This window comes from Lissotriton helveticus, chromosome 1_1, assembly GCF_964261635.1.
Source record: "Lissotriton helveticus chromosome 1_1, aLisHel1.1, whole genome shotgun sequence".
Taxonomy (NCBI): Eukaryota; Metazoa; Chordata; class Amphibia; order Caudata; family Salamandridae; genus Lissotriton; species Lissotriton helveticus.
The window spans coordinates 724,589,575-724,877,932 of record NC_136057.1 but is presented as its reverse complement, the minus strand read 5'-3'; the positions used below and the strand labels follow the sequence as shown (position 1 = coordinate 724,877,932).

The window sequence follows — 288,358 nt, the reverse complement described above, 5'->3', positions numbered from 1 at the left end:
AAATCTGATACTCCTTTTGAGTTTGAACCCTCTGCGATCACCAACACCAAAGGACACATGGTGACTGCCCAGTGTCCTGAGAAGTCCCTTTCTATATGTGGCCCATCACTCACCAACCATCAATGTCAATGTATAGACTGGGTCTAGACAGACTGTTGATGACTCTGTGTCTACTGATAATTCAACCCCACCTGTGCAGGTCACTGACACATTGACTGCCAGTTCCCGGTTTCCAGTGATCTGATCAGGAGGTGTGATTCAGGCACCACGGCTCTTAATTGAAGAATTGTAATTGTTTGTGTATCTATATTTTTATTCACGTATTTATGCATATATTTATGTATTTATTTTTTAAAGTTGTGACATTTTATTTGACATAGTGGGAGAGACAGGGGCATAGGTATAGGAAAGTTGCGGAGCATGGGCTAGCTCCAAAATTGCTAACACTACGCTCATTCACTTTAGAAATCTAGGGGTGCCCTGTATTTACAATAATATGGTGCACCCTTGAGTTTCTCCCTGCACTGGTGCTAAATTCAGTTGGCTAGCGCTAGCGCAGCCACCCTTGCACCATAGTTCAAGGGTGCCTGCATTGAGGGAATGATTGTTTAGGTGCAGGAAGGGATACCTTACTGCACATAAACAATCATTCCCTCAACACACTAAACAATCCAGAATGGTAATTTTTATCTGCTATTTGTGCTACAGGAAGCAGCACACATAGAAGTTGCAAATCGTCATTTTTAAAAATTATTGTTTATGTGCCGGAAGGGGCACCTTTCTGCACATAATAATCATTCATGGCAATTTGCTGTTTCTATGTTTGCTGCACAATACACCACTCATAGAAACAGCAAAAACAAAATAAAGCATTTCTCCTCGTTTTACGCCATGTTCAGAGCAAATTTGCCCTGGCCCTTCCTCCTATTTACGCCACCCTTGTAAATTGGGGGCAGCGTCAAAATCACTGGGTGTTGCAGTGAAACGCCCACCACAAAATCCCATTGCAAACCCCTTTCTTGCTACAAATGGGGGTGGGGTCGCACACTACTCACACACCAGCGGTGTCGCCCCTAAGGACTCTGGTCAATGTAGTAAAGCGTTTGCGATGCATCATCTTTCGATCCTCTGCTATCTTCGCTGTCTTCGCCATCCCTGGACACGTGTTTCGGGGTATCACCCCTCGTCAGCAGGGATAGGCCGTGTACTGGGGTTGCCGATGGCTGCCAAAATCTGCCAGGTATAGTACCACTTAGGCGCGTAGGTGCGGGATCCCAGGCTCGTCAGCCCACTGCTCACGGGAGCTTTAAAGTTACAAATGGGGGTGGGGTCGCACACTACTCACACACCAGCGGTGTCGCCCCTAAGGACTCTGGTCAATGTAGTAAAGTGTTCGCGATGCATCATCTTTCGATCCTCTGCTATCTTTGCTGTCTTCGCCATCCCTGGACACGTGTTTCGGGGTATCACCCCTCGTCAGCAGGGATAGGCCGTGTACTGGGGTTGCCGATGGCTGCCAATATCTGCCAGGTATAGTACCACTCAGGCGCGTAGGTTCGGGATCCCAGGCTCGTCAACCCACTGCTCACGGGAGCTTTAAAGTTACAAATGGGGGTGGGGTCGCACACTACTCACACACCAGCGGTGTCGCCCCTAAGGACTCTGGTCAATGTAGTAAAGTGTTCGCGATGCATCATCTTTCGATCTTCTGCTATCTTCGCTGTCTTCGCCATCCCTGGACACGTGTTTCGGGGTATCACCCCTCGTCAGAAGGGATAGGCCGTGTACTGGGGTTGCCGATGGCTGCCAATATCTGCCAGGTATAGTACCACTCAGGCGCGTAGGTGCGGGATCCCAGGCTCATCAGCCCACTGCTCACGGGAGCTTTAAAGTTACAAATGGGGGTGGGGTCGCACACTACTCACACACCAGCGGTGTCGCCCCTAAGGACTCTGGTCAATGTAGTAAAGTGTTCGCGATGCATCATCTTTCGATCCTCTGCTATCTTCGCTGTCTTCGCCATCCCTGGACACGTGTTTCGGGGTATCACCCCTCGTCAGCCGGGATAGGCCGTGTACTGGGGTTGCCGATGGCTGCCAATATCTGCCAGGTATAGTACCACTCAGGCGCGTAGGTGCGGGATCCCAGGCTCATCAGCCCACTGCTCAAGGGAGCTTTAAAGTTACAAATGGGGGTGGGGTCGCACACTACTCACACACCAGCGGTGTGGCCCCTAAGGACTCTGGTCAATATAGTAAAGTGTTTGCGATGCATCATCTTTCGATCCTCTGCTATCTTCGCTGTCTTTGCCATCCCTGGACACGTGTTTCGGGGTATCACCCCTCGTCAGCAGGGATAGGCCGTGTACTGGGGTTGCAGATGGCTGCCAATATCTGCCAGGTATAATACCACTCCGGCGCGTAGGTGCGGGATCCCAGGCTCGTAACCCCTTTGCTCACGGGAGCTTTAAAGTTACAAATGGGGGTGGGGTCGCACACTACTCACACACCAGCGGTGTCGCCCCTAAGGACTCTGGTCAAGGTAGTAAAGTGTTCGCGATGCATCATCTTTCGATCCTCTGCTATCTTCGCTGTCTTCGCCATCCCTGGACATGTGTTTCGGGGTATCACCCCTCGTCAGCAGGGATAGGCCGTGTACTGGGGTTGCCGATGGCTGCCAATATCTGCCAGGTATAGTACCACTCAGGCGCGTAGGTGCGGGATCCCAGGCTCGTCAGCCCACTGCTCACGGGAGCTTTAAAGTTACAAATGGGGGTGGGGTCGCACACTACTCACACACCAGCGGTGTCGCCCCTAAGGACTCTGGTCAAAGTGTTCGCGATGCATCATCTTTCGCTCCTCTGCTATCTTCGCTGTCTTCGCCATCCCTGGACACGTGTTTCGGGGTATCACCCCTCGTCAGCAGGGATAGGCCGTGTACTGGGGTTGCCGATGGCTGCCAATATCTGCCAGGTATAGTACCACTCAGGCGCGTAGGTGCAGGATCCCAGGCTCGTCAGCCCACTGCTCACGGGAGCTTTAAAGTTACAAATGGGGGTGGGGTCGCACACTACTACACTAAAAGTGACATTCCTGTGGCGATAAGAGCTTGTAAATATGCCCGCAGTGTCTTATAATTAGAGAATGCTGGAACTCTTTTGGTTCCCACTGTAAACTGTAGAACTGTGAGGTAAGCGTTGAAGGCAGGCTTAGAATGTGGAGGTCTGAGAAGCAGCTGAATAAAGACATTTAAAATTAATCTCCGTGTGTGACATACTTATTGGCGAGTGCCTCTGCTGGCAGGGCACTACAGATGGTAGCACTGATTTTTGCCCCTACTGAGACCTTGCATTATTTATCAGCACAAATTGATATTTGTACTAGATTTAGTGATTTTGCTTGAAAAAAAGAAACCGCTGTGCGCGGGATATACAATTGCGAGACTGCATGACTTAGTAAATTGTTTTTAGACCAATGCAGCTACTTAGTAAATTTTTCTTTGACCAATACACTGGCGTGAGGGATGCAAAAATTACACAATAGCTTAGTCAATTTATGCCAATGTCCTTATCCAATGCATTTTGCCCATGATGTGTGTGTCCAACAAATGATGGAAACAAGAAAATCCAAAGGGGAAGCAGAGCTAGGCATTTGACTTAATTGTAAAAGACAAGCCAGTAAAAAAACCATTATGTGAGACATGCAACACATGTAGACATATTTAAAAAATCTTTGAAATACAAAAAAGTTTAAACAAAAATTAAATTGATTAGTGTTTCAATTGCATTACATTACCCCTTTGGGACCCAAAGACTATTGTGGTGTTTTTGGCCTGGGAGGGATGGACTCTACCTCCCAGGCCTCATCAACGTCTAGGGGGAGGAGCAGGAGGAGGCAGACCTTGCACCGGAGATGTATTGCACTTTTTCCACTGCACAGGACCCAAAGACTGTTTTGGTGCTTTTGACAGACTACACCTCCCATGCCCAATGTGCTTCTAGGGGAATGAGTAGGAGGCAGACCCTGCACAAGCATTATATAGAGATTTTCCTCATCCCACTGTACTAGACCAAAAGTCGATTATGGTGTTTTTGGACAGTGAGGGAGGTATTACAACTCCCAGGCTCCATCTGCTTCCAGGGGTGGAAAAAGTGGCGAACCCTGTATTAGCTCTATACAGCACTATTCCTGCTATGTAGACCAAGACTGGGGCCGTCAGCAGCCAGCAGTGGCCAGACTGTACTGGGCTACTGCTATTGGTTCTATATTCCAGCCAGATACACTCTTCTAGACAAGGGGAGAAGGAAACCACTGCTGTGCCTTCTGAGGATAAGGGGTGTTCGTCCATCTCTTCCATAGCAAGCTTTTTGACCAGCACAGTTGATTCATATAAACATTTCTAGAAATCGCACTCTGTGTATTTTAGTCAATCCAGTCATCACGGAGACTGATATTCATGCTGCACTTCCTCTGATATGCAGGACATTGTTCCCCCAGCAAAGAAGCATAAGACCAATACTTTGAGTAATTCTCATATTGTTTTATCCAAGGCTACTTCTGTTAGCAATGCACCTAGAGGTGGTAGAACAATCAAGTCTTATCCATTACAAGCACTCCAATTGATTTCTACCTCATTGTTAGAAATGGGATTTCTGGCTAGCTGAGACTTGCACCAAAGCGAGGCAGAAACCACCACTCTTGTCAGGATAAGGGAGTTACACTTCTAAAATAACCCCTGCTCACCCCCTTGGTGGCTTGGTACAAGCAGCCAGGCTTATCTTAGAGGCAGTGTGTAAAGCATTTTCACATAACCAACAGTAAAACAGGGTATACACTACAAAAGGACACCACACCAGTTTAGAAAAAATCCAATTTTTATATACTTAAGACAAGACCAAATAAGATAAAAATCCACAATACTATACTTAAAAGTTCACAGTTCCAAATATGCGCTGATTAAGAAGAGTGCCTTGTGTGGGTAGCGCCGTCTGGGCTCCCACGGCATCGTGAACAACAAATCCAACAGTTCTGGCTGGTCGCGGGGTCGTGGGCCAGCTACGATGTCGGGAAGACCCGCAAACACTGCCTGTGAGAAATGCAGGGTGCTAAGACCCTTGAAGTCACTTGCATTACAGGTCGAGCTCCTCTCTGGAGGAATCAGGAGCGCTGGTGCCGGCAGGCGTCGGGTGCTGCAGTGTGAAGTGCAGCGGTGCGGCGTATGGTGCCCGCAGGTCGTGGTGCGAGCAGCGGCTCGGTGGCAGTATCAGATGGCATCGTCGGTGAGACCAAGGGCGCGGTGCCAGATGAAGGTGGTGCTCACCACGGTGCTGGCGGGCCACGGTGCAAGCAGCGTCGTCGTCGTTGCTGGAGGGCTGCCGTCGGCTGATGAACTGAAGTCATTGGAGCCGGCGTCTGTAGGCCAAGGCTGCAGTGCGGGATGAGGGTGGTGCGTCGTGTGACTTACGAGCGGTGCCCTCGAACCACGGTGCAAACAGCGGCGACGATTTTGGCAAGAAGTGATGGTGTCAGGCAGGCCAAGGCGTCCTCGTGAAGTGAGGCAGTGCGGAGTGTGGTGCCCACAGGTCGCGGTGCAAGCCGCGACTCAGTGGCGACGTCAACAGGTGTAGTCGGTGAGACCAGGGTCGCGGTGCGGCATTGCGGCGGTGCTCTGTGCTGTGCCAAAGCCTCCGCGTGAAGCAAGGCGGTGTGGAATTCGGTGCCCACAGGTTGCGGTGCGAGCAGCGGCTCGGTGGTGGTGTCAACAGGTGTCGTCGGTGAGACCAAGGTCACAGCAATCAGTTGTTCCTTTGCACAGCATCACCGGCTCTCCTTCTTGGCAGCCTTCTTGCTCCAGATGAGTTCTAAAGTTCAGGAGTCTGGGACCCTGTATTTAGGTTAAAAAATACTTTGATCTTTCAGGCAGAGGGTGTCTGTGCCCGGCCAGAACTAGTTGGGCCTTCTCTGGTATAAATTCCTGGCAGGAGGTGGAGATGACATTTGTCAGAGGCAGACCAGGCCTTTTGAGGTGCAAGGAAATCTCCTCCCCCTTCCCTCATCGTAGCCCAGGTCAATTCAGCCCTTTCCTGACCTACCTAGACTATCTGGAGCCCCTCCTGCTCCCCAGCCTTCTGTCATCCAAAACCCAGATAGGCAATCTACATTCCAGCAGAGGCACACGGGATGACTGAGCAAGAAAATACCCACTTTCTAAAAGTGGTATTTTCAAACGCAGAATGTAAAAACCACTTTCACTAAAAAATGCATCTTTAGATTCTGAGTTCAGGCATACTAAAATGTATTTTCTTACCTAATTCCCTGGGCCAGTTATGTTTATAAGATGTTATAAACAAACCTCCCATTCTATCCTACAGGGAACTGGTAGCCTTGCAATAGTGAAAAACGAAATTGGTTGTAATTCACTATTAGGACATGCCTCACACACCAGGGCCTGTCCCACCTTTCCCATATACTGCACACTGCCCACAGGGGTACCCTGGGCTTACCTGAGGGATGTCTGACACGTAAGAAAAGGGAAGGTTAGGGACCAGCCAGTATGTGCACTGGCCTAGTCGACATGGCAGTTACAAACTGCGCGCAGACTCTGCAATGGCAGGTCTGAGTTACCGTTTTCAGGGCTACTCACAGGGGTGGCACAACCAGTCCTGCAGGCCCCAGGTAGCATTTGATTCACCAGCCCTGACACTTGCAGTGCACTTTACTAGGGGCTAAAAGGTAAAACAAATATCCAATCATGGAAACACCAATCCATAACACAATTTACACAGAGAGCATATGATCTTTAGCACTGATTAACAGTGTCCAACACAACCAGGTCAGGGAAAAATAGGAGGAAAAAGCAAAAGGTTTGGGGATAACTCTGCAAAAAGGGCAATTTTCCCTAATATTGAGGAGCTATTTCACGCTCTAGAAGTTTTAAGAGCTCCATCGACTACCCTCACTCTCTACAGTCATGTGGGGCAGTTGAATTTGCATATGTGTTTCCAACATTGTCAGCTGCAATTCTGTGAAGATATTAAATGTTCCTGTGCAGGACCTGCATTGTGAAGCAATGAACGATCTGCTTCATGAGTTGGATACATAAGCTCATCAGCTCTGACGGCCGGAGTAGTTCAACATTCACTGGTATAGGCTATTACAGCACAATTGACTAAATATTAATTTCAGAAGGTTTGAGGGATTTGGATGTAAATGTTTTGTAAATGTTTTTGTACTTGTATAGCGCACAGCTACCCGCAGTGGGTTTCCCGGCGCTTGTACGAATATCGCAAGGGAACCCTTCCTGGCTTTCCCTGGGAAGTGTCCACTCCTGGGCACCCCCATGGTGCAGACCAGGCATCCCTCGCGTTGTGGGGGCTGTTGTGGAGACTAAGCAAGCTATTGCCCAGAGTTGTAGCACGAGACCCATGATCAGAATAGGCACTGAGGCGAGAATATCCGGTCAGGGGAACTAATGAGCCCGAGACCCACCGAGGCAGGAATCGAACCCTGGTCCCTGGCCAGAGCTCTGCATCGAGGTCTGCCTGCTCTAACCATTGAGCCACACTTCTCCTTGTGTGGTCTTGAATGGTATTGTAAATGACTTCTGAGATCACAAACTGCTCCTCATCTCAATTTTCTGGAAGAATAGTAAAGCGTCTGACGTTAGCAGCTACACAAGCAATGAACCAATCCAAGATAAAGGCCACAGAATAGAATGGGATTCCTTGCTTCCCCATCTCTTCTTGAAAGAACTACTGACATGCTGGTTAAGTGTGGAATTTTGCTGTCTGGATGTTAATTATGTCCCTGAAGATGTTTTAACGTCCTTTAACATGATTTGTGCTAACACTAGAAGCCTATTGACTGTTTCAGTCAAACTAAACCTGGAAGATATAAATACTGTTTTTATTTCTCCTGCAGTGTTACTCACGACAATCGTTTGCCTACTCTAGGGCATATTTACAAGGCATTAACGTCCCTGGAACGTCACTTTTTGTGATGCTCCTGTGGCGTTAAGTCCTTCTCCTTATTTACAAGACAATGTTAAACCACTTCACGTGGCTTAACACCGCATTGTAAATAAGGCCCCCTTTCACACCTCATTTAGCGTAAAAGAGGTGGGCAATGGGTGTTGAAGTGGGTGTTCCGCCACAACACCCATTGATTTTGACTTTGCCCCCTATTGATAATGGTGCCGTAAATAGGAGTCAGCGCCAAATATTTAGACCAGGGAAAACCTGGACTTAACATGTCAAAACAAGGAGAAATGCTTAATTTCTCCTCGTTTTTGTTGTTTATATGTGTGCTGCATTGTGCAACGAAGGTGCATTTAACGGTGTGTGTGCACAGTAACAGTGGTGGACTCAAGCAGGATGAGCTTCTGCTGCCTGGTGCTCTCTATACTGCTCTTTTTGTTTTCCCTGTAATCTTGGAGAATCTGGCTCCACAGATACTATTTCCTATTTAACTTGTTATTTTTTAAGTTAGGATATGGTAACAGTCTTATTGTTTTAGGTTATTTTGAGTCATCTTTGAGTTATAGAAGGAGGTGCACTGATACCAAGATATATGTTTCATAGAGTGTTTGTGGCTATTGGGATGGCTACAGCAAAGGGATTTTATGCTAATGTTAAATCCCAATGAACCTGACCAAGTGTTGAGTCATAAAGTCTTGATTTTGTAAGTTAATGATGACAAGGTTTTGGAGTGGGAAAAGTTATTTTCCTAAAATTTTTCATCGGAGTTGGGTCTGTTAAAGAATTTTGCACATAAAATTATTTAAAAAAAGATGAAGTACCTAAAGTTAATAAAGTCAGGAATGTTCCCTTTACGATGAGAACAGCATTGAAAGAAGAGTTAGATAGACTGTGTAATTTAGGTATAATAGAATAAATAGTCATCTGAGTTGTTGTCTCCAGTGGCGGTAATACATAAACTTAATGGCAAGATAAGACGGTGTGTTGATTTAGAAGATCTAAATGAGAGTGTATGGGTGGATTTCCACCCACTCCCTAACATCGGAGAAATGTTTTCAATTGTTAATGGTGTTTCAGTATTTTCTACTTTGGATCTTTCCAGAATTTATTTATGTATTTATTTGTATAGCGCAGCTAATACCCTAAGGCGTCTAGGCACTTGTCATCCAAAAATATGCCATCACTGAGATTAGGTAAAGGCTAGAGTCTGAATATAACAAATTGTTTCAGTAAATAATCAGGTCTTCAAATCTTTCCTGAAGGAAAGCAGGTCAGGTGAATATTTAAGCTTGTGACGATTCCATAGTCTGGTTGTGATATTTATAAAGCTTTTACAGCCCCAGTTTGAGAGTTGGGATTTGGGGACCTCCACCAACATCTGTGAAGAGGACCGAAGATTTCTGGTCGGGGTATACCAGCAGAAACGGTCAATTAAATAAGGGGGGCCCTGGTTCTGCAGGGCCTTAAAGGCGAATCAGAGGTCCTTAAAATTAATCTGTTTTTTTACTGGTAGCCAATGTAGAGCATTGAGGGCCAGCATGGCGGAGGAGTATTTTGGGATACAAAAAAGCAGTCGGGCCTCAGAGTTCTGGAGAACCTGGAGTTTAACAAGGAGTGCTCTGTCAGTAGGGCGTTACAGTAGCCCAGCCAAGACAAGACTAATGCAGAGACCACAGTTTTCTGAAGATCTGGCGGTATGAAAGGAAAAACTTTCCTCAGAATTATCACCAAATTGCTTTGCATGATGAAAGCAAACATTACACTTTTTTCATTTCAACAATAGGAGCATATCAGTACAATAGAAAGCAGTTTGGTTTTATATCTGCATCAACGGTTTTCCAAACAATCATGCATAATTTATTCAAAAATCTTTGTACTTCCAAGAATGATATTATGGTGTTTGCAGAAACAGAAAAAGATCATGTTGAAGCTCTGTTTAAAGTTTTATTCATTCTAGAAAAACAGTGGGTTAACTCTGATCAAAGAGAAATGGAAATTTAAAATGGATTTTGTTGTTTATTTAGGCCACAATATTAATGAATTGAGTATTTCACAACAGCAAAGCTTGATCAAAGCTATAGAAGATGCTCCTGAACCTAAGAATCAACCAAGACTTTTTTAGAGTTGGAAGAATACTATTCTAAATGTATTCCAACATTTTTAACGAAACCAAAAACATGAGAGGGTTGATGGAGAAAAATTATAAATTTGTGTAGACAAAAGAATGTATGGTTGAGTTCAATTAATTAAATGATGCGGGGGTGTTTCAGCATTAGCTCCGTTTGATTAATAATCTGTCATTATGACAGATGCGAATAATGTAGGGATTGGAGTAGTGTTGTTGCAAATTTGGGATGGTAGCATTTGCTTCACAGGTAATATAGTGAATACAAAATAATAACTTGCACACCTCTCTTAATTACGCAATCTTATTTACAGTTATACTTGGTGCTAACCCATATCTTGACTAGCTCCAGGCAAGTTGGTATAAATATGTAAACCACAGAAACCTGTGTTATGGGATGCACTGTCCACTGGCCCACTATATACGCGGTGCTAACATTTATATCAATTATTTCAAATGTATTTATACATTTCAACCACCTCCTTTAAAGAAATATTTTGAGAAAATGCTCAAAGAATAAACTAATGCATGTTAATAATCACATTGCACAATAGTTGTAAAGTAATAACACCAAAGTTAAACACAATAACCGGAGTCGATTCTTGGTTTTCCTTCTTCAAAAGGCTTTAATTCTTCTTTTTCATCACTTTCGTTCGTAAGAAACCTTCATACAAAACTCCAAATGCCAACCCATGAAGACATATCCCAATGCATTGCCGAAATGGAGTTTCTAGAGCCGGAAATGTGTTGGCTGATTATTTATCCCGACTTCCCATTATTGAAGTGGATCTATTTGTGAGGTATCTAAGTGTTGTTTAGCTGAGGCATAATAAAAAGAAGCGAGTGATGCTGAAATACAAAACATTTTAGCATTCATAAGGACTACGTGGCCAAACAAGAAGGCTTTGGATGAGAATGTTTTGCCTTATTTTTACATTGTTGATGAGTATTCTGAACAAATAGGTTTACTATTACGGGGTGAGCATATAATTGTTCCAGAACGTTTGAGACAAACAGTTCTGGAAATTAATCATGAAGGTCCTCCTGGCATGAGCAGAATAAAGAGGAAAATTAGATGTGATTTTTGGTGGCCCAGTATAGATGAATATATAGAAGAAAAAGTAAGAACATGTGTAGACTCTGAAAATTGTATATTATGTACAATTACCCTTGTCTAGTAGGGCATGGGAAAGAATTTCTTTTGATATTGCTGGACCCATGTTTCTAGCAAAGAGTCAGGTGTGTTGTATAATTTTGATCGATCAGATGTCATTATGGCCTGAAGTAAAGATGGTTGCGCAAGTTATTTTAGGAAGGTTATTGAGATTATGGAAGAAATGTTTGAGAGGATAGGTTTTCCTAAAAGTTTTGTTACTAACAATGGTGTGCAGTTGACATATAGAGAAATTAAATCATTTTTGGTCAGTCTTGGCATTGAACGCATAAGGACATCTGTATATTACCCACAGAGCAATGGAATTGTGGAAAGATGTAGAAGAGTATTAAACGAAGGGTTACAGCTGACTATTACTAACAGGAAGGATTGTGTTCTTGCCATTAAAGAATTGCTTTGCAGTTATCGCATCACTCATAGATTTGCAGGTGAAAAATCGCCCTTTCACGAAAAAAAGTTACTTTGTTTGATTTAATGTAAATGTGGAAGAACACTAATCAGGAGCTTGATTCGGTACGTGTGAGAAAGGGAAGGATGGTCAGAGCTGGTGAATCAATGTTTTCCAATCCCAGGAGAATAATTAGGGTTGGGAAACAAGTAGTTGAATTGCCAGATGGAAATGTTTGAAGTATGAGCAAGGTGGTAAGATTGCCACATGACTTGTGGCCTAGAAAATCAGGTGATAGTTCTTCATCCATGACAAATGTGAGTGTATGCTCCAAACGGGTTAGACATGTATCCGCATTGTGTAAGGATTGTTATATGAATTGGTTCTGTTTATAATCTTTTCTGTAGTGTTGGTTTCCTTCTTCTATATACACAAGGGATTGTATATATTTCAAAGAAGATGAATATATTATTTTTGTTGTTTATATGATGTTTTATGTAATCTTACCTTAAGTATATATCACTATCTTATTGCTTAAACTTTTTTTATTAACTTACCATTTTGTTGTTTAGTTTAGCTATGTTTATATTTTAGTTGTTTGACAAAGGGGAAGATGTGGTATCTTGGTTAGAACATCACATGGAATCTCAGTTCGGAATGTGAACATGGAACAGGAATGAGGTTCCAGGGGTGTCAGTTAGCCCAGGCTTTGCTCTAAGGAAGAAGCTGTTTGATGTTCGTACAATAAAATGTATTCAACTGAACTCATATGTGTAGTGCAGTTCATTTGAAGGGGGGAGGTTATAGTTACCCCCTCCATAAGAGATACAAAGAGATTTTAGCGACTGCTTATTTCTTTGCTATAGGTAAGACGTGGTACTAGCCATTCATGAAATTCAGCAACTAGCTAAAAATACTGGCAGCAGTTGCAGACTCAACCCAGGGGTTTATCTCTGATCAACTGGAAGCTCAACAAAGTGCCATTTTACAGATTAGGATGGCTTTTCATTTTGTTCTGGCTGCAAAAGTTGGTGTCTATGAAATTGTAGGTTTCGAATTTTGCACTCTAAATTCTCTCTAGCCATAGAGGAACAGATTGTTCAAATATGTGAAAGAGTTCATAAACTGAAGGTCGACGCATCCTTTCTCGTGATTGCAGTCTTGAGTACTTGTGTGCTTCCTTTGTTTCCTGAAACATGTAGTTCTCATTGAAAACCTGTATGTAATAACTGTCTAATTGTGTCATGTCTTTGCTAAGCAGCATTCAATTCAAACTTTTTATGGCTGATCGGTATACTATACACAGATATAATTTTCTTTTGTTAACATTCTGAGGGGCAGATTTTTAAAGAAGTCATGCAATGTAGTACAACAGAGAAAAATGCTGTGCTGTAATGCGTGACAGCGAGGGAGCAGAATAGCAACATATCTATAGAGATATGGCGCTATCCTCCCCTCTCCTTAGTGCCAGCGCCAATTTTAGCTGCTGCTTGCCATGCACACACCTTAGCGTCATAGCGCTAAGGTGTCTGCCTGAGTCTAGCATAGGTTTGGTACAGAAAGGGTACCCTTCCTGTACAAAATACTATGCCGAGGCAAGTTCAAACACTTATCCCACTTTGTATGTGTGCTGCACAGTGCAGCACACATGCAAAGTAGGAAAAGAAGGGAGAAATTAAAACTTTTCTCCTCTCCATGCCTCCTTTCAGATGTCATTAGCTTTTGGCGCAAAACACTGTCTACAATTGTTTGTTTGGACATGGGTGGTTGCATGGGAATGCCCGTGTACCACCCATGTAACAACCCCTAGGTGCTAAGTAACGCAAAGCAATGCTTTACACTGCTTTGCGTTACTTGTAGTGTACTTTCTGATGCAATACAAGTTTTACGCTGGAAAGCAAATTAGCAAAAATACATTTTGCGCTGGTTAGAGTCACTTTTGTGAGGCTAACCCAGCACCAAATGTTTGAAAATCTACCCTCTGACTTCATTTGTCCTGAGAGCTGAGATTCATTAACAAACGTAATGCTTTGGTAACGCCCTAAGCACCAGCACAATTGTCAGGTGAGTAGAGAAGACCAAATAGGAAGAAAAGTTGTAAAGAGGTGCATCTATAATTAGTGAGTTTGGGTATCTGCAACAGCTTTTGGATCTGACCTCCACTGCCTTGAGATCCATATGCTTAGGTTAAATTTTGTGGTATTGGACAGCTGCATTTTCTGGCGACTGGCACCACGGTGTACCGCATAAACAAAACAAATGCCAACGTGCACTCAAATATATATGGAACTCAATGTTCTGCCAATGTTCTTACAATGTGCTTCAACCACCGACGCCATGGATTGCATGACAAACAGTCTCCTGTTTCAATTTTTTTTAGAATTTATTGGGCAAGCCCTGATGAAGGGTCAATGGATGACCCGAAATGCATTGGGTGCATAAAGATGCAAATTGATTGAATATTGAACGTACCATGATGGATAATGCATGATTGATTAATGCATTGCATGAACATTAAAAATTCAAGAATTGGATTCAACATTGGTTTAAAGAGTGTTCATTTTCAGAAGGATCAGTTTGAACTTGTTGATACCCAGTGGCATTGATAATAGTGCTCCCACCAGCAAGAAAGTTTCCCCCTCCTCACCACCACAGTGTACTGCACCAGATCTCACTCTTAACAAAAACAGTTAGGGGCAGATCTACAAGGAAGTGCCGCAGCGTGGCAACACAAGCCCTTTGGCTGCACCACGCTGCAGCACTTCTGAAGCACAGGAATGCAACATATTTACCATAATATGTTGCATTCCTTTGGCACCCTTGCACCATAGTGCAAGGATGCCTGCGTCATGGGGGAGATTGTTTTTGTGCAGGAAGGTGCCCCTTCCTGCACAAAAACAATCACTACAGGCATTTTCCTCTCTCAATACGTGCTGTAGAATGCAGCACGCTTTGAAAGAGGAAAAAACGAGGAGAAATAAAACATTTCTCCTCGTTGCACCTCGCTACACCTCCCCTGGGGAGACGGAGCAATGACACGCATTTCCAGATTTACGATTCCTCATAAATCTGGAAATGTGTCTCGTTCCATGGGTGTTCCATGGGACCACACACAGCAACACCCATGGAATGCCCCTTCCACGCAAATTGCTGCGTGTGAAGGGGCCATATTTACAAGGAGAGGAAAAGTCACGCGAAATGTGCCTCCAGTACATCACAAAAAGTGACGCACTGGTGGCACAGAGGGCTTGTAAATCTGCCTCTTAGTATATGAGGCACAGGGTCAGACTGATTTGCATATAGCCATGTCTGAACTGGGGTGGCAGAGTGGGCTAAAGAACGGTGATGGATTAAACCCAGATCTTTTGACTGGGTGTGAGTGTTTGATTGGTTCAGATGCTCCGTCCATCACCACCCCCTTTTGTACCGCTTTTGGCCGCCATAAGTGTGTCAGGGTATGCTCAGACGTGAGTCCCTTGCTCACTTTGCCACTGGATTCAAGCAAGCCGGGCTGAAGACGGCTGTAATGCCAGAAACCGGTCCTCGGAAGCTTGTTTCTGATCCAGGGAAGGCATGGCTTGGCAGTTCGGGCTGGACTGTTCCCATGAGGCACAGGGTCAGACTGATTTGCATATAGCCATGTCTGAACTGGGGTGGCAGAGTGGGCTAAAGAACGGTGATGGATTAAACCCAGATCTTTTGACTGGGTGTGAGTGTTTGATTGGTTCAGATGCTCCATCCATCACCACCCCCTTTTGTACCTCTTAGTATTTGGGAAGCGCATTATTCAAATGAGTTGCAACTCCACCATTTATTGGTTGGTCTCCCACTCACTGTATTTGGATCTTCGTGCTTTTCAGGAAAAGGCAGATCGCCTTCATCTAGTGATAACCTTGGATTATGCAAGTTGAGGAATTCCAGTTTTGCAATGTATGTAGAGTTGGAAGTAGTCTGCCTACATATCACATTTAATATAGATTTTAGTGAATAGCTGCTAAAGTGGTCTAAAAAAATATTGAGCAATAAGGGTGGGAAAGGGAATCACTGGAGAACCATGCTTGGTATCTGCATCACTGGTGGCAAGTAAGAACCCTTTCTTGCATAAAAGTTGGTATTGTATGGTCACACGTTCAAAACCATTGCTAATCTTTCTACCCAGATTCTGAGGACAGAAGTGGAACACAGGTTCGAATATTTTCTGTCTAAATTGATCATAAATTGTAGGATTCTTAGAGTTTCAAGCCCCTTCAAACATACAGTCAGGCATGCATCATCCAGCAACTACAATGTAGAACACGGTCTGGCCTGTAGCACATATCCACAACGTAATTGATTATATCAAGGTGAGGCATACACAAGAAGGGCTCCGAGACAATGCAGGAAAAAAAAGATGACACACGACCAGCCAAAGAGGAAAGATTTCCAAGAGTTGCTAGAACATAGTAGATGGCGGAACCTTGATCAATATGCACCTGATGCATAAATTGCCAATATTATCAAAATTTCCCTTGTATAAACCCTTAGGTGGGAATTATGTGCACACCGATACGACACCCGCCAACACAATGCCAGTTCTAAACAGAACTTAAAACATGAGTTAAATAAAAGCACAGGTGCACCATAAACTGAACAAGTTCTTGAATTCAATTGTAACAAATTCACAAGTATGAATGTCCAGAAATCCGTTTTTGTTTTGATGATTTATTTTTTCAACAGTAAGAAAAAGGACAGCCGACGCGTTTCGTCCCAGCCGGGACTTCTTCAGGGCAAGAATTAAATAAATATCCAGGATGAGATGTAAAAAACCAGTTGGGTTGCAGTCCGCTCTGTCACACTCTACTATAAGATGGATAATATATATCAGCGTAGATAGTCTTAAGGCTATTCAATCATGAGGAATCGTATGAATAAGGGGTCTTGGCCAAAATACTACTAAAGGCTATCAGTGCTTTAAAGGAGAATAATTTTGAGCTCCAATTAGCAACTAAAAATTAGTGTGTGGTGCACCATCGAAGCGATGTGCACTGCAATCTAAAGATATCCTTGTACCCCTTATAACGAAGAACCTGTCTTTAAATGTAGTCTCTCATAATTGCTCCTCCTGGGTTCTAGGAGAAGCTGAAAAAGGCGGGAAATGACCGCCCCGTCAGGCGCTATACGGACTGAGGGAACTCCAGGACGGGGCGGTCATTTCCCGCCTTTTTCAGCTTCTCCTAGAACCCGGCTGGGACGAAACGCGTCGGCTGTCCTTTTTCTTACTGTTGAAAAAATAAATCATCAAAACAAAAACGGATTTCTGGACATTCATACTTGTGAATTTGTTACAATTGAATTCAAGAACTTGTTCAGTTTATGGTGCACCTGTGCTTTTATTTCCAAGAGTTATATAGCAGGGAAATTCCAGCCATATTCACAGTAACTCCACTTCTCCCAACTATTTAACAGAAACAACCAAGCCATTGAATCCTAAACATTCCAGAACAGAATGACTGGGGCTAAGATGCAAGTGTGTTCCATAGCAGGCTTAGCAAGCACACTGCATCCAGGGTACTACATTAAGTACCATAGGCTCCTCTTCCAATTTATTCTCAGAATGATTGCAGGGGTGGCCTTAGGCATCTGCAAGCTGTGCCCCTGCACTGGGCCGCCAAACCCCAGGGGCCGCCACGCCAATATATATCCTTAATATAATAATCTTCTGAGGATGAATACATATTTGCGTGGCGGCCCCTGGCAGTGATTTGGCTGTCTCCGGCTCTGTTCCACTTCCAAACACCCTGACCCCCCTTCCCCGCCCCGCCCGGGGCCCCCTACCTACGCTCCCTGCCCAGGGCCGGCATGAGCCTAGAGCCGCCCCGGATGATTGCTTCACCAGAGTTCTCCCGACACAAAAAACAAAAGCATGAAGTCACCTGGCACGTCAGTTTGATGCCATTCACTGTGCAGCTGATAAGGGCCATCGCTTAGGGCAGGCATGCCAGCGGAGTCTCATGTCTTACATATTGAGTGCAGCTTTGGGCTTCTTTTCTCGATCTTTCTTTACCTCACACTTACCTCCATGTCTCCTTCAACATAGTTGTTATTGCGTCATGTGCCTGCTAGGTGTCTGTCACCTTTTCTAGAAGTGCTTTAAGCTGTTACAGAACAAGAGAAAAATAGTGCAGGCCTTCGTTAACTTTACTTATAAGAACTTTTCTTGGCAACTCCATCTAATGTGGATATACAAGAAAATACAGGATGGCTCCAGCACTCCTAGACCTACTTTAGAAACCCATTATTTGTAGGCCGTGATCACCAAATAAAAGCTGGTGACAAAAGCCTGCTACATTTTTGTCCCACATACTCTTTGGCATCTTTGTGCTCCTTCTTTTATTGTTGCTTGTAGCAGTGTTACAATTAAAACAAGTGCTTCAGAAAAACAATGTTGATTGTATCTGACGAAAGGAAACAAAGGTCTTTATTGTAGGACAGGCGTTGAAAACTAGGGAGGATATTTCATAACACGTTATGCCCTGTTGGGGTCACAAAAGTGGCGCAAACCGACACAAAGTATAGAATTGGGATGCGCTGGAAATTAGCCTAAAAGTAACACTTTATACTACTTTGTATCTGGGGGCATACACATAGAGGTACATGGCTGTTTCTGTGCAGCCACCTATGGTTTCTAATGTAAGGCCCTATCTGAGCTTTGCAGCAAAAAAAGAACATCTTTCTTAGTCTGACATTAACTAGTAGAATTGTTTTTATTTCTCAAAACTTTGCATGTTTGCTGTACAGTGCAACACGCATGCAAAGTGAGAACAGTGTTAAACTATGTCTCAGCATATTGTTTTGTACTGGATGAGTTCTCTTTCATCACAACACCTACACTTGACATCACACATACACCCTTACATTATGGTGCAAGGGTGCGTTTTAGGGCATGGCAGCCTAAAGTGCACCAGCATAGGGACAAGGAAAATAGAGCTATATTTAAGTAGATATGGTGCTTTTCTGCTCTATTCATTTCCACACTATAAAACCACACTATATATTACCACACTATAAACCCTATGCACACATTCCCTTCAAATATTATGATATGATTCTTATATTAAAGTTGCTTTTTGGTGCTAAATTGGTTGGGGATGCAGTGGGGTACGGGGTTTTAAAAGAGAATTTGTGAAGGTTGCAGGATAAGTTGGTATATTCAAAATTACTCCTATAAACTATTTTTGGGAACTTGCAAGCATACCCACTAATACACATGGAGAGCTGCACCAGGCACAGGTTTCTATGCATGCTATTGGGAATGTCATGCGACCTTCCCTAGACTCCCATAATTCTACATAGCTCAGACATAGGCACTGAGGAAATAGAGCCAGACGTGTAAGCTCACATTTTCTTTCTCCACAGAGAAAACATCCCCCAACCCCCCTTGAAACCACTTTCACTACATCTCCTCCAAGTTTGCAGGTGGTCTGATTCTTTTCCTAACTTTGGAGAAGATTTACTTCTTCCTACTGCTGTAATTAAACTCAGACCATTTCAAGGGTGAGAAAGGATCAGAGTTTATACACGACCTGAAATGTACAAGTTGTAAATTAACACAAAATTTACAAGGCTTCACACTTCTTTTGCCCCCTTCCTGCCATTTGTATGGGGGCTACTACTACTTAATAATCGACCTATATTACATGATTTCCCCTATAAATGGTAATGTTCAATAAAAGCCTATTAGCTGTTGTGGGATGTTTGTATTTATACTATGGCAAGAATAACTAAACATCTACTCTGGCAATCCACATCTAGCTCATACTAAAAATATTGTAAGATTTATAGGTGAATAAATGTGTTTTACATTAAATGTTACATTTCAACACATGGATGTGATGCAATGCATTTACGTAGGCTGAGCCAGTGAAGTGCTCGTCCCCAGGGTTTATTTTTGTGCGGCAGATGGCGTCTTTGTGAATGTTAGATACAAAAGACTTTTTGTAAAAAGTACAAAGATGTTTTTATTCCTTGTTATATTTCACAATACGCTGCTTTAGGAAGCAGCACGGTGGCCATCTCCGTTCCTCTGCTGTGAAAGAAAGGCCTTTAGTCTCGGGCATCAAGATACATGTGTGGTTATGCATACAATGCTATTTAACAAAACGCATTCACGCCATCTCCAGTCAGTGTAGTAGACGAGCACTGCGCAATGTTCAGCAACATTTGATAGGCTGGCAATACCCTAGGGCAATGGTCTTCAAAGTTTTAAATGCCACGCTTTCCCAGTGGGAAAAGAAAATCACCGCCTCTCGCCCTCACAATGTTTCCCAATTATTCTATTAAACTGGCAATGTTTAAGTATGTCTAGACTTATTTAAACATTGCAGTTAAGTTCTGGTTTTGAAGAGTAGTTGGAGACCCTTCCCTTTTGACAGCTCCTCCTAGTCCATTCCCTTTTGACACCTTCTCCCGGACAGGATATAAATGACAAAAGATGATAGTGTCAGCATAATGGTTCTTTTGGCCAAAGCCTGGTGCCCCCTTGTAGAAAGGTAGGGCCGAATTCGACCAAGAACCCTTCAGTATTTGCCCGGCGTTAGCCGCCTCTCATACCATTCGAGTTTATCAAACAAAGAGGCAGGCGCTGGAGACAGAAGGCAGGAAACAGGAGTTTATTCCGACGGAGCAGAACACGTCAAATCAGACAACAGGGTATCTTCTCGAGGTGCTCTAGACGCATCCTTGAGGCCTGGCCTCTTATACACAGGTTTATTGCTTTATTACATAAAACACATTCTTGTCAATACTTTGATGTACGGAAAGGCATCCTCGGAATCCCCGCTTCACCCCCTTTCCCACACATATTTACAGTAGAGTTCCCACCTCAACCTCAGCATGTGGTGGTTGTCGCGCAGTTGGACATTCCGCTGGGAACGGGAAAGTGGGCGATCGGTCGGATCTGGAGGTGTGAGGGTATTGATTAACCACCGCTCCTTTGATGTGAGGCGAGGTCCTACTGTAGGGGGCAATAAACTGCATCTGTCGGGCTAGGTGATGGCCTGGGATCGGGCTGGACAATCGGGCAGGGAGGAAGAGGTTATCAAAAAGGGGCCTGTTCTTTGAATGAGATGAAAGAGCGAGGGGGTTCAGCACGGGATGTGGCTCGGAGACAGGGTCGCGCTAGAGGTGCGCTTATGGCCCAAGCAGGAGAAACCGGGGGCTGTCGGGCGCAGGGGAATGCTTGCGAGGCTGGGGTGTGAGGGGGAGAGACGCGGAGGCTATTGGCAGTGGGCAGAGAGGTCGTGACACAAAAAATGGCTGCCACCTACTTTCGCGATGGGGCCTAAAAGGGACAAGATGGCGTGGCTACTGTTTTCATGGTTGTCGCTTTACTTTCAACAATGGCTGTGGTGAACATAAATGAACGCCACTTATGTATACCGATTTTAGTCATTTTCCACAGTCCCCAGTTTTTATCATAAGTTAGTTCATTTCTGTTTATGTCTGAGGTAAGGACGTACAAGCTGACATCTAGTTATACTAATAAGGGAAGCATGTGGCTGGGCTGTCTATTGAGGTCTTTGGTAGCCCATATGCATTACGGGCAGATGGAAATAATCCTGCTATCAATGTTAACAGAATCGTACATAACCACATGTAGTCGATGCGATAGGCGAGGAGGCAGTGCATACAAAATTACATTAGCTGTGTCATATGTTAGACCTTGGAGACGGGGATATTATTTAGACGATGTAGGAAATTCGTTCGAATACAAACATGATGTCATACAAACATGTTCTGGCCAAATAAGGGCTATTAAGTATATTTCTTGAGGTCTGGACTTCATGGGGGTCAAAACTAGACAGTAGGCTCATGTGCATAACTGGTGTTCTACAATCATCATGATACAGAGTTAACGCTTTCTTAGTTATCCATGTACAGTTGAAAGTGACCGATGTAAGGTTTCGAAAGCTCAATTGGGTGATAATCAATACAAGTGGTTGGGAGAGGAATTCAACTTAATACAAGGGACAGTCAAGGGGTGGCAATGTTCAAAAAGGGTTCGTCTGTCCAGTGTCTTTTTACAGCGAGCCATCACTGGTAGGCTCTCATTGTTTTTCTTCTTTCGTTGGCACTGTTGAGCACCGGCGGTGGAGCTATGCGTCCAGCTCTACTTCAGATCTCGCGTTGCAGGGTGTGGCCATTCTTTGCTCTTGGACCACAGTCCTGTGTTTGTCCTGTTCCCTAACTAACCTATCATAGGTACCTTAGGCGGGGTACCCACATTCCGTTCTTCCTTCGAGACAAACCCTATTCTATCTTTTGTGCTGTCTTTCTTCTCAGAGTCAAGTTCAAAAATTCCATATGAAAAAAGGGGGATGATGGGGGCGTGCTTTGGGAGGCCGAGGGAAGAGAGGGTGGAGTGGGATCAGATCTGAAACGGACCAAGGAGGGCAGAAATTTCAAGCAAGTGGGCCAATCAATCGGGCACAATGGGCTGGGACTTTCGGCACGAGCTCATCAACGTGCAGGGGCTTCTGGGCGGCCCTTCTTTCCTTCACTTTCCACGCTGAGAACGGTGCCTTGTCCCGCAACTCTTTGCTCTGTGGCTCCTCCTTGGTCGAGGTCATAGATATTCCCCGATCTGCAGCCAGGCTGTGCGTCACATCCGGCCCCTCTCCTCCGACGGCTGCACGTTATCCTTAAATGAGTATAAAAAACAGTTTTTTTTAGAGAATTGGCAGGGGAAGACGTTTACACACTTTAATTTCTCTCCCAACCCCAAGTAGTTGGGGAAACGTTCATTGGTCATGATAGGGTGGATGCTTAGTAATCCTTACATCGGTGTATGTTGTTAACTCATGCATCATTGCTGTAGTGCAGGTCGGCAAGCATTATTTTTTTATTTTTTATTTTCAACCAACATGTCTGTCCGGCGTTTTACTCTTGTTATATTTGCGAACGTGGCAAGAAGTCTGACATCTAAAAATTACATCGTTTATCGAATTCAAACCGGCTCCTTCAGTAGAGACTCGCGTTTGTCTAAAACAAATCCTGTTGAGCTATCTGTTTCTTCAAGGTCTGTTAATTTATAAAAATGTGAAATGCTGTTATTATGGGACTATAGCTACAGTCTTTAAGATTTTCTGGGACGGCTGGTACAGAACTGGGACCATTCTGGAGGAATGGGGACGTATCGGACATTCTATTTTTGTACAATGGGCGGTGGTAATCCGAACGATGAGGGTGGTGTTACCAAAGTACTTAAGACAAAAGCCACTGACATATAGTTCCCTTTTAAGGGTCAGATTAGGGGACATCAGTCGTCTCACCTGTCCTTTCTTTCTCAGCCAATTAAGTTCCATCATTTTACAGAAAAGAGAGGTAGTAATATGGCTAAATATGATCATTTTGTTTCTGTCAATTTGTTCAAACACTGTCGTGTCTAAAGCCAATTATACCTGTACCGGCGAGGTACAGTGTCGTCATTTTTTTTTCCAAGGGAGCAAGGGAGCCCTCAGAGGGAGAGAGCGTTGTGCGTACCAAATAGGCTATTAGTACACGTACAACATAAAAAGAGAGAGAGAGAGAGAGAGAGACGTGTATAATAATAGGCTATTCAGTGCACACACATATAGATCAGTACGGGTCAGTTTCACGTATAAAACACAAGCTGAGGGAAAACATAAATTCATAGTTTACGTATACACAAATACCAGATAGGGTGCGACAGTACATACATCAAGTACGAAAACTTAAGATAAAACAGAGGGCTATTTTTGGCGAAAGAGCCTTTTCATGCGTGTTGCATATTTTCAGTACTCCATTCAATTCATTTGGGGGTCGAGCTCTTCGTTCTCCTTCCTTCCTAATAGCAGACAATTTCTGTTGGTAACCTCGCTTCAATAAATACTTACTCCTTTTAATTGGTCGGACACTGGTCCAGTCGTGCTTCTACTCACGGTGGGGTCTTCCAACATCTAACAAATGACGATCCAAGTTGAGGTAAAGGAGGGGTGTCTGTCGGATGTGCGATGGTGCAATTCTGACTTTTCTATGAGGATGGAAGAAGAGGGGGTGAATCTAAAACATGACAATATCCCTAATTTCTGGGCTGAGGGGGGGGTTTTGGATGAACCCCAACCCGGGGTATCCTTAACTTTTCTCATCTAGTCCGCACATTAAGTTGACTCACTGGTGCGCGTCATTTAGGGCGTTCATTTGGGATATGGGTTGGGGTTGGGTTCGTCGTACTGAAATAGGCCTTCGAGTTTCTGGCATAGGCCACTCCCCCAGTCGTTAGCTCCAGAGAGAGTCGTTTCTAAGTAAGGAAAGTGCTATATCTTTATTCGTTTTTTCACATGCAGGTACCATGTTCGGGCTTAATTTTCCTATCCCATTGACCGTTCGATCAACACCGTAGTCATACAAAAAAGCATTCGTTCGTCAACCCAGATGTGCGCCACACATAAGCATTCATACGACACTAATCGGGGCCCACGCGCACATTCACACCATACAATTCTTCTTCTTTCTGCGTGGAACACAGTGCATTCTGGGTCTTCTCCATACTTCAGCTGAAATTCCGATATTAACCTGCAGAGAAAGAAAAAAAGGGGGGGGGCGACAGCGTTCAAAGCACATCAGCGCGCAAAAACACGAAAATGTTTTTACGTACCTAACTTATCTTCTTTGGGATGCAGTACCTTGCCTCTCGGCCTTGAAGCCCAGAGGAACTGGTCTATTGTCCTTTTCATAGATATATCTAAATATCAGGATCTTTTACCTATTGTTTATGCTGCAGAAATGTAAAACACGACAGATCCTGACTATTCCTTTCGCATTATTTCTATGTACCATGTCTTTCTAATTTTTCATGACCAAAATTGCTTCATTTATCTTGTCCCTTTCTTTATTCGAGAACCTACCAATCTAAGTGACTGTTATGAGGCTAGTTCCATATATTTATTTTGTGAGGATGTCAGCATTCAAATACGGGCCTCCAACCATGTAGGCCAGCCACGGGGCAGACGGGAAACGCATGAGGTAAGAAGACATTACACTGTAGTATAGAAGTAAGTAAAGGACGAGCCATTTAATGAAAAACTAAACGCGACTAACGGTTGCAGGACCGGTGTAGGTTTATTTTATGGTTGGAAATATAACAAGATCAGTTACAATAAAATCGTCCATACGTACACCAAGGGCATGTATCATCAGTAACATCATTTCGGAGCTTTAATAATACAAAAATGACAAAGAAAACACATCGATAGGGTTGTTCGTATGTTCAGTCCGCACCCTTTCCCACCCGCCACGTGTACAAAGACCGCATACATATCCCATAACATCAAGGTTTAGGCAACTAGAACATCATAAGGAATTGCGAGTCCCGCCCATACTGGCGCCATTTTGGTCGAGGCCGGGTGGGCCCAGAGCATAGTCCAAATGCCTCCAATAACAAGTGGTCGGACCAGAATCCCTTTCGGTAGTTCAAAAGATTCCGTTAGTGCCAGCAGAGAGGGCAGGCGGCGTGGACTGCGGCTTAAAGGCGAGGAAGGCAAAATCTTCCCTACCGGGTCACGCTGAGGTCCCACCGGAGCTGATCGAGTTGGCAGTCTACAGTGTCTCTTAGTAATTCGGACAAAAGGCCGGTGTCAGCATGAGAGCACCACCATCTTGTGACAACGTTGTGGCCACTCCGGAGAGCGGGACAGCAGGTGTATCCCTCCACAGATACGTTGAATCAGTCTTTCCTTCGACACCAGATGTGGATAAGGTGGCGGTCGCCCGGGGCAGTGGCATATCCATGGGGGATAATCGAGCAACAGTGGCGGTGGCCCCCACCGGAAGCCTGCGGGAGTCGAGGGCCAGTGACTTTCGTAGAATTTTTAAAACTGAGAGGGCGTCTTCAAGAGTGGGGCTCATGCCCGAGCAGGCAAGCATCTGAGTTCCAAGGTAGCCCAGAGCCATTCTAATGGACCAGGCCCAAATCCGGGGTGTCGGCCGCCATTTTGAGCGTTCCGCAGCAGCAGCCGCTCTTCACCCCGTCCACCGGAGCGGGTCCCCCGGTCATCCAACCGAGTGGAACGCCAATGGCAGTCCTGGTGCAGCCGTCCGGCAGGTGAAACGTTAAGGGTCGCCCCACTGCAGCTGGCCGGCGAGTGAAACGCTAAAGGTCGCCCCACTGCAGCTGGCCGGCGAGTGAAACGCTAAGGGTCGCCCTACTGCAGCTGGCCGGCGAGTGAAACGCTAAGGGTCGCCCTGCTGCAGCTGAGGAACCTCCCCCCTCGGGAGGTCCGTTCGCGTCGCCTCCCCCCAGGGCACCCCACGCCATCTCTTGGCGCAGCATTATAGGATGGCTGGACCAGTCCTTGGCGCGTTGGGTAGCCTCCGGCCTATTCGCTCAACGGGCCGCCACCGACGCTACCTCGCCGGCTGATGGCTTTTGTAGACTTTTTTATAGCCCAAAGCCTACTAAAAAGTAGCTCAAAGTAGCCCAACATTGAAGGCGGGACAGGAACAGCGTTAAGCAGACGGTGAATGCATTTGGGTTTGTTGTTGCAGCCGCTGCCGTGTAAATAGTTGTTTAATAGAAAGTTTTAAATAGTTGTTTAATAAAAAGTTTTAACATGTTACTTTGCAGGAGTGTTGTATATATTTATAATATTTGCATATTGTTTGTCGTTATTTGGGCGGGGTGGGCGGTGGAGCCGAGCTGTCTTGCAGCCATCATGGCGTCGAGCTCGATTCTTCTCACTAGTTTCATATTTCTCATGAGGGGTTGTTCCTAATGTTTCTATTTTAGCGAGGTCAGAAAAGAGATCCCATCAGTGGCCTACTGATTTTGCTCGATTCCTTTTGTTTTTCTTAACGATTTTTATGTTTTTGTTTGCTAGCACGATACAGCGGCTAACCCGCAATTTTTTATATATTTATGTCCTTTTTATTAGGGGCGTCTTCCGGTGGAGCCGGATGATCTACCTCTAATAAACGGTCCGGGCTGAACCAACTACCAACAAACGGGGCAAAGATAGGCATGACGGGTTACAAAGGGGACAAAAGTCTGCACTACCTATCCTTCACTATTCACAAAGACTAAACAGAGCATGGCGACCCTGTGCTTATTTGTAAATAGAGAATAACCCAAAGAGAACCAATTCCGAACGATCAATGTTCGGTCAAACAATCAATCAAATGAGGGATAAAAATAGGCACGACGTATTACAACGGGGGCAAAAGCCTGCGTTACCTATCCTTCACTATTCACAAGGACTAAACAGAGTATTGCGACTCTGTGCTTATTTGTAAATAGAGAATGATCCAAAGAGAACCAATTCCAAAACAGTAAATGCTTGGATAACAATCAACCAAATGGAGAGGGAAGTAGGCACGATGGATTACAACGGGGGCAAAGGCCTGCGTTACCTACCCTTCACTATCTGCAAAGACTAAACAGAGCATGGCGACTCTGTGCTTGTTTGCAAAGAGAGAATCTCTCAGAAACAATCGAATGAGTAATACTAGTATTTTCAAACAATCAAACAATCAATTCGCAATTCGTCGTGTTTACACGACCTTACCCGGACCGCATGGACAGTTTCACGTCTTCCGCTTCCAGCGCCTGCTCGTCCTCTATTCTCCGTAATTGCTGTGGCACTCCTGATGGTTCCCAGTCAGGACCGTAGATCACTCGAGAGAGGTCTGCTCGGAACCGGTGAAGTTCGGATGATCGGCTGCCAGACGAGGGTCTATCGGGCAGGTGCACTTCCCGATCGTTGCAGTCATTCACTCTGTCGTTGGGACCTCTCTCACTGGATCCACGCGTCGCTGATGGGCCCCATGTTGGGCGCCAATTGTAGAAAGGTAGGGCCGAATTCGACCAAGAACCCTTCAGTATTTGCCCGGCGTTAGCCGCCTCTCATACCATTCGAGTTTATCAAACAAAGAGGCAGGCGCTGGAGACAGAAGGCAGGAAACAGGAGTTTATTCCGACGGAGCAGAACACGTCAAATCAGACAACAGGGTATCTTCTCGAGGTGCTCTAGACGCATCCTTGAGGCCTGGCCTCTTATACACAGGTTTATTGCTTTATTACATAAAACACATTCTTGTCAATACTTTGATGTACGGAAAGGCATCCTCGGAATCCCCGCTTCACCCCCGTTCCCACACATATTTACAGTAGAGTTCCCACCTCAACCTCAGCATGTGGTGCTTGTCGCGCAGTTGGACATTCCGCTGGGAACGGGAAGGTGGGCGATCGGTCGGATCTGGAGGTGTGAGGGTATTGATTAACCACCGCTCCTTTGATGTGAGGCGAGGTCCTACTGTAGGGGGCAATAAACTGCATCTGTCGGGCTAGGTGATGGCCTGGGATCGGGCTGGACAATCGGGCAGGGAGGAAGAGGTTATCAAAAAGGGGCCTGTTCTTTGAATGAGATGAAAGAGCGAGGGGGTTCAGCACGGGATGTGGCTCGGAGACAGGGTCCCGCTAGAGGTGCGCTTATGGCCCAAGCAGGAGAAACTGGGGGCTGTCGGGGCGCGGGGGAATGCTTGCGAGGCTGGGGTGTGAGGGGGAGAGACGCGCAGGCTATTGGCAGTGGGCAGAGAGGTCGTGACACAAAAAATGGCTGCCACCTACTTTCGCGATGGGGCCTAAAAGGGACAAGATGGCGTGGCTACTGTTTTCATGGTTGTCGCTTTACTTTCAACAGTGGCTGTGGTGAACATAAATGAACGCCGCTTATGTATACCGATTTTAGTCATTTTCCACAGTCCCCAGTTTTTATCATAGTTAGTTCATTTCTGTTTATGTCTGAGGTAAGGACATACAAGCTGACATCTAGTTATACTAATAAGGGAAGCATGTGGCTGGGCTGTCTATTGAGGTCTTTGGTAGCCCATATGCATTACGGGCAGATGGAAATAATCCTGCTATCAATGTTAACAGAATCGTACATAACCACATGTAGTCGATGCGATAGGCGAGGAGGCAGTGCATACAAAATTACATTAGCTGTGTCATATGTTAGACCTTGGAGACAGGGATATTATTTAGACGATGTAGGAAATTCGTTCGAATACAAACATGATGTCATACAAAAATGTTCTGGCCAAATAAGGGCTATTAAGTATATTTCTTGAGGTCTGGACTTCATGGTGGTCAAAACTAGACAGTAGGCTCATGTGCATAACTGGTGTTCTACAATCATCATGATACAGAGTTAACGCTTTCTTAGTTATCCATGTACAGTTGAAAGTGACCGATGTAAGGTTTCGAAAGCTCAATTGGGTGATAATCAATACAAGTGGTTGGGAGAGGAATTCAACTTAATACAAGGGACAGTCAAGGGGTGGCAATGTTCAAAAAGGGTTCGTCTGTCCAGTGTCTTTTTACAGCGAGCCATCACTGGTAGGCTCTCATTGTTTTTCTTCTTTCGTTGGCACTGTTGAGCACCGGCGGTGGAGCTATGCGTCCAGCTCTACTTCAGATCTCGCGTTGCAGGGTGTGGCCATTCTTTGCTCTTGGACCACAGTCCTGTGTTTGTCCTGTTCCCTAACTAACCTATCATAGGTACCTTAGGCGGGGTACCCGCATTCCGTTCTTCCTTCGAGACAAACCCTATTCTATCTTTTGTGCTGTCTTTCTTCTCAGAGTCAAGTTCAAAAATTCCATATGAAAAAAGGGGGGTGATGGGGGCGTGCTTTGGGAGGCCGAGGGAAGAGAGGGTGGAGTGGGATCAGATCTGAAACGGACCAATGAGGGCAGAAATTTCAAGCAAGTGGGCCAATCAATCGGGCACAATGGGCTGGGACTTTCGGCACGAGCTCATCAACGTGCAGGGGCTTCTGGGCGGCCCTTCTTTCCTTCACTTTCCACGCTGAGAAAGGTGCCTTGTCCCGCAACTCTTTGCTCTGTGGCTCCACCTTGGTCGAGGTCATAGGTATTCCCCGATCTGCAGCCAGGCTGTGCGTCACATCCGGCCCCTTTCCTCCGACGGCTGCACGTTATCCTTAAATGAGTATAAAAAAACAGTTTTTTTTAGAGAATTGGCAGGGGAAGACGTTTACACACTTTAATTTCTCTCCCAACCCCAAGTAGTTGGGGAAACGTTCATTGGTCACGATAGGGTGGATGCTTAGTAATCCTTACATCGGTGTATGTTGTTAACTCATGCATCATTGCTGTAGTGCAGGTCGGCAAGCATTTTTTTATTTTCAACCAACATGTCTGTCCGGCGTTTTACTCTTGTTATATTTGCGAACGTGGCAAGAAGTCTGACATCTAAAAATTACATAGTTTATCGAATTCAAACCGGCTCCTTCAGTAGAGACTCGCGTTTGTCTAAAACAAATCCTGTTGAGCTATCTGTTTCTTCAAGGTCTGTTAATTTATAAAAATGTGAAATGCTGTTATCATGGGACTATAGCTACAGTCTTTAAGATTTTCTGGGACGGCTGGTACAGAACTGGGACCATTCTGGAGGAACGGGGACGTATCGGACATTCTATTTTTGTACAATGGGCGGTGGTAATCCGAACGATGAGGGTGGTGTTACCAAAGTACTTAAGACAAAAGCCACTGACATATAGTTCCCTTTTAAGGGTCAGATTAGGGGACATCAGTCGTCTCACCTGTCCTTTCTTTCTCAGCCAATTAAGTTCCATCATTTTACAGAAAGGAGAGGTAGTAATATGGCTAAATATGATCGTTTTGTTTCTGTCAATTTGTTCAAACACTGTCGTGTCTAAAGCCAATTATACCTGTACCGGCGAGGTACAGTGTCGTCATTTTTTTTTCCAAGGGAGCAAGGGAGCCCTCAGAGGGAGAGAGCGTTGTGCGTACCAAATAGGCTATTAGTACACGTACAACATAAAAAGAGAGAGAGAGAGAGAGAGAGAGAGAGAGACGTGTATAATAATAGGCTATTCAGTGCACACACATATAGATCAGTACGGGTCAGTTTCACGTATAAAACACAAGCTGAGGGAAAACATAAATTCATAGTTTACGTATACACAAATACCAGATAGGGTGCGACAGTACATACATCAAGTACGAAAACTTAAGATAAAATAGAGGGCTATTTTTGGCGAAAGAGCCTTTTCATGCGTGTTGCATATTTTCAGTACTCCATTTAATTCATTTGGGGGTCGAGCTCTTCGTTCTCCTTCCTTCCTAATAGCAGACAATTTCTGTTGGTAACCTCGCTTCAATAAATACTTACTCCTTTTAATTGGTCGGACACTGGTCCAGTCGTGCTTATACTCACGGTGGGGTCTTCCAACATCTAACAAATGACGATCCAAGTTGAGGTAAAGGAGGGGTGTCTGTCGGATGTGCGATTGTGCAATTCTGACTTTTCTATGAGGATGGAAGAAGAGGGGGTGAATCTAAAACATGACAATATCCCTAATTTCTGGGCTGAGGGGGGGGTTTGGATGAACCCCAACCCGGGGTATCCTTAACTTTTCTCATCTAGTCCGCACATTAAGTTGACTCACTGGTGCGCGTCATTTAGGGCGTTCATTTGGGATATCGGTTGGGGTTGGGTTCGTCGTACTGAAATAGGCCTTCGAGTTTCTGGCATAGGCCACTCCCCCAGTCGTTAGCTCCAGAGAGAGTCGTTCCTAAGTAAGGAAAGTGCTATATCTTTATTCGTTTTTCACATGCAGGTACCATGTTCGGGCTTAATTTTCCTATCCCATTGACCGTTCGATCAACACCTTAGTCATACAAAAAAGCATTCGTTCGTCAACCCAGATGTGCGCCACATATAAGCATTCATACGACACTAATCGGGGCCCACGCGCACATTCACACCATACAATTCTTCTTCTTTCTGCGTGGAACACGGTGCATTCTGGGTCTTCTCCATACTTCAGCTGAAATTCCGATATTAACCTGCAGAGAAAGAAAAAAAGGGGGGGGGGCGACAGCGCTCAAAGCACATCAGCGCGCAAAAATCCGAAAATGTTTTTACCTACCACGTACCTAACTTATCTTCTTTGGGATGCAGTACCTTGCCTCTCGGCCTTGAAGCCCAGAGGAACTGGTCTATTGTCCTTTTCATAGATATATCTAAATATCAGGATCTTTTACCTATTGTTTATGCTGCAGAAATGTAAAACACGACAGATCCTGACTATTCCTTTCGCATTATTTCTATGTACCATGTCTTTCTAATTTTTCATGACCAAAATTGCTTCATTTATCTTGTCCCTTTTTTTATTCGAGAACCTACCAATCTAAGTGACTGTTATGAGGCTAGTTCCATATATTTATTTTGTGAGGATGTCAGCATTCAAATACGGGCCTCCAACCATGTAGGCCAGCCACGGGGCAGACGGGAAACGCATGAGGTAAGAAGACATTACACTGTAGTATAGAAGTAAGTAAAGGACGAGCCATTTAATGAAAAACTAAACGTGACTAACGGTTGCAGAACCGGTGTAGGTTTATTTTATGGTTGGAAATATAACAAGATCAGTTACAATAAAATCGTCCATACGTACACCAAGGGCATGTATCATCAGTAACATCATTTCGGAGCTTTAATAATACAAAAATGACAAAGAAAACACATCGATAGGTTTGTTCGTATGTTCAGTCCGCACCCTTTCCCGCCCGCCACGTGTACAAAGACCGCATACATATCCCATAACATCAAGGTTTAGGCAACTAGAACATCATAAGGAATTGCGAGTCCCGCCCATACTGGCGCCATTTTGGTCGAGGCCGGGTGGGCCCAGAGCATAGTCCAAATGCCTCCAACAACAAGTGGTCGGACCAGAATCCCTTTCGGTAGTTCAAAAGATTCCGTTAGTGCCAGCAGAGAGGGCAGGCGGCGTGGACTGCGGCTTAAAGGCGAGGAAGGCAAAATCTTCCCTACCGGGTCACACTGAGGTCCCACCGGAGCTGATCGAGTTGGCAGTCTACAGTGTCTCTTAGTAATTCGGACAAAAGGCCGGTGTCAGCATGAGAGCACCACCATCTTGTGACAACGTTGTGGCCACTCCGGAGGGCGGGACAGCAGGTGTATCCCTCCACAGATACATTGAATCAGTCTTTCCTTCGACACCAGATGTGGATAAGGTGGCGGTCGCCCGGGGCAGTGGCATATCCATGGGGGATAATCGAGCAACAGTGGCGGTGGCCCCCACCGGAAGCCTGCGGGAGTCGAGGGCCAGTGACTTTTGTAGAATTTTTAAAACTGAGAGGGCGTCTTCAAGAGTGGGGCTCATGTCCGAGCAGGCAAGCATCCGAGTTCCAAGGTAGCCCAGAGCCATTCTAATGGACCAGGCCCAAATCCGGGGTGTCGGCCGCCATTTTGAGCGTTCCGCAGCAGCAGCCGCTCTTCACCCCGTCCACCGGAGCGGGTACCCCGGTCATCCAACCGAGTGGAATGCCAATGGCAGTCCTGGTGCAGCCGTCCGGCAGGTGAAACGTTAAGGGTCGCCCCACTGCAGCTGGCAGGCGAGTGAAACGCTAAAGGTCGCCCCACTGCAGCTGGCCGGCGAGTGAAACGCTAAGGGTCGCCCTACTGCAGCTGGCCGGCGAGTGAAACGCTAAGGGTCGCCCTGCTGCAGCTGAGGAACCTCCCCCCTGGGGAGGTCCGTTCGCGTCGCCTCCCCCCAGGGCACCCCACGCCATCTCTTGGCGCAGCATTATAGGATGGCTGGACCAGTCCTTGGCGCGTTGGGTAGCCTCCGGCCTATTCGCTCAACGGGCCGCCACCGACGCTACCTCGCCGGCTGATGGCTTTTGTAGACTTTTTTATAGCCCAAAGCCTACTAAAAAGTAGCTCAAAGTAGCCCAACATTGAAGGCGGGACAGGAACAGCGTTAAGCAGACGGTGAATGCATTTGGGTTTGTTGTTGCAGCCGCTGCCATGTAAATAGTTGTTTAATAGAAAGTTTTAAATAGTTGTTTAATAAAAAGTTTTAACATGTTACTTTGCTGGAGTGTTGTATATATTTATAATATTTGCATATTGTTTGTCGTTATTTGGGCGGGGTGGGCGGTGGAGCCGAGCTGTCTTGCAGCCATCATGGCGTCGAGCTCGATTCTTCTCACTAGTTTCATATTTCTCATGAGGGGTTGTTCCTAATGTTTCTATTTTAGCGAGGTCAGAAAAGAGATCCCATCAGTGGCCTACTGATTTTGCTCGATTCCTTTTGTTTTTCTTAACGATTTTTATGTTTTTGTTTGCTAGCACGATACAGCGGCTAACCCGCAATTTTTTTATATATTTATGTCCTTTTTATTAGGGGCGTCTTCCGGTGGAGCCGGATGATCTACCTCTAATAAACGGTCCGGGCTGAACCAACTACCAACAAACGGGGCAAAGATAGGCATGACGGGTTACAAAGGGGACAAAAGTCTGCACTACCTATCCTTCACTATTCACAAAGACTAAACAGAGCATGGCGACCCTGTGCTTATTTGTAAATAGAGAATAACCCAAAGAGAACCAATTCCGAACGATCAATGTTCGGTCAAACAATCAATCAAATGAGGGATAAAAATAGGCACGACGTATTACAACTGGGGCAAAAGCCTGCGTTACCTATCCTTCACTATTCACAAGGACTAAACAGAGTATTGCGACTCTGTGCCTATTTGTAAATAGAGAATGATCCAAAGAGAACCAATTCCAAAACAGTAAATGCTTGGATAACAATCAATCAAATGGAGAGGGAAGTAGGCACGACGGATTACAACGGGGGCAAAGGCCTGCGTTACCTACACTTCACTATCTGCAAAGACTAAACAGAGCATGGCGACTCTGTGCTTGTTTGCAAATAGAGAATCTCTCAGAAACAATCAAATGAGTAATACTAGTATTTTCAAACAATCAAACAATCAATTCGCAATTCGTCGTGTTTACACGACCTTACCCGGACCGCATGGACAGTTTCTCGTCTTCCGCTTCCAGCGCCTGATCGTCCTCTATTCTCCGTAATTGCTGTGGCACTCCTGATGGTTCCCAGTCAGGACCGTAGATCACTCGAGAGAGGTCTGCTCTGAACCGGTGAAGCTTGGATGATCGGCTGCCAGACGAGGGTCTATCGGGCAGGTGCACTTCCCGATCGTTGCAGTCATTCACTCTGTCGTTGGGACCTCTCTCACTGGATCCACGTGTCGCTGATGGGCCCCATGTTGGGCGCCAATTGTAGAAAGGTAGGGCCGAATTCGACCAAGAACCCTTCAGTATTTGCCCGGCGTTAGCCGCCTCTCATACCATTCGAGTTTATCAAACAAAGAGGCAGGCGCTGGAGACAGAAGGCAGGAAACAGGAGTTTATTCCGACGGAGCAGAACACGTCAAATCAGACAACAGGGTATCTTCTCGAGGTGCTCTAGACGCATCCTTGAGGCCTGGCCTCTTATACACAGGTTTATTGCTTTATTACATAAAACACATTCTTGTCAATACTTTGATGTACGGAAAGGCATCCTCGGAATCCCCGCTTAACCCCCGTTCCCACACATATTTACAGTAGAGTTCCCACCTCAACCTCAGCATGTGGTGGTTGTCGCGCTGTTGGACATTCCGCTGGGAACGGGAAAGTGGGCGATCGGTCGGATCTGGAGGTGTGAGGGTATTGATTAACCACCGCTCCTTTGATGTGAGGCGAGGTCCTACAGTAGGGGGCAATAAACTGCATCTGTCGGGCTAGGTGATGGCCTGGGATCGGGCTGGACAATCGGGCAGGGAGGAAGAGGTTATCAAAAAGGGGCCTGTTCTTTGATTGAGATGAAAGAGCGAGGGGGTTCAGCACGGGATGTGGCTCGGAGACAGGGTCGCGCTAGAGGTGCGCTTATGGCCCAAGCAGGAGAAACCGGGGGCTGTCGGGGCGCGGGGGAATGCTTGCGAGGCTGGGGTGTGAGGGGGAGAGACGCGCAGGCTATTGGCAGTGGGCAGAGAGGTCGTGACACAAAAAATGGCTGCCACCTACTTTCGCGATGGGGCCTAAAAGGGACAAGATGGCGTGGCTACTGTTTTCATGTTTGTCGCTTTACTTTCAACAGCGGTTGTGGTGAACATAAATGAACGCCGCTTATGTATACCGATTTTAGTCATTTTCCACACCCTGGGATCACTTGAGGCCCCCCAATTTGAAGACCCCTGCCCTAACATATTCTGGCACATATGTAACTTAAGGGGCATTGTTAGTGTAGCTCCTGGTTAGAATACAGAAGCCAAGAAACAAAGGTTGTTTTAAAGTCATTAAAAACACATTGAATGAACCTCCTCCTTCAATTTGCTGGGAATAGTTTCCAAATAGCGGTGTCATTTAGAAACCTGAAACTATGAAAAGTTAGGATCGTGCCATCCACTTAGGAATGATGTTGTTTACAAGGAGACGCTACACTGTAATTGAGATGGGTGCTCTAGTGCGTGATGCAAGTTGCATGTGGTGATGCATGCAGTACAACTGCAGTACAACTGCAGCCCTGTGTGGGCCTTCCCACTGTACAGTAATTTAATGTTGACTTAACCAGGGGTTAGTCTACAGATATCTGTTCTTGAGGTCAGACTACTGGTTACTGGGCCATATTGAGTGTTGCACATCCTAAGGATGGATGATCAGCCACAAAAAGCTGAAACATGGGTGTTGTGACAGGTAGTAAGTAAGTAAATCTTTATTTGCATAGTTAACTAAAACCGTTGCAATACAAACATATATATATATATATATATATATATAATACAACTGTCACATACATGCATAAAACTTGTTCCTTGAGAATACTTTTAAATCTTTAAAATCGTGTTATAAATTGGCTGGTTTTAGGCTTTAGCAGCAAAATAAAAAACAAAAAAAATCGGTTTCTCTTGTCTTCAGAAATAAAATTAAAAATGTCAAAGCTGTCAAAACAGGGCCGTCTTAATGTCAACTTGTAATTTCTGACAGGGTTCCTGATGTTTCTATTTCTGGCATTTTACTTTCGCACAGTTTCAAAAACTTTACTGCTCTGCAGTTCAGTTGGGGATCGCTAGGTGTAAAGCATGCAATCAGAGCTTGCCTCCTTGTTCGAATTCCTAGTTAATTAAATACTTGTTTCAACAAATTCTTTCTTTCTTTGAGAAGTTCTTTACAAGAGCATAGTAGATGCAGCAGATCTTCCTGGGCTGTTCCGCATAATCGGCACACAAGCCCTGCTTTTTTCCATAGCCATGGTGGAAGATGCTGGATACAAGGAAGCAGGCCTAATCTGTATTTCATAAATGCAATTTTTATATGTTTGTTATATCCCAGATTAAAGTAGGCTTGCATTCCTATCTTCGAGTATGTATTCAGAGTCATCCATCCATGAGCTCTCTGTCTTGTCCTCCAACCATGACAGTAGTTTCACTGTCTCCCACACTGTTTTTTTGTTTTTAAATTAGAGTGGTTGTCGATGTTTTCCCAAAGTTGATTTAGCCCTAATTGAAGATATTTTGCAGCTAGTTATGTGGTGTGTGTTTGTAGCTCTTTCCACAGCTGGTCGTTTAACGTTCCCAGAGGAGTTTTTCTTACTTTTTCCTATGCGATGACAAAGGCCCCTTGTCTGGCAATTGTTTGCGTCGAGAAGCCAAACTCGAGTCTAATTTGAGCAGGTGAGGTGTATTTCGGGAGCCTAAAGATAACCCTGTATGCAGTAGTTACAGTGGCGTCAAGTATTTCCGCGTCCTTGCCTTTCTGTGCCTCACTGCCATAGGTGATTGATGGTAGAAGTTTTGAACGAACCACCTCTGCGAGTGGCAGGATAGAAGGGCCAGATAATTTGGAGTTTAGTTTTTTTAGATACGTTGCTATTATTAAGCATCTTTGCCTTAAGCTATTCCTCTGCGCCAGGAATTGTCCCCCGGAGTCCAGCTTCACACCATGTATTCTGTTGTTCCTTCTATTCTGGTCTCCCCCTAAAAGCCAGGTTGCAGTTTGTCGCCTTTCTGGTCTTCCCCCAAAGCCAGGTTGCAGTTTGTCACCTTGTGTTGTGACAGGTAATTGCAACTATCGATAGTCTTTGTTAGGATTTTGTCAGTAATTGAGAGAAGTCTGTTGACAGGACAAGGAGTATTACAATGTTCCCTTTATTGGAGGAAGATGAGCTGTTAAGAAGGTTCACAAGGTCTTTGGTGGTCTACAAACCTGACTGGCAATTACCCAGCACATGGCCGGGAGGCCTGTCCAAATTTGAGTGCTACATTGTCTAAGTTTTTGAGAAAATTCCACATGTGTTGTATGTGGCAATAGTTGGAAAACGATGTTGCTCTGAAGGTAGTTAGAAGGAGTGATCTATGGAATAATTGGCAGGCAATTAATTCTTGGTTGTATTGATTGATTACATCTTATCATTGGTTGTTTTAACAGTTTATTTAAGAGACCTAGTAGAGTGGGGCCTGGGGGGTAGGTGGCGGGGGGGGGGGGGTTATGGTAGTGCTAGTGCTTAAGCTGTATCCGAGTATATAGACAACCTTGTCAGAAAACCCCAACAGTAGCTGAGATACATAGGTCATTTTTAGTAGCAAGGACCCTACTCAAATTTCTTAGGAAGCCGATGTGGTGGGGAATTGAGTTGGCTCAGAGGTACAGGAATCTACAATAGAGCGGAATGGATTAAATAATAAAGAGCTTCAGGGCCATTATATATATTATAATTAAATACTACCAAAAAGTTGGAGAAAACAAATTGTATAAAAACTAAATCAATATCAAGTTAGGGAGACATCATGTAAGTCAATAAGAAAAGTTAAATGTCAGTAAGCTTCCAAAACTGCCATTGTGAGTTGTCCGGATCAGCATTCGCTGGCGAAAGTACCACTGTGGGTAACTTCAAGTTTTCCTGAGTCTCTGGGGCCCAAATTTATCAGAACCTCAAACACCGGACTCAATAATTCCAGTACCGGAGACTTTGGAGGAACTGTGGGCAGCTGCTGCACCTGGCCATTTCTGCACTCATACTAGAACTACAGGAGAGTGGAAATAAAAAATCTCCCCCAGCTGAAGTGAAAGGATCTGTGCCCTACTACTGTTACCCCACCCCAGACCACCTCTCATGGCAGAGAAAAAAGTCTCTGCAACTTTTACCACCTGCTTGAAACAGGAGGTAAATGTTTATAGACCTGGGGCATTGATTTCCCCCAGAAAGGGGACAACATGAAGAATTGGGCAAGGCAATACCAGGTCTTCATGGTATTTCCCTTTCTGAGGGAATAGTTGTAATCCCAGTTATTTCACAGGGAGATGTTGTCCAGTATTTTTTTTTTGTCCTCATTTTGCAGCAGAAACACCATTCCATTGCCCGTTATTGGGTTTTCCTGCCCTTTTGCTGTAAATGAGAGAATAAGGGTATTCAAAACCGTGACAGCCCTTGGAATGTGAAAACCCCTTCTCCTGACCGCTGTTCCCACAAGCATTATCTCCCCGATAGGATATACCCCCGCCGAGGTGGATAAAGGCTTAATCATTGGACTCCTCTTCTAACCTGTTTCGTCTTGCATCCAACCAACTTATAAAAGGTTGCCAACAGTCAGGACTTTTCTGTCTATTATCAGATGTGTCCAAGCTAATCATGCTATTTATAGCCAATATCCAAACCTCATATTGAGGAGGGATTGAGACTACTCATTTTTTACAGATTTCCCTAAGTGCGAGTCACATGGTGTAGAATAGCAGACTCAGGTACCCCCCTACCTCGTTTTAACTGAACCTCTAAGTTTCCAAAGAAAACCAAGTGGACGCTTACCTGAACTCGGGCATTTAGGACATCAGACAAAGTTCTACTCATGTCCTTCCAGAACTGCTGAATCTTAGGGCATGATAGAAACATATGGAGATTGTCCACCTTCAGTAGCCCAGATTTTGGGCAGGCCACGTCCCCTCCTTTACCGAATTTCGAAAGCCTTATTGGGGTCCAATACGCCCTATGAAATGTAAACAAATGATTTCTCCTTAAATAGGCAGGTTTAACTGTGTTATAAAGCATAGATACTTGCCATAAGTTCTCCAGCGTGGATTCCGGCAAGCACCTTCCCCATAATTCTGAAGGCAGCGTGAACTCCCCATCTTTCTGGTCCATCATAATCCAGTACCAGGTGGATATTTCTTTTTCATGGGTACTCCTGACATCAGCCTCTCTTCGAGTTCATTTGGTGCCCCAATCAACATGCTGGACGCTTGATACCACTTCTGTATTGGTAGAAATTTGAATCTTGACATTCTATTGGCCCGCTTCCCTCAACGGTTCAACCAACTTATCTCTACTCCAATCCAGAGAGCCCAGAGAGTCCCAATTTGGAGCAAACTTTGCAAAATATTGCAATTTGAGAGATCTTCTGATACTGTATCAAGTCTCGACCATATACCGCAGGACTTTAAGTCGGAATTTTTTTTTATATTTGGGATCAGCCTACTTATACAGGAACCCACAGTCCCCATCTTTCACCTCCGTCAACATCTCAACAAATAATCTGCCTATGTCTGAGCACTCCAGCCTATCTAACAGCATATTCCCATTTTTCTAAGAGAAAACCCAAGCGTAGAATTGTAAATCTGGTAACGCAAGCCCCGCTTTCTCTTTTCTTCTTCTCAGCTTGTTCCACGCTACATGGGGAACTTTAAAGGCCCATAGAAAACTGGAGATATAACCCTGCACCTTTCCCAACCACTCCTTCTTAAAAGGAAGCAGAATGGAATCAAAAAGGAAGGAAAATTTTGGCAGAACAGACATTTTTATCAAATTTGCCTGACCGAATATGGTTAACGGGAGATGCAACCAACTCCCCATTAGGTTACACACTTTCTTCTTGGTTTTCTCGTAATTTACCTTAGCCAGCTCTGAAATATCTTGGGTTACCATGATACCTCCGTACCTCATTTCTCTTTTTACTGCTACCCCTCCTTCCTCCAAGTTCCAGGCCATTATCTCGGTCTTCGTACTGTTTATTTCATAACCTGATATCCTTCCAAAATCGGATGTTATTCTCATCAGCTGGCTCATAGACTTCTGCAAGTTTGTTGTGTAGATCAGGAGATCATCTGTGTATATAGCTAGTTTCTTTTCCCAGTTCTTGAACTTGAAAGGCAAAATGTCAGTGTCAATTTTGATTTTCCTAGCTAAGGGCTCAATGTAAAAGTCAAAGAGTAGCGGCGATAGGGGGCAGCCTTGCCTCGTACCTCTAGTTATTTTCAGAGTGTCTGTCAACAAGCCATTCACCAATACCCTTGCTACTGGAGAGGCATAGATCCCCGCTAGTGTTTTTCAGAAGTTTACTTCCAAATTCAAAGATTTCAGAACTGTTTGTAGAAAGTCCCAGTTAACCCGATCAAATGCTTTTGTGGCGTCTAGCGCAATTACTGCAAGGGGCGATCGTTTGTGGTAGCTAAGGGCCGTATGTATCATCAACCTGATTTGCGATTCTCAAATAGTGATTTTTTAGACATCGCTATTTGAGAATCTCAAAAAGGGATATATGTAAAAAATAAAAATCGCAATTTTTTTGCGATTTCTTAGTATTCCTTAATTGTGATTAGCAAATTGCGAATCGCAATTAAGGAATACTTTCCCATTCATTTCTATGGGCCAGGAGGCCCATAGGAATGAATGGGAATTTTTTCTCAATTTGCGATTCGCAATTTGAGAATCGCAAATTGAGAATAATTTCAAGGGTGCAGGGGTGTCCAAAGGACACCCTGTTGCACCCCTGAAATCAGCATGGGTGCACATGTGGCGCACATACATGCCTTAAGGGCATGTATGTGCCTCACATTGCACTTTAAAAAATGCAAAAAAGTGCATTTTTCAAGGAATTCGCAAATTACCACCAACTTGAAGTTGGTGGTAATTTGTGATTCCTTAAGGCCAATTTGTATTTTTTTTATGCTTCATACATTGCATTTAAGGAATCGCAAATTTTGCGATTCCTTATATTGCACGCAGATTTCTTTGATACATGCCATTTTGCACTAATGCGTTCGCAAACGCTGAAATTTTGCGAATTTCGGCATTTGCGAACGCATTAGTGCTTGATACATATGGCCCATAATCTATAGAGCCCACCAAACTATATGTCAGTTCTTTTAAATATCTCCCTTGTAAAAACCCTTTCTGATCCTCATGAATAAGATCTGACGTGACCTCATTCAACATTTCCGCTAAAATGTTCATAAAGATTTTACAATCGCAATTTAATAGCGAGATCGGTCTAGGCGTCACAGTTTTATGCATTTTTCCATGGCTTAAGAATTAAGGTGATAGTGGCCTTCTTCCAAGACACTGGTAACCTATTGTCTCTCTCAGGAATAGTTCATTAAACTTCTCTGTTAAAATTGGAGCTAGTGTACCTGCCAGTGCTCTATATATATATTGTGGTAACCCATCCAAGCCGGGGGCTTTCCCCCATTTCCAATCTTTAAGGGCTTGATCAACTTCCCTTATTTTTAGCTTCATGTTTAGAGCCCTGCTCTTTTCTTCTGTGAGAATCTGAAAATGCTCCTGTTTTAGCCAGTCTTCCATCTCTTCTTCAGTTATCGCTAACTCTTCCTTATAAAATTTTGCTAAATACCTGTGAAAGTTTTTCTCAATCTCCATTTTGCCACTCAAAACGGCCCCTGTTTGCTCGCATTTGATTTGTTTAACAGTGTTCCTCACCTGATCCCTTTTGATTTTCCATGCCAACAGTTTGCTGCAACTCTCTCCATATTCAAAATGAGCCAACCTGCTGGCCTGCCATTTTTTTTAACTTTGTATCCTATCATATTTACTAAATTAATGTTGGCCTCTGTAACTTCCATCAGTAATTCCTGGAGGATTTTCTGTTCTACATTTGGGGTGACCAGTTTCTTTTCTAATTCACGGATTTGCTTTTCCAACTTTCCAACTTTTTCCCCAATAGGTCCTCTTTCTAGCCACTGATAAGCTACCAATTCGGCCTCTAAGATAGGCTTTATATGCGTCCCAAATGACCCCTATTGAGGCAGAGCCTAGATGACTGCAAATAAATCTTTTATTTCCTTGTTTAATAGCTCCACTACCTCCTCCTCCATTAACAGAGTGTGGTCCAATGTCCACCTAGTTTGAGTGTTCTTCGCAGTGATGTTTAGCTCTTACATCACTGCTGAGCGGTCTGAAAGATGTGGACCAGTATGTTGAATGGCCTGCACCATATCCTTTACGTTTATGTCTATTAAAAATAAATCTATTCTTGATTGGTGGAGGTATTTCCTATTATTGTGTAACCTCTCCGCAATCTTACCCTCTGATGCCAAATATCACTTAAGCCCATTTGCCCCATGATTTGCCTAATTTGTCCCGCCATTTGGAGATTTACCGCAGCTCTACTGTTTGTGGCTCTGTCGAGAACATTATCAAGGACTACATTAAAATCTCCTGCCATGATAATTGGGTCTGGGAAGTTTCATAACTATAATAAAACTTCCTCAAGGGGAGCAATATCATCTTGATTCAAAACATAGTAGCCAACCAATGTAAAAGCTTGTCCCGAAACCCTGAGTTTGGCAATAACCCATCTTCCTGCATTATCTGAGGCACTTTTGCTAATAGCAATTTTCGCATCATGTTTTACCAAGATGGCCATCCCTTTTGTGACAAAAGATTGTTTTGCGCAAACTACCTGTTACACCCAACTTTTTGCCTTGAAAACCTCTAGACACTCTTTCTGTTAAATGTGTCCCCTGTAAGATTATCACCTGCGCCTGGCAATCTTTTTTGTACTGTAGTAGCCTTTCCCATTTCCCCTTACCCTTAAACTATTAACATTCCAAGATAAGATTTTTACACCAACTGTTAGCGTATCACCCATTTCTGATACTGACTAAGTGGCTGTAGTTACTGCGACCCCTGAGGACTATTTATTTTATTTTATTTCACATGCTCCCCACCCTGTGACCCTTACCTCTTTTCCCCCCTTGGAGAACCCATACCTGACTCACCATGGCTCACGTCTAATGGGAGCCCCCCGAGTGTGCCCTAGTTTAGTTTCAAGAAAGAAGAATGTTAAAGAAACCAAATATAAAAGGTGCAAATAATATATAAAAAATATGAAGCTGAGTTTATTCTGATTGCTCAGACCCCAGACTGCATACTCTCAATGAATTCATCTACTTCCCTAACTGATCGGAAGTTAACCATTTTATTGTTCAGCATCACTCTCAAGACCGCCGGGAATTTTAGTTGAACAGTAGCTCCCAATTCCTTTAATGGATCAATTATTTTTCCTAATTCCCATTGCCGGTTAGAGGTGAGGTTGGGCAAATTTGACCTAATCTCGCACTTAGCTCCATCAACATTCACAGTTTTCTTGCTTAGAGCCTTCGAAAAAATGTTTTCTTTTAATGTGTAAGTAAGTATTCACCAGTATTCTCCTTGGCTTAGTCCTGTTGGTATTTAACCTAAAAGGATCTCTATGAACCCTCTGAATATCCATGGCAATTTCCTGCTCCGACTCTTCCAATTGCAATTACGTTTTTGATCAGTTTGACTACAATTAATTTAATGTCTCCTCCATCCTTCCCTTCCGGCACTTTCAAAATACTCAAATTGTTCGCCTTTGGACATTTTCCACTCTCTCCTGTCTATCTTGCTGCACTTGCTCTTTCAATTTTAATCTCTCGATCTCTGCCCTGTTAACATCCACAGTACCTTTGAGATCGCTAACAGTCTTTTCCAAAACCACTGTCCAACTTGTTAGGTCATCTAATGTTCTCTCAAGGTTTTCACAGGCTAACCTTATTTCTTTTTGGTTTAACTCTGACACTTCAAACCTTGATTTAATCTCAGAGGAGGCTCCTCACTTTCTAAAATTCCATTCCCTCGCTCCTTTTCCTCTGGGGCGTTTTCCCTCCTGAGTAGCCTAGGGTCAGGGCTTGGGGTCCTTTTGCTACTGGATGCTGTCTCCTGAGCATTTTCACCTCCTTCCTCTGTGGCTGGAGCAGATGAAACCTCTTCCACCAAAGGTTGGAAGCGGTTGGGATTTAACATGTCTGAGAAAACTGCAATGTCTGAATCTACCAGGGAGTCTGACTTCTCCTTGTTCGCAAGCTTACTAACCACATCCTTATTTACTAACTTTGCCATATCAGCTTTATTGCACTCACTTAATATTAGTGTTTTAGGCAGCACCTTGAAATAGGTTCTAAGGGATGGAGTAATCCTAACTTTCTGGCCTAAATTCTTCTGTTTGTCTGTTTTCTGTTTAGTCTACAAAACTTTTTTTGACTTGTTTATATGTTAATGTCTTTTTACCAACAAATGGACTAATGTCTTTCTGTCCCCCCTCCTTACCTCCTTCTTTTATCACCACAAGTCTGACACACCTAGTGTGCCCGGAACCTTCAACATCTCCAGCACTCTCCCCCAGCAGCTCTCTCGTTCTCCCAACACTCCTTAGGGTATTTCGAGTCAGCCCTTGACCCCCTCCAGCATACCCTTCACCTGATTTCCTTCACCCACAGCTCTCCTCAGCAGTATGTCTCCTCGATCTGCCTTTCCAACAGCTTGCTGCAGGGGCCGGAGGGGCTGATCGAAAGCAGAAGTTAAAACTCTCGATACCTGCTCCCCTGTGCTTACGCCAGAAAGCCAAGCCCCTCTCCTGCCTCCAGCCTCACGACCCGCGCTGCCGCTACATCTTCCACCCCGGAAGGAGATTCTGGAGGCTGCACGTCGACCTCTGAGCATCTCCAACGCAGCGCTCGCCCAAGGCAGCTCCGTTCCTCCTGCCGCGTCTGTCCTGATTGCACAGAGGCTGCCCGTCTCAGAGAAAGGAGAAAAGCTACATGAAATCCTGGCTGCGCGGCGGTAAGGTGTCCAAATTACTACACAGAATAAACCACCAAGTTCATTAATACATGACCCGGCCTCCTAACAACATTGTGTAATGTTAGTGGGTGTGCCCAATACCCACACTAGGCTGGTTGAGGAGTTTAAGAGGGTATTTATTAATTACATCAGGCTTAGAGAGCGCCAGGCGTGTATCTGCTCCGGTCGCTGAACTCGCGCTGAATCGCATTAAATAACGCATGCGCAGTGTACACAAAATGGCGGTCACGCGCGCTACATGGTGACGTAGCGCGCATCAACTAGACCGCAACACTACATATCTCCTCTTTTTACAATAAAGAAAAACTTACAGTCTTGGTCTGTAGGGAGTCATCCTGTGCCCCCCAGTTCATAGTCTCTGTACCGGGGGGGGTCTCACCACAACTCTGCCCGCCCGGGTGCGCCTCACCGGGGTGGATGGTTCTCCCCGCCAGCTGTTCTCCGCAGGGCTCCCCACTCTATCCTCCAGGGCGCCAGTTCTTTCACTTCCTGGGCTCACGCTCTCCTCTCCCGGCAGTTCCTCCCTTACCGGGTCCTCATCGCCTTCACTCCTTTCAAAGTTCTCATTAGATCTTGAGATCTCTGCCTCCTCTGGAGGTGATTCTTCTGCTTCCCTTGCCTCCTTCTCTTGTCGTGTTTCTTCGGTTTCTTCATTGGTCCATCGTAGTATTTTATTGCGTTTGGACATGCGATCCTGGGACCACACGTTCCCATCGATGAGCAATGCGGCTCTGTCATATACTTCTTTTACTTGCAGGGATGAAGAGTATTTGCTGTCTCCTTTCCTTTTCAGTACTGCCAATTTAACTCTCACCCACTCCCCTTTCTCCAATGCGGTTTCTTTAGTGTTTCTCCAGCGATTATACTGTTCAGTATAAATTCTTTGGGCATTCTCCAGGTTGTGATGTACTACTGCCGGGGACCACTTACTGGTTATAGTCTTCTCCTTCCATACTATGTTGTCTTTGGTGAAAGGTTGTCTTCCTCTTCTGATCATAAAAGGGCTGTACCCGGTACTTGTAGGGGTGATTCGATAGGCCCATAACATGCTTTGGATTTCTTTTTCCCAATCCTTTCCCATAGCAATGGCGGCTTGGATGGTACCCATTATTACCCTGTTGAATCTTTCTACTTGGCCGTTGCAGGCAGGGTGATAGATGGAAGTATGCTTGGTCTTGATGCCGTTCCTCTCAGCAAACTTGCCCCACTTGTCTGAGGTGGTAAACAACCTTTACAACGAAACTTTTACAACGCACTACCATTACAACGCGGTCATTACAACGCAAACCATTACAACGCATTGCACTGGGGGGCGCTCTAGGATAGGGAATAGGTTAATTTACTACCCAATAACCTTCCCTAGTGTCCACGGGGACTGGAGTTGGAATAGTAAATTAAACTATTCACTATCCAAAACCTAAAAGCACTATGCGTTGTAATGGATTGCGATGTAAAAACCGCGTTGTAAAGGCAGGCGTTGTAATAGCCTGCGTTGTAACGTCATACATCTGTCTGAGGTGAATTGAGGGCCATTGTCACTGAGAATGGATCTGGGAATACCTTCCCGTAAGAAGGTGGATGTGAGGAATTTAAGCACTGTATCGGTGTTCATTTCTTCTTGGATATGTACCTCCGGCCATTTCGAGTATCTGTCCATTAAAACACATAAGTATTTGGGAACACCTTGATGGTCCAACACTGGTCCTAGGATGTCCACAGGCACGTCTTCCCACGGGTTGCTGGGATGATCGAAATTCCCCAGCTCCGGCCTCAGGGGTTTCAGGGTTTTGTCTGCTTTTTGGCATTGGTCACATTGTCTCACATGCCTTTCCACTTGGAGGCCCACTCCTGGCCACAAATACATCTGTTTGGTCCTCAGTTTAGTCTTCACGATCCCCAGATGTCCTTCATGCAGCAACACCAGCAGATGTGGTATCAGTTCCTTCGGTGGGACTACTCGGTCTCCTCTGTACACAAATACACCCTCGTCTCCCAACGACAATTCTTCCCGAACCTCGAAAAATGTCATGAGTTCCGTCTTCAGCTGTCTCTTTTCGGGCCATCCTTGCACTATGTTCATCTTGACTTCTGCCATGTCTTGGTCAGCTTCATAGGCATCCTTCCACTCTTGTCGGCTTATTACTCGCTCTGGGTCTTCTGTTAGGGCTACCATCTCTTCGCTCTCTTCACTTTCTCTCAGCGCTTTCTCCATAGCCGACACCCTGCTGAGATAATCGGCTATCCTGTTCTTGTTCCCTGGCATGTGTTCTACATCATAACGGTAGTCTAGTAACTTCAAAGTCATTTTTGCTATCCTTGGCGTGGCACTCGCATGGCCGCTGGACGTCAATACTTCACCAAAGGTTTATGGTCTGTTCTGAGTCTGAATCTTGTCCCCCATAGGAATTGACGGAATTTGCTCATGGCCCACACCGCGTCCAACATCTCTTTCTCAATTACACTGAACTTTTGCTCAGTGGCAGATAATGAGCGGGATGCGAAGCTGAGGATTTCCAGTGTCCCATCTCCTTTTTCTTGCATAAGGACTGCTCCCAGTCCCTTCTCGCTGGCGTCGGTCGTCAACACTGAGCATCTCTGGGGGTCGTACCCATGCAGGGGGACCGCTTGGCTGATGTCCTTCTTCAAGATGTCGAATTCTTTTTGTGCTTCATCCGTCCATGCGAAGGTCGTTTTGTCCCTTATGAGCTGCCTCAGGTGGTATGTCTTGGTGGCAAAGTGCTGCACAAACTTACTGTAATACTCCGCCATTCCTAGAAAAGATCTTATTTCTTCTTTATTGGAGGGAGCGAGAGCATCACAGATGGCTTTCACATTCGCGCGTTTGGGGGTTATACCATGTTCTCCTATCTCGTGCTAGTATGTGACTGAGGTCATCCCAAACCTACATTTTTCCCACTCTGCCATCAGCCCGTTTTCCTCCAAGATCCGCAGAACTACACTCAGCTTCTTGTTGTGATCTTCCAGCTCCTTTCCCATCACAAGGGTGTCATCTTGGAAGTATTGTATTCCGTCTGTGTCTTGGAACAGGCGGTGCATCAGTTTCTGGATAACAGCTGCCGCAGAGGCGAGGCCAAACGGCATGCGACGGAACTGGTAACATCCGAAGGGTGTTATGAATGACGTTAGATTCCGGCTCGCTGGATGTAGCACTACCTGATGGTATGCCGAAGATAGATCAATGGTGGAAAACCATCTTACTCCCTTTGTTCTTGCCAGCATTTCCTCTATGCGTGGTAGCGGGAATTTCTCCACGATGATGCATTTATTTAATTCTCGGAGGTCCACGCACAAGCGCACTTTGCCGTTCGGTTTCATAGCAACCACCAGTGGCGCAAGCCATTCCGAGCTGTCGATTGGCTCGATAATTCCATTTTTCTCCAGTCTCAGTAATTCTTGCTGTACCATCTCTCTCACCGCCAGGGGTATGTTCCACACTTTATGCGATACCGGAACGGTGTTCTCTTGAAGCGCTATTTTGTGAGTGAATTTTTCCATTTTCCCGACTTTCCCTCCAAAAACCTTCGGGTACCCCTTCGTCATTTTCTCCGTGTCTGGCCCTTTTTCCGGGGCGGTCATTAGCACCTGTATGTCCCCTCCTGGGTCTAATTGTATCCCTAGATCTCCTTGGTCCATCCAGCCTAGGACCGATGGTCCTTTCTCCGCCACATATAGTTTGCACTGGGCACTGCGTCCTTTGAATTCGAATATTAGGGCGCGGAACCCTACCATCGGGATGGGTTCTCCGGTGTATGTGACCGGTCTGATGTCGGGTGGTTCCAACCGCGGGCCTAGACGGGGGCTGAATTTCTCTTTCCACACTGTCCTTTGGTCTATGGTGTAGGGTGATCTGGAGTCCACTACGATGGTGATTTCCACTCCTCCTATCCTCATTTCACACTGGGGTTTTCGGGAACGTTTGCAGTCGATGCCCAGCACCTGGCCTTCTACGCACAACACGTTGTCCTCTTCAAGTTCAAGTTCAAGTTCAAAAGACCTTTATTCGAATTTCTTTAAAATTCATAAAAGTACCGATCATGACATCAACAACCTTAATGATATAAATACATACAGGTAAAAATAAGACATATGACATTACATTCCAAACAGTGACAATACAATATATTTCAGAACAATATGCTACATTTCCATGAAGACATAAATAAAACTAATTGCAATACTCAGGGGTTTTCCATTGACTTGCGTGCTCGTATGGCCAATCTTAAAAAGGAACTGACACGGAAAGTTAATTCATCACTATCCAGAGCGATCAACATACTGTACGAGTCTTTAAGAGTCAGTGGTCTGGATTTTTTAAGAGTTAAAAACCGTTTGATGAATTTAAGATAAAATTTACAGAAAAATAAAAAGTGCAAATCATCCTGAATACTCACGCCATCGCAGGGACATAAAATAGAATCGGCTCTTTGACAATACCCTAGTGGAAAGGACAGCATAAATTTTACAGTGCCTGCCCTTAAACGAAACAACAATGATCTCTCCCAGCTGGTCATGGGCAGGGAGAGATAGGGCGGCAGGGTCTGTCCACACAATCCATTGCCTATGTATTTCATTACAGTTGTTTTTTGCGATTCGCTTCTAAGCCTTTCACTGTTGTAAAGTGCATATAGTGCATTCTTGACCTCAACTTTATCCTTTAATTCTATAGTCATAGGATCAGTAAACAAAGTGCCTCTGTCAACTTCATTTAGTGATTTGGAAACTTCAGACAACCATGGAATCCTCATTCCGTGGTCGCTGCTTAAACAGTCCTTTATAATATTTTGAGTAAGAGCAGCAGCATCGTTCCTCCAGATTCTAATCCAGAAAAGTGCAGGTCTTGCTCTAATGAAATCACTTATATGTGGAAGATTTAATTCGCTGTGACAGATGTAATTGGATGAGGAGATCGGTGCTCCCAGCACTTTCCTGCAGAAGCGATTTTCCTCCCTTTGGATGCAGAGGCTATTTTTCGATCCCCATACCTCTGCTCCATACGTGGCAACAGGTGCGCACTGTAGTTTAAAAATCTTTAAAATAGCCCTAGTGGCACCTATTTTCTTTGGGCGTGGGAGACTCAAAACAGAGTTGTTGGCTTTCGAGAACTTGCTCGTGGTGTGGGCCAAATGCCCACTCCGCGAGCCGTTCGCAGCGAAAACCAACCCTAAATATGGAAACTTAGGGACAGAACCCAATTTGTCTGTGCCTAACTGTATAGTATTGAGTTTCCTTTTGCCAGGGCCACAGGACATGATAAAAGATTTTTTAAAATTTACTTTCAAATCCAGATCCTCCATAAACTTAACAAAGCTATGTACAAGCAGACGAAGGGCGTTAGGAGTGCGGGCCATAAGCACCGCATTGTCTGCATATAGAAGCACTGGAAGTGGTTTCCCTAAAATGACTGGGACATCTGAAGTAACTTTTTTCAGGCAGGTGGATAAACCGTTAATGTAGATGATGAACAACAGGGGTGCTAAAACGCACCCCTGTCTCACCCCCCTCCCTATGTCAATGGCTCCTGATACCTCACCGCCCATCCCGATACGTACCCGTGCTTTCAGGTCAGTATGGAGATAGGCTAGAAAATTTACAAGGGTGTTATCAAGGCCGTTGATTGAAAGAATGGACCAGAGCTTCGATCTATTGACAAGATCGAAAGCAGATGAGAGATCCATAAATGCGAGATAGGTGGGGGAGGAGCGGGCAACACTATATTTATCAATTATCAGCTTTAAGTTTAAGCATTGCTCCACTGTTCCTACCCCACTGCGGAACCCCATCTGACACGGATCTAAAAAGTCAGTGTCGGTTGCCCATTCCAGTATTCTGTGAAAGATTATACGACCCAATATTTTTAAAGTATTGTCCAAAAGGGAGATAGGGCGATAATTCGCAGGGTCAGATCTATCTCCCTTTTTGTAGATAGGGACAATAATGCTAGTTGCCCAAGTAGTCGGCATAGCTGTTTTTGGGAGACTATTAAAAATATTGAGAAGTATAGGTGTCCACAGGTCGACATCATATTTAATGATATCAATGGGAAGACCGTCCGGTCCAGGTGCCTTATTTCCCAGACTCTCTTTTATAGCCGTTTTGACTTCATGATCTAAGATTAGTAGACCACCTGATTGACCAACAGTAGGAGGAGGATACTCCTCTAAGGGGGCTGCATAAATACTAGAAAAATGGGTCTCCCATGCTGCGCTTGTTATATTACAGCTAATTTGGGTAAGTTTCTTTCCCATTTCCCTTGTTTTTCTGACAGCTGACCAAAATGGGCCGCTTCCACCCAAGTTTGCACTGATTAACAAAGAGTCCCATTGATCGGAAAGTAAGTTAGCCTTCGGTTCTGATATTTTAGTTTTATAGTTTTTCCTGGCTAGTTGAACGGTTACTGTACACCTTGGTTTGATAGAGAGAGCCTTTCTTAGTTCTCTATTTGCCAAGGAACATGATGAATCAAACCACCTTGGCTCTTTACCTTCCTTGGGTAATGGAACAGACAAAAGAGTTTTGAAAGTTGAACACAAAACTTCAAAATCAGCAATTAATTGATCATGATTATCGCTTGGAGATTTACAAGAGTCAATCAGATGTGGATATAGCAGTTGTACATTTGCTAAAATAGCCTCACAATCCACTCCCCTCCATTTTAACCGGAGGCCGTCAATCGATGGAGTAATGTCCCTTGCGCCATTTAAATTCTCAAAAATCGAACTTGGAGCAAGATCCAAAATTACAACCAATGGATTGCGGTCGCTAAGGGGGGTTTGTACCACAGAAGTTTTTACTATACAATCTGTTAACAGTGGTGACGTAAATACATAGTCAATGGTAGAGCTACTGTGTGCGCCAATATACGTTGGGGCATAGGGGGAATCAGGTTTATGTCCTATTCTCATAACATCATCTAAATCAAATTCTGTGAGTAATTTGGACAATTCAGAACCCCTACGCTCTGCTGGATCAGAATAGATCTGATTAACAGATCCAGCACTCACTGCTAGTTTTGCGTTGAAATCACCCCCTATTAAAATACCTGACTTATTGTCTACTGAAAGGGAACATTCCAATTTGCTTAAAACCTTTGATAAAGCCAAAAAGTTCTTGTTCGGTACATGGTAAAAATCATTGTTGTAAAAGTTAATTAAATAAACTGTGGTCTTTGACTTCAACTTATATTCAAGGATCTGAATGTTGGAGGTATCAGGACCATCGTTCTGCAGGTTTCTAATTGTGCCGCCTGCAAGAATCTTGATCCCAACAAAGAGGCCACCCACTGCTCGGCCAAAACTCGGTTTAGGCGATGTTAGGCTGAAACAGTGATAGCCCTCTATATACAAATTACCAACAGCCCATGTTTCCTGGAACATAAGAATATCTACATCATTAATTATCTCAGTCCATGCAGGATCCGATAGTTTAGATTCCAATCCTGCAACATTCCAACTTAGGATTGATAACTCATGGATTTTGCAATGATTGCCTGGCCTAGCCCTGATGCTAGTGCCCCCTGATTTTCCAAAAGTGATGTTAGCAACAGCAGGGTGATTGCAATAAACGGGCATCAATTCCATGGTCTCCAAAGTGCCATTCAAAACCTGACAGTCTTCAGCTAAAGCTGAATGTCCCTCTTGTATACTGACTGTGACTTGGCTGTCGATATCTGTTTTAGGCATTATATCTAGTCAATCCTGGTCGTCTAGGTTGGAAAAATATTCAAAACGATTATAGGTGGGAATGTTGAATGTTGGCCTTACTTCAGTTATCGGTTGAAACTGATGATGGTCAAAAGCAGGATAAGACCTATCTCTGTAATTGTATTGGTGCATGTTTGAGAGATGAAAATGGTGCGGAGAATAAAAAGGGGGTACTAACATCGGGATCTGGTTCCGCCAATTGTTATGACCATTCAAGTGGCCAAAATCCTGATTTTGTAAGAAGAGCTGTGATTTGAGTCTTGCACCAAAATTCAAATCTTGATAAGAGGTAGTAGGGTGGCTCTCCATAACTTGTTTCTGGGGTATCAAGTTTCTATAAAAATAGCCTAATGGAAGGAGTGTAGTGTTGAATTCCCGAGTTGAGGGTAATGGGGCTCTTGCTAATGTTTTCTCTGCCCATTGTGGGTTCTTAAAATTGATTGTAACACAATCTCCCTCAAACTTTTTTCTAAGTGGGCCTATCCAACCCACCCTCTGAGTATTAATAATCTCCCTTGCACCTTCTATTGGGAAATTGCAATTTGCAATTAACCAGTGTAAGGTTTTGTTTTTGAGAGATGAGGGGGTTTCTTCTTGGTCCTTCCTTAATTTTGAAACATTAACTAGAACAAGGACATAAGCCCCGCATTCTGGTGGTAAGTTAATGCGGGAAGGGGCCTGTCTAGATGTTTTTTGTGACGGTTGGACCAGGGTGGGGGCACCTCCGGGTTTCGGAGGCTGGCCCACCATAGGCACACTTATCTGTTTTGTATTCTGATCCTTCCTTATGACTGAGGCTACATTATTACAATTAGTTATTGGTTGGCTAACACTTATCCCCTTCAGTGGTACTAGGGCTGGTTTGGGTAAAATAACTGCATTTATGGATGATACTTGGGAGGTATTAGGATCTGGACCTACTGTTTTGGTAGAGGTAGATTTAATTACATCATTTGCAGCGGTTATTTTAGATAAACGCTTAATGGGGGTAATTAATTCAGCTAGTTGCTTTTCTATCCGGGTGAGCCTGCTTTCAATGGGAGATAGGTAAATGCTAAGGAGTTCACCCAGTTTTGCCAGCATGAAATCATTTACTATTTCAGTTTGGTCATCGGTTTTACCCTCCTTTGCTGCTATCCCATCCAGCTCCTCCTTTTCATTTTCTTCATCCTCATAATCCCTAGTAGTCTCCTTAATCCTACTTGTGTTTGAGTTTGGATTAGAGTTGCATCTTCCCCTTGGTTTTGGGGTAGGGCATGTTTGCTGACCTTTAGCGGCTTAGACTTAGACTTAGATGCAGTTTGGTTATGTTGTAATTTCTGGATAGCACCCTCACGTCTTCCCCTTAATTCCCTGGTATTTTCTATTGATATAATTTCAGGGGAAGGGGTAATATGTAGGTCAGGAGTCTTCTCTAAATCCATACTAATGTCTGTATCGGAGTCTATCAGGGGAATAGAGGCAGATAGATTTACTTCGTTTGGAATAGTATGAATATCAGCACACGCATTTAATAAAGGTCTGATATTAGTGGGCAGGGCCTGGATGGGAGTGGTTGCGGAAGCAATAGGTCCCAGGGAGGAACGTTTGGCATGGGCAAGATCTTGTGAGACCCTACGTTCCAAAAGGGATATACCCTGATTTATAGCATCATTGGCCTTAATTATAAAATTATCGATAGGGCCAGTTTTGCTACTGCCCCCAGCAGATGCTGTTCTACTACGACTCCCCCTTGGAGACATATTGACAATATGTAGTAATGAACTGATATTATCACACAATGGGATCAAAAAAAAAAAAAAAAAAAAAAAGAACTTGTTAGACACTACAGAAATCAGTTAGCTAATACCCGGATACCTAGGGCATTTAGTACATGGTCACGCAGTCTGTAAATCAGTCACAACAGGTTGCTAATAGATGGTATGTTTTTGTCTCCCAATCCAGATATTGTAAGATGTACTCCACAAATCTTAGTCCTTGATGCAGTTACCCAACACAGAGTCAGAATAGTCAGATACCTTATGATATAAACGTTAGGGGGCTGCACCCGTCCCGTCCTCCTCCGGCCTCCGAGGGCCACAGAGGGCCCGCCCTTTGCCCGGGCTTGGCCCGGCGTCGCCCGCGCGCGTCCGCGACGCGTAGGGAGCTCCTGGCCTTTATGCGCCTCCGGGCGCGCTGACCGGCGGAAGTGGTCGGGGCGTGCAAAGGAGCCTGGGAGCTGTAGTCTCCCCCCTCGGCGGCCGCACGATGGTGCTTGCGGCGGCAGGGGAAACCAACAGCGTCAGGGCCCCAGGAGTGTCCGGTGGTCAAGGTGAGTGTGGCAGCCTCGGTCCCCCGCTGGTATGCGGCGTTGTATCCCCCGCTCCTCAGTGGGAGCTCCTGGCCTTTATGCGCCTCCGGGCGCGCTGACCGGCGGAAGTGGTCGGGCGTGCAAAGGAGCCTGGGAGCTGTAGTCTCCCCCCTCGGCGGCCGCACGATGGTGCTTGCGGCGGCAGGGGAAACCAACAGCGTCAGGGCCCCAGGAGTGTCCGGTGGTCAAGGTGAGTGTGGCAGCCTCGGTCCCCCGCTGGTATGCGGCGTTGTATCCCCCGCTCCTCAGTGGGAGCTCCTGGCCTTTATGCGCCTCCGGGCGCGCTGACCGGCGGAAGTGGTCGGGGCGTGCAAAGGAGCCTGGGAGCTGTAGTCTCCCCCCTCGGCGGCCGCACGATGGTGCTTGCGGCGGCAGGGGAAACCAACAGCGTCAGGGCCCCAGGAGTGTCCGGTGGTCAAGGTGAGTGTGGCAGCCTCGGTCCCCCGCTGGTATGCGGCGTTGTCCTCTTCATCTTGGTCTTCTTCTTCCTCCAGTTGGTCCTGCGCGACGTACTTCACTGTGGTCTTCTTTATTTTTTGGCGGCACACCTTCTCATAGTTGCCTACTATGCCGCAATACATGCATTTCTCTCTAAATGCAGGGCACCTTTTGTCGTGTGCCGCATGGGTCTGGCTTCCGCACTGGTAGCACGCGGGTGTGCTTTCTTTGTTCGGTCGTTTCATCTGTCCTGGTTTCCCTGTCCATTTGTTTGGACCTCTGTTCTCCCACTGGGTTGTTTTGCTTCTTCCTGGCTGTTCAGCGTCGTCTACCTTGTTTATCATGGGGCTCGGCACAGGTTCCCTTTTGGCCGCTTCCGCACATCGCTTCGACATCTCCGCTTTCTTTACCATGGCTATCACCTCTAAGCGTGGCCTCGCCATTCACCCACAGTTTGTCTTGCTCCACTTTGTTGGTAGTATGCATCACGATCTGGTCTTTTATGAACTCGTCATGCAGCACTCCAAACTTGCATGTAATCGCCAACTTCTTCAAAGCCGCGACATATTCGTCTACCGATTCTCCCACCTCTTGCTTTCTCTGCTGAAAGTTATATCGGTCTATCGACGTGCACACTGCAGGGCGGAAGTGATTGTTCAGATCTTGTATGGCGTGCCTGAATACGTCATCATCTGCGTTCGGTCAAGGTGTAGGCACCAAGTTCTTAAACACTCTTATCCCTTCCGGGCCTAAGGTGTGTAAGAGCAGTCTTCTTTTCCTGGCGCTGGGGAACGCTTCGCCATTCTCGTCCTCTAAGGCTTCCAGATAATTCATGAAGTACTCTCTCCAGTCCTCCCACTTCATTTGCGGCTCTCCTGGTCTGGGCAGGAATGGGATCGGTGTCGTGAGGGAGGACGCTGGCGCACTCATCTTTGCGTGCTTTTCTGGCACTTCACCTTGGTTTCTGGGACTACCCGGTGCTGTTGCTCCTTCCTCTCGGTCCTGGTTCCTTTGGGGTCCTTCTGCGCCCCCTTCACCGCTTCTCACCGGCTCTGCCAGGGCCTTCGTGGGTGTGGGCATGTGGTGGGTCCTTGCTCCCTTTCGGAGTGGTCTTCTCGCTCTTCGGGCAGCTGATCCCACCCTCGTTGCCACTGTAATGTTTGTGGGTGTGCCCAATAACCACACTAGGCTGGTTGAGGAGTTTAAGAGGGTATTTATTAATTACATCAGGCTTAGAGAGCGCCGGGCGTGTATCTGCGCCAGTTGCTGAACTTGCGCTAAATCGCGCATGCGCAGTGTACACAAAATGGCGGTCACGCGCGCTACGTGGTGACGTAGCACGCATCAGCTAGACCGCAACACTACACATTGTTGAATCAAAAGGCTTCTTTCCCTTCTGTGGCACACTTGGAGCTCTCCTGCGACGTGCCGCTAGCCGGCCGCCATGTTCTCCCTGCTAGCCTGCTGCCATGTTATTAAATTCAGACCCAGTGTCTTCCCACTGAGATAATGAGGCTACCTTTGTTTAAAATGGTGGGCAGTCATAATATCGAGTCTTTTATTTCGACTGGACAGAATATCGAGTAAAAAATATAGAATGGACATAATATCGACTAGACATAATATAGACAACAAAAATATCGACTAGAGAAAATTAATATCGAATAGAATGGACATAATATCGAATCAAAAATATAGAATGGACATAATATCGACTAGACATAATATAGCCAACAAAAATATCGAATTTAAGGTAAGTTAATATTAATTTTTATTTTTTGTGTAATATAAGTCTGTAGCGGGTTGTGGGTTTATAGGGGAATAGGGTGGGAAGTAATTTAATTATAATTAATTAAATATGTTAATTTATTTATTGATATTTATTTAGAATTAATTGTTAATTAATTATTAATTGGTAATTAATTAAAATATAATTGGTAATTATAATTGATTAATTGATAAATATTTTAATTTTAGTAATTTATTTTCTGTAGCGGGTTGTGGGTTTATAGGGGAATAGGGTGGGAAGTAATTTAATTATAATTAATTAAATTTTTTAAATTATTTATTGATATTTATTTATAATTAATTGTTACTTATGTATTAATTGGTAATTAATTAAAATATAATTGGTAATTAATTATAATTGATTAATTGATAAATATGTTAATTTTATTAAATTATTTTCTGTAGCGGGTTGTGGGTTTATAGGGGAATAGGGTGGGAAGTAATTTAATTATAATTAATTAAATATGTTCATTTATTTATTCTTAATTATTTGGAATACATTGTTAATTAAATAATAATTGGTAATTAATAAAAATATGATTGGTAAATAATTTTAATTGATTAATTGATAAATATGTTAATTTCATTCATTTATTTTCTGTAGCGGGTTGTGGGTTTATAGGGGAATCGGGTGGGAAATAATTTAATTCTCATTAATTAAATATGTCATTTAAATTATTGGTATTTATTTTGAATTAATTGTTAATTTTTAATAGGTAATTAATTAAAATATAATTGGTAATTAAAATTAATTTATTAATTTTGAAATTGTAAATTAATTTATTGTTAATAGGTAATTAATTAGTATGAGTAGGCAATTTTTATAATTAAATAATTTTATTTTGTATTTATAAATAAATATGTAATATTTTTTATACACAAGTACAATATTTTATTTATTTGTAATTGGTATTACTATTTATGTTATTTATATCTATTTGTGAAGTATTTACTTTCCCTATTATTGCACTCTCTGAAGTTGGAATAGTAATTTTAATCCCTACGCTATACAACACTTTCCCTAATGTTGCACCCACTGGAGTGGGTATGCAACGTTTACAACGCAACTTTTACTATGCACTACCATTACAATGAAACTTTTACAACGCAAAAACTTTTACAACGCATACATTTACAAAGCATATTTTTACAACGCAGATACCTTTACAACGCATACCATTACAACGTAAGTATTGCTAAGTATATAATTATTTTTAAAATGTTATATGTTTGGGTTTTTGGGTAAAGGGGTATTTTTAGGGTTCAGGGTCAGTTTTCAGTATTTGGGTAAAGGGGTATTTTTAGGGTTCAGGGTCAGTTTTCAGTTTTTGGGTAAAGGGGTATTTTTAGAGTTCATGGTCAGTTTTCAGTTTTTGGGTAAAGGGGTATTTTTAGTGTTCAGGGTCAGTTTTCAGTTTCTGGGGTAAAGGGGTATTTTTAGGGTTCAGGGTCAGTTTTCAGTTTTTGGGTAAAGGGGTATTTTTAGGGTTCAGGGTCAGTTTTCAGTTTTTGGGTTAAGGGGTATTTTCAGGGTTCAGGGTCAGTTTTCAGTTTCTGGGTTAAAGGGGTATTTTTAGGGTTCAGGGTCAGTTTTCAGTTTTTGGGTAAAGGGGTATTTGTAGGGTTCAGGGTCAGTTTTCAGTTTTTGGGTAAAGGGGTATTTTTAGGGTTCAGGGTCAGTTTTCAGTTTTTGGGGTAAAGGGGTATATTTAGGGTTCAGGGTCAGTTTTCAGTTTTTGGGTAAAGGGGTATTTTTAGGGTTCAGGGTCAGTTTTCAGTTTCTGGGGTAAAGGGGTATTTTTAGGGTTCAGGGTCAGTTTTCAGTTTTTGGGTAAAGGGGTATTTTTAGGGTTCAGGGTCAGTTTTCAGTTTTTGGGGTAAAGGGGTATTTTTAGGGTTCAGGGTCAGTTTTCAGTTTTTGGGTAAAGGGGTATTTGTAGGGTTCAGGGTCAGTTTTCAGTTTTTGGGTAAAGGGGTATTTTTAGGGTTCAGGGTCAGTTTAGGGTTTTTGGGGTACAGGGGTACTTTGTAAAAATAAAGTAAAATTACATTTAAATTACATTAATTAAATACAATTAAATAAAATTAAATTATATTATAATATTTTAAATTAATTTATATTAAAAAAAATATTATATACTTACCAATACTTACGTTGTAATGGTATGCGTTGTAAAGGTATATGCGTTGTAAAATCTTGCGTTGTAAATGTATGAGTTGTAAAAGTTTTTGTGTTGTAAAAGTTTTGATGTAATGGTAGGTGTTGTAAAAGTATGCGTTGTAACGTCACACATCCCTGGAGTGAAAATAGTAATTTTAACCCCTACGCTATCCAGCGCTTTCCTTACTGTTGCACCCACTGGAGTGGGAATAGTAAATTTTACCTCTACGCTATCCAACACTTTGGCTAATGTTGAACTCACTATAGTTGTTACAATAAATTGTAACCATTTTCTATGCTACGCTAAAAATTTTATATATCTTTATTTAATAATATGTTTTTATATATATATATATATATATATATATATGTATTATTTTTGGTGATATAATTTTTTTAATTATAGAAATTATTTATTAAAATTAAAATGTTAAAATAATTATTTCTAAGTTTATATTAAATATATTTATTACTATATTAGTTTTAACTTAATTTTAAGACATTCAAAAAAATCGATATTTTGACAGTCTATATTTTTGTAAGTCGATATTTTGGAGTCGATATTTTGGTACTTACCTGTTTGTAGATAGGGAGTCGATATTTTGTCACTCGATATTTTTCACTCGATATTTGTGTATCTCGATATTTGTGACATCGATATTATGTCAGTGATCCGTTTAAAATCATTTGAAGAATCTCTCACGAAAAACATAAAGTGGTTTGTAAGCATGAATTGTATCGCATGAAATAGAGACCAATGCATATATTATTTCTTAATACATATTTATAATTGTTTATTTTTCTCTTTTTTTAGTGTCTCCTTTTGGCATGTATGTTATGTTCATCTGCATTTATATTTTGCTTCTACTTTTATTTTTTCTTTGTGACATCACCAAATACATACAACAAAGGAACCTCAGCTGAAGATTGGCACCTCATCTCAAAACCCCAGTGTTAGACCTGACAGCCTTGGGAGGGTCTTGCCCGAACTTTTCACCTGCCTCCCTCCATTTTCTCTACCCGTTTTTGCTGGCTCAGGGACTCTGTATTCTCTCACCTATAACATGGTAACATTGGATGGTACCCAATTGGCATATTTAATTTACTTATAAATACCTAGTAACGTGCACTACAGATGCCCAGGGAACCATGTCTCAGGACTGCCATGGCAGTGTCTCTGGGTGCAGTTCGCTGTCCCTATGACTTGCCATGAAAACTACTTGCCAAGCCCTGAATTTTCCCTTTAATTACATATAGGTCACCCCGAACGATGGCCTTTGGTGACCCAGAGGGAACGGTACTAGGTAAGCACAGGAAAGAACATGTGCTTGTATGCTTTACATGTCCTTCTAGTGAAAAACAGCCTATTTAGTTTTCACTATATTGAGGGCTACTCCCCTCAGTCTAGCTTTGGCTATTCCCTTACATGCTTCTAAGTGGTAATTACTGATCCCAGGGGAGTAGCCTTATCATGTTTGGTATGGGTGGAATAGTAGTGATAAATGAACTTTGCTGTTAAGGTGGAATTTGCACTACTGGTGCAGGAATGTCGCTTTCAGACAGTGGGCATTTGTTGGCTCTTAACTTTGCTCTATGTGACCTCCAGCCTGTCTCCAATACACAATTCCCATTTGTGTATTTCTCCCCGACAGCCATAAACCCAGGAAGGCCATGGCTGACTGAAAACCTCTCTACATAAATCTGCATTCCGATGGCTGGCCTGGGCAGATGGGAGGAAAGGAGGCTCACACCTAGACATCAAGGAGTAATGATCTGACCCCACACAAATGGCTGGTGATCCCCGTAGATAACCTGGCAGACAGGACTGGCTAGAAAGTGGTGCTTGTGCACTTAAAAAACACTCTTTGCAGTCTCCCCCACATCAAAGGCACATTTGGGTACTGGGGGGACAATTTAAAAGAAACTACCGCAGCGTGGTACAGTAAGTCCTTCTGCTGAACCGCGCTGCGTTAGCTTCGAAGCACAGGGATGCAGCACATTTACAACAATATGTCGCACCTCTGGTCTTCCCCCTGCGCTGGTGCACAAACTGCTGCCATGCACCAGCGCAGGCACACTTGCACCATGGGGGACAAAAACATTAATTTGAGGTGATTTCCTCTTCCAATGTGTGCTGTAGAATGCAGCACACATTGAAAGGGGGAAAAAAAGAGGAGTAATTAAAACATTCCTCCTCGCTGCACCTCGCTATGCCACCGTATGGATGGCATAACATTTTGACACATTTCCAGATTAACGATTCCTCATAAATCTGGAAATGCATCAGTGGACATGGGTGTTGCGTGGGAACACCCATGTCACGCCCCTAACATGCAAAGTGTTGCGTGAAAAGGGGCGATATTTACAAGCACAGGTTAAGTCTTGCAGGGTGGCTTTACATGTACTTGTAAATATCACTCAGCAGGTTGTGCCGATGTTGAGTCATGCAACATGATGCACCAGTGGCGCATGGGGTTTGTAAATATGAAAAAACTACACAGTATTGCAGGGCTAGAGGGACGTTTTAGAGACCAAACCTAAGTAATATCCGTGCGGAGGCTGTTCTGTTTGTCCTTTGACTACCAAAATCACAAGCGTGGACATTAGGACTGATCGGCCTTGGGAACTGCGGCAGTTTTCTAACTGTAACAGTACTAATCTAATTTACCTCATTACCTGCACGTGCCATGAACGGTACGTGGGAATGACCACGCGGAAGGTGCGCGTGAGGATGCAAGAGCACAGAAGCACCTTTCGGTGCAAAAAGGACATTTCAAAGCTCACCAAGCATTTCATAACACACAATCATGCTGAAACAGATTTCAAGTGGCATGTCCTGGAAAAACCATTTATCCCACCACATGTGAGTGATGTGTCTAGATTTCTGTTCTTACGTGAACAAAAGTGGGTCTTTAAATTGGGCACAGACAGACGAGGATTGAACGACGATATACCCTGGTTCAATCTGTCGTAATATGAGGTACATAGGTATGTGAGTGTGATCTGCATAGTGCTGGTGTGACTAATGCTGTTGACCAATATCTCTAACAGACTTATAATACCTATGTATATTTGCTAACTGGGCCATATTAATACTCCTTTAGCGCCACATCTGCACCATATTTTCCTGTTAGTGTGGATTCTATTTGTTACTGCACAGATGTTTGCGGGTGTGCCTTGCCGCACCTGCGGTTTCCATTCATAAACAGCGATCAACTACTCACAACTATATTGTTTACTTTCCCTTACATAATCTGTTTGTGTACATCATGACACTGAACAGGGTGGGGTTCACAGTCTGTCTATATTTCATAATCAACAGGCACTGAGAGGTTTCATGCTCGTTTCTTGATAGCGACTATCAGCCACTCCGAACTACTGGTCTATGGACCATTGCGTCATTTGGTAGTTCTCCCATAGCCCATAGCGCATATTGGGCGGAAATGGCATGATTGAACTACAGCAGCCTGACGCGTGACGTCATCCTGTAGTTTCGATGTGGAAGTCTCGCGAGAGTACGCGCGCGAGTTTCCCAAACATCGAGGACATTCCCTAACACCGAGGGCAGTCGGTAACACGGACCTGGTTCCCCCCGGTTTTCAATCTATTTGGTATATCAGCGGACGCTGAGTAATTAGTGAGTGGGCGAATAGACCGTGCCCCTCCCACACCGGCACCGATTGGTTTAATCTGTTAGACCAAACGAGTCAAGTAGGGAGAATGATGGATGTTCAGTGCCTCCCCCTGACTCAGTCTCAGATCCAGAGACAACGACGGACAGGTAGGACACACATCTCTATCTCCCCTACTATTTGTGCAACAGGTGTGTCTTGACTTGATTGTTAACTTTAGTGAATATGACACCCATGGTTGCTCAGCCAGTGGTCAGTAGTGGGTGTGGACAGTAGTTTGTAATGATAGTGTTCTGACAGTTGTTAATGTACTCCATGTACAGGAGACCTTTTGTCTTCGTTATGCTCACAGTGTTAGACTAGAGTAATGCTTGATTCCTCTACACTGTGTAGTGACGGAGCTGGTTTCTGTTATTGTAGAGCGGGGTCTCACATATCCTGAGCCAGGTCCAGGAAGAGGTGAGGTCCACTCCCCGGACACCCTGGGTGAGTAATGAATTTGAAAATAATTGAGGTATGGCGCAACCTCTTTCAGCAGACCATGATTACTGATCGTGATTTACCGGTATGTTTGTTCCCAACATACAGTACTAAATCGACCAGGTGCCGAAGAGAGGAGTTGATACAGTTGAAGGAGAATTATATCCTTTTCTGGTTTTCACTTGTGTGTTTTTTTGTCTAGTTTTTTCACACGTTCATCACTTATAATGCAGTAGCATATATTTAGAACAGAGACCCTGACGAAAGCCTGGGCAATTTTCCCACTGGGGCTGAAACATGTTGGTCTCCTCGCAGCTATTTGTGTGGACTGCGTTGATGCTATTATACTGTTCTTGTTTTTAAAGGGGAAGGGGCTAACGTTTATTAAAACTGGTTTGTGTTAAGTTCCCTATCCTGTTTTAAATCACCACTTTTTTGCTTTTGCACTGCACTTCCCATTGTATCAACATCATGTGGTGGTACCGAGTGATTGTGGGTCGCTACCCCTAACTGGCTGTCGGGGTATGCCGGTCTCAATGATCAAGAGACACGATACCCGATAAGGACTACCAAATGAGAATATTGATCCATACAAGACTTTTGATGGGAATCCTTAACCAGGGGTGACTCACGTTTACTGGTGCTTCACTTTTTGGTGGTATGGTTTGTTGGATCTGCTGTGTTTGTTTCTCATGTACTGATGACATGATTACAAAAGCATAGAATCACTTGTGGATTTCTAAATAGACCCCTAAGTTTGTTGTTTATTAGTTTGTAAATATGCCCCTAGGTCTCTGACCCTCCCAAATCAGACATTTCTGGACCTACACCGAATCTCTGTCAGGAGAACTGCAGTGCTGCTCAAAGGACTCAACTGGACTGTTTTTCTGGAAGGGCTGCTCTTCTGCTCGTTGCTCTGCTGCCTGCTGCTTTCTGACTCTGCTGGAAGGAGAGATGGACCTTGCCTTCCCTTCAAATGATCCTGTTTCTGAAGTTTCGGGGACACAAAAGGCTTCCTGCAGTACTGCTGGACTCTGCCATCTGTGAATCCTACCTTTGCTTGAGGTGCCCCCTTCAGTTCAGGGCCTCAGAAGTGCGTTCTGCAGCTGAGTTTCTGCCAAATGCAATGCAATGCAGTGTGAAGCCCCCAAAGCCTTGCAGGACAGCTGACAGCTCTGGAACTGACGCTGTATGACACAAAGCCTTGCAAAGCCGCGCCGCACAGCCTCTTGGAACAGACACCAGACAGCGCAAATCCTTGCCATGCAGACTGCTCCCAAGGATACAAGGTACTATGTTCACTGTACTACTGTAGCTGGTATGTGCTCCATCGAGGTTGGCCTGAATTTTAGAATTGCACCGGTCAATCGTTACCTGAAGTAACCTTTTCAGTGCTACTCTTGCGCTTTATTGCATTTATTTCTTCAACATTCAATATCTTGACTTCTTTCTGATGGATTTTGGTCTGGTTTTACTCTGATAAATATTCTCTATTTTTCTGAACTGTTGTTGAGTCTTTTTGTGGTGTGTTTACTGTGTTGTTGTCTGGGTTATTGCACAAATACTAAGTTAAAACTGCCTGCTCTTTGCCAAGCTACCAGGTGTGGAGCACAGGATAATTTGCGATTGTATTGTGACTTACCCTGACTAGGATTGTGGTCCCTATTTGGACAGTGTGCATACCTCTGTCAACTAGAGACCCGATTTCTAATACCCAGCATACAAAAAAAAACATAGGTGGTGTATTGTCTTGTACATAAAAAAACACTGGAACTCTTGGCTCCCACTGTGCACCGTAGGCCTATGACATAAGCGTTAGAGAGAGGAGTTGAAACTAGGCTAAGAATGTTGAGTTGCGACTGACGCAGCTGAATAAAGACGTGTAAAATTACTTTCCATGTGTGGTGTGGTTCTTGGTAAGTACTTGGGCTGGCAGGACACAACAACTTGTGACGAGATAGGGGATACGAAGCCTGTACACTGAAAGCGTTCTTCCAGAGTGTCCAACAAACTGCTTGTGCATGCCACATGTGCCACAGTCTAAGTGTAGAATCAACGCTGGTACCAGTGGAGTCTCAGTGCAATGCCAGCCTGTATAAAGCGCTTAAAGAATTTAATAAGCAGCATTGAAAGTCTACTTGTCAGTGGCCAGGAACTGGATGAAATGGTCGCAAATAAAAGGTACTGTGCCATTACGCAAATTTAGTGCCATACCCTATATGGAGTACAAATGCTAAAGGCGGATGCAACCAGGTTACAAAAGCCACACACAACAATATTTCAGTACAAATAAAATTGAAATTCATGTGCTATGAAGCAGAGATTAACCAGGTGTCTGTGAAGAAACATTTAAGAAAAAAACAACCAATGTTATCTGCTTTAATGGCAGCTGTTTGGGGCATGAAAGATTGTACAAAATTGCAGATTATTGAAGATAACCTTTTAAAAAGGGTCCTTGGGAAACGTAGAAACGCGCTTTGGAGGGCTGGAAGAAACCCGGCGGCCGCTGCGACGAACTGCCTGAGAGGAGGAGCCGGCAAGCGCTGGGAGCACCCACGCAGACAGAGGCGGAGGTGTCAGAGGCGGCGGAGGCAGGGTCTCGAAGCCGAAAAGCACTGGCTTAGAGCGTCCAGGCACTGAATTAGAGCGACTGCCTCAATTGACTGACTTCATCGGGTAATGTACGGGGGGTTTTCTGATTTCTCATTATTCTGATTCTCCGAGGTGCTTTGCCTGAGGTGTTTTGCTGGAGTTGCTGGTAATTAATTAAAGTGACTGTGCCGGAGCTAGGAATCGGTTTCGAAGTACAAGGCTTGCCTAACCTTGTTTTGGGCGCTGTGGAGAGTAGGCATACTGGGCTATTGGCCCTAGTCGCTGCTACGTCAGTACAGTACGGTAATCATTGACTCCAGCAACAGCGCTATTAACGCTATTAACTACGCTACTGGGGAAAAACAGGCATATTGCGCTGATGGCACCCAAATACGTCAGGAGCAAATTAACCAAAGGCACTCCCATGAAAGATGGAGCGGACGAGGGGAGTTCACCAATTTTTAAACCGATTTCACCAGCAGTGGTAGCAAGGAGGCCCCGCCACACAGATAGGCAAACTGATAAGCAACAAGCTATTCAACTTTCTCCAGATACACTTATCAAAACTAGCTCTACTACAGCAGCTATTAAAAATAAAGACAAAGGAAAAGACAAAATCGAAGTAGCAGGAATATCCACCAATAAATCTGATAAATCTATTGATACCACAATCAAAGACGGTAAAGTGATGTCAGAAATGGTGGGTAGGAGTGCTACGCGCAAGGTAGACAAGCTTAATAAGGCTGAACATAACGAGAACATGGTGGTGGAGGCCCATACTACAGATGCTACTACTAAACCTGGCCTACAGCCTGCTCAATCTCTTCAGTCCTTACCGGTTTTAGATCTGACTATAACTGATGAGAGAAAAGATAATCTTTCTGATGGCGCTGATGGAAATTATGGCACCGACAATGAGATGTTCTTAGATGCTAATTCTGATGATGCGGAATATGAGGAGCTATTTGAAGGAGGAGACACTGAGGGAGGAGAAGATATACGCGAGGACATAGATTACAGCTCTGCGCAATTAAAGGCTAGCAGATCCTCTGCCCTCAAAAAAAGGGGAAAGGCAAAAAATAAAGTTAAGAAAGGGGGGAGAAATATGATCCCTGCAGTTTTATTAAACACATTAATACCAACCATCAGCGGAGGGAAACTGCTTACAGATCAGAGCCCGCTGAGTAAATGGTTTCAAGCTCAAAAAAGAGAAGCTAAAAAATGTCGCCGACCTTACCAGCAGATAATCCTACTGCAGGTAAAAGCCTTAAAAATAACTTTAAAAACTCGCAGGCTATTCTGCTCGAGAGCATTGCCCCATCTAATACGGACTCGGAATCGCTGCCTTTGCCGTTGCCTCCTACAACTGACCTCTCTGCTCCTGCTCCTGCGAATACACTATCTACTGGTAACATTCTTGACGGCAATATTGATACTATTGGGAGTACCGGGAGTATCCGGAAAAACAAACCTTTAGCATTTACTTCCCCCCATAGCGGTTCAGCGCTAACACCTATTATCTCCCCTCCACCGGCTTCTGCTTCTGCTAATGCTGCTGATGTTAATGTCTCTTCTTTGGATTTAATTTTAAAAACATTAATGGATCATCGCCAAGAGGTACAAGACCATTTCCGACAACTACGGGAGGATAATAGTAAAATTCACAGCTCCCTTCAGGAAGTCACTAACAAGCTGAGTGGCGTAACAAAAGAAATCGAGGAAATACAGCAAAGAGTTGTCGAAGTGGAGGAAACCCTCGCTACTACTATGGCTTCATCAGATCGACACAATGAAGAAATAGGGGCTCTGCAGAGCAAAGTTGAAGATTTGGAAAACCGCCAGAGACGGCAGAACCGGAGACTCTTTGGGATACCTGAAGGATCCGAGGGAGCTGATGCAAGGAGGTATATGGTAAAAATACTACAAAGGGCATTCCCGGATCTATCCGACTGGGACTGGGATTCTCAGCTTCAGCGGGTACATAGACTCCCCATCATTCCCAGAACCCAGGAGGGTAAATACCCACGGCCCTTTCTAATCTACTTTGGCAATTACTTGCTTAGACAAGCAGTTTCAATGAAAGCCAGACCAAGAACTCCAGTGACAATCGACAATGTAACTTTCTTTGTAAAATCTGATTTCAGCAAAGTAACTATGGATAAAAGATGGGGCCTACGTAAATTGATTGACCCCATTAAGTCTCATGGTGCAACGGTTTATTTACAGGAACCGGCTCACCTCAAATTTATTATGTCCGGCCATAGCTATTTTTTTCATGATGTTAAAGAGGCGGAGCACTTTCTTTCGAAAATGGATTTAAAATCTTAATTAAGAAAATAATGGGATAGAAGGAGACGGAAAAAAATAAGATACATTAGCCTAACTTGCTATGTTGCCAACTTGCTATGGGTGCTATATGTGTCTATAATTGATTAGGGCAATTTCCTTCTCTTCTGAATCTCGTTCTTTATTTTTTATCATTTGTCTTTCTGTATGAGAGCAATACAGAGGGTTGGGGTTCCTGGGAAATCCTCTCTGGCTGGGTGCCCCACAAGCGGCAGCAGAAGATAGGGAGATGCTTCCGGGTAGGTACAGGGGGGAGGGATCTAGGAGAGTGGAAGGGAGGGCATGGCAATGGAGGAGGGGTGGGAGGAGCTTTGACTTGGGTTAGGGTAAAAAAGGGCGAAACATGTTTATTGCAGGAAGGCAAGATTCTTTAGATGATCGTAAATCGTATTTGTTTGTATTAATAAAATTGTGTGCACAGAGGATAGACAATTGTATGACTATAGAAAATGTCGAAAATTAGACTTTTAGTTCGGAATGTTGCTGGTCTCAATAACAAACAGAAAAGAAAATTGGTACAAGAGGAAATGGATATGTATAAGCCCCATCTAGCACTTATGTCTGAAACACACATTAGTTACCAAGACAGAAAGCTACTGTCCCAAATGGGCTATGACTTGGTTGTTAGCTCGTCCTTAGGAGCCTCGATCCGTGGGGTTTCTATACTCAAACAGAAAAGCTTAGTGATGGAAATTATTAAAACGGCTTCTGATGCACGGGGAAGATGGACGGTTACGCAAATTCAATTGGAAACTAAGAAATTTGTCCTGTGTCTGGTGTATGGGCCCAATATTGATGCCCCGAAAATGTACGAGCAGTTAAACACTGAGTTATTGGACTGGGAGAGCGAAGTCTTGGTAATGGGAGATTTTAATTGTGCTATGGACAATAAAATAGACACTACCGGTTTAGGCAGTGCTAAGAGGATGCGTAAGGTGAGGGCTGCTATTATGGAGTTGGGTAGAATTCATAACTTGAAAGACACATGGCGCTCAAAACACCCCAAACTAGCTGGCTTTACTTATTATTCTGCGCCTCATCGATCTTGCTCTGAATTGATATGGTGTGGGCTTCTGATTGTATAATAGAAAATTGCACGATAGAGCTATGCCCGAGGGTTACCTCGGATCACAATCCGATACTTATGGAACTTAAAATTACTGAGCAAAGCCCGGTTGCACGACTTTTTACATTTCCAAAGCACTGGTTTAGTGACTCTCAATTTGTTTTACTTTTAAAGCAACATATTAAGGAATATATAGATTTAAACACCAATACGGCTCCGATAAATACAGTCTGGGACGCTTGTAAGTGCAGCATTAGGGGCTTTACCCAACAATATATCTTTAGGAAAAACGCTGAAAGTTAACCATCTCTAATATTTTGCGGGTTGAGCAGCAATTAGCAGAAGCTGCCGCTCTAAAAACACCAAACATTGAACTACTAAGAATGGAGCTGTTAAAACTACAATCTTCTATTAAAAAATCACTAAGAGTAGGGTACTGCGCTAAGATCCATAAATACAAATTGGCTCAGTATGAAGGAGGGGATAGAATAGGCAAAGTACTTGCATACAAAGTCGCTGATAAGAAAGCCAGAACTAAGATTAAACAAATTAAAGGCCCAGATTTATGCAATTATGAACAAACAGATCAGATTCTTGACCAATTCACTAAATACTATCGTAAACTATACACCCCTGACAATGCCCCTACTAAAGCCAAAATACTTCAGTATCTCGATAAGTATATACTTGCATCTCTAGACACTGAAGCTGTGCATCAACTTAATTCTAGAATAACAATGTCCGAAATAAATGCGGCAACCCTCGCCCTGCCCTCTGGTAAAGCGGCAGGAGAGGGTAGCTTGCCTATAGAGTTGTATAAACTATGTGCACAAGAACTACTCCCTATCCTAGAAACAGTGAGTCTAGACAGGCTCCCATGTCCTGGAAAATTGCAAAAATAGTTTTGTTTTTTTAAAGAAAAACAAGCCCCCGTAAGAATGCGGTTTTATCGGCCGATTTCTTTGATTAACGTAAAAAAATTTGCCAAAGTTTTGGCTAAACGTTTAGCCCTTATAATGCCAGGTTTAGTTAACCTTCAACAACACGGTTTTGTGACAGGAAGGGATACCACCGCCCATGTAAATTTGGCAATCACAGCCTTCGATGTCGCCTCAACTACTCACACCCCACTCGGGATGGTATTGTTAGATGCCGAAAAAGCATTCAACCGAGTGGGGTGGGAGTATCTGTGGGAGGTTTTGAAGAAGATTGGTATCAACAGCCCCTATTTCGACTGGGTTTGCTCGCTTTACGATACACCACGGGCGAAGATCAGTTATGGGGGAACGGAGTCAGCTACGTTCTTGATAGAGAGGGGAACAAGGCAAGGTTGCCCTCTGTCCCCTCTACTCTTTGCGCTATCTCTGGAGCCTTTCTTAAATGCCTTGACAGCTCAGGATAATATTATACCTGCACAACATGGTGGTAAAAATCTGAAGAGAACTGCTTTCGCAGATGATATAGCGATATATACTACTGACTCGGTTACAGCCATTCCGGCAATAATACAAGAGGCCGGAAATTTTGGAGCTGTGTCCGGCTATAAACTTAATGTAAGCAAGACACAAGCTATTGCAAACTACAAACCATTGGAACCAATCTTGGGTTTATGCCAAAGCGCGACCTATCTTGGAATCAAGTTGGCAGCTAATATAGACAAGGTGATAACTTTGAACTATGACTCTATGCTAAAGGAAATTATGTTACTCTTAAAAAAATGGCACATGATACCGCTCAGCCTAGTGGGGCGAATCAATCTAATTAAAATGAAGATCCTGCCCAAATTATTATATTTATTTAGATCAATCCCCTTGCAAATTAACAAACTTTTCTTTAAGAAACTAGAAGGCATCTGTAGTAGCTTTGTATGGGGCTATAAAAAAGCGCGAAGATCCATAAAATTATTGGAGTTACCAATCGAAAAGGGAGGCTTGATGTTTCCCGATTTTAGATTATATTATTTTGCCACTTTTTTTCTACGTATACGAAGCTTGCTGAAAAATGAGAGTTCTCTATTTTACCACCACTACATGCTGGGATCCGACTGCAACCAATTCTTATTTCATGTACACGATCCCAATTACTTTAAAGGAGTCAAATTCAAGACCGCTAGGCACATTAAGAAAATCTGGGACCAAATTATGACTCTAGGAAAAATTTCTTACTATAATGCTGAGCTTAGACTGTGGGGTAATCCTGGGCTGCCTTGTAGTTTTTCAGATGGCTTGGGGAAGACATGGGCTAGGCATGGAATTACCACTCTGGGAGACCTGTATGGCCCAAATGGTTTTCTAGATTTTGACACACTTAAGCTTATTTTTTAATTAAATGATATGTATTTTAACTATATCCAAATCAGGGATTTTCTACTCCGCAAGATGAAGATTGTAGAAGTATCACATTCGGACTCTTTAACGTGTCTCTACTCAGACAAAGTTAAATCACTTAGCTCAAGCTATGGCTATTTGTTTGCAAACAAAGGGGACGATAGTGGGAAACTAGCGGCTAAATGGTCATCCAGATTAGGAGTTAACATCAACCCTAAACAGATTTCAGCCTCACTATGCCAAATAAACCGGGTAGTCCAATCTTCCAATTTGAGGCTCCAGCTATATCGAACTGTCACTCAGCTATACTACACCCCACAAAGAATATTTAGTTGGACACGTGGCAATCAGACCAATGATCGTACCAAGTGTCCGAAATGCGATATGGAAGCAGCAGGTATTGAACATATGTTGGTCTTATGCCCAAAGTTATCTATATTTTGGAGTGGGTTAACTGACGTTCTGTCGAGGAAACAAATTAATACTCCGCCGATATCGCCACAGTTAATCTTACTCGATCTTCATGATAACCCTAGCCAACATAGAGATCTATTAACTATAGTATATGCATGTGCCAGGCTAGCCATAGCGAGATCTTGGATCTCAAAAGACCCTCCTAGTGTAATGGAATGGTGGAGTCTCATAAATGAAATTAATGTTATGGAACTCTCTCTAGCAAGACTTAGAGGTCCTAATGCTTTGAAAAAGAAGGAAAAAATCTGGGGAACTTTTTTTGAATTGTAAATATGTTTACAGACCAGTGTCAAATCTGCTGTTGTAATTACACTTTTCTAAAAAGCATTTTTTTGGAATTATATACGTCTATTCTCTGCTTTAGTTGTTAAAGGAGAAATTGTATTTTCTTTTATTTGTATCGAAATTTGATGAAGATGTTCTTCCTGCAATAATAAAAAAAAGTTTTAAAAAAAAGGAATTGAAGGCTCCTTATATCACCGATATAATTGCAATGGCCCCGGTCCTAATGTGGCACTCAATATATCGGAAAGGAGACCCTTGCTTTGACAAGAGACATTTTAAAGGATGTCTTGAAACTAGATGGGGTAGGTAATATTACTTGGTTAACTTATGTTGAATTGACATTGAAGGCAGTTTGGCTACATCACCTTTTTCTGGATCCTACAAAATGCAGTTCCAAACTGACTTAAAAGCCCGATTACTTTCTAATTGACAGATAAGAAGGGAGACTAAAAAAATTATCTGTCAAAGGTTAAAACCTATTTGGCCTCCCCTAGTATAAATGTAATGGATTCAAGCATAACCTATCTATCTTTCGTCACTATTCTGCAACATAGGTACATTCTGGTGAGGTTTCGCTTAAATTACATTCCACTTATGTTGGGTTTCCTTCGTAATGTCTATGGTGTTTCTGAACTTCCATTCTGTAAATTTGATCATGATGAAAGAAAACTATTTATTATCCCTAGTATACGCAAAATGAACTTTAATCAGTGTTGTGTAACCCTTAATTATCTGCAGCTACTACCTGATGCTTTTATCTGCTTTTCTCTAGTGACCTTCTTTTTATCTGCATTGAACGTACGTCCTGTAGTACAAAATCGTGGTTTGGCTAAAATCATTACTCCCCTAGTCATGGTTGTTTGCTGAGAAGCGGAAATAAGTACATAACCTAAATCTGCAACGAGAAATCTATTATTTCAGGATAGATGTGTCTCTTGAAGACATAAAATATCCGGTTGAATGTAGCGAATTTCAGATGCTATCCTCTTCCTTTTAGTTATATTATTAAGACCAGATACATTTAAAGAACAATTTTTAATGTTTCGTGCCATCAAAAAAACATATCCAAGCGCTCCACTTGACTATAGAGATGTTTTGTTCCCTTCTCCAGTGTCGTAGCCAACTGTGTAATCTATATACATATCTTATCTTTTGAGTGTTCTCACTTGTCTCCAACGTAGTTTTTCCCCCTTTTACCCCCTCAACCCTCCACCAAACATCACCTCCCACCCAAACCTCCCCGACCCCCCCCCCTCCTCACTCCCCCCTTTACCGAGGCTTTGGGACTCACGGTCCTGTCGATGTTGGCAAGCTTCCCAAACCCCTCTATCGTTCCCCCACAGGACTAAACTATGCTCAAAATATTTCAATATTCCAGTCTTAATCCAAATCAACAAGAAAAGAAATGTGGCTAAGAGGTCAATACGATTAATCCACGGTTAATCCACGGTTGATCCAAAATATATTGCAACCCTTCCATTAAATCTGTGTATCATGCATAACATGTAAGAATTCCTTTGCCACAGCTACATTTGTAAAGAAACGAGTATTCTCCTTATACACAACCTTGAGTTTCACGGGGTTCATAATGTACACTTGTGCACCCTTGCTCTGAAACTGATTAACCAGCTGATAATATTCTCTAGTTTTATTTTCGCTTGCACTCATTAAAACAGTTGCGTAATATTTCTTATCTTTTCATCATGACACCACTGAGGAGTATTCATTTGATCTCACTCTACATTTTATGAAGGCTTAACTCTTGAACTTGATTGTATGACTGTGTTTTGGGCAGTTATATTAGTGTGCCTGCACAAGCCGTGTGAAGATTTCACATCACGCTCTCCACATATTGGAAGAACTGGACACCACTGCCACCTACTTGTTATTTATTTTTAATGTGTACAAAAATTGCTCTTGCATATATTTTCTCTTTAGGTGACATCAAGTACCGGAAGTCAACTCAGATATTTGTTTTTTTAGATTTCGTCTTCACAAACAGCTCATTATTAATCCCATAGGTGAAACCTAACACATTTACCACTGCTTGTTCAAAACCTGTTGAGTCTTTTTGTGGTGTATTTATTGTGTTACTGTATGTGTGTTGCACAAATACTTAATACAGTGCCGTTTTAGATACGCCTGCCTGCTCTGTGCCAAGCTTCCAGAGGGCTGAGCACAGATTAAAACGGCGATAATGGGCTTGATAATATGCTCTATGGAATTCCAATTGAAGCCCATGTTAGATGTGAAGGACATCTAACCTGAGCTTCAATTGAAATTCCATTGAGCATGTTATCAAGCCCATTATCGCCGTTCTAGCGGCAGTTTTCTGCCGCTAAAGCGGCGATAATTTTATCGCCTGTCTAGATAATACGCCCCTTAATTTCTAAAAGCCTCATTCTGAAAGGTACATTTTTTATTCCTGAGAGTCCACGAGAACAGGTGATCGACGTAGCCCATGAGGGACACTGAGGAATAGTTGCCACCAAGAGAGCTCTACGTGACAGACTTTCGATGAAAGGGTAGAAAAAGAATTAAAGACTTGTCACATATGGAGCGGTCTTTCATCTCAAGTCATTCAGCACCATTTAGATATTTCAGAATTGCCACATCATGCTTGGGATAGAATTTCTATTGATTTCTTTCATCCTCTCGAGAATAGACATCTTTTAGTCATGATTGATGAATACTCCTGTTTTCCATTGATAGAAATCCTTTCATTCCTTACACATGCAAATGTCATTCAAAAACTAGATGGCATCTTTACAACATGGGGTGTACTTGCAGTATTAAAGTTTGACAACAGCCCAACCTTCAGTAGTCGAGAATTTAAAGACTTTCTAAATCACCTCAATTTAAAGCATCAAAAAAGCTCCCCTTTGGCCTCAAGCAAATGGCCTGGCAGAACGCTTCATGAGTACTCTAAAGAAAGCTGTTTAGCGTGATGGATTGGAGAAGCTCGACCTCAAAACGGTTTTAAACATTGCTCTTCAGCTTACTGTTCGACGATTGAAGAATTAGGAAGACATTCACACTACAGACTTTGGTCGCAAACAGAAAATGAAATAATATGCTGACCAACTACGCACATCACTTATACAAGAGTAAATCAAGTGTATGATACAAAATAAGGAAGGAAATCTGATGCACCTTTTGCGGTTAAACCTTTTACCATCAACCACACCAAAGGACAGATGGGAACTGCCCAGAATCCTGGGAAGTCCCTTATGAGAGTTTTTCATTTTCGACATTTGGTTCATCACTCACCAAACATTGATGTCAATGCGGAGACTGGGTTTAGGTAGACTGTTTATTAATCCATTTCTGCTAATAATTCCACTTCTCTTGTAGAAATCACCGACACTTCAATTGCTAGTTCCCTGTTTCCAGTGACCTGATCAAGAAGAGTGATTCAGGTGCCACAACACTTAATTGAAGAATTTTTTATGTAGCTGACAATCTTAAAATGCATTTTTTCATTACACGCAGTTCAATTAAAATATGAATTGTGACGGGATAAGCTAACACAGCCCTCTTTCATACAACATTAGCTGAGCATACATTTCCTCTCACTCAGCACTTTTCTCAAGAAAGTTGTTATCCTAAAAACACTGTGCTCATTGTCCAAATGTTGTAGTGCCAAGAAAGCAGGTCGACACTGCCGAAGGCCGAACCACTTTAAGATGGGTACTAAATAGATACTCCTCATGTGGGAATAAAATTTACAAAAAAAGACAACATGAATAATAGATTGAGCAGAAATGTTATTGCAGGGGCCTGGTTGGAGATAATGAGACCAATTGTTCATCTTAGGGTGGGTAACTAACCTGTGGAAAAACTCCAACCTAAATCGGGTTAATAGGAACCTGTTGTGAGCTCCTGGAACAAAGATTAAATAGGATTTAATGTTAAATGAAGTTAAAATCAATTGGTTGTGCAGGACTGTGGGTTTTAATATTTCAGTTGACATTCTAATGGAGTCCAGCTGCAGAATACCCTCTTTTCTTAAATCCTTCCTAGTTATTGACCGAATGGTATTCGGGTTAGTAAAATACTCAAGATAGCCCAAATCTTTTAAAAAGTTGCAGACATAACTAATCCATGGGATCTTCAAAGCCCCTTCTAGTTTCAGGGTATCCAGAAGGATATCTGTTCAATTTAGCCTCTTCTTCAGTCCAGTCTATGCCATAATAGCACAGGCTCAAGTTTAATTATATCAGAGATGAAGGGGAGCCCCAACTCCGCATGACATATACATGGTGAAGTACCATTAGGAACGGTAAGAATGTATCTTAAGAAAGAGTTTTCTGCTCGTTGGATAGGGAGCGAATCAGTGAACCCCCAGACTCCTGCCCGTACACTACAGCTGAGACACACTTTGCCTTAGAAATAGCAATAAGCTCCTCTGGTGGTCTTTTACCCAGTTTCCTGGGAAATGTGGAAAAGTAAATTTTGCCATGTTGTATGTGCCTACGTGTTCCCCATCCTAAGTTATATGTGCATGATCAATATGCATATGTATTCCCTATGATCGATTAAAGATGCAATTACAGTTGTGTCCAACTCTAGTATGCCAGTTTCCAGTTCTCGTGAAAGCTACGAATATTAGGCCTATGTAAACCTACGTTGCCACATTTTACAGTGTGCACGTTAATTCAGTAAAAGTCCCCGTTTCTAGGCCTCAAAAGGGCCCGGACTCAGATTCAGCTCCTGTTTCCTGAACCCTCTCCGAGGAGCGATGCAGCCCCCACCTGTATCCCTGACCCTTCACTTACTTCCTGCCTCACAGTGCCCGGCTCGGCCTGGCTCTGCCTCCCAGTCTGCCAAGAGTATGTTATGCTTCTAGTTATCAGTTCAGCCCTCCTTCTCTGCATTCCTAAGCTACTGAATCGCATCAATAGTTTCCGTCATGGTCTAGCCTTTCTGTCTCCATGTAAGAGAAATACTGTATTATATTCATAGAATATTCCTTGCACCCGCAATACATATAGAATAATGCATGCACCAGCCTTAGAGTCAAGTAGCCTTTGCCCTGATAACTTTTGGATTCTATCAACATGTTCTCCAAACACCAGATATCAGATATGTTTTAGGTACATGTCGCTCTGACCCTCCAGACTTTAGTCTCCTCTTCTAGGGCAGAAGTCATAGCCCCCAGTTCTCCCTAGTAACACGTCATTGTCAGTTTGCGCGCACCACTAGGTTAGAGGTCCCAGCTGCTCAGGTAGCCCCCTCCATGTTTCCGCCCCTTTTTATGACATATTCTGTTACGTTCATACCACATGTCTATGTACACGCCTCTTGTTACACCCACTTTCTGCCTTATCTTTCGCGACTGCTATGAACCACGCCTACTGCTACGCCTACTGTATTGAATGTAATGCATTTGTTTTGATATATATATACTGTGCACCCATATTAAAAGTTACCCTTGCCCTTGCCAATTCCCAGACCCTGCCCCCGGCAGCTGCCATCCCATTCCCATGCAGGCTGTCCTGTTTCAGTCCTTTATGCCTTATTAAAGCCTGTGACTCAAGATAGCTCAATAAATAAGAGACAAGATTCGAGGTATCTGTTATTAGAGTATCCTGAAAAATAGACCGGTAATTAATTATTTATTTACCACATAATGGCGCCCGAACAGGGACTTGCCCTTTCCCCACGCGCCGGCGAAGCCACGCAAGCCCCCTGACCCTCTGCAGCCGTGACGGAACCATCCTGCGCACCGGCAGATATTTCTGCTTCAAGTATCCCTCAGGTCCACGGAGGAGACGGAGGTTGCGGTCCAGCATCCAGACGAGGCGGTGGAGGAACGCGGCGAGTCCCGACCAGAGCCCAAGCCGAGAGTCCAAGGTCCGAGGTATCCGGAGGCCCACCTGTAACTGAAGTCCGAAGTTCGTCGTCGTAGCAGTCCAGTCCAGTCCGAGGCCTTCCGTTCTTGCTGCCCGGTGAGTACCGTTGCTGGGGTAGTATCTAGACAGGGTCAATTAATTTGTCTCTGGTCCGTGGGTTTGGGTACACAGATCCAACACGAAGTGTCCACCTAGGTGGATGCGGGTCCTGACGTGTCTCTTTATGAGACCGGTAAGTTTCGTACTGTTTTAGCAGTGCATCTAGTCATTCCAGTAAGTTCTGTTCTCGAGAAATTCATGTGTTTCTGTTTTCAGTATTCCAGGTAATATTCTGTCCGAACTGTTATTTTAAATGTTATTTCATGTGTTTTCAATGTTGTGGTATGAGTGTTTATCGTGTATTGTATTTGTGTCCAGATTCCAGTCTAAGTCATGCCTCTGTTCTCGAAGTTACGTCAGTTAAAAACCAGAAAAGGTCTGCTCGAAGAAGCAGTCCCTGTCCCTCCTAGGGACAGTCCAGGACATTTTATGTATCACAAGCATGGCTTAAGTGCCATAATATACCTAGACTTATGGTCTGATTATACCAGACATCTCGAAGAGAAGTATAGATGGCCTGTATCAGGCACATGGGATGCCAAGTGCATAATGCGAGTAGAAGAAGCATTATGGAAAAAGAAAGCCAGACAGTCACAGAAAGATGCCATCGAGTTATGGCGCAAAGAATCTCATAAAAGAACCGAAAAAGAAATCAGAAAAACAGAATTAAGTAGAGAATCCTCAGAGAAAGCCCAAGAAAGGGAATTAATCGAAATAGGTGAACGAGTTAAAAGCGAACAGTCCGACAGACAGAGAAATGCCCTTGTTAAGGGTATGTATCCTCTTCTTGCCGAGGGCTTGCCAAAAGCAACCCCGGAGGCATCCAGTAATTTCCCGCCATCACTAGTTCCGACTAAGCTACGTCATAAACCGACCGCAGCTGATATTTTCCTCTCGTCCTATTTGGACGACACAGTCCCAGAATATGCAAATCCTGCTCCGCCTGCTCCCGTAAATAATGTAATTCCTGTACCTCCAGCCACCGGGGCACCCGTTACAGCACCTGTTACGGTGCCCCCGGTCCAGCCTACAGTACATGTGCCCGCTACATCAGTCACTCTCCCAGCACGTACGATACCCATCGACGATTCTAGTCAAGGGGCCTCGGGGGGAAGTCCTCCTGGAACCCCGCCTCAGCACAGACGTCTGACATTAATCGAGTTACATGCACGAGCGTTACAGCGTTCGCCCAAACATCAGTCCGTTGCCGATATCAAGCGAGCCCTTACCGAATGCCGTTATGATCCAGTCCCAGGCGATGATGGTATGGTCCTGTATTCATTGCGTGTAAGAAGGGTGACCAAATATTTGGACACCCTACCGAATATGAAAGAATATCTAGACAGAATATATCGTTTCATCCGCACAGGAGTAGATCCAGGAAGTATTGGCGATGCCATGTCTCAAAGAAAAGTCGAGATTCAACTCATGCTTTTAAAGTTTCTAATTAATTGTTTAATAAGAGAACAAGATTATCCGGATAAAGATAAAGATCCGGAAGAAATGAAAGTCCTGACCAGGTGGAGTGACCACATAGCCGAGGGAAGACACAAGACACAGAACTGTATAGACAGTATGTACAAGAAAATCCGTAGGGAAATAATAAAGTTACACGAGAAACGAAAAGCAGTACAAGTAAGCGAGAAAGAAGACAACTCTTCTACTGAAGAGGTAGACGACGAGAATCCCACCAGAATAGCGTATGTAGGTAGAACTAGACTTCCCGACCGACATTCACGCCTAGAACACAAGAAAGTTTTTCTTTCTCCAGTACCAGAACAAGGTTCTCTCGAACAAGTATTTCAAGCTACCGATCACATTCTGAAATCACGAATCGGTTATGGTGAACTCAGTACTATGCATGAACAAGAACTAGCCCGATCAGCGGTCCGATGGACTACTGATTCTACCACTTTTCCAGACGAAATAGTGGCACAAATGTTTCTGAAACTGCCCCCAGCCGAGCAGCGACTGGTGGGTATGTATATGATCCAGCACCTCATTACACTGTATGAGGGGCAACATTCTGACCCAGGTCCGTTACACGATGTTCTGAACGAGTTACTCCAATATAGATGGAGAGGTTTAAGTACCGATTTAATTAGTGTCATTCTAGAACAGCGCCACAAATATAGAACGTTTCTGAATCCGCATTTTGTTCATGTCCCACCTCCAGAAAATAAATCCTTTTACATAGATAGACAGCATCCGTTACGAGAAGTACACCCAGTTAGGACAGCGGGTGGTGAATTAGAACGAGTATTTGTTTACACCCCTATTACAAAGATGGAACTCTTAGAGATGAAAAAGTTAATTCCCTGTCATGATAAAGATCCAGCAGGGTTCCATCGAGAATTAAAAGACATGCTCCGTATGGGAGAATACACGTATCCAGATATCATTAAAATGTTAAAGGTCCTGTTGCCTGCGGGGGTATATGAAAAACTCAAGGAAAAAGAATGGGAGGTGGGAGAGAAAAAGATAGATTGGACAGCTCTAGAAGCTGAAGACAATTCACGAGTACCAGGTACCGGTCTTGGGGATAAATGTAAGGAATTGCCCGAACTATTGATACAAGTTTTGCCAAGATTACTAGCCACGAAAAAGGAAGACTGGGATGCAATCTCAGCCTGTAAACAGAAACAAGACGAAGATACTAGTGATTTTTATTCTAGATTTGAAAAATGTTTTATTATCAACAGTGGTCTGAAGACAGGTAGCGAGTCATACCCTCATCTTTTTGTTACCAAACTAGTCGAGAATTCAAGTCCACAAGTTAAAAACCGAGTTCTGAAAGTCGAAAGTACCTGGCAAGCTAATACTCCGTCCCAAATGTTACAGATGCTCCAGTATCACCAGAACAGAATCAGGGAAGAGCAAGAACACGAGAGGAGACGTATGAAAGACACGAAAATGAAAGTATTAGTTGCACAATCCGTTCCACAAGACAGTCAGAAGAGGGGTCCGAATCAAGCCAGTCATCCTGCAGCTCCCGTTAAAGGGACCTGCAATTATTGTAAACAGCCAGGTCATTTTATAAACGAGTGTGCAGTTCTGAAACACAACATAGCTACTGGTAAGACTAAAGAAAGACCACGTCCGCCTAGACAAGAACAAGTTTTACAGACTTCTCAGTCACCACAGAATGCACAACAGACAGTTACAGTACCGCAGCCTATCGCTGCAACACAGCATGTTACACAGCAGATGTACCAGTATGCCCAGACAGAGTATCCAGAGTATCAACAGTATTCATGAAACAGCCTAGAGAGGGAGGTAGGCTTGCCTCTTATCGAGATACCTGTAGATCAAGAGGGTCCCTATGTACACAGTCAAGTATTAGGGAAAGACAGAAAGTTTTTGATTGATACAGGGGCAAGTAGGACTACTATCAGTCATGACGAGGTTCCAGGGGCTCCGCTCTCAGGCTCTAAAAATGTTTCCCTTGGATTTTCAGGAAAGCCTATTGTGAACGAGATTTCAAAACCAGTTTCCCTAGAAGTTGGTCCATTGTCCCGAACTACTGATTTATTACTTACGAAATCATGTCCAGAAAATTTGTTAGGCATTAAAACATTGAAAGAATTAGGTGCAGTTATTTGCTGCTCTCCAGAAGGAATACGATTGTTTTTACGCGACTTTAAAGGTCACTATGTATTGCGTGATTTTGATCCAAGACTATCCAATGTACCGCAGCATTTATGGGCGCAAGGTCCAACTGATGTAGGTTTTATGCACATCACACCCCATCGTGTGACTCTCAAGCAAGGTATAGTCTTGCCACGAATCAGACAGTACAGATTGCCACCTGAGGCTGTAGCAGCCTTATCCAAAATTATTGATGAGCTCATTGCTCAAGGAGTGGTTGTAGAAACTGACTCCAATGTATGTAATTCTCCTATCATTCCAGTCATGAAACGTACTGATCCAAATGCACCTCCAGTATATCGATTAGTGATTGACCTTCGAGAACTTAATAAATGTATTATACCCCAGTATCCAGTAGTCCCAGATATTTCATCTCTATTGACAGCTATTGATTCTGAAGCTACATTTTTCACTGTAATAGACCTCAAGAATGCATTTTTCAGTGTTCCGATTCATCCAGACAGCCAGTACCTTTTCGGATTCTGTTTAAATGGAAGGAGCTATAAATTCACACGAGCTCCTCAAGGTTTCACAGAAAGTCCTAGTATTTACAGTCAAGCACTTAAAAGACAGCTAGACAATATTCACATGCCAACTGACACTGCCCTGCTCCAGTATGTCGATGATCTACTGATCACAGCCCGTTCTGAACGTGACTGCGAGCGTGCGTCACTTACAGTCCTGTATTTTCTGGCCGAGCAGGGGCACAAGGTGTCCCCTTCCAAATTACAATTCTGTGTCCAGCAAGTGATCTACTTAGGCCACTTACTGTCCAAGTGGGGTAGGCAGTTGACCCCAGATCGAATTCAGTTAATAGCGAGTCTTCCACAGCCCAAGACACAGAAGGAGGTACGAGCTTTTATTGGCCTCACTTCTTACTGCAGACAATGGATTCCTCAGTATGCATTTCTAGCTAAGCCACTGATACAGTTAACGACACAGGAGGCAGCCGTATCGACTTTCCTCCCTTGGACATCTGAACATACACTCGCTTTTAATGAGTTTAAGAAAGCTTTATGCCAAGCACCTGTTCTAGCAACACCGAACTACAGTAAGCCTTTTACACTTTTTGTCACAGAACGTGAAGGTACAGCATTATCTGTTCTCACACAAGATCAAGCAGGACAATACAAGCCTTGTGCTTATTTTTCTAGCACATTAGATCCAGTAGCCCAGGCTCTGCCTGTGTGCCTCAAGTCAGTTGCAGCCACAGCTCTAGCTATCAGACAAAGTGATTCCATAGTGTTAGGACATTCCCTGACAGTACAAGTTCCACACTCCGTGGAAGTTCTTTTAAACAGAACACAGACCCAGCACTTGACTATTGCACGATTAACAGGTTATGAATTGACACTGTTCCAGCCACACATAGAAATCAGACGCTGCAACATTCTAAATCCTGCTACACTGTTACCGTTAGTTACTTCAAATCCTGCCACACATGACTGCGTGGAAGTTGTTAACACTATGACTAAGCCAAGACAAGACCTGACAGATATTGCATTACCTGATCCCGACCTGACACTTTATGTGGATGGTTCATGTATGAGAACAAGTACAGGAGAACTAGTAGCCGCGTATGCAGTGACTACTGAAACCGAAGTTATAGAGACACACCGTATTGATACCCTGTCCGCTCAAGCAGCAGAGCTAGTTGCTCTGACCCAAGCCTGCATACGTGCCAAGAACCTGAAAGTAAATATATATACAGATTCACGTTATGCATTCGGAGTCGTACATGACTTTGGAGTGCTCTGGCAGGAGAGAGGTTTCATGACTTCTCATGGAACCAAGATTCAGCATGGTCTCCTCATTCAAGCTCTGTTAGATGCAATACATTTACCGACAGCTATCGCTATCATGAAGTGCAAGGCACATACGAAAGTTACTGACATTATTTCCCAAGGTAACGATCTAGCAGATCGAACAGCCAAACTTACAGCTCAGACTCCAGACATTCCAGTTAACACAACACAGACACTCACTCCAGATCAGACTACTTGTATGACTGTTAAGGACCCTACACAAGATGTCATAGACATACAGTTACATGCTACTCCCGAAGAAATAAAGAAATGGTCCGAACAAGGAGGGGTCCAGACAGATCAAGGATGGGTGACAAAGGGAAAAGCCACATGGTTTCTCCCCGACTCTATGGTTCAAGTCATTATCAATACCGCACATAGTCCAGCACATCTAGGAGAAAAAGCCATGTTAGATAGTATACAGAACGTTTGGTTCAACAAGCACTTACGAGCTGCAGCCAAGCAGAAAGTCCGTACTTGTATGATATGTTGTCAATTCAATCCAGGTAAAAGTGTCCCGGTGGAACAAGGTGGATTCCAACCTCCTGACCACCCTTTTGAAGTCCTCCAGATGGATTACATTCAGATGGAGCGATGTCGAGGTTTCAAGTATGTCCTCGTAGTGGTATGCGCTTTGTCCAGGTGGACAGAAGCATATCCAGTTCCAGATTACACAGCCGCGACCACTGCCAGGCAGTTGGTTCGTGAATTCTTTCCCCGCTATGGACTCCCTAGGGTCGTGTATTCAGATAACGGCCAGCCATTCTCATCTGAGCTTATGAAACATGTTTCCCTTTTGTTAGGGTACCAGTGGAAGTTCCATTGTGTGCGCCATCCTGAGGCAGCCGGTCTCGTAGAGAGACATAACCAGACTCTGAAAATCCGAATTGCAAAAATATGTAAGGAGAAAGGTGTAGACTGGCTCGTAGCCCTGCCAGTTGCTCTATTTTATATGCGCATGGTCGCACATTCCAGATCAGGTCTGTCCCCGTATGAGGTCGTATTCGGCCGCCCCCCAAATATGTGGGGTACACCTAGACCCCAAAGTATTACAGACGTTTCCAGTAATATGCTGACAGATTACCTAGCTTCCTTGATGTCTGCCCTACACTCTTGTCGTTCACAGGTTGCCGCCGCATTTCCAGACAATACCGAGGTGAAACCGCATGAAATCGTTCCAGGAAACCTCATATTGGTCCGAAATTTTGATCATTCAAGTCCGCTGGAGCCTCGCTGGAAGGAGCCGAGACTAGTCCTTCTGACCACCCGTACGGCCGTGAAGTTGGAAGGCCGCAAGGGATGGGTCCATCTGTCGCATATCAAGAAATTCCATGGAGTGCGTGTAAAAACATTTGCTAAGGACTACCTTCCTCCTAAAGACTGCCTAAAAACAAACTCTGAACTCAAGCCTCTCCTGTTAGAGGAAACTCCGCAACAGGAGTATAAAAAGAAACTCAGGTCTAGTAAAATAAGTCAGCCAGTTTAATTGTCTAAGTCCCTCTCGGGTGAAACGGTTAGACAGGTTTCTGACATGTATGAGATAGACCCCCATAGTGAGAGAGTTAGTCAAAACTCTATCAAATGTATTATTGTTCTAAGTTTTTTGTTACTCTTGAGTCTTATGGTTACCTGCACAAGTTATGCTTTACATTTATGTTTTCCAATTTCACATGTAAATATGTTTTCTAATGCTACAGTAGAGCACACATTTAGTGATCTGCCTCCTCACGAGCTATCCTATCGTCTTGCTATGCGAAATAATACATTTATCAGAATGTTACACTATTCACACCAGACCAGCAATGCCACTAATTGTTGGGTGTGTGGTCGACTCCCCCCTTTCCAGACACCGAAGGGAGTTCTGCCACTCTTTCCTTATCCGTTTTCACATAATGGTTCGTGTGGAGCATGGTCCACGTTAACGTCATCCTCAAATGATATGTCCCTTCTGAATAGCACATGTTTCCCAGACAAACAAGGTCTTTCCCATAGAACAGGGTTAGATCTAGAAAATGAAGTATATGATTTAGGTAATTATTCCTCGAATTTCATGGTCCTGAATGTTCAGTCCGATACTACTCCAGATCTGCCCGCTATTTCAGTACTACCAGTCAAAGGCGAATTATGTGTCAGAAAGAATGGTTCCGCACATGTAGGACATAGTGATTGTACTACTACTGTCGAGTATAGTGACAGTGGGAAATCTATTTTCAAAGCCTCACGTCATTCTTATTTTATTTGTGGTCAGACCGCATATGTTCGTCTGCCCCTCGATTGGGATGGAACCTGTTACATTGCCTTCCTACTGCCACCAGTTTTTCTAGCCCCATCTGATTATCACAGAAACACACATCTAGTACACATTAGACATAGAAGGGAGATCGAGTCCCCGATTGTCGATCAAACTGAAACTACTCTAGAACAGTATCAAGACTTCAATAAAGGTTTATTCTTCTTTATAGGCCCTGTCCAGAATAGTAAGTTAATACGTAGACTAACCAGAACCCTTGAAGCAGTAGTGAATGAGACTACTTCCGCTCTAGGTAACTTAACCGAAGAGCAATCTGCTATGAGATTTGTCGTGCTCCAAAATCGTCTCGTTCTTGACGTCATACTGGCCGATAGAGGAGGAGCATGTAGAGTCATCGGATCTAGTTGCTGCATTTTCATTCCTAATAACGCGCCGTCTGTTTATTCAGCTATAACCAGACTTCACAAAATTGCCCATCAGTTACACCAGAATCCAGGTACCTGGACATGGTCCGGTTGGCTCTGGGATATTATATCTGCTTGGGGATGGAAAGTATTGTCATTCCTAGGTATTGCAGTAATGATCATATTCAGTTGCTGCCTCTGTATACAATGTGGCCCTGCGATTTGCGGCATGTGCGCTACCTCTTGTATTCCTAGTCCTAAATCCCGTTCCAAGACAATTCGAGACGAGCAAATGATGCTATATGAAATGATAGATGGTATCATGAATATTGATGTTTCCTGATGGAAACGTAGGGCACAAGGAGGGAATGTGGAAAAGTAAATTTTGCCATGTTGTATGTGCCTACGTGTTCCCCATCCTAAGTTATATGTGCATGATCAATATGCATATGTATTCCCTATGATCGATTAAAGATGCAATTACAGTTGTGTCCAACTCTAGTATGCCAGTTTCCAGTTCTCGTGAAAGCTACGAATATTAGGCCTATGTAAACCTACGTTGCCACATTTTACAGTGTGCACGTTAATTCAGTAAAAGTCCCCGTTTCTAGGCCTCAAAAGGGCCCGGACTCAGATTCAGCTCCTGTTTCCTGAACCCTCTCCGAGGAGCGATGCAGCCCCCACCTGTATCCCTGACCCTTCACTTACTTCCTGCCTCACAGTGCCCGGCTCGGCCTGGCTCTGCCTCCCAGTCTGCCAAGAGTATGTTATGCTTCTAGTTATCAGTTCAGCCCTCCTTCTCTGCATTCCTAAGCTACTGAATCGCATCAATAGTTTCCGTCATGGTCTAGCCTTTCTGTCTCCATGTAAGAGAAATACTGTATTATATTCATAGAATATTCCTTGCACCCGCAATACATATAGAATAATGCATGCACCAGCCTTAGAGTCAAGTAGCCTTTGCCCTGATAACTTTTGGATTCTATCAACATGTTCTCCAAACACCAGATATCAGATATGTTTTAGGTACATGTCGCTCTGACCCTCCAGACTTTAGTCTCCTCTTCTAGGGCAGAAGTCATAGCCCCCAGTTCTCCCTAGTAACACGTCATTGTCAGTTTGCGCGCACCACTAGGTTAGAGGTCCCAGCTGCTCAGGTAGCCCCCTCCATGTTTCCGCCCCTTTTTATGACATATTCTGTTACGTTCATACCACATGTCTATGTACACGCCTCTTGTTACACCCACTTTCTGCCTTATCTTTCGCGACTGCTATGAACCACGCCTACTGCTACGCCTACTGTATTGAATGTAATGCATTTGTTTTGATATATATATACTGTGCACCCATATTAAAAGTTACCCTTGCCCTTGCCAATTCCCAGACCCTGCCCCCGGCAGCTGCCATCCCATTCCCATGCAGGCTGTCCTGTTTCAGTCCTTTATGCCTTATTAAAGCCTGTGACTCAAGATACCTCGAATCTTATCTCTTATTTATTGAGCTATCTGTTATTAGAGTATCCTGAAAAATAGACCGGTAATTAATTATTTATTTACCACAGAAAGGTAGTAAGGGCGGATGTTGAACATAGGAGTACTAGTTTTTTAGCTGCAACTGTATGAGCCTATTTATCATTGTGGGTAAACAAGATACCCAGATATGAAAACCTCTTAGTTACCCCAATCTTCTGTCCTGACACGAACATATCTCTAGATTTTTTGGTGCCAGGGCCACAACGCATAATGAAAGTCTTGGAGAAATGTATCCTTAAACCAAGATCATTCATGAATAAGCTAAAGTTATCAAGCACTCTTTGAAGGCCTACTTGTGTGCTGGACATCAGCACTGCGTTGTCCGCATATAGGAGTGCAGGTATTGGGCGTCTAGCCACTTGGTGGTAGTCGTGGTTATCCTTAAGAAGGGCCTCCCCCAAATCATTAATATAAGGGTTAAAAAGGAACAGAGCCAGGACACAGCCTTGCCTGACTCCGCTCCTAATCGGAAAGGCGGCGGGGCATTCACCCTTCAGGCAAGAGCGCATGCGTGCCTTGGCATCACTAAAAACATTTTAAAAAATAGATAATCTGAACATCAACTCCCAGATCATCTAAAATTGACCAGAGCTTACTGTGAACCATGCAGTCACACGCAGCCGTAAGATCAACAAATGCTAAAAACAGGTTCCTCTTTTTAGCCCTTGTGTATTTCCCACCAGGATGGACAGGTTTAAACCCTGCTCCACCGCCCCCAAAACAGCTCGAAAGCCGTACTGGAGGTCAGAAATAACAGAGTTCTCCTCAGCACAATCCTGGAGGCGTTCTAAAATTATTCTGCCCACTACCTTAGTTATCGCATCTAGTAGGGATATTGGCCTATAGCAGCCCGGGTCCGGTCTATCCCCTTTTTTAAAAATGGGCACAATTGTAGATTCAACCCAGGTAGGTAAAAAAGCAGTGCTACAGCTAGCGTTAAGCACCTGAACTATAATAGGCCCCCACAGAGAAGAATTTGCTTTGAACAAGTCTACCGGGATTCCATCAGGCCCAGGGCCCTTGCCCCCTTTGCTGACGGAAAGTGCCCACTCTACCTCATCCAGAGTTAACTGTAGGTCGTGATGTTGGGGTGAGGACCCACCAGGCTGTTATCCTCACTATTACGGTTAACTATCTCCACCGGGTTTACCTCACCCATATATACTCGTGAGACATGATTAATCCATAGTTCCTCACTAATAGCAATTTCAAGGGAGGGGCCGTCCTCACTTTGCAAAAATAGTGCCTTGATGGCTTTCCAAAAGGCAGCGCTGTTTTTGGCCAAAGAGGCCGTGTGCAATGCCTCCCATGCCTCCTTTTTCATAGTGTTTTTTTCTGTCCCCGATTGCTTGCTTATATTCTAGCCTACCTAATCGTAGTCAGATTTCTCGAGATCGGCTGCAATTCTTTTTTTAGGTGGGACTAGGCTTGAGTACACCTAGAGTCAAATCATCCCTTTGAGTTCCTTTGACTGCTTTTCCGTCTGAGGATGGACTCTTTTACTGCGTTAGAAATCCTAGAGAAAGGGTCTAAAATGTGAGCTGGTGCGGCGGTTTCACTCAGACATGTCTCTATGGCAAGTTTACACTTACCCACCACTGTCGTGATTAATGTTGTTTGATCTATCATTTTCCAGCGCAGGGAATACCCGTTAACACTCCCAATTGCAAAATTGTCTAACAATCGATCTTTATTTTTAGACCCATTAGTTTTGCTGGGGGGTAGTTTGATGGCCAAGCATAGGGGAAAATGATCACTAAGTGAATTATCTGAGACTTAAAAGGAGTACAGCCTATGTGCTTGACAGCTAGATATTAAAACATAATCACTTGTCAAGTAAAAACCTCTGCCATTTAATGTCCAGGGCACAGGAATAGGTACTGGGCATAGTTTGTTGTCAAAGCCCAGATCAAGACTAAAAATTAATTCATTAAAATACTCTCCTAAAGTTGTATGCTGAAAGTGTGAAACACAAGCCCCTTCTTCACTTAGAGCTCCACATAAATAATCCCCCGCATTGGCGCATAGCGCACAGTTAAAGTCCCCTGCTAATATTAACATAGTATCACGTACCAAATTGCTCCCCACAGATTTCAGCAACTGCAACATATTATTAACAACAATTCCTATTTGCTATGCTGGAATGTTATTATAAAAGTTAGTCAAGCCAATAGAGTGTTTAGCATCAATATCCAATCTAACTAGTTGGACATAATGTTAACTAGCAAGCAACAATATGTTTTTTACATTCATGGAGCACGATATATATGTGCTCAATCCACCCTTAGCCCTACCGCTCAGACCATCAATTGCTGGGGTATGGAACGTCCTGAACCCATTTAGATGGGTGGCCTCCTTGGTCCAGGTTTCTTGAAAACACATAACCTCGCACCTCAAAATAAAATCCCACCATTGGTGGCTGCCTGATTTGGAGGAGATACCTGCAATATTCCATGGGATGAATTTACAAAGAGCGGGCTTGCCAGTGTTCAAAAGGTTAGTAGGGGATACAGTCCAGAGTGGCTCTTCAATTACATTGCTACATGGGAGAGGAACGATTAATGAGCCATCCCCGATTATATTGCATTGTGGGGGTGAGTTAGTTGACCTAAGGGTACAGCGTAAGCTGCAAACTCTAGGTAGGATATCTTAGGAGCCTCATCTGTATCTCTATTACTATTGTATGTTGGGTTGGCAAAAGATCGACATGATCAGGTTAGGTCAGTCCAGAGTGGCCCTGATCATTGGGCATGCTAGCTTCAGGGCAGGGGCAAGCAAACATCTTTGTAGTCAGTCAATCGATGTCTTCCAAGGGATTCAGGACAACACAGGGCACCCAATATCCTGCTGCCTGAGGTTTTGTACTGACAGCATCCGGGGTTAAGGAGACATTTTGAGCAGGCATGAGTAAGAGTGGACCGCCATGAGAACCTTGGCATGGTCGAGAGGGAAGGCCCTTGCCTGACCTGAAATGGAACTGACCTGACTCAACTCGAGGGAGGGCATCTACATTCCTAGAGTGTCCCTACTGACTTCAAAATGGCGCCTGCCGCGGATCTTCACCAGGTAGCTAAGTTACACCACAAGGGATGCCCTGTGTCTGTTTCCTCTGCTTAAAGGCTGCAATAATAGACTGTAACGGTAATCATGGGTCCCAGACCTACTGGGATGTACCCGATCAGCCTGAGGATTAAGCAAGAAGAACTTTGCCTGACCACAAGATGGCCGCCACTGTTGACCTCACCACGATGTACTTCTACTCCTGGACTATCAAACATTTGGTCATCGACCAGACCTTGATCTTAGCCCTCATCCAACCTGGATCCTGCACACCCTTCATGACATTTACCCTGTAATCTGTCCCTCGACTGCCGAGACCTTGCTACCTGACCGATGCCCGGTGGAGCTACCCCAATAGCTACAGGGAAGATGGGCTTTGGTTTCCCTCCTCAGCCGTCACCTACCCAGCCGGACATTGGTCAGACCTTCCTTTGTCTCTCCTGCCGTCATCTCCCTCCTTCCCCCTACACCCTCCCCTCTTACCCCTATCAGACCTGGAACCTGCACACCCTTCAGTACATTTAACCTGTGAACTTTCCCTCGACCGCGGAGACCTTGCTATCTGACCGATGGAGCTACCCCGATAGCTATAGGGGAGATGGGCTGTGGATTCCCTCCTCAGCCGTCACCTACCCAGTCGGACATTGGGCAGACCTTCCTTCATCTCTCCTGCCGTTAACTCCCTCCTTCCCCCTTAACCCTATCCTCCCTATTTATCCTTCCTCCATACTCCTTAAACGTGTTTTCGCATATACTGCCTAAAATGACGGCTGCAACAAACCCTCCTGCGTCTCTCCTGACCTTATCTCCCTCCTCCCCCTTCCCCCTACCCCACTATACTCTTCTCCACTTTCCTGCTACCGACCTTTGCCCTCACCTTTCCTGGCCCTTAGTCCCCACCCTGTTGATCTGTGAACTTTCGCTCATCAATTGAGATCTAGCTATTTTGTCTGATGCCCGAAGGCGCTACCTGGTTTAGCTATAAAGGAGACAGGTCGGGGATTCCCTCCTTGGACGTCACCTACCCAGTCGGTCTTTAGACAGACTTCCTTTCGTCTCTCCTGTCGTCTCTTCCCGCATCCTCCCTCTATTTACGTCTCTCTCCTCTCTCAATTTATTGAGACTGAACTATTTGGTTGATGCCCGATGGAGCTACCTGGTTTAGCTATAGAGAAGATGGGCTGTGGACTCTCTCCTAGGTCATCACCTACCCAGTCGGTTTTTAAACAGACTTCCTTTCGTCTCTCCTTGTTGTCTCTTCCCTTATCCTCCCTTCTCACCTCCCCTGCCCCCTCCACTACTTTTCTCCCTCCTTACTCTCCTCTCCTAATGTATTGCCTATTTTTTGATGTATTGTGTGATTTTCATGCAAAGCACTCTGATACCTTCGGGTCTAGCCAGCGCTATATAAAACTATTTAAATAAATAAATGAAACAGTTACGCACCGGGACTGAAAATCTAAGCTCTCTGGTACTCATGGAATGGACGCTCATTAGGTGCACTTTCAATTGAGGCTGATTTCACTTTCTTACCATTTATTCTTTGGGTGGGTTTATTCTGCTTTTGCGCCCCTCTGCTCTTTTTCGTTCGGTGGAGGTTCGGTGCTACGAACCAACACAAATTTGGCTGTCTGCCCTCTGGTGGGGCTGGGTTCTGAATCAGGGGATGAAAAAGAGACAGTCAATCACTGAATCTAATAACTGGTGTGGTGACAGGCTCATCCGAGGCGGAATTACTTCTTGGTTGTTCGCCTCAGAGGTTTCAGTGAGTGCAGGGGTCATATAAAGTCTGTTCTGAGAGGGTAGTGGCTCACGAGAAAGCCTTTGTTCTGAAAGCCTAATCTCATTAATAAGGGGCGATTCTGCCCTCAGTAAGGAGGCATCTAACGTTCCTACAACACCCTTGCCTGTACTGAAAGTGCGTTTACTCATGGTAGCAGTGTGTAGTCAAGGCAATATAATGTTAACCAAACAGTGCCAAACAAAAGCTACACAACACAGGAGTGCCCTCGTGGCCAAGTTCTTAGGGGGGGGGGTTGCCCAGCCCGGCTTCTGTCAGTCCCTGACTGGCATAGGCGGGCCACGGGGGTAGAGGCAGGGCTTTATACACGATGGTCACGCCTCCCCCCACGGCAGCTGATGGTAATTAGGGCATTGGGGCCACTTGGGGAAAGTGAGGGGGGGGAAGCAAAGCACCGACCCGGGACACAATGTAGGTGTGACAAAGGCCGCTTTATTGGAAGCAGGTGCGTACTACACAATAACATCCTTGGCCTGCGCCGCACAATCTAAGCCTCATCAATATGTAATTTCCTGACTCACCCCCACCCCCTCCCCTAACTGATTCCCACAATCCACAAACAGTAACAATTAGCATAAGGTCAATTTGCCTCTCCACCTGGCTAAATACTTTATTGTGCTTGACCTACCCCCCGATAATCCAACAGTTCTCCTACTCTTCACCCATATATTAGGAAGAACCGCCCCTACATGCAGAATGCACCCCACACCTGCTCCAGCGACATGCAAAACCCCCGCCCAATCATACAACCCCCCAGCACCAGCCTCCAACAAAACATCGCCCAGAAACCCTTGCGCCCCTAGATCCCCCGAAAAAGGGGAATACCTGCCCTTGAGGGCCCCCCCCCCCACTGTAACCTGACCCAGGGAGGGAGGGAGGGAGGAAAAAATCGTCAATCTGCCACCCCCCGCCCGGCGGCCGAGACACCACATTTAAAATGGTGTCCCTGCCTCGTGACCGGCCGGATACCAACATCCAGCCCAAAAGGAGCCCAACAAAGCCCCACCCCCAGCCCAAAAGCTACCAAAACAACCCAACCCGTCCCCGGGCGGCGCCAGCTCACCCCCCCCCCCCCCTTCCCCCGGCCCCCAAATTCCCCCGGGCGGGGCAGGCCTCCCTTTGGTCGGCCCCCCCCCCCAGGACCCCCATTGGGGCCCATTGGGGAAAGTGAGGGGGGGAAGCAAAGCACCGACCCGGGACACAATGTAGGTGTGACAAAGGCCGCTTTATTGGAAGCAGGTGCGTACTACACAATAACATCCTTGGCCTGCGCCGCACAATCTAAGCCTCATCAATATGTAATTTCCTGACTCACCCCCACCCCCTCCCCTAACTGATTCCCACAATCCACAAACAGTAACAATTAGCATAAGGTCAATTTGCCTCTCCACCTGGCTAAATACTTGATTGTGCTTGACCTACCCCCGATAATCCAACAGTTCTCCTACTCTTCACTCATATATTAGGAAGAACCGCCACTCGAGGGCCGTCCTAACGGTCCTCGACCCCCCCCTAGCACTCCCCCTCCCGTGAACCCGGGACGTGCCGCATGCCCCAGCCGGCAGAAACACACCCCCAACCATAGGGAGTGCCGCGGACTCCCTTCAAGCACCGCTGTCAGGTAAAAGCCTCCGTCCCACCGGTCGGTCCTCCCCCCTAACCATAGGGCCATGCCCTCCGTCCCAATGTATCGGGCCATGCCCTCCATCACCACGTATGGGCCATGCCCTCCGTCCCACGTATGGGGCCATGTAAATGTAAATGTAGTTGAGCTTATATAGCGCACAGCTACCCGCAGTGGGTTTCCCGGCGCTTGCTTAGGGAACCCTTCCTGATATTCCCCTGTGAGATAGCAGGGTATCCACAAGGTGAAAGTCAGGCATCCCGCCGCGAGGGGCCGTTGTGGAGATTAAGCAAGCTGTTGCCCAGAATCGCAGAGTGTGAACCCGTGAGTCGAGGAGGCACCGGGGCGAGAATTATCGAGTCCGTGGAATTTTTAGACCAAGACCCGCCGGGGCGGGGAATTGAACCCTGGTCCAGGACCGATCTCAGATTCCGGGTCTGCCGCCTCTAACCCCTGAGCCACACTTCTCCACTTCTCCACTGGCGGAGGGCCATGCCCTCCGCCACCAATGTAAAGGGCCATGCCCTCCGTCACCAACGTATAGGGCCATGCCCTCCGTCACCACTGTATAGGGCCATGCCCTCCGTCATCAACGTATAGGGCCATGCCCTCCGTCACCAACGTATATGGCCACGCCCCCCGTCACCAACGTATAGGGCCATTCCCTTCGTCACCAACGTACAGGGTCATGCCCTCCGTCACCAACGTATAGGGCCATGCCCCCCGTCACCACGCATAGGGCCATGCCCTCCGTCCCCAATGCATAGGGCCATGCCCTTCGTCACCAATCCTAGGGCCATGCCATTCGTCCCCAATCCTAGGGCCATGCCCTCCGACACCGACGCATGGGGCCATGCCCTCCGTCACCAATGCATAGGGCCATGCCCTCCGTCACCCATGTATAGGACCATGCCCCCCCATCAGCAAGGTATAGGGCCATGCCCTCCGTCACCCTTGCATAGGGCCATCCCACGTCAGCAATGCATAGGGCCATGCCCTCGTCACCAATGCATAGGTCCATGCCCTCCGTCACCAAATGCATAGGGCCATGCCCTCCACCACCAATGCATAGGGCCATGCCCTCCGTCTCCACTGCATAGGGCCATGCCCTCCGTCCCTAACTGTATAGGGCCATGCCCTCAGTCAACGTCACCCCCGGGGCGTGCTTCCAGGCCACGGAATAGAGCTCCTCACCAAGTATGACCGCACTGAACCGGGGCCGTGCCCTCCATAGAGAAGCCTTCCGGATGGTGCGTCCCACACCGGAGCCTGTCCGCCAGGAAAACCCCTGCCGCAGTATCCCTCGTCAGCAATGCATAGGGCCATGCCCCCGTCACCAATGCATAGGGCCATGCCCTCCGTCACCAAAATGCATAGGGCCATGCCCTCCATCACCAATGCATAGGGCCATGCCCTCCGTCTCCAATGCCTAGGGCCATGCCCACTGTCTCTAACTGTATAGGGCCATGCCCTCAGTCAACGTCACCCCCGGGGCGTGCTTCCAGGCCACGGAATAGAGCTCCTCACCAAGTATGACCGCACTGAACCGGGGCCGTGCCCTCCATAGAGAAGCCTTCCGGATGGTGCGTCCCACACCGGAGCCTGTCCGCCAGGAAAACCCCTGCCGCAGTGCCCCCAACACCCCAGTCACCTACCATACCCCGCTGCCCCTAACATGGCTGCGCCTCCTTTCCCCGTCAGCCCCCCGCGCGTTGCGACCCCCCTGTCCTCCGACACCAATGCATAGGGCCATGCCCTCTGTCACTAACTGTATAGGGCCATGCCCTCAGTCAACGTCACCCCCGGGGCGTGCTTCCAGGCCCGGAATCGAGCTCCCTACGAAGTATGACCGCACCGAACCGGGGCCGTGCCCTCCATAGAGAAACCCTCCGGATGGTGCGTCCCACACCAGAGCCCGTCCGCCAGGAAAACCCCTGCCGCAGTGCCCCCCACACCCCAGTCACCTACCAGAAACTCCGCTGCCCCCAAAACGGCTGCGCTACTGTTCCTCGTCAGCCCCCCCGCGCGTTGCGACCCCCCTGTCCTCCGGCGGGCGTGCTCCCTGCCCACGGAGTCGAGCTCACTACGGAGAATGCCACACCGACATGGGACCGTGCGCCCTCTCTGGCGCCCAGGGAGAAGTCCTCCACACAGTGCGGCACCCCCCCGAGCCTGTCCGCCAGGAAAAAGCCCACTACAAAGAACGTACCTCTCACCCACGCACGACCCCCCAAATGTCCTTGAAATGCCCGCGGCCTAATCGCGACGCTTTCCCTGCTCCCGCCCCTCCGCTTTGGCTCTTGTGCGAATGGGTGTGGCGTACCGGCCAGAGAGCCACTAACTTCGGAGCTCAGGAAGCAGGTTTGCTTCTCAGCAGCAGCTCAAGGTACAGTGTGTCTGAGCAAATCCACTAATCGCCAGTGCCTACCAAATGTAACTGAATAGGTCGCTGTTGACTCTCAGGGCAAGCCCTGCGAGTTTTACCACATATAACTATAACAAATAAAACGTTAGTCAAAAACAGTGCACTGCTGCAGAGGAAAGATTTCTTTCCCTCCAAAGAGCTAGGAGACATCGCAACCCCTCCCAGAGCCAAGACCTCAACCCAGCCTCCCCCAGACTATCCAATAGGCAGAACGGCCTTTCAGCAGAGAAAACCAAATGAAGTGACTTTCCCAGTCAGGACATTACACACACCTTAGTACATGTCCTACCCATTAGCTACATCCCACCCCCACAGGGATTACCCGGGCCTACCATCGGGGTGCCCAATATGTATGGAAAAGTGAAAGTCAGGCCCGACAGTGGACCACTTATCAGGAACACATGCTAAATTAGTAAACTGTGCGCAGGACCTAGCAGCAGCCTAGAGTTCCCTTCACCACGCCCCTTGAATTACCAGCCTTGGCACACCCAGTGCATGGACAGGTTCTTTACTAGTAAAGCAAACATACCAACCATGGCCATCCAATTGCCAGTACACCGTACATAGGGAAACTTGCACGTTGACCCTGATCCGCAGCGGCAAAGTCCCCAACCATCTAGATTGGCAGCTCTACGCCAGGAAAATGGTCTACGGGGAAAGCCAAACATTTAGAGAACCTTCACTCAAAAGGGGGAAGTCCTCCCAGGCCCTTAGGGGTTGAACAATCCTGACTCACCTCAAAACCATTTCTATCTAAAGTTGCCTGTGCATGATTTTTTCCCAGGTTTTACCACCAAACGGACTAGCTAAAACCCAAGAACTCTCATAAATCTTCCCCAGAGAGTCAATGATTCCTTGTCGGAACTACCAATTAGTAGGTGGAACCCCCCAAAATTGCCCCGTCCTATACCGAACCTGCTTTTGTTAGCCATTGGTAAAATGCTTGTGCTTTCCCGCGAAACAATGAAACCCGGCCTTCACCTAATTAGCACATTTTATTCCCGATTAAAATCCCTAGTATATAGACCCACCTGTCACTAGGGCCTGCCACTCCATGCTACTAGTGGACTGCAGCCCTCATTGTGCCCCCACTAAATTAGTAGGTTTAAAACATGTCTCCAGGGAGGCCAATGCAGCCTGAGTGTGCCGGTATATAACATGGCATTCAGACCCGGCAAATTACCCTTGTACCAGGTCCAACCCTTCCCTTTCAAAAGTACGTTTGAATCACCCTTTAGGTGGTCTCTAAGCCGTAGTAGACCCTAGTGCAAGTGCATGGTATTTAAAAGCAAGCACATATAATAGCTACCGGTTCTGGCCATGCAAACCTCCAAAGTCATATTCACTGTATCCTGACTGACTCTCCCCTATAATAACACTGGTTTACACTATTGCCTATTCTAAGTGCAAAATGCAGTCTGTGTACCGCTATCAAATCATTCCAAGGGCTCATTTTAATAACAATCTACTCACTGGCCATGCGCAGTAATGAGGAAGAGCACAAAAGCGATGAATGTATTACTTAATTAATCTCAGCCCTTGGCGATTACTCAGGACACATATGCAGCGCAACATACCCCCAGAAGTCCATCAGTCCTTTCCCTCCTGCCCCGAACCACAAAACCCCGGCGGCCGTAGTGACCCTTCGGGTAGGGGCAGCAGGGACTCACCTAATCCCACGTGGGGGCTCGACCGCCCGCACCAGGCAGAGCCGGCCCATCTGCTCGGCCGCGTGGAGCCGCATGCTGCTCTCCCGAGCTCCGCCAACATCCAGCGAAGTGTCCCGCATACTTCCTGCCGCGGCCCATCCCTGCCCCAGCGAAATGTCCAGCCGAGCCCCGGTACTGCACCAGGGAAACGAGCCTGCCCCTGATGTTCACCGCCTCCAAAGTGGAAAAGTCATAGTCCTCCTGCTGGGACAAGGAGAGCGCCAGGAGCAGCAGCGCGAGGGTGACCGTAACCATGGCGACATAGACCCCGACACTCTGCCTGCGCGAGATGCAGCCTGCGTGGTGCTCGCTCCTCACAGAGGCGGGAAGCAGGCAGCCAATGCGTTCCGCGCTCACCGTCACGGCTTCCTCATTGCACGGGGACCGCCGTCTCTGAACCCGCCTTCCCTCATGATACGTGATATAGTCCATAAAAGGATCGTTTGATATAGTCCAGGAAAGGTTTGCTTGATATAGTCCAGGGAAAAAATCGTCAATCTGCCACCCCCCGCCCGGCGGCCGAGACACCACATTTAAAATGGTGTCCCTGCCTCGTGACCGGCCGGATACCAACATCCAGCCCAAAAGGAGCCCAACAAAGCCCCACCCCCAGCCCAAAAGCTACCAAAACAACCCAACCCGTCCCCGGGCGGCGCCAGCTCACCCCCCCCCCCCTTTCCCCCGGCGCCCAAATTCCCCCGGGCGGGGCAGGCCTCCCTTTGGTCGGCCGCCCCTCCCAGGACCCCCAATGTGGTACACCCTGGGTCTCAGAGTCCCACCAGGGTGTGGCGATGATGACAGGGAAGCAAAGAGTCACTCCGGGCAGCAGCGAATGAGCATGCTAGCCCCCAGCCAAAGGGAGTTCAGCACAAAGAAACCTCAGTAGAGAACAGGAAAATCCTCTAGCGGTTGCGTTTACTTGTATTGTCGCACAATGATCGACTTGAAGACTTGGTAAGGGAAATAACGTTACAAAAGAGTCACAAAGGATTGGCAAGTGAATGAGAAACTTGCAGGAAGAGCAACCATATAAGGTGCAATAAACATTAGGTGGAACCACTACCTTGAAGTGAAGTGACAGCCCGTCAGTGCCGTGGCCCAGCCTCTTCCGGTCGACGACAGGCACGTCCCGCGCTGCGGGTGTGGAGAGCGCTTTTGTAGCACTAGGCTGTCTGAAAGCTCCTCCCGCCAGGAAGAGCAAAGATTGGTTTTGCTGATTACTGGCTGGGAGGTATTGTACAATTACGACAATACATACAAACTAAGACATGACACAAATAACCTTTCGGGCTGCAATACTTAATTGTTTTCCATCGTGAGTCATTATTCAATTGGGCATAATGAACAACCAGAAATCACATATTCCCAGTTAGATGAGCGTATCCAATTTAATAAACAATAGGTGTGAATAATGCAATATAACCCATGTGAAACCCTCACCTTTATTTTGTTGACCTGTAATCTTATTTTTGATCTTCATCTCTCACTTGCAACCCTTTTTCTAATCCAAGCTTTCCAGAGAATCTGTTTAATGTAGTAGACATCTGTGCTTAATTTGTAAAACAATAAGTGCCAGGGCTCTCGTCAGGAGACCACTGAAGCATACACTTCACACTGCCAATAACAGTTCCAACACAATTACATTTTGGTTTTGCTGATTACTGGCTGGGGACTACAACGACCAGCAATCTTTGCTCTTCCTGGTGGGAGGAGCTTTCTGACAGTCTAGCACTACAAAAGTGCTCTCCACACCCGCAGCGCGGGACGCCTTGCTGTTTGGTTTTGCTGATTACTGGCTGGGGACTACAACGACCAGCAAACAGCAAGGCGTCCCGCGCTGCGGGTGTCGAGAGCACTTTTGTAGTGCTAGACTGTCAGAAAGCTCCTCCCACCAGGAAGAGCAAAGATTGCTGGTAGTTGTAGTCCCCAGCCAGTAATCAGCAAAACCAAACAGCAAGGCGTCCCGCGCTGCGGGTGTGGAGAGCACTTTTGTAGTGCTAGACTGTCAGAAAGTTCCTCCCGCCAGGAAGAGCAAAGATTGCTGGTCGTTGTAGTCCCCAGCCAGTAATCAGCAACACCAAACAGCAAGGCGTCCCGCGCTGCGGGTGTGGAGAGCACTTTTGTAGTGCTAGACTGTCAGAAAGCTCCTCCCACCAGGAAGAGCAAAGATTGCTGGTCGTTGTAGTCCCCAGGCAGTAATCAGCAAAACCAAAATGTAATTGTGTTGGAACTGTTATTGGCAGTGTGAAGTGTATGCTTCAGTGGTCTCCTGACGAGAGCCCTGGCACTTATTGTTTTACAAATTAAGCACAGATGTCTACTACGTTAAACAGATTCTCTGGAAAGCTTGGATTAGAAAAAGGGTTGCAAGTGAGAGATGAAGATCAAAAATAAGATTACAGGTCATCAAAATAAAGGTGAGGGTTTCACATGGGTTATATTGCATTATTCACACCTATTGTTTATTAAATTGGATACGCTCATCTAACTGGGAATATGTGATTTCTGGTTGTTCATTATGCCCAATTGAATAATGACTCACGATGGAAAACAATTAAGTATTGCAGCCCGAAAGGTTATTTGTGTCATGTCTTAGTTTGTATGTATTGTCGTAATTGTATAATACCTCCTTTTTTCAGATGTACTGCTGGTATTTTTTCAGGCTGGGTAGTAACTGGCTAACTGCTCTCAGTAGGGTGTGAGGGGTTTGTATTTTGCAGGGTGTACTGCACCCACTACAGGCCCCTTTCGAGAAAGGGGCAACTGCAGCATAGCGTGATGTTTTATTTCTTGCAGAGGAACAAGCATTTTAGGTCAAAGCCAAGTAGACAGTGAAACCTTCTGTTAAGAAAGAGATATTAGGGACAAGTTGAAAACTTTCCTAGAAATGCATATCTACATTTGGCTTTTTGTTTTGCAACTCACATTTGCTTGCTTTCCATTTACTGGCTTAATTTGTTTTAGGCTGTCCAAATTGTTTTTTGTCTCTTCTGTGCTGCACAGTGTATTTACCACCTCTGATTGGTTCCTTGTATTCTTCCACACGTGCTTGCTTTCTGGTAACTCCAGGAGAATAAGTGTTTTCCGTCGTCTCACTTGTCCGCTAGTTCAGGAAGCTGTAAAGATGCTGTATTTCTTGGAAAAGACTTCCTGCCTCCTAGCTTTCTGCTTGGCTGAGCCTAGTTCTCTCTGCCACATCAATTCTGCAAGGTACAATGTTTTACCTAAGAGCTGGTTTATTTTGGTCGGTGCTCTTCACTAATAGCATAACAAACTATCCTGCTCCTAGAATTCACACCCATGCCATAAACTGTACGTACCCCGAAAATCACCATGCTGGAGTCCAGAAGTGGCAATACACAGGCCTTTACAGTTTGTTTTTATCTTGTCACATTTGGTGTGCCTTCAAAGACAGAGGTCAAATGTCAGTCTCAGTCTTCGGAGGGAGGTTGGGGGCTTACTTTTCTTGCTCCGACTGCAAAGTGAGAGGATTTATGTCACAAGCTTGCTCGGTTCTAGGGGTGTGAAAGGAAAAGGCTGTATGGTATTTCTTTCTATCACTCAACAAAAGGTTAATGCTATTACATTTCAGAATATAACAAATTAAAAAGCACAAGTGAGGCACATTTTTTGTAAATCTGAAGTGTGGTGGAAAAATATTTTAATAGAATCAAAAATTGATGCAAGGTGATGCTGATTTCCACTGATTGCTTGCATGCTGTATACCGATTAGTAAAACTGAATGTCTGAGCAAATGTAATGGTAATTTAAATTCAAAATGTGTTGTCTGTAATGGCAGTGTGCTACCACACCATGCAAAGTCCACTCTACGCCACTCCCCGCCACTTTACTCCACTCTATGCTGCTCCAGGACACCACTCCAACTTTCCACTCTACACAACACTCAACAACAATCTCCGCAACTTCACTCCATTATAGTTTACAAACCTCTACCGCACTCCACTACTCCATTCTACAACACTTCACTCCATGACACTCTACTCCATTCCACACAACTGGGACACTATTGCATTCAAAACGTTGGTTGAAGAGGGTGTATTAGCATTGAATGCAATGTCCTAGCTATGCTGGTGTACAACATGGCTAAAACACACGGCAAAGTCAATAAATGCTTGCTTTGTGAAGCTTGTGCCATAGTTTACCCATCAGGAGCATCTCTGTCTCCTCAGAGAACTCTACAAACGTTGCGTAGTAAGCTCCAGTTTCCCTCCTTACTGTACAACTATCAGGTGCGCTTAGCACAGCCCCCCTTGCTCAACTGCTCTCCTTTCCAAGCAGAAAAAAGGAAACCGCACACGAGCAGGAATAGTGAAATATTGTTTATTAATCAGAGCTGCAGACTACATAGGATCCATTTACAATCCCCAAATGTCGTATCCAGACTTCAGTCATTTACATCACAAGCCACAAAAGTGCAACACGAAACGTGACAACATGCTACACTAAGTGGCAGACTTAGTAAAAGATAGCGCATCAACCAAAGTTGCTGCCCAAGCGGGAGAGTGCAGATTATATAATCAGATTCATTCAATCGGACCTGCTGCTGCTTTACTCCTGCAATGGCACACAGTCAGGCTGCACAGAACCACGTATACACTTGCAACCTGGTGCAACGATGTGAGAGCGAGGTCTACCAAAGGGATTGGCTGCAAGCATACTCTTCGAATAGAAAATCGTATGAAAAGGCACTTTTCAAAACATTTAACACATTTATCTGTGCTGAGCAGTGTGGCAGAAATGCAATGTGAAAACTAACAAAATGAAAAAAAAAATCTCCATTTGCTCACCTTCAAGAAGGCAATTTTTAAAGCAAAGCCAGTCGGACAATATTGGTAGCTAGAGCTTCGCATCAAAAACGCATGGGTGATTGAGCTAGAATGCCCAAGTAAAACTCATGTACGCCTCCTTGATGCAAAATAGCACAAAGCTCTGTTTGTGCTGAAAAAGGACATTCCCAGTGCAAAACGTTTGTCGGAAAGTAAAGAGCCTTTCAAGAATTTGTGTGACTTTGCAGCACACTGTGTGAATTTCAATGTCTAAGAACTGTAGGCTCCCATTTTCTTTTTTTTTGCGGTGGAGAAGAGAAGTGCTAGAGTAATTGGTTTCTTGTGGTTGCTCTATAGGTTTTAGGTGAAGGCATCATTACTTCGATATTCCAGTCATTTTTTCTATATTTTATTGGCATTTAAAATACACGTAAACAATCGAGCAATGCATCAATGAATGGCGTATACAATAGATGATAAAAACATCCGTGGCAGTGGTATATCTTTTACAGCAAGTTATAGGTTACACAAACCCCTTGGTTAGTGTTATTGTGTCATGCGTCGTGGCACTTGTCCTGGCAACCCTTACCCTCCTGGTCACTTGCTGTCCTCCGACACCTGTTCTTCCAACGGGGGTTCACAAATATCACAGCGGAATCGATTCCATTTTCTCCATACCCGACCCCATTTTTTGAGACAACCCCAGTGCATAAGAGCTTTCTTGATGCAAGTGTTGTGATTTTGTTGGGAATTCAAATTTACATAAAAATAAAGAAATGGTGGACCTACTAATCTTGCATTGTGAGGTATTGGGAACTTTAGAAGACTGAGTGTGTGCGCACATTTGTGTGTGCTTGTGCAGGTCTGTGTGTGTGTGTGTGTGCGCGCATGTACCTGTGTGTACATCCCTGGGTATTTTTGTTCTGGAGCATGTGAATGTATGTGTGCTTGTGTTTTTGGTAGTTTCTGTGTGTGTGCTTGTGTGCCTGTGCGTGTATATGAGTGAGCGCATTTGAGTGTGCTTGTGCATGTCTGTGCATGTGATGGCATTTGCGTGTGCATGTACTTGGGTGTTTTTGTACTAGAGCATGGGATTTTATGTGTGCTTGTGTTTTTGGATGTTTCTGTATATGTGCTTGTGTGTGCATATGTGCGCATATGAGAGTGTGTGCTCACATTTGTATGTGCTTGTGCGTGTCTGCGTGTGATGGTGTTTGCACACTGGATTTGTTATTCTCTGGCAGCCACTGTCCTGGATATAGACTAACTGCCAGATGCCTGACCTTAGGATGACCACCAGTGTACCTTACAGTCCCCTGTCTGACCCCAAGATGGCTTCCATAGTGGTCCCCTCCACGTGGTTTTACTTCCCTGGGACAACAATTGGACATTGACCAGACCGTGAACCTATCCCCTAACCTGCTTACACATCAGGACTTGGAACCTGCAGAACTTATCCCAGACTATAGAGATCAAGCGATCTGGCTGATGCCCGGTAGAGATACCATAAAGCTAAATAGGAGATGGGTTGTGAACTCCCCCTTTGCCATCACCTACCCAGCCAGACATAAGACGTAGAGACAAGGTGAAAATCTGCCCAATCTTCCTTCTACCCCTTTACCCTATCCCCTTACCCTTCCATGCGCCATTCACCTTGTCCCCTATGTCCTTTAAATGCTTTTCTTGATACTTATGTAACTTTTAACTGACGTAAATTGCAACATTATTGTTCCTCATGTAAAGCGCTCTGTTTCCTTTGGGTCTAGCCAGCGCTATATAATAACTCATTAATGAAATATATGTTCCCATTTAGTACTCTTCCTCTCTTTGTCTAATTCCCTAGCTCCCATCCACTCTCCCCTGAATCTCTCACATTGCCTGCTAGTCTGCCTAGCCCCCTGTCCTTTGTGCCCTTTGACTAAGCACTTCTTCTCCCCTTGTTGGGGAGATCCAATATTTATGCTCTGGAGTCTCAGCAAACCCACTGAGTCCACTGCGCCAAGGGAGCCACTCACAGCTGAAGCATGGTATGGCACCCCTTGTCAAAGCACTCCCTCTCCCCTTTTTGGGGAAGGATCCAGTATGTAGGCCTTGGAGTCTGAAACCCCTCGGAGTCCACTGCGTAAAGGGAGCCTCCCGTAACCAAGATAGAGAAGCGATACCACTTCCCCAAGGATCACAGCTTACTGGACTTTAGACGTTGCTTTGACTCGTCTACAGGTTTGTGTCCCCGTCGCCCTTCCCCTACTCTTACCATGCTGTGTCCTTCAACCTCCCCTTCTCTTTCCCGCCTTCATTACCTGTCTACTTCCCCAGCTCCTACCCCCTCCCCTGAATCTTTCCCCTTGCCTGCTTTTCCGCTTACATATTTGTGCTTATGGTTTTATCTCGACCTTACAAGTAACTATGTTGCCATGCTCTAATAACTGTGTAACCTTTGTAACTATGTAACCTGTAACTATGATCTGATGCTCATGTAAAGCGCTCCAATACCTTCAGGTCTATCCAGCGCTATATAAAACCTTTAAAATAAATATATAAATAAACTGTTGAGGTTAGGTATAGCGCAGCCAAGTATCTAATTCTCAGTGGGACTGGGTGCGGTGTTTCATCATCTACCAGGAAAGACAGTCTGGCTGATTAGACTACATACAGGAGTACTTGATGCCCATTAGCCATGGGATCGATATTCCCTTAAAATCAAGATCGTAAAGTAATAACATTTTATTGAGAGGAATCTTAGGAGGAGGTACTCAGAATCAATAGGATTTTGTTATCTTGGGTTTACTAGTTCAAAGCATATTCTGGGTAAGGGGGCAAACTTGCAACTAAAGAGTGGATGGAAACAGTCTGATTTTTTAAATGTGTTGTCCTTCGAACTGTGAATTGTGCAACTTCTTGCTGGGTATGGCGCTGCAAGCGTATACCACCAGGACAGTTTAAGGCTGGCGGTTCATTACTTAGAGGTCATGGAGTTGCTTCAAGAAATTGTTAAATGACTTCTATGTAGTGATTCCGTCAGTATATTTAAGATAGACTGCATAGCACTAGCAGTTGCATGGTAATAGTGCACAATTCAAAGTACAATTATTCTTGTTCGTTTTTCCTTACTGGTTGATCATTTATTTCAATTACAAGGGCAGTGATTTCTTAGAGTCACCACATATTTAATTACGTCAACAGTAAAGCATTTGCAAAACACCCTACAACTAATATTTTGTCTCATAAGGATTATCTGGAAAGAGGGTCATGGGCACACAAGAAATATCACATAACTTTGTTAACGATTATTAGTTTTTTCCTTTCAGGTATTACCAATTTATGCATACTGATTATTAGTAAGAGGTGTTGAAATATAAAATGCACATTTATTCAGGTTACTGATTTTTGCCATTTGTCAAGTCTGCTTGAATATATTCATATTAGTTTGCATGCAGCAAATCTACTGTTCCGTCTGATGGGCAAAGTTTTATGACAAACTGATGAGCTCATTTCTCTTTTATTTGGTTTATAACAAAACCACAGTTTCAGAGAATGTTAGTAAGTGAAAGAGTTCCAAGGTCTTTTTCTACTTAATCTTTATTCTGAAAGATTCAACCATGAATAGACATATTATATAAACTAAGAACAGAGTGAAAAGACATAGGACACTTCGTTCCAGAGATTCAGGACCGAATCCAAACAGAATCGCACCATCTTCCTTGGCTAAAGAATGTAGGGAGGCACCCTTAGCCTTCACATTGTGAGCTTAGCTACCTGCTTTTCAATGAAGACAATACTATTTCACTGACCATTGCATAATTGTTCAGGGGATATGTGGGTGTGATCTAGCTTTTAAAATAGACTTAATCTCTTGCTTTGGTGTTTAGCCAAAGAGGTAAGGGTGGGTTTGTAAATCGGGACATAACGAAAGCTTTGATGACTGCACCAATACGTTACATTATTTTTTGCTGTTCTCACTTGATAAAACATTGTAGCTATGGTTGTCCTGATCTTTTTAGTATTTACAATTCATATCAGATGCATTGGGATAGGATTTTGATTTAAAAATTACAACTTTAAAATATACCCCTTCTTTCCTAATGTTCTTGAGCTTGTCCATCCAAGGTGAAAGTGTTTGTTTTCCACTAGTTATCCCTGTGATATCATTCAGTATTGATTGTTACATGAAAGAAATCTCACTCGAACATTGTTCAGAGTGCTGTGGGGTGGTTCAATCCAGCTAGTTATCGGTCTTAGTTTGGCACATTGACAAAGTCCTTGGTGCCGATCTAGAAATACTAATCTGGGCCGTGTTCTGGAATATCCAGACAAAGTTAGTTTCCTACATGTATGAGTGCACATAATTGGAGGTGGAAGGGCATTGCCAATAAAAGCACAAAATGAATGCAAGAGTTTAACAAGACCGTCTTTTACCGGACATATGCCCATCTCATCTTACAGACGCGCTGTGGCATCTGCAGAAACCAACATGTACAACCATTTTTCCATGGTTCATATTTGGAAAGGAGCATAATGGGTTAATGGGATTATTGATAGGTTAGATTTTAAAGAGAGAGAACAAAGATTTCCTTAAACAGGAGCTGGTTTGCACAATTAGCTGTTATGTTGGATTCGTTTCTTGAAAAACAAAGGTGTCTTGGTTGAAGAACCAAACAACTACCTGTTAAGATTGCCAAAGCACACTAAAGTTTCCCCACTAACCGCCCTATCCCATTACACATTTACTCGATGTAGCAGCCAGACCATATAGTTAGTAGCATGGCTTGCTGATCAGGTCAGCACAACAATATCTGCTGCATTAGATGAAGGATTATTTTACTGCCCGATGCAGCACAGCAAGAACACAACTTTGATTGTTCGGTGTTAATCTGGCATCCATGCAATTTGCGCCTTTGGCAGCAGTTTAGTGTTTGAATTCTAGAACATTTACTTTACCTACGAAATGCCAATAGCGAAAAAACAGTCACAAGGTATTCAAACAATATGTACTTAAAGTAACCAAAGTCAAAAAAAGTATTTTCATATGACAGTTTATTTATTCACAGACTCAATAGGAGAATCTAACATTATTACATTGAAAAGAAATATTAAAACATAGAAAAACTTTATTTGCATCAAAATAATTAGCATTTATAAAGAAATACTCTACCTTAGCAACATTTTTGTCTCATACATTAGTTAGAATAGTTTTAACAAACCAAGAGGAAAAAGACGAATTTGTCAGCTGGCATTTAAACTCCATGATTCGCCCTCATTCTCTGGCAAAAGTGCTTTTATGATCGTTTAAGCCAGCAACCAAAATATGGATTAGCCTAATTAAGCGTTATTCCAGGAAGGCAGTAGAGTTTTTGTTAAAACCACATTGTTTGCAAACTAGTCTAGGTTACTAGTATACATGGCAGAATATGCCCCGGTTTGTACTGCAATGACTGTTCAGGTTTGCGGCATGCACTTCATCACTGAGCATGAACGAGGGCACCAGCTCCCTGGCCATAACCAAATCCCTTTGGTCCGAAATTCTTTGCGTAGCAAGCTGAAAAAGAAGGATCATAATTACTGGAAGTAGAGCAATACCACTACACTCATATGTAGACCGCACCAGGGACAAAGTAGGACATTTACTAATAACCAATACTCCTTTGATGTTCTGCTTTCGAGTGAAAAGGTGTCCAGTGGGATTGGTACAGAAAAGATTTTAAAATTGACTTTTGTATTACTTGAAAAATACTTATCGAATCCTTTGCTTAATGAGACACAAGAGAACAATGTTGGGTGTTTGAAATACTGAAGGAAAGTCTTACTTCCAGTCACCTCTTACAGCGGCACTAGTCTCTAGACTACATTGCGTTGTTCAGTTACAATTAGGTATCAGCACAGAATAACACCACTTGTCCTTTAAGGATATATCTTTATTGATTTTTTTAATACTGAGCACAAAGGTTAGTGTGGAGGAAAGTCCCAACCGCACATGTAACTAGTGACAAACTCTAAACAGTTATTTTATACACGGCATAAAATTAGTTTGTGTTGACATAATTTAGCGTCTTAAAAATCACATCCTTAAATCTAGAATTCCTCATCTCACCTCAAAATATCACAGGGTCTATTAATCTCGAAAGCCAAGTATTTTATGCACCCCTCCGTTTGTCCCTTTCACCTCTAGAAACGTTTAGACAATCCTGCCTAGCCCAATAGAGCTACATTAGGTTAATATGTATTTAGGGGGATACATATAAAAACTGAAGGTAACATTTACAACTACCTTTCTTGTTATGATCCTTTTTTGTCGCCAGAATTCTGGTCCTTATTGTATTGTGTTCAACTGAAACATATACACTTTTAATCTACACAACCTTTAAGAGTCGCCGTTCTCATTTTGGCAGGAAAATATGAACTTGCCCTTTGAAAGAACATTACACACCTCTCTGGTTGTGGATTGAAAACGTATATGAAAGAAACTTACCTTTGCAGTATATTTCTCCTTCTTTCTCGGTTTGAGTTGTAGATTCTAAGCTCTTGCCGCATTTTGCACATCTAAAACAATTTTTGTGCCACGGCTGCAAAAACAAAAAGAAAAAAAGTAAAAAAATGCATTCCGAGCGACTATACTTTTATGAGAAATAAGAGGTTAACTATGCGGTATAGCCCCACAAGTACAACAATAGAAAAGCAAAATTATTTCACGAATTATTTATTTTTACATTTTGAAACCACGGAGGATATAAAACCATCCACCATCGTTTGCCCATATTTAAATTACAAGCGGACAGTTTAAGCATCGAGCATTAACATGCCAGACTCTGTACCCCATGGAATTCATTAGTGTGGCATCAGACAATCAAGGCAGTCTGCAACCAGACGACAAACCTTGCACATTCACTAGTTCTGTAGTTTGTTACAATGTGGTATATCAATGTTGGAACGAAGAACAAAAAACTGTAATTGCCTATAAGATAACCATTTGGAATGAAGTGTGTATATATGTGTATAATATATATATATATATATATATATATATATATATATATATATATATATATATATATATATATAAAAAACATAGGTTTCAGGGGCGTTATAATTAGTTGGACATTTCACTCGTACAAAAAGAGTGAAATTCCCCCGTTATAGTTAGTTCAGCCAACTATAACTCACGCGCCCGCAATGCACTGCTAATGACGTCACATATTACATCACTGATGACATCATCCAGTGAATGTGTTTCTGAAAATTAAATACTTTATATATGTATATCTGAAGGTCGATGGAGGAATAAATAGGTATACAAGTGTCTAAATGGATGATTTTTTTTGTAAAATTGATTGTATAACTGACTGATTAAGTGTATCCTAGTGAATACATGGGTTAGTGAATGTTTAAATATATAAATATCTGTATCAGTCTCTCACTGTGTATAAGTGGCTGCATGGGTTGGTGAGTAGCTACAGGAGTGTCTATATACGTTATTAGTTGGTTTTTTGAGTTTCAGTATGAGTGTTTGAGTGTCTGTATGGTTTGGTGGGGGTATTACGTAGTGCATAGATGCATGAATGAGTGACTCACTGTATGTGTTGAAGACCGCATGTGTGCAGGACTGTATGGGTGGATCAGTGTGTTATGTTAGCCGGATTTATAGAGCGCACAGATGCCCCAGCAAAGGGGCGTCCTGGCGCTAACAGAACAAAAAAAACGGACAAAAGCGATAACAGCACTCAAACACAACAACACTAGGGAACTGAAGAAAACAGGAAACTTTTTACCGCCTTCCTGAAAGACAGAAGTCCGTCAATGGCACGAATATGAACAGGAAGGGAGTTCCATAACTTGGCAGCGAGCACTCTAAAAGAGCGGCCGCCAGTCCTAGACCTTTTGAAGCGTGGCACTATAGCCAAGGAGAGACCAGAGGACCTCAGAGACCGAGTTGGAACATATAAGGAGATGAGATGCTCCAAAATCTGAGAAGAATGTTTAAGGATGTGTATGGGTGTGTGAGTGAATGACTGTCTCAATAGTGTCTTTATGAGTAACTACATATTTTTTTTAACTAGTATATGAGAGTATTGGTGTATATAAATGAGTATATGAGAGAGAGAGAGCGAGAGAGATGGCTTCATTAAAAAACAACCGCCATTTAGAGATACTTGTTGAACATTAGTAGGGGGAAGCAGTTAAGTTTAATAAAAGAGGTAGCAGTTGTGAAGGCAGGGTCATCCGATGTACTAGTGTTTCCTTTTTTTAAATATTGGATAAATAGATGAGGAATTTTTAAGTGCTGAACCCTTTGCATTTTCCCTTGTAATACCGAGCAGGTGATTTTCCACAGAAAGCTTATTTAGGGGGGCAGTGCAACACATATTGTTTAGTGCTGCATTATCCCCAACCTGCCTGGTTGTGGGAACTCCCAAGTCAGCACAAATTCCCACTTGGACTCCCATTTCCCTTACCACTATGTTAATCTGGGTAGCCTGAGCATTCAAATCAATACAGATTTATGCTCTTCCTAGGTGGGTACTGGCAGAAGTGATGTGCTGCATACCCACAAAAATCATGGACAATACATCCAACACATGATCAGAGTTAACAGTACATTTGTCTGACAAAGATAAAATTGATGAGAGAATTATCTTGAAGGCACTTAATATCAGAGTTATCCTTACCTCCCCTATTCTCATTTAAAGAATCATTCCCATTTACACCCTCAGCCATTAGTTGTCAGATGTTGTGTACCCCTTTATTTAGGGTCTCCTCAGAATTTGATCCCCGATGAAGGAGAGAGAAACACACTTGAAGGAGTACTGCTATAAAGAGCTGGCATATTTAGACAACTAGTAGGACAGTCCGTTGACAGTCTCAAATCTAAATTGTGATCAGTCGGAGATTTTAAGTTGGCCTCCATTACTTGTTTTTTCCCCCATGGGTATAGCAATAGCCGGTAGCGTAATGTCCTTTGAATCCCCAGAGTCAAAGCTACATTCATTCCCATAATGTTCGTTCTGGGGCATCGGAGACAACTCTCTTAAGTGGAGGCAATCTCTGCCACATTTAGGGTGTCCGGTATAACCGCAGAGTTCACAGACTTCCACGAAAACGCAGATTCAGGGAACGGCTTTTTACCAGCGTCTTATTTCAAAAATAACTTTAGCATCTTCCATGTCGGTTTCATATCTTAAAGCAACAGGTTGGACTAGTGTTGTTCACAAGACTGGATAGGGTGAGCTAAAATGGAGGGTTCCATAAAGTTCTGTGCAATAAACTTACTCTGGTGTGGAACTAACAATTGTAAGATGACCAAATTAGTTACCCACTTGTTAGAAATGGGATTTCTGGTTGGCTAAGGTTTGCGCCAAAGCCAGGCAAAAACCACCACTCTAGTCAGGGCAAGGGAGTTACACGCCAAAGATAACCCCTGCTCACCCCCTTGGTAGCTTGGCACGAGCCGTCAGGCTTATCCCGGAGGCAATGTGTAAAGCATTTGCACACACACCCACCAGCAACAACCTCCCAGGCCTCCCACAAAAGGAACACCACACAAGGTTATATCCAAAATAGCCTTTGTATTCTCAAAACACATCAGATAGTAATCACACATATACATTGTGCCAACTGGCACAGGCAATATTTACAAGGGATTATTTACACCCGACAGGGCCACGTGGGCCACTCTTAGAATTATCACAGAGTGAACTTCTGAAAGAAATAGTAAAAGAATATATATGAACTTAGAACACAGCCAGTAATCACTGGCAGACACTATAATCAGCGTCAACCGGTAATATAAATCGGAACAGGCGCAGTATCCCACAGGTCTAAATACATTAGACCCTAACCAACCAAGTAAAAATTACACTAGGGGCGTGAATCACACAGGTAAGTATAATCTCCCTAACACTAACCAAGATAGGTAAAACAACCTCATAGCCATAAACCATATTTTAGAGGTATCAAAACAGGGTGTGTAAAACATACTATACACAATACATTTCCTAGCACCAAAAGCATGAACACATAAATCACATTAGGGCCTGGCGCCCTATAAATGTAACCATCCCCGGCCAACTGGCCATCTCAAATAGGTGGGGCTCAAATGCCCCGTGTCCAGAATGTCAGGGTGCGCTGCCAATGCAGCGAAGTCAAGGGTGCGCCATCTGCACAAGCCTAAAGGTTGCAGCTGCCCACTACTTGCTGGGCAGCTGAGAACAATACCTGGGGCCTAAATGATGCAGCTGGTACTAATTGCTGCGCAGCTGGGGGAAGGCCTGGCACCTCTGTGCCACCTCTGGGATTCTATCACGAATTGCACCTCACGGGGGAGCCATCTGGCTCTGAAATAGTGGGGCCACACTGTGGAGCCACCTGGCTCTTTAAGATAAACATGTGGAGGGTTGGAGCCCTCTGGCTCTGAAATCAACTGTGCCCCAGGAGCCCACTGGCTCCTTAAATAATCAAAGATGCCCCCAAACGTTGGAGCACACTGGCTCTGAAAACATGGCCCCTCTAAGCCCTCCAAGAAGTAATTGTCCCTTGTTGGAGCTCGCAAGCTCAGAATATCACCGTGTCCCGGGAGCCATTGGCCCTCAGAAATGACTGCCTACCACTGGGGCAACCACGGCCCCCTCTGGCCCAGGAAACAATTTTTGCCACGTTGGAGCGGCCCACTGAGCACACGGGCCGCTCTGACTCCATCTCCCACCGGCACCACTGCCACGGAGAGGCACCCACTTACCGGGCTCTCCAGGTGCAGGCAGCAGTCTTCGCTCGGCGGGGTAGCAGCGTCGCACTGCATTCTCCTCTTTGCCCGCGGTGGGGGCCGGCGCCGGCAGTGTGCCTTGCGCCCCCTCCAGCTTTGTGCTGTACTGGGTGGCTGCTGTGGGGCTCTCCGTCAACCATGGGAGCCCCGCACATGCAGGCACCATTCTTCTCTTGCGGTGGCGGGCACGGGACTTCCTTTCAAAACCAGAAGTTACGCCCGCCGTCAAGCACTACGGTGCCAGACTTCCTGTTCGCCGTGGGCTGCAGCGGTGATATCTTCCCCAGGCACAACGAGGGGTAGGCTCCCTCCGTAATTGTAAAACGTACAGCGGGGTGGGCACCTGCTGAATCCAAAAGAGAAAATACTCCGCTATAATGCAGGGTGGGCACCTGCGATCAGTAGCGGTAGGGAGGGGGATCCCCATGTCAGGATTCCCTCCCACAAGTTGCAGCCCAGCACTGCCATGGCCGGCAGGCGCACTCCTTCCTCCTGAGGGAGAGCTAAGCATAAAGCTCTCCCAGAGCGCAATAAAGGCTGCAAAGGTCCTGGGGCAAAGAAATGGATCAACCAGCTCCTCAGCAAAGGGAGAAGTCCTCCAGGCATCGAGAGGCAGGGCAGGGCCCAGGGAGGCAAGCCTTCCCCAGGGCCCCAGCAGCAGCACGCCCCTGGTAATTTCAAGTATCAAAAACAAGAACAAATTCATGGGGTCAGAGCCCCTTCTTTTATACTACATTTTCTTTTGTTTGAAGGGTGCAGGCAATGGGGGAACCAGCTACAACTGTTTCAGGGGAATTCCTGAGCACTTTGTTTTGCTCAGCCCCGCTCTCCTATTCACAAGGCGGGCCAGTGACATCAAATGCACCACAGGGGGTGGAGCCAGCATTGTGGAGGGAAGGCCCAGCCCTATTCAGGTCCCAGGTGAAACTCCTCCCACCCATCTACATGCAAATATCCCCATTCACCACCGGAAAGACCAATCCTGGCTCCTGGAGCCAGCCGCACCATCCAGCACCTGTCACTCACAAGCCAGACATGCAATTCACATCACACTGCACACAGAAATGCCAACTTCTAAAAGTGTCACTTATCCACTAGCCACAATCAATCTGCACACACCATCGCGCAACATTTAATCTCACGAGTTTGCACATACCAAACTCGCCCCTGCACTCCCCACATATCAGGAACTACCATGGACACACATCCCCATGCATTCCTATGGGAGGGCAGGCCAGTCTCACCACACATACACAGAGTGCACGCACTTTACAGTGTGCCACAGTGAAAAAGTGCGCAGAGGCCTAACATTACAGACACCAGGTTACAGAAACAGGCTAGGAGAACGCAAAAAGTTCCGGGGTGAACCTGCCAAAAGGGCCAAGTCCAACACAACTCATCAGCATTAACCATACCAGGGGATGCTCCCTCTGTGTTAGTCCGTAATGTTTTGCTCCTCAAACCCTGGGTGAACATAGTAAATCCGCAGGATGGGAATTCAAACAAGCATTTGCAATGCAATAGGTCTCGCATTTGTGAGAGTTGGGGCTATTGGCTATAGGTTTTTTACCTGTGTGTTTTATTTTGGAGTTTAGTGGATGTATGTGGTATGGACTAGAGCGGAATTATGCAGGTTGTATTCAAATTGTTAGTTGTATATTCGTGTGTTGTCTAGTGTATTTGTATAGTGGAATTGTATGCCATGATGAATAGATAGTGGTGAGAGCTTCAGAGAAAAGAGAGAAAGGAAGAATGAGAGGGATAGGTAGTTTGTGTAGGGAGCAGTTATTGAACTTGAGACAGAGGAGCAGAAATATGCATGAGAAAGATAGAAAGAAGGTGAGAGCAGGCCATTGACGCATAAAGAGTGAAGTTTTGTGTATGCAGAAGACACCCTAAGAAGGAGGAGAGCGTAGGTTGGAGGGACAGAAACTTTGAAAAGTTATGGCATAGAAACTTTGCTTGAAAACCTGAGTCAACCACTTGAGAGAGGCAGAAGTAGTGTGTGAGAGAGCGAGAGGGTTGTGTGAGAAACAGTACAAGAGATAGAGGGACAAGTAGAAGGGGCACCGGGGGTGAGGCAAGAGGTGGCCTAGCGTACAGCGTGAGGAGGTATGGGGAGGTAGCATGTGTGAGTAGGCAGTATAGAGAGGAGACCGTTTGTGTGAGGGAGTGATGAAAAAGGGCAGTGGTATTGCGAGATGAGTGGGTAGTGGGAGTGTGAGTGAGAGAAGATGAGGGGAAGTGGGTATGTGGGGGAGAGATGACGGTCCATGTGGGACAAACAGATGCAAAGCAGTAACAAAAACTGCGTATTGATCAGGAGCAATACACATTTTACACTGACGGAGTACAAACACACTGATCCCTCTACAAGTGAAAAACTTCGAGGGGAGGGGTGCCTCTTACTCAGGAAAAGTACCCCTTTAAAAACTCAGAAAGGCACTAATTTTGACTTTTGAAGGCCTGGTGTGGTGGGCTGCTCGTGTTTCCTGCACTAGAACAGGCTATGGAGGCAAAACTCTGCCGCCTCCGTGGGCATGAAGCAGCCAAAAGCACACCCAAAAACTCCTTTGTCGGGACAATTACAGACAAGACAATCGGATCAAAAGTCATACAAAACCAGCAAGGCAGTGTGCGTATTTCACACCCTATAAACCAACAGACAAGTAAACACAGCATGGAGTAGAAAAGTAAGAAAATGCGAACCACAAAAAAGATACAAAACACAGACACTACAATAACATGGAGGCTGCACGGATTTCACAGCACAAACATTTTAAAAAAAACATTTACAATGCAATCTCGCAATTACATTGTTTTGCGCTATTGGCATTGTAAATGTTATTTTTTTTTTCTTTTGTGAAGCATTAATTAAATGGTGTAATGCAAAATGGCAGTAACTATAGTCATGTGCCATTGTCAGATCAGAGACATGAACGTAATGCCCTCTGGTGCAGGGTATGCCACTACAATATGCTCTCGTTTGTAATAATAATTATTTGATATGCTTCCTGTTCGTCAGTTGGTAAAATAGCTCTGTGGGTTAACACGCTGACTGCAAAGATCTGTGAGTTCACGGGCAGGTCACCGATATGAATCCATCTGTGCTGCCTCTGCATTTTGTCTTACTGCTTAGTTTGAAAAGGTGACGATTTGAGACAGTCACAGCAGCTTTCTTTTACAGCGCTAAGAATGACCAAACGACATGCTCAAGCGCTGCACAAGATGACAAATACGGCCATTTTAACTCATTAAAACACAAACCTTCATGACATTTGACCTTGGAGGCATTTATGAGTTTAGGCCCCAAGAGTAAAGCATTAACAGTGAACCAAGCTGCACACTATGAAAAGAACAGGGTTAAAAGGCTCAAAGTGTGACATCAAACCTGTGGTCATCTGCACCGTGTGCTCCGCTGTCACACTCCCTCCTGATGGTGGTAATGATGAAATTCGTGCCGCAGCGCTGTCATATGTGAAGTCCCACCACTGGGTTGCAATCAAGCTTCTCACTGAGGGGTACACTGACGTCCACGGCTGCTCCCTGGCTACTGAGCCTCAGAGCTCCGCGCCCGTTGCTGCTCCCCAGGTATCACCGATGGACTTAAGAGGCAAAGGAAGGGGCAGATGAGGCCACATGGCAGGGGTGTCAGTCTAGAGATGGGGTGAACAGAAAGGAGAGATGGCCTCTGGGAGGGGGGCAGAGAATGAAACGAGGAGTCAGGGCGAGGAGTGAAAAGGCGAGAGACACAAGGAGGGGAAGATAGAACGAAAAGCAGGAGGGGGGTTAATGGAGGGAAGAAGTGGAAAGAAGAAGGCAGTGATGAGACTGATGGAGAGAGGCCCAAGCAGGGGAGAGAGGCTGCCGAGTGAACCAGAGTAGAGAGGCACCCAGGGATGGTGGGAGGGTGAGATGATGCAGACATGGAGGGCAAGGTGAGAAAGACGGAAGGTGTCGGCCGAAGGAGGGTTCTAGAAGAGTTAAAGAGAGGGGGCTGGGAGGGGTCCGGTCCATCAGTAACTTTAAAAGTTGGTAGGTAGTCGTAGTTTCAAAGATGTTTTGCCAAATCTGTAGTCCCCATTCCCCTCTTTTCACCGGCGCTAACCCTAAATATATATGTGGTAAAAGTGGCCCCAGTACACCCACTAAACGTGTCTCCGCGAAATCCCTCTCACCTTTTAATCCACTGCTTGAAGAAGTGGAGTTCAGGCCTCCGTAGCACACCCGTGTTTTGCTGGCAGAGGTTGACAAAGGCCAGCAGCATGGGTCGGCGTGCATCTGGCTAGGGGGTGCAGTCTCAAGGAGCAGCACGCGCAAGGAAGCGACACGAGTAAAATAACGTGTTAGGATGGAGATTAGGGATTGGGAGCGCAGGGGGTGGTGTAAAGAGACAGTGGGTGATGGCGGGGTTTCTAGGTGGGGTATGCTCGCAACAGCAGACCTTGGTGGTGGGGGGGGGGTTGAGTTGGGTCTAGGCGTGGTTCAGGAGTCATTGGCCCGCAGGGGTAGAATGATGGCAACGGTCTGGTGGTTTAGGATGGGGGAGGGGAGGTGGGGCAGTGGGCTTGGAGTGGATGACTGAGCGTGAGTAGTATTGGGTTGAGATCTGAAACTTGTTTATGATCCACAGTTAGTTTTACTTTCTTCACAGCAACTTGCATATTTTAAACCAGTTAAATGCCGAAACGCTATGTTACGGCTCGCTCTGCCACCATCAGAGCCTGCAAAGGGTTCACGGTGGGCAGCAACAGAAGTCTCTCACTTGCTTGCAGAGAAAAGTTTGTGTTTGCCTTGTGCAGCTTGTCCAAGATAGGATAAATTTAGTAATCCGTGCGGCTTATTGTTTCTTTCTGTAGATTGCCGGAGCTACCCTTGAACACCAACTTGCTCCCATGTGCTTCCTCTCAGAGGCACGCAGAGTTCCGCCCTGGTCAGGATCAAAGGTGGTCTCAAAGTAAAAAAATAAAGCCCGCGAATGGTGGGAGTGGTGCACGCGCGCCACTGTGACACACATGACGGCCTATTGGTGTCTATTATGCGCACCAAATGCGCGTAATAGACACCAATAGGCCATGGGCGGAGCAATGCGCCCGCCTGTGGCCCATTGCGCCAGCCTGTGGCCCATTGCATGCAGTCTTTCATTAAAAGGCACACGCAAAGGCCAATAGCTGCCCACAGAAGGAAAAGCACACGCACGAGTGTGTGTGATTCCTAGGGCACCTTCAAAACCCCGTTTTTCGATTACAAAATGCGCTTGCGCTGCGAAGCACTGCTACGCAGTGCAACGCAGGGCGCGAGCCCTAAAGAGGACAGATGGTCTTGGGGCTTCTTTTGCTTGACGGTGTTAAGTAATTTAGGGGAACTAGAGCGATCAAATAGGTTTCCAACCAACCCGGAGGTTGGCTCTAATCCTGACCCTGCAGATGTAATTAGCCGACCAGATCGTAAGCATCAAGAGAGCATCTAAAGTCTATACAGACTATTCTTAATCTCCCTCCGGGCCAGGGAAATGGAACACTTGGCTCAAGCGTTCTAATGGGTCAAAAAACCAATGTGAGCAGGTAACATGATAATACAAGAGCTCATTTCACGACGGAACTGGTACACGAAGAGAAAAAAAAAAGTATATTATATATATATTACCTAATGGCGGTCGCCAGTAGGTAGTTATAGTTAGGACCTAGTTTCCATAGGAAATCCGCAACATTCTATTGGTAATAACTTTGGCGCCGGTGGACGTATCTTTGCGAATTTCTCAAAGAAGATGGCCCGCTCCGCTCCTTCCCTGAAAGTTTGGGGGGGATTCGTCAAGTGGGGGCTGAGATAAAAGGGGGGTCCCAAACGTGTTTTCCCCATGTTATTTTCCATAGGACGATTAGACACGGCTACAGCCCGAACGGCTGAATGGAATTATAAGAAATTTGGCAAAAAGGTAGAGTCCGGTTTGCAGATTACGCTTTTCTTTAAATGGTGTAAATCCCGCCAGTAGTTGCTGAGAAAATTAAAGTTAAAATCAATTATATATCTATAAGCGCGCACCGTGCGCGCACCCCTGTGCGCGAGCGGAATTCCGATTTGCTGTTTGACGTCTGTCAACATTCGATTCGGAGGAAATCAGGAAGTAATGACCGCCATTTTGTCAGTGCGAGTCAACATATTGTAGAGAACAAAGAGGCAGAACATGGAAAGGGGAGAAGGTAGAGACCCCCTGACCCCCTAGGTTCTCTCAGGGGGTCCATTAAGGACCCCCAAGGCAAAAAAAAACAACACATTTTTTTTCTAAAAAGTTGCGAGGTGCACGCACCCGGTCGCACACCTCGATTTACAAGAGTGTGAAAAACTATAGTGGAGATCGTGGAAAGGGGGCAAGGTAGAGACTCCCTGACTCCCTAGGTTCTATCAGAGGGTCCCTAAAGAACCCAGACGGGCAAAAAAAACTTCATTTAAAAAAAAAAAAAAAAAAAAAATTACGAGGTGCGCGCACCCGGTCGCGCACCTCACTTCAAATTTGCGCGGTGTGCGCACCCGGTCGCGCACCTCGCAATTTAAAAAAAAATAAAATAAATGTTTTGCCAGTCGGGGTTCTTGAGGGATTCCCTGAGAAGCTCTAGTGGGTCAGGGAGTGTCTACCTTGCCTCCTTTTCACATTTTGAAACTTTTATGTAAATCGGGTAAAACGCCATTTTGAAGCGACGTGCGCACCTCATTTCAAAATGGCGTTTTACCCAATTTACATAAAAATTTCAAAACGTGAAAAGGAGGGAAAGTAGACACTCCCTGACCCCCTAGAGCTTTTCAGGGGGTCCCTAAAGAACCCAGAGTAAAAAAAAAAATTTGAAAAAATTGCGAGGTGCGCGCACGCCTAAAAAACCCAATTTTTATTATTTATTACTACATTATTATCTAAGAAAACACCTGAATATATTAAATTTTTTTAAATCATATTTTATATAATTCAGCCGCCATTTTGTGTTTTTTGAAACTCGGTGAAGGATTGCTCGCACGCAAAGATAAATAAATACAAAAAAAAACTAGTTTCGGTGTTTTGATGTATTTATATTCATAATTAAAAACAGATTTTCACACATTTTATTTTAGGGGTTAGTATTTAAAAAACCTTGCAAATCCACTAAAAAAAACGTAGGTTTCACACACGTTATAGTTAGGAATTAGCATTTTAAAAAAAACATCAAATAAATTTATGGAAAAAACCATAGGTTTCATATCAGTTATAGTTAGCTGGACAATTTACTCATACAAAACCATTGAAATTCCCACGTCATACTTAGTTGTACTCACTATAACTGGCGCGCCCGCAATGCACTGCTAATGACGTCACATATTACATCACTCATGACAGTCAGTGGCATCACTCATGACATCACTGATGTTGTCATAGGATGCATTATCCTGTTACTTAGTTTTTCTTTTATTTGTTGCATCCACATAAAATATTTTATCGTCATTGTTGGCACCGCACACACATCGCCTGAGCGCCTCAGCTACACTATGGTATTTATACCGTTACTTGCGCTCCTTGGTTAGGTCTAGTTCCAGATAGGTTTGCCTTTCTGAGCCAGCTAACAGTAGTGTTAGTCCAGGGAATTTATTAACAAAAAATGTTTTCCCCTCAAGCTGATTAGCTATTTTTGATTTGATAGTCTATGAATAAGATTAAGGCTCTCTTTCTTTCCTGGGTTTGCGATGCACGACATTTGGTTTGCGATGCACGACATTAATTTTTCTATCGAATGGATGCCTTACACCAGATGGTAGTCATCCTAGCACTAAGACGCTTCTTTTGTTCTTTAACTTTTTATTAATTCACACTTTAGGTAGGTTGGATCCACTCTACAACCTGTGAGGCTGGCTTCACTTTCACAAACCCCAGAGTATATTATCGCATTAAGCACTTACACGCCAGCCTCATCTTCTATATACACTTCCATTGCACCACTGTTTAACTTCACCTCAACTTCACTTCCCACGTGAAGGTTGGCAGGCGAATCACTTTTTGCTTGCATACGCCAGTTTTGTGCAACTACACTTTCTACATGCCTCACATTTTTTAGACCTGTACATACATAGATATTTATCCATGTACTATCGAGCTGTCGAGGGACTATCTATTTAACACAGCAATATGCTGTAACAATCGCTTGACACACACAAGATTTCGGATGCCTTTTTCGGTGGGTAGGAACTGCCTCTGCCGCACGTGTTCATAGAATCAACCTTTCAAAACGGATTGACCAACACATAAGCACTATGCGGATATATCGGTTGCCACGCTCACGCTACACATATGCAGCAGCATTTTGGCCCCCAAATTATACAATTAACTGGATTCTCACAAAGTGAATGGTTGTATTAGTTTGTGAAAACAAACGAGTATCATCCCACTTACCTGTCCAACAGACTCATCCTGTCCATGGCGATCACCGGTTTAAGTCTACATGCTCATGTTTTATAGTCCTATCGCTATGTCTAAATTGCTTCATAACATATCTGATGTAGTAAAATTGTGATGTCACAAATGTTGCCTTACAACACGTAGTAAACCTGCATGATCATTACGATGAACATCGTAAAAATACCGCCTTTCCTTCACACTGTATATAGATTCACCTTTTCACCATTGCAAGCGCTATGTGATCAAGACCGCATGTCTGGCGGCCGAAACGCGTCATTTGGAGAATTGATGCTGTGATTAAACATCTCTGAGAACTAAGTCTTGCCTGTGGAGTCGGTTTCCTGGTTCTGCGCCGCTGTTCTGGATGGTCGCACTGCTGGGATTGTGGTGCGATATATATAAAAGCTCAAATCTTGCACAGTTTTGCAAAGAAACCCGCACTCAAAGGGGGACGCATTCGTAGATTTCTTTATTAAGGTTAAGAAGTGACAACATTACCCAAGAGGAACATGGACGCCATCTTAGAGTGTAGCACAGTATACACATTATACTGCTAAATCAAATACCTTTTAAATGTTGTTTTACACACTAAGCATCCTAACCTTCTTAGGTGTTAACGTCATTTAGCCGTGTATTGGCAATTATCTCTACACCCTTTCTAAGTAGGGAACACCTCACCATGCAGATTCAATTAATTATGGAAGCCCCATTTCTATACATCCTTCTAATGAATCGGTGAGCCTGACTCGAGGAGTCACAGCGTAACCAGCAGCACAGCGCGTTGGGGGACACGAAGGCTAGGTTTCACATGCTAACATAGACACATTGGATTTGGGCACGCACAGCAAAGCGGCAAGGGATGTGTTTAAAAAACAGGACATGGCAACCCTGCATGTAACATCAACAACAGTACAGCATAGCAGCAAAACAAATGACATGCTGGCTAAAATGGAGCGATTATATGAGCGCGAAATTCGTAAGTGGTGGGAGGCCACTAGTCTGCAGAGCTATGTTGAAGATAAGCGCGTTCCACGAGGATTAAGGGTGTATACCGTGCCATCGTATGGAAACCCTGACCCCAACTCTTAACAGACTTGGCGGAACACACAGCCCAGTACTGTGAGGGAAACTTGAAGATCCTTGTCCAATATGCCTGGAGTGACAGGGACAAGGTGCTAGCGGAAATCATGATACTAGAGGATGACCTAGACAAAGAGGAGGATAAAAGTCGTATAGATGATGCAAAAGCACAAATGAAATTGCGACTAAGTAAGTACGAACAGAAGATCAAAACAAGAAAACAAGAGAAGTACACACGGGATGAAAACGACTATCTACAAGAGAGTGTCTTGACTTTTGTTAAGAAGTTTGATGCCCCGAGCAAAGAAGTAAACAATTCCAGTGAGGACCAAACTCATCGTGGAGGGGCAGAGAGAGCATCGGCTGCCCCTTTTCACGACGAATTCAAGGTGATCCGCCAGTCCTGGCTACGGGGAGGGAAGAACAAGCCCCCAGAAGATCCTGTAGAAAGACCCGTAGAGGAGGCGGGGGCTGGAAGAGGAAGAGCAAGAACGCAAACATTGACCAGCAGAAACAAGAAGAAAACCAACTGGCGCTAGAGGACACAACTAATCTAACTGTGGTCAACCTAACAGATATACAGCTCACAGACACAGAGTTAAAACTTCTGAAAATGGGACTGACCTTCTGTCCGAGTAGCTGATTAGAATATACACAGACTTGCATAGATCTGTTCTGTTTTATATGAAAACGTAAGCTCCACAAACATTTTAAACTAAGACCTCACAATAAAGACACCCGGGCACTGCCTCAAAGATTGACAGCCACAGATACATTGACGGGGAAAGACATTGTGGCTATGGAACTACTCGATCTCCAAGAAGAACAGGAAGAATCTAATTCCACAGGCAGAACTTTGGCAGAGAGGGCTCTGGCGCAGGACATTGAAAAAGACAGGGAGGAGAGTCCCTTCAAACCTACGTCTGTTTTTAATCCTCAGATGCCCTGGGATGCCATTGATGCTTTCTCTAAGGCCATGATCAGGGACCTCTTGAGATTTAGATTTAAGCAGGGAAAAACCGCACCAGTGGGTTACATGAGCCCGGAACAGAGAAGAGCCTTGCAGGATCTAATGAAAGACGACACAATTATTATCAAACCATCTGATAAGGGTGGAAATGTTGTCCTTCTCACGAGAGAGCAATATCGGCAAGAGGCATTTCGACAACTCTCTGATGTCAAGTATTATCAAAGCACCAATAACGAGGCTTACAAACACAGTGTGAAGCTTTATGATGTTCTTGTGCGCAAGTGGTATGATAGGTCTACGTTATAAACTGATGAACATTTGTTTTTACTTAGCAACAATACTTGGATTCCTACATTCTAACACCTTCCTAAATTGCACAAAAACGATCAAAATCCACCAGGCAGGCCAATTGTGTCTTCTATTAATGGTCTGACTGAACACATGTCTATGTTTGGGGACAATTATCAGTTTCAATTCGTGGTCCAACTAGAGTCATACACTAAGGACACAAAATACTTTTTGAATAAGATCACTGATATGTCATGGGACTCAAGCTATCTACTCATGGTATTAGATATCACTAGTTTGTATACTAGCATAAAACATGAGCACGTGATGATTGCAATTGGGTATTATCTAGAGCAACGGCAGTTGAGGTTTGCCCAACACAATGAGATGATACTGGAGTTCGTAGAGTTCTGCCTTACGAATAACATTTTCCTATTTGAAGAGCAATTTTTCAGGCCGATTTCTGGCACGGCTATGGGCACCTGCTTAGCCCCCAGCTATGCGAATTTATTCGTTGGCTGGTGGGAGGAGCGGCTGGTGGGAGGACCTAATGTCAAAATCCCCGAGAGGTCTGAATAGTGGGGTGGAGCTAACTGTACATTTGGGCAAATAGAGGCAGGGAATTTCAAAAATGGCCTTATGTGCAGTAGTATTGTTCTGGCTGCTGCTATGTTAATCTTTGTGGGTTCCGTTTTCTTTTTTTGTGGGTACACACACGGACGTGTGAGTATATGGTTATATGTATTGGACCTACATTTGTAATCTGCAAGTTGGGACAGATCATTTGTAGGACTCGGATGTGAACACGATAAGGACTTATTTTGGTATTGCAATTCTAATTTTAATTTCAATTGCTTAAATACTACGCGATTCAAAGTAATATATTCATGATGAGCTGTATAAGATAAATGTGTTGTGTAAACGTGTCAGGGTGCCGATGAAACTGTTTAACTGAGACGGATAATTCCACAGCCATTGTTTTTGGAAGGAACATTTGCCGATATACGGCGTGAGAATAGGTACTACACCATGTGACTATTAGTCTTTGGAGTTCCCCGATTCATTAGAAGGATGTACAGAAATGGGCTCTTCCATAATGAATTGAATCTGCATGGTGAGGCGTTCCCTACTTAGAAAGGGTGTAGGGATAATTGCCGATAGTCGGCTAAATGACGTTAACACCTAAGAAGGTTAGGTTGCTTAATGTGTAGAACGTGTTTACTAGAGAGGGCAACCCAATATTCCCCCGGAACTGGGTATAATCAATAACAAGAACAGAGAGGTTCCTAGAGGAATTATTTCTTATTATTCAATAAGTTAGATACTTGTCATAAAAAATGAACAATCTTCAAATGAATAACTGGAGATTATAATTATATAATCATTGATTTTATATCAGCAATTTAAGAGATTTTACATAAACATCGGTGAATATCCAGATGATAATTCATGAACTGGCAACAAAAGACTGCTACTTAAATTTTTGTATGAGCAGTGATAACAGACACTTTTGCTTATTGTATAGACAATATATACAGATTATGTCCTATATACATTGATTATTAACTATATACATATATTTACAATACATAGTCAAATAATATTTAGCAAAACAGTGTCAATGTGTCGACGTTTCGGTCTCAGAATTCAAAATTAAAAAGACCATCCTCAGGACCAATGTTGCACCATGAATCTATAATACAATAACCCAGAGAAAAAGAAAATCAATAAATCTCCATGTTATGTGATGTGTACCGTCTGCCGCCACCGAATATGGTGTACTAAAAGTGGGAACTATATACAGTGTCTATATACAAATATGTACAACCATGCACTACCAACACAATAATTAAATAAGTAAATACGGGTCAGGGGTGGGGCTAGGTGCCTATGTCTAAACCAGGTGCACACATCTAATAAAAAGGTTTTACACAATACTTACTAATGGAATGTCACCCTGGATTAATCCTATATGCCAATAAATCAAGGAGTCAGTAAAATGTCCATAATCCTTCAGATTCAGGCTAGTTTGTACTGTACAAAAACCAAGCGCTTACCTCCTGACACTCTAACATGGGTTCACGCGTTCAATCGTGATAGCCGGGCATAATTAAAATGCCTGCATGGAATCTGTGAAACATAAACAACGAATAACTTACACTCCGCTTACACACACCCAACACTACACATAAACGAATTAAAAGTAAATCACATGTCAGCCACAAATGCCAAAGCCAGAGCTAGGCGTCCACTACACTTACTTTGTCGGGAATTCAATCACCGCCCATTATTCAAGCCTCGCTGCAACAGACGAGTGCAGGTCGGCGTCTTCCGGGTACTATTAAGCCGGTAGAGCGGTAATCACATGGGATTACGTGAAGCGCGGCGGCCATGATTGTCCTGTGAAAACGTGCCTGACTCCCTATTACTATCACCTGGAAGGTCAGGCACCCCAATACTTATTCTAGACGGGCTTTCCATAGCCTTTTGCTGTTACATCCCTACCAATAAACAATGCATAAACAATTCAATATGGATGCAGGGCATGTCCACTGCGTTTAATATAATAGCAATACTCATAACAGAAAGCCCACTACTGCTTAACACAATCAGACTATCTTAGAGTGGCCAATGTTTGCCATTCCACAAAACAATTAAGTCCTTTTTCCACAGTTTTGGCAGACCATATCCATCTGTTCTCCTTAAGGGTTAACAGACGGTCCACATCACATCTTCTTTTGGAGTTTTTTACTGCCTCCAAGACAAACCATTTCATATCATGAGGCAAATGTTGTTTGGCTAAATAATGTTCAACCAATGGTGCTGTTTCGACCTTACAACGTATCCTTGACTGGTGCTGCATGATGCGCTTCTTCACTTCTTGAGTTGTCTTACCTATATAGAAAAGACAGCAAGGACATTCTATGCAATAAATTACATTCCTAGTCAGACAATTAGTGTGTTGTCGCAGTATCCAATTTTTTCCATTAATACAACAACTTTTGATGGTGAGTGTCGTCTGGCATGCGCCACATGAGCCACAAGGATAGTGGCCCAGAACTGGAGGTCTACCCCACATGCTTTGGATGGAATTTGGGGCTGGTTCTTTGTATGCTTTTACAAGGTAGTCTCTCAGGTTGCGCGATCTTTTAAAGGCAAACCGTGGAACTGGTAGTTGCGGTTCAACTTTGTGTATTAAATGCCAGTTCTTAGTTATTATCCTTTTAATTAGATTGGAGTCAGACCCAAATGTAGTGACACATGTAATCTGATTCTCAACAACACTTGGATTCTTCTTCGGTTCTAACAAGGCTTGCCTATCGTAATACCAGGCCCTTTTCATTGAGCGTTTGACTAGACGGTATGGATAATTTCTCATTATCAACTTTGTTTGCAAGAACTTTGCCTCTTTGAAATAATCCTCCCTTCTGGTACAGTTCCGCCGTAAACGGAGAAACTGTCCAAAAGGGAGGTTATCTCGTAGGTTCCGTGGGTGATGACTTGTGTATTTCAATAAGGTATTGCGTGCTGTGGTTTTTGTATATAAGCTAGTGGCCAATTGTCCTTCATTATTCCAGATTTTGAGATCAAGAAAATTAACACAGGTCTTATCATATTCAATGGTGAACTGCAGGTTACATTCCTGTTGATTCAACCACTCATGAAATTCTTGTAATTGAGGGACAGTGCCTTCCCAGATTAAACAGACATCGTCTATGTATCTTAGATAGTCTTTTATGTAATGAGCAAAGGGATTGTTATTATAAATCACTTTCTCTTCAAAGGCTGAGACGTACAAATTTGCTATATCTGGGGCGAAAATAGCCCCCATTGCCACACCTTTTAGCTGTCCATAAAAATCACCATTAAAGATAAAGTAATTGTCTTCCAGTGCGATCTTAGCACAGTTAATGATAAAATCAGTTGGGACTTGGTGTGGGCCTTGTCTTTTTTCTAATACTTCTGTGATTACTTCGAGGGCTGCTGCTTGAGGAATATTGGTATACAGATTTATTATATCCATAGTGACCAAGACATTGGTAGAATGGTCATATTCCTTTCCCTCTAGGCGGTTAATCACACTAGTACTATCTCTTGTGTAAGACCTGGTCAGTAGCACATCAGATTTTATAAAAGATTTTTATGGCTTAGCCAAAAAGAATTTGACTACTTGAATAAAAAAGATTTTTCCATCCCTGCATTTTATACACTCCCTAAAGTGCATAAAAATGACAAAAAACCACCGGGCAGACCCATTGTAGCTGGCTGTCAATCAATCTTACAGCCATTAGCGGAGTATGTGGACTTTTTTATAAAATCTGATGTGCTACTGACCAGGTCTTACACAAGAGATAGTACTAGTGTGATTAACCGCCTAGAGGGAAAGGAATATGACCATTCTACCAATGTCTTGGTCACTATGGATATAATAAATCTGTATACCAATATTCCTCAAGCAGCAGCCCTCGAAGTAATCACAGAAGTATTAGAAAAAAGACCAGGCCCACACCAAGTCCCAACTGATTTTATCATTAACTGTGCTAAGATCGCACTGGAAGACAATTACTTTATCTTTAATGGTGATTTTTATGGACAGCTAAAAGGTGTGGCAATGGGGGCTATTTTCGCCCCAGATATAGCAAATTTGTACGTCTCAGCCTTTGAAGAGAAAGTGATTTATAATAACAATCCCTTTGCTCATTACATAAAAGACTATCTAAGATACATAGACGATGTCTGTTTAATCTGGGAAGGCACTGTCCCTCAATTACAAGAATTTCATGAGTGGTTGAATCAACAGGAATGTAACCTGCAGTTCACCATTGAATATGATAAGACCTGTGTTAATTTTCTTGATCTCAAAATCTGGAATAATGAAGGACAATTGGCCACTAGCTTATATACAAAAACCACAGCACGCAATACCTTATTGAAATACACAAGTCATCACCCACGGAACCTACGAGATAACCTCCCTTTTGGACAGTTTCTCCGTTTACGGCGGAACTGTACCAGAAGGGAGGATTATTTCAAAGAGGCAAAGTTCTTGCAAACAAAGTTGATAATGAGAAATTATCCATACCGTCTAGTCAAACGCTCAATGAAAAGGGCCTGGTATTACGATAGGCAAGCCTTGTTAGAACCGAAGAAGAATCCAAGTGTTGTTGAGAATCAGATTACATGTGTCACTACATTTGGGTCTGACTCCAATCTAATTAAAAGGATAATAACTAAGAACTGGCATTTAATACACAAAGTTGAACCGCAACTACCAGTTTCACGGTTTGCCTTTAAAAGATCGCGCAACCTGAGAGACTACCTTGTAAAAGCATACAAAGAACCAGCCCCAAATTCCATCCAAAGCATGTGGGGTAGACCTCCAGTTCTGGGCCACTATCCTTGTGGCTCATGTGGCGCATGCCAGACGACACTCACCATCAAAAGTTGTTGTATTAATGGAAAAAATTGGATACTGCGACAACACACTAATTGTCTGACTAGGAATGTAATTTATTGCATAGAATGTCCTTGCTGTCTTTTCTATATAGGTAAGACAACTCAAGAAGTGAAGAAGCGCATCATGCAGCACCAGTCAAGGATACGTTGTAAGGTCGAAACAGCACCATTGGTTGAACATTATTTAGCCAAACAACATTTGCCTCATGATATGAAATGGTTTGTCTTGGAGGCAGTAAAAAACTCCAAAAGAAGATGTGATGTGGACCGTCTGTTAACCCTTAAGGAGAACAGATGGATATGGTCTGCCAAAACTGTGGAAAAAGGACTTAATTGTTTTGTGGAATGGCAAACATTGGCCACTCTAAGATAGTCTGATTGTGTTAAGCAGTAGTGGGCTTTCTGTTATGAGTATTGCTATTATATTAAACGCAGTGGACATGCCCTGCATCCATATTGAATTGTTTATGCATTGTTTATTGGTAGGGATGTAACAGCAAAAGGCTATGGAAAGCCCGTCTAGAATAAGTATTGGGGTGCCTGACCTTCCAGGTGATAGTAATAGGGAGTCAGGCACGTTTTCACAGGACAATCATGGCCGCCGCGCTTCACGTAATCCCATGTGATTACCGCTCTACCGGCTTAATAGTACCCGGAAGACGCCGACCTGCACTCGTCTGTTGCAGCGAGGCTTGAATAATGGGCGGTGATTGAATTCCCGACAAAGTAAGTGTAGTGGACGCCTAGCTCTGGCTTTGGCATTTGTGGCTGACATGTGATTTACTTTTAATTCGTTTATGTGTAGTGTTGGGTGTGTGTAAGCGGAGTGTAAGTTATTCGTTGTTTATGTTTCACAGATTCCATGCAGGCATTTTAATTATGCCCGGCTATCACGATTGAACGCGTGAACCCATGTTAGAGTGTCAGGAGGTAAGCGCTTGGTTTTTGTACAGTACAAACTAGCCTGAATCTGAAGGATTATGGACATTTTACTGACTCCTTGATTTATTGGCATATAGGATTAATCCAGGGTGACATTCCATTAGTAAGTATTGTGTAAAACCTTTTTATTAGATGTGTGCACCTGGTTTAGACATAGGCACCTAGCCCCACCCCTGACCCGTATTTACTTATTTAATTATTGTGTTGGTAGTGCATGGTTGTACATATTTGTATATAGACACTGTATATAGTTCCCACTTTTAGTACACCATATTCGGTGGCGGCAGACGGTACACATCACATAACATGGAGATTTATTGATTTTCTTTTTCTCTGGGTTATTGTATTATAGATTCATGGTGCAACATTGGTCCTGAGGATGGTCTTTTTAATTTTGAATTCTGAGACCGAAACGTCGACACATTGACACTGTTTTGCTAAATATTATTTGACTATGTATTGTAAATATATGTATATAGTTAATAATCAATGTATATAGGACATAATCTGTATATATTGTCTATACAATAAGCAAAAGTGTCTGTTATCACTGCTCATACAAAAATTTAAGTAGCAGTCTTTTGTTGCCAGTTCATGAATTATCATCTGGATATTCACCGATGTTTATGTAAAATCTCTTAAATTGCTGATATAAAATCAATGATTATATAATTATAATCTCCAGTTATTCATTTGAAGATTGTTCATTTTTTATGACAAGTATCTAACTTATTGAATAATAAGAAATAATTCCTCTAGGAACCTCTCTGTTCTTGTTATTAATGTGTAGAACAACATTTAAAAAGGTATTCGATTTAGCAGTATAATATGTATACTGTGCTACACTCTAAGATGGCGTCCATGTTCCTCTTGGGTAATGTTGTCACTTCTTAACCTTAATAAAGAAATCTACGAATGCGTCCCCCTTTGAGTGCGGGTTTCTTTGCAAAAGTGTGCAAGATTTGAGCTTTTATATATATCGCACCACAATCTTTGCTGATTGTTTGGGGCTGTGATGACAAACTTTATTAATGCTCTAAGTTCATGGTGTCATGAACACCGAAGAAGGCTTGACTCCAAAACGCGTCTGTTCTAACCGCAATAAAGAAATCTACAAATGCGTCCCCCTGTGAGTGCGGGTTTCTTTGCAAAAGTGTGCAAGATTTGAGCTTTCATTTTGAGCAGCGTTCCACTGGCGCACACCGCACCCGCTGGAGAGTGCACCGTTCTGGCAAAGTGGAGACTGAGCGTGTGTGATTATATACACACATATATATATATATATATATATATATATATATATATATATATATATATATATATATATATATATATTCACTGAAAAAACCATAGGTTATAGACCATATATAGTTAGGAATTAGCATTTAGAAAACCTTATTTTACTCACACAAAACCATTGAAATTCCATATATAGTTAGTTGCACTAACTATATATCGCGCACCTGCAATCCACTGCTGATGATGTCACATATTACATCATTCATGACATGGTCAGTGACATCACTGATGACATCACTGATGACATCTCATTTGACATTACTGATCACATCACTGATGACATCATTCATGTGATGATACAATGAACCTCTTCAGACTCTAATATAACCTTAGATACACTCAGTGTAAACAGACACTCACAGACTGTCACTCATCCATGGAGTTACTCACACACCTAGTCAGTCTTGCAAAGAATCAATCACACCTCGATTTCCTCGACTATATAGTTATACACACCTTACTTATTGGAACATATAATAACACATATTTACTCTGTTATACAATCCCTGATACAAGTTCACAATAATCCATACAGCCACTCACACATTCACTGGCTCTTATGCACAGTTATTTATATATGTCAACTATCACATGTACTGTGTTTTACATATGTACTTACTTTGACATGTAGCACTGAGATATCCATTCACTCACCAATACACTCATGCACACAGTCAACCGCCCATACAGATGTTTCCACATGCACTTTTGAACCCATACATCTAGTGAATCAACTGCTCACACATCTATGCACAGAGTCATACACCTCCCAGACACCCCCACACACACTCAGTCTCCCATACAAATACTTGGGCAACTAATCAATAACCCATATAGTTAGTCATATAGCTAATGATCAACACATGCATCAGATTACAAAACAACAGACACAATGATGCACAATTTAAAACAGTTTAGTCACTAACCCATGCACTCAGTGAGACACATTTAATCACTCACTTATACAGTCAGTCATGCACCTACTAAATCCTTCATCCAGACACTTATACATCCACTCATTCTTCAATATGTAAGACATATTTTAACTTTACAGAAGCATACAGTCACTGGATGTTGTCATCAGTGATGTCATCAGTGATGTCATTTGAGATGTCATCAGTGATGTCATCAGTGATGTCACTGACCATGTCATGAATGATGTAATATGTGACATCATCAGCAGTGGATTGCAGGTGCGCGATATATAGTTAGTGCAACTAACTATATATGGAATTTCAATGGTTTTGTGTGAGTAAAATAAGGTTTTCTAAATGCTAATTCCTAACTATATATGGTCTATAACCTATGGTTTTTTCAGTGAATTTTCAAGGTTTTGTAAATGCTAATTCCTAACTATATATGGTCTATAACCTATGGTTTTTTCTGTGAATTTCATTGGTTTTTTAACAGCTAATATCTGTAGCTGTAAAATGTATTCTTCTTTAAATCCAAAAATATATTTTATATGTTTATGAATAATTTTTTTTAAAAATATTTTTTTTTCTTCGTTCCCGCTTCGCGAATCGGGAAGCTTCCCGTTAGCTGACCTTGATGCCGCGAAATAGACCGCGAGCCGGTAAACGTTTCTTTACCGCAAGTGCCGCGTTAGAAAACAACATCGTGACGCCTCCCGTCCGCATGACGTTCCACGTTGTCGCGTGATACGTCATATGACGTGCTACGTTAGCGAACTGGTACGCGAAGCGAGTGCCAAAGCGCAGGTTTCTGGAAGCAAACCGGGAGGCCCTGCAAAGCGCTTAACGTAAACACAGCAAGTCATGTGACTTGGTAATAACACTTTTCATTGGTTCATTTCACTTTTGGTTTCCTAATGATGTAAGACTAGGTCATATAATCTAAAATGAACACTTTTGATTGGTTGAGAACTCTTGTTTTTCCCAAATGATGAAAATCCCTCCTTCTTTCCTCACTCTGACTTTCATCATTGTGAGAGAAAGACCCTTTGTGATCACTGAGCAATGGCTTCTTTAGTAGCTTCAGCTGGTGCTTCCCCACCACCTCCACCACATCCAAGGAAGAGTGGACCACCTGCTCAAGTTGTAATTCAACAAGAAGAAGAAGAAGAGGAACAGGAGGACGAGCACGAAGAGAGGCAGTTTTTGCCTGAGCAGCCCAAGACGTCTCACCGGAAAGAAAACTTCATTTGGCAATTTTTTAAAATTCCCAAAGGTCAGAAAAAAGTAAATGCAAGATACGTAACTTGCCTTATATGTCAAGATAGACTGTCCAGAGGGACCGACAAAAAATACAGTTTCGGAAACTACACAATGCATCGCCATATGACTAGGTGGCATCCTAACAACTACAGTGCTGCACAGTTTCGGAACGACCTAGATAATCTCCCTATTATGGCCAGAAGATCTGTTGTACCGGAAGTAACGGGACCAGAGGGCAGGGAGATGGTGCCAAATATACAAATGAGATTTGGTGAAGTAAAACACACCTGCGTATTTTGCGATGGATTCATTTCCTACGGAGAAAGAAGCATCACTCTGATCAACAGAGCTATTGACTATCATATGCAAGTTTGTCCGAAACGCCCAAAATAATAAATACTTCTTTTTTTTGTTTTGTTGCTCCTGTTGAGCCCTTTACAATGAATCGTTTTCATTGCCCCCTCCAAGAAAAACCCCAAAAAATATAAAACTGTTCCGAAAAATTCAAAAACAGTAAAAAAATGTTCAGAAAAATAAAAAAAAAGTTCTTTTCAGAACTACCTCCCCGTTATTAAAAAATTGGTACAATATTTGGAACTGTGCCAACCTCTATTTCTCTTAGTTCGCTTCCTAGTTCGCTCGCTGGTACGCGAACTGGAAGCGAACCAAAAACAGTAAGTATAAGGGAAGGAAACACACACTTATGTTAAAAGAAAGACAGCTATAGGGGAGTAAACTAGAGATACTATTACCCATAATCCACTACTGATGATGTCACATATTACATCATTCATGACATGCTCAGTGACATCATCAGCAGAGGATTGCGGGTTTTTTGGCAACATGCCTTATCCACGGTTTAATAACGCTGCCTTTTGCTTTATATAAGTTTTCAAATTGTATGAAATATATACCAATAGGTCTTTATGAACCTTTAGGTAGTGCTTTTGTTCATGAGGTCTGGTCGCTTCCATACACATACAGATGTTTCAAAGATGATCAAGAAGTTTATCTGAATGGAGAGGAATGCACTGAGACGCCAGATCATTCACTAATGTGTAGGCACATACAGTTACACGATTCATGCAACAAACACCGACCAAATATGGCTTGCTTGTTGCAAGGCACGCCAGTTCCTGCTATCATCCCCACGTTCAAGTTGTTGGAAAATGGTAGTTATTTGATGCTCAATAATGAAGATTGTTCTGAGTTAATTAAAAGTATTCCTTTTATCGTAACAGTAAGTGAACGGGTTATTTGCTGCAGAAATGTTCTATTTCCTCCCACACATGAACATAGGGAGTTTTCAATCTGGCCACAAATACCAACCTTGGGACACGTTTCAACGGCATGACAAGAATAAGAGCTCTTTTGTCTCAGAGAGAGGTGGCCTTGAGTTCGGCCCGTGAAACTTTCGTACTTCACATAGCGAACACCCGTACACAGGTTTGCCTTTCAATTTCAGCAACATGTTTCCGACTATCTTTAACGCATCCTCCACAAAATCCCTGGCACACTTTTTTAAAGTTGTTACCAGTGGTCTCGTGACTTCATTTGAGAAAATCTTTGGAGTCATCCCTGCTCCCTTTCATTGTATTTTCTGCACTCTGGTTCGTGGATTGGCATTTTTACTTGCATTACCAGCGGACGCTCTTGTGCTTTTTTACATTTTTAAATATGGATGTCCCTCCTATGCAACCTCCGACCCTGCAGCTGCTGACACTGTTCCGCAATCGCATGCTAGAATATTATGGCACAATGCCGTTGGCGATATTAAGCACGGCATATGGATTATCTTTTCGGTTCTCCTACTTAACCTGTGTCCAGCCTGTATTTCACTGCCTGACCTGTGATTTCGATTGGGCCATTGATTTGTGTCTCTGCGGACCGGTTTCTCCTGACGTCGACTTTAATCAGCTGATGACTCCTATCATTACTCACGAGTTGATTTGTCCTGGCGAAAGGATTATGGCTGTGGCATTGATGCATGGACTACTTGGTCCCTGGAATTTACTGGCGGCAGCACAGTCTTTCTTGGAACACAGCTTTCTTGAAAACCCACCGAGCTGTCCTCTGATGGTGATAGAGGATCCGGTGCTGGGAGAGCACGTATGTTCTTTTCCGCTTTTAAATTGGATGGCTGAACTGTTTTCGGATGAAGACGGTGACTTCCTATTGGAGGCTGTTGCAGCTTATTTTGCATACACAGTTATGTCATAGACCTTTTTCATGTTTGATATGCTGAGTACTAGCATTTCATTGACAATTCATTGACTTATTTGTCAAGTTTTTATTATTTACCTTGCCTATTGGCTTAAGACTCGATAAAGTACTTGGCTGTTTTATTTTTCTTTAGCATTGAATTTTCCTAGTTTTTAATGCTTTACCTTGCGGACCGTCCACATATAAACTTGCAATCTGCTCTCATGAGATGGCACTTCTATTATCTTATTCAGTTCGTTTCCGGATCATGAGGAGGTGTCATCTAGGTCCTGGATATCTTTACACCGTGTTAAGTTAGCATGGGCTCATTACCGGTTTAAACGCCATTTTTCCTTTTTTGCAACTTCTGCACACGACACTTAGTTGTTGCTTTAGCTTTCCACCTAGTAGTTCATCGTGGTTTACATGAGAATAATATGTTATTGGTCTACTATCTGCTTTACTTGTTAAACTATATCTGTACAGCGAGTGCTAAAGTTTCAAGAACAACACGATACAGAATTGTTATGAGGTCTGATCTCCACGACTTCATACTCATAACATAAGTGCAACTTCTGCCAATTCTGGGCATGAGGCGGGTTTTATATTGCTTTGCCGAACACACATACACAACAGTTGATGCGGTTCACATGAAGAGAGAGCTGGTGTATGCTGATGTGATTCCTTCAAATCTAAGACACTAAAGTATGGACACGCCCTAAACCAACACAAAGAGACCTTCTTAGCAAATAATATAATATGTGTATTAGGGAGGGTGAGATATAAGCAGCCGCGGGCCGTGGAGGGAGTTACGATGGGGCAGGGAGGCGGGGAGGGGGAGAAGCAGGGTGGAGCCCTCTCTACCTTGCCCCTCCCCCTCCCCGCCTCCCTGCCCCACCGTAACTCCCTCCACGGCCCGCGGCTGCTTATAAGTGTTGCTAACTCTTATTCATTTACAGCATGTTAACATACTGTCACCATTCGCTTTTTATGTACTAGTAACTATGCTGGTAATTTTGCTACTGATAATATGTGTACTTGTATTCTCCACCCTGCTTCTCCCCCTCCCCGCCTCCCTGCCTCACCGTAACTCCCTCCACGGCCCGCGGCTGCTTATAAGTGTTGCTAACTCTTATTCATTTACAGCATGTTAACATACTATCACCATTCACTTTTTATGTACTAGTAACTATGCTGGTAATTTTGCTACTGATAATGTGTACTTTTATTATCTAAGGTACTACGCCTGAGAAGACGGCATTAGTAAATAAACATTTCAAATACACGTGTTCTTCTTAACTCCATGTTCTGGTTTCTAAGAAATATATAACGACCGACTGTTCATGAGTTCCACGTATCCTGAGGTACTATAAGTTCATATTCTGGATTGTCTAAACATTGAGAGTTTGTTATATCCAATGTGACACTGTACCTAGCTTGCTAAATAGTTTTTGATTACTAACGTGAGTTTTGGGACACCCTAATTCGCCGAGGTTCCAATCCTCTGTCCACAGTTCTGTGTGAGAACAGAAACCCTGCGACAGGGGCACCCCCGACCCTTGCTGGAGCTTCATCACACTTGCGATACAACTCCAGCAATGCGCCACCTTTACGGCACAGATACATCACGCATCTGTGCTGTTTTTGCCCCATGATGCGCCGCATTGTAAATGCAGCACACCATAGGTGACGGAACAGCGGCACAGAATGACTAACACATCCCTGGTGATGCGCCAGTCATCATAAATCTATCCCTATGCTTCTTATCTTGTTAGAGATGAACCGCCATATGTATCATCAAAGTTATTTGCATTTCCTAAATAGCGAACTTTAAGGAATAAATAGCGATTCTTTACCATTCCTAGTTTGCGATGAGCTATTTGCTAATTAGCCGAATGTAGCCCAATGAAGCCCAATGTAGCCCAATGTAGCCCAAAGATGGCCGCCAGACACACAAAAAAACAAATGTAGCCCAAATATCAGCCAGATGTAGCCCAACTATAGCCCAGTGACAGAATGACCAATCAGCTTCGCAAACCTCCGTTACGCGAAGCGGAGCGCTGTTACAGATATATATCTTTTTTTGAACGTTAATTTCTCAAAATCCACTGGAGCACATATATTGAGACCTAGCAAAGGCACATCGGGCTACCAGTCCCTAATATTTTGCCAAGTTTCGTGCAAATCCATTCAGCCGTTCAATTATTATTATTTTTTTTTTTTTTTGCCCCGCGGGGCCCTTTTAAAACCTCCACATCAAACCTAGGGGGTCAGCGAGGATCTACTATGCCCCCTTATAGTTATTTCCCCCTTTGTTTTGACCTCCTCTTGTCTCTCGATCCTACCGAGAGACAAGATGGCGGCCGCTACGGACTGTTTGGAATGTTGACAGACGCCGGAGAACCAATCAGCTTCGCTTCACAAAGCTCCGTTGCGCGAAAAGTCCGCGAACCAGAGCGCTAACCGGTCCGCTGTTACAGATATATATCTTTTTTTAAACGTTAATTTCTCAAAATCCACTGGAGCACATATATTGAGACCTACAAAAGGCACATCGGGCTACCAGTCCCTACAATTTTGCCAAGTTTCGTGCAAATCCATTCAGCCGTTCGGGCTAAAAGTGAGGCCAACCGCCCTATGGAAAACTCAATGTTAAAAACACGTTTTGGGACCCCCCTTTTTTCTCGGCCCCCACTGGACGAACCCCCCCCAAATTTTCAAGGGCTGCTCAGAAACAAAATGTGCCATTTTCCTGAAAATTTCAGCCAATTCCGTCCACAAACGCCAAAGTTATTAGACATAGAATTTTCAAAAAACCCATAGAGAAAAAATCCTAACTATATATACCTACTGGCGACCGCCAGTAGGTAATATATATATATATACACATATATACATATACATATACATATACATACACACATACATACACACACACACACACACATACATACAGCCCGTCCCCGACGTTGTCCGCGTATGAAATAGAATGTGTGTAATGTGTGCATTTGGCAAAGTCAATTTATTTTAAAGATCTCACGGTAGACAACATTTTTTGTTTCATTAGAATAGGGACGGAGAAGGCCCAGCTGCAGGCCTGGTTGATGTTATCAGCCGCGTGTAATTGGTGTAGTGATCCGCCGCCTGAGCCCGGCTACAACCCTGGTTGATGTTAGCAGGAGCGTGTAATGTCGTTGAATGAGCGAGTTATCAGCCACGAAATCCGTTTAATGAGAGAGTTGAGTGACAGAGAGTAGGAGAGCCTGCAGTAATTGTTCTCACAGACACGCTCAGTTGCGTGTTCCCCCGCTTGAGGCTCAGATGCAGCCCTGGTTGAGGTTATCAGGTGCGTGTAATTAGTGTACTGATCCGCCGCCTGAGCCCGGCTAAAGCCCTGGTTGATGGTAGCAGGCGCGTGTAATTTCATTGAATGAGAGTTCAGTAACAGCGGGCAGGAGAGGCTGTAGTAATGTTACTTACCAGGCCTCCAGGTGACCGCGATTGTCACGCCCCCAGCACACGGCCACACCAGACAATCTTCTGATTAATGTACGACCCACATGGCATGAAGGGCGGAACGTAGCTCACACCCCCAGCGTACCCCTTGATGCGGCGCAATTGCGTTCACATGGCATGAAGGCCGAACACACGCCCCCAGCGTTTCTCATGCCCCCAGTGTGTCACGCCCCCAGCGTGCCCCTTGATGCTGCGCAGCAACGTAATTGGCGATTGTATGTACGACACATGGCATGAAGGGCGGACACACGCCCCCAGAGTTTGTCACTCCCCCAGCACAAGCCCACGATGGTATGGCCGTACCACACGCCCCCAGCGTTAGTCACGCCTCCAACCCACGCCCACAGCACAACGCGACAGACAGAGACAGAGACAGACACTAGCCCAGACGTTGTCCGGGATGAAAATGAAAGTCTGGAAAGTTCTTTTTAACCTGTGTAGTTGAGCAGTGCATACATGGTAACACTAGTTGTCCATTGCAGCCAAACATGTGCCTCCGCTTGTCCAGCCAGTGTGAGGAAGTGCCACAGTGACTGCGTTTTAGCCCCGCTGCTACGCTGAATCGCCTCAGCACCCGAGCTATTTTGGGAATGTCTTTGTCGGCTCCAGCCGCGAACGTGTTTGTCCGCTGTACCTGACGCCACTGCAACATGCGAACTGTGTCAGCCGTGAACGGGTTTGTCGGCTGTAGCGCCACTTAGATGCCCCACATGGCGTCAACGGCCAACACCCGCAACAATGCCAAATGCACCGCCCACTCTTATTGGAACGCTAGTCCCACCCAGAACGCTTCTCGCATGCGGTGCAATCCAGCTTGGTTTTGACGAATTCCGCGCCCAGCTTGGTTTTGACGAATGCCGTGCCCATCGCTCTATGCATATGCCCCCAGCACAACGCACACTCCCACAACGGACTACTCAGAACGCTTCTCGCAAGTGGTATAATTCAGCAGGGTGGGGTTTTGACGAATGCCGCCCCCATCGCTCAATGCACACACCCCTAGCACAACGCACACACCCACAACGGACTACTTTGCCCCTAACGTTCTTTTCCCCTTGTAATGTACATGGTGGGCTGCTGTATAGCCTATGCCCATCTGCTGATACTGTGTTTTGCAATGCTCTATTGGGTGTTCCGATTGGCGCTGTAGTTCCTGAGCTTACCCGCCTCAAAGGTTTGGGCTCTCTCTTTATAATATTAGCATGGATATCATAAAATAGGAGAAAAGATGGCAGCGGGTTAGAGAAGACTGCACTGTCTGGATGAGTCACATGGGATCTGAGTATTGCCCGCCTCAAATGGTCAGCTGCCACTTGACCACAAAAATGAACAAACAAGGGGAAATCTGAGAGGCAATATATACTGAGAGCAGGTACGGATCATAATATATACACACAATTTGAAAAAACAATGAGTATGCGTTTTCATGGTGATCTTTGTGCATCTTTATTTCAAGTATGCTTGATTTCAGATATAGACAGCCAACGCGTTTCACCCACACATGGGCTTCTTCAGGGCAAGGTAAAACTCTGAAGTCTCGTCAAGTAGTATCTGTAAGTCGCTGTAAGCGCAGAAAGTCCATGATGGGACATGAGCAAGGATGGAAAAGACCGCCTCAAATTACTAGGGACCACCTATATGTCCATATAGGGGACGATCCCAGGCCAGTGTTGGAGTAAATCGTAGTGGTATCCTGATCTCCAGGCCCACATGGAACAGCTTATTACTTCCCATTTTAAATCCTTGTCCTCCAGGATCGATAGATTAGCCTCACTCATCAACAAGAAAGGCTCAGGGAGAGCCAAGCCAACTAGCATATTGGGGACCTCTGACATTAGAGTGGGTTCTGGTTCAACCTTGATTGTCCCCATAGGCTTGAAGCCAGGCGATAGTACCCACCCCATTAATTCCACATATGTCCTGGCTCCTGCAACCCTGCAGAAATCCACCACAGCCTCAACTAGTTCTGGTCTTACCAATCGCCCTAATGCGCCCCCAGTTTATCTGGCCAGACACCGTGCAGTTCCCTCCCCTCCCCGATAATCTCTGGAATTCAGCTTCCAGACTTGAGTAGACCCAAATCCATTCTTCCACAGAAACCTCACGAAACTGGTCCTAAAAATCCCTTCCCTGCCCTCAGCTACCCCCAGAGGCATCTCCATATGTGGTTGTGCTTACGGGAGTGCCACCTTTGGCCAGTGCTCGTGGTGAAACCTTTTCCGAGCTAAAGAATAAAATCATCTTCTGGCTAAACAGGCACAGACCCCTAATGGGATCTGGTCAGGGGGAGTTTTATTTGCACATAGAGTCAGCTGGTTAGGGACCAGACCTAAAGATGTTGGTGGCGATTGTGTAATTATCAACTTTAGGGATCCTGGAGTGGTTAAACATATATTAGGTAGTGGTGGGCCTGCCATTGAGGGTTCAATACACACTTGCCACCTGGGGTACTTCTACCCACGCACGCTGGTACCGGCCAGACCGGAACAACCCTATTCCTTTTATGGTGGTTATAAACCAGAGTAGAACATTCCAGTGGGTAATAGATATAGGGCCCTGAGTAATGTGGATTGACTACCATCACCCCGGGGGTTGATAGAATGGCCTCGAACTCACCTGGGAGATATCCTGTGGAAGGCTTAAGTGTTGAGCCAGGGCTCACGGATCAGGTTCTCAGTCCAATGGGGTCCAGTACATCGATTCTTACCATCCCACAATTCTGGGCCCATGAGAGGTGGACGGGAGTTGGACATATACCCTCGCATAATACCTATACCCCTTGGTGCATCGCAATCCATTGAGGTCCCTCCAGCGCGAAAGGCACTTCGTAGTTCAATGATTGGATCTTGGAACGTAGCTGGGTTGGGGACGAAGTTGCATAACCCATTGGGGAGAGCTGATGGATGGATAAGATCTTTGTCTGTTCCAAGAGACTTGGCTCCTGTCCGCTCCTGTGAGGGTAGGTTTTGCGTCCTATCACATACCGGCTGAGCAGAGACCCAGGGGAAGACCTTTGGGGGGGTTGAGTATTTGGGTGGCAGTGCATCAGGGGTGTTCAGTCAAGGTAATGGACTCCCATTGCCCAGACATCCTTTGTATTATTCTTGCATTCAAGGATGGCATGGGCAGTGATTAACATCCATCTACATCCCAATCCCCACCAGTTGGGATTATCCATCCTATAGGCTCTGGAGGCGCTCCTACTCTCCTTCCCCTCGTCTTATCACAAAATCATCGGTGCGGATCTTAATTGCCACTTCAAACCGCTTATGGGGATCCACTCTGTTACTTCGGATGAGGATGACATTTGGTCTATCCCGGAATGTCCTATGTATCCAGAAAAGCGCTTACTGCCCTTGGCCCTTGCAATCAACAAGCTGGTCCTAACATACTCTCTAAGGGCCTGTAATGACTGACTCCTCCCAGATATCCCGGGTTTACGCTCCTTCAATAGACCAGGGAAAAGTACGACAATTGATTACATCCTGGTAAATGTGGAAGTCTGGGCCCGAGCAAAAGCCTTTTCCGTAATCTCAAGGGTCGATAGTGACCATAATTTATTGTCCCTGGAATTAGTAAACTCTTTGGGTTATCAAAAAGAACAGGGAGGAGCGGCGACCTCCAATAACCAGAATCTGTTCCAAGCGGCGGGTGGCAGACGAATTAGGTGGGCGAAGGTCGCGCTAGCGCCGGACAGGTTAGTCGAGATATACAAGCATGTAGCAGGTGCTCTAGCAGTGGTAAGCGACCTCTTGAGCGGCAATTGTGAGCCCTCTTACCCCCTGGCCTTGCAGCGCATTCATAACACGCTTCTTAGCTCATTGGTCGATTAGTTTTTTACCAGTAAGACTGGCAGGCCTAGGGTAACTAAGCCCGACCACTGGTTCAACAAAAATTGTAGGGTGGCCAAAATCACCTTGATAAAGGAGGTGAAAGAGGGGTCACAGTTGAGCATCAGAAATGCTAGACAAACCTATAAAAGATTGACTAGAGAGGCTGGGTCTGAGTGGGAGGCTGATAGATGGGAACAAAATCAGAGTGGCGCTGGATGCCCGCGACTACAGGTGTTTCTGGAACCTGGTCCATGGGGTATCAGCTGCAGGGACGTCTGCTATTATCCCTAACCTTAGTGAAGAGGTCTGGCTTTCGCATTTTAAGCCCCTCTATTCACTTAGACCTTCGGACTCTCCTGTAGACACAGCTGTCCAAATAAGTTTACCTGAACCAGTTCACCTGGAGGGTATGGTCCACGATTCCTACCCCTGTACGCTCTTAGAAGTCAAGGCAGCACTTAGAAGCTTGACCCCGGGGAAAGCACCCGGCCTAGATAGGATCCCTGGTGACCTTTACCGGAGCGAGCAGAGGGTGTGGGCCCCCTATATCTGCGTCTTTTTTAATGCCATTATACAGGGTTTGGATATTCCCCATACCTGGCTGGGAGCAGAAATCATACCCATATATAAGAAAGCTTCTCCCTTGCACCCGGCCAACTACCGGCCCATTAGCTTGATCGACGTCCTCCAGAAACTTTTTGCCCGTGTCCTCCTAACTAGGTTGCAGAGCTGGATGGACGACCATCATATTCTAAACTCCCTTCAGGCAGGATTTCGGGCAAAGGTCTCTACGACCGACCAACTGTTTAGACTACAGCTGGTATACTGGAAGACGATTACTTTAGGGGCTGGTAGTCTGTTCCTGATCTTCGTGGACCTTCGGTCAGCATTTTACCTGGTACAGAGGGATAAGCTTTGGGCAATATTACTTGAGATGGGTGCCCCAGCCTACCTGTGCGACTTATTCAAACGTATGCTCCAGGGCACGTACGCTAGGGTGAGGTACGGGAGGGGCGGGGAACTGTCGGATCCATTCCCGGTGGAAAAGGGAGTGAGGCAGGGGTGCGTACTAGCCCCCACGCTCTTCTCACTCTTCCTTAATGGGTTAATTGCACACCTACTGGGAGCGAGAGACTTGGATTCTCCCAGTCTAGCTGGGCGGAAAATACCGGCCCTAATGTTTGCTGAGGACACCCTCCTATTGTCAAAGTCATCTGGGGGTATCCAGCGCACATTAGAGGCCTTCTGTCGCTTTTGCAGACTGAGGAACTTAGAGATCAACCTTTCTAAAACCAAGTACATGGTCTACAACACGAAACAATCTAATTGACCCCACCCGCACTTAAAGTGGAGAAGTGTCGCTCACTGGTTAGAAGTGGCAGACGCTGAAGCAGAGATCGGCCCGGGACCAGGGTTCAATTTCCGACGTGGCAGGGTCTTGGGTCAATGTCCGCGGACTCGATAATTCTCGCCAAGGTGCCTACGCTAACCATGGGTCCCACTCTGCAACTCTGGGCAATAGCTTGCTTAATCTCCACAACGGCCCCATCAGCGCCGGGGATGCCTGGCTTCACCTTGGAGGTGCCCAGGAGGGACCATCTCACAGGGAAAGCCAGGAGGGGTTCCCCAGCGGTATACAGCGCCAGGACACTCCGAGATGGAGTAACAGTGCGCTTTACAAGTATACTTACCTTTACCTTTACTTGGATGGAATGGCGCTGGACCGAGTGTCCACATTCGATTATCTGGGGGTCACCCTAAATGATAGCCATGTGAGAACCCCAGTCCATTCTAAGGCCAACTTGGAACTATGTCCTATTAATTCTTTACATTAATCATGTTTACACTTGTCAAAACCAATTGTTTGGGTTTTCACTCGGTGAATTGAGGTGGCGTTTATATATTAATGAATGCCAAATAACAGTGTAAACGTGATTAATGTAAAGAATTAATGGGACATAGTTCCAAGATGGCGCTTACGATATCGTGAGATGCGCAAAGTCCTGTTTCTCTTACCATGATGTAAGGATGACAAATGGCACCGCAATGCGCGTTACGCATTGACACAGTAGAAGGGAATTACCAAAATGCGTCTGTCAGCGAGATAAAGAACACCACTTTGCTTAAATTCCCGTGAGTGCTGCCTCTTTTTCCTGTCAATTGGGAGAAACTCGGGAGCTTCAATATTACGCGGCACACCAACGCATGGCAGCACCCGTCTGTAGAGTGACTCGCTGTTCTGGTGTACCAGGAGCGGCAATATTTTGAGCGAGTGCACTGCCTCAACCAACGTAACCGGAGAACGGATATCCGCATTCCGAGGGAAGAGCAAGGAAAAATTCTATCAAGCGCCAAGGCTGAACCAGAATAAGTGGGTAAGCCTCGAGAAATTCCTATATGCGCTTGTTTATAATGTGGTTGTAGGCAAGACAAGGGATCTAGCAACATTAGCGGTGTTCAAAGGAGGTGGAGCCCGGGACCGGAGCACCACGTCCCTAACGACAGAATCATGTTTAGTGTAACAGAGCGCAGAGAGGCGGCGGCTGGAATGTTCAAAAACAAAAACCCAGACATCTCGTTGCCCCCAACGAAATTAAAGAAATACCAAGTACTTTGGCTAACCAATACACGAAATTAGAAAGACTGTACGAGCGGGAAATACGAAAGTGGTGGGAGTTTACCTCACGCCAGAGTTATATCGAAGTACAAAGAGTGCCGCGAGGCTTAAGGATTTACACCATTCCCGCATATGAGAATCCGGACCCTCCGTTATTAGAAGCTTGGGCAAAACATACCGCTCTATCATGCAAAGGCATGCTAGAAATTCTTGTACAGTTTGCCTGGAGCGACAGAGATAAAACCCTCAAAGAAATCGAAGCTTTAGAGGAAGAATTACAACAGAATACTGACAAAGAACAACAAGATCAGTTGAGGGCCGCAATGAAAAAACGCCTTGAAAAATACGAAAACAAAATCAAAACGCGGAAACAAGAAAAATTTGACCGCGATGAGAGGGACTATGCCAGGGGAATGGTCCTAACCTTTGCAAAGAGATATGAACAAATACGCAAGGATTTGGGGGGTACCAATAAAACAACGAGAAATGAATCCCAGACAAGGGTTGAAACCTCAGAGTCCGAGGTGACGGAAGAAGAATTAAGTGGAGAAGATGTAGCAGGTCCCTCGAGAACGCTGCCGAAAACTCCTTTTCAACAGGAGTTAAACATCATTCAGCAAACCTGGTTAAGGGGAGGGAAGAACAAACCCCCAGAGGAAGGAGGCAAACCAACGCGGCGGGGGCGGGAAGAGGAAGAGCCAAAACAAATCAGACCCCCAGAACAAGAAGCAAAAGAGGGGCAAGATGGTAGAAACCAACGATCACCATCTAACGATAATAAATCTGTCACATAAGACATTAACGGCTGCTGAGGAATCGGTCCTGAAACTGGGTCTCACTTTGTCCCAACCATCACTTGGAGTACACGCAGACAAGAATTGATCTGTTCAAGTTCATTTGCAAATTAAAACTGCACACATTTTATAAAATCAAACCAACAACGAAAGAGGCCAAAATTATAAAGTTTAATTGGAAGGACACGGATCTCTTAAATGTCAATGATTTAACAGCTCTTGAATTGCTAGAAGATCTGCGACAAGACGGTATCATGGAAACCATTCCACAAGTGACGACATTGACTCAAAGATTAAGGAGAACGGAGGTTACGCAAGAAGCACCAAGCAGTGGTCTGAAGTTACCATCGAAATTTGTACGACAAATGCCTCTGGATTCCATAGACACTTTCTCCGATTTAATCATCAAGGATTTGATGAAATTCAGGGAGAAAAAACAACCAGGAAAAAGGACGTGACAACTTGACAAAGACACAAAGACAAGCTGTCAAAAGTCTGGAGGTGGATACATCACTTATATGCAAACCCTCAGACAAGGGAGGAAATGTCTTACTCTCACGAAAACAGTATGTGGAAGAGGCAATGCGACAGCTGGGTGACCGAAGCTGTTATGAATTGACCACAAAGGCCACATACAGTGACAGCATCATTGAATTGCATGAGCTTCTAACAAAATGGCACGGCAGACAAATGTTGGACTTTGACTAATACTTGTTTTTAAGAGTAACCAATCCTGTGTTGCCAACTTTTTACTACCTACGGTACTTAAAGATATGAAACCTCCTGGACGACCGATCGTTTCATCAATCGGCAGCCTTACTGAGAACCTTTCAAGATATCTGGATCATTTCCTGTTTGAGGCAGTCCTGGAGTTAAAATCATACATCAGAGACACGACGGATTTCATTGAGCACATAGAGAAACTGGACTGGCAGCCTCCCTACTGTTTGATCACGTTGGATATCACCAGCCTCTACACCTGCATTGACCATGCACAGGGCCTGTCTGCAGTGGAATATTTCCTGAAGAAGAGACAGTTAAAATTTGCCACCCATAACAAAATGTTGTTGGAGTTGATCCAATACGGTCTTCAATAATATCTTTCTTTTTCAGGGGGTACTATTTAGACAGGTCTCTGCAACTGCCATGGGCTCCTGCTTCGCCCCCCAGCTATGCAAATTTATTTGTGGGCTGGTGGGAGGAGCAGGTAGCCTGGGCACCGGAGAATGGCGCATGGACAGAGAAAATCATTTCGTGGAACAGATATATCGACGATTTATTCCTGGTGTGGAATGGCCCAGAGAGTGAGGGAGAAGATTACATCAGATTTTTAAATCACAATGAGAACAAATTAAAAATCACTGGCCAGGTTAGTTCGGTGGCAGCAAACTACCTAGACCTTCAAATTAAGATCCAAGAGGATAGGATCAATTGCTCCCTCTTCAGGAAACCAACAGCTGGCAACAGTACGCTACATGCGTCTAGCAGCCATCCCCGTAACTTAATTAACAGCATACCATACGGTGAGTTTCTCAGGCTCAAGCGGAATTGCTCAGCGAGACCCGACTTTGATGTAGCAGCCAGGGACAGCTTTAACAGGTTTTTGGCAAGAGGCTATGATGCGAAATTGCTTACAACCACTCGCCAGAAGGTAGAAGAAATACCGAGAGGATCTCTTTAAAAAGAAAGAAAAGAAGGTTGATATAAGATTTCACATGATAACCACATTCTCACAGGATGCGGACTGGTTTAGAATGACCATGCGAAAGCACTGGCACGTCTTGAGGACCGATAATATTATCGGGGCGGACGTGCCAGTGTGCCCTCTGATCACGTTCAGAAAAGCCAGTTCCTTGAGAGATGGTTTGGTTCATAGTCATCTAGAACCAACCATAAAAATAAAAGGCACACTACAAGATGCTAAAGGGTTCTTTCCTTGTGGAAGGTGTAAAGCATGCTCTAACAGCAAATACATGTTGTCCTATGAAGTTAGAGGTTTAAAAGAGGGCAGAAAGATCAACAAGTTCATGTCCTGTCAAACCACATTTGCAGTTTGTTTGAAATGCCCATACAGGTTGAAATACATAGGAAGCACCATCAACTGTGTTAAGTTGAGAATTTGGGAGCTCATGCGTGCCATTACAAATAAGGATTTCACTTATCCGGTGGCACGTCATTTCTCCATCAAACACAAGAGTGACAGGAACCAGTTACAATATTTTTGCTTGGATTATGTACCCGATTGTGCCAGAGGAGGGGATAGGCTACAAAAGCTAGGCATATTGGAGTCTAGATACATCGTGGATTTGCAGACCAAGAGCCCTGGGGGCCGGAATAGTGGGGAAGAACTGGCAGCACATTTGGGCTTTTAGGGGAATCGCAGATTGTAAACTTTATTAGCAACGGTATCTGCAATCCACGAGCGCCTTAGGTTCTAGCCATAAAACGTATCTTGACATGTGTACTGCTCCGTCTTGAATTTTTATGAATTAAGGGGGTTTTCTCTTTTGTACACAAATTCGGTGTTGAGATGTGATATTAATTACATTGAATTGGAGTGTGAGAAAATGAGATAATGACAGTAAAGGTTTTTTGCTTATGCTTTTGTATGTCCAGAGGGACATGTCGGTCGATTTACGACTCTATGGGAACAAATAGGACGCCTAGGCAACCATTGAGGTTGCCATTGCCGATCCACGGCAAGATAGTAATTGTCAAAACCAATTGTTTGGGTTTTCACTTGGTGAATTGGTGGCGTTTAATATATTTTTAATGAATGCCAAATATCAGTGTAAACGTGATTAATGTAAAGAATTAATGGGAACTAGTTCCAAGATGACGCTTACGATATCGTGAGACGCGCAAAGTCCTGTTTCTGTTCAGTAAAACTTTATTTCGATGATTAAAATCCATCATAAAAATTCATTATACAAAATCATCAATTACATTTCTGAACCATGAAACATTAAAAACAAAGTTTATACAATTAAAACGTATGATATTATGTACATCATAGCTCAACCTCTCGTGTTTCTTAATTTTACTGCAACTTTTAAAAAACTCATAATGGAGCATAGGGTGCGCATATTAGTTGCTCTTTGTAGAAAAAGTAATGCAGTTTTGGCATGGCGAAATTTTAACTCTTTTAAAATGTCCACAAGAAATCTACGACGAGGGATTCGATAAAAGGAACATAAAAGTACAAAATGAAGGGTGTCCTGCTGAGACCTATTGTCGCAGCCGCAGGCACCCTTCTGCTCAAATGTTAAAGTAAAACCAAGTGGATAAGCTAAAATATTAGGTAACAAATTGAGCCTAAAACGGCACATTAAAAATCTATCTTGCTGATTATACATCAGAAATAAATAGCGTTCCATGCCCTCCCCGTTACTTACTAAGCGGTGTGCAACTACTGATGTTTTTAGTAAGTCAGAATTTTGTCTACCCAATTCAACTTTTTCCAATAACAATTTTTTGATCCGATATTTACAGGAGGTAAATGTAAATGTCATGGTACTTATAGAGCGCACTGTCACCAGACGGTCACCTTGCGGTGTTGCCTATTCGGCTTTCTGGCGCTGATACTCATACCGCTGTGGAACCCCTCCTGGCTTTCCCTGTGAAGTGTCCACTCCTGGGCATCCCCAGGGTGAAGCCAGGCATCCTTAGCGCTGTTGGGGCCGGTGTGGAGGCTAAGCAAGCTATTGCCCAGAGTTGCCGCGTGGGGCCCGTGATTAGAATAGGCATGGAGGCGAGAATTAACAGGTTCGAGGAAATTGAGCCCGAGACCCTGCCGAGGCGGGAATTGAACCCTGGTCCCCGACCACAACTCTGCATCAGGGTCTGTCGCTCTAACCATGGAGCCGCAATCCTCCACACCGAGGTGTCAATGGAGGTCGGATCCCTGAACAGTATCTGGTGATCTATGCTCCCTAGTGCGTCCTTGACGTAATTTAACCATGGGATTTGAAGGCACTTATCTTTTTGTAAACAGTCTTTAGCTATTATCCTGCTTAGCTCCGCTTCCGGATTTACCCAGATTCGGTGCCAAGTCAAGATAGGTCTCACCTTTACCTGGTCGGTGATATAGGGGATCCCAAGCTCAGTGTGTGCAATTCCTGCTGGGATACTCTGTGGTGTCTTCAAGATCCTACGTAGGAATTTATCTTCCTCTACTTGTAATTGTCTTACATCTGTAAAACCCCAGACCTCTGCCCCGTACATAGCCTTTGCGGTGCTAACAGCTCTGTATAAATTCATCTTGCACGGGTGACCAGCGACCTAACCTGCGGGCGAAGTTTAATATAGCACCGTTTGCAGAAACCAGTTTTCTACACCTTTCCTCAATTAAGAAATCAAACTTGATCTCCCCATCGAATAGAAGATCCAGGTATGAGAAGGTGGTTACGGTTTCTAAAATGTGGGCCCCTATTTTAAATACATATTTCTTAGGGTTTTTTTGCCCGCCACCAATATAAAGGCTTTGTACAAGCTCACGGAAAGATCTAAGTTGTCCATGAACTTCACAAATCCATCAACAAGATGTTGCAAACTCAGTGCTGATCGTGCAAGCAGGACCGGGTCATCCGCGTACAACAGTACCGGTATATGACGCGATCCTGCTTTGGGGCAGTCAGTTTCCAGAGCAACCAATGTTCTTTCTAGGTCATTTATGTATAGTGAGAATAAAAAGGGAGCAAGGATACACCCCTGCCTCACTCCGCTAGTGCACGGGGAGGGATCGGTACTCCCCCCCCGCGCTATAGCGGACCTTAGCAGTGGTGTTCCAATGTAATTCTTTTAGAATATTTATAAGTCCAGGATCAATTCCCAAGTTACTCATCAGGGCCCAGAATTCCTATTTACGTTATCAAAGGCCGCAGCCAGGTCCATAAATCCCATGTAAACTGTTCCGTTGCTAGCCTTTGTGTATTTGGCAACTAATAGGTAGAGGTTGAGACATTGATCGCTGGTTGATTTACCCGATCTAAATCCATATTGGGTATCTGCTAGGGTGTGGTGCTCTTCTGGCCATGCGGTGAGGCGGTTTAAAACCGCCCTACCCAATAGTTTAGCTGACACGTCTATCAGCGATATTGGTCTATAGCATTGAAGATTGTCCCTACTCCCCTTTTTAAAGATAGGGATAATCAATGCTGTAGACCAGGATCGTGGGAGCCCAGATTTTATCGCTGCATTTAACACCCTAGTCATAATGGGCGCCCAGAGTTCAATGTTACTTAGGTAAAGGTCTGGTGGCGTGCCATCAGGCCCTGGTGCTTTGTTTCGAGTCAGACCTTGGATGGCCTTGGTAATTTCTTGTAATGAAAATTCTAGTTCCGTAGGCCGTGCCCCGTCCCAACCCTCTACCAAAACTGTATCGCATGGGTGGTTGTAAAGGCCCTTATAATGAGTCACCCACTGCTCAGGGAGTATTAGTACTAATCACCGGGGCACTGCTGTCTTGAAAACAGGGCCCGTTAATGATTTTCCAAAATTCGGTATAGTCCCTGTTTTCCCCTGCTTCCCTCAGGTCGGCCCAGACTTCCTTTTGCAGCGTGGTCTTCCTCTGTTTGATCTGGGTTTTGTAGATACGTCTACAGAGAGCTACTTTCTGCTTGTCCCCCGGGAGCAATTAGTATCAAACCATCACGGTTGTTGTGGGACCTTTAGTTTTCAGTAGTCCATCAACCACATTGGTTAGGGACTCGAACGCGGAGACCACCTCACTACCCTCTACTGTGGGTTCTAAGCAAACATGTATTTGTTTTTTCCTCTTTCTATTAAGGTTCTATAAAATTCCTAGGCATTGATTTTTGACCATCTTAATCGTCTCCCCTGGTCCGTTGGCCGCAGCTCAATGTCTGCCAGATCACTCCTTATTGAGAGACCATTATACAAAATTTCAAGAGTTAGGGGATTGTGGTCACTAAAGGGACTCCAGTCCGTTCTCACCTCCTTAACCTGATCTTTTGCAAAAGTAGATATTATCATAAAATCTATAATGGATGAGCAACCTCTGCCCTTGAATGTTGGTGTGAGAATACCATCTTGTCTCGGGACCACCAGGTCTATTGTGTGCGCGAGAGCATGATTGTCTAACAACTTCATTAGTAATTTTTCCTCCTTGTTATGCTCAAAATGTGGTCCGCTTTCTATTGGGCAAGATGACCAGTCGGGGCTTATGGGGAGAAGTTTTGTGCAAAGGTGGCAATTAAAGTCACCCATGACCAGGACAATTGGTTCCGCACCCCCTTTCCTTTGCTCAGTATCTTCATTTAATCTACTCTCTACTTCCTGGATAACTGCATAATTCCCATCTACAGGCCCCGAATTGTAAAAATTTAATGTCAACAGCCTCAACCCTTGCCCTAGGAATACCACTGCCTGGAGAGTATGTGATACCCAGGGAGGTTGTGTCCATGTGCCATTTAAATCAAGATCAACATACAGGGCTAGCCCTCCCTTTGCCCTGCCCGATCTGCCTTCTTGTGCTGGCACGAAAAAGCATTTGTAACCATCTAACTGGTTGGGAGAGGAATCGACTGACCACTTCTCCTGAAGGGCTATAATGTGGGAACCACTGATATACTTCCTCCAGTCCTCGTTTTCAAATCCCCCCCCCCCCAGGCCCGCTACATTCCAAGACAGTAGAGCAAGCCCTGCCCTAGTTGCTTTTACTCCCTTTAGATCCTGATCATTAGGACTATGCTCAGCCTTCTTGGGCAACTTAACCCCATTGTTGCCCTCTCCGCTGAGTGTTAGGGATTATTCTGTCCTCTTTACCTCTTGACTTTCCCTAGCCCCCTTTCCAGCACATTCAGTTCCCACCCTTGTGGTCATCTTTTCTAACCCGTTCCTTACTGGGGGTAGACAGTCATTTTCATCAAGGGACTGTAGGGGACTGAATCTATTTGCCCACTGTGGGTAATCTCGAGATGGTATAAGCTGACCTGGTTGATTGTGCATTCTGTCCCATTGTCTAGGTGGTGCCCTTCCTGTACTCCAATTGGAATAGGACGGAGTATGAGTAATCCGTCTCCTACACACTAGATGAAAGTTGAACCACTTAATTAAGTAGATATATCGTACACAGATGAGAAGCCTTGCCGTCCGCGTCAGTCGCATTAACAATGTTTGCAGTAGATGGCACCTGTGTGCCTGTTGGTCCGCGTATCTCACCCTCATCTGGAATTGCCGGTGAGATCTCAATGAATGCAGTCATCAGGATTGGTAGCCGTTGGGGGCAACACAATGCATGAGCCGTTACTGGACCCCGTAAGGCGTCAACATTCGTTGGCATAGCTGATGGAAGTGTTACAGATATCCAACACGCATTCCTCTCCACAAAGTAGGCATCGTGGAACAGGTAAGATGCAGTCTTGTCAGATTGGTCTGAATGACAGGAACCCTGTGGTATTTAGATCTCTCAAACGAGCCAAGCCAAGAATCTGTGTTATGTGTTCACGATACTGCATTGCCAGAAGACCGATCTCCGTGGTAATCTGGGTATAGCTGGTGACCGGACTTGCAATAACGGAGCAGGAGGAGAAAAAAAAAAAATAGTATCCCTGCTACGACTCCCAAGACGAGAGGCAGACCGCCGAACACAGAGTGCACGAAGTTAGGAAAAATGCCCAGGACTGCTTCAAAGGGTGCTAACAGTCCCAAAAAAATTAGTCTTAAATACATGGACAATACCACTGGTATCAGACATGTTTTACAATACCACTGGTATCAGACATGTTTAAGATACAACCTAACATTTCTGCGAAATGTATGGGGCAGTTTGTTGATAACAAGGCATGTACCTCCGCAGAGGACCTTGCAGATCATACGTCTCTCTGGACGAGGTCAATGGCACAGTTTTTTGTAAAATAATGGCTTTCATTCTGCTTAAAGTATCAATTCGTATAGAAGAGATGTTCAGGGAAGACCATAGTGGAGACTCACAGTCTGTCTTAGTTTTCAGAAACAATACTTGCATACAACAAGTGACCTGGCTGACACACTAACGAGATAGGCTTTTCCTGGCATCATTCCACAACAGCTGTGATCATTCAGCATTATGTAGCTTCCATTGGAAAGCTGCCTAAAAATTGGATCTATCACTGCTGCCGGGGAACCCTGCAGGTGGCATGATCAGTTGTTTGAAGAACCATCACAGGCTCCAAGTAAATTAATGCCTTGACAAAGAAGTGTTCCGCTCAACGTTTTACCGTTTTCACCACCAAGAAATACCTCCTTTTCCCCACTCCAAAATGTGTGTGTGTATGGAAAATCCCAGGTCGACTTTATGTACTCTTTATCCAACCTTTCATGCAGGCTTGCTGGTATGTGTTTTAAGCAATACTGAAACTGGAAAATGTTCACTGGTATCGTGATGGTGCCATGTATTATCCGGCTGGTTTCTCAGAAACTGTTAATGGAAATCTTTCCAGTTTTTCTATGCTCAGCACCGTATAGTCTGCTGCCCTCTGTGCCAAAGAGATTGGTTTATCTGTAAGATTAAATACAGTAAAACAATTACGTGGTGTTGATTAGACGCCAGGGCACATAGCCTGAACAAAGGTTTTGTAACGTCCAGCCTAGCAGCATTATAGAACACAATTGAGACCGCCCATGTTGTAACATTAGCAAGTCCTGTTCCATTAGGTCTATGGCAGAGGATACGATGCTATCCAACGAATAAATTCTGGACGACAGAGTTGTTAACCCATTGTCAACTACAGAGAGAGCTAAATTAATACGATCAATTTCTCGTATTTGGTCTGCAGTTTCCATTTGTGTGACTTTTCATGCTTCATTATAAGCAGCGTATATGAAACGTTTATGACGTTGTTTGCGAGGTCAAAGTAAGAATTCTCTCAAATCAATGCCATCTTTAAGTTAAGTGTTTTATATCTGGGAGTGCGGATTTTTGTAGCCAAACAAGGCACAGTTTCCTACACCGTAAGTTATTATCCCTGGATGCTGTCTCTGGACCTATGTCGGATCTGGCCTAGTTACTTTAAATCCTTGTGTCTTGTTCAGGAATCTATCTTGACAGTTATTCGTGTCTGTGGGCCAGATTAACCATTTTTTACATTCAGGATTACTTCTGTTTTGTTGGTGTAAAATATAATTTACATCTACCTCCTCATCTGTAGTTCTATTACTATCAGGTGTGGGGTTTGGTATGGACGGTTTGTTTAAATCTTTTATCTTAGCCAGGCCAAGACAAGATGTCTGTTGGAAGTGTTTCATTTAAGAACATTATTTGTTCTGGGACGATGCAGGCTCTGAATAATGCTTCTAAACCTTGTACCTGCCAGTCTTCTGTGCCCCAGACAGTTTTTGTCTCAATGTGGTCTTTCCAAAAGTTAAAGCCAATGTGGACAATTGAGCATAAAAGGCCGCAGAATAAATTTGCTTAGTATAAGTCAACATACTTTACATGCCGGTCTTAACATTTTTAAAATAAAAGGTTTCTGGATTTGTGACATTAAAACCTGTAAAGTATGGACATTTTTCATAAAATGTTTGAGCTACCTTTTGGTGGCGTTGGACAATGCTCCCATTGATTAGAAGTTAAAACATTTATGGGGTTTGCAGATTTGTGCAAATAATGATGACCAAAATGATGAAAACAATAAATTTCTTCATAATTTGATGAACCATCTAAATATTTATGTTTTGCCAATTTTGCTGACATTTCCAAGTCTGCCATCATGTTATTAACAGCTTCAAAGTCCCAATCATCAGAAAATGTACTGGGTGACACAAAATCACTCAAGGAAACCTTAAATTAGTGTGGAATCTTCAGCAGCTCGACAGGGCCATAAATGTATTAATCAGTTCTATCCCAAGCTATACCACCAGGTAGAGGAACAGCTGTGATGTTTACTGAAGACAGGTCTCTTTGCTCACAATGAGATGATTTGTGTGGCTTCAAGAGCAAGTTGATGATCTTACTTGCTGTGTCCATTTTACTATATTTTCCATCTATTAGCTTTCCCAAACGTATAACAAGAATGACCCATAGTAGGAGAAAAAGTATATCCAACACAATCCAAAGTTAAACCCATTGTGAAACCAGATATGTATTTGCAGGCTGATGAAAATTTTGTTTTACTTGTTCCTTGAAAGTTTTGTTTGTTGGCGTTGTTTCAGGCTCCCTGGGATCCTCAGAAAAGGTATCGAAGTTGATGAAATAGCCAGAAGCAGTTCGGTCAATGGTTGGTATTGCATCCGGATTATTTGAAATTGCTGGAGCTGCTTGTTCCCTTGACATGTTAGTATAGTCAGAGGCTACATCATGGTAGACGGGAGTTTCTTGACAAACTATTATTTGGGTTTCAAGAGGCACAAGTGCCATGGCTTTGTTGCATAGTCCTTCTTTTCTCACTGCAGATTCTACAAAGGTGAAGAGTCTTTCAGTTTCAAACTCTTGGATGGTAGCAAGATTTGGTCGTCTGCTACATCTTTGGAGTCCACTGGGCCTACTACTTATTATCGGCCACATGGTGTGGTTTTACCAGGTCAATGGATACAGACCGTTTCTCCTTTTTTCCAGCAAGGGGCGGCAGTAACACGGTTCTTAATCCGTGTACTGCTAGTACAGGTACTGGTTTTCTGTAAGAAGGCCCAAATGCCTTCTTATCCGCTATTTTCTCTCTGACCAGATCCCCAATCTTTGGAATCCAAACAAGTCTTGCTGGGACAGGTGGTTTTTCTTCAGTTGTCATTGGCTTTTGTATTGTGTTGCTTAAACTTCTTGTTTCATTTAAGTCCTGTAAAACAGCCAAACTGTCTTTGATATCAAATGGTTTTTGTTCTACCACTGAAGTATGACGATCGAGGTCTTCGACCATCATTAAAGTACCAAAAAGGATTTCATATGGAGTGATTCCACCCAGAGAATTTCTTGGCAGGTTATTAAGACTACGTTGGACACTTACTAGATGATTGACTCACCCATCACCCGAACCGAATACTCTGGCTGCTATAGATTGCTTTATGTTACGGTTTCTTTCCACAACCGAATTTCCCTCAGGATGGAATGGACTTGAGTACCGCAATGCAATGCCCAAGCTGGCCATGGCCTCCTTGTAAGCCCAAGGGCTAAAAGCATAACACTGGTCAGAATGTAGCTTGCCAATTGCGTATGTGCAGATAAAGACTCGCAAATCTTTAACAGTTCGGGCGCCAGCCGAGGCCACATCCAAATGAATCTGGAGCATGAATCCACTGCGACCATGATCTATTTATAGTTGCCATCCCTTTGTAAGGGACCACAGTGGTCCAGGTAAACACATGCAAGTGGTTTATCTGAAATTAAAAGGGGTGTCTATGTCGGTCGTTTCACTGTTGAAACTTCATTTTCTGGCAGATTTCACATTCCAAAACAGTTTCAGGTCAGTTTCCTCATGCGCGGCCACCAGTATCTTTGCTTTAATAACGACACTGTGGCAGAAACACCTGCGTGTGCAGAGGCAAGCCCTTCATGTGCTGCTAAGATCAGTCCTAATCTGTGTTCCATGTTTGGAATTACCCTATCCCCCACTCCAGGGATTCGAGCAAAAGGAACATTATTTGCATCAGTTATATACGAGTACTTGAGTGGAAAGCCTTCTGGAAGTGTTTTACCAATGTCTTTCATTGAAGCAGTGACAGCTTGCATTATTTTGCGGTCTATTTTTGTTTTTGAACGAGTGATTGCAGCTACGGAAGCCGTTTGCACAGCTGTCTACGCGGCTTCATCAGCCAATGAATTCCCTTCAACGTGAACGCCATCACGCTGATGACTCAGTGTTTGGATCACGTGAGTCTTTTGTAGTTCTTTCTGTAAAGGAACTACTTGTTCCCAAAGCATTTTATGCTCGATTGTGCCACCCTTTGAGTCTTTAAACCCATTTTTAACCCAGTTCTGCAAGTATCATTGTACGACTGGACGCAGGAATATGAATCGCACACTATGAGTTTGGGGAATTGCCGATCGGTATTTTCAAGCGACATCTTGAAAGCTTGGAGTTCAGCTCGCTGAGCTGTACAGTCTGATAGATTGTGTTTTAGTGACCATAGGTCTGAATTTCCCATCCTGCCAGCAACCTTTAACAATCGCGCACGCAGCACTATAAGCTTGTTTTCCCCCAATTGCGGGCTGTGCTGATCCGTCTGTATAAATTATACATCCGTAATGTTCTTGAGGCAGAATCTCAGTGAGCAGCGAAATTCTTGTTCGTATTGGAGAAATTCTTGAGTCTTCAAGTAGGGGTCAAAAACGAACTCAACGTCTGTTGCAGCAAGAGAATTAACCCATTGTATCCATCTTGGATGTAAAGCTTTTGCATTCGGAATGCTCGCTTTTGTCACTGCCTCTAAAGCAGGTGCAGGAGTAACGACTTTTATGTGTTTGCCCTGTGCGTGGGCTCTCTCTCTTGCTACTGCAGTTTAAAGCACTGTCAGAATTTTTTCTGTTTACGTGAATTTCATTTCAGCTTGTGTGTACAAGTGTGATTTGTAAGCTATTGGTGCCTTTTCACCTTCATTAAAGGTTAGGTATGTGAATCCGCATCTCCCTGGGATGATTCAGATTACAAGGTTGCGTTCGTTTACGCGTGTCTAAATGTGTTTTTGCTAACATGTCTGTTTGCACTGAAGGCACAATTTCTGTGTATTTTTTTGTCTAATTAGTAGGTTTGAAATCAGGTTTGATTAGTTCATAAGAGGTTTAACCCTTTCTGTGTAGTTTAGAATGTAAGTTCTTCCGAAATTCAGGAATCCTAGAACTTACTGTAGGTTTTTCAGTGTTTTTGTAGATTGCAGCAGCGCACATTTTTGCCTTCACTTGGAAGTTCGTATCCTAGGAATAGGACGTTGAGGTGGGCAATTCTTGATTTTTTTAAAGTTGAATTTGTACCCTTCAGAGGCAAATCCAAGTATTATGGTGTTCACCCTGGTCAAGTACCTGTCCAAGTCATCATCTGTAAGATAGATGTCGACATAAGATAATGCTTCATCATCATATGATTGCAGTAACTGTCTGAAAATAACCCAGGACTGTTCTTGAATCCCTGTGGGAGACAACAGAAGTGACGCTGTGTCCCCATAACTGAGAAAGCGGTCGAGTACCTGCTTTCAGGTGCGATATTTTTACAGAAGAAACTGTTTCAAATATCTAATGTGGTTTTATATTTTTTGCGCACGGTGCTATTCATCTGTGCTGTACTGTGTGCATTTTGTACTGCAAAGGTTTTACAACAAGAATTTAAATGTCTGTAGTACAAAACTAGACGATATGTAATGTCTGGTTTGGAGACAGGAAACGAAGGATTGTTCATGGATGAGGTGCATGTTTCAATCACCCCTTGGTATTCAAGTTGATCTAGGATCTCCATGACCTGTTTTTTAGATTCTTGTTTAACCGGATATTGCTTCTGAGAAGTTGGTTGATTTTTTTAACTGGATCTTATGGTGAGGAGAATCCTCTTCCCATTCCACATTATTTTTGTATAATACTGGTGCCTGGGCCACAGCCCATTTTCTGGCATAGGTGTATTTTTAATGAATAGGAAGAGAAGGCTGGCATAATGATCTCTTCGCCATGTGGGCAATCCTTGATAAATTCAGGTGGCCAGTATTTTTCAGCCAGAAGGATGTCATAACCCTTAGATCGTTTTTCCCAAAAGAGTGCTTTTATTTCCTAGTTATGTCCCTCTCTATTCGGAGTGTTACTTCATATAACTTATGTGGTACACTAACCCTGGTATCTGCAGTTTCAACCTGAATGTATTAATTCAGGTCCACTGTCTTCAGATGATCCTTCAGGATCTTAAGAGCTATGGTAACCTCTGCTGCGCTGTCCAGCATTGTCTGGGCCCACTCCCCGTTCTTGAGTTGTTTCCTCAAGATTCTCGGCAAGTCTGATTTTAAGACTTGCTACCTTCTTTTTGGTAAATGGAGTTTTCTTATTTTTCGGAACATGTTGATCGTCTTTGGACTTCACACATTCTTCCTTGTGTGACGATTGTCCTCTTCTTTCGGATTTCTGCGAGGAGTTTGAAAGGTACGAGAGGAACGTGTATCAGTATCTTGATTTTTCTATTATTCTGGCCAGTTCATATGGTTGCTCAGTTACATCAAGTTCTTTTAGTTTTGGGCGGATTGCCACGGATGCTGCTTCACCTTTAATATTTGCTAATATTATAGCTGAGACCGGTTTGAAATCTTTCAGTAACTTCATACCGAGATTTAAAGCAGGCTCTGCCCCGTATTCATTTTGAATCTGTTTTAGGACGTCTGGTATTACCGCCATAGATGGTACACCATGTGTTTTTGAGTAGATTGCAGCAGACTGTACCCCAAGTGTCACAGTCCTCCAGGTGTGGTGCGATCCCCATTGGTAAACAGATTGTAAGAATCCTGTGTTTCTCATGAGGTGTACTATCGGGAAATACTGCCTCGATCGGAGTAATTTTTTGAGATAACCAGAATGGAATTTGTTAACTTTTTGTGGGTAATTTACCAATGACTGATTGCGTGGTCTGTGGTGTAATTTTGTTTGTGTTCCCGTGATGAAGGGTTTCCTGTGGAATTCCGATAGTCGGTTCGTATGACATATTGAACCAATTGTCTGTATATTTTAATTATTTGTTTTAGCTGAGCTAACAGCTCTGGACCCGTCATTTGTTCTATGGCAGATGTGGTATATAGCTGGCTAGTACCGGCCATGTTGCTCCTGGTCTACCTAGTGGACCGATCCTGGTAACGTGATTTTGATGTTGTAAGATGCCGTTAAACCAGAGCTGATGCTCTTGGTAAGTTAGTGGAATTTCAATGTCCTCGAAAGGAGCGTATTCCGCTGGATGTTCCTCCATCTTATAGAAGTGGAATAAATGAGTTATTGGATTTGCTTGTGGAAAGATAATCCATGAATAGAATACCTGTCTGCCGATATTCATGTGCCCCTATGACAAATATAACCCTACCACCTCTCAGTGTAGGCCATTTTCTATGAGCTTTATAGCTATTTTTTTCCCTTACATTTTCCAGGATGATTATAGCATCCGGGTCATCTTGTTGGAGACCTGTAACGTCTAAACCCGGTCGAGTATTATTTCCTGCAGATCTACCGTTCCGTTCGTCGGTATCCGACATTCTGTTGAAAGTTTTGCAGATCAAGTTTCAAGGAGACAAAAAGAAGGTGCACAATATTTTGGAACATCCAAGAAATCCACTCCGTGAGGAACAGAGAGAGGCCACACAGGGGATACCGTTGGAACACCTTTATTGAATGCCAGCGTGTGCATAATGCATTTCGGCCCGACGGCCTTCCTCAGATGCTGCTGTTAGGCTACGAGTGACTCCACCCACACATTTAAACTGTCCAGAAGCCCTGCCCTTGGAGGTAATCCGCTGACCCTTGGATCACATAGGTCAGACATCACTGCAGCTCTCTCACAACTGCAGCGCCCAGAAGGCATCAAACCGGGTAAGTGCAGAACGGCAGAAGCTGAATAAATCAAGCCCCCTCAATGGGTGGATTTGATAGCTGGAAATGTGCGCAGTGTCCAATAACGAGTTGTAGCCCTCATTCCTCGCCGGTCTTCCTCTGGTCCCCATCTACGTTACAACCTCGTGGCATGTTTGCCGACTGAACCACGAGACAGCGGCACAGTGTCCTTGTCTCCCTGTCAGTGACAGGCTGCATGGCGCAATAGTTCAGGGTGCAGGCGTGTGTCTCAAGGTGGGCTGGAGGTAATTCAATACCTTGAAGAATTTGTGTGCTGCGGACAGTGGGTTGTCAGTGAGCCTCCAGCCTCAATATTTTGGAACACTGTATCCTTCAAAGTTGAATAAACCAAAAACTAATACATAGGATTTTTCGTCCTACTCCGTTATGGCGGATATTTTATCCTTTAACCCACTCCAGACGTCTATTGGAGTATTTTACGGGAAAAAGGGGTCTCTTGTGAAAAGCACGACTGAGTTACTCTAGTATCTAGCGTTAAATTAGTGCCTTACCAAACGTTGGGTGCCATGTAGTGTAGTTCCTATATTCCCAATAGGCTCTGCGCATTGGAATAATATATCCTATAGATGTGACGTAGGACTTATGTCTACTAGGTCGCTATCAAATATATTAGACTTAACTGTGAGTGCCAGCTAGCTCAGAGGTCACTAGAAAAGTTCTCGAATTCACAAGAAGGGATTTAGTTTCTGACAACCGCATAAACATGACAACTTTGTTTCCCCAAGATAAAACGGATCTTCAGAGTCGTGGAAACAATAGATAGATATTTTACTCAGTCATTCGTGCATGCTTCGTTTCACAAGAGGTACAGAGAAATAGAGAGACGGGCGTTTTCAATAAAAAGGTATTTATTGAACAGTCTTCTTTCTCAAGCAGAAGAAATGAACTGCTACAATCGTAAGACTTGTTACAAAGTATAATGCGTACAGTAAGAAGAGTAGGATAAAATAATACTGTAAAAGCATTGTATGGTTCCTAGACCATAGATAAGTACATACATAAATAAAGGCTAAAAAGTACTCAACTGGAGCTTCTAAAATACGCCTACCCTGATGTACCTAACCTAAGTCTAGTACGAGGGAAGAAGTAAGTGAGGTGTAGCATAAATGTAGTGTTCTTTTTGCCAAGAATCTATCCAAGATTATTTCTCTTAGGGTCTAATCCGCTCCGTACCTTGATTTAGAATGAAGGAGGTCAGTCTCAGGACTCGATTCCCCAACAACCCGCAAGGGTAGCTTAGAAACACTGGAGCTGGATTTCTCGGCCAGAGAAGAGACAGCGTCTCTCTGTGCGTCTGCTGGACGGTCGCCTTCCTTCGACACTTGCTGTAGCAAGATGCGTCGGGCAAGTAGATAGTCTAACTGCTCCGAACCACCGTGTGTTGGCTAAGGCAAGTGTGGGCATATTTATACCTTGAAGGTGCCGAGATGGACGTAAAGGTGGACATAATCACGTCAAAGAGTCTCAGTTCTCTGAAAACTCCATGAATTCTTAGATAAATCAATATTTAGGCAAGGGGCCGTCCCTAGCTGCTGAAGCAGAGTTTTGCAAGAAATCGTTGTGGATTTTCGGAACTAGTGGAAGTAGCCATGCCGTATTAGGACTGCATGAGCTATGTCTAAATATGGTTACAATTTCTATGCCTATATAAGGATATGGTGATTTATACCTATATAATGGGCATGAACGGGAAAATTACACTATGGTCCTAAAATGCTATACAACAACATAACTTACTACTGCCGCATACACACAATCACTCCAGACCATACCCCTCCCCTTGCAGCCAGGTGTGCCCAATACAGCCCTCGTGGGGCCCCTTCCACATCCTTTCCTGAAGGTCTGTGGTGCACCCTCAACCACCCAAGTTCCAAAAACAATTTTTCTCAAACATGCACTTTATGCTTCAACCCTTTGTGTTGCAATTTCACAGAAGGCTAGAGTCCATTTAGTAGGCTTAGAGAGGGTCGCTACCTGACCCTGGTATTAGAACTTTTATTAAGATGAATTATTATGGTGCTCCCTCTCTTACTGTATTCAATATTGGTTTTTATGGACACGATGCGCGTCAATTTTTAACCAATTGCTTTTGAAAATTGCAACATCTCAAGGGTATAATATTGTATCTTGATGGATCGTTTGTATATTTAACTTATTATGCTGTTGTACGATACATTTGTTGTGTATTTTATGACACCAGTTGTCGAAATAAATATTATACAACGACAACAACGATACCCTAGGTATCTTCTTCAGATTGACTCTGAACTGGTGGAAGACAGAAGGACTGCACCTGCTGTTGATTTTCTGGAGAGAACCCCAAGACCTGGGCATACTCCCCACCTGTACTCATGACAGAAGCACGGATTCCAAGGGCTAGATGGATAGCCTCCTGCTTTTCAAGGAACACAAAATCTGCAAGAAGTGCAAATTTCTGCTGAGTTCAGCTGGCCAGTTCCAAACTAGATTTGCCCAGTACCCTTCTGGTGGTTTCTGCAATATGAAGGCCTAACCCCCAAGGGGTGCCCAAAAGGTCCTGGTCCCTTAGCTGGTGTTAAAGCTTGCACTTACCCCTCTAAAATTGCAAACTTCTTCCAAACTTTCTGCAAAAAGAATCCAAGGCTGCCACTGACGAAGTGATTCAGACTTCCAGAAAAGTTACTAATTGTGTATGTTGAGGACTTCAGCAGGACCAAAGCAGAGCAGCAACCAGATCACTCCTTCCTGGGCCCAGACTTCAGTCACTTAGAGTTTTACCACCTTCAACATCAAGAGCTACGAACATCCCACCAGACCCGAGGCTCCACTGAAGTCCTCTGCTTAAGCTGGCAGCCACTGGCGCAGTCTCTGTAGAAAAACAGCTGGCACCATAACCTGCTATTAACCTCGTTGATGAGAATTTTCTCCAGAAAAAAATAAAAGACCAAAGTAAAACTTTCTACTGAGATGAGCGTGGTCCCTGTATTTGATCATTGCAGTCAGCCTTCACTTGGCTTACACTCGGTTTAGCACCCAGATCCCTACAGTTGCTGGTAGAAGTAAATAAAAAAAATTGAAAACTCATATCTCCGGCCTGGTGCACCAGATTTGTTGTTTTTTGGTATCCACTTACCCATTGAAGTTATTCCTATTTATGTTTATACAATGGAGTGCGATTTTTATTATATTATATTTTCTACTTTAGAACAGTTTTGGTACTGATAAGTGCTTTACACATTTTGCTTAGGTTTGGTAGCTGTAGCACAGAGTCAACAGTATAAAGTGCAGATCAAGCTTAAAGTGATGCCGAACAGAGCCTTGTAAGGAACTTGAAAAAGACTACAATCCATTTTAACTAATAATCCACTTTCTAACATTAGTGTTGCAAGAAATTGGGTTATTGGTAGAGGGAAGTAAAAACACCACTGAGCCCATAACCACAAATCTTGCCAGAGTGAACCACAGAAATCACTAAATTACCTTGTGCGTAACCCTCTGGTAGGGTGGCACAAAGCAGTCAGGCTTAACTTGGAGGCAATTTGTAAAGTATTTATGCAGCACACAAACAGTAATAAAGTGAAAACACCACACGGAGACTACCTGCAATAGGTCTTGACAGCCTCTAGTTGGGACATGGTCCCATAGAGTAAGCTGGTGATCACAGAGGAGCCAAATCCAATGGGTCACTGCCACAGCTGTGAGAGATATGTCAGCCAGACCAGGGGGGAGGGGGGGCAGTCTGGCTTCCACACAATATCTGACAGGTAAAATCCATAGGGTGAGGAATGCCCATGGGAAGGAGTCCTTGCTCGACGAGCGATGGGGGGGGGGGGGGGGGGGGGGGGGGGAATGTTGATTTTGGGGTCAATCCTAGCTTACCCCTGGACTGCGCCCTTGACTCCTTGCTTTAAGATCTGAAATATTTCATAAGTAAATATCCCGCTTTCCTGGAAGACCAAGCTCTTGTCCACAGTGTAGCCACCTAGGCTTTCACTCTAGACACCTAGATTTTAATGAGAGCTGCACGAGTGAAAGTCTAGGTAGCTACAGTGGAGACCAGAGCTGGATCTTCCAGGAAAGTGGGATATTTACCTATTCAGAAGGATTTCAAAGCCTACAATAATCATTTTGGGACTTTTCAGAAAGAACCTCAAACTCTTTCGACACAAGTAGGGGTATGAGCAGTACATTCCACATAAACCCTTGGTTATATATATATATAAAAAAAATTACATTTAAAAAAAAGGGGGGGGGGGGCGGGAGGAACTAGGTACCAGATATAAGCTACAAATATACAGTAACTATGATCCAGAGCAATACATCTGTTGATTTGCAGTCTCAAAGTAGGCACAAACTAATAAGTAAAAGGCCATCCAAACTTACCTTTCCAGCACCCATTATCTTTTCTGCAGCATACACAGACTCCCCACATCTAGCGCATTTTTCAGTACCTCCAAATTTCTGAGCAAATTTAGAAGTATTGGTGTTGGTGATTGGCCTCTGGAATGCACTTCTGCAATGGAAATATGTTGATTATTTAATAGGGAGTATGGAAGATGTGGTAGACTATGAGAAATGCAATAGCTGGTTTAGTACTGAATCTATTGAACATCAAACCCCTTGTCATAGACATGCTCTCACACATGAACAGAGCTAGATCAAAAAGAAATAAAACAGAATGACTGATTTTAACACCAAAAGCCAACCCAGAAGTGTAGAACATTGATTGAAGTCTTACTTACTCTTTAACAATAGTCATGGAAAATATATCTGTTACCAGTTTTCTGTAGCATGCACTACCCCTCAAGGAGGTGACCCAGTGCATTTCATAGAACAACATAGCTAAATATAGAACATACTAACAAAAGAAAAAAGATTAGATTTTCCCAGATGTCAGACTAGACTGGTTTTGTACATTTGAAATAGTCTCTAGTCTCTCCCTTTGCTTTGGGCGAAGATGGTGAAATCATACCAGAGTGTTTCCAGAATACCATCACTACTCAAAACCATATTCAGATTGACAAATTTAGCTAAGAGGCCCAGTGGACAAAGGAGACATTCATCACTGGTAGGGTAGGTGGATCAGATGGTAACATTCTCTAGTGAAGAGGTCTACATGGGTGAAAAAACGGCATGGCTATATAACATTTTCTTGTCCAATATTGGATTTTCTAGCACGATCTACTAATTGCTTTGTCAAGGGGGCGTGATCCACTCACCAACCATGCTTGGCATAAGAACCAAGACAGACTGTATTGTTTAGAGATGGTATAAATACGATATCTTGAGGGAGATTCTCACATAAAAATAAATAAATAAGGGCTACTTCACAACAGAGCAGCATTGGCTTTTTGGTCGCTGCATACTTCAGCCCATGGGGGGCAACTTAGTACCATATACTAGGGACCGATCAGGGTAAATCAGTATCCATGCTGGGATGTACCCAAGTACTTGCCATAACAATTTTAAGGGAAAAAGCAGAGAGACTGGGGTCCCGATTAGCAGGCTCCCAGTCAGACTAGTCAATAAAAGCTTGGCACAAGGCAAAAAGTGAGGGTAACCATGCAGAAGGATCCTACCTTCCTAACACGTGGTTGCTGCTCGAGTCGGGTTTTACCCTGCTCAACTAGTAACTCAATTTCTCACATTAGATTTAAAATAAACCAAAATATTTTTTTTTATGGCTGTCAAAAGTAAGGAGTTAGCACAGATTTTGGGAAAATAGGCACAATACCAGGTAAAGGAAAAAAAGGCAGAGTAAGAATCTTTAAATGCAGAAATATATATTGTTAAAGTTTCAATATCAGATAGAAAAAAGTGTTTTGTGAAAATGAAACAATAGGGTGAAGAAAATGGTTTCTAAATTAAAAACATTGCAGAGAGGGGTTCAATAATGAAACAAAAAAGTGTAACGAGTGCTAGAGAAAGCCTACTCCACTTCCTGGAACTGATGCGGTCTCTTGAAACCTTGGAAATATCTGCCACGTTTATGGAATATCTCATTCCGTGAAGAATTTACAGAGCAGTGTCAAATTTCCGAAAACTAGATGTTCATAACGTTATTTCACATTTTCCTTATGGGAACTTTATAAAGGGGTATACATTGAATATTTTTCTTAAACTTTAAACATCACCCACACTCAAACACCTTGCTTATAGATAAAGAAAAGCTGAGAAAGAAATATGGTCTCCCTCAAACAAATAGATAAAAGGTATTAAAGCAAGTAGTCCATAATGTACTACTTCTTTCCCCAAAGCTTTGTGGATATAAATTCTCATAGGTATTACAGTGAAATAATGCACCAGAGAGGGAGAGCTAGTGAAGCAGGCAAGACCCTTATATACACAGTGCACCTCCACCTTTATAATTCAAACAATGCTACTGTGCAGCCAGGCAGCACGCCCCTATAACATAGCTTCACAGTAGCACTGTTTAAATTATAAAGGTGGAGGTGCACTGTGTAAATAAGGGTCTTAAATAAATAGCTAAGATTATATGTTACGCACAGCAAGAGGATGCAATTCTCAGCCACCGAGCGCATCGCACAGCGGTATATTCTGTGGACATCTGCTCGCCTCCACGGACATGTTGGTTGTCATCAGCCCGATTCCGGCTTCCTTCTACACCGTACTTCGCGTTGTCATCCTCCAAAATCACCGATTACGCTTGTTGCGGGACTTGATATCCGGATATCATAACACGCCGGACCTTCGCCTTGGGCAGAATCCCACATCACTGACCACCGCTTGCTTCCGATCCAAGGTTACCATTAACTAACCATCGGCCGCCCGTATCCCGCTAATTAAGATCGACCCCAGCAAGCACGCTCCTTCCAACCGGGGGCTACTTCCTAGGCATCTGTTCTATATTTCAGTCCTGATGATCCCAGAATGTATCTTAGGATCGAAACGTAGTCAACACCTGCATCTTAACTCTATACTTTAATTCATTATTTCATTATTTATGTGGAGCATAAGATGTGTTTCTCATACAAGTCACTTTTAAAGTCACTTGCCTGTGGTAAGGAAGTCGGATGATTTCCTATTACCCAGTCACGTCTAGCTCACTCACTTTGCAGATTTTGATGTGCGTTTGTTGGACTTGGCCATTTTGGCAGGTTCACCCCTAAAAATGTTCGTCTTTTCTGTTACCGGATATTGATAGTTTTTGGCCTCTGCGCACTTTTGCACTGTGGCCCAGTGTAAAGCGTGTGTGCGCTCTGAGTGCATGTGGTGAGATTGGCCTACCATCCCATAAGAATGCATGGGGGATGTGTGTGTCCATGGTAATTCCTGGTATGACAGGAGTGCAGGGGAGAGTTTAGTATGTATGAACTCGAGAGAATAAATGCTGCGCAATGGTGTGCGCAGATTTTAGTGACTGGTGGAGAAATGCCACTTTTAGAAGTTGGCATTTCTGTGTGCTATGTGTCTGCCTGCCTGATGTGAATTGCATGTCTGGCTTGTAAGTGACAGGGGCTGGCTGGTGTGGGTGGCTCCAGGAGCCTGGGGGAAGTCAGCCCAGTTGTGAATAGAGAGATCTGCATGCAGATGGGAGAGAGGAGTTGCACCTGGGACCTGAATAGGACTGTGCCTTCCCTCCACAATGCTGGCGCCGCCCCCTGTAGTGTGTCTAATCCCTGAGCCCCCACCTGACAAAGGAGCTGAGCAAAACAAAGTGCTCTAAAGATCCCCCAAACCAGTCCTAACTGGTATCCCAAAGCCCTGTGCTGTGACGAAAAGGGTGTATAAATGAACGGGCTATGACCCCATGAAAGTGTTCTCTGGTGTGCTGTTCTAACTTGAGGGGGCTGGCAGCTGCTCTGCTCCAGGAGGAACAGCCATTAGGGACTGCCACCATGCTGGAGGGCCCTGAGAGCTAGCCTGCCTGGGCCCAGCCCTTGCCCCCTTCCTACTAAAGGACTTTGCTCTGGACTGAGCGCCTACCTGGGTTTTTGCTTTAAAGTGCTACATCCTTACTCAGGAACACTGAGCTTCGTTGGAGCAGCGTTTTCATTTTGTCCAGCTTGCCCCTCTGACCATTTGCTGAATTGTGGGCCCTAGCGCTTAGAGGGCGCTTCTATTTTTAATCTGCAGCACGGAGAGGTGTCTGGGGTATTCCCCAGTATTTTATAGTCTTGCGGGTGCCCACCCCGCATCTTGGCCGTTTGTTTTACGCATTTGAACAGCGGGTGCCCACCCGCTGTTTCCTGCCTCCAAGCGGGTGCCCACCCGCATGCGGACAGGTTTGTTGAAAGTACACTGATAAGACCCACCCACCCCGCAATTGTCTTCACTGAAAACGGGAGCCTACCTCGTATTGCGCCTGCAGGAAGGAATCGCTGAAATCACCACCACGGCACCGAGCCGCAAAGGAGGTCGCCGCCAAACCAGGAAGTCAAGCCCGCGCCGCCTGACTGTGGGCAGGGCCTGGTGGGTTCCAGTTACGCTCCCCCTTGGTGGGGGGAAATGTGCAGCACCTCGCGGGTTGCCTGGAAGTCCTGGCTCCAAGGAGACTGTACCGGAAGAGGTGGAGGCCTGAGCGGGGCTCTCGTGAGTCAGGAGAGAGCCCCGCAGCCCCAGAGACGTCAGAACATTGCATGCTCCATGCCAGCTGCCCGCCACCAGCATGAGGAATCACAGGGCTGCCGGGGAGCAGGGCAGAGCAAAGGAGACCGGCAGCGCTGAAGACGCCGGGAAGAGCGGAGACCGCGAGGAATTCCAAGGTGAGCGGGACATTACCTCCCAGGGCCGGTACCCGTTAGTCTTGAGTGGCCCCGTAGGGCAGCAGACCACACCAACTTTGTGGCACTTGACATCTAGGAGCCCAAGTGGGGGCTCCGTAGGCACAGTGGTGCCTGGGCTTATTTTGCGGTGGGGTTTTAGTGGCACAGTGAGTGCCAGTTTTGTTTCCAGCTGCACTACAGTGGCGGGCAGCTGCACCGTGGGGCAATCTTCAGTTTAGGGTCCAAGTGGGACTCACAGGGCACAGTTGTGCCCGTGCCATCTTCAGCTGCCCTGCGAGCGCGCAGGCAGCTGCAACATTTTGGGCACATTTATTTTGTGTAGAGTCCCAGAGAGGGGATCAGGGGGCTGGTGCCCGGGGTCATTTTTACAGCTGCCCAGCAATTAGTGGGAAGCTGCCACATTTAGGCCAATTCATTGCGCACTTTTACGTCACTGCATGTGCAGCCAGCCCTAACCTTTGCGGGACATGGGGCTTTTGAGCCCCTGAGAGGGGCCAGTTCCAGGGTGTGGTGCCCCCGATTGGGGCTAACTGTGTTTATACTGATTGTTGACCAATGTATTTATGCTGGTGACGCTTAGTACCTCATGTGATTTAGGTTTAGGAGGTTGGCTCATAATGTGGTTTTATCCTAATGTGTTTATGCCCAATGTGATAATGCGGCGGTCATTATTGTGCCAGTAATTACTGGTTGTGTTCTACATCTACGATAAATCTTACTTTTACTATTTCTACTCAGTGATGATTCCGGCGGTGGTCCATGTGGCCCTGTCTTGTTTATATAATCCCCTGTAAATATTGCCCAGTGCCAGTTGGCACAGTACATATTGTGCGATTACCATCTAATGCGTTTTATGATAATACAAAGGCTATTTTTGATATAACCTTGTGTGGCGTTACTTTTGTGGTGTGCCTAGTGTGTTGCTGCTCTGTGTGTTGCGCAAACGCTTCACGCATTGCCTCCGGGATAAGCCAGACTGCTTGTACCAAGCTACCAAGGGGGTGAGCAGGGGTTATCTTGGCGTGTAACTCCCTTGCCCTGACTAGAGCGGTGGTTTCTGCCTGCTTTGGAGCAAGCCGTAGCCAACCAGAAATCCCATTTCTAACAGTTTCATTATTTGTGAATAAATATCTTGATGCGGTTAATTAAGACAATCATTTATTGTGATAATTTGGCTACAATTGTTTTGATTATCTTATTCAAAAGGGAACGCTGTCTCTTATAATTAAATCAGCAAGAGGATGAAACATAAGATTTCATACGTTTTTGTTTAGTAATGCAAACCTACTCATTTGGCTTAATGCCTAGTCGCTCTCCTCGGTCCATATTGAGTGTGCCTGCTCCTTGCCCATAGCCGTAACCTTTCGGACCATACTTCTTGCCATAGCAAGACCTACAGTATATCTCATCATCATGAATTGCTACTGTTGTGCTGTCCAAATTCTTTCTGCAAACCACTGTAAGAAAAACAAACATACATTTAAATAAGAAAACAAAAAATGTTGACATAAAAAGAACTTTGAGATTGGAAAAGGATGAACGTTGTAACAGAAGAGGTTTATGGTGTAAAAGCACACATATAGGCAACACTGCTGTACTATATGCCCCTTGTCATGTCACCAATTGGCCGATCAGAGATTGCATGTATGTAATAGGTCACATCCCGTGGGAGGTCACAAAGAGGTACATGTGTTGGAAGATGCTATTGTTTTGAAAATCACTACATTGGACGTGTTTTATGTTTTGTATTGTATTGTATTGTATTGTAACCATAATGCACCTTCTAAAGAGTTTTTGGGCATTTCTGGGTTTTACAATACTGATCTTAATAGCAAGCCATTGATTAGTTTATACATTTGTCAGTAACTACCTTTTGTTGTGGTACAATTCTTTCATCTAGTTAACCCTGCTCTATTTCCCACTAGAAGAAACAGCCTTTACAACACATCATTTACCATGCATATGCCTTAACAAAGAAGATGGAAGTATACATCAGATAAGTGAAACCACACCCCCTTTTAATTTCAAATATAAGGAATACGGGTAAGAGTGTTTTAAGGATTGGGTAGGGCTATTGGGTGGTAAGAGTATATTTAAGGTTTAGGGATAATAGAGTTTAGGGAGGGTCATAAGATTACACACACACACACACACACACACACACACACCCAACCCACTTACTGGTGGTCACCAGTAGGTAATTATAGCGATCCCCTAGTTTCCAGAGGAAGAGTGATTAGTTTTGCTCATAACTTTAGTGCCGTTTGATCAATCTTCACTAAATTTGCAAGACTAGTTTGTCAGTCACTTTGGCGGCGGTCTGGAATGTCCCAATCAAAACCTACTAACCTGTAGTGCAGGTTTTTTACCTAGCTGTGAGGCGTTGCTGAGCTTCATTGCGGTGTTTCTGCGGTCTTATGGTGGTTCAGGATTCTACTTGTCGTCGTTATGGAAGAAAGAGTCCTCGAGGCCATTCGCCTGCTTAGTGAAGCAGGCCAAATGGATTTGCTTGTGAGCCCCAGGGGGCGGGCGCCTCCGGGCGTGGCGCCGGTGTTCGCCTGCTCGCCGCCACGCAATCCGCCAGAGTGCAGGTGAGCTCGCAGGGCCGCACTGGGGGTCGAGGCACAGCCCTGCGCGAGATGTGCAGGAGGATGGCGGGCAGGCGGCAAGAAGGCAGGGGGCGCAGTGAGCGTGTCCCAACCAGCCGCAATGATTTCTGCCCGCCCCGGCTCTCAGGGGGCGGGCGCGCAGATGCGGGAGCGGTGCCTGGCTAGCCTTCTCTGTCGGCCGCAGTTCTAGTCAGGAAACCAATGTGGGAGCACACTGCTTCACCTCCCAGCGGGTTCGCCCCTGAGCATTATGGTCAATGTAGTTCACGAGCGTGTGCGCTTTTCGGAGAGTCTCGAGTAATTACACAGTTGTGCTGGCCGCAGTTCTAGAATGTGACCGCCCCCAAAGGTCGCGGCGCGTAAGGTTGAGGGGGTGGGCCCGGCCTGATGGCGCGGGCCCTGCGATCCTCACAAGGAAGCGCATGGGGCCTCGGAGGGGAACCAGCAGAAGGCGGGTGCAGATGGGTTTGCCCGGCTGCAGGTTTCTTGGGGGTAGGAGGGTGGGGTCAGAGAAGGAAGTTCAGTGGGGTGGGGGGGGCTAGGATGCCCGAGCGGTCCAGTTCCCCTGTACACGACAGGAGTGGGCAGGGGAGGTGGGCTGAGAGCCCCTCCCCAGTTGGGGACCGGGCAGATAGGGGCCGGTCAAAGACCAGGAAAGGGGGAAATGGGAAGGTTATGGGGGGGCATGGCAGGTGTTACTGGGCACGGTTGGATCATAGGGGCCATGAAGGGGGTCATCTTGGGGGGGGGGGGGGTCTAAAGGGGGAGCGTTGGGGGTGGTGAGGGGCAGGGTGTCGGGGCTGGAGGAATCGGGGGGGGGGGGGGATTTGTCACCACTGCCATTGTCCGAGGGTGGTGACAGGGATTTGGAGGGTTTGGATGTGTTTGACTCCTGGGCAGAGGGCCTTCGGGAGGGACGGGGGGGGGGTGGGGTGCGAACCGGGGGTGAGTCGGTGGAGTCCTCGGAGCGGGGGGGGGGGGGGGAGCGGGCGGGGAGGGATTAGGGAGAATTGTGTTGAGGGGGTCCACCTCGGAGGATGAGGCGGCGGGGGTGGGAGGGTTGCCGTGGAGCAATGATGAGGTGGAGTGACCTCGGTGCGGAGGGTAAGGACTGGGTGGCGGGCGCTCGTGTGGGTCTGGGATTGCAAGTGGGGTAGGCGGGGCGCAGAGAGAAAGACCCAGCACACCAGTCCGGCCATTTATTTTACAGGAGGAGACGCGCCGCCGGGCTCTGGACTTGGCAGGGCTAGGGACGGCCCATCTGTGAATTGGCCGATAGTTTGGAAGAAGGAGAGCTGCGGGATGGTGAGGGCGGTGGTGGGCCGTCTCACCTTGTTGATAGTGTTTTTCAGGTGCCACGGGGCCAGCTGGGGCGGACGGCCCGGGCATCGCAATGGGAGACAAGGTCAGCGTCCCAGGAGCAGAGACGTGGGGAACGGCGTGCGGCTGCGGTGCGCATGGTTTCGGTTGGGGTGGGGAGAAGAGGGTGGGGGGGGACTGGTTACGGCGGGGTAAGTATGTGTCTGACAAAGGGAGGGGTGGGCCCGTATGAGGAGATGGGACCCGTCGGGAAGGCGCCAATGGGTGGCAAGAATGTGGGTGTGGGACCTGCGGGGTCGGAGCATCCGGGGAAGAGGTGGTGAAACCGGAGAGCAAGGAATTGAAGATCAAGCGGCTGCCATATATGGGGGTGACGAAGCCGTTGGGAGCACATTTGATGCTAACTACCAAGGAGCGGATCTAGAGGGGGGGGGGGGGGGGGGGGGGGGGAGTATGTAGAGATCTTAAAACTTCTCCATCAGGAAGTACGGGCCAAGGAAGGGTCGAAGGAGGAGTATGAACTCTAGAAGAGGCCCAAGGTGCCGCTTACAATAGAAAATTGGACAGAGGCCTTTTTGATCTTTGCTACTGTGTATTGCGGGAAGTTTCCTGAGCGGTCGGTGTCCATGTTTAAGTATATGGACGTTATAAGAAAGACCCAGATTACAGGGGGAGGCTATGCTTGGGCGCAATACGACAAGGAGTTCAGGGCCCCAATGGCGTGGGATCCCGAGGCTAAATGGGGCAAGTTGGACACCGATTTGTGGCAGGACACAATGGGTCTGGCGGGGTATCGCAAGACCATCTTTACCACGAGCGGGATCCCGATTAGTTACAAGCCCTTTTAGGGCCGTCCCACCAGAGGGGGGTGGGGGTGGGGGGACAGGGGCCAAGAGCCAGTCGGTTTCCACAGGAGCATGGTGGGACTACAATAAAAGGGGCGTGCACTAGGGAACACTGCAGTTTTTTACATGAATGTTCGGGATGCGGAAAGTATGGTCATCCCCTGGTCCGATGTTGGGGAGCTAAGGGACAACAGCAGGGCGGCCAGGCAGGACAGGCATGGGGCGACCAGGCAGGGACCCTCCAGAATGCTGGGAGTAGTGGAGGGGCCAAGGGGCTGGGCCCAAGGGTGCGTACTCCGGTTAGAGTGGAGAGGTTGGTGGCAGCCCTACGGGACTATCCCTATGAAGGGGCTGCGGATCAGTTGCGAACAGGGTTTTTGGAGGGTTTTCGACTGGCCTACGAGCGGCCACGAGTTCAGAGATGGGTTGATAATTTGAGGTCTGCCAAGGAGCACCCGGAGGTGGTGCAGGGCAAATTGAATAAGGAGGTGGAGGAGGGCTGCATGGTCGGGACTTTTGATGACTGGTCTTTGGAGGATTCGATTGTGTCCCCCATTGGGGTAGTGCCAAAGAAGGAGAAGGGGCAACTTCGCCTCATCCAGCATTTGTCGAGGCCCGAAGGGGGCTCAGTGAATGACTATATTGATGAGAGGGAGACCGCGGTGTCTTATTCCCCTGTTGACGCAGCCATGTCCTTGGTGGTGACCGTGAGCGCAACAGCGGAGATGGCGAAGGGCGACAAAGTCTGCTTTCCGGCTGCTTCCAGTTCACCCAGACGATTGGGGCCTGATGGGAATCCAGTTCAACGGCTGCTGGTATGTGGACAAAGCGTTGCCGATGGGCTGCTCCATGTCGTGCGCACTGTTCGAATGTTTCAGTACGTTCCTACAATGATTAGTTACGGAACGGACGGGTCACCAAGGAGTAACGCACTACCTGGATGACTTCCTTTTGGTTGGCACCCCAGGCTCCACGACTGCCAGGTTGCGCTGGACAGGTTTCAGGAGATCATGGGGGAATTAGGGGTGCCGTTGGCACCAAAAAAAAGATAGGGGGGCCGTGCACGGCACTGTCCTTTTTGGGGATTGAGCTGGATTCGGGGGCAATGGAGGCCTGTCTACCAGTGGACTAAAAACAGCAAATTTAGAGCTGTTGGAGGCTATGTTGGCACGACACAGTCACGGTCTTGGAAGTTCAGGTGCTTTTGGGTCACCTCAATTTTGCTTGCACAGTGGTGTGAGTGGGACGCACTTTCTGTAGGAGATTGGGCAGGGCGAAGGCCACCGCATCATCATGTGCGGCTGTTTGCAGGTGTGCGCGAGGACCTGAGGATGTGGCAGTTCTTTTTTTTGCAGAACTTTAACGGGATTCCCATGCAGAGAGGGGAGGATTTGGTATAGGATGTCCAAATTTTTCAGACGCGCTGGAAGCGAATGCTTCGGTTTGTACTGGCAGGGGAGATAGTGTGTGGAAAAGTGGCCCCCAGCGTGGGTGGGTGGAGCATTGAGTTTCTGGAGCTTTTCCCTTTGTGGTGGTAGCGATATCACTGCAGGGTGGGGGGTCGGGGGGTGCTGGCACACCGGCGGGTGACATTCCATGTGGACAATATGGAGGTGGTGGAAGTGGTGAACCGTCAGTCGGCCAGGGATGCGCAGGTGCTGAAGCTGCTGCAAGTGTTTATGCTGGGCTGCTTGCGATAAGACATTGCTTTTCGCGAGGTGCACGTGCCGGGGGTAGATAATGACATAGCGGATGCTTTGTCTCATTCGCAGTGGGGGAGATTCCGTGGGCTAGCCAAGGACGCGGATCGGGACCCGACCGGCATGCCGCTGCAACTCTGGTACGCAGGCAACACAGGATGTTGCAGCTGGTTTTAGGGTCGTTGGCACAATCGACGAAAGCGACTTACAGGAAGTCATGGGAGGAATTCCTGGCGTCGGGGGCGTGTTGGCGGTTTTCGGAGAGGGGGAGACAGGAGGACGTTATTCAGTTTATCCGGTCATTGGTTGAGAAGGGGCTCACGATAGCGGGGACGCTGGCTGGGATTGCCTTTAAGGGCAAACTTCTCTGGGGCTATGCGCCATCGGCGGGTGAGCTCGGCTCTCGTATGTTAGAGGGTTGGGCCAGGGAGTGTGGGAGGATATGCCGGGTTCGGTAACCTTGGTCTTTGGATCGGTTGGAAGAGGTGGTGGATGTTTTGCCGCGGATTCGCAGGAACGCAGGGGAATGCTGCCCGTTTGCCACGTTAATGCCATGGATGTTTGCAGGGGGCTTTTCGGGTGTCTGAGTTACTGGGAGCCAGAGGGGGGCAGCGGTTTTGTGGTCTGAAGTCTTTTAGAGAGGCAGAGGTCAGCATGTGGCTACGGAAGTCTAAAACGGATCAGAGGTGCGTGGGCAAGTGGGTGTCTCTGCAGGAGGCGCTTCCGGAGGAGTTATGCCCGGTGCGGTGGGGCCTGAGATTGCGGGTGAGGGCCTCAACGGGGCTTTATGTTGCTCTTGTTCTTACGCTTGCTTCTCGTTTCAGGTTCGGTGGCGGGTCCCCTAGCCAGGGAGATGACAGTGTGGATCGTGGGCCATTCCTTTGTGAAACAGTCCCAGGTGCAGGCTCAAGAGTTATTTTGGTGAAAATTTGGGGTTTAATCCGAATGTGTTTAAAATAGGTTGGAGTGGGAAAGGGGGTATGCGTTGGAGGGATTTGTTGGCTACGCTTAATGGTTTGTTGGTGGCAGGGAGGTGCCCTGACGTTTTGGTCCTTCGTTTGGGTGAAAATGATATGGTCAGGAAATCAGGCTTCGTGCTGATAAGGGCCATGAAACGGGATTTGGAAGATTAAGAGGCAGTGGTCGGGGTGCACAGTGGTCTGTACTGAGTTGACTCCGCGCCAAGTGTGGAGAGGGGCATTGAAGCCTAAAGCAGTGGACAAGGCCAGGAAGAAGATAAATGTTGAAATGGTTAGGTTTTATCTGCATTTAGGGTTCTCGGAATATGGCACAGGGATCTTAGATACGATGCACCAGAGTTTTTTTTAGGGGCAAAGGGATTCACCGGTCACGCATGGGGATGGACTTGTATTTGCTGGAGTTACGAGAAGTGTTGTCCAGGCGGCTGGGGGTGCACAGAGGTTGACGGGGGACAGAGTTGTGTTTGAGTACAAGGGTGTAAAGGGGGTGTGGGGGAGGGCAGGAAAAGGGTGTTGTTTTTGAAATTGGCCACGTTTGGCTGGAGTTTGATAGTTTATCGTTAAAGTTTGGGGAGTTGGTGAACAGGAGCAGGGAAAGGTTAAGCAGGTTGGAAGTTTACATTAGACGTTCGTTAGTTACAGTTACAAGAAGGCAGATAGGATTGGAGGTCTTGGGAGGGTAGGAGTTTGAAATGTTATGTGATTGTATTCTGTATTATTATTTTTTTTTTTTATTTCAAGTCATTTTTATTTAAGTAATAGCAAAAGGAAAGACATTACAATAATTCTTCCGTTACAGAAATATCCAAGTCAGGTAATGATAAACAGATACAAAAAATGAAAGTAAAATAAAGAAGCCAAACTCTTGCTTGCATCATCATAGTACATACATAGATAAACACTCAGTGGATAGAGGTATCAGTTGTGAGCTCCAGCGGTTTACAATACGAGTACGCTCGAGCAATTCAGGTCAAAGAGCAGGAATACATATCATACATCAAGGTGGCTCAAAGTGAAATGAAGATGCATCTAGTGATTTCCACAGCTTTCCATTAGACGGACTCCATGTAGCTGCCTGCAGTGCCGGGTTATTAGCCCCTCTCAGAAATGATAGCCACTCCTACCAGATTTTAAAATTTACCTTATCCGTACTTTTCCAATTGCAGAGAACCACCTTGCACGCCAGTGTCAACATTAAGTCCAAAAGCAGGCGGTTCTGATCATTTGGTAGCTGTGGGTCAAGTGCCCCCAAAAGTACATATACAAAATCCTTTGCAGGCCTAACCTTGAATACGTGGTAAATGCAGTCAAAAATGTTCCCCCAATATATATTTAAAGAAGGACAGCTAAATAGCATGTGTGCAAGGTCCCCCAAACCTGACTGGCAGTTCCAGCATGTCGGTGAGTCCCTTAAATTACATTTGAAAAGCCTATCCGGGGTCCAAAATGCCCTATTTATGAGCATGTATTTTGTTTGGAATAGGATGGGCGAGACTTTGTGGGTAAGGGCCGTCTTGTGGATCACATCCCAGTCAAATTCTATACCTGTTAAATTTGGTTCAGCCTCCCATTTCAATTCCGTCTTTCTATGGGCTTTCCTAGGTAAGGGCAATAAGAGTTTGTACACTTTGGACACAAAGTGGCCCGCATACATGAGACGTGGGAGATGAGTTATTAGCCATGGTACATAAGGAGAGAAACTACGAGCTGTTAGTATCGCTTTGATTTTCAGGAAATCATAAAAATCCATTGGAGTAAGGTCGTGTTTTCGTTGCAAGGTCGAGAATGGGAGTGGGACCCTCCCTTCATATAGATCTCCCACCAAATTAATGCCCTTCGTGGACCATGAGTCCCATGAGAGTGTACTACCATTATGTTTGAGATAAGGATTTCTCCATAGCGACATGTATGACGATTTAGTGAATGTCAGCTTAGTTTTGTGTGTTTGGTCGAGCCTAAGCAGAGCTCGCCTAGTATTTAACAGTATGTATTTGGAATGCGGTAGTTGTGATAGGTCCATAGTGAGTAAGGTTGCAAGAGGAGCATGGTTTACTAGTGATTCCTCTATATTAACCCATACTGGTGTGTAGAGTGGTGATTTTGTCAACCATTGAGCTCCCTGCTTACAAAGAAAGGCTGTCTGATAATTCCTGAACGAAGGCAGACCCAAAACTCCTTTATCTTTTGCTAGTTGTAATTTTTTAAGTGAAATCCTGGCTTTCTTACCCCGCCACAGGAAATTACTAAACAGCTGATCCACCTTAGTGACAAAGTCGTTCGAGAACGTCATGGGGAGCATGCTGGCCAAATAGTTAACCAACGGGGTGGACATCATTTTGAGCGTCTCCGCTCTGCCCCACCAGGAGAGGAATTTCGGAGACCACCCTTCGAGTAGTGTGGATATCTTCTTGAGAGTCAATTCTTCGTTTACTTTCAGGGTTGAGATCAAATCTTTAGCAAAGTCTAACCCCAAATATTTGAAACACTTCGGTTGCCATGTAAGACCAGAATCCCCAATGATGCCTTTGTCCCCAATATTGTTCAGGAGCTTGACCTCCGTTTTGTCCTTATTGAGCTTGTACCCAGATACTCTGGAGAATTCCTCGATATCTGCCATGAGCGCAGGTATAGCCTCTTCAGCTCTCTCGGACACAACAAGCACATCATCTGCATACGCGGTTAATTTAACCGTGCAGTCCCCAAATGGAATGCCCATGATGTTAGGGTTTTTCCTTATGTGATATAAAAATGGCTCAATCGCCAGTAAAAACAACGAAGGAGACAGGGGGCATCCCTGCCTCGTTCCCTGCTTCAGGCAGAAGGCGGAAGAGAAAGATCCACCAGCTCTTACTCTCGCTGAGGGGCAATAGTACAAGGACATTACTAGTCTTGTGAATGTTTCTCCTAGATTAAATTTGCGAAGTACTGCTTGAAGGAAGGACCAGTCAACTTTGTCGAAGGCTTTTTCAGCATCTAGCGTTATTGCTACTGTGGATGTGCTTAGTAATTTCGCCTTTTCTAAAACGTGTGCCAGAATCCTTGTGTTATCACTGGACAACCTATTTTTAAGGAAACCTGCTTGAGATGGATGGACTAACTGAGGAAGGACTTTCTGGAGGCGGGCGGACAGTATCATAGCCAGGATCTTACAGTCTATATTAATCAATGAAATTGGTCTATAATTTTTCGGGAGCGATGGGTCCTTCCCATCTTTGGGGAGAACTGCAATTATTGCTTCTGCCAGTGTGCCTCTGACTTCACCCGAATCATTTATTTCTTGAAAAAGATTTAGGAGGGGAGCTACTAGCAGGGAGGGGAAGGTTTTGTAGAATTTAGCCGTGAAGCCATCTGGACCTGGTGCCTTCCCTGACTTCAGACTCTTGATCGCATTCCCTATTTCTAGAGCACTAATCGGGCCATTAAGACCTACTTGGTCCTCATCAGAAAGTCTAGGAAGATCACACTCATCCAAATAACTACTAATCCGGTCTTCCTCAACCATTTTATTCTTTGCATAAAGGTCTTCATAGAAAACTCTGAACACTTCCGTTATTTTGTCTGGGTCCGAGTGCGAGGAACCTAAGGCATCTTTAAGGACACTAATCGAATTCTTTTGGACTTTAAACTTCAAGTACGAGGCTAGACTTTTGCCAGCTTTATTAGAATCACAGATCTTAAATCTCCTTTTATTATCAAGCCATACACCCGCCCTCTCGCTGACTAATTTGTTGTATTCATATTTTTTATTCGCCAATGCATGCCGGGACATGTCATCTCTATCTCTCAGATGCTTACTCTCCAGTTGTACAATTTCGCTCTCCAAGGACTCGAGATTTGCATTATAGTTTTTGTTCATTGCTGATCTGATTTTGATGCACACCCCCCTTATAGTACTTTTCAATGCCTCCCATCTGGTGAGATCAGATGTGTCACCCACCCTGTTATCCAGCAGATAGGAAGATATCGCAGTTTGTATTGTGGTTCTATGTTGGTCATTATTCAGAATTTCATCATTCAGGCGCCAAGACGTCTGACGAGAAGAGGGTTTGACATTAGCTATGGATAAAGAAATGCAAGAATGATCAGACATTACTCGCGGTTCTATAGCAGTAGATTCTATTCTAGAGACTCCGTTCTGTGTTATGAGGATGTAGTCGATTCGGGAGTAGGAGTCATGAGGTGCAGAGTAAAAAGTATAATCTCTCCCCGTGGGATTTTGGAGTCTCCACGCATCAACCAAGTGAAAGCGTTTACATAAATTGAGGAAGGCTTTATGCGATTTATTTGTTTTGAAGAGGCAGTGGCAGTCTCTGTCCAATGTCCCATCCATTGGAAGATTGAAATCCCCGGCCAGTATATGAACAGCACTATCCGGAATAGTTTCAATGTGTTTATTCAGAGTCTGCCAAAATTTAAGATCGCTGGTGTTAGGAGCATATATGTTCGTAACATAAAACTCTGTATTATCCCTGCTAAGTTTGGCCGTGACCCACCTCCCATCGTCGCTTGCGTGAGAGGACAGAAGCTCTACTTTAGATTTCTTTGCAATAAGTATCAGGACACCATTCTTTTTGTTCACAGCCTCTGCACCAACAACCTCAGTATAAAACCTATTTCTTAGGTGGTAGAACTGTTTAGCCTCAAGCTTCGTCTCCTGAAGTAAAACAATATCACCTCTCAATCTCCGTGTATAGTCTAAGATCTTTTGCCTCTTGACGGGTTGATTCAGCCCTTTAACATTCAAGGATAAAATCTTCATTTTGGCCACATTACATACCCCCAACGGAGTATTGATTGTATTATGTGACATCAGTAGGTCTTGTCTTCATATCGATAATTATATATTACACATGGCATCAGCAGTAGGATGACAGAAACACTTAGCTCATCGAGATCTATAGGACCTGTAAATACGATATTGTGATAATTGACCCCCCCAACCGACCTCCCCACCAAGCATCCGGTGCAGAAAGAGTATGCAAGCACAAGGAAGTAAAAGCAAAAAACATAGAACACACATCCCAACCCCAAATCCCCACATCCCTCCACCCTCCCCACCCCACCTGTATGCAGTAGGCATGGTGACAGAAGAGAGACTACGACGTAACCTCCCCGTGCGTGTATGCTGTCAGAAAAGTTTGGAACAAGTGAACTCTCACAGCAGACCAGCGGGTTGCTGTTAACTAAGGCAACCTAGCCAGGTCATACTCTAAAGGCCAACAACAAGGAACCCCTTGAACAAGAGTGAAATGACCTGGAATCGGCTGAACATAGGACGAATTTGCGATGCCAACAGCAGTATCAACTAACAGTATCAACTAACAGCCCTTCAGACTACCAATTGGTAAGCGTATCAACTCGTAGATAGGAGCTCATTGCTTAGCATTGGTTACACCAATAGGCAAGAAAGAAACATTCATTCAATTGTCACATTTTCACATTATCACATTATCACATTATCACATTAACAATTGCAAACTTCAGAAAAGCCATTCAGTTGCAAGAGAACATAAGCAGGGATCAGAACAATCCAGAACCCTTCCTCATTAAGGGAAAGGAATACATATGGAAATTGCATGAAAGGCGAAAGCAAGAAACGTTCACTTATAGCCTGAAGCCGAGGCTTGGTCTGCTGTCCCTTCAGGTTTGTTCGTTTCCATTTCAAGGTCCTCAGGGCCATCTAACATGAGCTTCAGTTTCAGGGGATCAGAGAAGATGTGCGGGGAACCTTGGATAATCACTCGATACTTTGCCGGGCCCACAAAACCATATTGGAAGCCTCTTTTCTTCAACAATGGTCTAAGAGCCAAGAACGCTTTTCTGACGTCCACCGTCTCTTTACTAAAATCCTGCGAGATGTAGATTTTAGCAGACTTCCACAGGATATGATTGTTTTTTCGCATGAAATCAAGAATTTGTTCTACATGTTGATAGCGTAACGGCTTGCATACAATAGCTCTGGGGCCCTTTTGATTCTTATTGATCCTGCCTGGCACTCTATGCGCCCTATCAAATTCCAACGGATGATGGAAGGTCAAGTTAGTAGCTTGGGTGAACCAGGATTCTAAGAAGGCTACACAATTCCCATGTTGATCCTCCGAACCTTCCGGAATTCCGAAAATACGTAGGTTCCCCCTTCTGTTCCTGTCTTCCAACTCCGCGAGTTTCCGAGTCGTTTGGTCCGCAGCTATGCACAGTCGCTTGATGGCAGCACATGATTTGACTTCCATATCTTCGAGTTTGCTAATCCTTGACTCTGCTTCTAGCAGCTTTGCATTGGTGTCGCGATTATCCTGCCTGATCGCCGCTACCTCCTCTTTGGTCGCTCTCGCTAGGTCCCTTACTTCGTCCAATCTACTGAGTATCAGGTCAATCGGATCAGGGTTGGTTTTTCCTCCTTTGTTAGGAGAATTCGGATTCGACTGGTCGTATTTGAGCCTCTTCAAGCTTTTCGCCAGCTCCTTATTGTCTGCCATGTCTGAATATGGACAATCCCTTTAAGCGTTGTGATAAATCACCTTACACTCCCAGCCGCCCTCTATAGAGTGTACACACTCGTCAGCGTTGCCGCCTCCTTCCGGTAGCTAGTTTAATACAATGGATTCCAGTCAAAAGTACTCAAGAACTGATATGGTGATAGCTTTATCCGTGTCTTTTAATGGTACGCTTCCTATGGTCGCTTAATCGCTGTAAGGAGGTGTGCTCATACATAAGATATCATATGTTGCACTGGTGTTAGGTCTACATCATCATGGCGCCGTACAGGATTCATTCACTGTTTTGCCGGTTTCCAGCCATCAGATTCACAGCCATGTAGCCAGCACTGCAGAACTTGGCACACTAGTCATAGCCGTTCTTTATATTGCCAGGTTACTGAATTGCCTCAAGATCGTGTCATTACTGCCCATCTTATGTAGATTGTACGCGCAGTGATCAAGTGGGTAAGCCGATCTTAATTCTACCCCTCAAAATGCGCGCCGATATACAGCAAGCATTGCCCTCATAAGCGCCATCTTTTGGTCATTCCTTCACACATTGGAGGCTCGCCGCTTTGCTTCCTTCATTGGGCGAAGACGGGGGTTAAATACCGTCCGTTTCCTCATGCGCCGTTGTAGCGGCAGGGAGCAGGGAGCCTTCGCTCAAGAGGGAACGCATGCCGCCATTTTGAGTGCGCGGGTAGCGCCAATGTTATTTCACGGGTCTAATGACTCCCGCTGTGTCTTGCAATTACTCACGGTTCTCCCTGGGGAGTGTACCCTCACCGCCGGTCCCGGTGCACATAGCCGACCCAGTCTGGTTTATGTTTCCGACCGCCGACACCCTGGGCAGACACGCGGTCTCCTGATTCGCCTCACTCGGAGCAGCCTCCGGATCGGGGCACACAGAGCGGCCGGAGTGCCGCTTCCCAGCACAGATTTCCACGGGGGAGCCCTCAAAATGATCCTCTCACATTCCGGGACCCAAATTGGCGACGGAAATCATTCACTGAGCAGTAGACAGCGTTCCAACGTTCTTAATTGACCTCCGCACGGGCAGAGAGAGTTACGGAGCCGCCATCTCTCTCGGCGTCCAAACCACGCCCCCGTATTATTTAATGTTATTGGAATGTTATGCATTGTATGTTGCAGGGTGAGGGTTTTTATCATGTGGGTATCGTAGGAGTGGGGGAGGAAAAGTCTAGGGGGTCAGGTAATTCGAAGTTTAGAGGTTTTAGTTTTGTACGGCAAAGTGCCAGTTAAATAAAATTGTGATGTGCACCTGTTTCAATAAAGCGGCCTTTTACACACAAATGGTTGTCAGTGTGGCTCGCCCCCTCATCCCTCCCAAGGGGGGCTTGGGGGGCAGTCGAGCACATCGAGGTCTGCCCCCCAGTCAGATTGGGAGGGGGAGGGGGCTGACGGGAGCAGCCATTTTGTGGCTTGGGCTGCCTTTGGAGCAGCCCAATTTTTGAAAAATAGCTCAAGGCTATTTAGTGTAGTGTAGTATCGCGCTTGGCCAGCCACCAATTTAGATTCTGGTGACCTGGTGGCTGGGAGCGCTGTAGTGCAGGTTTTTTACCCCCACCCGCCCTCCCTGGGGTTTTTGGGTTTTCTGGGAGCTTGTTTTGGGGCAGGGTTTTTTCCAATAAGGGCGTGTTTGGAACAGGTGCATAGGGGTTGGTGATCGTTATGCTGTTGCTTGAACAGGTGCTGGCGGAGTTGTTTTTGAAGTTGGCCAAGTTTGGTAGTTTATCGTTAAAGTTTGGGGAGTTGGTGAATAGGAGCGGGGAAAGGTTAAGCAGGTTGGAAGTTTACATTAGAGGTTCGTTAGTTACAGTTACAAGAAGGCAGATAGGATTGGAGGTCTTGGGAGGGTAGGAGTTTGAAATGTTATGTGATTGTATTCTGTATTATTTAATGTTATGCATTGTATGTTGCAGGGTGGGGGTTTTTATCATGTGGGGATCGTAGGGGTGGGGGGAGGAAAAGTCAAGGGGTCAGGTAATTCGATGTTTAGAGAAGTTTTAGTTTTGTAAGGCAAAGTGCCAGCTAAATAAAATTGTGATGCCTTTTACACACACAAATGGTTGTTGGTGTGGCTTGCTATTCATCCTTCCCAAAGCGATAAAGTAGTATTACTCATCTATTCAAATCTTCAAACTACGTGCATAGCTAGAAACCAGGACACAAGTTCACAACTCTTTGCATACAATTTAAACCAGCATGAAAATAATTGCCCCTTTGGTGTGCACTTTACAATTGTCTAAGGATCTTATAAAAGAAGGCTCTTCAATATTAAAACAATAATATTCTTTCAAAGTGATTGAGCCCATTTTAGGATTACAGGCAGTCGCCCCTCAACGCCTACCCCTCCCCACGTTACCCCAGCAGTCAAGCTCGCGTTTCTCGTGGTCACAATATGCCCAATAACACCAGAAGAGCGCCGCGCGACTCTGGCGAGCTGGCAGGCATTGTCCTGCATCCTTCATCAGGCAAGTACTGCTCATGTTTCAGCTAGGCCAGTGTAGAAGGCACCTCAACCTTGGTTACACAACGTGGGGTAGGTACAGACTACATTAAAAAACGAGAGTTTCAAGACTTGGAGGGAAGACCCACCTCATAAGTAAAGGCTGGGACGTGAAAGAAATACACACTGGTAGCCGAGCGCTCCAGGGACAAAGGTAGTAGTTTGTACTTAGTAACCTTAAATAAGTTAACAAAATAAATTGGTCTGCAAAAAAGGAGTCCTCTGAATGAATAACAGTGTGTATACCATTTACAGAAACTATTGGAGATATCCTGCAAAAATGGAAGGTAAAAATATCAACGAGTTATGAATAAAGAGGTACAGGCAGTCTCAGTGCCTGCCATTTAGAGAAACCAGACTAGGTCTACTACTCTACCTAATAATCTTAAAATAAATTTAAAAAATAAATTTTAAACACCCAACCACGCCATTTTGTAGGTACACACCCACAAGACGATTGATGCAGCCTGCTTTCTGCTTAATCTTTAACCAAGCTGCACAGCAACGAGGATGCTGCTATGCAGTATCCCTAAAACCATTGGCGAAGCCAACAGGTCTCAAAGGCAAGACCCATTGGTTTTGCCTTTACTTCAAATATGCTGGCTAGAAAGCAGTGGGTTTACACAGATAAGAAGAGTATTTCGGGAAATATGCCATTATGTTTGCGTGCAACACATTCGTCAGGAACATCATTTCTCTTCAGCACCAAATCGGCTTTCATAGTTGAAGGGCTCCACTGCCCTGAAACTGGGCCTGTGGCCCACCCAATCTCACGTCATGGTTTCCCCCACCGCCTCCCAGGGGGACACTCCAAGCTAGAAATAGATCATACGGGCAATGTAAGAAGCTGAATTTTACTTACTACAAAGAAAACAGCATCGATGATAACTATTCCCATCACATTGTACCTCTTCAGCGTGGTACACGGTCCTGCCACAGGAGCCACATTTGTTACCACCTCCCCAGTTAGGCATTTCTCGTCTCTGTGGAGCAAATACAGAGAACAAAAATTACACCAACGTATTCAACTCATTTTGAAAATTGCACTTTACTCCAGATGTTCTCATGTAGATCATGCTTCGCCTTCACCTTCAATAAGCATGAGCAATACAACAAATAGGTTTGCTATCTGATCTACAAATAGTTGGCAATAGCAGGAAATTAATTGCAGTGAAGGCTCGTGTAATGAATTCGGCAAGGGGTTCAGTTAATGGAAAGAACCCAACACCCAGTTGATGGAGCGAGATAGAAAACAAAATTTTGTTTGAACTCGCAAAGTCACATTTCCATAACATGAATAAAATTATTAATGATTTGTGATATGTCGTGCTAATACAACTTAGATTAAACTTTACACGTGGGGGGACTAACATGTGTGCTCATAAACGTGCATAAATGTTGCATCTTTTTGTTCGTGCAAAATAATAAAATAATTTATTGTTTTCGTTTTTGTCATTACTAATTGCTGCAAACTTAAAAGAAGCATGTGCTTGTTTTGCTTTTCCTTGTCTGTGTGATGTCATTTCTACTATTCTAGGTGCATTTGGGTCTCATGAAGAAACGGAGACTGGTAAATATAAACGCTGCTTTATTTGTTTGCAATGGCTAGGTAACATTTTGATTAATCGGGTGGGTTAATTAATTAGTAAACCATGGGGTGGATACAGAATCTACTTTATTTCTTACATTAATACTTTTCTTGTGTTTGTTTTATACTAGAAAACATAAGTTGCCTGCTTTTGGGCCTAGTCATTTGAACCGCAGAAAAAGAGCTGACATATAATTCTGCAGAAAGTCACGAGACGCCCATTCTGAATTAAAACGTTTATTGAAGCTGCATTCACAAAGCAAAAACTGATGAGCTGACATCATTCTGTCGGACATGGCCAAGGTCGAAAGTGAACATTTTGTCAGTCCTTAACTTGGCATCCGCGGAAGTGTAATGAAAGTCTATGGAAGCTGCGAGGATGACTTAATACATAGTTGCAAACGCAGGAAGCTTCTGGCTTCACGTGGAAGAGACAATGGTCTTTATGAGACATGATTTTATGGAACTTTTTGAGAAACGGGTGACATGTCACTTGTCACTCTCAGCCAATGGGACGTCGAGGATTTCTGAAAACTTTCCTTTGCTAGTTTAGTTAGCGTAGAAAGGTATAAAAAGTCATGCCCTTAGGGTTGGGCTGGCTGCTGCTTTCTGACTTTCCGATGAGGGTGATGTGCTGCTGGACTTTGCGTGGAGCACGTAAGAATCCTCATAGAACTTTACTTTAATTTCTATCTATTTAGCTTAGTTAGGGAATTAGGTTTTAGAAATGCTAAACTTTATATATTTTCTTTAAATTTGATTCACTTGCTTAAATTGTATTTTTCTCATATTTCATTACAATCATGCTTGCTTTAATGCTAATAAAATTCATTTATAAAACTTTCAACTTATATACCATAATTTAGTAAATAAAATCTTACTTTTGACAAACAAGCTGGTCTTGGTTATTCAGAAGTGTAGGTTACTATTAGCTAGATCACGTCGCCTATGGTGGTCATTTAAATGGTTGGGTTTTATTCTAATGACAATATTCTTTCTGTAAATGTATAAATATGTATATAGTTTGTAGATAATGTGTATATAGATTTATTCTGACCACCTGATTCAGTAGGCCCAAAATATATCAGGTTTATAAATGGGTCCATATTTAGTTTAGAATTTTGTTTATAGGTTATGAAGTTGGGTAGCGTAGTTTATGATATATTTTCTATAGCCCGCTGGATCAATTCTCTGGTAGCAGAAATTGATGGTTGCTAAGGGGTAACCAAGGTAATATGTTGGTTGCTAAGGGTTGCGTTATGGTATGGAAATAGGATCGATGTTTTAACACATGTTAAGTTCGTTTTTCGTGCCTATCTGTAAACTATACCGGTATAGATTGTGTGGCGAGAAATTAGTCACGCAAGCCATCTGTTCTGTTTGTAGTGATATCGCCGAGTATCACAAGAGGTATCGCCGTGTACCATAGTGTTGTCGCCGAGCAGCACAGTTTTAGGGCTAGGTCTGAATCTTGTATAGTGAGGGTTTTCTAAGAAATCAAAGCAGCATGAGAATAGGGACAAAGCGCCTTCCATAAAACTCACTGTGATGAGAGTATTAGTTATATCCGAGCTTGAGTGAAGGGTAAAATTAACGTCGGTGCATGATTATCTATAAACAGGTTAGAGTCCTGTACGGGTACATGTTTCATATCTATAAACAGGTGAGAGCCCTGTACGGATAACGTCGTTATTTTGCTAACGGTGCATGATTTCTATAAACAGGTGAGAGTCCTGTACGGATTTCATGTGTGTTCGAAATTAGGGAATTTTCCGTATAAAAGTGCGAGTTTGAATTGTATTTTATGTTCAAGTGGAACTCTTAGAACTTTCACTTCGCGGTGGGTTCAGAGCAAAGCGAGTTCATAATTATACTTGTTAGAAGGGTGGGGTAAGGTTACTCTACTGACAATTGAATATTATCCTTAGTGTGAATAGCGCTGTCTATTCCGAAGTGTGGATACTTGAATGCATGTAAACTATCCTAAATAGTGAAACGAACAGATGTTGTCTTTATAGTCATCGTTAAGAATTAATTTACACTAAAAAAGTGTTCTTAAAATGGCGCTGTGAAAAGATTTTGTGAAGGAGGGGTAAGCGCCAGGAGTGAGAAGCGAGAAACCGCAGCTGCTGTGTACGTCACAGAGCCGCGCTGGGATTGGGTGACCTACGTCACAAGCTGTATTCTGATTGCCTCTTGAGTCTCTGACGGCCTGTGAGCTGATTGGTCGTTCGGAAAAATTCTAAATTTATTGGTTGAGCAGAAAAGTGACGTAGCTCAACTGTCATTGGCTTGTTGGTGTGTTTCGCGCACGGATTGGTTGTTGTACGGAACATCCCGGAAATATTTTACGAACGATTTTGTGAATTAAATTTAACTTTTAAAAATGAGTTATCATTTTAAACATGTTGAGAAAAAGACAACATTATTTCAGAAATTTAAAAATTTATTTTCACCTGACAAGAAAATCGAAACGCGAGGTGGTAAACTACTTCATAAGTATAAAACACCTGCAGCGTACATGGAAGGTGAATACGGATATCATACTGTCCTATGGTTCGACAGTTGGAAACGCTATACTAAAAACGACGGTGTTTTAACTTGGCCTGATGAAGGTTCATTTAATGTAAGAGTTTTAAGAAATTTACGAGAGAAAATGAATGCTCTTGTTCCAAAACCGAGACCAACTCAATTTGAAGCTTTAGTTGAATGGGAAGACGAGATGTATCAGTTACAAAGAGAAGCTAGTGGAATTAAAAGACCTTCTAAAAATCCATCTTGGAAAAGAGAAACTCATGAAGATAGATTGCGAATGTGGAGACAGGGAAACATGAGTGAAGGATTGTATTTAATTCATGAAATGGTAATGGGTACTCCTACAGGGAAATCTATGGAAAGTGAATCTGAGGATGCAGTTATGGAAGAAATATATACAACTGCTAGAAAGAATCAGCCTAATCAGCCTTTGAGACCTCCTAGATCATGGTCTACTCCGGTGGTTTCTACTGAAACTTCACCGAGTGCACCTCCAATTAGTGAAGCTCCTAAACTTTATCCAAATAATTGTGAAATCAATGAAACTCCTAGAAGACCAGAATTCGAGAATGCTCGAAATGAAGGTAGACATTTTACAATGACTCCAAGAGCAAGGGAACCTCCAAAAGATTATGCAAGAGAAACAAGAAATGTTGAAGATGTTGATTATAATGAATATTTAAGATCTAAAGAAGAATTAATTAAAAGAATGACAAAAGGCATGGAAGCTGTCACAGTTCCAGTAACAATTGGTCCTGTTCAGCCTGTATTTGATCAAAAGAATACAAACAAAACTGGATTAACTATTCCTTTAAATACAGAAATTCAAAAGACTGCTGAAAGATTTTATTCAGATTTATCTGAAATAAACACTTCTAAATCGAGAATGCCTGATTTAACCTTTAATGAGGATTTATCTCCAAAAACACCAATGGGTGCTGTATCAGATATAGGGAGTCCGGAAGTCAGGGTAACCACACCAAAACTTGATGTGGCCAAATTAAAAGCGAATATCGAAGAATTAATAATTGGAACAATTGGTCCAGATAGTTTAAATTACTATCGGGATGATGAACTACTGTTCATTTGCAAAAGCATTCAGTGGAAAACGAAAAATAAATATGATCAATTAGAGGATCTAGCTGCAGAACTTGAAATCGATGTAAGTAAACAAAAGAATTTTGCAAAGCATTACAGATTAGACTTTTCAGAAAGTGACATTGAGAGTTTGAACTCAATGGGAAGAATAGTTCACATTAAAGATTTGATTGTCTATATCAAAAAGCTAGGAGAACTGAATAAATGGAGAGTAAAATGGACGAAAAAGAAGGAAGATGAAAGATTGGATAAATTGTCAAAACAATTTCCAATGAGAGAAGTTGCAGGTGGAGGATATGTTCATGTCCCGTGGTCGAGACAGGACATTCTGTTATTTACAAATGACTTTCCAAAATTGAGGGAAAAACCAGTCGAGTGGTACAGGCAAGTTGATAGATTTATCAAAGTGTCAAAAGTTCTGTGGATTGATTTAGATGGATTTTTTGACATTGTAGTTCCATCTGATCTTTGGACAGAATGTAAAATATCTATTAGTTGGCCAAAAGCAGAACCTGAGCGAATTAAAGAAACAGGTGCTCCTAATCCACTTGTAATGGATTTTTATGAAAAAGTAATTGTTTGGATGAAAAACAAAATTCCACCCAAAGAAGTCGATTGGGTTAAAATAGAAAGAACAGAACAGGAAACAAAAGAATCAGTTCATTCTTTTTATGAAAGACTATTGTTAATCTTTAAACAATACAGTGGTTATGAAAAATTAGATGAAAAAGACATGAGTCATTTTATATATAGATTTGTTTATGGATTAAAACCTGAAATTGGAGAAATGATCAGAACTAGTATTGTCGGATGGCAATCACTATCTGTAGATGATATTCTAAGAAAAGCAAAGTATTGCAGCGATGAAATAGAAGTAAAACAGAAGAAGCTGAAGGAGAAAGCCATGTGGGCTCAGGTAAAGGTGGCTGAGCAACAGATTGCCAGCATGGGAAATAAGAACACTAATTTTGTTCAAACTGGAAATACAAACCAGATACAAGGAAAGTTTAAAGGTAATAATTTCCCAAAGAAATTTAGCCCAAAGATAGAAGAGCTGAAGCAAAGATTACCTTGTTTTAATTGTGGCGAAATTGGACATTGGAGGGACGAGTGTCCTCATCCTCCTAAAAACTTAAAGAATCCCTTATTGAATCCACAGATGCAGAATGGTGTTAACCTGCAGCGACAGCTACAGATGCAACAGGGGTTAAACGAATTTAACATTCAGCGACAATTACAGCAACAGCAACAACAACAGGTGAATAATCGTCAAGACCAATTGCCACAACCACCTTTTCCGAATTGTGGGGGAGTTCAAAAATATAATCCAAACGTGGGATTTCAGGGAAGTGAACAGGTAATAAAACCACAAAAACAGCAAAAGCAGCAAAGGGTTCAAATGCAAAATGCTTCACAACAATTTTTATTAGCAGAAAGTCAAGACAGTGACTCTGATGATTATTGCTGACGGTGCCCGAGAGAGGAGGAAGAGTGTGTTGTTGGAGCCACTCTTGAGGTTGACCAGTCTGGTCCTTATGTAAACGGGAAAGTTAATGATGTAGACATCACTTTTCTAGTGGACACTGGTGCTACCCGTTCTACTGTTAGATCAGTGGAAATTGAAAACCTACCTCTCTCTGGGGATACCATCCAAGTTGTGGGAGTAAGTAATCAGCAAATTAAAACAGATTTAACTGATCCAGTACCAGTTGAAATTGGAAATTACAGAGACAAACACAGATTTGTGGTTTGTAATAGTAGTCCAGTAAATCTATTAGGCAGAGACATCCTATGTAAAATGAATTGCAGAATATATTGTTCTCCTGATGGAGTTGAGTTACAAACAATGGAGGAAGATGGTTTATACAGGATGACAATGATGATGATGGAAGCAGAAGAAACAAAATTGTTTCCTGCTTTTGAAGAAAAGGATTTACCTGAAGAGCTAAAAGAAACAGTGAAATCTGAAATATGGGATTTTACTGGGAATGAGATGGGTCTAATGAAAAATGTAGATCCTGTGAAAATTGCATTGAAACAGGGAATAGAATTTCCAAACACTCCACAATATAAAATGAAAACAGAAACAATTGAAGGTATTACACCTATAATTGAAAAATTAATCAAGCAAGGTGTATTAAAGGAAATGAAGAGTAGCTCTTGTAATTCACCAATTATGGGAGTTAAAAAGTCTAACGGAACATTTAGGATCGTACAAGATTTGAGAAAGGTTAATCAAATTGTCGTTCCATGTTGTCCTGTGGTTCCAAATCCAGCAGTAATTCTATTTCAGATTCCACATGATGCTGAATGGTACACAGTTATTGACCTTTGCAATGCATTCTTTACTGTTCCCTTACATCCAGACAGTTATGAAATCTTTGCTTTCAGATTCCAAGGTAAGACCCTCGGATGGACAAGAATCCCTCAGGGCTATACAGAAAGTCCTTCAATCTTTAATGAATTGTTAAAAAGATCATTAGAAGATTTAGACTTACCAGGTAGGTCTACGTTGGTGCAGTATATTGATGATTTGTTAATAGCTGCGAAGACAAGAGAAAATTGTGTAAGAGACACAATAATTCTGTTAAATCGCCTTGCAGAAGAAGGACATAAAGTGTCCCCAGCAAAACTACAGTTTTGCAAACAAGAAGTAAAATATCTTGGTCACAGAATTGCAAAAGGAAAAAGACAAGTAACAATAGAGAGAATAAAAATGATTCAAGCAATGTTACCGCCAAGAACACAAAGACAGGTCAGAATGTTCCTGGGAATGGTAGGTTACTGTCGACAATGGATAAGTGGATTTTCAGTAATTGCAAAACCACTACAAAGACTGACCAAATCGGATGTAAAAGATCCAATTATTCTCAATGATGCTGAGATGGAATCTTTTGAGAACCTGAAAAAGAGCTTATGTCAAGCTCCTGCTTTAGGTATGCCAAATTATGAGAAAGATTTTGAACTGTATTGCAGTGAGAGAGAAGGATGTGCATTATCTGTATTAATTCAGAGACATGGAAATTTAAAGAAACCTATTGCATACTTCTCTGCAGTTCTTGATCCAATTGCAAAAGCATTACCAGGTTGTTTGAAAGCAGTTGCAGCTACAAGTATCAGCCTCGAACAAAGTGAAGGAATCATTATGGGATTTCCTGTGAAAGTTTTTGTGCCTCATTCGGTTGAAATATTACTGACAAGAGGTAAGACTCAACATTTAACAAGTAGCAGATTGACAAAGTATGAGAAAATCATACTGGGAGCTGATAATGTTTCGATTTCAAGATGTTTGAATCTGAATCCTTCTACATTACTGCCTGATTCTGAAATTGTTGATGACATTGAGACAGAACATGAATGTTTAGATGTCATGGAATTCTGCACTAAACCAAGAAAAGACATCAAAGACAGACTTTTGTCTGAATCGGATTTTGTCTACTTTGTAGATGGCTCATGCTTAAGATCCGAAGGAGGTGTCTTGAAAGCTTCATACTCAGTTTGTACAGTTGTAGATGTTGAAGAAGCATCATGTCTTGAAGGAGTTCGTTCAGCACAAGTGGCTGAATTGATTGCTTTAATTCGTGCATGTGAAATATCAAAGGATATAAGAGTTACCATCATTACTGATAGTCAGTATGGGTACGGAGTTGTGCATGATTATGGACAACTCTGGTCACAGAGAGGATACATGACATCAACAGGATCACCAATTAAAAATGCAGTTTTCATTAGAAGATTAATTGAAGCAATACAATTGCCAAAAGAAATTGCCATTGTCAAGTGTGCAGCGCACACTAGAGGAACTGATTATATTTCCAAGGGAAATGCCTTCGCAGACGAAACAGCAAAGTACTGCGCAAGGAAAAATTATTCATACAATCGGGAGAGGAGTAAAGAAACTGATTCAAATTCATTAATGCTAACAACTGTTGTAGAAACATGGAATGAGATTAGAGATTTACAAAACGAAGCAGATGATGAAGAAAAAGACCTATGGTTAAGATCAGATTGTAGACCACGTGAAGAAGATGGAGTGTGGGTTTACAAAGATGGCAGAGTAGTCTTACCAAATTGCTTGATTGCTGACATGGCCAGATTATATCATGGTCCTGCACATCTAGGAAGAGATTCTATGGTCAGACTTTTTAGAGAAACATGGTTCAATACCAAATTTAGAACCATTGCTGAATCTTTTTGTCAAAGGTGTTTGTCATGCCAACAAATGAATCCAAACAGAAAATCAGTGGTGGGGACAGGAATAATTGGTCGAGAGGGTGGTCCCTTTACCAGGTTACAAATGGATTTCATTGAAATGCCCTTACACAACTGTTTGAAATATGTACTTGTAATTGTATGCTTATTCTCAAGATGGGTAGAGGCTTTCCCTACACGACATTGTGATTCAATTACAGTAGCAAAACTATTGCTCAGAGAAATCATCCCAAGGTACGGTTTTCCAGTTACTATTGAGAGTGATGGAGGAAGCCATTTTGATAACAAACTGATGAAGTTAATTTGTGAAGCTTTGAGCATTGAGCAGAAAATACACTGTGCATACAGACCAGAGGCATCAGGTGTAGTTGAACAAATAAATGGAACAATCAAAAACAGAATTGGAAAAATGTGTCTTGAAACAGGTATTAAGTGGACTGATGCTCTTCCACTTGTTTTGATGTCAATAAGAAGTACACCAGATAAAAAGACAGGTTTGAGTCCTCATGAAATTTTAATGGGAAGAGTTATGAGGCAAGCTTTTGTACCTGTAGGTAAACTGTTGAGCATAAATGACAGTGCAATTTTGGATTACTGTAAAAGGTTATCTGATATGGTAACTTCTGTGTCTAATCAGGTGGGAACTGAAGCTCAATCAAATGAAAAAGTTTTGACTCATGATCTGAGACCTGGCGATTGGGTCAGAACGAAAGTACATCGGAGAAGGAATTGTCTAGCTCCTAGATGGCAGAAACCTAGGCAGATAATCTTGATCACTACTAATGCTGTAAAGTGCAGAGGATTGAAGCGTTGGATTCATCCTAGTCATACTATTCCAGTACCAACTCCTGAGAGTTCTGACGTTGAAAGTGATACCACAGATGATTCTGATTCTGAAGCAGAAGGCGAAACAGAAGGTGAAGTAATTCCAGATTCTGAAGATCGACAAGAAAGTCGACATCTGGAAACTGTACCAGTGAATGGAAATCTGACAAGAAAAGACTTAGAAATAATTGAAATAGATTCTGAAGGTGAAGAGAATCTGTTAAAAGGAAAGATAACTGAAGATTCGGTTGTCTCTATTGAAGACAAAGAAGCTGAACCAAAAGAAGTTTCAGACCAGGAGAGTATCGAAAGGCAGAGAACAAACTCTGAAGTAAGGAACAAAAATCCGAAATCTGGGAAGTTAGAGGTAATTGAGGAAGAGGAGGAGAACGAATTACCGAGTACCAGTGATGGAAAACAAAGTGAAGTTCCTGAAGGAGTGAAATTGCCGAATAGAGAAGTTCCTGAGTCAATTGAAATTTCAGACTACGAAACTGAAGAAAGTGACGTGGAAGGTGGAAGTGAAAACGGAAAGAAAAGGACTTGGAAGTCAGAATCAAATAATTCTGAACCAAAGAAGAAGTACGTGAGAAAAGCAGACTACTGGCCAGGTGGAAGATTGAGAGTAAGATTGATCAAAAAGCCAATAGAACAAGTAGAGGAAATAAGTAGTCAAAAGAGTCCAGGAAAAGAAGTTGGAGTTGGAAGAAAAATTGAAGTGATATCAAGAAAAGGGAAGAGAATAATAAGACCAAACCAGAAATACAAGTCTCCTGAGTGGACTTACTTAGTAATTCCACCTGTTATTGACATATATGATAGTAGTGAAGAAGAAAACGAAATACAAGAAATTAGTGACAATGATTGAAGTACAGAATTATTAAATTGGCAAAAGGCTGAAGAAAATTTGTTAGTTGACACAAGGTCGAAGAAAAACTGTTTAGTTGAAGAAAACTTATGTATGACATAAGGTCGAAGAAATCTTGTTTAGGGTTATAAAAGAAAAATATATTTTAAAAGGGGGGTATATATAAATTTTAAAATTTATTTTTATTTTTGAGGCTAAAACTAACCTAAAAATGCCTTATGTTAAGGAGAGCACTTCAAAGTGTTCTGTTTTTAAAAGATGCTGTAAGATGACTCTGGTATGTCTGCTCATTTTAGTTCTGCTCTGGTTGGTACTAGCTGTGATTATCCCTTTAGAAATGAATAGAGAATTACACAAAGTTAACATAACAAACAAAGCTCTGGTTAGCCAAACTAAACATAGTACATCTGCAAAAGTTATTGATCATCAGCCTAACATTCATCAAGATAAATCAATAGGTGATTTTTCAAGTAATACATTCACAAAACTATTGAGTGAATATGTAAAGGTAATGGATGCAAAAGACTGCTATGTCTGTGTTAAGTTACCTGCTTCTGTTTCTGAGGGAGTAACATATAATATGCTTCCTCTCACTTATGCTGTAACATGTAGTGTATTAACTAGTTTATTTTATCAAACTGGTCGTTTAGAATATTACTATTCAAATTATGATGAAATTTTTGCTAATGTTAAGATTGACAATGCTTTAAATAAGCATAAGAAAGCAAAACAAATGAGAGAATATTTCCTTGTTACTAACGAACTTACTTATGAGTATGCTTACAAGAATAATCTAACATGTAAATTAAGTGCTGAAGGAAAGAAATTTTTTAATATGGTTGAGGAGAGAAGAGCAATTTATAAGAGGAACGAATTAGTCAAGCAGACTAAAACTGCTTTCTGGCAGAAAGAGGATGAGCAATTAAATGGCAAAATGCTTGAAAATATTGCAATTCACATAGACAAACCAGTTAGTGGAAAACTTTGCATTAGAAGAGATAATACACTTTTTGATAATTATTTTGTAGGTGCAAGTAACTGTGAAGATACTTATCAGATTATGGGAGGTTGGGGATTTAAAGGTGGAAAAGATCCTATCTTTCCTGGGATTTATTTTGTTTGTGGTGACAAAGCCTACTACAACCTTCCAGACCATTGGTATGGAACTTGTTATGTGGGAATTGTTTTTCCTAAAGTGTTTCATGTTGACAGAGATTCAGAAGGATTGTTTAAAATTCATAATTATGTAAATAGAGCTAAAAGAGAAACTTTTACCGAAGTTCTGGGAGATATTTTTCAAGCTGTAATACCTTTTGTTGGTATAACCCTAAATGCAGGGAGAATCAGAAAATTGTCCACTATAGTTGATAGATTATCAACTGACACTGCTGATGGATTTCAATTAGTGAATGTTGAAGTTATTGCAATTAGATCCATGGTAATTCAAGATCGTCTTGCTTTAGACATACTCCTAGCAAAAGAGGGAGGAGTCTGTGGCATTTTACATGTCCAACATTGCTGTACATATATACCTGATGAAAGTAAGAATATTGAAATGTATATTAAGAATATTACACAAATGCATTCAGAGATAATTCCTTTAGAAGAAGAAGATTTTACAGGGAAACTTTCAAAAAGGTTTCAAGCAATTAAAAACTGGTTTCATAATATCGGAAGTTCAATTCTTGGCAAGATTCTGGCACCTTTGATTATAATAGTATTCATTTTTATTTTGACCAAACTAGGTTGTTTGTTACATAAAAGAAAGAAACAGTTGAAAGAAAAGAAAAGAATCTATAAACTCAGAAAAGAAGAAGAAAGGGAGATTGAATTACAGGAGTTACATAGAGAGCGTCATGTTAATTGCAAAGATTATGCAGAAACAGACTTTTAGGTTTACTGATACAAATGAATTTGAATCGATTTCTTAAAAATTTAATTTACCAAAATTTTGAGTGCTGGTGTGGTGATTTGTTAATCACCAGATGAGGGAGTTGATGGAGCGAGATAGAAAACAAAATTTTGTTTGAACTCGCAAAGTCACATTTCCATAACATGAATAAAATTATTAATGATTTGTGATATGTCGTGCTAATACAACTTAGATTAAACTTTACACGTGGGGGGACTAACATGTGTGCTCATGAACGTGCATAAATGTTGCATCTTTTTGTTCGTGCAAAATAATAAAATAATTTATTGTTTTCGTTTTTGTCATTACTAATTGCTGCAAACTTAAAAGAAGCATGTGCTTGTTTTGCTTTTCCTTGTCTGTGTGATGTCATTTCTACTATTCTAGGTGCATTTGGGTCTCATGAAGAAACGGAGACTGGTAAATATAAACGCTGCTTTATTTGTTTGCAATGGCTAGGTAACATTTTGATTAATCGGGTGGGTTAATTAATTAGTAAACCATGGGGTGGATACAGAATCTACTTTATTTCTTACATTAATACTTTTCTTGTGTTTGTTTTATACTAGAAAACATAAGTTGCCTGCTTTTGGGCCTAGTCATTTGAACCGCAGAAAAAGAGCTGACATATAATTCTGCAGAAAGTCACGAGACGCCCATTCTGAATTAAAACGTTTATTGAAGCTGCATTCACAAAGCAAAAACTGATGAGCTGACATCATTCTGTCGGACATGGCCAAGGTCGAAAGTGAACATTTTGTCAGTCCTTAACTTGGCATCCGCGGAAGTGTAATGAAAGTCTATGGAAGCTGCGAGGATGACTTAATACATAGTTGCAAACGCAGGAAGCTTCTGGCTTCACGTGGAAGAGACAATGGTCTTTATGAGACATGATTTTATGGAACTTTTTGAGAAACGGGTGACATGTCACTTGTCACTCTCAGCCAATGGGACGTCGAGGATTTCTGAAAACTTTCCTTTGCTAGTTTAGTTAGCGTAGAAAGGTATAAAAAGTCATGCCCTTAGGGTTGGGCTGGCTGCTGCTTTCTGACTTTCCGATGAGGGTGATGTGCTGCTGGACTTTGCGTGGAGCACGTAAGAATCCTCATAGAACTTTACTTTAATTTCTATCTATTTAGCTTATTTAGGGAATTAGGTTTTAGAAATGCTAAACTTTATATATTTTCTTTAAATTTGATTCACTTGCTTAAATTGTATTTTTCTCATATTTCATTACAATCATGCTTGCTTTAATGCTAATAAAATTCATTTATAAAACTTTCAACTTATATACCATAATTTAGTAAATAAAATCTTACTTTTGACAAACAAGCTGGTCTTGGTTATTCAGAAGTGTAGGTTACTATTAGCTAGATCACGTCGCCTATGGTGGTCATTTAAATGGTTGGGTTTTATTCTAATGACAATATTCTTTCTGTAAATGTATAAATATGTATATAGTTTGTAGATAATGTGTATATAGATTTATTCTGACCACCTGATTCAGTAGGCCCAAAATATATCAGGTTTATAAATGGGTCCATATTTAGTTTAGAATTTTGTTTATAGGTTATGAAGTTGGGTAGCGTAGTTTATGATATATTTTCTATAGCCCGCTGGATCACAACCCCATCTGATCACACAATTTCTGTGACTGATTGCAATGGAAGATCAGATGATCCGCAAACTCTGTAAAGAGATACTTCCTTGTTAAGTAACACTAACGGGACAACACCAGAGTCACAGGTCACCGCTGAGATGGTCTTGTCACCAGAGGCAGGAACAGACGACGGAGGACCCCATGAGTGGAGGTCGGTTTACACTGCTCGAGTTCTTATGCACCTATCACCCCTCCACAATGCATTGGTTAGTAGAGCTACAATTTGTAACCACAGGAGATCCTGCTTGTACCGATGATAGGATTATATACAAGTTACTTCTTGTATACCAGAATTCTGCCCTGAAGTATAAATGTATCCGTATGCTTATGTGGTCTTATATATCGAACAACCTGTCCATGCCAAGATTGTGTTCGAGTGGTATGCTTTTGGTTTTTATGCTCTAAACAATAAAAATAAAATTAAAATAAATTTTAAAAAAAACTCTGTAAAGAGATTCGGGTCCTTCAACACTAGAAGCGGAGCTAAAGCCACACCTATGCACTGGGCAAGTCAGATAACTGAATCTTTAAACAAAATAAATATATAAATAAACCACCTCACCTAAATTATTACAGCAATCTAAGGGCAGCGGAAATACGTTCTTAAGAAAGGTATTACATATTTGAGTGAATTAAAAAAGTGTACAAGTCGATGTTTATGTTCTTGCTGCTTTCTTCCGTAGAAGTACTGTTGTTTTATTAACAGATCCACCAGAATGCATCATTAGTAACCTAACCTCATTTATGAAACTGAACAGGACTCAACACGAAATGACTGGACGAATGCGTGACTTTAGGAAAAGGATGCCACCCTTCTAGGCATGGCAATCATGAAATAATGTTCATGTTTTTTAAATAAGACTGATGGGAAAAAACTGGAAAGGGTTTACAGTCAAACTCAAGGTTCTACAGACTGTTTTGCTCCATGTATACAAAATCTTCGTTTAATTTTGCAGTTCTAAATTTGTAATGGTCTCCACATCACAGTAGGCACACCTCGAGTCATGTAAGCATTGCGTTGAAGAGACTGCTTCTTGAAGGATGCCCCTCAAGACGTTTTCTCTGTATGGATTAGCAGCACAGAGAATATTTGTGATATAATTTGAGGCCAATACTAACCTATGTACAGTATGAATCATGTGCTCAAAGCAAATCCTTTTTGTATAAAAGATCTCTTTAACAAACATGAATTAATTCTTAGTGAGCACTAGCTCAAATAACTGTAGGATGAACTCTATAGGCGAACCATAATCAGTGCTGTTGAGTTCTAGTATAGTTAATATGTCTGCATTTTGGGAGATGATTGTGTACAATATCTTAGGTCTCTGCATCAACAGTGACTAAGATATCGCTCCCAGTTAAATTACATATGTGAGCTAACATTATGGCACCCACCCCCCTTACCTGCTGGTTTGAGGTTATCTTTGTATTGTTGCCTGGAGCCAATAAGGCCATATTCTCTCATTTTGGCATTTTGAACGCTGTATAGTTGTGTTGTTTCTCCAACTCGCTCACTGTTTTCAAAACCTAGATTCGCTGCTGGAACAAAGGTAGATAGCAGGTGAAGTCCGGTATTCTTTTTTCGTACCTGATCTCTGACAACTTAGCCTAACTCTCAAATGAGGATGTCAATTTCGTCATGGATCGATGTGTATGTAGATATACTGCAAACAGGAAAGGATGTTCTCAGCAGAATGGGCTTCCTCAGGTCTGTCTAGAGTTACCAACGATACACACATTTTCAAAGATGGATAAGACCTGGCCAAAGGGGTGGTCTTGGATTCAAGATTAAACGTTTTCAAGTAGATTGTTCTTTAATTTCACTAGGAAAAGATGGCGGCACCGATCCTATGGATGACTCACGCCATTTTGTTTAGTTCTTTAGACAAAGCTCCGTAGCTGCACCAGATCTAAATTGAGTTATCCAATCCAATTACACAATGGCTTATTGCAGTTTACATATATGACGGTATAAGGACTATGAAAGATTCACACATTTTTGTTTATATACTTGGATAAAGTTTCATGGCACTATTACCATAAAACGAGTGTAACCGACTTGATTACACAATGGCTGGGGGCTGGTAATAAATTAACTGCAGTGTCCATAAGTGGTGCCAATATTCGGTGCCACCTTATATGAGCATTCTATAGCACAGTTTTTGACATCTATAAATGCTCAACGAATGGATTGTGTATAAATATCTGTTAGAAGCGGCTGTCTCTAGTTGGCAGAGGTATACACTTCTGACAAATAGGGACACACCTTTTCCAGTCAGGGCAAGGGGATCACACACTTAGATAACCCCTGCTCACCCCCTTGGTAGCTTGGCAAAGCAGACAGGCTTATCTCAGAGGCAGTGTGTTAAGCATTTATGACCACATACAGTAATAAAGTGAATACACTACAAATGGACATGACACAGTAGTATTATAAAAATAAGAATGTTTATATAAGGCTTAGCACAAGACCAAATAACGACAAAAATATACCACAATCTCAATAAATACTCTTGGAAGGAAAAATAACAGTTCAAGTGTAGTTTCTTCTTAGCACAAAGTCTTTAGTAACAAAAGCAACTCTTCTTTAAAACACAGTTCTTGGCAACAGTGTAACCCACACGGGAGTCACACGACGTCGAGGCAAAGTTAATCCAAAGGTTCGGCGTCGACCGCGAGGAGCGCTACGTCGAGCCCGGAGTCACACAGACCCCCACAACACAGTACCTTGGAAAAGTGAAGCACACTATGATCAGCGGCGTCGAAATGTCCGGCGTCGCGTCTTCGGCGTCGATCGAGCCTCGGAGTCGGAGCGATCTGCAGGCAGGAGCAGCACTCACGAGGCGAAGCAGGATACGGCGTCGATGTCTATGGTGATGTTGCAAGAGTGAGCAGCGCTCACGACGTCGAGAGGGCTCGGTGTCTATGCGATCAGCGGCGGCGTCGACACGGGGTCACTTGGAGATGGAGCCGAACTCGCTACTCACTGGCGTCGCAACTGGCGTCGATCGGGCCCGGCGGCCGGCGTCAAAGGTGCGGGACACGGGAGCTGCACTCACGATGTCGAGCTGGATTCGGCGGCGTCGAGATTGCTGGATTCTTCAGAGGTGCTGGATTTTCAGGTTCCAGCAACAAGCACTTTCAGCAAATAAATGAAGTCCTTTGACCCTGTGACTTCAACAGGAGACTGGCACTCTTCCAGTCCTTGGAGATTTTCCTTGGCAAAGCTTGAGAGTACACACTCAGTTCCTCTCTCCTGGTTCCTTGGCAAAAATAAAGATTTAACTGCAGGATTCCCCCAACAAACAGCACACTGGCAGAAGGGGTAGGCAAGTCCTTGGATCAGCAGGCTTCTTGTCCTTGGTTCAGGTTTCCTTGTCAGAAGTGATCTAAATTCTTGGTTCAGGGGTCCTTCTCTTATACCCCTTTTTGGCTTTGATCCCTTTGTCCATGCAGGGGAATTTCCCCCCATCCTGGGTTTGTTGTGGGTGTTGCCAGGCTGAGGCACCTGGCCCATTCACTGTGCAGGGCAGAGTCTTCAGCCGCCCAGCAGGAGCAGAGCCAGCATTGTCACTGGCAGGGGCAGGGCCATCAGTCGCCCGGTAGGAGGTGGGGCCAGGATCGTCCCTGGCAGGCACAGAGCCATCAGTCGCCTGGCAGGAGGTGGAACCAGAATTGTCTCAGGCAGGGCAGGCTATCAAGTGCTACTCTTCCCCTACTCTCAATGCAAATGCCCCACTCACCCCACACGGACTCATTCAGACCTCTGGAGCCACCCAGCTCCTGTCACACGCACACCAAACCAGCAGAGACCAGTAGATAGTCAGACAAGAAAATAGCCACTTTCTAAAAGTGCTATTTTCAAACACAGAGTCTAAAAACCATCCACCCAAACGGATGCGTTATTAAACCCTGAGTTCAGGGATACCAAACTCGATATTGCACCATGCTCCCCGAGCCCGCTAGGATTATAGCATTAATAATCCTGGCAGCCCATTCTAACTTATGGAGAGCAGGTTACCTTACAATAGTGAAAAACGAATATGGCTGTAATTCACTATTAGGACATGCCAACCTTGTCAGGCTTGTCCTACCTTATGCTTACAATGCACCCTACCCGTGGGCCTACCATAGGGGTGACTAGCATGTAGTTAAGGGAAGGTTTAGGGACTGGCAAGTAGGTGTACTTGCGCAGTCAGTGTGACAGTACCAGACTGCACATAGGCCTAGCAATGGCAGACCTTCAGACATACTTTTACTAGGCCGCTTTTGTGGGTGGCACAACACGTGCTGCAAGCCCACTAGCGGCATTTGTATTTACAAGCCCTGGCACTCCTGGTGCACTCTACTAGGGACTGACAGTAAACCAAATAAGCCAAACATGGAATCCAATCAATACATCAATTTCACATAGGGAGCACTTGCACTGTGGCACTGATCAGCAGTGGCACAGTGCCCAAAGCAATATACCAGCAAAAACATCGTAAACAGAGGAGGCAAACAGAAAAAAATGGAGGGGAGACTCACGCCAATGATGCCAGGTCTAACACGTGTCCCCTACAGCTGAAATGTGGGGAGAACTACCCTTAGTCCTCATCACTAAGGCGGAAAAATCTGGACAGACCATCAGCATTGGCGTGATCTGTACCAGGGCGGTGTTCCACCGTGAAGTCCATCCCCTGTAGGGAAATGGACCACCTCAACAGCTTGGGATTCTCCCCCCTCATCTACATCAACCATCTGAGGGGCCTGTGGTCTGTCTGAACCCGGAAGTGAGTCCCAAACAGGTAGGGTCTTAGCTTCTTCAGCGCCCAGACCACAGCAAATGCTTCGCGCTCTATCGCACTCCACCTCTGTTCCCTGGGAAGTAACTTCCTACTGATGAAGGCTACAGGTAAGTCTCGGCCCTCTTCATTCACCTGAGTTAGAACAGCCCCCACGCCATGCTCTGAAGCGTCCGTCTGGACAACAAATTCTTTAGAAAAGTCGGGTGCCTGGAGTATAGGTGCTGTGCACATTGCAGTTTTCAGGGTGTCAAAGGCCGTCTGACAGGCGTCAGTCCAGATCACAAGTCTTGGCTGCTTCCTGGAAGTCAGCGAAGTCAAGGGGTGCACAATGTTACCATAATCCTTGACAAACCTCCTGTAGTAACCCGTGAGACCTAGGAAGGCTCTCACCCGAGTCTGGGTTTTGGGCGGTGCCCAAGCCAGGATGGTATCAATCTTGGGTTGTAGGGGGGCCACCTTGCCGCTCCCTACTTGGTGCCCCAAGTACACCACTGAACCTGCCCAATCTGGCACTTACTGGCTTTGATTGTGAGGCCTGCACTGCGCAGGGCCAACAACACTTCCTGAAGGTGGCGCAAGTGTTCCTCCCAGCTGGCGCTGAACACTGCGATGTCGTCCAGGTAGGCGGCACTGAAATCCTCTAGTCCAGCCAATACCTGGTTGACCAACCTCTGGAAGGTGGCAGGGGCATTCTTCATCCCAAAGGGCATAACCCGGAACTGGTAGTGCCCATCTGGTGTGGAGAATGCTGACCTCTCCTTTGCCCCATCAGTCAAGGCGATCTGCCAGTACCCAGACGTTAGATCAAACGTACTAAGGTACCGGGCAGCCCCTAACCGATCTATGAGCTCATCAGCTCTGGGGATGGGGTACGCGTCAGTCTTGGTGACTGAATTGAGTCTTCGGTAATCCACACAGAACCGAAGTTCTGGTGAAGCACCAGGCGCTGCAGCCTTCGGGACCAAGACCACTGGGCTGGCCCAAGGACTGCTAGAGGACTCAACCACCCCTAAGGCAAACATTTTGGAGACCTCCTCCTTGATGTATGCTCTGACCTTGTCAGTCACTCTGTAGGCCTTGTGCTTCACAGGAGTGCTGTCCCCGGTATCCACATCATGGACACACCGCTGAGTGACACCAGGAATCAAGGAGAACAGATCAGGGAATTGTCCCAACAGTTGGCGACAATCTTGCTGCTGTTCAGGGGTCAGTGTGTCAGAGAGGACAACACCATCCACTGACCCATCTTGCTCTTTAGCATACAGGAGGTCAGGAAGAGGCTCACTCTCCTCCTCCATTCCAGCATCTGTAGCTAGGAGCATGCCATTTGAACCTTTCTAAGTGGGGCTTTAAACGGTTGACATGCAGGACCCGCAAGGGGTTCCTGGGAGACTTCAAGTCCACCATGTAGGTGAAATCGCTCTTTTTCTCCACAACCTCAAACGGTTCAGTCCACCTGTCCTTGAGCGCACAAGGTTCCACAGGGGACATGACCCAAACTTTCTGTCCAGGCTGAAGCTCCACCAGAGTGGCATTCCGGTCGTACCACCGCTTCATCTCTTCCTGGCTGGCCTCCAGATTTGCCTGAGCAAGATCTCTGAAGCGCCTAGTCTGGTTCCTAAAGGCCAGCATGTAACTGTATACATCCTGGGGAGGATTCCTGGGAGATTGCTCCCAGCCTTCTTTGACCAGACTCAAAGGTCCTCTTACTGGGTGTCCATACAAAAGCTCAAAGGGGCTGAACCCTAGAGATTTCTGTGGCACCTCATGGTAAGCAAACAGCAGGCATGGCAAGAGGACGTCCCATTTACGCCTCATTGGTTCTTCAAGACCCATAATCATGCCTTTAAGGGTACGGTTGAATCTCTCAACCAACCCATTACCTTGTGGGTGGTAAGGAGTGGTGAACTTGTAGGTTACCCCACACTCCTTCCACAGAGACTTCATATAATTGGAAATGAAGTTGGTGCCCCGGTCTGACACCACCTCTCTGGGGAACCCCATCATCAGTGCCCGTCCCACCACGGGGGCCGTCACTGTCCTGAGAGGGATAGCTTTCGGGTACCGTGTGGCATGGTCCACCAAGACCAGGATGAACCTGTTGCCCAGAGCTGTCTTGGGGTCCAGGGGCCCAACAATTGTCAATCCCCACCCGGTCAAAGGGGGTACTGACCACGGGAAAAGGTTGGAGGGGAGCCTTCTGCTTCCGCCCGCTTTTCCCACTTGCCTGGCAAGTTTGACAGGTTTTGCAATGGATATCTGTATCCCTTCTCATCTGAGGCCAATAAAAATGGGTGACAAGCCTGTCATAAGTCTTGTCCTGCCCCAGATGTCCAGCTAAAGGAACGTCATGAGCCAAACCCAGTAGGAAGGCTCTGAAGCGCTGGGATACCACCAGCACACGGGCTGACCCAGGCTCAGCAGCCTTAGGCTTGCTATACAGGAGATCGTTCTCCCAGTAGACCAAATGTGACCCTGACTGATCACCTGTTGTCTGGGCTGAGGCCTTCTGCCTCATACCCACAAGAGAAGGGCACACTTTCTGTTCAGCACAAAATTCTTCCCTGGAGGGACCACCATCCTGCTGCCAGTGGGTCAGCTCGGGCAGGTCTCCCAGTTCAGCTACTTGTTCACCTGTGGGTTCCAGGGCATCCCCCTCAAGGTCTGCCTCCTCCTGGACCACGGGAACTATGGGGGACGGTTTCCTGTGCCCCCTGCCTCTTCTCTTCACAGCTGGGTCCTGGGCCATCCTTTCAGGCTCCGGGGCCCCATCAACACCCTTACTGGCTGTCATCGATCGAGTGGTTGCACACACCCACTCTGGCACACCCAACATTTTCAAATGTGTCTCCCTCTCCACCCTAGTCCAGGGGGAGGTCTCCAAATCATTGCCCAGGAGACAATCAACTGGCATGGCGGGCCTTACAGAAACCTGAAGAGTACCTGAAACTCTCCCCCATTCAAAGGGAACCTGAGCTACCTCACACTCTCTCTGGGAGTTGTCAGCAGCTATCACAGGGTAGAATGCGTGGGGAACCACCTGCTCTCTGGACACCAAGTGACACTTGACAGCTGTTACACTCGCTCCGGTGTCTCTGAGAGCTTCCACTCTATGGCCATTAATGGTCACCCACTGCCTATATTTCTTAGTGTTACTAGGCAGAGGGGGTGGAGGGGCCATTTCCATGTCTCCTAAAGAGACCAGGGACATCTCTGCGGGACCCTCCCCACCAGGGGCAACCATCTCCTCCCCTCCCAGGGCTACACTCGCCAACTCACGGGGGGGGTGCACGAGGTGGTGCATTAGAGTTTTTCAGGGGACACTGTGGATCATAATAACGGTGTCCCACCTGCTTACAAACATAGCAGGTCATTGGGCCCCTATGAACAGGTTTACCAGTCGGGGCCTCTGGCTTCTTCACAGGGGGAGGCTGGGAACCCTTCCCTTGGGGATTACTTTGGGGCCCTTTCTGGAACTCCCTATGTTTACCCTTGCCCCCCCCCCACTCTTCTGCTGGGGACCCTGCCCACCTTTGGCTGAGTCTCCCACTGGACCCTTGTGGACCCTGGTACTGACCCAGCGGTCCGCCTCTTCAGCAAGTTTTCTAGGGTTAGATATCTTGCTATCAATAAGGTGCTGGCGCAGCTCTGGAAAACAGTTATTAGACAAGTGCTCCCAAGCAAACAAATCATAGAGAGCATCATAACTTTCCACTTTGCTGCCCTTTACCCAACCATCCATGGCTCTGCAAAAAAATGACACATATTCAACCCACGTAGTACCAGGCAACTTCTTACATTCTCTAAAGGTTTGTCTGTACTTTTCTGGGGTTAGGCCATACCTTGACATTAAAGCATCTTTCATATGAGTATAAGACATCCTATCCTCCACAGGAATGTCCAACAGGGTATCTCTTCCCTCATTCACAAAGCGACCCCACAACCCCGCTCCCCAATCCTTTTCAGGGACCCGGTGGGCCAACAATGCTAACTCATATGCTTTAAACCATTGACCAATATCCTCATGCTTCTGAAAATCTTTGATCACATCTTTGGGAAAATAAAACCTACTTTCTGCAGGCACAGATGGGATGCTGCCACCAGAGGGATTCAATTCTAAATTCTTAGCTTTGAGCTCCATGTCCCTCACCATTTTCTCACGCTCAAAAGCTAATTTTTCTCTTTCAAACTCCAACCTTTTGATCTCCATATCAGCTTCTCTCCTGCCTCTTGCATTCTCTATTTCCAACTGCCCATCTATCTTAAGTGTTGCCATTTCCATATTGTATGCTCGCTCCTTCGCCCTTTCTTCTCTTTCTTCAGGAGAAAGACCTTTGGAGGAAACACTGCTGCCGGGAGGGGATACAGGCCCATTCACAGGCACTTCCTCCTCCCCTTCCCCCTGTCGGTACCACCACCGGATCAGAGGGATCTCTGGCCTCTGACCAGGCCTCCAATGCTTTGAGATATTCTGCTTTCTTGGAGAGGCCTGGAGTAGGGACTTTCAACTGCTCGCAAAAGTGCTCCCGTTGCTTTCTGTTGTATTTCTTTATCTTCTTCCTATCAAACTCCTCCATAACAACAGGGGTAGTGACTCCAGCATCACTCATGGTCAAAACTGGCAGTTTCAAAAATCAAGCTCCAGGAAAGCGGAGAACAAAAATAGAATATCCAAACAAAATAGATTGTGGCTGCGCTATGGTCTGCTTTCACTATGTAGCGTACACTAATCACTGCACATGGGTCATAAATGCAAAGTTCAAATCCTCACCGCTGACCCACCAATGTTAGAAGCGGCTGTCTCTAGTTGGCAGAGGTATACACTTCTGACAAATAGGGACACACCTTTTCCAGTCAGGGCACGGGGATCACACACTTAGATAACCCCTGCTCACCCCCTTGGTAGCTTGGCAAATCAGACAGGCTTATCTCAGAGGCAGTGCGTTAAGCATTTATGACCACATACAGTAATAAAGTGAATACACTACAAATGGACACGACACAGTAGTATTATAAAAATAAGAATGTTTATATAAGGCTTAGCACAAGATCAAATAACGACAAAAATATACCACAATCTCAATAAATACTCTTGGAAGGAAAAATAACAGTTCAAGTGTAGTTTCTTCTTAGCACAAAGTTTTTAGTAACAAAAGCAACTCTTCTTCTTTAAAACACAGTTCTAGGCAACAGCGGCGGCGTCTACACGGGGTCACTTGGAGCTGGAGCCGAACTCGCTACTCACTGGCGTCGCTACTGGCGTCGATCGGGCCTGGCGGCCGGCGTCGAAGGTGCGGGACACGGGAGCTGCACTCACGATGTCGAGCTGGATTCGGCGGCGTCGAGATTGCTGGATTCTTCAGAGGTGCTGATTTTCAGGTTCCAGCAACAAGCACTTTCAGCAAATAAATGAAGTCCTTTGACCCTGTGACTTCAACAGGAGACTGGCACTCTTCCAGTCCTTGGAGATTTTCCTTGGCAAAGCTTGAGAGTACACACTCAGTTCCTCTCTCCTGGTTCCTTGGCAAAAATAAAGATTTAACTGCAGGATTCCCCCAACAAACAGCACACTGGCAGAAGGGGTAGGCAAGTCCTTGGATCAGCAGGCTTCTTGTCCTTGGTTCAGGTTTCCTTGTCAGAAGTGATCTAAATTCTTGGTTCAGGGGTCCTTCTCTTATACCCCTTTTTGGCTTTGATCCCTTTGTCCATGCAGGGGAATTCCCCCCCCCATCCTGGGTTTGTTGTGGGTGTTGCCAGGCTGAGGCACCTGGCCCATTCACTGTGCAGGGCAGAGTCTTCAGCCGCCCAGCAGGAGCGGAGCCAGCAGTGTCACTGGCAGGGGCAGGGCCATCAGTCGCCCGGTAGGAGGTGGGGCCAGGATCGTCCCTGGCAGGCACAGAGCCATCAGTCGCCTGGCAGGAGGTGGAACCAGAATTGTCTCAGGCAGGGCAGGCTATCAAGCGCTACTCTCCCCCTACTCTCAATGCAAATGCCCCACTCACCCCACACGGACTCATTCAGACCTCTGGAGCCACCCAGCTCCTGTCACACGCACACCAAACCAGCAGAGACCAGTAGATAGTCAGACAAGAAAATAGCCACTTTCTAAAAGTGCTATTTTCAAACACAGAGTCTAAAAACCATCCACCCAAACCGATGCGTTATTAAACCCTGAGTTCAGGGATACCAAACTCGATATTGCACCATGCTCCCCGAGTCCGCTAGGATTATAGCATTAATAATCCTGGCAGCCCATTCTAACTTATGGAGAGCAGGTTACCTTACAATAGTGAAAAACGAATATGGCTGTAATTCACTATTAGGACATGCCAACCTTGTCAGGCTTGTCCTACCTTATGCTTACAATGCACCCTGCCCGTGGGCCTACCATCGGGGTGACTAGCATGTAGTTAAGGGAAGGTTTAGGGACTGGCAAGTAGGTGTACTTGCGCAGTCAGTGTGACAGTACCAGACTGCAAATAGGTCTAGCAATGGCAGACCTTCAGACATACTTTTACAACACGTGCTGCAAGCCCACTAGCGGCATTTGTATTTACAAGCCCTGGCACTCCTGGTGCACTCTACTAGGGACTGACAGTAAACCAAATAAGCCAAACATGGAATCCAATCAATACATCAATTTCACATAGGGAGCACTTGTACTGTGGCACTGATCAGCAGTGGCACAGTGCCCAAAGCAATATACCAGCAAAAACATCGTTAACAGAGGAGGCAAACAGAAAAAAAATGGAGGAGAGACTCACGCCAATGATGCCAGGTCTAACAATATCCCAGAACACTTAGTAACCACTAAGAAGTGTTTTAGCAATTGTGGCAAGAGGATTAAAACATGCATATATTGCTAGGCTTAATAGGCTTTGACTCCTTGACAGAGAGTCCATATAGGACTTTTACAGTTAGTTTGCGAGAGTATGCACTGAAGACACTCCAGTGTGTCCTGATAGAAGTCACAGCACACTTGTACAATTAATCTTACAATCTAACAGACTCGTCAGTTGTATACGTTTGTACACAACATTCTACAGAATGTTCTAAGGGCCCTCTGGTTTTTAGGTCTCTCGAAGAGACGTGTGTTCTATCCGCAGGCTTACACAGCGCCCATCTCCTACCATTGGTAAATTCAGCATCGCCCTCATTTTCTCCGATAGCATTTGTCATGGAAACCAGGATTCATGCCCTCTTCCAGTATTTGGTCTTCATATAGCACATGTCGGCTAACATTGCTCCTGGTTTGGGGAGCTATTTTTTTCTAGCACGCCAAGGAATACTTGTGTTTTCATGTCATCTCCCTTGTACACCTACCAATAAAATACATGCACATGTACTGATGGTATTTGTGCGCTCGCTCCATCGTCTTTCTTGCCATAGCGCAAACACAAGCCAATGGTATTGCAGAGATTTAAGTGCCCACAAGTTACATTACACACTGACATTCATTTTTGTTGTCGATCCTGCTTCAATGAAGGTTTTTCTTCTAGTCATTGCTTGCCCATCTCCCCATCGCCTCCTGTTTCCCTGCTTGACCCGTCCAACCACCCCCACTACCTTCCTTGTCTTTGTTGCTTTTTAAAAAATTTCAATGTTTTGCATGATCCGATGGTTGGAGAGCAGGTCCATCCTCCATCTTGCCATAGTGCTAACACCAGCCAATGGTATTGGAGTGCTTTCAGTGCTTACCAGTTACATTAAACAAAGACACATTCATTGTTGTAGGCTGCGGTGGCAGAGGGGAAGGGGGGGGGGGGGGGAGTGATTTTCCAAGAAGCACAAATTATTCAGCCGGCCCGAGATTCAAACCGGGTTCTCTCTCCAGTTCCCCTGTCGGCAGCTCTGGCAGTTATGCAATATTCTAGCTACATCTCAAAGCTCCTCAACAGGTTCTCATTATTACTTCCACATGTGTTCACCAAGACATACATCACCACTTAATTTTCTAAGTGTAGTACACTAATCTGGGAAGGATACCCCGAACCTTTGTGCTTCGCTCTTATGACTTGCCCACATTCCATTAATTGGGTATAAAGTTTAGTCCTGGGTTATACTAATAATCCCTGATGCTAGTCTCATTAGCTGCTCTTCATGCTCCTCAACTCTGAGGCAGTGCTAGACCATTTCTGTATCAGGCTGCTAAAACACACACGATTACACTCTTTCCCACAAGCTATTAACAGGAACCTCTTTACATCCTTTGCTGAAGCTCTCCTTAACCTCACTTCTTTAGTAGGCTTCTGCACATAACTACAGCCCCAGCCATCATGGCACTTATCTTTGATCTGGCAGCCTCCATATCTCACCTTTCTCAACAAGCAGTCTCTCAAGCAGGATGCCACCATTTGAGCAGGTAATCCTTTTCCCCCTCTTCATCCAAATGGTAACCTCCTTTCAAATCCATCTAACCGCAGATACATTACCAGGCCTCCTACTCAAAGGCAGACGCACTCTTAACTCCCACGCAGAACAAAGTAACTAACGCCATGCACTCTTACATCTTTCCTCCACCTCGAGAGATCTTCTGCCTATTCAAGTCAGCTGGGAATCCTTATGCTTGTGGGCACTGGCAATGAGCAGCTCTGCATCTCGCCCTTATTTACTGTCCACCATCAGCGTGTATGGTGCAGTTTTAGGAATGTCTTGAAAATTTGTTGGTTGGACTTTCTATCCTCACAAATACCCATGGTCTACCGCGGTGCATTTGAATCATGTCTAGATATAGCAAAATCTGCATAAAGACCCTGGAGTAAGAATCATTTCATTGTGTGGGCTACAGCCTACAATAATTGAAGAATTCAGATATAGCACTGACAACTTTCAAGGTGATGGATCTCAAAGCTTTTGACCCTATAATTAGAGTTCGCAATAGATCGTGGAGACAGAACTAGAGACAGTTTTTTGTCAAGTATGTAAGGAGTCCCGTGGTTGTGTTGTTTCTGGATGCTGTGTCTTTGATCGTGACTAAAATATCGCGATCCTGTTTACCTTGCCATATCGGTCTTGTCTTTTAGAAGCAACGTGTATCACTATTTAGCTTATTCTCGGGGCTCCAGTGACATAATCTGTGGAACCAGCCGATAGTCCAAGCTGGACGTCCTATTTACGCTCGGAATTATTGGAATCAGTATTTGTGCAGCACCTATATGAAATTACGCCCTGACAATCTTTACAAAGTTTGAATGTCACATCTTGTGTTACTATTGGTGATTCCATACTAGAGGGCACCAAATCATCGCTGACATATCTTGATGGATAATTCCATTTCCTTTTCATAGCCTCTGTTATTCATGGAGATACAAGGAATTTCTTATACTTCGCCCTGAAGAAGTCCCACACTGGGACGAAACACGTCTGCTGTACTGTTTTCCCTACCACATAATGGAATAAAGAGATCAAAATAGAAGAACCTTCCTTTCGTTATCTTTTGGATTTGGACTTATAATCGTTCCATTTGAATTGTGTATTGTGCTTTTGTGTTCGAATTGTCGAGTTCCGGAAGTAACAAGCACTGTGATGGTGGGTGCTGTTCGGTGTGCACACGAACCCCTATAGAGCTGGAAGGGGATTTATTATTGGAGTAATAGGTTAGGTGCTGACAGTGAGAGGGTTCCACTGTCAATCCAAGTTTTATATGTATAGATGGTTGAAAGGTGGATGAAAGGCTTTTGGTTGAATCTATTCTTCATTAGGCTGCAGCGTCTAGAATAGGTACAACCTCTGAAATCTGACCACTTTTTTGGTTTACAGCCGTCCAATAGCACCCACCCACAGGGGTGGGGGGGGTGCCGACGCCACCTCTCCTCTCACCACTCTCAGTGGGCTGCCCTGCAATATGCCTCCACCAGGGAGGTCCGCGAACGCAAATGGCTTCCAACAAGACCAAAGAGGAAGGTAGGTTTTCTTCTAGGGAGGGGTCAGGAAGAGCAGAGAGGCACCAGCAATAGTGGTTCCCTATTGTTCCCCCCCCCCCCACTAACCAGATCTCTTTGTAGTGCATTCCTGCTGCGTGATCTCAGGTGGGGCAGTGATTGACCAACAGGAATACACCCACTAGGCCACCAGGGTTTTTTCTTTTGGATAGCGGCCCCTTGAGGAAGGGTCGCTCTCATTTATTTGCCCACTAATTTTGGCTGTTTATGAATTCTCCCCCCCCCCCCCCAGTGGCAGATTGGTCATATTCTTAGGCAGATCTGCTCCCAAGGGTGGAAGCAGAAAGCCACTAGACATCAGGGATAATTTTATGTTCATGTTGGGGAGTGGTCACTAAAGGTCACTTCCCTTTATTGGGGCAATGTCTTGGCTGTTTGCTGCATTGTGCAGTGGATCACAAAATTCATGCCACCCAGCGTTCGCCCACTCGTCCAGATAAAAACGCTACCCCACTTGTGTGCCTAGTGGCCATGACAGGAATAGATCACACGAAAGTCAACTGCAGTCCTTGCATGAGAACTATTTTTGACCCTGGTGTGATGCATTGCATCACAAGAACTAGGCCCAGGCACACAAGGTAGATGCCTTTCTCTCATTAGTCCCACATGGATCAGTAAGTCTTGTGTTAAGGCAAGACTATACACAGTATACTGGGCCGCTTGAGAGAAACTATCAAAAATAAAAATCACTAGAACTGGTCACCAGCTCCCGGAATTCGAACTGCTTGGCACATTTGGAGTTCAATAAAAACAGTGCTTTGCAACGTGTTCAGCCTCTGTTCAAATACAAGTTTATGGCCATGCTTTGCTTTTACGTTAATTGTGTTTTCGCTTTACATATTTCTGCCAGCTCATATGGAAAGAAGTTATTAACATTCCAGTACAGCACTGTGCTTATACATTTCTAAAAATGCTCTCATGGCGCTTCAGCAAGCTGTTCACTGTTGATTGGAGCTGTAAACAGAGGGTGGGGGCAGGGGGGATGCCAGCAAGAATTTACTGTAAAGAACGGGGGCGGCAGGACAGCAATGAAAGCCATCCATATCTATGTGACTTTCTCAAGAGAAGGAAACACGCAAGCGAAGAAAGTGAGACAACGAGGAGAGAGAACTGGAGATAGACAACAAAGCATCACATTTTCACCTAGAAAAACGTGTTACTTGGGCTTTCTTCTCTTGATGGTGTAGACAAGAGGACCCGAGGCAGGAAGGGAGGCAAAGAAAAAAAAAAAACGAGGGCGGGAGATGTTGAGTAGGGTGGTAGAATGGAATAGCGAGAGGAAGAAAGGAAAGAAGGGAAGATGGAGGAAAGTGGTATGGAAGGAAGAATAACTTGCATGCTCACACCTCCCACCCAAGCTGAATGTGACTCAAATGAACTGTCAATATGCCGTAGGTGTACATGACCCATAACCTGGCAACTCTGGTAACTACCTGGAGCCTATAGGGATAATGGACACCTCTTAGGCAATAGATAGGATTCAGAGGAAATCTGCATGGCCCCATTCTTCTCCATCATGGTGATGCAGTCTTATTCTTCATCCAAGGGAGCTATTGCCAACTCATTGACAGATCAGCTATTGGTACAGTCTCTTCTGGGCCAGAAGGATAAGAGAATGCACATAGGCTCAGTGATGGGATGTAGGACGAGCCCAAAATGATCAAGCATCAGAGGGATTCGCTACGAAACTGTTACGAAAAGTCTATGTCAGTTTCTTCAATAAAATGAATTTAAAAAAATGATCTAAATGTTAATTTAGTGTATAAAAGAAGTAAATTAGGTTTGAATGCATATCCTGCAGGCTCAATTTGAGTATCCTGAGCCACAGTATTAATGAGCAATGAAAGCCAGGCAAAGATTTCACAACTGAAAGCAAGTCCATACATGCCGTTCTTTTACATTCGGTCCTAGACAATGGAGACATGCAGAAGCAGCAATGCCAGTGTACCAACTACTAGTCAATATCAGCATTTCCAAAAACTAAGGAGTGCTATACCAGTCCTCGTAAAGTCAACAGTAAGGCTAAGCATTCCATATAGAGCAACCACTCTAATTCACGGCCGGGGACATTAAAAATCGAGAACACAATGAAACAAGAACAGCAAACTAAAAGAGAAGACACTGCACTGGTAGAGCAAGAAGTATCACAAGAGGAGAGAAACAGATGATAGCAGCACAGTCCTGTGCTTAATACGCAGGGACGGCTGGTGTTAAGGGGCAAGATGGGCGTCACCCTGCCAACCTAGTGGAGTGACAAAAGAGTGAGAAGAAACAGTAGATAGCAATAAATTGTGCTTGCTGCTATATGACAAAGATGTGTAGATCTGTTAATGGGGGGTGTGGGAGGATGGCCCTTAGCCCTGCACATGCATTGGCTGGGTTAGGTTTTCCTCAACCTGAAGGCATAAGTCAGGGCAGCGACGACAGACTGGTGGGTGTGTTACTGCTGAGAATAGACTTTTACTTTGGGCGTTATTCACATGGCCCAGGGAGGAGTCAGAAGACCTCCATTAATTTCAATGGCTGTTGGCAGGCTGTCTGAGAAAATTTAGGAGTGGGTGTGTCAGTGGCCTCTGCCTCTTCCAAGGAGACCCAGCAACTCCTGTAGATTTTGTTATGATAGATGGGCTGGGTCTGGGGAAGGAGTCCAGCAGCTACCTTCCAGGTTCTTCAATAGTGTACGTTAATAGTTAGTTCATGCCAGTGCAGTTCAGTCCAGTCAACAGGCCCAGGTACGTAGGAAAGTGAGTTTTGTAAAAGCTAGCAGCAGAGAGTCACTGAGAGGTCAGAATATAATTTAGAGGCGGCGCCACAAAGGACCAAGAAACTAGCTGTGCAAGGTCTTAAAGGAGTTGTAAAAGCACTTTTCCAAGGGTCCTGTGTATTACAGTACCCACAAGACAACCTTGAAAATATTTTGAAGAGTGAGGAGGTTCTGCCACCAGCCACATTGACGCCTCATACAGCAATGAGTTTACAAATGTTCTAATTAATATTAGTGTGCTTCAGCTGGTGGAGGCTGCTGTTCAGATGAATAGTGCACAATTCCCATTTGTTACGTGAAGAGGTTTCTCCCCGTGATCTTAAATGGGCACTGAATATGTACATTTTAAGTACGTAGTATTTCAGATTCTTAAATTCTGATGGACTGACTGCAGATGAACAAAACATTGCATTCTGATCAATAACAATGATGCATAGACCCACGTCTGTGCCGGACATCTCCCCACTTTCCTTCTTAGAGGAAAAAAGAAAACGTTACAAAAAGCAAAACCTTCACACACACTAGAGATTCCACAGTTTCTCTAAACCCAGATAAATCATCCCAGCCTTCCTGTTTTTCCCCCCCAATGACCAATTGTACAGCGTTAACTTGTGCGGTAAGAACTCCAGAAACTAGCCACAGATCACCAAAACGGAGAGGATTTGTTATAGACGATTCCTTCTGTGTGAAGATGTGGATGGAGCATGAAGGGCCGCAGGGACTTGCCACTGCAGCCTGGAAAACATTGCGAAAATCCTGTTATGCTCCCATCCTACAAGCATTCTTTAGGAAATACAAATATCTAATGAACAACTAGGCGTTGTCAAAAGTTATGGGAATCCACAGCACGGTTGGAACGTCTAATACATACGAAAGTGGTCTGTGTAGAGTTTGCGCTCTAGTGTATGCACGTCGCGTCATGACGCGACGTGCTGGCGGCCATCTTTAGGATGCGCGCGCAGCCTAAGAGAAAACGGCGCGAGTCTCGGAGCACTGTTGCACCGGCTCGGCGCTCTCTGGAGCGAATTACTTAATAAATACAACGTGCACTCCACCACGGTGTCCTGTCGTTCCTGGGGGCCTTGGCCTCTTTACAATGGCGACGAGGTCGAGATGAGGACCTAAGAAAAAAAAAACGGAAAGGAAAGAAAAAAAGAAAAAAAACGAACAGGACAGCAGAGAGGCCACCCCGAGTCATCTGCCCGTAAGCAGCCACCACATACAGGCAAGTGGACTCCAGAGAGCGCGACAGAGCCTACAGGCACACTGGGGGAGTTAATTGGAGCATCGAGGAAGTACCATAAGAGCGTGCAGAGGGTCAGACGACCCTAGACACCCCACTACACCAACCAATCGAGGGCAGGAGCACTGGCGACCTATGGGAAGAGCGAAGGGGCAGACACAGATCCCCCAGACAAAAATAGAGAAACTAGAGGAAGACAGTGCACCTGGAAGCCCCAAAAGCCACAGCAGCACCTCACCTACAGAAAAGCGCGAAAGGATGTGTGCACAAGCAGCGTCTGCGACGGCCCCTGTGCAATTTTTACCCAAGCCAGGAGAACCACTCATGAGATGGGAGGATTGGAGAGAATATATCGACAACTTCATTGAGGTGTTAGAAGACGAGAACGAGGAAAAGTTTCAAGCAAAAGAAAGAGGCGAATACTGTTACATAATCTAGGCCTGGAGGGGCTCAGGATCTTCAAGAATCTGATACCCAAACAACGAGGAAGCACAGATGATGACGTGTATGCCCACGCAATTGAGGAATTGAACGAACATTACAAACCGGCGGTTTGTGTTTCAATCGAAAGGTACAACTTCAGCAGAGAAAGCAACAACCAGGGGAGTCAGTGGAAGAGTATGTGGCGGCGTTGAGGAAGTTGGCGTCCACGTGTAAATACAACATGTTCCACGATGAATTCATCAAGGATCAGATTGTGATGCACACCACGAGCACCGCGGTGCAGGACAAGCTGTGGGCCAGCGGGGACACCACACTGCAAGAAGTAATGATAGTTGTCAAGAGAGCGGAATTGGCGCGAAGATGTGCGGAAGCAGCAAAAAGAGTCCGATGGTGAACAGGATAGAGGACGAGGAGCCCCGTAAGGACAGCAGAAGCAGGGGAGCCACGCCGAAGGGACCGAATAGGTGGCAAGGGAATCCGGGACCACCAGGAAAGCATGTGGGGAAAGGACCGAATAGGTGGCAAGGGAATCCGGGACCACCAGGAAAGCATGTGGGGGAACAACAAGAAAGCCTGCTACAGATGCGGAAGTTGGGCACATGAAGCCCACGACAGGAAGTGTCCGGCGTTTCGCGCCAAATGTATGTACTGTGGAATCGTAGGGCACTATGAGAAAGTGTGCCGCAGGAAATCCTCCAGAAGCATGGTTAAGTACATTGACTAAGGACAGGAGGACAGTGAAGAGAATGACCATGAGGAGGAGGACACTGTACTCTGCATCTACGACCAGGTATAGAGCGTAGACAGCAAAAGGTCAACCAAGCCAGTGCTGGACATGACGATTGGAGGAGTGCCGATAAGCATAGTGGCAGATACTGGATCGCCCTACACCATAGTCCAGAGAGCGGTGTGGAATGAAACCTTCAAGCCACACTTGGGCCCAGACCTGGAGAGGCTAGACATAAGGCCGGTCACGTACAACGGAGATCGCATACCCATGTTGGGATTCCGACCGCTAGAATTTGAATTCAGAAGACGCACCGCCTATTGCAAATTGCATGTATCCGAAAGTGGACCATCGGTACTAGGCTGGTTAGACCAGGGCGACCTGGGCATTAAACTGGACCCTGGAGGTAAGGTGCAGATCCTCCTCACCGAGCCGGAGGTGTGGCCAAATCTGGACAAGTGGAAGGAAGAGTACCCTAAGGTATTTGGAGGTACGGTGGGAAAGCTTGAGAAGTTTGCACACAAAATTGTCCTCAAAGCAGGAGCCATACCGGTGTCTCACAAGGTGAGAAATGTGCCTCTTGCAGTGAGAGAGGTGGTACAAGAAGAACTGCAAGGATTAGAAAGAAGAGGAATCATTGAACCATTCACGTGCGCTGAGTGGCTGGCGCCATTGGTAGTGGTCATGAAACCCAGCGGAAAGGTCAGGCTATGCGTGGACCTACGCGAGCTAAATAAGAACATTGTGGTAGAGAAGTTTCCCTTACCAAGAATCGAAGAGATGTTGGCCAAGACGAGAGGGGTCAAGTGGTATTCCACCATTGATCTGACCTCAGCATACCATCAAATCGCACTACACCCGGAGAGCAGGAGGTTGACTTCATTCATTACCCCCTTCGGGTGCTACCAATTCCGACGCATGCCGTTCGGACTAGCATCGGCGACAGCGGTGTTTCAGAAATTGATGCACCAGCTGTTTAAGAATATGGACGGCATCCAGTATTTCCAGGATGATATCCTAGTGATGGGACGAGACAAACTAGACCACGACGCCAAGCTGACCAAAGTGCTAAGAGTGTTAGAAGAGAAAGGCCTCACGGCGGAGTGGGAGAAGTGCCGCCTGGGAATGGAATCAGTGACCTACTTAGGACATGAAATTGGAGTGCAAGGGATCACCCCCAAGGCAGACAATGTGAAGGCGATTTGCGAAGCACCACCACCCACCAGCAAAGAAGACGTCAGATCCTTCTTCGGAATGGCCGAATACTATAGTAAATTTGTGCAGCATTTCGCAACAAAGACGCACAACATGAGGAAGTTAACAAGAGAGAGCTCAGTGTTCTGCTGGACTGAGGAAGCACAAGGGGAATTTGAGAGCATAAAGAAAGATGTGGTAGGAGCAATACCCTTGCAAGGATACGACCCTCAGGGACAAACTGTGCTCACAACAGATGCCAGCGATAAAGGCTTGGGCGCGGTGTTGATGCAAGATCGGTGACAAGGGGTGATGGACACGTTAAGTTTTGCGTCTCGCACTTTGAGCGACACAGAAAGAAAATACAGTGTCATTGAAAAGGAGATGCTAGCTGTAGTGTGTGCAATGACAAGATTCAGACAATTCTTGTGGGGCACACGGTTTCAGTTAAAGACAGACCACAAGCCCCTAGTGAAGGTCCTAACCTCCAGTGGGCATGCAAGTGCCACCCCCAGGATCTCAAAAATGACATTAAAGCTACTGGAATTCAGGTATGATGTCCAGTACATCCCTGGCAGTCGGAACAAAGTAGCAGATTATCTAAGCAGGGCGGCGGCCATGGAACCCGGAGGAGATGACCAGGCAGGTGGGGAAGAGATGGTGGCCCTGACGGAGGACCAAGAGAAGGTCATCAGCAACCAGGAGTGGAAAGAAGCATACAACGAGGACCCAGCCATACAGGAAGTGAAATTGTGCATAGTACAAGGATGGCCGGAGAAGAAGCGCATCAGTGAAAATCTAAGGATGTACTATGAAGTCAGGGAAGAACTATCCGTGGACGATCAAGGAGTGTTTGTTTACAGGGGGGGACAAGGTCATTCCCCCAGCTGGCATAGTTCCCAAACTGCTGGCGATACTCCATGAAGGCCACTTGGGGATAGGCAAGATGAAACTAAGGACCAAGCAAGGCTACTGGTGGCCAGGCATGGATCTAAGAGCGGAACGGTATGTCCGGTATTGCCCACAGTGCCAGGGAGCAGACAAGACACTCAAGCCGTTGTGCCCGGCGCTGGGAAGATTTGATCCTCCACAGAACCCATGGGAGGAGTTGTCCATAGACATATTGGGTCCCATCCTGGATGGACAAGGCATTCAAACGTATGTGTGCGTCCTCGTGGATAGATACTCGAAATGGCCTGAGATGAAGGTGGAGGAAGTAATGGACACAGAGACGATATTAAGGTTCTTGAGTGACACATTCGTGAGAGAGGGCATTCCAAAATCCATCCTGAGTGATAATGGCCCTCAGTTCACCTCAGACAAATGGACTAGCTTCATGGAAAGAAATGGTATTCTCTCCAAACACGTCGATCTATCATCCGGCAGGGAATCCACTAGTAGAACGGTTCAACCGTGTGGTGATGGGATCCGTGCAAGCTGCGATATCGAACAACAAGGACTGGGAGAAAGAAATCTGGCAAATGATATGGGCGTACAGAATTACTCCCACTGGAACTAGATATAGTCCCTTGCAAATCTTGAGGGGACGTGACCCTTTCACGAAGGACAACCGAGTGTGGAAAGAGAAAGCCATAATGAGCAAGTGGTCCCCTGCAGTGGTTCAGGCGAACTTGGAGAAGGCACAGGCCGTCTACGCAAAGCACTACAACAGGCGAAGGAACGTGAAGGATACCAGATTAGAGGAAGGTGAATGGGTGCGAGTCAAGTTGGCAACGATGCAAAGGAAAGGGGATAGCAAATATAGTAAACCCTTGCAGGTAAAGGTGTATGACAGAGCGGCCCTGTTCAGTGACGGCAACGTATGGTCTCAGGACCGCATGGCAAGATGCAACAAAGTACTACAGTGGAACCAAGGGGGACTACAGTGGAATCAAGGGGGACAAGACCTGGAAAGTGCGGAGGAGCCCGAGGCAGGAGATGAACAATGTGACGGAGAGATGGACTCGGGAAATGAAGAGGTCAGTGAGGAGCAAGACAACGGAAGTAGCCCCGGAGCGGAGAGGGAGAGGAACAGGAGTAGATCGGTGGAGAGCCAGGCCACGCTGAACAACAGGGGAAGTAGCGCAAAGACTCCTGAAAGAGAGGCCATGGCTACCCCGGTAAGACTGACCCGCAGGGGAAGAACAGTGAGGAGACCAGCCAGGTTTCGAGACTTTGATATGAACGGCGGACTGTAAGTCATATGTTTCACTGTTTGGGAAAAAGGGAGATATGTAGAGTTTGCGCTCTAGTGTATGCACGTCGCGTCATGACGCGACGTGCTGGCGGCCATCTTTAGGATGCGCGCGCAGCCTAAGAGAAAACGGCGCGAGTCTCGGAGCACTGTTGCGCTCTCTGGAGCGAATTACTTAATACAGAAATAATGTCAAAGGACGTAATGCAAACACGGTCAGTAGGGATCTTTGAAGAACTTTTTTTTTGCTTTATTGCCCCATGCTGTAGACCGGAATTGGTGGGATAATGATGAATATGCCTTACGCTACAGCTGGCCCTCTGCATTAGGTGCCGCCACATTATATGAGCATGATCTGAATTAAAACCAAACATTCGGGTGTTTAAGCGTCTATGGAGAGAGTACTTAAAGACACAGCTACATTGAACTACACACAAGTACTGCTGTATTAATTTGGAGATTAAAGTTTCAGATTTAGTTATTTTCTAGCACACGTCCATATAGCCAGTGCTACATAGATAGGCCATATAGTTGGATATCAATCTGCAGACAATAGCATGTGCATCTAATACCACCAGAATTTGTAACAAGCAACATTTAACAATGCCCATTAGAACATCAAACAGAGCATAATAGGACACACCACCACCTTACAACAAGGCTCATTTAGAGGGAATTCGGTTCAAGAGATTCCAATATACAACATTCACCAATTAATATAAAATGTGTTGGATGGATGACACATGCAACAGCTGTACTATCATTTCTAAAGAATAATTATATATTTCATTGTTACATCTGATCAGTCATCAGATTCAGACTTGAATTTGGCATGGGTCTTTAATATGCCCATTAAAGATCGATTATAAAACTTTTGAAAGTTGCCTCTCTTGGCACACACAGTTCTTAAAAGGTCTATTGAGCAGCAGCACTAAAGTTAAACTGCATGCAAGGCATTGACTGATTGTGCTTGCACAGCAGCAGGCATCAATCATGGTGAAACAGCAAACTGAGTCTTCTGTTAACCCATCCGGCTTGCTCGGCGTTTTCTAGACCATTGGCACTGCTGCAAGGATTACACAAGCTACATCCCCACTTAATATGCATGACAGAGTTAGGTCAGGTGGCAGCCAACATTAAAAAACCCAACAATGCGCTTACAGGTCAAATACATTGGAACTGTTGCTTAGAAAGCTGCATAAACAAGATGCCCAGGCTGTCCCTAGACTATACCCTACAGCCCCATATTTACCTACCTCAGTGAGAGGACAGTGGGGAAGGCAGACTCAATTTTAGAATAAAGACATTCACAGTTGTTAAATGCCTCCTTTAATAACTATGCTACACAAATGCCTAGATACACCAAAGCTTTAACTTGCACATGAATACCAGTACAAAAACAAATATATAATACATTTTAATAAACCTCTAATTTGAGAGACAAGGAAGCATGAAGCCCTACCTATACTCCGGCTACTTATCTAGTTGAGAATATAAAATCAACTAAGCAAGCTATATACAGCTGCGACACTGCACCAGAGCACTTCTCAACCAAGAACACCTGGAACTTAGCCATTAATAGGGATGAAAGACACTGTGGCTCCCGGGCTCGAGGTGTTAGGGGCACACTTCACCTTCATTAGTGGCCGTCTTTACTACAAAACCAAGGAATGGAGGGCCCAATTTATTTACTTGCATTACAGCCGAGGGAGGCCATGCTACACCACTGTGCATATGGAAAGAATAGAAAATATTCAGAGACTGTAGTTTTTGTTTAATTGGTAGTGTTGACGGTGAAGTTATAAAGCCTAATAGCCAAATCAAGGTGGCATATTATGTTAAGTGAATTTGTAGAGAGCGTGAGCTCTCAGGGAGGGGAGCTTTAGGAGAAAGCGCTTCTGCCATTTTGGTTCTGTGTATGCAGGGGATGTGTGAAAGTAGGAGTCTGACTGTGTGAATGTGTCTGGTAGGCTTACAGAAGCAGATGTGGTTGAGATAAGTCTTTGAAAGTGTGTGCGTGAGGAGTATGAAGAAGAGGGCTCGTTTGTGGCTGGGGAGCCAGTGGAGCTCTTGAGGTGCAGGCGATATGCGCACAGGGAGGGTGAGCATTGATGCCTAGTTCTGTATGGTCTGGTCATCTGGCCCATTGGGTGTGGAGTCATGTGTATACTGTAATCCAGTTGTCTCTCAATTCAGGCTTGGGTGAGTGTTCTGCAGGTGTTGCGGGGGACGTTAACAACTTTAGTCTGTAGAAGGGGCTGGATATCGTGCCAAGAAAGCCAGATGGTTTACCACCAAACTTCGAGAGTCCAGGCGCACATGCCGCTACCTCGAAAAGGCCTGGAGAAACACCAAATCCTTCAGAGCCGCCACCAACGCCCACCATCAACTCATCAGAGAAACGAGGAAAAAAGCGATTGAAGACAGAATCTCCACCCACGCACACAACAGCAAAGAACTCTTCAGCATCATCAAGGAGTTCGCCCAACCCACCAGCGAGTCTACCGACATCCCTCTCTCACAAGACCTCTGCGACAAACTCAGCATCTTTTTCCACCACAAAATCAAGAGCATCCACGACAACTTCGACGAAGACAACCAACACACTGAACCCTCACCAACCACCCCCGACACCCGGAAATCAGCGATTGATGACTGGACAGCACTCACCATCGAAGACACACTGAAGACAATGAAGTCAATCCACTCAGGGGCCCCCACGGACCCCTGCCCCCACCACATCTTCAACAGAGCCGCCAACACCATCGCACCCATGCTCCGCCAAACCATCAACCGCTCCCTGGCGACCGCCTCATTCCCCGACGACTGGAAACACGCCGAGGTCAACCCCCTCCTAAAGAAACCCTCAGCGGACCCCACCGACCTCAAAAACTACAGACCCATCTCCCTGCTCCCGTTCCCAGCGAAAGTCATCGAGAAAGCCATCAACAGCCAACTCGCCACATTCATTGAAGAACACAACATCCTCGACTCCTCCCAATCCGGCTTCAGAAAAAACCACAGTACGGAAACCGCCCTCCTCGCCGCAACAGACGACATCCGCACCTTACTGGACAAAGGAGAAACAGTAGCCCTCATCCTCCTCGACCTATCAGCGGCGTTCGACACAGTCTCCCACCGCACCCTAATACGCAGACTCTACGATGCAGAAATCCAGGACAAGGCCCTCGACTGGATCTGCTCCTTCCTCTCCAGCAGGACGCAGCGGGTCAGACTCCCCCCTTTCCTCTCGGACCCCACACCTATCACCTGCGGAGTCCCCCAGGGCTCCTCCCTCAGCCCGATGCTCTTCAACGTCTACATGGCTCCACTTGCCCCCATCGTCAGAACCTACGGACTCAACATCGTGTCATATGCAGACGACACCCAGCTCATCCTCTCCCTATCCAACGAGCCCAACACCTCCAGACGCAACTTTCGAGAAGGCATGGAAGCCGTCGCCAAATGGATGAAAAACAGCTGCCTACAACTAAATACCAACAAAACAGAAGTAATCATCATGGGCCCAAACCCCGACGCCTGGAGTGACACCTGGTGGCCCACCGCCCTCGGAAAACCCGCCAACCCCCACAGACCACGCACGCAACCTGGGAATCATCCTGGACTCCGAGCTCAAAATGGACCGCCAGATCAACTCTGTCTCATCTTCCTGCTTCCACACCCTCCGCCTCCTTCGTAAGACCTTCAAATGGATCCCCCTCGAACACCGAAAGACAGTCACTCACGCCCTGGTCACCAGCAGACTCGACTACGGCAACGCACTCTACGCCGGAATAAACAAAAACCTCATCCGCAAGCTACAGAACATCCAGAACGCCGCCGCAAGACTGGTCCTCAACCTGCCAAAACACTGCCACATCTCCCAGCACCTGCGCACACTCCACTGGCTCCCCGTCGAGGCGAGAATCACCTTTAAGATGCTCACCCACGCACACAAGGCCCTCCACGGCACCGGACCAGCATACCTGAACAGCCGACTCAAATTCCACGTCACCCCAAAGGACCCTACGATCAGCCCAGCTTTCCTACGCTGTGGTCCCCCGCACCAGAAAGACCAGATCGGGAGGCCGCTCCTTCTCCTTCCTCGCGGCCAAAGCATGGAACGCCCTTCCGCTCCACCTCAGACAGACAACATCGCTCCCCATCTTCGCAAGAAACCTCAAAACCTGGCTCTTCGACAGACCCCCTCCTTGATGGAATGGAACCTGCACCCCCCCAACCCCCCCACCCCTAGCGCCTTGAGACCCTTACGGGTGAGTAGTCGCGCTTTAACAAACTCCTGATTGATTGATTGATACTGCATATACTTGGACATGGGGAGCTGTTTGCCGAAGACTATCCTAAAGTTCTTGGCATGGGTTGTAGAAAGGGGTCGGGTCAGAATTACGGAGGCCACCAAGTGGAGTCCCAGGGTGAGGTGAGCATGGCGAAGATCACAACTTCCTCTGGTCAATGTTTATTTTGATGCAGCTGGTTTTCTTCTATTTGAGGACTTTGGTCCTGTGAACGGAGAAGTTGGCTTTGGTGTTCAGTGTATTGTCAGAGAGGGAGCGTAGGAACTGATTTTCAGTATATGAGGAGACGTTGATACCAATGGTGGGGAGGAGTACGACAAGAGGTTTCATGCAGGTGTTGTACAGGGTAGAGCCGACAGAATGCTGGAAAAGCTCCACAGAAGAAGATAAGCGCATCCTAGTAGAAAGGGCCCAGAATAGCTGACAATGTGGCCTGTCAGGAAGAAGCATATTCAGTTAAGTGCAGGTCCTTTGATGCCAGCGTAGACATTTTTATCTATTGAATATTAATTTACGTTATTAAACAGTGTGCACAATAATAAATATTGTCAATAATCAACATTCCAAGTATACATTTAGGAGATGCTATTGCCTTTGAGGCTAGTTACCAAAATCCCCATAAAGTATTTTAGCAGGCCAAATCATTTCAGCTAGCGCTCGACGAAATGTTAATCAAAATGGAAGTCTCATCCTGCTCGTTCAGTGTATTTTTTCTGCATTTAGTCAAATAGTTAATTCCTGAATTAGCTGTTCTCTCATGGCCTCACTGAGGTTTCACTTTAAGCCTTCTTTCGTCTGTTTGCAGGATTGCATTCATAATGGTTTACTGTTCATTTGTAACTATTTTGTTCTGACATCTCTAGATGACATTTTCATAGAGGGGGCTGGATCTTGTAGTGTGGTGATGCCTAGGTGCTAAGGATGTATGATGCTCTAAAATCCAATGCTTTGATTTGTTGAAATTGTATTCTTTTGTTCACACTATGATGAATCCGCAGTTTCTATTATGTCCAAAGAGAAGATTTCCCTATATACCCCTGAATTTGGATGTGAGCCGGAGACCTTTTCGATGTTGCTAGGGATGCAGTCCAATTTCTTTCCGATTTTGCCGCTCATTGAGAATTGGACTATGTTTGATGATGCCTATTATTCTGTATTTTACTATTACTGACAACCAGCATGGAAATGACTATGATTCTGCACAGTACAATTTCTGTATAGTACCTTTTGAATTTGTTATAAAATTCTTATACATTTCTTAATTATACCCTAGAACTCATTTATTGAATCAGCTCCTTAATTGAATCCTTCATGTGCTGATTTTGCTGCTTGTATTGAAACACACTGCCTCATGAAATTGAGGTTTAACACTGTACTTGATCAATTCAGCCATAGGCGTGCAATTGACGTGTCTTTACATGTGTAAGACTTTAGGGTTCACACTTTCTGTCGAAGGTTTCTTGAGGGAGATAGTGTTGGGATCGTTGTAGTCTTCCAAGAGGAAGTTTAGATCACCAAGGAGAAGGTGCTGGAGTCAGGGATTAGGAATGCGATGAATCCATGGTTTCATTAGAGAGGCAGAGCTAGTAATGCCGGGCCTAAATTAAAATAAAAATCCAACTCCTGTCAGGCCACTTGGGAGTCTCAGCATCTTACTAAAGACCTCAATGAGTGTGTTAGTGACTTAAGTGGTAACATGATAATTATAAAATAGCTATTAAGCACTAGATTACCTCTTTTACGCCGCATGGTGTCCAAATGTGTGTAGTAGAATCTGCATGGATCACTTTCTCCTCACTATACAGGGTAGCCAGGCATGAAGCTGTGTGTTCAAGTGCTTCCGTAACGCCTGTCTAACAGATCACTGCTTTTCGGAACGGAATGCTGACGTAGCAGTGACAACATTTGTACAGGAGCACTGTTCCCTGTAGGGTGCACGCCTGCGCACGCACCTCTGTCCTCCCAAGCACGCAGTGCTGTGTGTGAAGTATGCACACACAGCACACCCCCAGAGGACATATGTGCGCCCAACGGGAGAAAATGCTCTCACTTGCGGCTTTTCTTTTGTTAACTAGAGTACAGCTGCGGGCTGATTGTGGGCCTTTTGAAAGTATTTATGTTACTCAAAGCGCCCGTCAAGGTCTGCATTTAACAAATCCTTTCAAATGGCAAAACAAACAATCAGCCCTGCTCCATTTAGAAATTAAATGCATCAAGTCTACAAACACTAATGAGGTGGGCTTTCAGAATCATCTGAAGGCACACGTTTGTGCTTTTAAACTGGATGCATTAATAGAGAGCTGCTGTGGGGTTGATGGTTTGCCTTTTTGAAAGTATTTGTTAGATGCAGCCCATAACAGGCACTGATTAACAAATAATTTCAAAAGGCCCACAATCAGCCCGCCGTGCTGCGTTAATAAAATAAATGTAGCAAGTTTAAAAGTTTTTTTTTTAATCATTCATTCAAGAAATCAAAATGGTATATTTTAAGTGCGAACACATAGCCATAAGTGTCTTACTTCAAACTTCGATTGCTACCAAGTACCATCTAAGAGCCAAGAAGGACATGCATTTGTCAGATGTCTTTTGCAATTACTTCTGCATCTTCGATAGAAGTAACATAACTGTAGAAAGCCACAAGAACACTGCGTCTGGGACGAATTGTATGGAAAAGCCACAGCATTAAGGTGCCATGTTAGATGCTAGTGGGTGTCTTAGGCGCTAGCAGGACCAGGGCACGCTATCTTTTTAAAAATTTGCACCGCATTGACACAGTCGGCAGCATAGTCGCGCTTACCTGCCGTATTTGCATTTCGCTGTGTTTTTAACCTCTTTTGTTGTGCAGGTCCCGGAGCTGCTTACACTGGATTTTATTTGCACCTAATCACCCTGCTCGCCCCCACCTTGCTGCTGAGTGCGCGCTGGGACCCTCCTTGGTCGCGCTGCACTCCAGTGCGGGACTTCTCTGCCCCACCTCCTGGCCCGCCCATTGCAGACGAGATTGGCTCTGCCTGGGTCGCGACCTACTGTGCCTCCACCTTGGGTGAGGGAGCAGGCGAGCGGACTAGCGCTCGGCCCGTCCCGCCCCGCCCTCGGCTCTACAAAATGGGCCCCCCTCCCAGGGAGCGCAGCGGATCTTCGCGCCGAAGTCGCGCCCAAGTCCAGCCCGTCTGCGCACGTCCGCGGCCGGACGGGTCCAGGGGCCAGGGACGTTGCCTCTGCGATCTCTTACACCCCCTCTGCTCTAAAGAGCCTACAATCTTTCCCATGTTCTCTTTCGCCTGCTGTCAGAGCTCGCATTTCTACACTGGGAATCGCGGGGAATATCCCTTCCCACTTGGGATCGGATGCGCTACATGCTCCACCCGTCCCTATTGAATCACACATCCGAATACTATACCTAAACACCAGTTCTCTCGTTAGACACCAAACTGACATCTTCCTCCTACTCATGGCTGAGAGTCCAGATGTTCTTTTACTATCAGAAACATGGCTCACCGACGACTCCCTTCCTGACATCCTGGCGGCATTACCCCCAGACTATTATCTGCTGAATGCTAATCGCCCTGGGGGCCGTTCTGGTGGTGGGGTGGCAGCGGTAATACGCAAGAATTTAAAAATCATTGCCACCGCCTCCATGATCCTCCCCGAAGTGGATAACCTGGTTCTCAGCCTGGGAACTGAGGCGGGTGCAGTTATTTTTATAATACTCTACCGCCCCCCTCACCCTATGCCTTCTTTCCCCTCATCCTTCACTGAGCAGCTTGCCAATCTCATCACTTCTTGCCCTCGTGTCGCCATTTTTGGCGATTTTAATTATTGGTTCCAACACAAGGATGCCGGGCCGCACGCCACGGAGCTATTTGAAACTCTCTTGAGCTTAAATTTCACACAACTTCTTAAGTTCCCCACCCATAGTGGTGGCCATATCCTCGACCACATCTGGATTCATGGGGTTAAGTCTTCTTGCCCGCAGATCACTCCCTGTGTGTGGTCTGACCACTCCCTGATCGAGACTATAATCTCTGTCGATGGTCACATCAGGGCCCCCCCACTGGAGGGCGGTGTAGCCCGCAAGTGGAGGGCTGCTGACTCCTCCAAATTGCTCTCCCATCTGTCACAGACCTGTCCCTCCCTCCCTAACGATATCGGCATCGATGAGCTAGATGGTAACATTTCTCACTGGCTCACGTCAGCTAGTGATAGCTTTGCTCCGTTAACCAAGTTTCCCCGCTCTCGGCATAGTAACTCCCACAAATGGTTTGACTCCCAACTAAAACCCCAACATCTGGAGCTACGCCAATTGGAGCGCAAGTGGAGGAGAGTCTACTGTCCCACGAGCAGAGACACTTACGTGGCCGCTCGCAATAAATACAAAAAAGCCATCATTGCGGCCAAAACAGCATATGCCTCCAAGAGAACCCTATCTGCCCCCTGTAAATCGAAGGAGATTTTTAAAGTCCTTGACGAATTTACCTCTGACTCCAGGACGCTCCCGACCCAGGCTCCTACACAGGAATCATGCAATGCTCTCAGCATGTTTTTTTTTAGAGAAAATTGTTATGATTAAGGACACTATCCCGGTCACCTTTCCTGGCGCTGATTCTGTCTGTCCCCCTCATAATGCACTCTCTCTCTCACACATTTCCCCTCTCTTGATTCAAAATCTTTGGCCACATTGGCCGTTCGTGTTAAATCTGGTTCCCCGGACGACTGTTGTCCACCATCCATACTACGGGACATATGCCTTTCTTTACCCGACAGTATTCTCCCTCTGTTGAACTCTTCTCTCTCTTCTGGCACGGTGCCCAGCTCTTTCAAGGCGGCCGTTCTGGTGCCTCTATTGAAGAAGCCTGGAGCTGACCCCGCAGCCTTGGCGAACTACCGGCCTATCTCCCTTTTGCCCTACTTCTCTAAAATTCTGGAAGCCCACGTCACCGCCTGTCTCTCAGTTCATCGAGAGCTCCAACTTCCTTGAAGCCAACCAGGCCCGTTTTAGACCCGGCCACTCCACGGAGGTAGTGATCTTGGCCATGTTGGATGCTCTGAGAGACGGCGCTGACAGGGGTACCCCCCAGGCCCTGGTTCTCTTAGACCTGTCGGCCGCCTTCGACACGGTGGACCATAACATCCTTCTCCACCGTGTCGAGCAGGCCGGCATCCAGGGCCTGGCGCTGGCATGGGTCGAATCCTTCCTGACCGGGAGGTCTCAGACAGTCAGCTTGGGTACCTTCAGGGCACCTAGGGAGCGTTCACTCTGCGGGGTCCCCCAGGGCTCCTCTTTATCTCCTCTTCTCTTTAATCTGTATCTCCAACCTCTTCTCTTTTCTCTGAGGCAGTGGGACGTCACCGTCTTTAATTACGCTGACGACCTGCAACTCATCTTTCCTCTCAATTCTCTCTCTGCTATTTCTAATTTCCAGGCGGTTATGGTCCACATTCTCCAGTGGATGAACCAGAATCAACTTAAATTGAACCCCGGGAAGACAGAGCTCCTTCTCCCTGGTAAGAGCTCTACCCACTGGGGTCTGCACTTCTGGCCGGCAGAGCTTGGCCCTTCTCCCACCCCTGTGGCCTCGGTGAAGAGTCTCGGGGTCACTATTGACTCCGAGCTATCCCTTAAGCCCCAGATAGGGATGGTGGTCTCTTCCTGCATGTATCAGCTGCGCAGGATCAGGAAGGTGGCCTATCTCCTGACTCCCGAAGCCCTGATTCAAGTCATCATGGCACTCGTTCTCTCCCGCTTGGATTTCTCGAATTCTCTCTATTATGGCCTGCCTAAGGTCCTTCTTTCTAGATTACAGATCGTCCAGAACCAAGCGGCGAGACTGGTCTTTGGGACTCCGAAATGGCAATCCGCCAAACCTCTCCTCACCAAATTACATTGGCTTTCTGTCACTTCGAGGGTAGCCTTTAAGATCGGCTGCCTCACTTTCAAATCCCTAACCGGTCCCTGCCCTGCCTTCCTGAAATCCCTTATCAGTCCCTACTGCCCTTCACGCAACCTTAGATCTTCTCATCTCCGCCTCCTGGTTGTCCCCTCTTTTAAATTCTGCAGAATCGGTGGCCGGAGATTCGCACTTTTGGCCCCCAAATTCTGGAACTCTCTTCCTCCTTCGCTTAAATCCTCCAACTCGCTTATCCAATTTCGCAAATCCTTAAAAACTTGGCTCTTCCCACAATCCGGTTAATCTCCTCTGCCTCCCTTAGTATCAGATCAGCGCCAGGAAACCCACGGTGACAGAGCGCTCTATAAGCTCACCTTAACATAACATAACATAACATGTTACCCCCAAAGAATTGTGCTCCACAGGCAAAATACCATTTTCCCTAAAGAGCTAAATATCACTGAATCATTCTAGTGAGAACTGCCTCAGAACAATCACTTTCTCTTCTCAAGAGCTGAACATCTTACACCCACTAACTTCGACTCGGATCACACAGAGCTGACTTGTACTAGATGTCTGCATCATTTCTAAATATGATACTACTTTTACCAGACAAGCCACATCAACAATCTGTCTTACATTACATTAACATTGTGACTGATGGGGGCGGAGCCAGGCCGGCGGCCAAGATGGCCGCCCGGGCTCCCGGCTCCGTCGACCCTCTCCCCTAGCTGCTGGATCTGGCTGTCGAGGCGGCGCTGCTGCCACTTTCCTGGATGTCTGAAAAGGACCTGTCCCGCCAAAAGTTACTCCGGAGGCTCTCCGAGCTTCAGGGACTGAGATATGCTTCCCGGTCGGTGTGGCCTGCGCGGGTCTCGGAGCCGGGACCTCACGTGATATTGTAGCCTGCCGTAAGTGGAACAACAACGGCCGGGAAGACCCGGAAAGGACCGGTTACCCGCCGGGGCGCTCGAACCCACCCTGAACTACAACCTAGCGTCCGTTGCTGAATGCCGTCCCCCCGTGTCGGACGGCGGGCCCCCCCCCACCCGGATGCTACCTTGCTGAATGTGGACGTGTGACGCAGCCCTTTATCTCTCTGCTGGAGATTGATACGACCCGTTCGCTACTGTCTGTATCCCGCGACCCGGCTGATCGGGGCAGATTGCTGCATGGCGATTTGGAGCCGTTCGGACACATTGGGTGGCACAGATGAGGCCTTCGGTGGGGCGGTTGAGAGGGCTGTTAGAACGTGTGCAACTGGGGGGACGCTAGGTTGGTGCACCTAATGGCGGCTCTGGTGTGAACTCAGGTGGCATTTCTGCTGTGCGCCCCATTTGGTGGTGATGCCCTCATGGACCCCTGCCACCCGAGGCGATGGCGATGCACATCTCAACAGGAGCGCGGAGTTCGGAAGCCCCTTCCCGTGTTTTGGCAGCACAGCGTGTGGGTCGGGTTCGTGTAGCGATCAGACCTTGACATGAGTGGAAGTACGAGAGAGCCTGACTTTGGTATTTTCACTGTGTGCCTTTGTCCAGCGCCTCCTTCTACAATCGGTGGTAAGGCCCGGATGGGTGTCTTTACGGGACCCTACACGTTGCTGATGAGTGGAAGTTGTTTCGTGGGGTCTCCTCGATCGTTACAAAGGGCATTGTTGGCATGGGACTTGATTCATGGAGTTTTTCGGGGATTCCATCGGATGTGCGACTGGTGATGACTCCTTTGTTGCCCGTTCCCTTGTGGCCGACATCGTCGTGTAACTCCGACAAATTGAACTGCCTACTCTTCCTGAACCGGACTTTGTCTTGCTGCGTGGGACGCGGTCGTGGGCTGTGAACGGCTGTGAGATGTGTCGTGTCCTGGTGTACTGCAATATTTCCTGCCCTTCTTCGGATATCCTGGTTTATTGTACTGTTGGTGTTTTTGTTGACTACGCCTTGTGCGGACTGGGACACGGTTCTGATTCAGGCCGGATGGGGCTGGGTTACAAAATGGTGATCGTATCCTTCAGATGCTGAAAGGGGGGGCCCTTCTTGAGGTTGGGTGCCTGGGTGAGCTGGCAGGGCGATTACTGTTCTGATTCGATGGGTGCCTTGGATATTTCGCGGCAGCGCTGATGTACCTCTAGGCTGCGCGGGGGAGTGGGGGGGGGGGGGGGTCCTGTACTGGAGAAACCCCAATAATTATTTTTTTTCTTCTTTCTATTTTCTTCTTTTATGTTTCCCTTTCTTCTATATTTCGGGTTCCGTACACCGGGCGACAGTCACGCTGTTAAGGGGGGGGCCGTAGCCATTGGCAGAGGTGCAGGGTGGGGGGTTAGGGGAGGGGTACTATTAATTCCTTTTAATGTTTCTAGGGCCTCTTTCTTATCCTTTGTCTCTCTTGGCTCTCTTTCACTTTTCCTCCTTTTTATTTCTTTTGGGAATGTTGTCATAGGTTGTTCTCTATACGTTCTAGTGGTACGGATTACAGGGGTAGATGTTTCTATAACGTTTTTATGTTGCAGCGGGCATATGCTGTATTGGTGGGCGAATTGTATTGCTCATTGTTTATCCTGCTTGAGGTGCGGCGACGCCAACGTCCTGCCTGCAGTAGTCCTGACTGTAAATATCCTGTGTTGTGATGACCCCTTGCTTTTGTATTATTGGATTGTGCGGCATCAGATCCTGTTCCTTCCTAAAACTTTAAAAGAAACCTTTTTTATCCTGGTACCGATATGTGTCAGAGAATATCCTGAGTTACAACGGGGCTTTCGGGAGGCGGGTTGATACACTCTTATGGCTTGATTGATTTGCTCTGCCCGACTCTGTATTACTGGCCGGCCGTGATGGTTTTAGGCCCGGATTTGTAACTTCTTTATGTATCAATAAAGGTTTTCAAAAAAATACAAAAAAAAAAAAAAAAAAAACATTGTGACTGATGCCTTAATTCTTCTTAATCAAATCCCAAGCCTTTTATTATTGACCCTCCGGAAAAGCTCCACTAACCTGGAAATCGCCATGAAGTGGAGAAGATACTCATACTTTAACATTCCTCCCACCTTTCGGACTGTCAACCAATATTTACACCTCACTCCCTACAAACACGCCTGGTCAGGCTAAGCGTCAGTTAACACAGGACCCCCACTGCTCAACTCAGGCAGACACTCTGAAAACAAAGTGCCATTCACCAACATTGGACAACACATGCGTTTTGAACATAGCCTAGGAATCATCAAGGATACCTGTAGATTTCACACAAAGAATGCTTTTAGGAGGGCACAGAGCTAGCAGGGGTTGCTGGGCTCAGCCATGGGGGTTGAGTCTTTTTACTCCGGATGTCCTGAGGCCCGATCTACCCCTTCAGCACTCAACTCAGTGGTAGTGTGGGTCAAGCAGTTGAAGGCATTTTGTGGGGTGGTTTAGGGACATGGTATGCATTGGCTCAAAACTTAAAATACCTACAGTAACTCCAATAAGTGGAGTGTCCAGTCCAACACAGTGGCCCCATCTTTCCAGTTCTCACCAATAAGAGTGTAAAATAGCAGCAATCCCTCATAATGGTTTTTGGTCCAGCTCCCAGGTCACATGCAACAGCCCCAATCATCCTAGTAGCCGGTCCTAGCATTCGATAATCACCGGCATGGGCAACAGCCCCAACAAAGTCGGATCTTCCAGACGACAGCCCCAACAGTCAGTTATTTGAGCTCTGCCAGATGTATCAATTTGGGACAACACAAAAAGACTGGTGGCAAGTGTGTGCCAAGTCTTGCTTGAACAATACTCAGGAAGCAAGATGTCTTCTACTCCGCTTCATGACCAGCTATACATACACAGATAGAGAGCAGGCCTTGAAATCTGTAGTCGCCTGACAACCCTGTCCCTTAAAACTGCACATTGCAAACCCCCCCTCCCTCGCCCCTCTCCCCCAAAAAGACGATAATCCATTGAGGGATCCTTTGAATGGGTTCTGCTGTGCGAGTGGCTGCAAGCCATCAAAACAATACATGAACATTCACAAATAAAGCCAGTTGGTCATACATTTGAATTCTGTTAATTCATAATGAATCTCATTTATCAAAGTATATTCATAAGACATGCACTCACTGTAAATGATATATAGTATTATGATGATCTTGTGGCAACGTCCAACACCTCATCCAGCTCACATTTTACAAGACAAATACAGTCATCAGGCCGTACATTTTTCATGCAGCTACGCTGATGGAAAAATACTGTCAACGATAAAGAGTTACTTTTGTGCGTTAAACACTCAATATCAAAGATGGTAGGTACGTCTGACAAACTGTGCCAAGTATGGAGAGGTCCAAATACCCAGGCTGCGGCTCTTGTTTAACAAATGAGTCAATTGTGTAATGACACTTGCTTACAAGGCTGCAGCTAAATGTTTGGTTTTGCAAAAACAGGTCAGTCTTACCAAGATTAGCTGTTGGCATTAAAAAGTAAACAGGCATGAGGCATTACAAAGTAGTAGGCTTCTACAGCCAACAGGGTCCCTTTCCATGGCTCGCTCACTGATCTCCGTACCAGACTTGAAATTCAACCTGATTTATTTTGCCTTATATTAGTTTAAGGATACCTCCACTTCAGAGCAGGGATGTGGAATTCCTAAAGCCAGACGCCCAGGACATATTATTTGAGGTCAAGGGTGTTAGACTTGGTCCTTTTTGCAGGGTCATCCCTGAACTTTTTGCCTTCCTCCTATATTTTTTCCGACCTGTTGGCTATTTTATGACTATGGGCACTTTACCACTGCTGACCAGTGCTAAAGTGCATATGCTCTCCCCACTGTAAATGAATGTATTAATTGGCGATTCCATGATTTGACTATTTGGTTTACTTGTCAGACCCTAGTACAGTGCACTGAGTGTGCCCACGGCGTGTAAATCCAAATGCTGCTAGTGGGCTTGCAGCACTGGTTGTGCCACCCACAGAAGCGGCCCGTAAAATGTGTCTACGGTCTGCCATTGCAGAGTCTACATGCAGTCTGGTACATCATGCTGACTGGGCAAGTGCACCCACTTGCCAGTCCCTAAACCTTCTCTTGTCTTCATATTAGTCACACTTTTGGTAGGCCCAAGGGCAGGGTGCATTGTAAGTATAAGGTAGGACAAGCCCTGATGTTTGTGGCATGTCCTAATAGTAGTAAATTACTTTATTTGGTTTAAATCATAAAAAGAGCAGCTTAACCGCTAAAACACATACACATATGGCATAAAATTCATGAGTAAAATAAAAATGAGTTGATAAACTTCTCATTTAAAAATGTAAAATGTATATATTTATTTATTTTTTATTAATAAAACAAGGAGAAACAGTGCAATTGGTACCTTTAGTCTCATAGGAGGCATTATGGCTATGAGATATCTAATTCTTATGCTGGCTTCGGGGTAATTGCTTAGCCAGTTCAAGTTCTGTATCTCTCTTTTCTAGTTCGTTTGCAGCTAGACTTAAAATCTTTAATGCTTTACATGCCAGTTGCACAGTTGACCCCCCTAAACATTTTATTACTGCGGTTCTACAAGTCCTTATCTGCTCTTTGTTCATTAACAGCCGCAACAGTTCTTTCCATTTGGATGATAATGCAGGGCAAATACAAAGTAAGTGGAGCACTGATTTGTCTCCTTGCCCGCAGAGGCGGCAGTCCGTTGAGTGCCAGGTGCGTTTCCATTTTGGAGTTAGATCTTTGGTTGGGTACACTCCCAGTCTCAGTAAGATCAGTTGCTGTTTCATTCGGTTTGCAAAGTGTTCCAAAAAGGTATGATTGGGGCCTTAAAATGTTATATGTAGGCAGCACGATCCATGCGTTGGTTTTCGTAGTCAATGCAGCTTTATCCTGTTCTTGAGACTTTTGATTAACTGTTTTGTTGACTAATTTTTTAAACTCCGGATAAGATTGAATTGTGTGCCATGCTTCCTCTAACTTTCAGGCCTCAATCGATTTCTTTAAGAATGAATAAACCGAATGACTCGATTTGGATTGCTTTTCGACCTCCAGCCAACAATAATGTGCCAGAGAGTCATCCTCTGCTGCCCGCATTCTCCAGTAATATTTTACCAGTGCTCCTTGTCTTGAGATGGTCTGGTTTTTTAACCCAAATTCAAGTCTGATCCGAGCTTGAGAAATATGGCGCGGAATGTTAAACAATTTTTTAAAGAGACTGGTTGGGGCGATGTTTAAAGATGTTGCGTCTTTTGTGTTTAAGAGTTCGGAACCATATGTAATTGAAGGTAAAAATGTTAATGCCACGACCTTTAACAAATGGGTGGTTGAACAGTCACTGAGTTTTTTTTGCAAGGTTTTGAATGCAAATAATAGCTGTTTAGCTTTTGTTTTCCACGGTTCTTGGTGTTGCTTGTAATTAAGGTGGCGATCCAAACTTAATCCCAGATACTTATATGTCCCCTCGCGGTCCAATCGGTTACTGTTGATCGTCCAGGTGAATTTTGGTGTTTTTTTATGTGGGCTTGAAAAACACATGACCTTTGTTTTTTTAAAGTTTATATGTAGTTGATTTAGGTCTGTGTATTCTACTAGTTTATTTATCAGACGTTGGAGGCCACGAGGCGTTTGGGAGAGCAGCACAATGTCATCTGCATATTGCAGTCTTGCTGTTCTCACATTGCCCAGTTTCGGAGGATAACCTAGTGTCGAACGTAGGTTATAATCTAAATCGGCTGTGTATATATTAAATAAAAAGGGGGATAGAACGCACCACTGTTTTAACACCTTGCGTGCAGCGCTGATTCTCCCCCGGTGCTGAACATTCCAATCGCGGGTGTGGTCGTGACGGAACCATTCCGTCATCTGCACAGCTCAATGGTTCCGTCACAAGCATCGAAGGGGTTAAGCCATTGGTGGTGGTAATTTTGTTTGTTAAAGTTCGACCGTCTCCCATTTTTATTTGGACCAATGTTTTTGAATAGAGATTGATTATAGCATGTCCTAATAGTGAATTACAGCCATTTTTGTTTTTCACTATTGCAAGGCGACCTGTTCTCCATAGGCCAGAATGGGCTGCTAGATTATTACATGTTTATAATCTTAACTGCCTCAGAACATGGTAGAAATCAGAGTTTAGTATGCCTGGACTCAAAATAATAAAATACATCTTTTAGTGAAGGTTATTTTAATATTCTGTGTTTACAAATACCACTTTTAGAAAGTAGGTTATTTGCCTGCCTAAACCACTTAAACCTGCCTCTGCGAGGTGGTGTATTCCTTCGTCTGGTTTTGTGAGTGACAGGGCTGGGGGATTTCAAGAGACAGGCTGGGGCAGCCTGGCAGTGAATAGGGAGATCTGCATCTAGATGGGAGGGAGGAATTGCAGCTGGAACCTGAATAGGGCTGGGCCTTCCCTCTACAATGCTGGCTCCACCTCCTGGGGTAAGAGAAGGAAGACTGTCAACAAAGTGCTCCAGGACTGTACTTGCCTTCCACAATGCTGGCTCCACTCCTGTGGAGCGTCTGATGTGCCTGCCATGCACTGTGAAAGGAAAGGAGAAGTCTGGTAAACAGAGTGCTTCAGAACTGGTTTTGCTGGGCACAGGCCCCTCTCCCCTCAGACAACAAAATGATTTGGGGGTATAAATATTGGGACCCTGATCCCAAGAAATTAGTTCACTATTAGACTACAAGAAGAAACCTTTGCTGGGGAGAGGAACCTGAAGAAACTGAGGAGAGACTATTCCCAAGCTGAAGTGCTGCTTGGGGGATTGGTCTGCAGTGGTTGCCCAACTGCCAAAGAGAGGAGAAAGAACTTTGTGGACTTTACTATTAACTTGTGCAAAGATCTCCAAGGGCTTGGAAGAGAGCTTGCCTCCTGACCGAAGTCCCAGGACCAATGGACTTCACTGGCCTTTGTGAATTGCTGCTGGAAACGCTGTTTCAGTGGCTACAGAGGCAGGGAGCTGTGACCGACTGTCACAACCAGCCCGGTGTCCTGTAGGCACCGCATCGGGCAACGTCCGCCTCGAACAACGCAAGCTCCGAGCTCACAGACTCCGCCCTGACACCATCATCGAGCCGTTGCCTGCACCACGACTGGTGGACACCATGACGTGCAACGCCTCGCTACACCGACTCGTACTGGCCTGACCGACGCGGTCACTGCTGCCGACTTCGAGTCCTGTGAACGCACCGGAGTTGGGCTCCGCCTCGCAAGCTTTGCGACACACCGCCTGACACACACTGCTGTCCTGACTGATCAATGCCAGCTCCTGAACTCCGGCTCTGTCGCCGCACCGCAAGCTGCAAGCACCGCATCGAAGCACCGTCTCGCCCTGCAACGCACGCCTTGGATCCACCGACTGTCAAAGGGCGGCTGCCTGCACCACATCGAGGGATAACGTGTCCTGCAACGCTTTCTTTTCTGCACCGCGACGAACACCGGAACCGGCTCGCACATCCATGCCAGCCTCCTCAAGTAAAAGTTACTGTGACTGAGTCTGTCGAGATTTGAGTGGGACCGTACTAACGCGGTACGCTGGATTTGCTAGACTCTGGTATTTCAGCAATGTTGTAGCCGGACAAGGCTACCGACTCGCACAGAACCTTGAACTAAGCCTTTTAACCAGAACTCTTAAAATCTAATAGTACTGTGGATTCTTTGTCTTTTATTGGTCTTGTGGTAACTCTATATAAAATATACTTATTTTTGATATAAAACCTTGTGTAGTGTCCATTTGTAGTGTTGTCACTGGGTTACTGTATGTGGTCACAAATGCTTAACTTACAACGCCTCTGAGATAAAGCCTTGCGGCTCGTGCCAAGCTACCAAGGGGGTGAGCAAGGGTTATTTTAGGAGCGTAATCCCCTTATCCTGACTAGAGGAGAGGGTCCCTATTTGTCACAAGTACCTACCTGTGCCAACTAGAGACCCCCAATTCTAACAACGGGCAAGAGGTTTTCATGTGTATTTTGTCCATGGGACAAGTAGTGCCAACCCCTGCAGCACAAACCCTTTGGCCTCCAGTTTGCAGTACCACATTATTAACGCAGGGAAGGGCACGGTCTGCAGTTAAGGTAATACATCTGTCCATATGTTAATACTGTTCAAACTTGTATTAATGGTTCATTAATTTAAAGCCTTTATAATTAGGGTGAGTGCTCCAAGTAAATGTTGTAAGCGCCGAGTGCACTACGGACAGTGGTTCCAGTATAAAAATGTGTACACACGGTTTCAAAGTTTAGCAATATGAGGCTATGTATAGTGCTCCCAGAATACTCTCTAATTTATTGCAAATATTTGCAGAAGCTTAAAAGCAAGATTGAGGATTCTTTGCTTTAAAAAATAAAATGTTGATAAAAGAATGATAACAGGAAAAAAAAAGTTGCTAAATTACTGTAAAATTTCTGGTACCATTTCTTTGCAGCATTATTTAGTAAGGTGTTGGTGCATGCTTGTATTTCCCCAAAATATTCATAATGGAAAGTCAGTATAACAAGTTTTAATAAGATTATGGGAATCAAAAATAAACAAGCATTGGCAAAGCCAGTAGGTTAAAATTTGTGGGCAGCTTTTTAGTTTTGTCAATGTGTGACTTGTTTTGGCAAGGTTTTTGTAAAACCTTATTGGTGTTAAAGCTGCCGGGCCCTCACCATTATAACAAACATTGGCAAAAGCTGAATTGTTTTTTGGTCTCAAAAAGCACACACTGCCACAGTAGTTACTGGCACTGAACAAAACTACTTTGTGTGCCAATATGTTCCTTGTGAAAGAGGAGAATGCTGTCACTCACAGTGAAGCCAGCCAATACAGCGAGAGAACGCACTTTAATATATGCAAAAGGTCATGGTAAACACCAGACCAAATTAGTGGCCCAATTATTAAAGAATGTCTCAAAAGTGCACCCATGGTATATGTCCTTGCATTAAGTGCAGCTATACGGCATTCATAAATTCCCAAGAATTTACAGAAGTAGGACAAGAAATAGTACTCAGAAAAAATATTTGTTACCTACATTTTAGCATGAGCAAATTGCATGTGTAGATTTGCTAATGCAAAAATCTGAGTGTTTGCAAGTAACTTTCCCTCCATCCACTTTTTTCCCCTCCCAACTCTGGAAGAAGGTTTATGTCTGCCATTGTCAGGAAAAAATTTCCAACATTTCTCAGTATGGTAAAAGATACGAGAAGAGTTGTTGAAAACACTTAAAACATGCAAGTTAGTAGGTTTACACAGACTCAAAAAGGGCATCCTAATCCTGAAACTATTGCTTACCACTACCTTCAGCCCCAGTATGTAGCTCTGCAGAAACGTGGCAACATAAGAGGATTATAAGTATTCAAACACTACTATAGTATGGGCCTTGGCATAATCAGAGAGGCTATATAAGAGCTCTTATATAATGAGATTGCTGCCATAATTTGTCGCTGAACTACATGGCACCAAAGGGACAAGTGGATTTATGAAGCAACCTGCCCCATAGACAAGTGGATATTTTATTAAATTCCATACCCAGAGAAACCTAAATTACAAACATTCTGTCGCCGAACTACATGGCACCAAAGGGACAAGTGGATTTATGAAGCAACCTGCCCCATAGACAAGTGGATATTTTATTAAATTCCATACCCAGAGAAACCTAAATTACAAACATTCAAATTGTTACAGTAAGATTACTATATAATCTAACCTGTTTTGTGAACAGACTAGCTAGAAAATTGGCATAATCATTATTCGAAATAAAATGTGACTTGGCTCAAAAACCCATAACAAGCGAGATTTCTTAAGCACAGGTACAACATCTACTGGCCTTCCCCTGCACCCACTGGACAAAAGGTTATACACACTTAACAAGGAGTTCTGAACATGCACTGCTACGAAGACTCAGCAGATGCTTGGAACACAGAGTACCCATCAAAGAGTAGTTCTACACTGGGTACAGGTGATAGTGTATGCATAAAAAGACAGAATATGGATGGTTACTAAGGCTCCCTAAGAGAGGTGCACCTTCAGAAATCACCGTCAAAATTACATTTAATTTCCACTAGATCTAGCACTGGAGTGGAATAAATAACAAACGAAAGAATCGTTAAGTAAATTAATACAAATAAACCAATATTCTGGATGCTCCTCTAATCAATGAGACTCAAATGCAATGTGATAGCGAGTGACTGCCTTTGGCTTCACCCCAACTCTAAATGCAATAAATTGTTCATATGTTGCCTCAATTTGGAATGTAGAGAGCTGCTGCACATTCAAACCGAACAAAGAAAAATGGGCTTACAAAACAAAAAAAATAGCACACACCTAGGCCACCCCAGGCAGACAACCAGCTAGCACCACAATCCCAGCCGTCCCCCTATCCCCCCACTCCGAAAATCAACCTGCAGAGCAGGGGCAGCCTTAGGCATGTGTAAACTGTGCACTTGCACAGGGCCACCAAACCCCAGGGGCCACCACGCCAATATATATCCTTAATATAATAATCCTCTGAGGATGAATACATATTTGCGTGGCGGCCCCTGGCAGGGATTTGGCGGCCTCCGGCTCTGTTCCACTTCCAAACACCCTGACCCCCCCTCTTCACCGGCCTCCATGCTCCGCCCTGCCCGGACCCCCTCTTCCGGGGCCCCCTACCTACACTCCATGCCCAGGGCCGCCATGAGCCTAGAGCCGCCCCTGTGCATTTGTCACCCCGAGTGGGATGGGTATGCTCAGACGTGAGTCCCATGCTCTCCACACCACTGGAGTCAAGCTATCCAGGCTGATGAAGGCTGATAGCCAGAAACCGGTCCTTGGATGCTTGATTCCGGTCCAGGAAAGACATGGCTTGGCAGCTCGGTCTGGACTGTTCCCATGAGGCACAGGGTCAAGGCTGATTTGCATATAGCCATGTCTGACCTGGGGTGGTGTGGAGTGCAAAAAAACGATGGATTTAGGCCCAGATCTGTACTGTGGTGAATGTATGACATTGTTCTGCATTCTGTCCATCAATTGTTGTTTTTGCATTAGAGGCCCCAGGAGAAGCCAGCAGAGGACGAGCAGAGACGAACCAACTGAAGATGCAAAAAAAATGGGGAGGGGACACCAAGGTACAATTATCCAGACACAAGATAGGCAATTGAAGGAAGCTGTAAAGCTAGAAGCAGACCCTAAAGGCCAGCAAGGGCACAGGGAAGGATAGTTACTATGAGTAACATACAGAGACAGGTGCCCTACAGAAGAGCGTGGACCTCGAGCACGGGAGGATTGAGGAACGTGCCCAGGACTCCTATAAAGTGTTTTAAGAACTTTGGGGCATATTATCAAGGGGTTTTCATCTCTGCTTTTTTGGCTTTAAAAGCCAAGAAAGCGGAGATAAAATTATTTCCCTATTACCAAGCTGTCGCTAACACCAGTTAGTGACAGCTAATAGGAGATAGCGACCATCATGGGCCCCACTTTGCATGTCAGTATGTTAGCGACTGGAAACAGTCGCTATCTCCTATTACCAACTTTTGGAGATATTCGCGCTAAGCGCGAATATCTCCAAAAGCTAACACCTGCCCTGAGCAGTTCTTAGCCATGTTATCCAATGGGAGGTGGATAACATGGCTAAGAGCATTTGCTCGATAATGCATGAATATCGCTGACTTTTCAGCGATATTCATGCATTGCGGCCGTTTATCGCATTTGCGATAAACCTTGCTAATAGCAAGGTTTATCTGCAATAAAAATCGCCGATTTGCGGCGATAATTTGTGTCTCTAAACAAGTTAGAGACAAAAATTATCGCTAGTTGTTGGTAATATGCCCCTCGGTCTTCTGAGGCGGAATACACATCACAGTTCGAGTTATGGTAGATGGAAAGGGTGTAGGAGGTAGTGTAAGAAAAAAATATTACGGGTATCAGAGTGCAAAGGAAACATGACAGGAAGCACTCACGCATGGAACCGGGAAACCTCAGAGCTTTCCAAACAGAGCTAAACCTCAAATTTCATATTGGGTCGCTTTCAAAACCGAGAATTTAAGTAGTATCAGCCTTTATTCCCCCTATTCACAAGGTTGTTTTTTTTTTTGCTTACCAATCATTTTTCCTCAGCCAAACTATTCGATCATAAAAGAGTTGGCTACCATCTCCCACAAGGAAACCATACCTTGTTATGTTATGGTCCACAGTCACACCACAAACAGAGAAGTGGTCAACACACAATTGGATTAAAAGACTTTAAGAGACCAATTAAAGTTTTAAAAGTACCCTTTTTAGTGGTGGGCATTGACCGAGCAGTTTAAGTGTTAATACACAACAAACACTAACTCAAACTGGTGTTTCATTTGAAGGGAATGCATGTAGAGAAAGAGAAGAAACGGCAACACCACCACCTGCTTGTCTGGGTCTCTTCAGTTTGGAAACCTTTGCCCAAAGGTGGAGATGAACTGGCCATATTTAAATTCAGTTGTCCACTGCGTTTCTGGGAACAAATATTTTTGATGTTTTTTTTCTTAACGAGTCCGAGGAGCTCTCGTTACGTCTCTTCACGCAGCAGTGCACTTTCTGCTGAGTTTCACTGCAGGAACAACAGGTGCTTTGTATAAAGTCGCCCTTCAAAAGAAAAGCTCCAAACAAAGAATCCGCGAGAGCCTCTGCTCGCTAAATACATTGATATCGTAAAATCGTGCACTGCGCCATGTGTGCAAGACATCAACCACGTGCCAGCCCAGGGGCGTCTTCGGGCAGACCAGCGGAATCCAATGTGTACCCCACCAGCTCAAACGACGAAGCATTCCCAAAATGCACCGAAACCTGCGGTTATCGAAAGCGTTCGACTGTTGACAACGACCCCTCCTTCTGAACAAGGTTTAACATTAATTTAAAGGAGGCACGAGTGGAAACGCGTGATGGTTAAAAGGAGAAACGTAATTCATGATTTAACTCCATGGACCACCGTGCACGGTTATTAACATGGTCTCGACTGTCTGGGTCTAACTTGCTACTTAAATAAGCTCCCATGCCGCCCGGCCCCCTCAGAGCACGCTCTCTCCCCCCCCCCCCCCCCCCCCCACTCGACCCTTAGAGCAGCGTGCTGGGCGCCTTCACCTGCAGCGGCGCGGCTGGGACACCTTCAACACAGACACCGCCGCGTGGGGAAGAGGCTCGTGCAAGCAGCCGGGAAGGCACTGCTCAAAACCTTCAGAGCTCACATCCAGATTCGGTGCCCCTGCTCCAACCCAAATTACAAACGGCTGATTGAAAAGCAATGCTCCGGAAAATATTTCCAACTCGATTTCCCTCGCCCGAGCAGCAGCTGGTAGAAGCAGCTGCAGACTTGGCTTGAGCAGTAAAATGGAAACATCGTGCTCTGTCGCTCGGTAAACTAACAGCTCTGCTCAGCAGCGGGAGGTGCACGGCCTCCAGTGCGGACTATGCGAGGTCAGTGCGGAGATCACACGGCGAGAAGCACGGCTACATACACCCCGCTTCAACACCCGTCTCATTATCCCGCGCATACCCTTCCCCTACCTTCTCTTCCCTTCCCTCTCCGTACCAGTGTGATCTGCAAAGCACCCGTCAGCTACTGCAGCCAGACGATGTCCTCTCTCTCGGTGAGATGTACTTTGCACTTCAGTCCCCCGGGTACTTTAAACCCCGTCAGATTTGGGCGGGTAGACGGGAGGAGCCTGGCTCAACAGCAGTCCTGAACAAGCCCCGCCCCCATGACTGGTCTCAGCAGCATCCCAGACAGAAAGTGAGTCAAGGCTTTCTGCACCCCAGAGATGACAGGAAGCATTCCTGCTCCCAGCATGCACACCTCAAGGGTACGCGTTCTGTGGGGAGGTCAGTCTCAGACACCAAACTCTGTGTCTCTTTTTCATCTTTGCCATACAACTAAAGAGCCAGCCTGAAAAAGCAAGCAATTGAAATTACTTTTTTTTATTTACAGTGGGGTCATCTATTTACATAAACTATTGCCATTCATATGACCGCGGGGTGGAGGACCAGAAAATGACACTTAGGTTATGAGGGAGGGGGGAGGAGAATTGTGCTGCCTGGAATAAAACCAGTAACAACATCCTGGAAAAGCACTCATAGGGAATGCACCTTTTTTGTAAAGCTTGTGAAATGTAAGTAGGAACAATCTGGTTAGCTTAACGTTTTACACTTATTATTCAGTAATCAATCAGTCTTTTTGCATGAAAAGTTAAGGACATGGGCACTGGGCTCAGAAGGGACCTGTTCCAATGTCCATTGCTTAAATCTTTACTAAATGTAAGCAGCAAGGTTTAAAAATACCACATTCCTGAACACAGCCGCAGTACACATTTTATGAAGTAAAATAAGGAAAACAGCTGATAAGGATCACAATAAGCGTATTCCACTTTACACATCAACCAGGTATTGAAGTACATCCTGGAATGGTGCACCCCCTGTCCCCGGGGTAAGCAATGTTTTTCAAAGAAAGACGAGAAAACAAAAGTAGCACTTCACTGGCAAACTCTGTAAAGTGCAGCTAATGTGTGTGGGTGTGAATAAAACTAATCTGGCCAGTTTGCGACCACTCTGGCTTGCTGTATTTCACAAAAAAAGGTTACAGGGACATTATTGTTAGACTCAGATTTCACACGTACAAAACCATAGAAATTTAGCAGCTAATGTTACATGAGGTAAAAATAACTTACGCCCTTCAATTCACTGCTTATGACCTCACATATTACATCACTCATGACAAAGCCAGTGACATCACTAATGACATAACTGGTAACATCTCAAATGACATCACTTATGACATCATCCACAAAAGCAGTCGCCAGTAGATAGTTATAGTTAGGATGTAGTGCCCATAGGAAGAGCGTTTTTCATTTGCCAATAACTTTGGCATTGTTTGATGAAACCTCATTAAAGTTTCAAAACTAGTTTGTCAATCACATCTGCTGCTGTCTTGAATGTTTCTGGGTAATCAGTCAAGCAGGGGCAGAGAAAAAGAAGGGATCCCAAAACGCGTTTTCCCCAGGTTAATTTCCTTAGAAAACTTTAGACACAAATGACACCAAATTTGGCAGATAGGAAGCTGCTGGTTCAGGGAAGTGCCTTTTTTGTGAATTGGTGTAAATCCGTTCAGTAGTTGCGGAGTAATTTAAAGACACTTCCAACTGTATATATAGTTACGCATTAGGATCTGCAACCCCTTTCCATCTTGTGCTGAGATCTGATTCATTGCCAACATTTCAAACCAGGAAGTGTTGGCAGTCATCTTGGGACTCGGCTTGAGCCAAGTCCCAGAAAAAACTAAAAAAATTAAAAGGGGGCAGGGTAGAAATACCCTTACCAATTCAAACTTAAACTATTCCAACCCGATAGGGCTCAAATGTAGACTTACGTGGCATACCCCGCTCGAGTGCGGCAAAGGAGGCAACTCTTTTTTGTTAATTAACCCTCCCACACCCTATTGGTGTCATGCTTCATCATAGGATTCACCCGACTCCTAAAGGTCAGGGATGGCTTAAAAGATATAGGCCAGGTGGTCGAAAGATAAAAATCCTACTGCGTTTTGTTGAAAATGGCAATGTTGTGAAGGGGGCGCGGGGCAAGATGGCCGCTGCATCGTTGTGCTGAGAGGTCGCACATTTCCTCTCCCCCACAATGAGCTAATATATCGAGAGAAACGCCGTGCTACCTATGAAGGAGGTTTCTTTTAATGGAGATCGGACTCAGTTGGATTAAAAGAGTATCCCCTAAGAAGCAGGCTTTGCGGTTTGGACAGGCTTGGGTCCGTATAAGGGAAGCAGTATTAAAACTTTTATCCAGGCATCTCCATATGGCTCCTAAACCACCCACCCGCATGGTTAACCTGGAGAAAGGAAGCGAGAGGGGTAAGAAACTACCTGACACCCCTGCGACATTGAAGATAGGAGCAGCTGGGAATTCAAAGGTGGATACCTTTGCAGGAAAGAATACTGGCACAATAAGAAAGACAATCCCCCCCCCGGCGGAGAAAGCGAAGAAGGGAGAAGTGCGGAAACCGAGTGCGAACCCCAAACCAAACAATGCAGGTGAAAGCCGATCTGCGAACAAAAGCAGCTCAGCAAAAGGAGACGAGCAAAGGTCTCGTGAAACGGGGCTGCGCCAACCTACCATGACGGAGATCCTGTCAGTGAAACTCCCCGAAGCAGTAGCAGCGGTGATGCCGGATTCCCCCCGCGAAACAGACGCTGTCACTCTGGTTGCTGGAAACGTCCTCGAGGACGCTGACGGAGAAGACGCTGTGAGGGCGGTTGCCAGGCAACGGGCTGAGCCGGTGCAGAGAGCAAGTCAGTGTACTGCAGCAGCGCAGAGTGACGGAGCACACGCTGGAGCAGAGCAGCTGGCCAGAGATGGAGGTAAAGGGGAGAGCGAGTGGGAGCACGGCATTGGAGGCATTGGAGAGGGGAACACAGGCACAATTGGAGACACTACAGCGGATATGCATGGCGCTCTAATGCAAGTAGAAAAGGAGATAAATTATTCAAAAAAAAAGACTGGCTCATGGGGCAGCCGAGAAAGCTTAGTAGGGCAAAACCTTCTAGGTGAAGCAGAAAGCACCAGACATCCCCAGGGGGGGGGAGACTGCACTTCCCTAGAGGGGGAAGGCGAATTTTATTCAGTAAATGAGGATTCAGACTCAATATCATCGCCAGAATCTAACACAGAGGAGGATGAGGGCACTGAATCAGGTATAAGTACGTCTGGCAAAGAGTCTACAATGAGGAAGAAGCATGCCAAAGTAGAGAAACGACTCCTATGGGACTACTCAGCGACTTCACAAGTATACCCGGAGGAGGACGCACAGGCAAGCATGGCAGAGGGAGCAACGGCTGGCAATACCCCCTCCCAACGAGACCCTTTCCATACTTTATTTGTGACTCTCAAACAGATGCAAAGCGAAGCAAGAGTAGAGAGTCGCAGAGCGAGGCAGGCGTCAAAGAAAATCCAGAACAGCCTAAGGAAGGTCAATAAATTATATGATGAGCTGGTGGACCGGGTAACAGAGGTTGAGGAGCGCACTGGCAAGCTGGAAGATGATGTTGGGAGATGGCAGTCATTTAAGTCGGAGCAGGAGAAAATGGCGGAGGACATGCGTTGGAAGTTGGAGGACTTCGAAAATAGACAGAGGAGAAACAATGTCCGTTTGCTGGGTGTGGCGGAAGGGTCAGAAGGACAGGATGTCAGGCAGTTCGTGATAAATCTGCTGAGGGGGGCATTTCCAGATTCCCAGTGGCAGTGGGAAACGGAAATTCAGAGGGCCCATAGGTTCCCATTCACAGTAAGGAAAATGGGGGGTACAGGAGGAGTAGGAAGAGACGGGCAGAAAAATCACCCGAGGGCAATACTAGTGTACATTGGAAATTTCTTGCTCAGAGAGGAGATTTTGAGCAAAGCAAGGCCAGAGAGTAGGAGGACCTATGAGGGCAACACCTTTTTTGCCAGGCCCGACTTCTGTCACTTCACTGTAGAGAGGAGGTGGAAGCTGAGGCAAATGATTGCACCCTTTCAGGCTCTCGGTATGGAGGCGTATCTACTCTATCCTGCCAGACTTAAAGTAATTGTGAGAGGGAAAACCTGGATGTTCACCTCTGAGATCAAAGCAGAGCTCTTTTTAGAAGAGATGAGGAAGCAGAAAGGGGGGTAAGAAGTACAGGCATGCATAATGAATCCGGTTAGGAGATAGACGGGTCTATGGGTGGCACGGCAAGGAAAACGATTGGGGGAGGAAAGCGACTTGCACAACACAAGGCGGGCACACATAGGTCTACTGACCTATTTGCCTGTAAAGGGGAGGGGTAGAGCAGGGGTGGAGAGGGAGGGAGGGGGGAGGGTGGAGGGGCTGGAATGGCAATAGTTTCTTTATGATTATGATTATGCACATTGTTATGTTTTTGAGTGACACTGAAAGTACACAGCTTGGTTTGTTGACGATAAATAATGTTCATCATGTGTGGTATTCACCAATGCTAATACAATGGCATGTAGGATAGCATCAATTAATGTATGTGGTTTAAATGACCCAAATAAGAGGATGAGAGTGGCTGCGTATTTAAAAACTTTACAGTTGGACTTGATATGTTTGCAAGAAACCCATATAGAGCTAAGTAGGATAAATCTTTTGGAGCAACTGGGGTTCAGGCTAATGGCTAGCTCCAAACAAGAAACTAGGACTAGAGGCGTAGCAATTCTGGGTAGACAGAGGGATGTGGTAGTGGGGAAGAAGAAGGAAGATAAATGGGGAAGATGGGCTATCGCAGAAATATGCTTCAGGGGTCAGAAATTAACATTAGTTACAATTTATGGATCTACCGAAGATGACCCAGAGGTATTTCAGTTTCTTGATGCGGAGCTGCCCCAGTGGCCTGAACCCATAGTCTGCTGTGGAGATTTTAATATTCATGACCTAGAAAGCTCATTTACACGAACAGATGCAGTTTATAGAGGGAGGAAAAGGAAAGTGTTTAGGGCTCTGGCAGATATGGTTCTGCATAATGCCCTGATTGACCCTTGGGTAAAACAACATCCTCACCTTGATGGAAGCACCTTCTTCTCTGCCCCACATAAAATACTGGTTAGGCTTGACTACTTCCTGATAACTAGTTGCTTATTATCTGTGACACAAGTCGAGAAGCTTCCCAGGGTGATTTCGGATCACAGTCCAGTGATTCTCACCATTAAAAGTAATCAAACTCCAAGAACACCTACACAGTGGACTTTTGAGAGAGGCCTTCTAAAGGATCCTATATATAAGGAACACATGACGGAGTGGATTAAATGGTTTTTGGATATTAATAGGGGGACAGCAGCCTCAGGAATAGTATGGGACACATTTAAGGCGGGAATAAGGGGAGAAACAACTAGTTTTGTCCTGGGAAGACAGAAAAGAGAAAAGGAAAGGAGAGAGATGGTAGAGCATAGACTATTAAGAGAGGAAGGGAATTTAAGTAGGGCTATAAGACATAATCTACCTTTGGAGGAGTGTCTGCTCAGAATTATAGCTCTAAAAGCTGAAGCAGTTGAAGGACTGGCTAGGCAGGCGGCAGATAATTTTCTAACCAAAAAGGAAAAAACATACGAGCTTAGCGAGCAGGTGGGGAGCGTATTGGCAATTAGAACTAGGCAGAGAGCGGCTGAAGCAGGAGTGAAAGAAATACGGGACGCACATGGAGATTTGGTCACGGAGTCTAACTTAATAAGAGATGTCTTTAGGAAATTTTATGCAGACTTATACACTCCAGAAGATCCACCGAACCTAGTGGAGATTGATAAATATTTGAGCGATATATACCCACCGATGTTATCAGAAGAGGATAGGGAAATATTGGATAGACCGATACAGCTAGACGAACTGGAGGAAGCTCTGGGTAGCTTGCCGATAGGTAAAGCGGCAGGGCCAGACCAAATTCCGCTCGAATTTTATCAAATATTTAAAAATGTGCTCCTGGGAGATATGTTTCTAATAATGCAACAAGCACAGATAGGGGAACCCAGTCCAGAGTCATGGGGAGGGGCTGATATAATAGTTATTTTGAAAAAAGGAAAGCCACCAGAAACACCGGGGTCGTATAGACCAATCACATTAATGAACTCGGATGTCAAAATATATTCTAAAATTTTAGCAAAAAGACTGGCTGGGATTATAGAGCAGTTAGTAACCCCTACCCAGCATGGATTCATTCCCGGAAAAGGGACTACGCAGCATGTAAGGACAGTGATTACGATGCTTGATTCTGCAGATATCTTAGGGGACCCTGTCGCTGCACTCTTCCTCGATGCCGAGAAGGCATTTGACAGGGTCGCCTGGGAGTATCTTTGGCATGTCATGAGGTGGTCCGGGATGGGAGAACCTTTCATAAAAGCTATACAGGTACTTTATAACAACCCAACAGCAAGAATAAGAGTGAATGGAGGGCTCTCGGACAAAGTAAAAATTGCTAGGGGGACTAGACAGGGGTGTCCCTCCTCTCCCCTGCTGTTTGCGTTATATTTGGAACCATTATTGCGAAGATTGGAAGTTAATGAACAGATACCACCGATGAGGATAAATGGCTACGTGGTGAAGTCCTTAGCCTACGCAGACAATGTAGCAATTTTAACTCCTAACCCTACTTCAGCTATAACAGAGGTGGAGATAGAGGCTCAGAGGTTCGGTAAGATATCAGGGTACAGTTTAAATAGAGCAAAAACTCAGATTATTAAGAACAGATATACTGTATGCGCTGATGACAGGGTGGTTGATTCAGCCGTATATCTAGGAGTGTTATTAACGGCGAGCCTGGGTAGGATAGTAGAGATGAATTTGGCCCCTCTAATAGATAAAGTCAAAAAAGATCTAGAGAGGATGAACAATTTGCACCTCTCTCTCATGGGATGCACGAATGTTATCAAGATGCTAATCTTGCCTAAATTTTTGTATTTTTTTCGCACTATTCCATTAGTATTTGAGGCTAAATGGTTTAACGTGTTAGAAAGGGTGCTCAATAGATTCATCTGGGCACATGGAAAAACTAGAAGAGCTTACAGATACATGACTCTACCAAGAGAGAGAGGGGGGTGGGGGGCCCCCGACTTCAGGCTGTATCAGATGGCCACAGCTCTACAGTATATGCAGGGGTTAATTGGGGGTGGAGGAAGCGACATAGGGGTTACGACTATGTCTACAGAACTCTATGCTATCGTACTGGGGGCAGAGGCAGAAAATAACTTTTTAAACAGGGTTGAGTTTGGATACCACAAAAGGACTAGATTCAAGACTGTAGTGGCAGCATGTAGGATATGGAATGTATTCCTTAAAAAAATGGGGCTGGGAAGATATAATAGGTACATTAGACTTTATAAGAACAAATCTTTCCCGGCAGAAGTCTTTGCAGATTCAATAATGCTAGGCTGGACACGGAAGGGGATAGAACAGATTGGGGATGTGATGGATGGGGATGGGATAGCCCAGTTTGCAGACCTTACTGTTAAGTATGGGATCGAGAGGAAGGACTTCTTTAAATACCTTCAAGTAAGGAGTTTCCTTTGTCATAAGCAAGGTGGTAGTTTGGGGTTTAATAGTAATGAAATAATGGAAAAGATAAAAGTAGGAGGGGACTGTACAATTAGATCTTTTTATGCAAGTTTAGCAAAAGGGAAGATGGATGACTTGGAGAAAGTTAGCAATAAATGGGCTGGAAAATTGGGTGGGGAGCCCGGAAGTTTTCAAGAATCTTTGGATCTGGGATGTAATATCTTGTGTTCGGGTCCCCTGCAATCGCAGCATTATAAGACGTTATTTTCGCTGTATCATACCCCCGCCAGAATAGCTAAATGGGGAGGCACCACTGGCACTACATGTCCACGCTGCAATGCAGGAGATGCAGATATTATTCATATGTTTGCTACCTGCCCTCAGCTTTACACCTTGATTAAAAGCGTAGAAGATTTTCTTAGTAATACTCTTGATATAGGAATTAAACTGACACCTAGGATGATATTGTTTGGGATAGATAATCAAGATGGATTTGAACAGAAAGAATTTATGTTTATAGCTACGGCAGTTTTGAGATTGACAATAGCAAGAGTATGGTTAGACAAGATACTCCCTGGAATGCAAGTTTGGTTGGCAAACTTATTAGCCAGCTATAACCTTGAGAAAGCTATATATGCACGGAGGGGGAAAAAGGGAAGGAGACTTGGGTTGAAAATTTGGGAACCAATAACCAAATGGAAAGAAAGGATGGCATTATAAGATAATGTGAAAGAATAATGAATCTTAAATGGTGCTTTATGATACCTTTATAGTGTTTATACTATCTTGAAAACTTCAAACCAGAGATATGTAAAAATATTTGATGTAATTTTGCAAAATGCATAAAAGTATGATGTGTAATACAATGTGCATGTTAAGAATAATAAAAAAACTTTGAAAAAAAAAAAAAGAAAATGGCAATGTATGTGTACATAAGCGCCGTTCATTTGTGTTCACTGTACCCCTTGTTGTAAGCAGAACGAATAATTACAACACTGACTGTGTTATCCCGCCAGCATAAGACCCATGCACATATGTACACGACAGCTATTTTAGGCACCATGGCCTCTCTGACCGTTTGCTAAACCCCCGACACCCCTCCCCGCGCGCACTGCTCATGCATCGGCCACAAGACCCTCTCCCTCTGCGTGACCCTGCTCTAGAAGTAGCACCCCTGCTTGACCCACACCCCCCATTTCCTCCCAAGAACACCCTTCCCCACAGCTGACAACCCCCCCGGCTGCACTTGACCTCTCGACCCGGTCCCAAGTCCTAAGACCAAGCCTCGTGGATGTACATCCCCCTTTTCCCTGCCCAGCATAACAAAACCGTGATACACCAACCGAAGTGTCCGACCTTATCACCTGACCAACTTTTGACCTGATCATCCCCTCCTGCCCTCGTGCCCTGTAGGAATGTCCAGCTGAGAGGTCACAATCTCTTGTTACATTCAGGAGGGAAGGATGACATCTGAGCGACTGGTATGGGAATAGGCCTGAAGCTGGGATTCCAAGCATGCTTTTTCCCACTTCAAAGCATCTTTATTGTAATAAGGAATGTTTGTGCATCATAAACATGTGTATAAAAGACGAAGCCTCAGAGAACTTGTTAGAGCACCTCCTGAAGACACTATGCAAGTGTCCGAAATGACAGACTCTCCTCATGAGAAATAAAACTCTATTCTTGTCTTCCTGCTTCTAGCGCCCGTCTCTTTATTTGGTAATTGTTCAAGATGGGAACTAAGAGGCGTCCTGCGCCAGCAGCCTGGGCATCAGGTGCGATAAGGGCTGACTTTTCCACAATTGGCGCCCAACGTGGGGCCCATCAGCGACATAAGGTCCGGTAAGAGAGGTCCAGACGATGGGGTGAACATCTAAACGATTGGAGTATACCTGCCTTGAGAGGGCCCTCGTCCGGCTGCCGATTGAATGAACTTCACCGATTCTGAACGGACCTCTCTCAAGTGACCTACTGTCCTGACTGGAATCCCACAGGAATGCTGCGGTAAAAACATGGAGAAAGAGAACGATGGGGCGCTGGAACAAGGAAGGCGAAGAATTGCCCACATGGTCCGGTCCGAGTAAGGTTAAGTAGGACGTCTTTACGTCTGATTGGTAGGATGGCTTACCCATCTGATTGATTGATTGATTGTTTTGAAATCAGTATTTAAAATACTGGTATTGTTCATTGATTGGTTCATTTAGCCTCGGTTGCTACTTGAAGTATTGGTTCTCTTGGAGACATTCTCTGTTTGCAAACAGCGACGAATAGGAACGTTCCTCTCTCTTTGCAAATAGTGAAGGATAGGTAATGCGGACTTTTGTCCCCCGTTGTAATCCGTCATGCCTGTTTTTCTCCCCACTGATTGATTGATTGTCTGGACATTTATTGTTCAAGGAATAGTTCTTTTGAGGCATTCTCTGTTTGCAAATAACGTGGAATAGAAATGTTCTGTCTAGTCTTTGCAAGTAAGGAAGGGTAGGTAATGCGGACCTTTGTCCCCCGTTGTAATCTGTCATGCCTATCTACTCCCCACTGATTGATAAACCAGTTCCACCCGGACCATTTATTGGAGGTAGGTCATCTGGCTCGGCCAGGAGGGTACCCCTAATACACAAGGACAAATATAAAAATGCGGATTAGCCGCTGTATCGTGCTAGCAAATAAAAGAGAAAAAAAATATATATAAAAATCGTTAGGGAAAAGAAAAGGAATAGAGTGAAATCAGTAGGCCGCTGATGAGATCTCTTTTCAACCTCGCTGAAATTGAAACATAGGGAACAACCCCTCAGGAAATATGAAACTGGTGAGGAAAGCCGAACTTAACGCTATGACTCCACCACCCACCCCGCCCAATTAACGACAAAACTTAGGCGAATAATAGAAAAATATATAACACTCTAGCAAAGTAACAGGTGAACACGTTTTATTTTTTTTAACAAACAAAAAAAACATTTAAGCAACTATTTACATGACAAACGGCTGCAACGGCAAACAAAACCCACAATGCATTCCGCCGTCTGCCTGACGCCGTTCCAGTCCTTCCTTCCCCAAAGTAGCAATGTTGGGCTACTTTGGGCTACTTTCTAGTAGCTTTTGGGCGTTGTAAAGTCTACAAAAACAGTCAGGGGCGACCTGGGGTGGGAGGACCACTACGCGAATAGCCCGAAGGCGGCACCGCACGCCAAGGCCTGTCCCCCGGATGAACCAAGGGACCCGTTCCTGGGGCCAGGGCGAAGAAGCGTCCGGCCGCCATCGGCTGTGGGCCCGGCCCGAAACGTGCCAGGCGTCCCCACTTCTTCAATAATGGCTGCGACGACACGGGGGGGGGTGTCTTGCACGTGCCTCCGACCCCCCCCCCTCGTCCTCATCGCCTGGTCCGGCCATAACAAATGTCAAGCGAGACGCCTTGGGGTGCACCGGGAGGGAGAGGCGGCGCGAACGAGCCTCCCCCACCTCCCCAGGTGGAGGCTCCCCAGCTGCACCCCCAACGCTCCTCGCACCCGGCAAAGGGTTCGTCCACTCTTACGGTGCAGCGACGCTCCACGCACCCGGCAAAGGGTTCGTCCACTGTGGCGATGCTGCGACGCCTCGCCCGGCAGGTTGGAGCCCGTCTGCTCATTTGACCCCCCGATTGCCGGTGGCTGCCGAACTCTCAAAATGGCGGTCGACCTTGCAAGAGCAGGCCCAGCATGAAGGAATGGCCCGGTTGCTTGTTGACTCCACCATCATAAAAGTTCTCCACGACCTTGAAGATTCTATGGGAGCCGTGGGAGCCCCCGATCCCCGTAGATACCCCCGATGGGGAATGACTGCCATGATTGCCCGCGGAACGATGAAAATGTAGCCGCAGGACGTCGGCGCTCCCATCCTGACGCCAGCCTCAATTTGAATGACTAAAATCCGGCAGACTACAGTTCGGATCGGTTCCGGTGAAAACCCAGTATGACCCGGTAGAAAAAATGTTGCTTCCCTCCCCCCTTTGACTGATGGTTCTTACTGCCGATCCCTTTCTGTTGTCCTTTAACGGAACTTTTTGGACTGCCGAAAGAGGCTCTGGGCCAACCACGAGTTGGTAGAGGTTCTGACTATGCCTGGATCTGCCTGACTGCACCCAAAATGGCGCTGGTACAAATGAAACTTTCAACTCCTTGTTGTACCCCGATTGCTCAACCTTGGTGTCATGAAATATGTATACAGTTTTTAAAAACAATGAATTGATATGGGATGGGTACTGATTATGTGTTCGGACAATGAATTGAAGTGAGATGGGTGCTGATTGAACATTCGGACAATGAATTGTTGTTAAGTTTGGCGCATCATGATTATTGAAAGTTCGAAGTTCAACACTTATGATACTTGCTCACACTGAAGTTTCGATATGATTTTATTGCACTTCTCGCACTTTTAGTATGAAATCAACGACCACCGACTCCATTAGGTTTTCCACTAATAAGTACCCCCCACATGTACAGTTCTGGCCGGCCCACAGGGTTGTAGGCCCATATTTATGCACCGACATTTTTATTAAAGATTTTTGGAAAAAACGTACGTAGTTGTCACGTGTAAATTGGTACGTTTCGAATGAATGACCACTGTTTCCGATATAACTGAATTACAGGTGAAATGGCTCAGCTCGATTAGTTAAGGGTTAAAAAGTATAGTACGCAGAAATATTGCAAATATGAATGGTCCAGGTTTTTGTTGTATGTACTTTGCACATTTTTTGTACAGCCTAAAGCTACCGCTAAAAAACCCTGGAATTCAGTCTATACTTTATATGCTACCTGTATCAGGAAAATTGTGCTAAAATGCCCCTAAAGTCGCCCCGAAGGAGTGCCACCTGGCCTCCCTACATACGATCCGTAATACCACACTTGGGTGACCTATGCTATCCACCGGCTTCCGATAATAATCTCTCCCACACTAAAAGGTTCATCTGGGCTTAAATGCCGAATTGACAAGAACTGCGTTCCGTGGAGATAGACCGAGTATGTAGTAAGTAAAAGCCTTTTTGGGTTTTTTGCGCGCTGATGTGTTTTTAAATGCTGCCCCCGCCCCCCTTCTTTTTCCCTCTTTCTGCAGGTCACATTGGAACGTCGATTAAAATACGAAAAAGAAAATGGTGATCTAGCGGACGAGGAGATGGGAAAAAGGGGTTCGATTATGGTGCCTACGCACCCCGAATAATACAACCAAAAATAATGTGCACTCATGATTAAGCATTCTACACTTAACTAAATAAGGAAAGGTTTAAAGAATATTCTGAGGTGAGGTTTAAACTCTAGTACCCTCCGTTCGAAGGACTAGGAATGTTGTCAGTGTATAGAAATTACTACATCCTTTCCACACCCTCATGGACCGGGAACTCAGAGCTGCCCTATTGTTCTCCCAACTGACACCCACTGTTGCCTCCGCCTGGAAACGCATTTAGCCCGACCAGGTTAGTTCTTGACCGGTTGCCAAAGGCGTAAGTGTGTAAAACAACAAAGACCAGTAAAGGCAGCCGACAATAAAAGGAAAGAAAAGGGTAGAACGAGCTTAGGATGCTAAGGATACGCAGCATACAGGAAGAGATCATTATGGCCAATAACGGTTATATGTCTTGTCTTGGATTTTTGTATATAATACATGTACTGTCTCCCTCACCTGAGTATGTGTGTACGTAATGTATGGAGCTACGTCATCCCTCTGCCTGTGTTTCCGGATTACTTAACCCCTGTTGTTCTGCGTTGTGCGCGCACTGAATGACCCATTATTGTACACGTCTCTCTCTCTCCCTCCCTCTCTCTCTCTTTCTCTCTCCATGTCATACGTGTACCGAATGGACCATTTAGAGTGCGGTCTCTCTCTCTCTCTCTCTCTCTCTCTCTCTCTCTCTCACTCTCACTCTCACTCTCTCACTCTCACTCTCACTCTCACTCTCACCCTCACTCTCACTCTCACTCTCACTCTCACTCTCACTCTCTCTCTCTCTCTCTCTCTCTAAAGCCCCCCTGTTCCCTCTTTCCTTGTATGGTGACGTTGTGCCCCCCCCGGCACAAAACTTAATTGGGTCTCCTCGAACACAAAGGTGTTTGGAAAAATTGACAGGAACTAAAACGATTGTGACTTGCCATATTACTACCTCTCCTTTTCTGCAAAACGATAGAACCCGAGTTGGTAATGAAGGAAAGGACAGGTAAGACGACGGATGTCCCCTAATCTGGCCTTTTATAGGGGGACTATAACGTCAATGGCCTTCTGTTTTTCGGTTCGCTAAAAATGCAATTCCCAATGCACAGATTACTTCGCCCCTCTGCACTTAAGTGCGGATGTTCAGAGTACCCCGCTTCTCCCGATCGACCCCAGCTCCCTGTCCAAAGCGTCCCCGCTTCCCCCGATTAACCCCAGCTTCATGTCAGCTACCCTCGAAGCGTAATTGATGACCTTGATTAATGGTCGCTCCCCAAGAAAAGCATGTTTAACATCTGCCCCCCTCCCCCTTCTTCATGACGATAACGCCCCTGCTTGCTTTCTCCGACCCCGAAGGGAAATGTAAGATTGTCAGTACTTGGGTTAAAGAGAAGGGCGAGTCTCTACATAAGGACTCGATTTTGAGTTTGATATAAAGCACTGTGTATAAAGGTCCAATTTCTCTCCACATACGTCACGAATGAACGCCAAACAGGTTTATAAATTCAATGATAATGCCCTCCTACATACTCCATAAATAATGACTTCTGACTGTAACCGATGAACTTATCCCCCACCTACATAGGATTGGGGACGGAATTGAGATGTATAAATGTCTTCTCCTGCCAGTTTTTCTAAAACTTATTTTGTACCCATTCAAAGATACAATCACCGGAGGAGAGGAGCTGGACGTGACGCACAGCCTGGCCACAGATCATGAAGCACGTGTGACCGCAACCAAAGGTGGAGTCACAGAGCAACGAGACGCGGGACGAGGCACCACTCTCAAACTCGGCAGATTAAGGAATAAAGGGCTGCCTTGAAGCCCTCGATTTGCTGACCCACTCGTGCCTGAAGTCCCCGTCCCTTTTTGAGCCCGACTGATGGGCCTGCCTGCTCATCATCTTTTGCTCCTTTTGGTCCTTTGATGTGCTCAAAGATCTGATCCCACTCCGCCCTCTCTTCCCTTGATTATTCAACAACATCACACTTTTCGCATAACTTTTGACTATAGAATGAGGTTTTGCCACGGAAAAAGAAAGACACGCAGGTGCCCAGCATGAGGCACCCCTAAGAAAATCAGTTAAGAAACAGGACTGTGATCAAACAGCAGAGGACTGATCGCACCCTGCAACGTGTAAGGATGAATCCGAGCTGGACCTATAGCTCCACCGCCGGTGCTCAACAGCGCCAACAAAAGAAGACGGACTCTGTTAAAAAAGACATTGTGACAAAAACCCCCCTTCCTGAGCTTTCTACTCACCCCTTTGACCAAATTGCCTGTATCAACTTGAACTCCTCCCTCAGCCATTTTGTATTGCTTTCTAAAATGTTTTATCGATCACTCATGCATTTAGTTCTCCAAAGGTCTCTTATAGCACTGACAGGACCCGAAGGTATCAGAGCTCTTTCTACTATATTTTGATGTCAGCGGAGAGAAAGTCAGAACATGATTCTATAATGTGTCTGAACGTTTTTCTTGATTAACCCCGACTAAAGTATAATATTGATCTCTAGACTTGTATGAAGAACCCAACAAATGTAAATTAACATGTATTGCATTCTGCCTATCGTATCGACTATATAGAATTGAACTTGCTTATGTAAAAAAGCGGCGACTGTTGAAAATGGCAATGTATGTGTACATAAGCGGCGTTCATTTGTGTTCACTGTACCCCTTGTTGTAAGCAGAACTAATAATTACAACACTGACTGTGTTACCCCGCCAGCATAAGACCCATGCACATATGTACACGACAGCTATTTTAGGCACCATGGCCTCTCTGACCGTTTGCTAAACCCCGACACCCCTCCCCGCGCGCACTGCTCATGCATCGGCCACAAGACCCTCTCCCTCTGCGTGACCCTGCTCTAGAAGTAGCACTCCTGCTTGACCCACACCCCCCATTTCCTCCCAAGAACACCCTTCCCCTCAGCTGACAACCCCCCCGGCTGCACTTGACCTCTCGACCCGGTCCCAAGTCCTAAGACCAAGCCTCGTGGATGTACATCCCCTTTTCCCTGCCCAGCATAACAAAACCGTGATACACCAACCGAAGTGTCCGACCTTATCACCTGACCAACTTTTGACCTGATCATCCCCTCCTGCCCTCGTGCCCTGTAGGAATGTCCAGCTGAGAGGTCACAATCTCTTGTTACATTCAGGAGGGGAGGATGACATCTGAGCGACTGGTATGGGAATAGGCCTGAAGCTGGGATTCCAAGCATGCCTTTTCCCACTTCAAAGCGTCTTTATTGTAATAAGGAATGTTTGTGCATCATAAACATGTGTATAAAAGACGAAGCCTCAGAGAACTTGTTAGAGCACCTCCTGAAGACACTATGCGAGTGTCCGAAATGACAGGCTCTCCTCATGAGAAATAAAACTCTATTCTTGTCTTCCTGCTTCCAGCGCCCGTCTCTTTATTTGGTAACTGTTCAAGATGGGAACTAAGAGGCGTCCTGCGCCAGCAGCCTGGGCATCAGGTGCGATAAGGGCTGACTTTTCCACAGTTTCCCAGGTATTCTTTTATTGGCAGGGATGTAGAGGATATTAAAATATATATATATATACACTGGGTCGTTTGGAGGTAATGGTCCTATGACTCTAAAGACGTGTGTAATAATATCATAAGTGAAAAAGTCAGCTATTCTTTGAAACTGTACAGGATTTGCACTCGTTCCCCTCTCTCTTGGTTTCACACCATTTCTTGGCCACTTTCATCATTCACTCTTTTACAGATACTCCATGCCTCTTTCACTTTTTTATATTCATTTTTTGACACTTCCCATTAACACTCCCTTATGACATCTCTCAATTTGCTAGAGGTTGGCATATTAGATATATTTGTTCACCCTTGTTGCATGTTGTCTGCTAAGCACCCTCTACAACACATATTAACATTTTTCTTTTACTACGTAATACATGACCTCATTATCGGGCTTCATTACCAGTTCTACATCAACTTCCGTAGTATCAGTAATACTGCCGCTGTCCCTTTAAAATCGCTTAGCATTCTGGGACACTTTTGAACACAACGCGTCTTTGGCGTTTGTAAGCTCCGGTGAGAATTGCAACCTTACAACTCCACACTTCGGGTACGTTTGAGATACGTTTTATTTCTGTTATTTACTTTTCTGCTTTACTTTACAAGCACCAGTTTACTAATGGTGCGTCACTAATTCTTTTATAGATCCCACGAAGCTCCCGTCCTGAGCATTGACGGACGGAAACCCCCTCTGGTTTCGGGTAAGCCTCCTGCGCTAACAGCTTGCCTTTAACTCCATTCTTGTTGTGAAACCCACATTTAAACATCGGTTACGTTATTTTCTGCAGATTGTTATACTCCTTGAGCATCGAGCTGTATTTTAAAGATTGTTTTACACGGCAGCTCATAGGAAAATTTCAGGCAAGCCCTCTCTCTTCTATTTACTTCCCTTATTTTGGGCTATGGTACTCTTGTCACCTACTTTATTTCATGTTACACATTATTTTATAAGTGTTCCTCTACAATCTATCAAACCATACACTATTGGTTCTGTTGCTACTACGCACTTGAGCACATTCCCTTCTCTTTTTTTAAAAAATGCACACTTCAGTCACATACCAGGGTGCAAATTCTACGTGTTAAGCAGTATATTTACTGCATGTTGTCGCGTTTTAGATTACTGTGGATGCCATTCTACCCGTGAAGATCATCATATTCATGGAATTGATTTCCCCTGACGAAGGGTTTCCTTAGTAAACCCGTAATGCATTGGGATTTTTGAAAAAGAATATTATTAACATGGAGTCACATGTTCATGTACAATGTTATGTTTTCGCACGATTATACAAAAGTAGATTGTTTTGTTTAAACCTATGATAAGTGGTATGCAAATGATGCTTACAATTATTTGTATATGAGTTATTGTTGAAACATTGACTAAACCTGATAATTCTAAATGAATCTTGTTGCCTTTTGAGCATTTGTCATCATTATTTAAGTTCATACATGAAAAGCTTATTTTGGGATATTAAGTCCTTGGCTGTGCACTCCCTCAACTGTGGGTGATCCCACAGTCCACTTTGTTGTCTAAAAGTATGGGAAATTAGGGTCCTTTTCCATAGAAAAAGGGAATAGCACGCAATTTCTTCACGTACCTCTTAAAGTACTACAAACATTTTGTTTAATTCATGACTAAAAACGCCTTAGCTCAGGTGTGCACCTGCACAACCCCTCATTGCATTCTAAAGACGTGCCGACACGTTTCAGCCCTTAGTCAATGGCCTCATAAGTCCCAGGCTTTCTTCAGGGCTCACCCCCTTGGAAGCTTGGCACGAGCAGCAAGGACTTATCTCAGAGGTTTTGTAAGTTAAGCATTTGTGACCACATACAGTAACCCAGTGACAACACTACAAATGGACACCACACAATGTTTTATATAAAAAATAGTATATTTTATATAGAGCTACCACAAGACCAATAAACGACAAAAAGAATCCACAGTACTATTAGGTTTCAAGAGTTCTTTTAAAAAAGGCTTAAATCAAGGATGTGTGCGAGTCGGTAGCCCGGACGGGCTACAGCGTTGTTGAAAATAACACGGAGTCTAGCAAATCCAGCAGACTGCGTCGGTACGGGCCCACTCAAATGTCGCCAGACTCAGTCACACTACCTTTTGCTTGGGGCGGCTGGCACGAATGTGCGAGCTGGGTCCGGTGTTCATTGCGGTGCAGAAAGGAAGCGTTGCAGGACGCGTTGTCCCTCGATGCGGTGCCAGCAGCGGCCCGTTGACAGATTCGGTGGATCCAAGGCTTGCATTGCAGGGCGAGACGGTGCTTCGATGCAGTGCTTGCAGCTTGCGGTGCAGTGACAGAACCGGAGTTCGAGAGCTGGCGTCGATCAGTCCGGACAGCGGTGCGAGTCGGGCGGTGCGTCTCGAAGTGTGCGAGGCGGTGCCCAACTCCGGTGCGTTCACAGGACTCGAAGTCAGCAGGCGTTGCACATCGCGGTGCCACCAGTCGCGGTGCAGGCTATGGCTCGGTGACGGCGTCAGGACGGAGTCGGTGAACGCAGAGCTTGGGTTGTTCGAGGCGGACGTTGCTTGATGTGGTGACTACAGGACACCGGGACGGTTGTGAGAGTCGGTCACAGCTCCCTGCCTCTGTGGCCACTTGTTTCCAGCAGCAAATCACAAAGGCTGGTAAAGTCCACTGTTCCTGGGACTTTGGTCAGGGAGCAAACTCTCTTCTAAACCCTTGGAGATCTTTTGCACAAGTTGAAAGAAAAGTCCACAAAGTTCTTTCTCCTCTCTTTGGCAGTCAGGCAACCACTACAGGCCAATCCCCCAAGCAGCACTTCAGCTTGGGAATAGTCTTTCCTCAGTTTCTTCAGGTTCCTTCTCCTTAGCAGAGGTTTCGTCTTGTAAGTCCAGAAGTCATCTAATTCCATGGGATCAGGGTCCCAATACTTATACCGCAAAATCCTTTTTTCTCTGAGGGGAAAGGGACCTGTGCCCAGTTCGAGCCAGTTCTGAAGCACTCTGTTTACCAGACTTCTCCTTTCCTTTTACAGCGCAGGGCAGGCACATCAGACGCCCCACAGGAGGTGGAGCCAGCATTGTGGAAGGCAAGTACAGTCCTGGAGCACTTTGTTGACAGTCTTCCTTCTCTTCTTTCAGTGTGCAGGGCAGAGACATTAGATGCACCACAGGAGGTGGAGCCAGTATTGTAGAGGGAAGGCCCAGCCCTATTCAGGTCCCAGGTGCAACTCCTCCCTCCCATCTAGATACAGATCTCCCTATTCACCACCGGGCTGCCCCAGCCTGTCTCTTGGAATCCCCCAGCCCATTCACTCACAAAACCAGACGAAGGAATGCACAACCTCGCAGAGGCGGCTCAAATGATTAGGCAAGCAAATACCTACTTTCTAAAAGTGGTATTTGCAAACACAGATTATTAAAATAAACTTCACTAAAAGATGTATTTTATTATTCTGAGTCCGGGCATACTAAACTCAAATTTCTACCATGTTCTCTGAGTCTGCTAGTATTATAAACATGTAATAATCCAGCAGCCCATTCTGGCCTATGGAGAACAGGTAGCCTTGCAATAGTGAAAAATGAAAATGGCTGTAATTCACTATTAGGACATGCCACACACATCAGGGCTTGTCCTACCATGTACTTACAATGCACCCTGCCCGTGGGCCTATCATAGGGGTGACTAATATGAAGTCAAGGGAAGGTTTAGGGACTGGCAAGTGGGTGCACTTGCCCAGTCAGCATGACAGTACCAGACTGCACACAGGCTCTGCAATGGCAGACCTTAGACACATTTTACAAGGCCGCTTCTGTGGGTGGCACAACCAGTGCTGCAAGCCCACTAGTGGCATTTGGATTTACACGCCCTGGGCACACTCAGTGCACTGCACTAGGGACTGACAAGTAAACCAAATATCCAATCATGGAACCACTAATCAATACATCAATTTACAGTAGGGAGCACTCACACTGTGGCACTGGACAGCAGTGGCACAGTGCCCAAAGCATCTAACACCAGCAACTACACATGAGGCAACAGCAAAAATGGAAGGGAGACCCACGCCAATGGTGCCAGGTCTAACAAGGTACAATTCTCATTGCCCTAATATAGGCATAGAAATCAAGCCCTTATTTAGACATAACCCATGCAGACCAAATACAGGCATGGCTACTTCCACCCGTACCAAACGTCACAACGATTTCTTGGAAAAACGGCTTAAGCAGTCAGGAACCTTCCCTTGCTTGAATATTGATTTGTCCAAGAACTCATGTACTTTGCAAAGAACGACTATTCCCTAGGGGTTCTTTCCTGACCTTATTATGCGCGACTGTACGTCAAACTATGGCATTCCTAGACACCTTCAAGGTATAAATATACCTTCACTTGCTCTAGCAAGACACGGTGGTTCGGAGCAGTTCGACTATCTACTTGCCCGAAGCAGCTTGCTACAGCAGGTGCCGGAGGAAGCCGACCCTCCAGTTGACGCACTGATCATGAGACTGCCTTTCTCTCGCCGAGAATCCAGCTCCAGTGTTTCCAAGCTCCCCTTACAGGGTGTTGGGAAATCGAGTCCCGAGACTGAGATACCAGACCTCCTTCATTCTAAACTAAGGTATGGAGCTGATTACAACCTAGAGAAATATTGGATAGATTCTTGGCAAAGAAAACTAAAGCCTATGCTACACAATACTTACTTCTTCCCACGTACTAGTCTTAGGTTAGGTACATTGGGGTAGGCGTATTTTAGAAGCACCAGTTGAGTATTTTTACTCATTGTTATTTATGTATGTATTTATACGTGGTTTAGGAACAATACAATGCTCTTACAGTATTATTTTAAAATATTGTTCTCGCTGTACGCCTTATACTTTGCAGTCTGCATTACGATTGTAGCAGTTCACTTTTCTTGCATGAGAAAGAAGACTGTTCAATAAACCTTTTATTGAAAACGCACGTCTCTCTATTTCTCTGCAACTCTGTAGAAACGAAGCATGCACGAGTGACTGAATGAAATACTTATCTATTGTTTCTGCGACTCTAGAGATACATTTCTTATTCTTGGGAAACAAAGTTGTCATGTTTATGCGGTTGTCAGAAACTAATCCCTTCTTGTGAATTCGAGAATGTTTCTAGTGACCTCTGAGCTAGCTGGCACTCACTATTAAGTTTAATATATTCGATAGAGACCTAGTCAACTTCAGTCCTACGTCTAATCTATAGGATATATTATTCCAATGCCCAGAGCCTATTGGCAATATAGGAACTACACTACATGGCGTCCAACTTTTGGTAAGCCCCTAATTTAACGCTAGATACTAAAGTAACTCAGTCGTGCTTTTCTCAGACACCCCTTTTTCCCGTAAAATACTCCAATAGACTTCTGAAGTGGGTAAAAGGATAAAATATCCGCCATAACTGAGTAGGACGAAAACCCTATGTATTAGTTTTTGATTTGTTTAACATTGAAGGATACAGTGTCCCAAAATATTGTGCACCTTATCTTTGTTTGCTTGAAACTTGCTCTGCAAACTTACAGTCAACAAAATGAGTGACCCCGAGAACGTTGGAGCTACAGGCAATAATGCAGTAGCAGGCTTTGACGTTACAGGTTTCCAAGAGACTGATGCGGATGCTATAATCATCCCAGAAAATTTAAGGAAAGCTATCACTATAAAACTTATAACAAATGGCCTATCATCAAGAGGTGGTAGGGTGATTTTTGTAATAGAGGCACGTAAATATCGTCAGACAGAGGTATTCTATTCATGGATTATCTTCCCTGAAGCAAATCCAGTATCACATGTGTTTCACTTCTACAAAGAAGAGCAACATCCAACAGAATACATTCCTTTCGAGAATATTGAAAGTCCACTAACTTACCAAGAGCACGCGCTTTGGTTTAATGGTGCCCTACAGCATCAAAATCACATTACCAGGCTCGGTCCACTAGGTAGACCAAGAGCAACATGGCCGGTATTAGCCAGCTATACACCACATCCTGCCATTGAAGAAATGTCAGATGCGGAAGTATTAGTTCAACTAAAAACACTAATACAAATACATAGACAATTGGTTCAATATGTCATGCGAACTCTAACAGTCCAACCTCCTATAAGGATTCCACAACACACCCCTTACCAGGGGAACACAAATAATATACCACCACAGACTATACAATCAGTCATTGGTAAATTACCCGCAAAAAGAGAACAAATTCCATTCTGGATAGCTCAAAAAATTACTCAAATAGAGGCAGTATTTACTGATACTACCCCTAATGAGAAACACAGGATACTAACAATCTGTTTACCAATGGGGATCGCACCACACCTGGAGGACTGCGAAACTTGGGGTACAGTCTTTGCTGCAATCTATACCAAAACATGTGGTGTTTCGTCCATGGCGGTAATACCAGATGTCCTGAAACAGATTCAAAATGAATACGGGGCAGTGCCTGCTTTAAATCTAGGTATGTAATTACTGAAAGATTTCAAACAGGTCTCAACAATAATATTAGCCAATATTAAAGGTGAAGCAGCATCCGTGGTGATCCGTCAAAAGCTATGATGCTATTAGATGTAACTGAGCAACTACAAGAACTAGCCAGAATAATAGAATAATCCTATGAAGAATTAGGCAGAGACAGTTTGGGTGGTAAACCAGCGAAACCCCAACTGACTGAAAGTCCTGAAAAGGTCTTTATAAAAAACACTCTCACTCTTCCTAAAAAGAAGTGGGAGAACACTAAACAAACTTCTAAAGAGAAGCATTCTCATTCCCGGGGTAGGTCAAAAGGAGCCCTCTGAAAGAGGTATAAACTCAGGAATAGGGATAATTTGAGTAAACCTGATAGATATCAAGATACTGATACACGTTCCTCTCGTACCTTTCAGACTTCATCGCAGAAATCCGAAAGAAGAGGGCGGTCAGAACAAAAGGAAGAACGTGTGAAGTCCAAAGACAATCAACATGTTCCAAAAAATAAGAAAACACTTTTCACCAAAAAGAAGGTAGCAGGTCTAAAAATCAGACATGCCGAGGATCTTGAGGACACAACTCAAGAACGGGGAGTGGGCTCAGACAATGTTGGACAGCGCAGCAGAAGTAATCGTAGCTTGCAAGATCTTGAAGGATCATCTGGAGACAGTGAACTTGAATGAGTACATCCAGGTTGAAACGGCTGAGACCAGGGTTAGTGTCCCACATAAGTTATATGAAATAACACTCCGGATGGAGGGGGATACAACTAGAAAAATAAGAGCACTCTTTTAGGAGAAGCTCTCTAAGGGTTATGACATTCTTCTAGCTCAACAAGACTGGCCACCTGAATTTGCCAGGGAGTGCCCACATGGCGAAGACATCATTATGCCAGCCTTCTCCAATCATATTCTAATTCATAAAAAATATACTTATGCAAGGAAATGGACGGTAGCCCAGGCTCATGCATTATATAAAAATCATGTAGGATGGGATGAGGATTCTCCTCAACATAAAATCCAGTTAAAAACTCAACCAACTGCACAAAGGCAGTACCCAGTTAAGCAAGAAGCTAAAAAACAAGTCAGGGAGATATTAGATCAACTTGAGTACCAAGGGGTGATGGAAACATGCACCTCGTCAATGAACAATCCTTTGTTTCCTGTCTCCAAACCAGACAATACATATCGTCTAGTTTTGGATTACAGACAGTTAAACTCCTGTTGCAAAACCTTTGCAGTACAAAACGCACACAGTGCAGCACTAATGAACAACTTTGTGTGTAAAAAATATAAAACAACATTAGATATTTCTAACGGTTTCTTCTGTCAAAACATTGCACCGGAAAGCAAGTATTTGACTGCTTTCTCAATCATCGGGACACAGGTTCGATTCTGTCGTCTCCCCCAGGGATTCAAGAATAATCCAGTGTTATTTTCAGGCAGAGTAACAGAGTTACTACAAACCTATGATGATGAAGCATTATCATATGTCGATGACATCTATCTAACGGACGATGACTTGGACAGGCACTTGAGCAGGGTGAACACCATAATATTGGGCTTCGCCTCTGAGGAGTATAAATTCAATTAAAAAAAAATCACGAATTGCCCACCTCAACGTCCTGTTTCTAGGATATAAATTATCAAGTGAAGGCAAAAGCCTGGCAGCAAATTTTCTATAGAAATGTGCTCCAACCTCCAAAAACGCTGAAAAACTTACAGTCAATTCTAGGCTTCCTAAATTTTGGAAGAACTTACATTCTAAATTATGCAGAAAGGGTTAAACCTCTCTATGAATTAATGAAACCTGATTTCAAAACAGTTAATTGGACTCAAAAACATACAGAAATTTTACGTTCTGTACAAAAGACATGTTAACAACAACACATTTACAAACATGCGTAAACGTACGCAACCTAGTGATCCCAATCATTCCAGGAAGATGCAGATTCATGTACCTAACCTTTAATGAAGGAGAAAAAGTACCTATTGCTTATAAATCACACATGTACACACAAGCAGCAATGAAATTCACTTCTACAGAAAAAATTCTGACAGTGGTTCAACCTGCAGGAGCAAAAGAGAGAGCCCTCACACAGGGTAAGCGCATAATGGTCGTTACTCCTGTACCTGCCTTAGGGCAGTGACAAAAGCGAGCATTCCAAATGCAACGGCTTTACATCCGAGATGGATAGAATGGGTTAATTCTCTTGCAGCAACAGACGTTGAATACGTTTTTGACCCCTATCTAAAAACACAAGAATTTCCACAATACTAACAAGAATGTCCTCTGCCTACTGAGATTCTGCCACTAGAACAGTATGGATGTATAATTTATACAGACGGATCAGCACAACCCGCAATTGGGGGTAAACAAGCTTATAGTGCTGCGTGCGCGATCGTTAATTGTCGCTGGCGCGATGGTAAATTCCGACTTTTGGTCACTATTACGCAATCTCTAGGAGATTGTACAGCTCAGCGAGCTGAACTACAAGCATTCAAGATGGCGCTTGAAAATACTGTTCGCGAATTCCCCACACTCATAGTGTGCGATTCCTATTATTGCGTTCAATCTTATAATGAATACTTGCAGAACTGGATTCAAAATGGTTTCAAAGATGCAAAAGGTGGCACAATCAAGCATAAATTGCTTTGGGAACAAGTAGTTCCGTTACGACAAGAACTACAAAAAGCTCACGTGATCCGTACACTGAGTCATCAACGTGATGGCGTTCACGTTGCAGAGAATTCATTGGCTGATGAAGCCGCGAAGGCAGCTGTGCAAACGGCTTCCGTAGCTGCAATCACTAGTTGAAAAACGAAAATAGACGGCAAAATAATACAAGCTGTCAATGCTTCAAGCAAAGACAGTGGCAACACATTACCAAAAGGTTTTCCACTCAAATACTCAAACATAACTGATGCAAATAATGTTTCTTTTGCTCGAATCCCTGGAGTCGGGGATAGAGTAATTCCAAACATGGAACATAGATTAGGACTAATCTTAGCAGCACATGAAGGGCTCGCTTTTGCACACGCAGGTGTTTTCACCACAGTGTCGTTATTAAAACAGAGATACTGGTGGCCGTGTATGAGGAAACCAACCAGAAACTATGTTTTGGAATGTGAAATCTGCCAAAAGATGAAAGTGTCTACAGTGAAACATCCTGCTCAGAAGCCCCTGCTAATTTCAGATAAACCATTGGCTTGTGTTTACCTGGACCACTGCGGTCCCTTGCAGAGGGATGGTAACTATAAATATATCATGGTCGCAGTGAATTCCTGCTCAAGATTCATTTGGATGTGGCCTTAGTGCTCAGCTGACGCCCGAACTGTTATGATAGATTTGCGAGTCTTTATCGGCACATACGCAGTCGGCAAGCTACATTCTAACCAGGGTCCTGCATTTAGCTCAAAAGCTTACAAGGAGGCCATGGTCAATATGGGTGTAGCATTGCGGTATTCTAGTCCATTCCATCCTGAGGGAAATTCGGTTGTGGAGAGAAAAAAACGGGACATAAAGCAATCTATAACAGCTAGGGTACTAGGCTCGGGTGATGGGTGGGTCAAACATCTAATAAGTGTCCAACGTAGTCTTAACAATCTGCCAAGAAGTTCTCTAGGTAGAATCACTCCATATGAAATCTTTTTTGGAACTAGAATGATTGTCCAGGACCTTGATCGTCACACTTCAGTGGTGGAACAAAAACCTTTTGATATCAAAGACCGTTTGGCTGTTTTGCAGGGCTTAAATTAAACAAGAAAAAGTCAAAGCAACGTATTGCAGAAGCCAACGACCACTGAAGAGAAACCACCCATCCCAGCAAGGCCTGCCTGGATTCCAAAGATTGGGGATCTAGTCAGAGAAAAGATGGCAGACAAGAAGGAATTTGGGCCTTCTTACAGACAACCAGTACCTGTGCTAGTAATTCACGGATCAAGAACAGTTTTACTGCCGCCCCTTGCTGGAAGAAAGGAGAACAGGTTTGTATCCATCGACCTGGTCAGACCACATCATGTGGCCAATCATAAGTAGTAGGCCAAGTGACCTCCAAAGATGTAGCAGACGCCCAAATCTGGCTACAATCCAAGAGGTTCAAACTAAGAGACTGATGACCTTTGAAGACTCTGCAGTACAGAATAAAGGACTATGCAACAAAGCCATGGAACATGTGCCTCTTGAGACCCAAATAACAGTTCGTCAAGAAATGCCTGTCTACAATGAAATAGCATCTGACTATACTAATATGACGAGTGATCTAGTGGTTCCAGCGATTTCATCGAATCCTGAAGCAATCCCTACAATTGACAGAACTGCCTCTGGCTATTTCATGAACTTTGATACGTTTTCCGAGGATCCCAGCGAGCCTGAAACTATGCCAACTAAAAGAACTTTTAAAGAACAAGCAACAGAACTGTTTCATCAACTGGAAAAAACATATCTGGTTTCACCATGGGTTAAAGTATGGATTGTTTTAGGTGTACTTTTTCTACTACTTTGGTTGACTCTGGTATTTACCTTGGGAATGCTGATCAATGAGAGTTATAGTAGAAAGGACACAGCAAGTAAAAACAACAACTTACTCCCCAAGCAACACAAATCATCCCATCGTGAACAAAGAGACTTATCATCAGTGAACATCACAGCCTTTCCTACACCTGGTGGTATAGCTTGAAACAGAACTGATTATGACATCTTTGGTCCTGCAGAGCTGTTGAAGATTCCACAACAATTCAAGCTTTCCTTGAGTGACTTTGTTTCACCCAGCACCTTTTCTGATGATTGGGACTTTTAGAACGTTAATAATATGATGTCAGGCTTAGAAATGTCAGCAAAATTTACAAATCATGAATACTTAGAAGGTTCATCAGATTATGAACAAAGGTACTGTTATAATCCCTATGGTCATCATTTCTTGCATAAATCTGCAAAGCCTAGAAATGTACTGAAATGTAACCAATGGGAACACTGTCCTACGCCACCGAAGGGTAGCTCAAAAACATTTTATGACAAATTTCTATACTTTTCAGGTTTTAATGTTTCAACTCCAGAAATACTTTACTTTAAAAATGTAAATAAGATAAGTATGAAAAGTATGTTGACGAACACAAAGCAAATTTATTCTGCGGCCTTTTATGCTCAGCTGTCTACATTAGGCTTTGACTATTGGAAAGACACCATTGAGACAAAAAGGGTCTGGGGCACAAAAGCCTGGCAGGTGCTGGGATTAGAAGCCTTATTTAGAGCCTGCATTATCCCAGAACAAATAATGTTTTTGAATGACACTGTTCAACAGACATCTTGTCTTGGATTAGCTAAGATAAAAGATTTAAACAAACCGTCCATACCTTCAACTAAATCGAATAGTGAAAACACTACAGAAGGGGTGGTCGACGTAAATACTATTTTTCTTAACAACAGAACAGATCCTGAATGGAAAAAATGGTTATTCTGGCCGACAGACACAAACAACCGTCAAGGTAGATTCCTGAATAAGACACAAGGGTTCACATTCACTAGGCCAGATCCAAGATATGTCCAGATATAACATCCACGGATAGTAACATCATACAGTGTGGGAAAACTGTGCCTTGAATGGCTGCAAAAATCTACATTGAAAAAAGTAAAACAACACTTATCTTTACTTAAAGAAGGCGTTGATTTGAGGGACTTCTTTAAAGAACCTATTAAACTGCTTTATAAACGTTTAATATACATCGGTATCTATGCCCTATATAATGAAGCATGGAAAACAACGCAAGCAGAGACTGCAGAATGAATACGAGAAATTGATTGTATTCATTCAGAGAAATCTCTCTCTGTAGTTGACAATGGGTTAACAACTCTGTCATCCAGAATATATTCTTTGGACAGCATAGTATCCTCTGCCAGAGACATAATGGAACAGATCCATGGATCCTGCTGAAAATGTAAAAAAATGAAGTGCAGACTCCGGCACTTTATTAATTATCGTCCCCCAGGTGGGCAGGTCCCGGGGGCATTTTTTAATAAAGGAGGGGGGACAGACAGGCCCCCCCTCCTGTGGCTTAATATTGCCGATTGACCACCACCTCCCTAGTGCTTCTTTATATTTTAATGCAGGGAGGCCAATATGGCCTTCACTGCTGCCCCGGGTACCACCCCCTCCCTGAAGCTTATTTACTTTATTAATTTGGGGTGACCCTCTCAGACCCACCTAGCCCAGGGACCGCCACTCCCCGTGACTTAATCTGAAAAAATGTGGGGGTCCAAGTTGAAGGCCACGCAGCCCCGGAAGCTGGCACCTCCTTGAGGCTGTTGTAAAATTAAATACGGGAGGTTCGCTACCCTTTGCTGCCCTGGGGATCACCACTTCCCGGTGCAAAAGTCAAGAAAGTAGAGGGGCCAAGCGCCCCCCCCTCATTAATCCATAGATGGCCAGGGGATCGTAACCCCCCCCCCCCCCCGGGACATAGCTGTTTGCTATGGCTTGACGGGAGCTTTACAGCTTCTGCCAAGCCATAGCAAATGCTTGGCTATTGATAGGCGAAAGTATAAATATTGCTCTTGCTTGCTAGATGCAGAGCAGAATTGATTTTACAGAGAGGTTACTGCATGTTCAGCAGCTCTCTCTCTGAAAAAACAATGCCGGCTCCCGCAGGATGCAGGGAAGCAGCAAGAACCGCAGGGCCCTTCGGGCTCCCCCTGCAGTCCCCAACAGATGTAAGTGGGTGCCCCAGTTGGGACCAGGGTGCCCAAAATAGAGGCCGGGCCTCAGGGGATGGGGTCTCCGGGACCAAAATCCATCCATGGCAGTGGGAGGGGCGGTGGAGGGGTCTCATGGTCCCCTTCCTCTAGATAATAATAATTATTTTTTTCTAAGTTGGGAAGGTAAGTCGCCGGAAGCCGTGCCCCTTTTTACTGCCACATTGCAAACGCACTTTATAGCACACAACTGGTTGGGGGATGAAGTCTCCTTCGCTGCAGAGGGTCCTTGGGGGCCAAAAACCCTCCTGTTACCTCCAGTAAGTCCCACACAGGGGGATTGCTGAGAGGTGATCGGAAGTCCACCATCTTTTTCCACCTCTCTGCAAATGTGCTTCCTGGCACACTACTGGTTGGGGGATGAAGTCCTATTGGATGCTGAGGGACCTTTTGGGCCGAGAACTCCTCCTGTTACCTCCAGTAAGTTTCATGCAGTGGGATTCCTGAGAGCTGGTTGGAGGCCCGCCCCCTTTCTCCACCATTCTGTAATCGCGACTACTAGATTAAAAAACATAGAAATTCACAAAAACAAAGGTTAAAGGGATATTATTGTTAGGAAATAGAATTTGAAACACCTTAGAAATTCACTTAAAAACCAAAAGGTTACAGGGACATTGTAGTAAGGGAATCAAATTTAAAAAGACTTAGAAATTCACTAAAAAAGCAAAGGAAAGGTTACAGGGACATTATAAGTAAGCAAATATTTCACGCATGCAAACCATTAAAATTCAGCAGTTCTAGTTACCTGAGCTAACTATAACTTACGCCCTGCAATGCTCTGTTTATGACCTCACATATTACATCACTCACACCATGGTCAGTGACATCACTGATTACATCTCAAATTACCTCCCTGATAATATCATCCACAGAACCACTAACACCCCCATACAACCTCTGGTGTGCCCACTCACACTCCCGCACAACCACTGACATGCCTATTCAAGTCAAGTCAATGATCTTTATTTAGATTTAAAAACCCATAAAAGATTACATTCAATTCACATACCTCACAGTACTTCACAATAAAACGTCGCGTTATAACATTTCGAAGGGTACTCCGCTTGACAGATATGCAGTTATTGGGAATCAATGTGCCATTGCAAGACCTTTCTTAGACATTAAAAAGACAAATAAATATAGGTAAAATCCCATCATTAAATACATTTGTTGATAAAATGGCATTGAGCAGCATTTAATTTCGAACATTCATAAAACTAGTTAATCATTTATAGCTTAGCAATTCAAATCTATTAATAAGTCTATTAAAAAATATTCGAATTTCATAACATGCACCTAATATGATACACAAAAGAGCATGATCCCTCTATTGAAAAACCGACAAGACATAGACCTAAATATAGAATCCATATGTACTAAAAGAGCACACACAAAACTTCTAAAGTTTCAGCCCTACTCTCTTTCTTATTAAGTTTACGCCAAACAGGTATCTACTGACACTAAAAACCACTGATTGTGTCGTGTCTGATCGCAATATTCTTTCTGCCTCATGACAGGATATAATGCCCAAAAGCCGACAAATGGGTTTGATCCATTTCCTCCTACAATATGTGTTAGCTGGGCAGAAGAAGAATAAATGTAGTTCATTTTCTTTTGCACCTGTATGGCATTTAACACAACAACCCCCATTTGCATCCCTGTCGCTATGCACCCATTTTACTGTGTTTGCAAAATTTCAAATATAGGGATTTTGCCAACTGTGGTTGGATTTCATCTAAAAAGGACTCAAAGTTCCAGTTTGGATAGTGTGCCTAATTTTGAACAATGAGACAGTGTGTCTTGGTTAAAAGCCCAGAAGGTTAACTTCAACAGTTTTTTTTAACCCAAAGACAATCCCGAAGGAGTGTCCCAGAAATGCTTGAGTCCTAGTTTATAGAACCAATCATGGATATGTTTCAACCATGGCAACCCAGTACCATTTTTGAATCTAAGGATATCCTCTAGCCCTTCTCTATAATGAACAAATTAATCTGTAGACCACAGGCGGACCCAAAACAGTAGTGGCTGTAAGACTGCCTGTTGGTCAGTGCGGCGTATGTTTAGGTCCATTACTACTGGTATTAGCGGTGTACGTACTGGTAGGTCTAATAATTTCCTGAAAAATCTGTTCTCAACCAACATACTACAACATACTACTGGTATTAGCGGTGTACGTACTGGCAGGTTTAATAATTTCCTGAAAAATCTGTTCTCAACCAACATAAAAGTATTTTTTGTTGCTGGCCCCACAGTTTTGCCCCGTATTTTCTCAGATTGCACCCTGTATTTATGTATCTCAAGGGCAGGAGATACTGCTTTGGACAAACTATTCTCATGTTGCCTTATTATTGGGAATGAATTTTAGAGTACTATAGTTAACTTTTTTTCCAACTGTGGTCTCCAATTCCTTTTAGTGTCCATTGTAATACCTAAGTAGTTAAAATTTAGCACATATTCTATCTTCTCATTATTGACAGTTACGTTTTTTTTAAAGATTTGTGTGGATTAACTGCCATATATTTTGTTTTGGTAGAATTTATTTCCAGGCCCTTAGTTTTGCAGTAAGTCCCAAAAGTATTTAATAAGCTTTGTAGACCTTTGGGGGTTTGGGATATTAGGATTGTATCGTCAACAAATAAAAGTGCCGGTACTGGCATCCCACCTAATTTGGGAGAATCATGTTTGCAGCCCAAAAGGTATTCAGGGATATCATTGACGTACAACAAAAATAGAGTGGGGGCCAGCACCCATCCCTGCCTTACCCCCCTTTTTACCTGAATATGATCAGTAAGTTCACCATTTGGACCCCATCTAACCCTTGCAAATGTGTCCTCATGTAATCTTATTATCTGCAAGAGGATTTCCCCTGGACTCCCTGGTCTTTTAATGATTTCCACAGGAGGTTTCTGGGGATGAGATCAAAGGCTGCCTTAAGGTTTACAAAGGCAATATACAAGTGGGCTTTCCTGAATATAGTATACTTCCAATTTATGCAAAGAAATCTAAAAACCTGTTCATTGTGCTAGTCTTGGCTTCAAACACTGCCTGGTATTTGGATAAAATACTATGCTCCTCAATCCAGTCACTCAATGTATTCAAAATTTGGCTTGCATATATCTTTTGTAAAACATCAATTAAACTGATAGGTCGATAGTGCGAAGGGTCATGGGGGTTATCCTTTTTAAAAATGGTTGTAATCTTGGTCCCTTTCCACGTTTCCGGAATAGGTGCACTTGTGGCGACCGAGTTACATAAAAGATTAATGTATGGAGCCCAAACCTCTTTTTCATGTCTCCATAAATCACCTATCTTATCAGGTCTAGGTGTCTTTCCTGGTCTTACTGCATTTATTGCTACAATTGTTTCCTCCCAGCTAAAGTGTAATGAGGCACTGCTTAAGGAAGTTTCGTAGTCTTGTGGACTGTACTCAATATCGTTAATAGAGGACGAACAGAGTCGGGAAAAGTGGGTTACCCAAGTATTTGCATCTAGAAAAAGATCCTTGTTACATTTCCCCTTTTTGTTACCTTTGGATATCAAACGCCAAAAGGTTGATTGATCATTTGTTTTGGCTGCAATAATTAGCGCAGTCCTGATGTTATCTTCCCAAGTTTTTTTTGCTTGGGGAGGTAACCTCTTATAATGAGTCCTTTTTCCCATTAGGATCACTACATCTTTAACCATCGTTGCCTGGATCAAATCCTTTTTTACCTCACAGCATTCTTTGTTATACCATGGATTATCCAATATAGCTACCTCTGTTGCCCCCTTTTTATGTTCTTTAGGAATATTGCTTAATATGGGCCTGAGGTCTTCTATCAGTCTATGATGTATTCCCATAATTGGAATCTCTGTTATAGGAAGGTGTATGTACGGGGAAAACTATTTCAACATAAGTGTCATAAATCTTTTTAATAGTAATTTCGGTTCCCCTTATTGAAGGCCATTTAAGGGCTCTACGATTGTTCGTTAATAGTGGCTCAGTTGCACTATTGCTAGAGTCGCCTGTCCTCAGGGTACTTAACTGGAAGAGGGGGGCAGCGAGTGTCAAACATAAGGGGTAATGATCACTCTCTATTCTATCCTCGGTTACTAAGTCACATACCATTGGCCACAATGGAATAGACACCAGTATATAATCTATGCAGCTTTTATAATTACCCCTAGCAAATGTGTGGGAATTTGGGCTGTCAGAAGGCAATTGTCAGTTACAGGCATGTAAACCGTGACCTGAAACCAATCTTAATAGCTGGGCAACAGCAGATGTGCAGGGTACTGCTGGGCTACTGTCCAATAATGGAATGTTATTGGCCATATCCTCTTCCTCGAAAATATTTTCAAATCCGACCACAGGTTCGAATTTGCGGTTGAAGTCACCCCCCACAATTATCAAAGCACTTTGATTATCTGACGCTAAAATTTGATCTAGATGTTCAATTACTTCAGATTCCTTGCTTGCTAAGTTTGGTCCACTATATATCTTTAAAATGTAGACTTCCCTTTTATCAGGTGCCAAAAACCTTCTTCCCAAAATATCCTGGCAGGGGAAATCTATTTGCTTAATATTAACACCTAGAGTAATTTTTACCCAAATAACAAGACCTCCCAAGGGCCTGCCTCTAACTGGAGGAGTAGCAGCAACACTAAACGTTTTAAAGCCTACCTTGTAGGGGCTTTCCAAGACTTATGTTTCTTGAAGTAGTATTATTTCACGTTGTCCAAAATATTCCTGCCATACTACATCCCCTTGGTTTCTCTTAATCCCTGCAATGTTCCACAAAATCAGTTTTATCTCTATTTTACGTCCTTCCTTGTCTTGTTCAACATCGATTCCTTCAACTTCATTTCCTGATATTTGTAATTCCTCGGAGTCATTAGTGAAATTTCAAGTAGAATTATTATTTATAGTATCCCCCTCACTGCTCTGAATTACGGAACCCATCGCAACATCCACACTATTCACATCCGCCATACATGTCGATAGTCCATCAGGATTGCTATACACTGTATCCTTCTGCCTATTATTAAGGTTACCTATGTGATCGCTTTGACATGTATTCATATTAAATTCTCCTATCTCCCTTTCTAAAATGCTAAAGGAAATCCCTGCAGCTACCTTGTCAGTGGTTATTCCCACTTTATAGTCATTTGCAGAATACATAGGTTCCAAGACATAAGAATTGGTAGCTGGTGTCCTTCCTAGTTCAACTTTGGGTAGTTGTCAGTCTTGGGAATCCAAGTCTGACAATGCCTGAAACCTGTTAGATGTTGTAATTGGTGTAGTTTTGTTAGTTAAGTTCCAAGCTGGCGGTTTGTAAAAATATCCAAGAGGGAGTGCACTAATCCCAGTGTTAGGAGTAGAGGTTGTGTCGCGCTGGTGTAAGAGATAATGAACCACCTTTGGCCTGCGAAAATTAACCATAATACAATCACCCCTTATACGCTTTGTAGATTGTCCTAGCCACCCAGCTCTACGAACCATTAAAATCTCTTCGACATCCGACGAATGGAAGCTCTTGTGCTTTGTCAACCAGTCCACGGTTTTATTCCGTAGATCATTCCAATTTTCTCTCTGCCCTGCCCTTAATGCAGAAACACCAGCCAAAATTCAAACAGAAGGGCATGAAGCCGGGGGAAGACGTAATACCTCTAGGTTAGGGTTTGAAGAGTCATTAGTTACCTCGTCTCTCAGGTTCCTAATAGGGGAACTCACACCGCCTCGTGTAACTATAGATGTCCTGCAACTATTTTGTGGGCCATGTGGACATAGCACATTCAAACTTTTAGATACCTCCTCCAAGCTATTTCCCCCACTATTGGAAGTTGGGGTTAATCAGGGTTTTTTTCTTGGCTTTCCCATCGTGTACTAGTGATGGGCAACTATCAACCATTGTCATTCAGTCCTACCTTTCTTCCTTTCTAGTTGGTTGCGGACCGACATTGTTGCAACTAAAAAATGTTATAGCGGTCTCTAGAAGAGTAATTTTATCCCAGAGTAGAGCAAAGTGTTTTTCGACCAAGTCACAAACACAGGATAATACTACTCCTAACTCTGGATCATTCTGTCCTGCATCAAACTCCAGAACAAAAGAAGCATTCTACTTCATCCGGACGCACAGCGTACTACGTGAATAAATTCCACAATGTATTCCACAGTTTTTCTATATTCCATTATCTTTATTCCGTTGATCCAGTTTTCTCAATTTTCACTACTTTTTACTCCTGCCACATGTGAGGCGGTATTTGTATACTGAAACTTCTTCTGAATCAGATATGCACATCCAGGCCGTTTTCCGAAACAGGCTGTATACAAAAATCCTCCTTGATAGTGGATGTCATAGACCCAATGCATTTCAGGCTATCTGTAGCCCTTCTTCAGGGGTTCACTATAACTGTAAAATATTCACTTTAGTATGTGTTAACAGATCAATATGATTACAAATCATTATGTGGTACTCACATTTCAACACTAAACAATCCATGTTGTGCTTTTACTCGAAACTAAAGTTTTCCCTCTAAGCGCGCTATTTGTGCAAAACACATGGTGCACTGAGACACCTTCATCAACAATATTCACCATCCCTTATGCCACTTATCATAACCCTCCCCATATACATCATTAAATGGTTAATAGAGGATGAACAGAGTCGGGAAAAGTGGGTTACCCAAGTATTTGCATCTAGAAAAGATGTTTTGGCTGCAATAATTAGCTCAGTCCAGATGTTATCTTCCCATGTTTTTTTTGCTTGGGTAAGTAACCTCTTATAATGAGTCCTTTTTAGGTCTCGCCTATTAATCCCGCAAGGGATAATAGACGAGAGTATAGTGGGACAACCAAGGTCTGAAACCATCGCAGATTTCGGACAGTTTGTGTGGTGCACTCTTGCGGAAAGCGCGTTCACATCAAAGCCATCAGCCCCCCTCCCACAGGCATCGGAAGCTTCCCCCAGCGTGCGCTCGGCCTCAGGCATTTCTCCTCCCCCCTAATTATTCACCCCTGCTGTTGCTGCCCACGGCCGTACTTTCACTTTCACGGCCACCAGGCCGTGTCTCTTTCAACATCCTTTCCCTCCCAGTGTACTTTTATTTTTATTTTTGATCCTCTTTACTA

The 288,358-nt window shown here is 44.7% G+C and overlaps 1 protein-coding gene across 2 annotated transcripts; it reads right to left on the bottom strand.

The window, feature by feature from the left end:
- Window positions 1-109,146: 109,146 nt before the first annotated feature.
- CSRP2 (cysteine and glycine rich protein 2) lies at window positions 109,147-251,975 on the bottom strand. Of its 2 annotated transcripts, none has more exons than XM_078674255.1 (6): window positions 251,838-251,975; window positions 190,033-190,153; window positions 173,999-174,167; window positions 168,347-168,476; window positions 110,596-110,689; window positions 109,147-109,665 (listed from the first exon to the last, which is right to left on the bottom strand). In XM_078674255.1, the coding sequence occupies exons 2-6, from the start codon at window positions 190,142-190,144 to the stop codon at window positions 109,589-109,591; spliced, it is 582 nt and encodes a 193-aa protein (XP_078530381.1). In that variant the 5' UTR covers window positions 190,145-190,153; window positions 251,838-251,975; the 3' UTR covers window positions 109,147-109,588. The 2 variants fall into 2 exon arrangements, with proteins under 2 accessions (XP_078530381.1, XP_078530382.1); XM_078674256.1 differs by having other exon boundaries at window positions 251,813-251,924.
- Window positions 251,976-288,358: the final 36,383 nt, after the last annotated feature.

Bases quoted from the DNA above. Each gene is read 5' to 3' on its own strand.
- CSRP2 (XM_078674255.1), bottom strand. From the start codon at position 190,144: ATGCCTAACTGGGGAGGTGGTAACAAATGTGGCTCCTGTGGCAGGACC. The intron at 168,477-173,998 runs GTAGGTTTGCAT...TTTCCATTGCAG, and splicing joins CTAGGCATTAAGCCAAATGA to AAGTGCATTCCAGAGGCCAA. The intron at 110,690-168,346 runs GTAAGTTTGGAT...TTGTTTTTGCAG, and splicing joins AGATAATGGGTGCTGGAAAG to CCGTGGCACAAAAATTGTTT.